The sequence below is a fragment of the Rhinatrema bivittatum genome, chromosome 18 (assembly GCF_901001135.1).
Source record: "Rhinatrema bivittatum chromosome 18, aRhiBiv1.1, whole genome shotgun sequence".
Taxonomy (NCBI): Eukaryota; Metazoa; Chordata; class Amphibia; order Gymnophiona; family Rhinatrematidae; genus Rhinatrema; species Rhinatrema bivittatum.
The window spans coordinates 50,629,669-50,892,721 of record NC_042632.1 but is presented as its reverse complement, the minus strand read 5'-3'; the positions used below and the strand labels follow the sequence as shown (position 1 = coordinate 50,892,721).

Below are 263,053 nucleotides of genomic sequence, written 5' to 3'. Positions count from 1 at the left end.
CATCTGAAAGGTTCACAGGCCAGGATCTCTGTTTCCTCTGTGATCTGTGCTCTCTGACTCAGCCCTGTCCATAAGTCTCCACTTCCTAAGAGTTTGCAGATGGGCCAGCAGGGGTCAGAGGGCACAGGGACTTTGAAGACTGGGAACAGGTCTCTCTCAAGGAGGAAAGTAACAATTCATAAGCTGATTTTTTTTTGTCTTCAGGGTGTGGAGGTGATTTTTTTGGTCAGCTAGACCAAAATGATGCTTTCAATCATATGCATGCATTTATATTGGTCTTTTATATTTTAGAACAGGTGTAATATGGTCGCAGACACGACCATATTACACCTGTTCTAAAAGATCTACATTGGCTCCCAATAGCTTCCCGTATACACTATAAGACTCTCTCTCTCATCCACAAGGCTCTTTACAATCCTGAAATGAACTGGTTTAATGAATCCTTCCGCTTACACCAGTCTAATAAGCCTACTAGACAAGCACATCTCGCAACTATGCCCATCCCTTCCCCTAAACTCTACAAAATAACATCTACCAGAGCCCGTGCCATATCGATAGCCGGGCCGACCCTTTGGAACACAATGCCAGTTGAACTACGGCAAGAGGAATGCATCAAATCGTTCAAGCGGAAGCTCAAAACCTGGCTCTTCACCAAGGCATACACCTAATTTCTCCCTCCTCTCTACTGCCCACCCTTCCTCTCCTCTGCCCCCTTCTTCTGGTCCTCCATCCCCTCACTTCGCCCTTCTCCTACCTTTTTCTCACCCCTTCCCTCTGCTCATCACTCCCCCCTCTCCTTCTAGCACTCCTAAATTGTTTATCTCTTAGTGTCTTCCTTTTGTACATATGTATATAATTACAAACCTAGTTGAGTATTTAATGCAAATTTCCCCTTGTTCACACCCTCATTTATTCATTTGTTAACTTGTTTTATTTGTTCAATGTAAAGTGCCATGCTTGGCGTTTGTTTGTGTTACACTGTAAACCGATGTGATATCCTGCATGAATGTCGGTATATAAAAAAATTTTAAATAAATAAATAAAGATAAACACAGTAATATAATACTTCCATTATCAATTTCCTTTATTTCAATTTGCTTTTATTTTTGGTACAGACGGTTAAGAATATAATTCATTTAAGATGTACATATAAGTCTTTTGATTGTCCCTTGCCAAAAATATTTTTTAAAAGTGTCAGCATTTAAGCAAAGGGTAACTCTGAACCAGAACTAAGCAAACACCTCCAACATCTTGGCTGAATTTCCAAAGTGCACTAAACCAGTGATGGCGTGCCTTTTTGAACTCAGAGCATCTAGCTTCCCAGACTGTGGATTGGGATCCCAAATGGGGTCACAAGGGCCTCAAACAGAAGAATTCTTCAGATGCCAGAAGCAGCAGCTTTAGTAGTGGAAGGCAGCACACGCTCACAGGTCCTGCAGGTATCCTGTGCTCCAGTGAGTTTCCGTGGTAACAGAAAGCTCTGCCTGAGGAGGGACTGGGCCGCTCTAGGCCTGTAAGCTTTACTTGCCCACAGGCCCTGTTCTGACTCATTACTACTGCTGCTGCTTGCACATCACAGTCAGGCTTAGGACCAGCCATGGGACGAGAGGGGAAGTGAGCTGAATGTGCATGAGCCCATGAAGATTGCCAAGGTTTCTGTTTCCTCGTCCACCACTGAACCTGCCCCAAAGAAAATGTTACCCCTGTCATCAGTCTGACCTCTCTCTTCTCACCAGTTGTCATCAACCTTTGGCCTGGGGCCCAAATGAAAATATTACTGCTTGTTCTGGGCCAAGGGGAACATTTAGGGAAGGAGCTGTTTGGAGGGAGGGAAAGGAATGGGCTGTGGAGGGTGAGAGGGAGAATAGAAAATTGACTAGAGGAGGTGGGAGAGGAGCTGGGGGGATGAAAAGAAAGGATGGAGAGAGGGGATGACAGGATCAATTTGTGTTTATAAGAAGAGCTTGGAGGAGAGAGACGATCTGCTAAGGGGATGGAAAGGGGTAGGTTGGGAAGATAAGAGGAGTTGTGGAATATAGAGGGAATCAGCTGAAGGGGTGGAGGTTGAGAGAGGGCCACTGGAGAGGGTGGAGGCTGAGAGAGAGAAGTGCAGCTAGGTGAGTGGCATGATTGTTGGAGGGGGACCACACCCTTGTTAGTTTGTTTTTGTCATCCTCTGACATCATATGAATTTTCACGTGCTAAAATAAAGTCATGTCAGCTAAAAGATTGGGAAGCCCGGATCTAGAATTACTTGATTGACTGGGGCTGTATTCATTTTCAACAGTAAAATTGCTCAGGAGTGCTACCTAGCAAACTTGTGCCACATACTTACAGACTGACCATCACTATATTAAAGAACTACTAGAAATTTTATAAATCTTAATGGAGCTGTAGCCTGCCACCCAAAAAGAGCACCTCTGCCTTTTCCCTCAGCACGTGAGCCCTGCATCCTGTTTCCGAAGGATTCTGGGCCTGCGGCTGCACTAGTGATGGAGCCTAGAATGGAGCAGTTCATCAGCATTCAGGCCTCGCAGTAATCACCTGGAGTCCCTCGAAGCAAAGTAGGGTGGGCTTCCGGGAATTAACAGCAAAGTCAACATTTGTGAGTATACAGATGGCTAATGAGGCCAAGCCTGAAACCAAATTTTATTGCGGACCAGCATACAGTCTCTGTAGCAGGAATGTCCCGGGCGTCCTATCTGGCCAAAATGTATTCATATTGCCACCATTGTCTCAAATTGGTGGACACAGAATTCAATTCTGAACATTTGAGTGCCAGCTGTTTCCGAGATCCTGGGTCAATGTTGCACTAGATGAGTTTACACTTAAGGATGTCCCTATAGCAGAGGGTTCCCCAAACCTCTCCTAGGGACCCTACAGCCAGTCGGGTTTTCAGGATATCCACAATGAATATGCACGCTACAAATTTGCATATACTAAGCCTCAATAATATGCAAATTTATCTCATGCATATTCATTGTGATATCCTTAAAACCAACTGCTTTTGGGTGCCCAGGTGAGCTCCTATTATAGGCTGGGAATAGAACATTTTTTGGGAAGCCTCGAATTGGGCGTTCTATCAATACACCCGACCCTCTGGAGATGATGTTGAGTAACTCAGTGGCATTAGTTATAGGCTGGAAGACAGAAATGGGTCTAGCAGTAAAAAAAAACCCCAAACAAAAAGACCACCAACCCACGTCCAAGAATCATAGGCAGAATAAAACCACAAGCAACCTTTGTACATTCTTCTGTTCTGCAGGTGCCAATCGAGGCCTGAGCTGGAGCGAAGGCTACCAAAGAACATTGCCTGTGTTTCAAATCTTGTTGCCTCATTTCCTTTTGGGATTCAGTTGTTCATTCACAGTTTGCCCCCTTTGCTGAATTCCTCATACTTTATTTATTTATTTATTTCGGTGCTTTTATATACCGAGGTTTAGCAGTTAGCCTTCACCCCGGTTTACAGTAGAACAACTTGTTACATCGAAACCAGGACATGGAACAATGAGGTAGAGAATACATCGAACTGGTAACAGAGAAAACGTAGAACAAAACTTAAATGCTTGAACAGGGTTGCGTCGTGTTTAACTTAAACTTTGCATTGCATGAAAGCACAGGGAAATGGGTTCATAGAGAACAAAAGTACAAGGTACAAAACTGTAGTGTAGCTTATTGAGTTCATCTGGGAAGGGAAGTTCTAGTGGAGGGGTTATAACATTTAGTCCACGCCGTCTCTGAAAGTTTGGCTAAATAACCAGGTTTTCAGTTCTTTTTTGAAGGATTTGCAGTCTGATATCGATCTAAGGTATTGGGGTAGGGTGTTCCATAAGAATGGGCCAGCAATTGAGAAGGCTCTGTTTCTTGTACTCGTGAGTTTCGCTGTTGGGAGTGATGGTATGTCGAGAAATAGTTTGCTTGCCGATCTGGTTATAAGACTAAGGCTGGATCCATAGCCATACGTAAAGCAATACGACAGGTGAGCATAGCTCCTGGGGAAGAGGGGTAAGAAGAGGGTGCAGCCTACTGCATCTCTCATGTACAGAGAAGGGCAACCAAAATGATAAAGGGGATGGAACAGCTCCCCTATGAGGAAAGGCTGAAGAGGTTAGGGCTGTTGAACCTGAAGAAGAGACAGCTGAGGGGGGATATGATAGAGGTCTTTAAGATCATGAGAGGTCTAGAATGGGTAAATGTGAATTGGTTAAATACTCTTTTGGATAATAGGAAGACTAGGGGGCATTCCATGAAGTTAGCAAATAGCACATTTAAGACTAATCAGAGAAAATTCTTTTTCACTCAAAGCACAATTAAGTTCTGGAATTTGTTGCCAGAGGATGTGGTTAGTGTAGCTGGGTTCAAAAAAGGTTTGGATAAGTTCTTGGAGGAGAAGTCCATTACCTGCTATTAATCAAGTTGACTTAGGGAATAGCCACTGCTATTACTGACATCAGTAGTGTGGGATCTACTTAGTGTTTTGGTACTTGCCAGGTACTTGTAGCCTGGATTGGCCACTGCTTGATGGACCCTCGGTCTGACCCAGTACGGCAATTTCTTATGTAGTTTGTCGTACGTTTTGCAAGATGGAAGTGGGCAGGAGGGTATGGATTTGAAAATGCAATCAAAGCAAGAATGTCTGGTTCTGACTCTGAAAGGAGCTTTCAACATGGAATGCAGACAAAGCTCTGTGTAGATCACCAGGTAGCAGGTAAAGCCATCACAGGTATTAAAGACCATCAAGATTGATACCAGCGTGATGCATTCTGAAAAAAAAAAAATGGTAAATTAATAACCAATGAAAAATAAGTTAAATCATTTCAAATCTGGTTTAACAATCAGTCTCCTGGAAACCTATTAATAGTCAAAGGGCCATTAATGATGTCAAGACCATGCTAGGTTTCTTTTCTTTACTATGTCTGTTAAACCGAAGATTTGGTGGGTGAAAAGACAGATAGGAATGCAGCTCTAGCTGTAATAAATGGCCAGCGTTTCTGGAACAGATATTCAGGCAAGGGAATTTACAACTGTGATCAAGTTTATGGCAAATAAAAATGATCTAATCATTGAAACTTCTGTGGTGTCTCTGACTGAAAGAGAGCCACCGCTGCTGGCCTGACACTAATCTACATAAGATACAGTCTACACTGAGGTCAGAAACAGGTTTTACACCATTAAGTATACTGTGTCCAGTTATCTTGGCATGGGATGCAGACTGGCCTGCAAAGTGAGACCACATTAATAAGTACTGTGGGGAAAAGTGCAGATTGTATTGTACAGATCCAAACAGAAACACGGGACATATAAGACCAAATTGTGTGCTCCGGGGTTGTAACTAAAGATGCTTTTGGCCACAGGCACCAGTGCAGAGAAAGTGCTCTAGCATGGCACTGCATGCAGATGTGCAGGGGCAGCGGTGCAGGTGAAGCATACGTACATGGCTTTTCCCGGGGGGGGGGGGGGGGGAACTTGCCTGCTGCTATCTCCCCCTCCTGTTTGATGCAGGGGCTCCACACACACACACAGAGATCTGTGCGGAGGGGGAGGAGAAGCGCCAGCGGCTTGAGGACCTGCAGAGAGCCGGGCCGAGTCCCGCCAACACTGGCACATATAATGGAGAGGTGACAAGAAAAAAAAAAAAAAAAAGAGGCCTAAACTCCAGGAGGTGGGCCAAGGAGGAAGAATGAAATCTCACGCAACAGAGAAGGAGGGGTGGAAAGGGTGCCAGGCGAGAGGCAGGGTCCCTAAATGGAGAGGAGAAAAGGGGGTGCGTGTGAGGGCAGGAACATGAGAAAAACAGAGAGAGTCTTCCAGCTCGTGGTGTCGTGGCTTGCGTACAGGGTAAAGGTGTGCTTTTTCACTTGCCCATGCCTCTGCTGTGCTCCGCTTTAAATAAACAATAAGGATCAGAAGGCCCCGCCAATACTATCTCCAGAAACAGGAAGTGATGTTAACTTCAGAATGATTACAATAAGTTGCTCAAAGCACACACAGTTTGCCTAGTTTGCATCCCCAGCACCAACCAAGGAAATACAAATGCCAGCATAATGTTTGTGAGTTTGTTGTAGGTCTACTGCATGTTTAAATGGTTCAAACTTTTGGGCATCTCAGAAATTGTTCATTGAAGATGACGACACTGTATGATTTGGTGTAATGCAATGGCACGAGAGATGGAATTCTTCACGTGGTCAGTGTTACTTGAGGACAAGCCTGTGGATCCATGGAATGGCTCAGTGTGCTGCGGCAGTCAAAAAAGCAAACAAAATGTTAGGAATTATTAGGAAGGGAATGGTGAATAGAACGGAAAATGTCATAATGGTGAGACCACACCTTGAATTCTGTGTACAATTCTGGTCGCCGCATCTCAAAAAAGATAAAAGAGTTGTACTAGAGAAAGTAGAGAAGGGTGACTAAAATGATAAAGGGGATGGAACAGCTCCCCTATGAGGAAAGGCTGAAGAGGTTAGGGCTGTTCAAGCTTGGAGAAGAGACGGCTGTGGGGGGATATGATAGAGGTGTTTAAGATCATGAGAGGTCTAGAACGGGTAGATGTGAATCGGTTATTTACACTTTCGGGTAATAGAAAGACTAGGGGGCACTCCATGATTAGTTCCTTTACAAGTTTGCCTGTAATTTTCTTTATGTTTATAATTGAAAAATTCAATAAAGAAAAAATGTAAAACTAATCGGAGAAAATTCTTTTTCACTCAACGCACAATTAAACTCTGGAATTTGTTGCCAGAGGATGTGGTTAGTGCAGTTAGTGTAGCTGTGTTTAAAAAGGGATTGGATAAGTTCCTGGAGGAGAAGTCCATTAACTGCTATTAATTAAGTTGACTTAGGGAATAGCCCCTGCTTGTTGCTGGCATCAGTATGGAATAGACTTAGTGTTTGGGTACTTGCCAGGTTCTTGTGGCCTGGATTGGCCACTGTTGGAAACAGGATGCTGGGCTTGATGGACCCTTGGTCTGACCCAGTATGGCAGGTTCTTATGAGTACATACCTGGCAAAGTTTATGTAACATTTCACAAGTGCTCATGCTGGTTTCTTTGAAGACAAAAGGTTGACAGACCAGGAGAAGTTACAGCCGCAGTTAGAACAGAACATATGGTCACAACCGCCGTTCTTCTGCAAACAACCACATAATCACTAGGAAGGACGGTGCAGGCCTTTAGACTTTTTTTTTTGGGGGGGGGGGGGGGGGGGGGGGGAAGGAATATGTGAGTACACATGCAGGAAACACCCTGACCAAAGAACTCAAGTTTTCTGCCCAGACGGATAATCCCAGCACCGAGATCCAAATGGACTGAGAAAAAAAGGTGCCTGGTACTCCCAGGGCTGAGTCTAGGGGATGCAGGGTCCAGGGCGATGGCAATCAGAGAGGGGCCCCTCTCTGGAATTTAGTAGGTGGGGAGGAGGGAGCAGCGTTCTTACCATGCACAGCAGCCCCTCTTTTCTTGTCGTCTTCCCCCACTGCAAGACTAGATTGGCATGGAGGGGGTGTGCATACTTAACCCCTCCTTTTTAGCTCTCTCTCTCCCTTCCCTCCTCCGGCTTGACCAGATCCCAGGCAGTGCCTTTCCTCCTCTCCACCCACAGCCTCCACCATACACCCCCCCCCCCCAGACACTTGTTTGACTACTCTGGACCTTTAGCCCGTGTGGGCCAATAACACCGTCCCCTCCTCAATTCCTCGCTGCTATGACTCCAGCAGGTGTCAAGGTGGGCCCGAGGACTCCAGGGAGGTTAGTGGAAGGAAGCAACGCGTGGCACGGGAGGCCTGAGGACTCGGGGGAGGCCGACGTGTGACACCAGCTAACGTCGTCTCCTCTTTATCTGGTCTCTGGGATCCAGGGCAACGTTCCCGGTTTGCATCCTCCCTTCCCCTCATGGCCCTGGGGACTACATTATAAAACTACCCTTGGAGAGGAAGTTAGAAATGCTTTACACACGAGAAAAACGAATCTCACACAGACAAGGAGAGAACGTCTTTGGGAAATTCTCTTCCACAGACCCACCTGAATGGGAGCAGCACATCGAGGGCACGGATTTGTTTCTTGTTTTATGTAGGTGGCACTTTGCTTCTCCTGCCAAGCTTTCTGCTTCCAGTTTCTAAGGTTTGACTTGGGGGAGATGTATTCCGGCTCCTTTGAGGCTTCCTCCTCCTCTAAAGCAAGGTAGGAAAACAGAAAGGCGTTCACTCTCACTGCTGTGCTATGATTAGGGCTCGGCCTAGAACTTGTCAAGCAATCGAAAGTAGAATGGGCATCGCTCCCTTCCCAGGAGGCAGTGCCCTCTTTCCAGCAGAAAACAGGACCATGTAGCCACTGTTTTCTTCATACGATCTCCCCTTCTCTTCCAACGGCATACGGAGGCTTTTCCTATGGGAAATGCTCCAGTGCTGTACCTCTTGGAAGCCTGCCAGATGTTTAAATGTTTGTCATATCCCCTTTCCCTTCTTTTGAGTTCCTTGCATATCTCTGTGTAGGGATTGGGTTGCAGAGCCATTCTGGCAATTCTTCTCTGTCCTATCCCATCCTTCCAATGGGGGGGGGGGGGGGCGCCTTGAAGACTAAACACAATATTCCAGGTGGGTCTCACCAGTGACCTGTACCCGGGTCCTATCGCCTCCTATGCAACAGAGTATACTGTTAGCTTTCCCTGCAGCTTTATTACACCGATCAGCAACGTTCAGGTCACCCTCCTGTTTCTCATTCTTGTCTCGGCAATTGTCAATTCTTAGCCTTTTGCATCCCAAATGCATCATTTTACACGTTTGCATTAAAGCACAATTTCCAGACCTTTAATAATTTTTACATCTTTTCAGGTCACCATCACGTCAGGTGTCCAGTTTTCCCAGCATGTCCAGCCTGTCATAGATTTTTTTCTGCCTTATGCAGAAAGTTATATTTTCACTCAAGTGCTTCCACAACGTCGCTAATAAAACCCCTGAAAAGAAGCAAACCCTGAAATCAAGCACTGGTGGGGAACACCACTGGCCACTTTGCCTTCTTAGAAGAACCTAAGAAATGTCATGCGGGCCCAGAGCAAGGTCCATCAAGCCCAGTTTGCCAACTCAGCCAGTGGCCAGGCCGGGTCACAGGTACTTGGCAGATCCCAAAGGGTAGATTTATTTCTGGTCACTCGCTGGCTCTCTCTAATGGGTTTTGCACCTCTTCTAAACCCCACTATGCTCGTCATCTTGATCACGTCCTCTGGCAACAGATTCCACAGCTTGATGGCGCTCTGAGTGAAAAAGTGCTGTCTACGATTTGGGGGGTCCTCCTGCTTCAGTATTATATAAAATGGTAAATAATCCTCCCTTACTTGCCCGTTCCACCCCACTCATCATTTGATAGGCTTCTATCATGTCTCTTCTCAGCCATCTCTTTTCCAGGCTGAAGAGCCCTAACCTCCTGCATGAGGAGTTTCCCTTTAAAAATCAGGTTGCAGGCCCACCAGGTCTAAAATTAGCCTCATTATGGCCAATATGAGAGGACAACACCGCTCTTCCCTGATCCACCACGGTCATCATCTCAAAGAACCCCATCAAGTTCCTTTGACAAGATCTTCCCCTCCTGAAACCATGTTGTCTAGGCTCGAGGGCACATTTGTACTAATTTCAGAAAACTGATGGGGATTTCTTTCTTTCTTTCTTTAAAAACTTTTCTATACTGTCATTAAGTTAGCTAACCATCACAACGGTTTACATAAGGGCACAACAATGAAACATATGGGTGGTATAGATTACAACTTGGTTATGTGCCATCATTGTACGGTAACAATTCATAATTATAAACTAAGTGTGTATGTTAAGCTTGTTTGTTGGGAACATTTAGGTGGTTTGGTTTTACCATTACAATACATTGTTAGGTTAAAATAACAGCTTCTGACTTTGGTGCGTCTTTATTCCTCATCTGTTTTTCTCGTTCTCTTTGTCTTTATAAAAAGCTTGTTAGCTTTTCTAACTTTTTAAACAAGTTGTTCCCTCGTAACTGGAATAGGACTAGATATGCTTTCCGCCAGCAGCCTGGAACCTGCCCTGTTTCCAAGCACAGACTCTCTTTTATTTATTTTTACTGCAGCTCTCAATGTATGGAACTTGCCTGCAGTCAGTTTGCATGGAGATACTCCGTGATAGGTCATTTTGCAAAGGGTACAAAACGGATAGCAGCAGTTGGAGCAGATCCCCAGAGTGCAGCCTGGCTCCTGCATGACCGGCGTCTGACAGCTGAGGCGAGGACAGTACACCACGTCTGCCATCAAGTCCAGGCTGGACTGCAGGAGGAGGCGGTCGTAGCGGGAAAACATCTGCTCGTCCACCAGCTCCTTCACCTGCAGGAAGAGAAAGTCAGAGCGGTCAGCAGTCCGCTGCAGCCAAATCCTCCTGCCCCAGAAAGAAGCAGCGGCACCGCGATCCTAACCGTGCAAGGTACTTAGTCCTAACAGATCAAGAAAGGAGGAGATCAAAGAGACTACTGACAAGTGGCTGCAGTTCAGCTTCCGTGGCAGGAACATTTCAGCATAGCTCAGTAATCTGGAGCAGGAGTCAGCAGCCATCTCTACATACCTGATCTCTGACATATCTATTAGCTATTCCAGATAAAGTGATTGCCTATCGATCCACCTTCATCAATCAGAGGAAACCCTGACATCTGTATATCCTGAGAATCAGCACCTCGAGGATTATCAGGATATCCACAATGAACATCCACAATAGATTCATGTACCTGTAGACTTTTAAAATAGCACCTGTTTGCAGCCCTCAAGAACTGGAATTGACCTTCCTTTAATTAGAAGTTCCTTTCTATTTAATTTTGCTGGAGTTCTTACCTTCTGCTATAAGGACCAATAAAACAGGAGGGTAGGTTGTCTAAGAAGGCCGTAGATTAGACACCAGGAAATGTCCAAGTTAACCTTTATTTGCGAGGAGACATATATTTGTACGTGTGCCTGACTCAGGCCGAGTTTCGTCCCACCAGGGGCTATATATATAGATGAACACTAATTGAGCCAGAAAATTAGCTTAACTTTAGTGCGCCAAAATTCACACACTCTTTTGGTACAATTATGGCGATAATGCGATAAAGTCTCCGCTCTTTAACAAGGACCAGTCTTCCTCAAGTACCCACTAAATCACGCAAGCACAGGCTCTTCCTGTGGGTATTTCAATATAAATTTTCAGAAGCTGAATTAGGCATTTTGTACACACTCAATTTTATGGACAACTTTATTTACAGACCATAGGCGTGTATAGGTCTTAGCCATGTTTCAGTATTAAGAAAGCCGAGTGAATTACCTGGGCAGGGGTGGCCACAGACTTGCACTCCGGTTCTGGACAATTGAGGTATTGAACGTGACCTTCCTTGATCTGAATTTCGAAGAAGTCTTTCAGGCAGGCACTGCAGTACACGTGCTGGCACACCCTGAAGTGCATGCATTCGCTGCCCAGCTTCTCGGAGAAGCAGATGTTGCACATGTGCCGTTTACTGACAAAGCACTTCTTCTGCTGCGTCTGGTCAAAATCCAGGATGTTCCTGATCAGGCTTGACAAAGACTCCACCTGAACAGCTCTTTCATCCACGGCTTCCCCCTCTGCGGAATCAGATTCCGCACACGAGTTGGAGCCCAGAGATTTACGGTGCTGCATTCCTGGGTCATAGATCCTCAGCTCATAGGGGGAAACAATGTGCAGGTGTCCCATCGTTTCTTCTTTAAGAAACTGCATCCAGGTGAACAGAACCACACAGCCTCTGTTTTCATTCCACAAATTGTCTAACTGCTTGCAGAGGGCGGTGAGCTGGAAGTGTTTGAAAAATAGAATAGAATGACTCAGACTCCGTGATTCTAAACACTCCTCAGGAGGGGACATGGCTATGCTTAATTTCTCTGTTTAGTAACACAAAAAACAGATATCTAATTTCTTCAAGAGTCACTTCAGCTTAGCTGACCTCCCCTAATCTCATTTTTTAAATTAACTTTGAGGACTATTGGACATTCTGAGATTGTAAGTGGATGAAGTCAATTGATAACCAGTGATGTTTTAAGTTAGGGCTTCCCAAATAGCCCACAGGTTTTTAGGACATCCACAGTGAACATGCACGAAAACCCAACATATGTACATTTATCTCATTGCAGATATTCTGAAAATCAAAGAAGTAGTGGGGTCTTCAGGACAGGATTGGGAGTCCTTGATTTAAGATCTACTATTAATTAACAGAGATCTGCTAATCGGGCCAATTCTGTAAAGTGCGCTCGGCTGTTTAACACACGTTTGGCCACATATTTTTTACGCGCGTCTATTATATTGTAAGGGGTTTGGCGCCTCAAAAATGCGCGGCCAAACCCCCTGAAAACTAATAGCGCTCATCACATGCAAATGCATGTTGATGAGGCTATTAGTTAGTCACCCGGGATTCAGAAAGTAAAATGTGCAGCCAATCCACATATTTCACGCTCATAAATTAACATCTTATGAGCAGCCCGAAAAAGTGTACAGAAAAGCAGAAAATACTGCTTTTCTGTACCCCCTCTGACTTAATATCATGGTGATATTAAGTCGTAGGAACCGAAAATATTTTTAAAAAAAATATTTTTTTAAATGTGCTGGCCAGTACGGGTAGGAGAACGGACGCTTAATTTTACCAGTGTTTTCAGTGTCTGTTTTCCTAACCTGCTGACAGAACCCCTCTCCTGGGCCAAGGAGACACTAGGGGCGCATAATCGTCCGTAGCGCCTGGACCCCTCATTTAAATATAGGATCACACGGCCAGGAGTGATGGCTGGGCGTGTGTCGGGAGAGCGGGCGCTCAACACTGAGTGCCCGTTCTCCCGCAGTCTTTTCTATATTGGGCTGGTTGTCAGGCTTCTTTGCAGAGGTGAGGCTACTGTTATTAGATACAATGATTTAGCCACAAAAATATTATGTTAGTCCAATCAAAATGTATCACCTACAACTTGTTTGCTTACCTTCAGTTTTATGTATTTAAAAAAAAAAAAGTACATGGCTTTCCTTATAGAAACCGCACTTATCAAAAACTTCAGTTAATCCACCAGATGGATACAATTTCAAATGAAAAATAGATCTAGAAATGCCTAAATGGAGCCCTCACACAGCAGCACATGTTTTAATTTGTAATCAGCTTTGGGGCTTGAATTAAGGTAAAGACAGAAAAGAAAGAGAGAAAGAAATTATGGTCTATGTATAGAAAGCATTTCTGGTTTTGCCCAAACCTGAACTGGAGATAGCCACATGCAGTGAAGTGTGAATTCTGGAGCAGAGGCTGATGGGTAATCTGCTGGAAATTCAAAATTCAGGAAAACTGGAGGCAGGAAGCAAACTGAGTGTTCAAAACTGTATTTCTGAAGATTTTCAGCAGAATCACCTAAGCCAAAAGAAATTAATTCAACCAATTTATAAGACATAGAAAGAAATACATAGGTATACACAGCATTGAGTAATATAGGGACCTAGTAATCCTTCATCAAAGAAGTCCAATGACAGGGCTTCTCCCATGACCTGGCCATAGCACTACGATGAAGATTCCTGTTTAAATCTCTTATCTGGTGGGGTGGACTATAGGTGCAGAGGAGTGAGGGGGCACTCGTGCTGCAGAAGCAACCCTTGCTGGCTCAAAAAAGTGTTACTGAAAGATTCAGTCTAAACAGGGAACACCTCCAATCCAATGCCCGATAAGGGCAACCTGGACCTTCTGAGGTAAGTCTGATACTTCACTTTCAATGATATCCAGCATAGTTCTCTGCTTCAATGGCAGGGGGAATGATGAAAAGATCTCTGCTTCAACGGCAGGGGGAATGTTGAAAAGATGATTTATATTCAGACAACAACCAACAAGGACTGAGTTGCACAGGCTGGATAAACATGCGTGGGACTAGCTTGCTATGACAGCGGTTACTACCCCTAAACAATTAGCTAGATACTTCACTTAGATGCAGCTCCAGCACTGCTAACTACATTGGTGGTGGGGGTGAAGGGAAATAGAACAAAAAAAAAGTCACTTACAAGGGACAAGAGTAACATAAGTATGGGGGATAAAAGAAAAAAAAGTGAAAGCTTGCTGGGCAGACTGGCTGGACCGTTTGGTCTTCTTCTGCCATCATTTATATGTTTCTATAAGTGCCCTGGGCTAAGAAACGAATGGAGAAAAAAAATGGGGGAAGAGATCAACTCCTTTTCTCTGCCCTCCCAAAAAAAAATAAACTAGATCTTTCTGTAACAACCTCCCAACTCAATTTCATGTTCAGGATAGCACTGTCAATCTGAGGTTACAGTCAACCTCTTCCATACATTATTTGTCATCAAAGTAGAAGCTGCTGTGCTGATACAGCCGTGACACGGTCCTCTACAACCCATGTGAGACGAGGAGCCCCCTTCCATCTGAATTTCACTACGTTGCATCACAAGGGCATTTATGCTAGCGGCACTAGTAAGTCTGGAAATCGAAAAGTCCTTGAAAGAGAACAAAGACACTGACTTACCACTCACAAATATTCTGAAGTCTGGGGGCAATTCCAAGCATACCCTGATCTCCCCACCCTGGGAGGATTCTGCTCGCTTGAAATCCTCTTCAGGGAAAATACTAGCCAGAGATAGCAATTCATCCTCCTGAGCATCTCTGTCCTCTGTCAACATGTATCTCTCCGTGGACTTGAAAAAGAAAACAGAGCAAAGCCCTCCAAACGTTTTAAGATCAAGTCATGGAAAAGAGTGGGCGGCGGACTCCTCCGGGGATCTCGCTACAGAACAGAATGGATTTAACTCCCTGGGTGTGGCTCTAAGTTTATTTATTTATTTGGATTCTTATATACCGACATTCTTGTATAATATATATAATATTATATATATAATAATAAGTTTAGAGGATGCTATGCCCCTGCAATCCTTGCTGGCAGAGCAAAGGGTGATTGATGCGCGTTCAGGGACTTTGCGGGAGGCTGCGCTCTCTGACCCCGCAGGACTGCTCTGCCTAGGAGAGGACCAAGGGGAGACGGAGCAGTTCACTGCACATCCCCAGGTACTGCTCCGATGGAAAGTCATTTCCTTATCCGTGCCCCCCCCCCCCCCCATATTATGCCGATAGCCGCAGCTCCCCCCCGCCCCGGCGCTCTTACCTCCAGCGTGCGGGGCAGGAAGCAGGAAGTGGCGCGCGCTGCACCTTGCATCAGAGCGCGCGGCCCGGCAGCTTCCGCGTTGCTGGAACCGCGCCCGCGCCCCCCCTCGAAGGGTGGAATCGGCTCCGGGGGGGGGGGGGGGGGCAGCCGCTCGGTCGCCGAGGAGGGGCCGCGGTAGCCACTCCCCCGCCCGCCCGTGATTTCTGGCTTTGGTCCTAGCCCCCTCCACCCGTCTTCTGTCGTTTCTAACCGCTGCAATGAAGGGGCCGCGTCCTTCCGCAGACTCCCCCCGAGCCTGAGCTGGGGCGCAGGGGAGCCCCGAGCTTCCTTCTCCCCCCCCGTTATTTCACTTTTACCTTTCCACCGTGAGCGGGCTTGCGCTGCTTTCATTCATTCATTCATCCGGTGGCGCTTTTACCATTTTGCTTCTGGGTTTAGCTTTTGTGCTCGTTCGATGCTCATCGTTTGGCATTTTCTCACCTTATGAACATTTTCATTGCCTGCGAGCTTGTGTTTACTTTCCCTCCATAAAGATTTGTTGCTTCTGGTGTAGCCGACTGCTCGTCCTCCTGCAGCAATGTTCCCCAATGGTAAAGCAGATCACTCTTTCACCGTAGTTGGTATTTTTGAAAGCCAGACCTTAGAGCTGTGTTCAACTTTGCTGCCTTGGCCATTATAATCAAACGATAGTGGCTGTCGATGGCTTGTGCTCAGGCAGATGCCACTTCGACCCTGGCACAGGTTGGCAGGATTATGGGTATGGGAGTAGGTTTCATCCCCACTTGTCTTATCACTCACATCCACATGCAGCAGGTTCAACTCTCCAAATACTACCTCTCTCTTCCTGTTCACCTTTTTGATGGCTTTAGGCAGAGCAGTCTAGTTCCTCCATCTAGGGCAGAGCACTATAGAACAGATCCGTGGGACTAGGCATGCTATTACCCCTTTCTAAAATGGGTCATAGTGCTACCTTCTTCCTCTCCACATGAAGCGTGTATAGCAGGTACATTACTTTTCACAAAGCAATTCCTCACCATATCTGGCATTTGTTGCATGGGACTTACTGAACCATGTGTTTATAATAGACCTGCGGCAGTGTAGATATGAATGCTTATTGCCTACAGGATAAGGGTTTATGCTCATCTCATTCCAGTTATTGCTTTGGCGCACCTGCTTTTCTCAGCTACACTGCTGTTAAAATTAAAGCAATCATTGCCCTGCCCCCCCCCCCCCCCCCCCCCCCCCCCCCAAAAAAAAATCATATGGTTATTGGTCATGCCCTCCCACATCGATCAGCTTCCAGCCATCCTTTACTTGTAAATATACATTCTGACTCATTTAAGATCTATACCTCCCCTCCCAGAAAGATGTAGTCCATTCTTACAATAGAAGCTAGGGCTGCTCTCGCCATGATCACAGCCACTTACTCAAACTGTTCCCACAACCAGGTTGAGTCACTGCTTGAAATAGGTTACGGAGCCTATTCAAGGAACAGGAGAAGAAAGGCCCATAGCTTTAGGACATGACAAAAGAACCTTTTCTTACAATTCTCAAACTCTCTCTGTACTCACCATTTGTTTCAGGCAGGTCATAGTGCAGCAGGTTACTTAACATATCACTTTTAAGGAATCAGGTTCTTTTAGAAAAGTGAAAGCTATCCTAAAGTCACACAATGTGATTTAAACTAGACATGGTCATAAGTTTACATTGCTCTCGCAGAACTGGTAAGATATTTTCTTAAAATGCTTCATGAATGATCAGTCAACATTTTTCAAATTAAATTTTGCATTATCAAAAAGCACAATAAAAAATAATAAAGAAAAGAACATGGCTCTGTTCAAGAGTTTGCATGCTTGAATGGTTAGGCTAATATACATAAGATGACACAGGTTAAGTAGATGAAGTGTAGGTATCCACATCCATGCCTTGGTTGATTGTAATTAGTGTTATAAACAGTTTGAGAGAAACTTGTGCATTTCAGCCAGGGCTGCACTGACTGTAGTGGTTACAGCAGCATAGGGAAAGCAAAAGAACTGTCAAAGGATCTGCAAGCAAAAGTACTTCAACTTTATAAATCAGGAAAAGGATATTAAAAAAAAAAGCCACAGCTTTGAAAATACAAAAATCAGTATTTTTCAAACTGATCAAGAAGTGGAAAATTATGGGTTCTATTAGTACCAAACATGGTTTCAGACAACTGCCTGGAAAATCTAGCAGGATGCTACGAAAAACCACATAAGCAACTTCTACTGAAATACAGGCTTCTCAAACAAAGTGGGGTGGGTGTTTCAGCATGCATAATAAGGAGATACTGCCCCCCTCTTTGTTCAAAGTATCATACAATGCCACCAAAAAAGAGCCAGTGGTACACCAATACCACAAAACAGCCTGCTTACAATACACCATACAGCACCTAGAGAAGTCTCAAAACTTCTAGAACAAAATAATTTGGAGTGATAAGACCAAAATTGAACTTTATAGTCCCAACCAAAAATAGCATTTATGTTTGTGACTATAGAGTCATCAACAATGCCTATGAAGAGAAGCACACCATCCCTACTATGAAGCATGGAGGAAGATCTCTGCCATTATGGGGGTGTGTCACAGGAAATTTAGTCAAAACTGATGGCAGGATGAATGCAGCATGTTTAAAGGAAAATACTAGAGGAGAATTTGCATTCATCAGCCAGGAAAGCTGCACAGAGTGCACCTGGCCTTCCCAGCATGACAATGTTTGAAACATAAGGCCCAGTCGAGCCTTCAGCAGCTGCAGCAGGTTCTGGAGTGGCCATCACCATCTCCTGGCCTCAACATCACTGAGCTAATTTGGGGAGAACTCCAACATGCAGTTCATGCTAGTCAACCGAAGAATTTACAGGACCTGGAGGCTTTTTGCCAAGAGGAATGGGCAGCTTTAGCACATGAGAAAATAAAGGGCCTCGTTCAAAGTTATCACAAAAGACTGCAAGCTATCATGAATGCAAAAAAAGGGGTGCAATGCAAGCTATTAAGAACTAAGGGTATATAAACTTTTGAACAATTTCCTTTATTGCTACGGTTTAATGATTAAAAATATGCACCAGAGAATAGCACGTTTCAAATTAAAAACTGACATGTTTTGTCTGATCACTCGTTTTCTTAAAATGCTACACATCTTCCAATTTCTGCCAAGATACGTAAACTTATGAGCACAGTTTGAGATTGCAATGCCCTTTCTTGATTCAAGGTAGAATTATACAGCTGTTGCACAGAACCTCACAGATGCCCTTTTGGACATCTAAGGAAACAACAGCTGCATAATTCTTAGGCTGGGCCATCAAAAGCATCACAACTACAATTCTTTTTTTTCCCTCCAAGATCAATCTGGCTAGCTAGAATTCCTGTACTGTATTTTAGCAATATATACACAGGTCAGCAAAGTGAAAAAACAGTATGTATGCATTTTTTTTTTTTAATTTGGTAATTTTCAATGATTCTTCTTGGATGAAAATCTAAAAGTTACGATAAGACATACACAATTCTCAGAATTTCTTTTAATTGTTCTCATTGAAATATTACAAGCATACCCAGATACTGAATCTATGTCTGTATGACAAAAGTAGTTATACCATATTGTTTCACACTTAAAAAATTTAGCTGCCCTACTACTAACAATGCTGTTGGGGGGAAAAAAAAAACAAAACAAAAAAAAACAGCAAATAGTATAGTTGTGGTTGAACAGTGGTTTTCAATGGAATACTGTAGAAGAAAAAAAGATCCAATCACCTTTGAGTGACAAATGAAAAAAACAAAAACAAAAAAAAATACCCCAAACATCTACCTCCAATGTCTACATCTGCACTAGAGTCAGGGAGTTTATAGCAGTATTACTGTAGGTAAGGCGGCAAAGGACAGCCATGTACTACTGGCTCTTACCATCGTTTCTATGAATTTTACATATGCAAACCTATGCTATTAACATACAAAGACTTGCCTGTATTTCTGGATGTTGACTTGAAGGGTTTTTTTGTTGTTTTTTTTAAGTACTTCTGAATCTCTAGCTAATAGCCAACCTTTCACTTTCCTCAAACCAAATTTTTGCTTACACAGCTAACAACTGCAGGATAGGAGTCTAATGCACAGATGTGGCCACTGTGATTGCACCAAATATGCAAACTGATAAGGCCATCAGTCTAGATAGGTTTCATGTTTTTTGAAGATTTTAATTTGATAAAAAAATGACTGTTAGAATTCCAACAGCGGTGCAATTAACAGTTTAACTACATTTGTTGTGTGCCTGTTCATGATTCTTAATAAGCTGTCCATTCTGACTGCCTAATGGCTAGTCCTAGCTGTTTAACTGTAGCACTGCAGGAACAAGCAACATCCCCATGCATTAGAAGGCATGGCTACTGGTTGGTTGCAAAAATCATTTTTGCAAGGGTTGCTTTAAAATAGAGATCCACCTCCATTGGAAGGATGAACAAGGAACTGTATATAGGTACATGCCAAATTACCTTCTATTAGGTTGGATAGTGCCTCTTCTGCGTCCCAGCCGGTCTGCAGCAACCATATCAAATTTGCTCAAACCCATAGCCCCTGTAGCAGTGAATTACAAAGTAGACCAAGGGATTTAAATGCCTTAACACCATGCACCACCCCCCATTGCATACTATACTTTTAGCAAATATTTAGCTCCATTCTCATCATGCAAGGTCACATTCATTTTGTTCACTTCCAAGGTAAGGGAAAAGAAAGTGAAAATATGACGAGAGAAATCTGGACAATTAAAACATCACCCCATAAAAAAAACCCATAATATCAGGTAAAGTTTAAACCTGTAATTTGGCTGTGGAGGGCACTTTATATAATGTACGCTACATAGCCAAAAAAATAAACCATTGTATATAGCTTGTCATCCAACTAAGATCCCAATGAACTTTATAATTTAATAAAGTACAATAAAACACTGTCAATCTCAGCACCTGGAACGCCTTGAAGCTTCCAAGGGGATAGGGAAGCAGGAATAGCATTAGCTCAGAGTTAATAAAAGTCCAGAGGGGAAGGTTTGTATAACAGAAGAACATTTTAACGTGCATCTCAGTCATTCTTCTGATTAATACACTATACAAACTCTAAGATATCTGGGCTCAAGTGAGACATTTAAGAGTTTTCACACACAAAAAACACACATGGAAGAAAACACTTTCTGCCTTACACTAAGGTTTGGTATCAATCAAAAGGTTGAGGGCAGAATTGACTTTCAGTGAGTGATGGGGGGAAGGTAAAGTTACCAAGTGGTGTTTAACAACCCGTGAAAGATTGCAGGGAGCCATGTTAATCCCATCTACTGTCAGGGTATGCCCATCTAAGAAGGCAGTGTCTCAGAACGCCAACTGCATCAAAAGGTTAAAATGATGCTATTAAGGAAAGGGGAGCCCTTCTGCCTTACTTCTCATCTCAGGATCTCAAAAATTGTAGAGTGAAGACATCAGAACTAACGCACCACACACTGGTTGCAAATTAGTCTGGAAAAAAACACACTAACTTTTGGTTTGGGGGAAAAAAAAAAGCGCTAATTTCTAGAAACTAAATGCATGGACAAGTGCAGTGACCACCATGCGTGCAAATGCCAAGAACTACACCGCAGCTTCTGTACTTTTTAATAAGGGGGAAAGATAATGCACCCCTAACTACTGCTGCTATTTTGTGCACGACTGGCAGGGGGGTTAGAAACCCTGCAATTAATCTACAAACTAAGTTGAATTTTCTCAGTATAATCAGAGGCTCAGGTTCAAGATCCATTTAGAGAGGTTTTCATTGCAGTTGTAACTCAGCTCACCAGCTGCAACATTAAGAAAATCACCCATTTAACCTGCTCTTTTCTAGAGTGGTGCTGTGCATCTCCATGTGTAAAATATTCATGGCAATGTTTTGATGCTTCCACTGAGATGTTCCACTGGAGATTAGGGCACTGCTACAGAACGTGGCACACCCAAGACCTACGCCAAGGACGGCCTGGACATTAAAAGTCTATTTGTGGCTGGGGGGGGTTTTCACCGAGAACACAAAATTAGATTTGTAAATGAAAGTGAGAGGACTGTTAGGAGAATTGACAAGGAGCCGGTGGCACCTTATAGTCTAACCAGTTTGAGGCACGAGCTTTTGAGGACAGAGTCCACTTTGTCAGATGCATTCGCTGGACTTTGTCCACAAAGGCTCCTGCCACAATAAACTGGCTAGTCTATAAGGTGCCACCCACCTTGTCATTTTTGCTACACCAGCCTAACACAGCTATCCCTCCGAAGATCTGAATCAATTAGGAGTGCGCACTACAATCATTGATTGTAAGCTATGGAGCTCAAGCTGGTACATACGTACGCATTATTCCAAAAACTGTCAGCCTGCTACTTAAAAACCCCTCAAAACGGAGGCCTTGTGTGCTGAAACTCTTAAAAATAAAAGAAGCAGCATGGCCACTATGGCAACAGAAGTTAACACAAAGCCAACTGCTCACACTAGGGCCCAGCAATGAAACACACATTCCAACAGAAGTACAACCTTCACCTCTCAAGGCTAACCATAAAAGCCATTACTGCGACAATCAATAGGTACGGTTTACAGAACAGACTTTCTACTCATCCAGAAAGTTACTTCCAGTAAACAAGAAGGCTAGGAATTTGATAAATGCAGAAATATACAAAGAAGGCAATAAAATAGTTGCTGCTCAGCAGGACAAACTAGACCTCAGGTTTTCAAGACCTGAACATGCACCATGTTTTCAGAAATACCACTGCACTTTTGAATATTCAGAATACATTAAAACCCCCCACACTGTCACAATAGCATCATTCCAAGCCAGAAACGTGCTACTGCTTTCTGCACAACTGACCAAGTGCATAAATGGAATGGGTGAGAGACGCAGCCAAACTCTGCCCGATAAAACATGCTTACTTCAACCATTGGGGCTACAGTGGGCTGCTCGTGCTCCTCCTGCCCTAGCAAAGCATCTCGCTAAAAACCTTCCACATACAAATTCAGACTAATTCCACTCAAAGTCTCTGTATTACTGCCATTCTATAGCAGCGGCCTTGCAGACAAAAACCAGGCTGCTTGCATACACTTATTACCCAATTCTCAAAAGACTGAAAACCATATGACAAACTGCCAAGAAATGAACAGTTATACGACTGGGATTTGATAAATAAAGTACGAATTACCACGGCTTCTAAACAGAACCAGTACAGAAATAAAATTAACACATGTCTGAAATTTGAAAATAAGGACTGCTTGACAGGAAGAAAAAAAAAAAAGTCCTAGGAAAAGCTACTAGGTATCTGCAGTATTCGTTTGCGCTGATCTGCATTCAGAACCCAGGTTGACAACTTAAAGCTTTATTATAGTTCTTATTTTAATATAAACAAGTGCTGCAATTCAATCAATGTCCATCTCGGGAAGCTTCTTCTCTGCATCGCCAGCCGTGTTGAGGTTCTGCTCGTTCTCTTGGGTTCCATGGGTACTGGCATCGCCATCGCCTCCGACTGGTCCATTCTGCTCAGCCTGCTGCTGCTGCTCCTCCTTGGGGGGTTCCAGTTTAGGCTTGGGTTTGGAGACTACTGGGCCACAAATACTGGTCAGCTCCTGAAATACAAGAACTAAACCTTAAGTGGATATATGCACTCACCACCCGTTCTGGCCGTGCAGCCATCGGATGCTTTATGAATGTATTATACAGTTAACTGCCTACAACAGATGGTTTAAGAGCAGGATATAAACACATCTCTCACGTTAGTGCTGCCATAAAGCTTAAGTCAGTTTAAACAAGCTGGAATGAATCCAATACAACAAAAAACTATCAGTAATGAGAAGGGCCAATTTTCAGAGTTAATTTATTGGTTAGAGGAAACTTTTAAAGTCACCTTACTGTGCTTTCAAATCTACCTGACCGTTCCCCACTAAAAGCCTGATTTTCCTTTTCAGAAAGTGCATGTTATTTGCCGTCACAGAACTATTCAGATTCTGGCAAAACTAGTCACATTTTGACCGCAATGGCAGTGATCTTGCACCATTCAGTCACCACTAAAGCAATGCCATGCCTTGTGCATACCTTAGTTTTGGCCTGGATGTCTTTAGCCTTCACTACTGGGTCCACAGTTAGACTCTGCTTGCTCTGGAGGTTCATTTTATTGTTCATCCATTCCATGGCTTCTTTTGCACTCTTCTCTACTTTTGCTATATCTACTGCATCCAAATGGTCATACTGTTCATCCTATAAAAAAGTATTTCATCAGATACTAAGTCAAAACATTTCTAACGCTTGAATTGGTCATTACAAAAGCTAGGTTTAAAGTAGTATAAGAGGCAGAGAACCGTCTTAAAAGGACAGAAGTTCAAAACAAAATGAAAATATTAAAAAAAAAAAGCATACTTTGAACAAGGCAGTGAGGTTAGGCAGGAAGAGGGACAGACTGTACTAGGGATGAAGGAATAAACATATTACAATCAGCAAGGCAAATTGAAAAACTGCAGAGCACTTTGGTGTACAAACAGTTAATCATAATTAAGACCTGCTGCAGTTCATGGGTAGATTATGCAACAGAAAGTAAAACATTTTGTGCACATTTGCATATAAAAAACCCCATATTACTTTAGATCTAATTGGTTATGCAGATCTGGTTGGTTTTCTTTATTTCCATTCTTCCCTCCTTCCTCCCATCCATTATCTTTTACTTGTTCCTTGCATTCCATCCCCCTCTACGCCTGCATCACTGCAAGCAGTACAGCATCCACAGTGGAGTTTTCACTGTTTACCAGGATGTAAGGTCTCCCACACTTTGCTCAGTATAAACCGAGCAGGGTCGCTGCTTGCTGAACTGAGAGGGTGGTCAGGCTGGGCTCACATATGATTCTGCAGCCAGTCACACCACCACAGAAAGAGAGCTGTACTAACTAAAATACATTATTGTATATTAAAAAAAAAAATGGCAGAAAGAGGCAAAAAAATTCAGATCACTCCCCATCTAAAAATTAACTCAATTAAAAAAAATTTAAAGTAAAAGGTAGTGTTCTGAATTATTTGTTTTTTTGCTTCATTATCAATATTTCTACATTTTACAGGAAAAAAAAAAGGTACTCAGTTTTCTAATATCCTGGATAATCTTAATATCAGTCCAGCCTCACGAGGGTTAAAAAAAAAAAAAAAAGTGGTAACAGGTTTTCTTTTCAAAATGAAGGGACACTGTCCCTCAAGCCTGATGTATAAAATGTTTCAATTCCAATGAAAGTGACCTGTTACAAGCATATTAATGAGAATTCTAAACTTTCTTTGCAATGCAAAATTACAAAGGACCTAGTGAACACTTTCCAGGTTTACTTAATACATAAGTCATTAATACCTTGTTTTGGAAGGCATGAACAACTTTCATATACAGCTGGATTTGCTTCCCAAGTTCCTCAAAGGCTTTTGGTCTTTCCTCAAATTCCTGAAAGCGCATCTGAATAGGCTGCCCCAGGCTCTAGGAAGTGGTAAAAATATGACAAGAGTCAGTCCGTCAGCTTCACAGGGTGGCTGAAATTTTCCCCACTGCTGACAGATGTGCAAAAGCTCAGTGCTGACTAAGGACATCACCTTGGGAATGGCCCATGGGGCGAGGAGACAAAGCCCCGTGTTGCCTAACACATCTCAGTGTATGAGCTGTACAGACTTGCTGCTAACAATTTCGGTACCTACAATAAATACATGTTTTTTTAATCCAATCCGTTTGCACAAAACAGAACTAGTCCAGACTTTCAGCACATTACTTTTCGGTTATTCTACATTCTGATCATCAGACATGGCACACTCCCCACTCTTATTTATTAATCCAAGAGCCAGACTGAGGAGGAGATGGTGAGTAGAGAGCCAAGAAGCTGGCAACACCCAGCGAGGTCGCAAGTGAGATTTCTCATGCCCTCTGCTTCCAGCCAAAGTTAACAGAGCTGCTGATCTGCACTACACGATATAATCTGTAGATCTACAGTTACTGCTTCACCTTCAGGTCACTTAGTTTATCGATGTAAGCTTGCTTGGGCTGGTCCTCGCCATCTTCATACAGCCAATTCTCTGTGTCTTCCAGTTTTAGAGTGAAACTATTGCGGTTCTACAGAAGACAAACCGACCAAGTTTTAGAACATCTGGAAATTCTCACAACTGTCCTCAACATGCCAGTATTCTAAAACCTGCTGTCTTTCACATGTTACAGGATCCTTCACATCCTGTGTTGATTTAGGTTTTCCAACCAAGTTAGCATTTGACGACTGTATTTGCACTTTAATTTTAAGTTAAAAGTTTTTAACTACAAACATTGGAAAAATTACTTACCCAATAATTACCTTTTCCTTAGTGTAGACAGATGGACTCAGGACCAATGGGTTATGCTCCCCTGCCAGCAGATGGAGACAGTCAGATTTCAAAACTGACGTCACCCTATACGTAACCCTGCAGTGACCTCAGCTCTCCAGTATTCTCTTCAAAAGCCACCGAGGACATACTAGTGAAAAAAACTTGATTTAAAAATATGATTAAAAATAGATAACTGTACACAACCAAACACTGAACCTCAGTAAGAATATAGGTGCCCTGATCTAGGGACTGGATGAAGGCTCCCGTAATCTCTTGGATTCAATATCCACTCCACGGGCAAATCCTTGGCACCATTTTTGGGCAGCAATGGGCTGGATGCTGAGTCCATCTGTCTGTACTAAGGAAAATGAAATTCGGGTAAGTAACTTCTCCATTTCCTAGCGTGTAGTCAGATGGACTTAGGACCAATGGAATGTACAAAAGCTACTCCCGATTGGGACGGGAGGCTGCCCGCAGTCCGGTTAATACCAGCCTTGCAAAGGCTGCATCTTTTCAGGCCTGTACATCCAGGTGAGAGAACCTGGAGGTGTGCAAAGAGGACCACATCGCTGCTTGGCAGATATTGATGGGGGACAGCAGCCTAACTTCCACCCATGAGACTGCCCTGGCATGAGCTTTAACCTGGGAAGGTAATGGCTTTCCTGCCTCCACACAGGCTCCCGTGACCATCTCCTTAATACAACGAGCTATAGTAGCCCACAAAGCTGGTTCGCCCTTCTTCCTTCCACTGAGAAGGACAAACAGGTGGTCCGTCTCTTGGACCGGTTCTGAAACTTCCAAATACCGCACCAAAAGTCTACTAACATCCAACTGACAGAGGCGGCAATATTCCTCTGTGTCCTTGAGTTTATGTAGGGACGTCAATGAAAGGACTGATTCAAATGAATCTCAGAGTACTTTGGGTGAGAAGGATGGAACGGTACGAAGCTGTAATGCTTCTGGAGTCATCCAGACATGACAATGCCGCCGAGCATATAGCCATCAGGAACACCGATTTTCAAGGTTAATAAATGCAAAGAAAGACTGCGCAACAGTCGAAAGGCGGGACCTGCCAAAACTTCCAATACTAGATTAAGAGCCTACAAGGAAACCGGCAACCACAGGGAAGACTGAAGGTGCTTTACTGCCTTCAGAAAAAATGGACCGTATCCGGGTGAGCCGACAGGGAGGCTCCACTCCAATCACCCCTGAAACAGGAAAGAGCTGGCACATGTACCTTCAAGGAGTTAAGGACCAAATCCTTATTCAAGCTGCCTGTAAAAATTACAAAATAAGTGGGATTTTGAGTGCCCGAGGGGGGGGGGGGGGGGGGACACCAGGCATCAAATACTCTCCAGATCCTCACATACGCTAGGGACGTGGAGAACTTCCACATGCGGAATAAGGTGAGCCCTCAAGAGCCAGACCGTAAGACAGAATGGACTCTGATCCTCATGAAGGACAGATTCCTGCTGTAGCAGGGACCTGTGTGGTGGAAGGCACAGGGAGGCCTCCACATATCCATATACTACAGACGCCTGGGCCAATTGGAGGTACTAGTGGTGTCGATTCTTCAAATGACTCTGCCCAACAGGGGGCCATGGAGGGAAGGTGTAAAGTAACTTCTTCCTGCCAGAGCTGAACGAGAGTGTAGATTCCCAGGGACCACAGATCTTTTCTGTGACTGAAGAATCTGGGAACCTTCGCGTTGTGAGATGCAGCCAGCAGGTTGATGGATGGGAGGCCCCAGCAATGTATTTATTTATTTTATTTATTTAAAAAAGTCTTCTATACCGTCGTTAAGTTGGAAAACCATCACAACGGTTTACATATAGGCATGCTAAAAATGAGTGGTATAGATTACAAATTAAACATGTGCCATCATAGTACGGTAACAGTAAAGTACAATAAGCTATTTGTTTAAGTTAAGCTAATCAGTTTGGTATGACATTTTATCAGCGGTACAAAATTAACATTAACGTGTGTTTGTTCGGTGCGTCCATGTTAATGAATTGTTTTTCTCCTTCTCTTTATCGAAAGCTTGTTTATAGAGCCAGGTTTTCAGGTTAGATTTAAAGATTTTCAAATTTCTCTGGAGACTTAATTCGAGAGGCATGGTGTTCCATAGTACAGGGCCAGCCAGTGATGTACTAACAGTTGGAAAGGCTTTGTCCAACAACACCCACTCTCCTGCGTCCAGACTCTTCCTGCTTGGAAAGTCTGCTCTGACTTTGTCCTTTCCTGCGATGTGGGAGGCCAATATCATCTGTAGATGTATTTCCACAAAGAAGTCTCTCTTGAAACACTTGCTGGCTCTTGGTTTCTCCCTGGCGGTTCAAGTAGGCTACAGCCGTTGCATTGTCTGACATTATGTGGACCGCTTGACCCTAGAGTCTGAGGCTGAATTGTAAGCATGCCAGCCTTATTGCCTAGGCTTCCAGGCGATTGATGTTCCAGAGTACCTCTTCCTCCGTCCAACATCCCTGAGCTGTAAGTTCTTGACAGTGAGTTCCCCAGCCCTGGAGACTTGTGTCCACTGTGAGAACCAGCCAGTTTGGGGAAGACAGGGACACACCCCTGCTCAGATGAGCCTCCTGCAAGCACCACCAGAGGCAAGAGCAGACTCCCATCAGTAAGTAGAGCCAAACCGAATAGTCTTGAAACTGCGGGTTCCAACGTAACAGCAGAGAATGTTTAAGTGGGTGCTTTTTGCTCTCGCCCACGGCACTTCCAAAGTTGCAGTCATCAAACTGAGAACTTGGGAGATAGCGCCACACCGTTGAATGTATTGTGTTCATCAACTGACGCACCTGGGACATTAACTTCCATATCCATGAGGTCAGGAGGAAGACCTTGTCCTGCCTGATGTCTAACCGGACTCCCAGATACTCCAAGGACTGGGTACTGTTTGCGACTGCTCTTGTCCAGGTTTACTTCCCGAATTCCTGAAGCAAGGTAGTCATCCTGATGGTCATCCAGAGGTTTTCCACGGAATTGGCCCGGATCAACCAGTCTTTCAAGTACAAGTGTACCAGGATTCCTTCTCTTCTCAACAACCACCATAATCTCCGAGAATGTTCTGGGGGTGGTGGCTAGGTGAAAGGGCAGTGTCCGGAACTGATAATGGTGCCCCAGTACCGCAAAGCGTAGGAAGCGTTTGTGTTCTTGACAGGCTGGAATATGTAGGTAGGCCTCAGATCCAGGGAGATTAGGAACTCCCCGATTGTACAGCCAGCCATTATCACGGAGTGTAGGGTTTCCATAAGGAAGTGAATCACTCAGATGTTGGTTGACAAACTTGAGGTCCATGATGGGGTGAAAGCAACCTTCCTTCTTGTGAACAATGAAACAGATGGAATAATGCCCCATATTTTCCTGGGGCGTAGGTACTGGGATTACAGCCCTCATCCTGAGGAGCCTTAAAAGAGTAATCTCCATTGCCTGCTTTTTGTGCTGGGAGTGGCAAGGAGACATGAAAACATTCAGAGAAGTGCTGCAAAATTCCAGCACATATCCTTCTCGTATGACCTCCAGTACCCATTTGTTTGATGCGATCTCGACCATTAGTAAGAGAGAGAGACAATCGACCCCCTATCTCCTCTGTCTGAAGATGGGTTGGCCAAACTTCATTGGGAAGTTCGGAAGGAGCCTGAATCTAAACCTGTCCTTTTCTTGGGCTGCTTACTTCGAGTTTCTGTAGGGCGGAAACGGGAGCCCCTCAACTGGCCTCTCAGACTAGGGATGCTGAAGCTGCTTCCTCATTTTCTGGTAGCCGGGGAACTGGGGATTCGCCCCATTTACTAGCCAGTTTTTCCAATTTGTTTCCGAATAGGAGTGATCCTTTAAAGGGCAACTTTGTAAGGTTGGCCTTGGAGGTTGCGTTGGCTGACCAAGTCTGCAACCATAGAAGTCTTCTGGCTGCTACCACCAAGGCCACTCTTCTGGCTGAAGTATAGACTAAATCAGAGCCCATGTCTGCTAAAAAGGTGGCAGCTGGTTCCATAGCTGCTCTAGGATTCACCCTGGTGTCATCCATCTCCTGAGAGAGAAGCAGGCATGAATGAGGTACCAGGGCACAACAAGAAGCAATCTGTAAGGTTATTGCTACTGCAAAGGCTTGTTTACGACTCCATCCACCTATCGTGCACATCCTTTAAGGCCGCTTCTCCCTCCACTGGGAGGGTTGTGCACTTAGAGACGGATCCAGCGGGTATAGAGCCTCTAACTTTCGGACCCCTTTAAAAACTTGCTTCAGGGGCGTCCCATTCAGGTCAATCAGCTCCAGGATGACACTTCCAGTACTATAAAGTGCCAAGAGGCTTTCCGTAAGGAAATCAGATTGGGATTCTTCTTTGGTTCCATCATAGTCTATCCCAGGTTGAGGGCTTTAGCAGGCACCACCGCGCTCAGCTTCCTGTACCTGCTACCTTTCAGCTGCTTCAGCAGCAAAGTCAACGCTGGGAACTGGCTACAGGACCAAGGCACACCTCGGAGGGATCTCTGAAATAACTTTAGGAATTCTCAACTGGGGGAGGGACCTTTAGGTATCACTGCAGGAGAGAGAGGTTTAAATTTTCTTCAATTTAGAATGTAGAATTTCTCCTTCCAAAAAGTATAGCAATCCCCGTAGGGAGAGGTACATCCACTATCTGCTAGAGACAGAGAAATACTGAAGGGCTGAGGTCACTGCAGGTGTATGAATAGGGTGACGTCAGCTTTGAAATCTGACTCAGTCTCCATCTGCTGGCAGGTGAGCATAGCCCATTGTCCTGAGTCCATCTGGCTATATGCTAGGAAATAACTTTTTTTTTACCTAATCAATTTGCCTGTCTCATGACAACATAAGAAATGTAATAAGTACATTTTTTCACTCCCACACTGATAATTTGAGCTGGGTATGTTTACTGCTTATCTGACAGTCAGGCATATGGATAGTTAGAGTGGAAAAAGGGTTTATTAATCCTTAAACAAACTATACTCACATCTTCACTAACAAATTTTTCAAAGATGCTGCAAAGTTTGTCTCTCATCTCATACACATATTCTTCCACTCCATTCTTGGCATCATTTCGTTCTTTCTCCAGCTTGTCCTGCATGATCATTTTACCCTAGGAAGAACACACCATCAAGTCATTCTACCTGTACTATCTGAGCTCATAGACAAGCATTTAGAAAGCTGGGGCCAGAGGGAAAGCAGGAGAAAGTTAAATTCAGGCATGGCCAGGTGAAGTTTTATACCTTAAATTCTCACTGTGCTTCATACTTATTTATAAATAAGTAAATGTGCCATTCCTACATACAACAGAAGAGGAATGCAGCAATTAGCATTCTCCTAATTTTTTTCTTTTTTTTTTTTATAAAAACCACAAGTTCCTCTAAATGTATTGTTAGATTTTACAGAATAATCACTACTCAAATCCTGCAACATTTCATAGGATCTTCATGCTTCTACCCTAGGGTGCTTTCTGTACTGCATCAGACAGAACACCACAGACCAACCACATGCATGGGAACATTAGACCACATAAAGTCCCAGGTCAGGCCAAAGCTTCAGGACTTGCATGAACCTTAAAATGTTCATTGGTCTGGAAAAAACAGCTATCAACTCAACCCAACTCCTTTGCTAGCTAACTTAGCTTACTATAACAACCAAAAATGCTATGTTTGAGCTTTGAAATGCTTAGCTGAACCTGAATCTAAATTCTACTTCTGCAGCCAAGCAGAAGTACTGCTGCTTTAACTGAAACAGTGGCCTGGCTCTAAACACCTTGCAAAGCAACAAGTTTACTTTGTGTCTGGGAGTGGTCAGCACAGCTCACTTTACCTCATTTTCAATGTATAGATTGAGTGTATCCCTGTCTAGCTGCCAGGCAGAATAGTTCTCAACGGGCAGCTCCACTGTATTTGTCTTTACTTTTGCCTTCTTGGCCTGAGGAGGTTGATCCACTTTTTTGTCTTTTGTCCCAGCTTGAGATGTCTATATTAAAACAAAAGCAGAACAATCAAACCACCAGAAGGGCAAGGCAAAAAATGTATGGCATACATAATACAATATAAAAAACAAAAAAAACCCAAAACGCAGCCTGATCTCTGCTCCTGTGAACAGAGCTAATTTTACCCTACATAAAGAGAATAGTCCATACTTTTACTGTTTTCTGCTATTTAGCTAAAGGAACAAACATCTCGCACTAAAATTACATTTAAAATGTTTAAAATGATGTTAAAGGCCTCATTTCTAGTACACATTTCAGTTCATCTTTTCCCAGCTCCAACTACTTCATGCCTGAATTACATGCACTTTGAACATTAGCTTCTACACCTAAAAACCTAACTTTACCCTATTTAGCACCACCTTGAAGAGGCAATTTTTCATTAACCATTCAATTTTCTATTTAAATGTAAATTTTAAAAATATAATAAATGACAACAGCTAAAAAGACCAATTGACCAATCTAGCCTGTCCAATTGTCTCTGCTTTTCTATCACTTTAGGCAGATAAGCACAAATTCCCATGCTTAAACCAACCCCTGCTCCTCCCAGATCTTTCACCCAACCTCTCAACCCTCCTTACCTCAGTCCCAAGAATGGCCACCACTACTACTTAATGCAACACCCAGGACCCACCATTTAACCCATTCAAGTTCCTCAATATCACTAATTCAGATACTGAAATGAAGTGATCTCACTTCAAAGCCAAGTTACTTTGCCTTCATCACTACCTCTCTGCATCATGCTGTTCAGTCAGGTCCTCACCCAACCTACAACTCTCAGACCTATTTGGTTCTACAGAAAAAGAACAGCCAAAAGCAAATATAAGACAAACATCAAGGAAATGCACTGCCATCAATACCTCCATTTCTTCCGAGCCAGCCTTATTTTCTGCTGGTGTTTGCTGCTGCTGGTTTTCTTCCGGCTTGTGCTGTTCTTCCTGGTCAACCTGCATCTTCTATGCACAGAGCAGAAGAGAGATGGTCACACATGGAAGCACTAAAAATCCTTCTGAAAATGAGGCTTTAGGCTGCTCAATTAACAGCAAAACATTAAAAAAAAAAAGCAGAAGAGGAGCCACAGAAGCTTGTCATGAGGACCTACATTAATATTCAGTTCAGTATTCAAGCTCAAAACACAAACCATGCACTTTTGGGACTTAAATGCAAGACCAGGCCCAACCAAAAGAGAGCAAGGATCCTAAGACAAAAAACAAAACAACTTATAGTGAGGCTTTTAGCTCTCCACCTGTGACCAAAAGTGTGTTACCAAGCCAAAAACCCCAGGAGGTGGCTGCATGCCTGTTTCTGAAGCGTTTTAATATATTAGGCTCTTATGAAGAGGAAACCACAATTCTAAACTTTTCACTTCATTCACCATGCGGTGGTATAGGAGCTGCTCCTATATTAGATCAGTTCTCAAGCCAAATTAATTACCTCTTCCTCTTTCGCTGGCTGATCCGTGTCCATGGGCTCTTCATTTTCCTCCGATTTGTGAATCTCAACAAGAGACGCACTAGAAACGCTGAAGATGCCATGGACGTTGACTCGCACTTTCACTTTAACCTTGGAGCTGGAGCCATCTACCTGTGGTACCACTTTCTGAATCATAAACTGACCTGAACATGCAAAAGAACAAACACAAACCCCACTTAGATGAGAGTTAATGAGAAGCCACTATGAGCAATATAAATGTTTAGTGACATTTGTGCCTAGTTATAATTAAAAATGTATTTGATCCAAACATTCACATTAAGAGGATGGGGATTGCTTATCCTACATAAAACTGCAAGAAAGTTCAGGCTATTCTGTAATATAAGAACGGATTCAAAACTATTGTTCTGTGATCAGGTGCCGAGAGTGAGTGGTGCATCTTCTCTCCAGTTAGTTACCTAATGCAGGGTCTGGATACGGCAGTTCCTTGGGAGAGCTGTAGTAAGCCTCCAGGCTGAATGGCTCCTTCCTGTAGAAGGTGAGAACTTTGGAGAATGGTGCTGCGTGGTTTTTTGGGAAGACCTCACAATCACTGTTTAACAAGAAAACAAAAACCCGGGTCACTTTCCTAGAACTTTGCTACACAAAAACTACCAGGCTAGAGAAATGTAGCTAGTGTTTTCCTCAAATTTCAAAGAGGGGACAAAGTATGGGTAATATATATTCTTCATAAGAATATAACCGTATTTTCTTTAGCAATTTATTTTTTTATGCAAAATGACAGTACTTTATTTGATCACAGGAAATGATCAAAAAAATGACAGAACATCATGCACTGTCATTGGAGCAAGAATCATAATTCAACATATCAAACCCAAGGAAGTAGGTGTAATCTATGAGGGGCATATATAAAGTTCTCATCTCTAAATCACATAAAGATATATGTACATATATGTACACACACACAAAAGATGCAAGTTTAGAGTAAGGCACAATGATACTCATCTTGTTCTCTAATGGCACGCCTCTCCTAAATTCTCTAAAAGCGGACATCTTCCCCTCCAGACCAGTGGTTCTCAATCCAGTCAGTCAGGACACACCGAGTCAGTCAGGTTCAGGATGTATGTAAATCTCCTGCAAATATTTGTTGCAAAAACGCTGAAAATCTGACTGGCTAGGTGTGCCGAGGCCTAGGTTGAGAACCCCCCTGCTCCAGACTATAAATATGCTGTCAGCCCTAGCAGCACATATACACACGTTGGACAAACTTTTACCAAAAAGAGATTAGAAGCATAAAGGCCACAGATAAAATAAAAACCTGTGGGTCAGAGACCCTCAGTGACAATATCAATCAAGTTAACTGCCACTACACCTAAACAAAATTACAATATGATTTTACATATACTGGGATAAAAAAAACTTTTCCAAATAGAAGTCCGAAAATAAAAAAAAAAAAAAAAGCTATTTTTAAAAAAATGGTGCAGAAAGCTTAACACAAGAAGGCTGATCAGGGCATCCTTTAACAGCTGAGATATGTGGCTTTGAATGATGAGATGAAGCTCAGCAATATTCAAATATTGTAAACACGCATCAGCATCAAGTCGATTCTCAGAAGCAAGAAATCCTCATCTATTTAATTAGTATTCTCCCCCCCCCTGCTCAAAGCAGAATCAACCTCTACTGAGCTACAGCATCAAGAGCTTTCATTTTTAACTTTTGCCTTCTTGGCCAGGGACCACAAACAGTATGTGTGCACCACTGCACAAGAGTAGCATCCCCAGCTTGGAAACTGAAGCTCTGTCTCCTGCACACACTGTCACTGAGTCCATGGGCTACTAAAACGCCTTTAAAAAAAGGTTTGGTGGTAGAGAGTCACAGAAGCAGATATTCTGGGCTTGGCAACGCTCCTCTATGTCACATCCACACAGTCTAAACAAGTTTCCCTACCTTAATCCTTCCTCTGCAGGTGAATTCCATTTCAGAGAAATTGGGTACGGTACTAAATCAGTGATTGAAAACTCTCTCACTTTGAAAGCAGGGGACAAAATAGCACACTGGAATTGAAACACAGGACACAGTGTTAACACACTAAGCTACAATATTAAACTTGTCAATCAACATTTGCAAAATAGTGTTAATTAACTTCTAAAGGATCACTATAACTATGCAAAGAAAAGAAAAAAAAAACAACCCACACTTAGCACTAATACAAGGCTCAAAGATGGCATCTAATTTCTGGAAAATAGGAAGCCAGTCTAAGTAGCTTCAGTTTTGCTTAGGCTGACCCAATTGTTTTTAAACTGAAGAAAGCACATGATTTAATGATGCTAACACTCAAGAAAGCAGCTATCCTTTCCAAAAGATTTTAGCTCACTGAGCTACAGAATCCCTTACCTGTAATGCACAGCCTCGAGCCACCGCCTCATCTGCATTCAGTGTGGTACTGACTTCTTTACAAAAGAATTTCGTGATCCGCTCTTTTACTGCAGGAATACGGGTGGCACCACCAAGGATTTCAACTGCATAAATATCCTCCTTCTTTAGCTCTGCATTTTAAGACCACACACATTTAAATATTCTAGAATAGCATCTGACACATGCAGTAACCAACTACTATTATAAAAGGCATCAACCAAAGTGAAAAATACCACCTCTCAAAAGATAAGAGCTAAAATACAGAAAACCAGGCACTCCTTTCCTTGTGTGATGTGTGTGTGTGCTGTAAGCCAAACAAAATCAGATCCTAATAGCGCGGCCTGATAAATTCAGTTCCAGGCCTGTAAAGGAGGCATACACTAACAGGCCTGATTTACTTATTTGTTCAGTTTTATATACCGTCGTTCGGTGAAGCCATAACAGTTTACAAGATTCAAATTGTCATTCTCTTAACAATTGTGAAAAATAGGTATATGTCTAACAGGATGGATATTAAAACATTTCTAGTCCAGGAAAGAGAGAGTCATTTTGAGAGAGGAGGGTTTGTTTGGTGTGGGATGGAGACAATTTCTTTGGTGGATTTGGTTGAAAGTTTGATTGGGTGTTAGGATGATCAGAAGTATGAACGTCTAGGTAGACTTTGCGAAACAGCCATGTTTTTAGGTCTTTTTTTTGAAGGTTTTGAGGTTAAGAACATAAGAAAATGCCACACTGGGTCAGACCAAGGGTCCATCAAGCCCAGCATCCTGTTTCCAACAGTGGCCAATCCACTGTTAGGTTGGGTTCTCAGATCTTTTGGGAGGGAGTTCCAAATTTTAGGGCAGCCAATGGAAAAGGCTCTCTCTCTGGTTGTTGTCAAATGAGCATCTTTAATGGGGGGGATATTTAAACGTCCTGAGTTGTTTGAGCATAGGTTTCTTTGGGGATTCTGGGGGGTTATGTTTAAGACATTTAGTCTTTGATGTTCACTGTTTAGTATTTTACGTAGGATGGTCATGGATTTGTGTTCAATTCATGCTTTAATTGGAAGCCAGTGTAGTGAAATCAAAAAAGGGCGTTATGTGATCATTTCTCTTTGTTCCTGTCAGATTTCTGGCTGCTGAATTCTGCAGAATCTGGAGAGGTTTGAGTTTTGAATATGGTATTCCAATTAGTAGGGAGTTGCAGTAGTCGATAGTAGAGAATATAAGTAGGCTTTATATACTATATACTAAGGCTTTTCTACCATTCTGCTTCCATGAGAAAGGAAAATTGGTTCTTACCTGCAAAATTGTTGTTCCTGTACTACCCCAGATCAGTCCAGCCCAGTGGGGTTTGCATCCCTACCAGCAGATGGAGTCTGAGAACAAAACTTTGAGGCCCTGCTACATAAGAGTGCCACCTGCAGTCCCTCAGTATTGACCTGTACCCAAGCCAAGACTAATCCAAGCACCCCTCAAACAGGTGAAAGGGATCAAAGGGCTGGAAACCCCCCCAAAACTGTAAACTTTGCACATCCACAACGAAACACGAGAACTGGAACACCACGGCTCCTGTCCAACTACGATACTCCTTATAGTTACTGCCATGTTTTTATTTTTATATATAAAAACGTGGCAGGAAAATTCAGTCTTTTGGAGTCAACTGGGTGGGCCTCTGGACCAATCTGTGGTACTGCAGGAACGAAAGTTAGCAGGTAAGTACTAAATTTTCCTTTCCCGAACATACCCAAAACAGTCCATACCAGTGGAATGTACCCAAGCACCCCTAAAACTAGGTGGGAATCCTGCGCCCTCACATCTAAAATTGATAACATCTGGTGAAAGTATGAATCGAGGACCACACTGCAGCCCTACAAATCCTCCTGCGGAGACAGAAGCTGACACTCAGCCCAGGACACAGCCTGTGCCCTTGTGGCGTGCACTCCCAAATCCACAGGAATCTGCCGAACTTTACAAAATGTACACAGAACAAAACTGCCTCCCTAAGCCAACGAGAGATGGTAGCCTCAGAGACCTAGTTCTCTTTCTTCACTCCACCATATAAGACAAAATGATCAGAGCGACAAAACGCATTCATGACTTCTAAATAGCGTAAGAGAATCCGCCACACATCCAAAAGATGCAACTCTATCCTGAGGGGAATCTCTCAGCCACTCAGAAACCCTGGCAACTCTACCATCTGATTTACGTGAAAGCACCACTGTGGGCACAAAGGAAGGTATTGCTCGCAACACTCTGTCTCTGTAAATCTGTAAAAATGCGTCCCTACAAGACAGGGCCTGGAGCTCCGAAATCCTCCTAGCAGAGCAAATGGCCACCAAAAAAACATCACCTTCAGCATCGCTCTCCTCAAAAGCTCAAATGGGGTTCCGCAAAAGACGTGGAGAATCAGGTTTAGACTCCAATCCGGACAAGTCTTTCGCACCAGGTGGGGCAAATGCTTTACCCCTTTGACGAACCACATTACATCCGGATGAGCGGCAAGAGTCCGACCATGAAACTTGCCCTTTACACACCCAAGGCTGCCACCTGCGTGCGAAGCGAGTTGTATGGTAAACCCTTGGCCATCTCCTGCTGCAGGAACTCTAAAACATGCAAGACATCCACCACCAGGGCATCCAGCTGACACTGAAGACACCACACTACAAAAACTTTCCAGATCCTAACACATGCCATGAATGTAGCCAGTCTCCTAGCCTGAAGAAATGTGGAAATGATGTGCTCAGTAACCCTTCAAGCGCGGCCTCCACCTCTCAAAAGCCAGGCCACGAGACAGAAATGATCCTCCCGATCTGAGAATATTGGTCCCTGACGCAGCTACCCTGGAAGATGAGCTAGCCTGAGGGGACCTTCTACCGCGGGCTGCGCCAGTTATGCGAACCACACTTGCTGCGGCCACTCTGGTGACACCAGCACTATGCTCCCAGGATGCATTTCTATGCGCCCGAGGACCTGACTGATGAGGGGCCACAGGGGAAACACATATAGGACTCCTATCAGCTAATGGCACACCAGAGCATCAAGGCCCATTGAACCGACCTCTCAGACTAAAAAAAGTCTCACCATTTGAGTTGACTCGCGTCACCATCAAATCCAACTAGGGAATGTCCCCTGAGGCATGGATTTACAACTCCCATTCCCCTGGATCAAGCTGTTGCCTGCTGAGGAAATCTACTTGCACATTGTCTACTCCCATAATATGCATTCTGCCCTGCCAACTGATGTACGTCACCACTGTCACGTTGTCCGAAAACACCCAAACCATCTGCCCCCTGACCAGGAGCAGGAAAACCTCCATGGCTCAACGGATCGTCTCCGTCTCAAGGCGAATGATGGACCAGGATCTTTCTCCTGGTAGCCAGAGATCTTGCGCCGACTGGCCCAAGCAAACTGCCCCTCCCCCAGCTGGAAAGTCTTGAGTCTATGAAGTCACCACCCAGTCTGGGGGTTCCAGGTCCATCTTTCTCTAAATTGAGAGAAGACAGCCACCACGAGACAGGACCTGGATTCTCGAAGCAGAGGCAAGGGAAGATTTACTCCTACAAAGGACTCCACCTGGACAATAGCGTGCATTGCAGAGGCCTCATGTGCGCAAAAGCCCAGGGAACCAAGTTCAACGTGGAAGCCATGGACCCTAGGACTTGCAAATAGTCCCATACTATTGGCACCACCAGCCAAAGGAGATACTTCACCTGGTTTTGCAATTTCACCACCCAGTCTTCTGCCAGGAAGACTCTGCCCTGCTGAATGTTGAAAAGGGCTCCCAGGTACGCCAAGGATTGTGTCGGCTCCAAATGACTCTTCTGCACATTTATGACCCAACAAGCAACCGCAAGGTGATCATCACCCTCTGAAGAGATCTCTTGCACTCCTTTGACTTCGCTCAAATCAGCCGATCATCCAGGTATGATGTACCAAAATTTCTTCCTTTCAAAGGGGCCACTGCCACCACTACCATCACTTTGATGAACGTGAGTGGTGCCATCACCAGACCAAAAGGGAGAGCCCAGAGCTGAAAATGCTGGCCCGACACCATGAATCAAAGAAATTTCTGATGATCCTTTAGAATGGAAATGTGCAAGTACACCTCTGTGAGATCTAGGGAAGCCAAGAACGATCTCCCTTGCGCACCGCCTCTATGATGGTATGCAGCGTCTCCATGCGAAAGCACGGGACCCGAAGGGACTAGTTTACCTTCTACAAAATCGAGAATGGGATGAAAGGAACCCTCCTTTTTGGGAACCATGAAGTAAACTGAATACCTTACCTGCCCCTGCTCCGCCAACAGGATGGGAACTATGGCCTTTAGGTCGAGTAACCTCTGCAGAGTCCCCCCCATACTGCTTTCCATTTGCTGCGGGAGACTATGTGAGATTCCACAAAGGCCTCCCTTACCGGACACAAAAACTCTAGAGTGTAGCCCTCTTATTACCTCCAGAACCCATCTGTCAGAGGAAATCCTTTCCCATTCCTCGTAAAAGCTAGACAATCTGCCTCCTACAGCTTCTACATAGGAGTAGGGAACTCTGGCTTCATTGCGCCGACTTCCCGCCTCCAGAGCCCTGACCTGTCCCCATCTCTGGCCAACCTGCAGGCTCCACAAAAGGACTGCTTGTGTCCACAGCCCTGCTTCACAGTGGAGCCAGAAGAGGAGGACGTGCCAGACCAGAACCTGCGAGAATCCCGAAAACCAGGCCAAGCTGGAAACATCTTCTCACTGGGTTTTCTGCCCTCTGGCAACCTGTTCCCCTTCGACTCCAACACATTCATCAACTGATCCAAGTCCTCCCCGAATAAAAGCTTCCTCTTGAATGGGAGGTTAGAGCTGGACCTCGGATGACAAGTCCACAGACCAATTGCACAGCCACAGAAGCCTACAGCCTCCACCAAAGAGACCATGCTATGAGCTGACGTACATACCAAGTCATACAGCACATCTGTCACATAGGCGATCCCAGCTTCCAGGTGGGCCACCTGCAAGGAACCACTGTAGGCTCCGGAGCCTTCTAAACCCAACAGAAGACAATCCTTCTGCATCAAGCTGGCACTGATGGCTGCTTGTAGACAACACGGAGACCTCAAACATCAGTTTGAGCTGACCTCCAGATTATTTTATTTTATCTATCACCTAGACTGCAGGTTTGTAGCTCTATCATCTGCTGGTGTCAGATGGCACTCTCAGTTATGTAGCAGTGCCTCAAAGTTTGATTCTGACTTCATCTGCTGGTAGGGTTGCAAATCCCACTGGTCTGGACATGTTCAAGAATAAGCTTAGTAAGTTACAGAGGGGAAAAAAAAAAAAGTATATTTTTCTAGGTTTCTTTACACCACATGAATCAGTCGAATTGAAATGGTTCTTTAAAATGCACACGGATCTCTTTAATCCCCATTCATCTCTACTGCCCGAGTGGCTCAGGATACCCTCACCAGCCTGAGGACTGGAGAGCATCTCCTTTGAGGAGAATCCTTGGTGCTGCTTGTTGGTTGGAATGGGACACCAGTGGCAACACTCCCCTTCCCTTCCTCCGCAGCACACTGGGGGGGTCCAGAAGAGAATCTAGACCTAGACACACTGCTGCAGCACATCATCTTAGAGCTCAGTTCAAACACTGGGGTGATATTAGCCAAGAAAAAGCGTATCAGTTGGATGCCATTCTCCTGCAACTCAAGTCTCACTATGCTTGAATCAAGACAGAGATGGGTTTCCAATTTCAGTACTATTTGCATTTTGCTAATTTAATCTCACCCATCTAAAACATAAAACCCGCCCTAAGCACTTACTGGCTTGTTCCAAAATACTACGAAGTGGTGGTTCTACTCTGGCTAAAAGACCGTCACACATCTCCTCGAAGTGACCCCTTGAGGAAAAAGAAAAAAAAAGTTCCAAAATTTTAGCTGCCTCCAGATTAAAGGGTACAAGATAAATATATAGCTCAATCTCTTACAGGAAAATGTGCTCTGATTACTATTAAATGCTCCCTTCCATGTCAGCTTTTGAGATAGCAGTGCTAACAAGAAGCAGCAGAAGGCTGTACTCATACAAGTTCTTTCATAAAAAGCAAACATCACCTATTAAAACCACATAAATCATTCTGTAGGGTTAAAGGGAGATGCAGACTCCTTTATTACTAATACTTTTGCCACATGACAAATTCTTCCAACACAATCAGATTTAAAATGCAACTTTTGTGCTCCTTGCATCTCAATATAATCTAGTTCATTCTCTCTATAAAACATTCTCTGTCTACAAAAAAAAAAATTGCTTGCAAATTTGTTTCTACATCAAGCTAAGTATCAGCATCTTGATTTCACACAATTCTATCCACGTCAGGCAATGGTGCTTGCTCTGGTTTCATTACAGATCACCATTAGTTCATCTAGAATACCCTTTCCATTTCCAGCTGCAGATCTAATCAGACATCACTGCAGTGGTTCCACATCTGAAGGCAATAGTGCAAGGGAAAAAAAATATAAAGGGCATTTAGGAATGCAGGGATTTATATAAACAGGAGGAAAAAAATGAAAGCAGATTGACACCTGAAGTGGCACTCAAGTAAATTCAGTACCTGTTCATTGTTCCAGATACATCAATATCATTCATGAAACATTCTATGTTCATTGGGAGGTCAGAAGCATTCGCACTCATCAGCTTCTTCAGCTTTTCACACTCTTGGGTAAGCCTTAGCAAAGGACGAATCTTTGACTTAATATCCAGCTTGTATTTCTTCCCAAATTCTTCACAAAAATAATCAACTAGCATTGCATCAAACTTCTTGCCTCCAAGGTTAGCGTCAAAAGCAGTAGCAAGGACCTAAAGAAAAACAAAACAAAAAAAAAAAACACAAAACACCACACACAAAAACAAAACATAACACTAAGATAAGTAGGGCTCAAAATGTGACCTTTAATACATGCAGAGACAAACACAAAAGCATTTGAACTGGAAATATAGCATACAGTTTCACTTTGATGACCTCTTTCCACTAAAATAAAGATAAAATTGAATTTGAGGGCCAGATGCAAGAGATGACACCAATGACATTATGAGCAGGACTCCTGTCATATGACCTGGACTGGATAATGATATCCAAATCTGAAAGTGGGAGAAACGAACCATTATAAAATTTCGCAGTTATACGATTGTCTTGCATGACACTCAAATGAAGGGGTGCTTTTCCCAGTCTGTTAAACTTTCTGCCAGCAGCCCTGGGATTTTTAGGATACTGACAGCCACTCCCTATTTTATGTAAAACATTTAACTCTCTTACAAAGCTAAGCACATAATGCCAAAGGTTAAAATCTTATGTTTTGTATAAGTTTGATGTCAATTCATTTTTCTTAAGTGAAGCCAACCATAGACCACGTTTAGGCAATCCATCAAGGCAAATTGGAATCTAATGCTTTGCTAATTAACTAATTATGAATGTTTACATTTTAAATAATCTAAATCCTAGGCAATTTGGTGACAAAAATCCTCTGCAATCAACACTGTATCATACCCCATCACAAATGTTCAATAAAAATTGCATTAGAGTTTCACACACCCTGAAGGTAAAGCTAAAAATTTATAAGTGAATATAATAAAACAAAAACAAAAACAAGCAAAATGCTTAGTACATCAGGAACAAAGCAGCAATTCACCACTGAAGGCACAATGTAAATGTTAAACAAGTAACATCATGTATGGTCCAAGGGAAGTAGATCAAACTGGTACAAAAACAAAAAAAATCAAACAAAAAACACAAAGCACCAGAGCAATGCAACAAACTACTTTCCAAAATGGAAAGATCCATTCATAATCACTACCTGGAACAGCCAGATGAAAAAGCCATAATTCAAGCTGCTTCCTGAAAGTCCGGAGTTCCCCAATTGATCATAATTTACTAGGAAGCTTGTTCCAGAATGTGGGGCCAATAGATGAAGACTTCCATTACGGATCATTTCCAGTTTAATTTCTTTAAAAGAGCAGATACCCTAGGAATGGATCGCATAGGCGGGGCCACAGTGTGACAAGGTTTCCCAGAGTAGCTGGGGCCAAACCATTTTCTACTTTTAAATGTACCCAGCAAGCATGGAATAATTTACTCTCCCATCTTGCAGCCTAACAGATGAGCAGCCATATTCTGGAGCAATTGTGAACGACTCGGGGTTTTACCACTGATGCACGGATAAAAGTAGCCAGGTCAGATTTAATAAACTAAGATTGCAGCTTCTTGATATTCTGTAGTTGACAAAGTATTTGTCATTTTGGAAATATTGGAGGCAAAGCTCAATTTTATATCCCACTCCCAGGGGTCTTAAGTAGTAAGCAGGAAGCATTCAGAATCACTTGCACTCGGCAGACGGTATTGCAGAGGGACCAATAAAATCTGCATTAGATTTATTAGGGTTGAACTGCAATTTATTCACGGCCCATTCCCAAATTTGAGAGACTGATTCCTTCATGTCAAACAGCCAACAAAGCATACTGTCAGCGTGTATGTGGAAGTTAAATATTGTGATGTTTAATAAGCATGGCCAGTGGCTTGAAAGATAGTTTAAAAAGTATTGGTAAAAAGACAGGAAGCCCTTGGGAATTCTGCTTCCCAGTTTTTCCACCAATGAATGGTTTAAAATACAGTACTAAGTAGAAAAACTTCAGTCTGGACCAACATGAGAAATGGGAATATGCAGGAAAGGCAGATTGCCTATGAATAGATAAAACCTAATTTTTTTTTTCTAATCCTCCCATGCTGGCCCTGAGATACATTTCCAAGATGTATCTCAGGGCCTCTCTTTGTGGCCATTAAGCCACACCAGCAGTCCTCTTCCTTTCCACCCTGGGACTGAGCACTTCACCTCTGCAACCCAACCAATCCCAGTCAGACAGCAGGTAGAAGCCGCACTCTGCTTCGGCCTAGTCTCTTAGCCAAACAAAGCCTTCTCTGTTGGACATTCTATTTTGCATCCAAAACCAATGTTAAATAAATAAAAATGTGCTACGCAAATAAGCAAATATAATTTTCCCAATATCAAACAAATATAGTAGGCTGGCAGTCCGTGTTCATAAAAAACCAGAAGTTTAAAGACCTTAAAGTAAAATAATCAGGTCATGGTAGTAGGAACATGCCAACAAGCAATCTAAAGTGCTGCCCATGGAATACGACACAAATGGCTCTGCCTCCTTCCAGTGCAAGAAGCAGAGGCAAGGGCTCCATATAGACAGCCTAGAGCAGGGGTGGCCACAAGTGGTCCTCAAGAACCACAAGACGACCCTGCTTTCAGGATGTCCACAATGAATATGCAGGCACAGTCATGGATACCTTGAAAACCAGGCTTGGCCAGCCCTGGGATCAGATCCACTCTGTTCACTTTGATATTGCAAGACAAATAAAGATGGATGCATAAACTGCTCAATTACTTTTAGTTTCCCTTTGTTAAATGCGCACACAGAAACTTGATATGCAGAATGTCCCAGGTCAACGAAAACCACAATTCGTGGCTTTTCTTCTGGTGCGGGCAGATCCTGTTTGTAGATTCCATATGCAAGTGCAACTACAAATAGAGAAGACACATACAACTCGAGTCAGGAAGATCCAAACCAAATATCAATTCTACTGTACAAAAACGTGGTTCTCACAGAGAAACAACTCAAAGTTTAGGACATGGAAAGGATTCAGTCACAGCACCTGAGCATGCTCTGTGTCAAAAACAGAAAATAAGCACTAGATATAGACAGAATACCATTAAATCTTATCTGCTTAGGACAGTTCAGAATGACTTCTATAGCAGGTAGTACTTTTGATTGGATTCAAAGGGTGGTAAATTTCAATCTCTCAGTATAAAATTTGCATTTATATTTGCAGACAAAAAGATATTAAGGAATAGACAGGGGACTTTTCCTTCCTCATTTGCCATGAAAAGTCACTTCTGTAAACAAAAACAACCCAAAATGAAATTCCTCCACATCCAAAAAGCAAAAAGAATCACTTGTAGTGAATCTAGTAGCCCAATTCTTTCAACCTACAACACAGTTAACAAGAAGCACCACAGCAATCAGCACTCAACTACGAAACAGCTCTTCTTCAGCTGCACCCAAATCGCAAGCAAGTTACGGGGCGGGCACACGACATCCCTCAGCCGCACGCGTATCGCAAGTTACGGGGCGGGCGCACGACATCCCTCAGCCGCACGCGTATCGCAAGCAAGTTACGGGGCGGGCGCACGACATCCCTCAGCCGCACGCGTATCGCAAGCAAGTTACGGGGCGGGCGCACGACATCCCTCAGCCGCACGCGTATCGCAAGCAAGTTACGGGGCGGGCGCACGACATCCCTCAGCCGCACGTGTATCGCAAGCAAGTTACGGGGCGGGCGCACGACATCCCTCAGCCGCACGCGTATCGCAAGCAAGTTACGGGGCGGGCGCACGACATCCCTCAGCCGCACCCGTATCGCAAGCACGTTACAGGGTTTGAACAAGATTCATCTCTCACCTGCAGTAGTTTCATTAATCAGTCGTAGGCAGTTCAGCCCAGCAATCTGTGCTGCATCCACCACAGACCTCCTCTCTGCATCTGTATAAAAGCAGGGAATCTGGAAGAAGAGATTATATAAGCCAGCCCCTATATTTCACAAACTTACAAGAACTGCAATTTTCTAAACCATTTTAAATTTTTTTTTTTTTAAAGAGAAACTCATAGAAAAACTAGATTCCTCCAAATCACAAGAAGGGAGCTTTATAGGTACGGCCACTGCTACCCCTCAATAAAGTTAGAACATACATTATATTAACTGCAAATGGATATGGGTCAATCTTTTCCATACATCCAGGTCTACAGGTAAGTCTTTTACTTACAGCAATCACACAGTCAACAACAGGTTTCTTAAGTGCACTCTCTGCGGTTTCCTTCAGTTTGGTCAAAAGCATAGCCGTCACTTGCTCAATAGTAAAACTTTTTTCTTCCTCCAAATACCTAACCTGCATGGGGAAAAAGGTCAGACAAGTGTCACCCAAAATATGCAGATTTACTTATAAGATCAAAATCAAGTCCTACAAAAACAGTAAATTAAAAAGGAGATGCAAATTAATGTGCACATGCATTAATACTACTTCAAAGACTTCTCACTGTTTGGCCAGGAATTCTGAGTCTCAAAATGGAGAAATTACTTACATTTTCCTTAGTGTAGACAGATGGACTTTGGACCAATGGGTTATGCTCCCCTGCCAGCAGTTGGAGACAGAGTAATTTCAAAGCTGACGTCACCCAAGACACACCCCTGAAGTGACCTCAGCCCTGTGGACATACTATCGAAAAACTCCAAGGGCGAGTCCTTGGCACCGTCCTTGGGCAGCCGTGGGCGGGATGCTGAGTCCATCTGTCTACACTAAGGAAAACAAAATTATCAGGTAAGTAACTTCTCCATTTCCTAGCGTGTAGCAGATGGGCTCAGGAACAATGGGATGTACAAAAGCTCCTCCCGATCGGAGCAGGAGGCTGCCCGCGATCCGGTTGTTACCACCCTTGCAAAGGCTGAATTCTCTCAGGCCTGTTTGTCCAGGCGATAGAACCTGGAGAAGGTGTGCAAGGACCACTACGTCGCCATTCGGCAGATATTGACTGGACACAGCAGTCTAACTTCCGCCCATGAGACCATCTGAGCCCTAGTGGAATGAGCTTTAACCTGAAAGGGTATTGGCTTTCCTGCCTCCACATAGGCTCCTGTAACCACCTCCTTAATCCAGCGAGCTATCGTAGCCCACAAAGCTGGTCTGCCCCACTTCCTTTCACCATAAAGGACAAACAGGCAGTCCATCTTTCGGACTGGTTCTGAAACTTCCAGATACCGCACCAAAAAAGTCTGACTTTCAAATGAGGAGGTGGAAATATTCTTCCGTGCCCTTGTGCCAATCTAGGGATGGCAACAAAATGGACTGATTCAAATGAAACTCAGAGACTACCTTGGGCAAGAAGGATAGAATGGTACGAAGCTGTAACACTCCTGGGGTCATCCGGAGGAAGGGTGCCAGACACGAAAATGCCTGTAGTTCAGAGATACAACATGCAGAACACATAGCCACCAGGATCACAGCTTAAGGTTAATAAGTGCAAGGAAAGACTTTGCAGCGGCCGAAAAGAGGGCCCTGCCAAAACTCCAATACTAGATTAAGATTCCACAAGGGAACTGGCCACCATAGGAGTGGCCAAAGGTGCTTCACCCCTTCAGAAAAACCGGCCACATCTGGATGAGCCGACAGGCAGGTTCCATTCACCTCAACCCCTGAAACAAAAGAGAGCGCTGCTACCTGGAACGTCAAGGAGTTAAGGTTCAAACCTTTTATTCAAGCAGTCCTGGAAAAATTCCAGAATTAGTGGGATTTTGAACACCCAAGGGGGGGGGGGGGGGGAGGGCACTGCGTTCCTTGCACCAGGCCTCAAATACTCTCCTCACTCACACATATGCTAGGAACGTAGAGAACTTCTGCACACAAAGCAAGGTGGTAATTACTACCACAGAATATCCTCGCTTCATCAGGCGAGCCCTCTCAAGGGCCACAACGTAAGAGAACAGAATCAGATCCTCATGAAGGACCGGTCCCTGCTGTAGCAGGTCCCTGTGTGGTGGGAGGCACAGGGGATTCTTCACCAGGAGTCTCCCTAGGCCAATCTGAAGCTACTAGGACTAATCCCCTGTGGAGCTCGATTCTGCAAATGACCCTGCCCAGCAGGAGCCACGGAGGGAAGGCGTATAGCAACTCTTCCAGCCAGGTCCAAACAAGAGTGTCTATCCCCAGGGACCACTGATCTGGTCTGCGACTGAAGAATCGGGGAACTTTTGCATGGAGAGATGTGGCCAGTAGGTCGATGGAGGGTGGACCCCAGTGATCTATCATCAGCTGAAAGGCTTTGGCCAACACCACCCACTCTTCTGGATCCAAAAACTCTCCCTGCTTAGAAAGTCTGCTCTGATGTTTTCTTTTCCTGCGATATGGGAGGCTGAGATCATCTGTATAGTTATATGTCCGTCCATTCCATAAGGAGATCTATCTCCTGTGACACTTGCTGGCTCTCTGTTCCACCCTAGCAGTTGATGTAGGCTACAGTTACACATTGTCCAACATTACATGAAATGCTTGACCCTGGAGTCTGGCATGTCTACAAGTCAGCCACAATCTGACTGCCCGGGCTTTCAGGCAGTTGATGTTCCAGAGAGCCTCCTTCCTCTGTCCAACCTCCCTGGGCCGTCAGTTCCTTACAGTGAACTTCCCAGCCCCAGAGGCTCACGTCTGTTGTGAGGACCAGCCAGTTCACAGGGATGCACCCCTGCTCAGATGAGCTTCCTGCAGCCACCACTGGAGCCAAGAACATACACCCATCGGTAAGTGGAGGTGAATCAAGACTGCGGATTCCAAGGTGACAGTAGTGAGCGTTGAAGTGGTCGCATATGTGCCCTTGCCCACAGCACTACCCCCAGGGTTTCCGCCATTAAACTGAGAACTTGGAGATAGCTCCACACGACAGGCGTATCATGCTCATCAACTGACGCACTTGAGACATCAACTTCCTTATCCATGTGGTCAGAAGGAAGCCCTTGCCCTGCTTGGTGTCGAACCGGACTCCCAGATATTCCAAGGACTGCAAGGGTTTGAGACAGCTTTTGTCCAGGTTTACAACCCAGAGTTCTGAAGCAAGGTCATGTTGGTCACCCAGAGACTCTCCTCCATAACCACTTTGGAATTCACCCCCCCCCCCCCTTCTCAAGTCATCCATGTCCTGAGAGGAGTAGGCACGAATGAGCTACCAGGGTACAACAAAAAGCAATCTGTAAGGTCATTGCTACTGAGTCAAAGGCCTATTTAAGGATGGACCCCATCTATCGTGCGCATCTTAAGGCCGCTCCTCACGCCACTGGAATAGTTGTTCACTTAGAGATGGCACAGACTCCACTTCAGGGAAACGCAAACACTCTCTCACTGACGGATCCAGTGGGCATAGAGCTTCTAACGCTCGAATCCCTTTAAAACGTGCTTCTGGGGCATCCCATTCCAGGTCAAACTCCTGGATGGCTTCCAGTACTGGAAGGTAGCAAGAGGCTTTCCGTAAGGAAATCAGAATGGGGTTCTTCTTTGGTTCCGTCAGTCTGCCCCAGGAACTGCCAGCATCTTCAGGGCTGGCAATTCATCTCTATAGAAAAACCTTATAGTCCGATACGATTCTAAACCAGAGAGAATTTCCCCATCTTCCAAGGAATCTGTATCCTCCTCTTCGTCTGTGCCATCCGAGTACCTGCTAGGAATACCCTTGGTGAGGTGAGGCATGCCTCGAGATCTGCCGATAGGACTGGGAGAGGGAGGACTTACTGCCTGAGGTTCCATCCGGACAGGGGCAAGTGAGGTAGCAGACTGCCTACACGAAGGCTTGAAGGCCTTGAAAAAATCCCACCCAAGAGAAGGCAGCCGGGTCCATGCCTAGCCCAGGAGGTACTTGAGAAGGTGCCGCTGAATTTCCCTCTCCAATAGATGACCTAGTGCCGGGGGTAATCAGATCCGGGGTACTTCCAGTTAAGGCTGTGCCTGACCCATCCTCTGAACGGAAGGAGCCAGGCTTAGCAAAGTCTGAGGAGGCCAACTCTCCCTGGGCTTTGTCTCAGTGCTGACATAAGCAAGAATCCAGGTCATACTGTGAAGCCCTAATATGGCAAGCAGCGCAGAGAGAAAGGTGCTTATGTTTCTTGGCTGCCAGAGCCACTGGTGGCAGGAACTGAATGTTCTGTCGGCTCGCGCTTAAAATTTCATGCGCACAGATTTTGGGCACCTAGGCGCATCGCACATACAGCCAGTGTGCCACGCTTTATCTGTAATCTGCTCGCAAAGCCAAGGCACTATGGAGGGCAATATGGCACACAGACGCGTGAGATGGCGCCACCGTGCAAACCAAACCTAGAGTGGGGCCTAGCCTACCAGGGAGCCACTCAACCCACTTCCCCTTACCCCAACATGATTGGGAACGATGTCGTTATGGCGCGCTGAGTAAGTCTTACTGAAACCCCTCCAAATGTGTCTGAATCAGGAGGTAAATTAAAAACAAAACAAAACACACACTTACCTGGGCTCAACGCTTACCAGCTGAGTACAGAGACTGTCTCTGGCTGCAGAGGAAGAGGGTTTTGGCTCTCACCGCACGCTCAGATTCCTGCACCTGCTGCCTTTCAGCTATTTAAGCAGCTGAAGTCCATACCGGGACCCACCTACTAGACCAAGGAATACCTCGGAGGGATCTCAGAAATCGCCTCAGGAATTCTGAACTGGGGAGGGACCTTTAGGTATCACCACAGGAGAGGGGCTCAATTTTTTATCCAATTTAAATGTAGAATTTCTCCTTCCAAAAAGTATAGCAATCCCCATGCAGGAAGTGGTGAAGACAAACTGTGAAGGATTTCTAAGGGGTATGGGATAAACACTGTGGATCCATAAAGACTAGAGGATGGGAATGAAGAGAAGACCCATGGAAGGTGGCTTGCTGGAATTGAAGCTGCTACCTGGTGATTTCTACCCTTACTCAATAAGCCTTCGCAACTCCCAACATTGCTCTCTGCTTCAACTGCAAGGAGAAATGTAGAAAAGAGGATTTGCATGCCGACAACAACCAACAAGGACTGAACTACACAGTCTGGGTAAACAAATAAGCATGGGGGTAACTTGCTTATTGCGGCAGTTACTAAACCAATTAAGCCTGATACATCACTTTGAATGTATATACAGCATTGCTCTCTGCTTCAACGGCAGGGGGAAATGTGGAAAAGAGGATTTACATTCAGACAACATCCAACAAGGCATGGTTCTGTGCAGTCTGGGTAAACAAGCATAAGGGATAACTTGCTTGATGCGGCAGTTACTACCCTTAACCATTAAGCCTTACAATTCACCTTTGATGCAACTCCAACATTACTCTCTGCATCAATGGCAGGGGGTGGCAGGAAATTTGAAAACAATTACCAACAAGGGCTCTGAACTTGGGGGATCAGTGAAACAGATAAGTATGGGAGCTTGCTGGGCAGACTAGATGGGCCGTTTGGTCTTTCTCTGCCGTCATTGCTATGTATCTATGAGAGGTATGTCCATCTTCTGCTGGAGACTGAGAAATACTGAAGGGCTAAAGTCACTGTAGGGGTCCTATCCAGGATGAAGTCAGGTCTGAATCTGTCCATCTGCCAGCAGGGGAGCCTAACCCATTGGTCCTGAGTCCTTCTGGCTCCATGCTAGGAAAGCAAACTTGTACATTTTCATTATGGCAGTAATAGCCAGCAATCTGAATTCTAGCACTTTAGTCATAGCACTTGCTGCTATCCTGGTCATTCAAACTCTGCTCACCTTGATCCCAACTGAACCCGTTTGTAACTGGACAAGCTCGAAGGCAAGGTTGGGTTTTTCAGCCTGTATAAACGGGTCTGAAAATGCACGGCCATGAAACCTTTTGAAACCCTGCAATGTATTCTTTACATTTGAAACTACCTACAAGAAAAGAAGCAAGTATAAATTTGACAAGTAACCTCAAACGTGTTCATTTACATTACACAAATAGTTACAAGAGCAGCTCCAGGACTAGGAACAACACAGGCACATAAGATACAGATACAAAAAGAAAAAAAAAAAAGTTATAGGGGGAATTATCTAGCCATCAATGAATGCCAGTGTTCATGTCCCAAAACCCCAGAATGTGGCTGCCTAGCTGGCTTGACCAGACCACCCCTCAATATTCTCACTGTTGGTGATAAGCCATAGATTTTATAAACATGTGTTCATGAGAAAGCAACTAAAGTCCATGCTGGGCGAGAGACAAGAAACAAGCTGAGGCAAGTCGTGCCTTATAATGGGGAAATTCTGCATCTCTGAGTAATAATCACATTTAAAATGCAATATAGAAAAAAATACAATTACTCAGTCATTATATTGTGTTATTGGTGGTGGTGGGGAAGCCTAAAAAAGGTTTAAAATATGCCCAGATCAATCTCTTTGTGAAGGACTCCCCCAGGAGTAAAGGGCATTTAATGACCTGAATAGGAGCAACAGAACTGAACCGATTCTCCTTCCGCCTCCCCCCCTTCACACACACACACACACACTTACTTGGCTTTTTGCTGCTGCTCCAATGAAACGGTTCTTTGGACCTAATGAGATGCATGCCCTGAAATGAACAACACACAGCTCTGTTTTATTTGGTTAAGAACTGGAACTCAAGCGGAAATAGGGGACCTCATGTACATGAGTGGGATAGGCAGACTATGCAGGGGACCAAGGAGGCCAGGTGGCTAAGCAAGGGTATGATTAGTACTTCCATCTAAGACAAAAAAAAAAAAATGCACGTGAATGAGGCTATTAGGCATTCACTCCCGATGCAAACAGAAAAATGTGCATCTCGGACGCACATTTAACTCATCTTTTAACGCCTGCCAGGAGCAGAAGTTAATAGATGTGCAAATCAAAGAAAGAAGAAAGAAAAAAGAAAAATTTGACAGTCTGACCCATCACAAAAACAGATGCAGAGTTTAACGGCGTCGGTTTTCATTACCGGCGGACATCCACGAAAACCAAACGCCGATAAACCCGGCTTTAGTTTTTGTGATGGTCGCTGAAAATCAATGCAGAGTTTATCAGCATCGGTTTTCGTGGCTGTCTGCCACTAAGGAAAAACAATGCCGATAAACCTGGTGTTTTTCGTGACCGCTAAAAACCAATGCCAAGTTTATCGGCGTCTGTTTCCCTTACTGCCGTACACTGGTCACGAAAACCGTTTGAGTTCGCGTCAGCAAGGCTAGGGTCGCGAGCGATCCTAGCACATCCTTGCTAACGCGACCCCCTAATTTTAAAATTGCATGGCGTTCCCCCTTTGGGGCGCCATGTGCACATTAAGAGTGGGCGCAGACTGTATTGCATCGGCCCCATTGGGTTAGTACCAGACAAGTTCTGGCTGCTATTCAAGATTTTAAAAAAGCTCACAATCCCAAAATGTGTGTACAAAGTTTTATGCACATAAACCCCCAGTACAGGGCGCTGCACCAGATCCTTCAGGTTCCAACCTACAGAAACCTTACTCCATGTCTAAAAAAATTAAAATTTCCAATGTGAATTAAAGTCTAAGCCCCTCTAACAACTAATGCACAGAGGTGCACTAAATTGTGCAGTTTTAGTCATATCTATGCACAAAACTTTGTTCAAGGAGCTATATGTACATACACATATGCACTTTTCTACATTTGCCTATGCATTTCTACCATGAAAATAAGGAAAATGCCCAACACCCATCATACCACTTTTACAAGAGACACAAACTGGAAAATACTTAACTTCTAAAAAGCAATGCAATTTCAAGAATAAGCTAAAATAAACTTAATGAATCACATTGTTTTACAAAGCCATAAAAGTCCAATAAATGCAATATTTCATATAATCTCACAGTAGCATTCATATACACAATTTAATTTCACTGTGTGGCTTGAAACATAAAAGGACCTTCATGCCACCTTATCAGGCTAGTACCATTTAATCATCCATCCAGGTTTCCAATTTTTAAAATGTTTTTAACTTGCATGAAAAATTAAACATGGCACTTCCATTGTGCACTTGCATAAAGCCCAACATGAAAAGCTCTGGATCACTGGCATTTATTTCTTCTTTGCTGCCCAAATCGCACAGTACTGACAGTTGCCTCCATCTTGTTGCAGCAAATCTAGAACACAGATTTGTTTAAAACTCCTCTCCACTAATCACAATCAATGTGGCAAACTGAACTAATCAATCACCGCAGTCACTGCTATTCCTATCACAGTAACATGCCCCATTCAGGGGCCAATTCAGTAAAGTGCGTAAGACAAGCACTCAACGCAGAAAGGAGATTAGTGCATACAAAACACGCCTGTAGATGTAGACAGACACATGAGAGTCTTCTGGACCCTATTGCTATAGTTGACTACCAGAATGATGTATCACAGGCATCATGGATTTATTTATTTGTTGCGTTTTATATACCGTCATTCGGTAGAGCCATCATAACGGTTTACAAAAGTATGCATTTTCTTAGCAGTTGTGAAACTGTAAAACAATTTGAACAATATCAGAAATAAGCATATCAAGTCCAGAGAGCATTATTAGGTTGGATGAGGAGGGTATGCAGGTTCCGGGTGAAGAGAATGTATTAAGAGGATTATAACAGAGATCAATTTAACTGAAATGTTCTGTACACTCATTTGCATCATATCTTGAATGCCTGCTTGTCAGAGCTGCTGATGCATCTCTTTTTCTTGCAAAATATTGTACAAGTATTCAACGAATTAAAACCAGTGTGCTGAAACCTCAACTGTAGCATTGCTGATTAAAATGTCTTTGACCTACAGTATCAAACAACTGTGCATCTTTTCCAGGATGTGTACTGAAAAGTGTTTTAGTCTTCTCTACTTTCTTTAAGGGCTCGAAAAAGGTCAGTGTCTCCGAAGACAAGTAGAGGTCTCCACTGGTGCCACCAACATTGGAAACACTGTACCACATCCCTGTCAGTGCCGATGGCATCAGCACAATGCACATCCAGTGCTTGCAAGTTATCATTAAAGCATCAAAGCATCATCCCTTTATACAAAAAGATGTGTTAGAACTGGTTCACAATTAGATGAAAATGATACTGCTGACTGAATAGGAACAAAAACCAAAATGGGAATTTGATCAGAAGGATAAAATCCGAGAAAAATTCACTCCACTTGGATGCCAACACACCATTCTGCCAATTCTACTTTCATAAATAAGATTTTCTACTGCCAATAAAAGTCAACTGGAATTACTAAGAAATGTGCCCCCATATTTCACAGAATGAAAACTGGGAACATAATGCAAGTAGAGGGAAAAAGATTCAGAAGCATGTTCCATGGCCCAAACCAGTTGTCTACCTTTCATTCAATATTTAGACACGTGCCAGCCCCATGCTCTCTACTGAAATCTTCACAATCAGAACATAATATGCTCAAACATGTCTATGCATGCCAACACTTTCCTGCCAACTACTCCATTCATTCTACAGTAATACTGCATCAAAACTGGACAGTTTCATTTAACATTAAAATGAGTAATATATATTAGCTCCTCCTGTGCAATATAAAAGGTGTCTATTTACCAAGTCAAAATGCACATTAGTAAACAGTCCCCACTGGGGATAATAGGAGCCAAGATAACTTTTAACAGTAAAAACTCTTTCTATAGGAACTTTACTACAACAAAAACATTTACCTTGCCATCCAACCTGCTATATAACAAAATGGTGTTGATATTACTACTGATCAGCTCTGATAACCAAAACAGACACTTAAGGCACTTTACTATAAAAAAAAAAAAAAAAGGTGCTTCTTCCATTGTTTAAGATGAGTTGGTAGTTTTTCAAAAAAAGTAATGTAAGTCAACGAGTAAATCTATCTTTGCTATCTGGGTTAAAAATCAGTCCCTGGAGATTATGGGGAGTTTTACAGGTCTGTGCTAACCTGATGATTATCTATTATGATTATCTAGTAAATAAATTCAATAAAAAAATGGTATCGACTACAACTTTTGTTAATTCCTATGAAAAGCTAGCATTCAAATATAGTAGTATCAAAGAAGCAGCATTTTAATAAATTTAAGGTTTCAATGTTAGGACTGTCCAGGAACAGCTTTTTATTTAATACTGAAAGTTTAATAGTGTACAACGATTGTAATCAGAGTCCCTGATTTCCAGCAATTCTATAGCCATGGCAACTGGAGCACAATGTGTCTTCTGCCACGGAATTTGCCATTCCCTGCAGAATCGCATGACCCAGCCCTGCAGCAGACTCCTTCCGTTGCCACTGGTGTCAGCCAACCAGCTACCTCCAACCTCCCAGCTCTGACTGCTAACATCCCCTACCTTCTTTCAGGGACTACCACAATCTTCCCTTTTCTCTCAGCCATCCTTTGCCAGTTACACATTTCCTTCCTCTCCTTATCTCACCTTAGCCCGCTGGATTCTCTCTTCTGCAATAGCTGCTGTACCAGTTCCAGCCGCAACCATCAAGTGATGCCAATAAAATCTATTCCTATCACCGTTATGGGGATGCAAATCAACAGAGCCCAATGATGACTGTGTGATTCTAAAAGGCAGGAAGTGTGTCCCTGTGGCAAGCATGGGGGCTGGGGTGGGAAGAGGAGAAACAAGGAAAAGAAGAGAGAAGAAGGATTGGGTTTATGATATGGGGAGAGAGGTATGTTAGGGTGAAAGCATAGATAGGACAATAGAATAAAAGCAATTGAGAGAGAAGAGTGAGGAAGGAATAAAGGGAAGGAGATAAAGGAATGCCTGGGAAAACAAAGGCAACCGAGAGGAAAAGAAACACGTGAGAGTGGGGTTAGAGAGAAACAAGATAGGGAACCAAAACAAATTGGAAAAGTTGGTGATTTAGATGCACAGAACAGGTTGAAGCCAATTTCTTTTAAAAGGAACACTTTAAATAGCTTTTCAATAAAAAGATGCTTTGTGCATATTTAGAGACCTTTGTTTTCATTTTATTTTGTCTGGGAATTTCAATATTAGAACAAAAAAAAAAAGAAATCGGTGGAAAAATGACTTTTCATACTGATTCTTCTCCTGTGTGTTATATCAAAGTCATGTTTCCACTGACTTTTTGTTCACACTGAAATTCCCAAGCAAAATTAAATAAAAACTGAAAATTTTGGGCATTATGTGGGCATTGCTAATGGAAATTGGCAGTTTATGTACTCAGTTTGGGATTAAACGTTAGTCTTCTTGTCTAACTGATGATACATAGGGCAGGATGCTTAAGGGTAACCTCAAGTTGTTGGAAGCTTTGCAGTTTGATGGCAAGGTGGCTTAATTATAGTACATTTAATTATAGGAGAAAATAAGAAAATGAAAGCTATAGTTATTCAGGTACATAAATCCTCCATCTGACTCTTCCTACCACTACATGGTTGCCTGTGTCTCAAAAAAGAGATTTAGGAGAAGCCAGGCTCTAACACTGCCATTTACTTCACAAGAAAAAATATAAAAAATGCAAGAACAAGCACAGAAAAGAGAATCCTGGGTTAATAGATTATATTTATTTATCTTCCTTCTACAACAGCAATTTGTAACTGTTCCTAATATTTTAGAAAAACATTTCTGCTATTATTATTTTAAAGCACACATTTTTTTTTTATCCAGATAACTTCAAGCCAGCCAAGCTCACCTTTCAGAAAAATACCTAGTTTCATTTTTTTTTTTAAATATCTGAATTGTGATGTTATACACACCCATTACCTACTGTCAAAGTGTTTCTATGCTATACTGCATGAGGCATCTATACACTTTATATCCGTCAGCTTGAACTCTGGCATTCAACCAGATTCACCTAACCTTGCTGAAATGAATTAAAAAAAATCCTAATCACATTAAAAATGCCATCCGTTCACGTAAAGAAAACAGGTTCTTCATCTACTAGATCCTTTGGGCAAAAATGGAAACGAGCCTTGAATATATCAAAATTAGCAAATAAGGGGCCTGATGCGCTAACATCTTCCTACAGACACGGGAAGGGAGTGAACCGGGGCCTGGGGGACCTTGTGTCACGTGTCTGCCGAGCATATCGGGCGATTCTTCATTGTAGGTACACTGGGGGCCTTGCCTACACCAGAGACCTTGCGGACAGGTTTTTCAGCCATTTTCCCCCACTAGAGAGCATTCATCACGCGTCCACCCCGGCTCACTGCTCAGGAGCTGCAGGACCGGCAGAATCAATCGTCCACCGGCCTCCAGACACAGACCTCCCTCCTTCCAGCTCCATGAATTAATCAGAAGCAGATCACGGCCGGGCGAGGGCAGGCCCAGGCAGGCTCATCAGCGAATGACGCAAAGGCCCCGCCAGCGGAAACGGCACCCAGACGGGGGCTGGGGAGGCAGAGCCCTCGCCCCCGGGGCCACTCACGGGCGTCCCTAGCGCGGCCGGCACTAGGCCCCAGCCAGCGCAGGAGCGCGGCGGACTCACGGTGTGCTGCGGTCGCTGTACTCGTTGGCGACGGTCTCGATGCCCCCGGCCCGGGCCACGGCGACGTAGCAGCTCTGGAAGCCGACATCGAAGCCCACCACAGACATGTTCGCTGCGACGGGGGGGGGGGCGGCGGCGGACTAAGCGCCGCTCCGGGGGATACACGTTAGACGGGAAGAGCGCAAGAGAGGGATGCAGACCCGGCGGACCGTCCCCGGCTCCAGCGACGCGCGGCTGCGGAACAGCGGGCGCTTCCCCGGGGGGGGTGGAATAACTGACTCGGCAGCGCACGCTCCGCCGCTTAAAAGCAAAGACCGGCCGCCGCTCGCAAATCTCGAAAAATCTCGCAGCCTCTGCGCCAGAGCCGGGGGGGGGGGGGGGGGGAGGAGAGAGAGAGGAGGGCAAATCTCGCGATGCTGTCGCGTCATCACCTAACGTGTTCTGCCTAGAGCGGGGGCTGGCGCGCGCGCGCGCTCTTCCCGGCCTGTCCTGGCGTGGGTCCGTCACGTGCGCGCGGGTAGTTTGGCCACGTGACGCGTCTCGCTCTGCCCTCCCCAGCATGTCGTTATATAAGCGGGTGCTATAGGGGGAGCGTGAAGCCGCGGCTTCCGAGATTTGTTCCTTCGGTGGTTGAGGCGCTGACGTAGAACGCACGTCGCCGTTGCCCAGGAAACGGCTGGTTGTTGGGGCGGGGAGATTTAGAATACCGCGTCTGTTTTGTCATCTGTCGGCAGTGAAGTTTTGGAGGGGGTGACAGGGAAATGTGCTCGTATGGATGATGATAGACGCAGCTCATTGAAAGAAAATCTTATTTGATCCAGCCCGTTGTGTGTGTGGTTGCCTCCTCCTACTGCTGCTTAACATTTCTATAGCGCTACCCAACCATACACAGCGCTGTACAAACATACAAAAAGACAATAGAGCTTACAAGCTAATAAGACAAACATACAGGACAAGAGACTTGGGGAATTTTACATTGCCCTAGCTAAGAATATTTGTCATCGCTTAGCTGTACCTACTTAACAGAAGGGAAAATAACATTCTCATTAGTTTTATTTGCACAATTAAAAAAATAGGGCAGGGTGGGATGGAGGGGACTATAATGATTATAATAGACCCGAGGCATATTCATCAAGGCAGCGCACGGGCATTATTAATGGTCCCACCACCTTTTACAACTATTTTTGCACCTTACAGTATGTTTTATGATGGCTCAAGCTGTTCCTAAAAATATGCTCACAATAAAATAATATGTGCGGTGCTGATGAGTTGCTTTGCCTACTTGACCGACTACATGAAATCATTGGTTTAAGTCCGTTTAGTTGTTTGCGTCTCCCTTGTTTTATCCTTTCTCATTCTCTTGGGATGAATTTAGGACCAACACACAAAGACTGTTGGCACCTTTCGCCCCTGACCACCACCTCTGGGATGCTATTTCAGGCATCATTCCCTCATGCAGGGGCATTGCTAGGTACTTAGAAGATCCAGGGTACAAGGCCACAGGTCTTTCCCTCTATAGACAGAAGGGTAACTGTGCTACAGATTTGGCTACCTGGTTGCCTTGACCCTCTCCTCCCTCTCTGTACAGATGCAATTTGAAAAGTGAGGCCTAGAGCTGCACAGAGCAGCACTGCAGTGGCCATGTGGCTCCACCTCCAGTCTTTGTGCTGCTCCTCGGGGAGTTGCCAGGGGTGCTCGGTCTTTCCTTGTGGTTCCTGAGTGGCTCATGGCTTGGACCACACCAGCACAGAACAAAGAGGCAGTGGCCCAGCCCGGCACACAAGAACTGAGTCCCTTCAGAAACCAGGGCATTGTAGGATTCTGTCATCTGGACATTTTATTTTTGTAAATTAGGATGGTCTGGTCCCTCTTTTTGGTCTTTGTCCTTTTCTAGGGTCTCCTATTTTCTAGCTCTCTCCCCCCCTTCCCCACCCTACATCCGACAATGATCTTTCATCTTTTTTCTTCATTGTCTTTTCATCCATTCATAGAGAAATTTCACCCCTCCTTCTCCGCTTCTGTTTCCCTCTTACCTGTCAGGCATTTACCAGCTTTTCATTTCCCATTCCCCTCTCCTCACCAGTCCTCCTATTCCCCATCCCTCACTCCTTCCGCAGCCTTCTATTCCTGTTATATCTTTTATCCATGTCCCAATCTTCCATTTCCACCCTCTGTCCTCATTCTTTCGCAGCTCTCATCTATTTTCCTCTGTTTGTCACCCCCTCATCACTCCAGCTCCTTCCCTATCACTCATTCCCTCCCTGGAGTCTGTTCTTCCATTGTTTACCTCCTACCCAGACTATTACCCCTCTCACTGCTTCCCCACCCTCATTCCAACTCTCACCTCTACACAGACCTATCCCTTTCCTCTCACCCTGCCGCCCCACACCCATTGTTTTCACTGCTTCTCACCCTCTCTCCACTCCTTGGGTCATTCACACCAACTGTAACCCCCCCCCCCCCATCTCCAGCCCTTCCTACAACCCCTTCCTACCCCATCAGGGGGAGCTCTAGGGACAGGAATGAGCTCCAGGTGCTCTTGCCCTGCAGCTCTAGGTTTTCAAAATGGCCACCGGTCAACCTGCTCTTGGAAGTGGTTAAATGATCTATTCTGCACAGGGAGGAATAATTACCTTTTCAGGTACGCATTCCTAAAGTCAACAGCCATGAGCTGAGTATTTTTGGGGGCGTGCTGCGCTTGTTCCTACCAAGGTATTTTTTTGTATTCCGTAGAATGATTTGTAAGAAATGTCACTATAATCATAATTTGCCTCCACGCAGCAGGTTGTCCTCCCCCCCCCCCCCCCCCCCATGGTATGACTGATCTAAGATCGTTTAATGTTAGAGAAGGTAATTTTATCCCTGAAAAAATCTCCAGAGGAAGTTTCAGTGGTATAATCTAGAGGTAACAGAGACTGCCATCATGTTCTGAGGTAGAGTTACAGAAAAGGCAAAACTTGCGATGCTGGTTTCCGTCTCATTGCCTGTGGATGGGGTTTTGGTGAGTCCAATGCAAAAATAATAATAGGGCTGACCTGCTGGCTCAGGTGGCACGTGCAGTGCGCTATCATAGGGCAAGGCCCCCAGTTCAATCCCTGAACTGGGTTTTCTGCTCTCCAGGTCGACTGGGGATGCTTGGCGTTGCGTTTGGCAGTCCAAGGACTGCTCCCACAAACTGCCGCACTCACCGCCCCCAGTCGGGCCAGTCCTGCTGCTCATCAGCACAGTGAACGCCGCCAGCTAAGCCAAATGGCAGGACACCGCTTCTCTTCATGCCGAGACACCGCCAGCAGGACATCGTCAACAGCACGCGCTGCACCTCCCCTTAAATGCACGCACCATTGCCCGGGATTTAAAGGGACCATGGTGGAAAAGTGTCTGTGGTCCCTAGAGATAACATCATCAGTACTGCCCTATATAAGGGCAACTCACCTCAGCAACAGCTTAGTAGTGCGTGTTGCTTCTCAGCCTTCCAGCCTGTTCCATCCTCTGTTGCCCACTCATGTTCTACTTGCGCACATCAAAAGGTGCTGCATGGCCAACCCTGAGGGCTGTTACAGCCATTGCCAGCCCCCAAAAGAACCCTGGACCCACTTGTCCATGGATTTTATCACGAACCTCCCCATCTCTAATGGTGCCACCATGATATGGGTGGTGATTGATCGTTTTTCCAAGATGGCGCACTTCATCCCATTACCAGGCCTTCCTTCTGTTCCGGAACTGGCACGTTTTTCCATCCTCTTTGCCTATATGGATTGCCGAAGCACATACTATTGGATAGAGGAGTTCAGTTCACCTCGCAGTACTGGCATTCTCTCTATTAAAACTTTGGTATCACACTTGACTATATAATGGTCTACCATCCACAAGGCAAGGGGCAAGCAGAGTGTACCAACGGTACCTCAGGGCCGGGGTTTAAGGAGGGGGGGGGGTATTGTTGCATTTGGCGGTCCATGGGCTGCTCCCACGAACTACCGCACTCATCTCCCCCAGCTGGGCCGGACCCAGTGCTCATCAACATGACGAATGCCACCAGCTAAGACACACGACAGGATGCTGCTCATCACACCTACATGCCGCCAGCAGGATGCTGTCGATAGCATGTGCTGCGCCTCCCCCTAAGTGCGCACACACACCATTGCCTGGGATTTAAAGGGTGGGAAAGGCCTCACTTGCCCCTAGAGATGACATCATCAGTACTACCCCATATAAGGGCAGCTCTCCAGAAGCAACTCACTTCAAGAACAGGTCCAGCTACTCCTTAGTAGTGCGTGTTGCGTCTCAACTTTCGGTTTCTTGCAACTTATTTTCATTTTTCATTCCAGCCTGCTCCATCCTTCGTTGCCCACTTGTTCCAGCCCTTGTCTGCCTGTCCCAGCCTTTCCGCCTCGCTTCTTCCCCTTCGTACAGATATCGAGTCTTGCCTGGACCTTGGATACACCTAACCTCCGTCTGTCTCTGACCACTGTCTGTACCTCAGAGATACCTGACCCCCTCTTGCCTAGGACCATAGCCAACTACGGAGCTTCTATTCTACCATCAGCAGAGACCTCACCTGCCAGCCCCAGCATCGAAAGGGTTGGTATAGGTGAAGGTCTGGACTGGTCTCCGATTCGCCTGGGTGTCTACCTGCTGACAGTGAGAACCTGCAGGGAGCGATTTTGCCTTGGGCCAAGGGTCCACAGACACAACACTGTGGAGGCAGCATTTCCCAGTCCCCAAAAGAGAGAATCATGGTTACTGCTTATGGGCAATGCCTAGGGGCATGATTCAGGGCCCATAATGGCCCAGGACCATCACGGCAATGACCAGACTAGATTTGTTGAAATATAGGGTACCAAATCAAGACCTCACATCAAAACATTAGACCACAATTCTGTAATCCCGGATGGACAAGAGAAGAAGCTCAAGACAGAAAAACATGAAAATGCAAAAACTTCATAAAAAGGAAAAAGGCAGAGCAGAAAAGCCACGCATATTCAATATTTCTAATTGAGCAGGAGACACAAAGGAGCAGGAAGAAAAAAGCAATAGCAAATCTAATAAAATCCTGTATAAAATAGTACATCCCCAGTCCACAGAGGTGGAACGCATGTAACAAATTCTTTTGGATTTTCTCATTGTAAACTGGGACAACTCAAGCAAAAAAGCAGGGTGATGTACAAATGTTGCTAGCAGTAATTTTGTTATGGGTTAGACAGTTGTTTGGTTTTGATTATTAATATTAACATAAGACTTGGGGATACCCTGCATGGATCAACAGTTACTACCATAAGAAGCTTGCTGGGCACACTGGATGGACTATTTGGTCTTTTTCTGCCATCATTACTATGTATGTTATGTTACTCAGTATGTAATATAAATATCAGATAAGCATATACAGGGCAATTTTCAAAGCCATTTTCATAGGTAATATAGTATACTGGAAATGGGCCCTTTGAAAATTGCCCACTAGAAGGATGCATGTTGTTGCACAACACGTGCACGTTTACCCCCATTGCAGTGGAGGCATTCCTGGCATGAAGTTCGGTCAGGGGGAGAATGAAGTGCTTTATTCTAGAAAGAAAGGTGCTTGTACTCAGATGAAGGCTGCCCTTGTGGGAAGGGGAGACACTGGGGCAACTGCCTAGTGCCACCACCTTACCCACCTCAGTAACCCTGCAACTGGCTTGCAGGGTTCAGTCATAGCATGATCTTCCCCATCCTCACTCCCACCAGGAGGAGGCACAAGAGGGCAGTGCTCTTACCTGCTGGTGCCCCCTCTGCCACCATCATGGCATGAGAAAAGCACCAGTGAGAAGAAAATTGGTAGAGAGAGCCGCCACTGGTGCTTTTCTCTTGCTTGTCTTGTCTTTCCTTCTCCCTCTCCTTCTCTGGCGCTTTTCTCAGATTTAGACTGTGGAACTTTGTCGTCATGACAAAATACACTTCTACAATAAATCTGAAAATCTGAGTGTCACAACTGCACTCAATTCACTATGAAAAGCTAAGTAATACCCTTCTAAAAATAAACCCTGTCTTCTACCAGGGATTGAGAATCCCTAGGTTATAAATAGTCCATCAAATCCTAAACTGTGTGGGTCACTGTGCTATTCTTGGGTGTTCCCCATGAAGCTACTCTGCAATCTGTTGAGCTGAAGCATTCTGTTTCCATGAATAGTGACTCATTCATGTTGCACGTCACAAACGTCCCCAAGCATCCGCCCCGCTCAGGGACTAGAGGTCGAGAGCCAGCCTGACCCCAGAACCCCGCTGCGGGAGGAAAGGCTGTCCTCCACCCACCCGGCTTTGAGAACATTTATCTACCTTCCTTTCTGAAAACAGCTCCCCAAAAGTAACGATATTAACCAAGTAAGACCCAGGCATACCTGCAACCTGCCAAAGAAAGAGTGGAAATACAGATCGTTTATATTTCTTTTGGTTTTTTTTTTTATTTATTGAATTTCTCAATATCTTAAGATACATTTCACAGATGTTAGGAAATACACCCACTTGAAAATAACTCAAACAGCAAAAAAAACCTAACTTTGTGTTGAGAAAGTTGGAGGAAAAAATAAGAATAAAGAAGCAGATTACAACATTATAAATCAATATACTATAATTGTGTCAGCACCCACCGTTAAATACTACTCTACCAGCACAATGGAGACTCTTAGGACTGGGTATCAAGATATGAGGTTGATTAAAGACATCCTTCACTTCCTGATTGATGATAATGGGAATCTTAATACAAATTTAGCCCCTCTTTGTAAAACTTCTCCTCTCATAAGTATACATTTTTTTCTCCTAGCTTGTGTATCACGGGCAATGGCTGGAAATATCCTTACATTTTGACCACAGAGCTTCACATTTTGATATCTAAAAGTATAATCTTAATACTGAATCTCTTTCTGATTATAAAGGAGACTTGCACTACGAGGGTAGCTCGTGTTGCAATATTTGTTTCACAAGATATTTCCAAAAATTCTGAGATATTCAAATTATCCATTTTATTACCCTGTCTTTGATTTTGAAGGTTTTCTAATCCCTGATATTGGGGTGTATAATATATTCTGGTATTGTACCATTTGTATACTTCAATATATTTATCAGATAGCTTTTAAATAACTCCAGCGGAGAAATCAAATGAGTTTTAGGAAAATTTAATATCCTAAGATTATTCTTTTAAATTTGATTTTCTAACACTTCTAATTTATCTAAGTGAATTTTATCTGATCTGATTAAGGGTATCTCAGTCAAAGATCTTACTTGATAGTCTCCACTTCCTCCCTCCATTGGAGCTTTCCCGGATTCATCATATTGTAAAAAGGAGGCGCCGTTTTGTTCCCTAGAGCCCTATTAGAGCTCTCCGAGGAGCAGGTTATCCCTTCGGCTCCTCTCTGGTCACTTAACGGTGTGAAATCCCCTCTCTCTTTCCGGATGGTGGCTCTGGTGCACCAGGGGTTAAAGATGTTTCAGGAGTCTGAAGAATCATCCCCTGCTCCCGGTTTCATCCTCCAGCCACTTCACTTCCTGGTGTTACTATGGGGTTTTTTTGCAAAGCAGTCCTCGATTTTGGGCTGGTTAACGATTACATTTGGTGTAGAAGACAAGTCTCTCAATTTTGCCTTCCTCTTTGTGTGTGGCCCCAAAGAGGAAGGACTAGCCAAGCCCTCTATATAAAAATAATAATAATAAGGTAAATACGTTACCACTGACTCCTTGCGTTCTTGACAACAATGGTTTTCCCCCTTTTATTTCTCCTCCAAGAGTCTCATGATTGTTTATATTTCAAGTTCACACGTTCCTTGCTCATAGAAAATTCCCTTAATTTCATTAACATGAAAAATAATATTCAGTGCTATTTCAGCACTCTGCCAGTGTCTGAAATATCGGTGTACCACGGAGGTGGGCCTGCAACAGTTTATTTAAGATACAACTATAAATATTGCAAAGCCAAGAAATAAACAGGTTGCGTTCCAGCAGCCCTCAGCTTCATGAAATACATTGTAAAAACTCTAAATGTTGCCAGAGTGATCCTGTCTGTAAGGGGGAAGAGCGGCAACCTGCGCAGGAGGCCAAGGAATCCCTGTCAGGTTCTGCTCTGTCATCAGCCAGTGCTCACCCTTTCAGCCCTCCACCCCTCTCAATCCCTTCCCCTTCCTTCTGGGCTTCCTCACCTTTCCTCTTTTTTTTGTCTCTCATAACCTCCCCTCTTTCTTTTTCAAGATGGCCCTACCTCCTGTTCTCCGTGTGGTACTTAAATTGCATTTTAGCATGTAATGCGCACTATTAGAAAAATAAGAGGTAGAACTCGGGGGGGGCACAGTGCTACAGTTGTGCTTTGGGTCATGTGGCCAGCTTCCTTTATGAGAGCTCTGTGGTGGCTATGAGGCCAATTATGGGCACCCTCCTCAGAGCCCGAGCTGGGACAGCCCGGCCACGGTGACCGTTTAACCCTAGCCTTAGCTCTGCAGACATCTGCACAAATAGTTTAGACAAACTTCCTAAATTGGATTGTATTCAACTGAATAAGAAAACCAGGACTGCTTTAGCCATTTAAGATCCCCTGGGCACACTTGCCTGTTTTCCATATCGACTGCCACCTTCCGACGCTGCAGCTTTCCTCCTCCGTGCTGGCTGACGGCGGACACCCACCTGCCACCTCTTCCTTCCAGCCCACCTCCACCAAAGCAAGGTATTTTGCTAGCATGCAGTTTCTCTATAGGGCTCTGTGCAGTCCAGTTTTCCTCATAGGAGGTATATTGGTGTCCTCGTACCTGTTGGAATATTTGTTGTTTTTCACATTGAGTTGTGGCTGATTGAGGTATGGAAGTTACCAAAATAGCTCCAACGGAAAGGTTTCAAAGTTCGTCCATCATTGAAAGCTTTCAGGCATGTGAATAGATTAAACACACAGCGACAGGCACAGAGAAAGCGGCTGAATTGGAACAAGTATGATGGAAACCCATAGAAATAGAAACATAGAAACATAGAAATGACGGCAGAAGAAGACCAAACAGCCCATCCAGTCTGCCCAGCAAGCTTCACATTTTTTTTCTCATACTTATCTGTTTCTCTTAGCTCTTTGGTTCTATTTCCCTTCCACCCCCACCATTAATGTAGAGAGCAGTGATGGAGCTGCAACCAAGTGAAATATCAAGCTTGATTAGTTACGGGTAGTAGGGGAAGTAACCGCCGCAATAAGCAAGCTACACCCATGCTTATTTGTTTTACCCAGACTGTGTTATTCAGCCCTTATTGGTTGTTTTTCTTCTCCCCTGCCGTTGAAGCAGGGAGCTATGCTGGATATGCGTGTAGTATCAGTTTTTCTTCTCCCCTGCCGTTGAAGCAGAGAGCTATGCTGGATATGCGTGAAGTATCAGTTTTTCTTCTCCCCTGCCGTTGAAGCAGGATATGCATTGAAAGTGAAGTATCAGGCTTATTTGGTTTGGGGTAGTAACCGCCGTAACAAGCCAGCTACTCCCCGCTTTGTGAGTGCAAATCCTTTTTTCTTCTCCCCTGCTGTTGAAGCAGAGAGCTATGCTGGATATGCTTGAAGTATCAGTTTTTCTTCTCCCCTGCCGTTGAAGCAGAGAGCTATGCTGGATAGATATGCGTGAAGTATCAGTTTTTCTTCTCCCCTGCCGTTGAAGCAGGGAGCTATGCTGGATATGCATTGAAAGTGAAGTATCAGGCTTATTTGGTTTGGGGTAGTAACCGCCGTAACAAGCCAGCTACTCCCCACTTTGTGAGTGCGAATCCTTTTTTCCACATTTCCTCTTGCTGTTGTAGCTTAGAGCGATGTTGGAGTCACAGTAACCATGTGTATGTTTATTGAATAAGGGTATTGTCTCCTAGCAGTAGCCGTCATTCTGGCGAGCCACCCACTCTTTATTGACGGCCTCTTGATTTTATGGATCCACAGTGTTTATCCCACGCCCCTTTGAAGTTCTTCACAGTTCTGGTCTTCACCACTTCCTTCGGAAGGGCATTCCAGGCATCCACCACCCTCTCCGTGAAGAAATACTTCCTGACATTGGTTCTGAATCTTCCTCCCTGGAGCTTCAAATCGTGACCCCTGGTTCTGCTGATTTTTTTCCTATGGAAAAGGTTTGTCGTTGTCTTTGGATCATTAAAACCTTTCAAGTATCTGAAAGTCTGTATCATATCACCTCTGCTCCTCCTTTCCTCCAGGGTGTACATATTTAGATTCTTCAATCTCTCCTCATAAGTCATTTGATGAAGACCTTCCACCTTTTTGGTCACCCTTCTCTGGACCGCCTCCATCTTGTCTCTGTCTCTTCGGAGATACGGTCTCCAGAACTGAACACAATACTCCAGGTGAGGTCTCACCCAAGGACCTGTACAAGGGGATAATCACTTCCCTTTTCTTACTCGATATTCCTCTCTCTATGCAGCCCAGCATTCTTCTGGCTTTAGCTATCGCCTTGTCACATTGTTTCGCCGACTTCAGATCATTAGACACCATCACCCCAAGGTCTCTCTCCTGCTCCGTGCACATCAGCCTTTCTCCCCCCATCGAATACAGTTCATTCAGATGATGCTACCCAGATGGGCAGCAGCCGGAACGGAAGCCTTGACGATCGTTGCTAGCGCTCTCCACTTTCCATCCTAGTGCTCATTCTACCCCTTTTTGGGCACAACCTGTCACGTTCCGATTGGTTTTGGCCTGAACTTTATTTTGAGGGTTTTGTTTCTTTTTCTTGTTTTAGAAAATAGCAAAGAGTATGTACTGTTTTCCAAAATGAATAAAAACTAACATTTTTCAGGGCCAATTTTGATTTCTTTTTGGATTTAACGAAAATGGCCATTTTTTTTGGTTTTGATTACTTTTTTATTTTACTCTTCTTGTTATGACTTCTTGTTTTAATCTATCCTTCCTTCCTGCACTTGGTTATCCCCCCACCTAGTTCTCTTTCCCTGTTGATATGTATTTTCCAAGCCTTCTGTTAATATGTGAACCGGTATGATGTCCCCACTAATACCGGTATATAAAAGTTTCTAAATAAATAAACAAATAAATAAATAAATAAAGGAATGCCTAGAATTGTTTTTTTTAACAGGAAGTATGGTTAAACTCGACAAGGCTGTGAACCATGTAAAAGATGTAAACGGAACCTGAAAGAGAGAGAACTGTAGACAGGAGTTGAAGGTGGCCAGAGCTACCCCACAGCAGGAAAGCTGTTTCAGGCCTTTGATGAAGTAAGGTGGAAAGGAGTCAGCAATGGGTGATGGAGGACGACCCCAATGAAGAGAAGTCGCAAGACAGGAGAGAGGTAGGCGAGTAGGAGAAGCCTGAACTGCAAGCAGAAGCAGGCGGGCAATCAATACGGTGACTCGAAAAGAGGGGTCAGAACAGCACTGGAGGAAGCTAAGCCGTGCAGCTCAGGACAAGTGCACCTGGGGCACATGTGCCAGGGAGACGTGGTCTGCTAGAAGACCTCGGAGGAGCGGGTTTATCAGCTGTCTAAGCAGGGGGCGATGAGGGAACGGATAAGGGTTTTGGTGATGATACAGAGAAGGAAACTCAATACCTTATCATTGGGCTTAAACTTGAGAATGTGCTGAAGGACATGAGATGATGAGAGGAAGGACCAGCAAGCTCTCCGATAGCTGGGGGTTCAGGCCACGGGCTGAATACTTTTAAATTCTCTTGATGGAGGTTTGTGCCATCTCATTTAACCAATATAACTTTCGTGTTGTAACATTTATTTGTAGCAATTTTGGTATTCTTTTTAATGACCTCTACATGTTTCTCCAAACTGCCCAAGCTACATCCTTGCCATTTCCAAACGCTGCAGTCGGAAGTGGGAATTATTTCACGGTTCACATAGGTAGAAATACGTTACATGAGCAGAGACCTAAAAATATCATAGATTATAATAGGTCAAGGGGCTCGAAACATTCAGTAGCGTCATCACATAACACGTGCTGCCATGGGAACACTACACAGATGGAGACCACACAGGAAGAGCAGGAATGTCAGGTTGCAGCTCAGATGAAGTCAAATGGCATAATCATCACATACTGATGTACTGCATGAGCTAAGCACAGCTGTGCATCTGGATTCTCCCGTCTAGATAAAGCCATTGTGCACTGACTTCACATTGCTAGCACAGTGCTAGAGAGCTGGTGCAATCCTCTTATTTTACAGTATATCCTTTCAGGAAGTACATACTGGGCCTCATCTGTGCACGGGCGTGGGGGAGGGGAGGCAGGGAAGGATGGATGTTAATCATGCTTGCTCTGGCACTCAATTGCCCTGTGCAATGCCAGCATGAATTTAGCACCAAATGCATTTATTGTCCAGTGCTAAATTAATGAGACGCTGGGCAAACTAACCCAGATGAAAAATTAGAAGGTTGGGGTTTTTTTTGTTTTTTTTCAATCAATGCAAAATGAAGCTGTGGAATTCCTGGCCCCTTAATCAATTTAAAGCTAAAATTTACCATGCTCCAAACATGGCACCACCAACATTTTTTTTTGTTTGTTTGTGGTCTATAGATGCATTTCTAGGAACTGTGTGACCCCCCTGGGCTATGTGAGGTCTCAATGTCCCTAGAAACTACGAGGGACTTGCTCAGAGGAAACAAAGAACCCAGTTGGTGGGTGGGAGGCTGCCAATGAAGATGAGCCTGAGCAATGCTTGGCAAGACCCTCCAAGTGTTCACAGGGTTAACCTTGAGTAAATGTTAGGGAGCAGTGCCAGGGCATTATATGACACTGTTCATCACATTTAGAACTGGACAAATGATCCTAGTCTTTAAATAGCAACTTAATCATGTATAGTATGATGCTGGGCATTCACAACATGCAATGCAACATCACGTGACATCCCTCAACTCATGTTTCTTCAACCAAATGGAGTCCATGTGCACTTCTCAAATCTCTGAAAGCTTAACAGTACAAACTGTAATTTAATACACATACATTTCCCTCTACAGACATACATAATATACAAAGGGTTAGCATGAAAAAAAGGCAAATGTATGATATTCCATTTGCAAAACTTTGTGCATGTTAGCTAAATAATGCATAAAGAACAGAAATTATTTCAAAGTTCACCACAAAAGCTATGCAACACTAGGTAATGAGCTGTATAACACTGTAAATGAGTTCATTGCCTGTCACATAGTTAATAATGCATTAAAAAGTGTGCAAATTTCAACACAGAGCCATTCTCAGAAGATCTTATACCCTTAGAGAGATGTAGTTAAGCTTTTTTTGCAATAATGATCCCATGAATGCACAAATGTTTATAGTGTAATTTTAGCTAAATACTAATTTGCATATGATTAACATGGCCCATCATTGGGTGTTAATTATCACACCTGAGGACACTGGCCTCACAATTTGAACATAGTCATAGCTAAATTAGTTTCTCAGCACATGCAATTATTGTAAGTTAACAGGAAACACACCGTCACACTACATGCACTATATCTAATCTTAACAGACATTTATATTCCACTTTTGCCCAGAAAGCCCAGGTTCAAAGCAAAGAGCATAAGAAATTGCCATACTGGGTCAAACTGAGGGTTCCTCAATCCAAGCATCCTGTTTCCAACAGTGGCCAATCCAGGTTGCAAGTACCCAAAAATTAAGTAGATGCCACGCTACTAATGCCAGAAATAGCAGTGGCTATTCCCTAAGGGTCAGGTTTTCAAAGGATTTACGCGCGTAACCACTCCTGCGCGCGAGAAGACTATTTTGCATAGGCCCGGCGACGCGCACAAACCCCGGGGCTTTGTGAAAGGGGCGTGGCGGGACCGAGGCCTCCGGCACAGCGGCCGTGCCGGGGGATCGTGTGCCGGCACTTGGCCAGCAGTACAACTTATTAAACAAAGGTTAGGGGGGCGTTTAGAGAGGGCTGGGGTGGGGGGCGGGTTAGATAGGGGAAGCAGAGGAAACGGGGAAAGCCATCGGGGCTCTCCTAGGGCTCAGCGCACGCAAGATGCACTAGTGTGCACTCCCTTGCGCGTGCCGACTCTGGATTTTATAACATGCGCACGCATCTGCGTGCGCATGTTATAAAATCAGGCGTACATTTGTGCGCGCCGGGTTGCGCGCACAAATGTACGCCCGCGCGTACCTCTTAAAATCCGGCCCTAAGTCAACTTGATTAATAGCAGTTGATGGACTTCTCTTCCAAGAACTTATCCATACCTTTTTTAAACTCAGCTACATTAACTGCACTAACCACATCCTCTGGCAACAAATTCCAGAGCTTTATTGTGCGATGATTGAAAAACAATTTTCTCCAATTAGTTTTAAATGTGCTACTTGCTAATTTCATGAAGTGCCCCCTACTATAATCTAAAAGAGTAAATAACCAATTATAAACCTCTCATGATTTTACAGACTTCTATCATATCCCCCCTCAGCCGTCTCTTCTCCAAGCTAAAAAAGCCCTAACCTCTTTAGCCTTTCCTCATAGGGGAGTCGTTCCATCCCCTTTATCATTTTGGTTGCCCTCCTCTATACCTTCTCCAGTGCAACTATATCTTTTCTGAAATGCAGTGACCAGAATTGTTACCAGTACTCAAAGTGCAGTCTCACCATGGAGCAATACAGAGGCGTTATGACATTTTTTGTTTTATTAACCATTCCCTTCCTAATAATTCCTAATATTCTGTTTGCTTTTTTGACTGCTGTAGCACACTACACCAGATTTAAAATACTGCATTATTAGTACAGAATTAAAATATGCAATAAAAAACAAAACAATAAAGCAGTATAATAAAATATCTACCCTAAATGCAGAGCATCTTACTCTTATCATATCCACCCCATTATGTTATTAGTTTGTCAGTCTGCAGTTTTAGTCTCTACCTGTGAATTCACATATCATGGACAGCCAAACCAATAACATAAGAACACTAAAAATAATATAAAAATCCAATGCTTTGTAAAGAACAGATCTGAAACTGGATTTGATTTTAGCTGCAGTAGCATGTAAGACCGGACATCAGCATCCAGGCCACCAGCAGTTCCACTCTCCCTCCCCTCCAGGCAAGAAAAAGTTAATACAAAATAAAAATATAAAAAAGTGACATTTTTATTGCACTAAATACATTTCTTGACTAGCTTTCAGGAGCTAATACTCTCTTCCTTAAGTCAGAACAGAATGAGCAAAAGATGACATTTTCCAAAAAAATACAAGTGAGTCATAAAAGGTATTCCAATATTGTGAAAAGGAAAATGTAGAGATAGGGTTGCTGGGTGATCAGAAGATGACAGTTATCATTTTATGGTTCATGAGTTAAGAAACCTAGGTCTATTCAATTGCCTTGCTTTTGCTGTTTCTCCCTCTCTGGTTAAGGAAGTTACTTTATACATCTCAGGCTGCAAAAAAGAAATTACGTAAATAGGTTTAAGTCTTCAGCTCAGATCTCCCTCAGCTTTCAAGAGGCTGAGGAAAAAAAGGGGCGGTGGGGATAATTACCTGCCAAAAGTAAACAAAGACTTTGATTGCCTCAAACTTGAACAATACAGGTCTAGCTCAAGAGCAGTGGGGCTCAAGCCCTTCAAATTATCCAGGCGCTCTAACTGCTGCACCTTTAAGGGCCGATTTAGATGGCACATGAAGCTGTTACTAGGGGTGGGGGCCTGAGCCACCCGAGGCTACGGTATTGGAGGGAGGGCTTTGCTGATGAGCTGCACCGAGCAGGATGGAAATGGAAGCAAAGCTGGGAAACGACAGGTCAAGAGGAACAAGTTCTTTTCCATGTTTCCTTTTCCTTGCCCTCCCCTACCTTCAGAGAGGGTTGGGGGGCAGATTGCAGGAGCACAGCGAGCTCAGCGTCTGCCTCTTCCTCCCACTGCCGGCAGCAGGACTCCCTCCGGCTCGGCTGATTAGCAGCAGGTAAGACCGGGCAGACCGGACCGAAGAAAACGCAACGCGTTCTGCGGGCCTCCGGTGACTGCGCCGCTGCAAGAACCCGCGACACGTGCCCGGTTCGGCTTCCTCGATTGCGCGTCGCCCAAGACGTCCAACGACGGCGGCGCGCACAGGCGGACGAGCGTAGCGCGGGGCTCGCGGGCCACGCTCGCTTTCCCAGCATGCAGCGGGTCGCTGAGCCGTTTCCGGTCAAGTCTAAGATGGCGACTCCCATGCACCGACTGATAATTCGCAGGCAAATGTAAGAGGTGATACGTCAGGGGGCTATTTTTAATAAAGGAGAGGGATTCGGTTTACGCTCGGTAACGCGGAGAAGGCGGGCAGATGAGGCTTCCATTTGTTCCAACATAATAAATCAGTGGTTTATTAACCCCCCCCCCCCCTCCTCCGACTTGGACAAGATCCGTAGGGATTTATTTATTTTTTTTTTTAGCTGTCAGCAGTTGACTAAATGTAATTATTATTATGTATTAAAGTACAAGGTTATAGCTACTGCGAGCTTTGGAGGAAGCTGTCAGACTCGGGGGAAATAATATTGTTTCATTATTCGAGACTATTTTCTCCTTTCAGACCAGTGCACCCGGGCTCCTAGAAGTCCTAAAATGCCTCCGAGGAAATCGCGGTCACCGGCAGATTCAGGCAGGGTCGGCCTAAGACTTTTTGCCCCTGAGCCCGTCCACAGCCGACTGCCGCTCCGGCAGTACCCAGTCGGTGGTTCTGGTTCTAGATTCGGGCATCGTTTGAAAAAAATGTCGAGTTCTCCTTCTGGCTTCTGTGTTTTTATCAATATATGTTCTCCTTGTAGGTTCTCAAATCAAAGTGTGTGTAACTTATACATTATAATTCCATATGCCCTGTAACTAATTTATCCTTGTTCATTAGTATATTACAATCCACTTAAAACAGGTGTTCTGGCAATAGGTGGAATATAAATTACCGTAAATACATCTTCTTATGGCCCGATTTTCATGGCATTGTGCTGCTCTGTTTTGATCGTTTCCCGAATAGCTTCATTCCAGGTACAGTTGCTGTTTTGTTTTTCAGGGCATTGACAGAATTGGTTGCCCTTGAAGAAGTAATTATGAACAGGTGTAGTTTCAGAACTGAGAATATTTTAGTGAATCTTTTAAGTATCAGGGTGTTTCTCATTTTAGCAAATTATTTCCTTTTAGGCTGAATCTATTTACCTTTTAGAATTAATTTTGCAAAAACAAAAGGGAATGATCTAGCTCCTTTTGTTCTTTTTCAGTCCTGCAGTAATGAAAATGAATCCTAATATGAGTTTCCTCAGGCACTTTCAGGTAGCATAGTAAAAACCATGTAGTTTGTGTTAAACTTGTATTTATATATACTTTTTTTTATCATAATTGTGATTGGATAGTGATATACAGTGCATCTAGTGAAATATGTATATTTTGTATAACCAGTCTGAATATCAATGTGTTATTTTTAGTATTGATATAAACCATGCTTCTTAATATACAGTCAGAAATAATATACAAGTCTTATTTAAAATTACTACCATAAAGCTATACTTAGTGTGTATAGGTTCCACATTTTTCTATGTAATCAGAGAAAAAGTGGCTGCAGCCTATGGAGTTGAACCAGTTATTGATTGGTTAACATGGTTAGAGTAGCGGGCTATGAATCAGGGAAACCAGGGTTCAAATCCCACTGCTACTCCTTGTGACCTTGGGCAAGTAACTTTATCCTCTGTTGCCCTAGGTACAAACAGATTGTGAGCCCCCCTGGGACAGGGAAATACCTACAGTACCTGAATGTAATCCACTTTGAAGTGCTGAAAAGCAGAATTTAAATAAATAATAATGCCTGAACCTTTTCACTTTAAAGTTTCTGTTTTTGGTAGGGAAGCAAATAAGCAGCATACAAGATGTCAAAAGTGTCTGGAATTTGGACACTGGACCTATGAGTGTACAGGAAAAAGAAAATACCTGCACAGGCCTTCAAGGACAACAGAATTGAAGAAAACATTAAAAGAAAACGAAACCAGGTTAATGTTGCAACAAAGGTAAGGCAGGTGAAATGACAGGAGTGGAGAAATGAAACCAATACAAAGGTGCCCTTTTCTGCTATCAATGGAATGGAGGAGTAGTCTAGTGGTTAGAGTAATGAGTTTAAACCAGAGAAGCCAGGGTTGAAATCCCACTTGGATACTGCAGGCAAATTACTACCTCTCTCTGAACAAAAGAAAGACTCAACTTTTTTTTAATCCAGAAAGAGTGCTGACTGCAGAACTTTCAGCTGCTGGTGGTGAGTTGGACTTGCTGGGAAAGAAAGCTTAAAATCTTTAAAAGAAACCCAAAACCCATCATTATTAGTTTCAAGCTATTACTGGCTGTGCATGAGGTATTTTAGATTTTAATGCTAGTATTTGCAAGGAACCACATATAAATCTCACCACAAATAGCTGGTCCACACAAACAAATAACTGTTTGAATGACGCATACAGCACAGGGTAGGCACTTATAATATGTGCTTAACATTCATCTCAAGTGAACAACTTTCTACCTAAGAATTTCTTTGAAGATATTTTTATAGTGTGAATGCCTGTGTGATCTGCACATTCCCTGAAGAAGGAAGGAAACTGGCCTTCTGAAACATTGCAATGTCAGGTTAAGACACTTTTTTCATAAAACATGGTTATCAGGCACACGGGTTTTCATCCTGTAGGAGATTCCCAGCATCTCCAGCAGTCAGATAAGAGCAGCTTTTTCAACCTTTAAAGCATTTGTGGAATTTTTAATGCAATACTATAAAAATATCTTCAAGAAAATTCTTAGGTAGAAAGTTGTACACTTGAGATGAATGGCTGATGATTACATAATGTTAAGCACAATATTGGGAGTTTGAAGCACATATTATGAGTGCCTACTCCATGCTGTATGATAGCCATTCAAACAGTTATTTGTTCGTGTCTATCCACTATTTGTGGTGAGTGAGATTTATATGTTGTGAATTGTCGATTCTTATACTATTGGGTTATTTTTGATTTAATATTTGCAAGTAAGACTTGTGTATGTTTAGGGTGAATAGACTTTGGATTGACTTTTTTTGAGTTAGTGAAGGTTAGCATTTGTAAGCATAAGAATTGTGAGTTTGCAAAGTTTATGTTGCTCAGGCCTTCATTGTGTTGAGCGAACAAGAAATTTTATTAAATATAAAATGTACTTGATTTGAAAAGGTGATAGTACTGACTTCTGGGCAAGGAGTCACTAGTTTGATTTCTACCCACACCCACTCACTTTTTTTTGTTATCAATATAACAACCCCGCCCCCTAGGTAGAAGGAAAATCTTCAAAAGAAGAGTCAGTTAGTGGTTCAGAATAACATACAATGAACCCTGATATTAATGATTGATTCATTTTAGTGTTGCTGCTGGTCATTCACAAAGTAACATAAGTCACCTAGTTATCCATTTAAAAACCTTAGATTTAAGATGCCAAATAAATAATAAGGTATATCTCTCAATTTAAGAATTGAGAGAGATACTTGCCCCTTAATCAGCTTTTAAAACTTTAGCAACTCAATAAAATTAAAATGCAGATAGAAGACCAGCAACGAGTCAGTGGAGAGGCGGTATTATATGTAAAAGATGGCAGAGCGTCAAGCAGGAAACAAAATGCACTGTAGAATCTTTATGGATAGAAACTCCATGGGTGACAAGAGTATAGCAGTGGATTATACTACCAGCCAGACTGTGAAATGCTAGCTGAAATTTAAAAAAAGCAAATACATTTGGTAACAATAATAATGGGAGATTTCAATTACCTCGGTATTGACTGGATCAGTCTCTCATCGGAACATGTTTAATGATGGAGGTTCCAAGCAACTAAAACAAATATCCATGACATAATAAGATATAATAGATTAGATTGACAAACTGAATGGCATCCACCCCAGAGTTCTAAAAGAACTAAAACATGAAATTGCTAACCTGTTACTAGTAATCTGTAACTTATCATTTAAAACATCCATGGCTGGTGAAGACTGGAAGGTGGTCATTGTGATACTGATTTTTAAAAAGGGCTCCAGGGTGATCTGGAAAGCTATAGATCAGTGAACCTGACTTTAGTGCCAGGATAAATGGTAGAAACCATTCTTTAAAACAAAATCACTGGCTGTATAGATAGACATGGCTTAATTGAGAAGAATCAACATGGTTTTAGCAAGGGGAAATCTTGTCTTACCAATCTTTTAGAATTTTTTTAACACATTTAGATAAAGGTGAGCTGGCTGATGTAGCTTACTTGGATTTTCAGAAAACATTTTATGAATATTAAGCTGTGAGCTGTGCTAGATTTGCGGACTACATATTGTATTAAATATAGTCCTTCATGAGATACTCCTCAGTAAATTACCAAAATTATGGGGATAGGAGACAGTGTTCTATTGTGGATTGGTTAAAAGGCCAGAAACAGAGGGTAGGACTAAATGGTTAGTTCTTCAAATGGAGAGAGGCCATTTATGGAATCACTTCTGGGACCTGTATGTTTAACACATTTATAAATGATCTGGAAAAGAGAATGAATAATGAGATGATCCAAAACATTATTCAAAATTGTTAAAACAGCAGTGGATTGCAAGGAACTGCAGAAGAACCTTGTGAGTCTAGGAAACTGGGCATCAGAATGGCAGATGAAATTTAATGTGGAAAAGTGCAAAGTGATGCACAGAGAGAGAGAATCCCAATGATGGTATATGATGCTGGATTCTGTATTAGGAGTCACTAGGAAAAGAATTTTGATGTCCTTCTGGTCAATACGTTGAAATTCTCAGCTCAGTGTTTGGTGGCAGTCCAAAAAGCATATAGAATGTTAGGAATGGAGAATAAAGTAGAAAAGAATATATTGCCTCTGTATTGAGCCATGGTGCCGTTGCATGTTGAGTACTGTGTGCGGTTCTGGTCACTCTATCTCAAGAAAGATATAGCAGCAAATGTGCAGAGGAGGGTGACAAAAAAAGATAAATGGGATGGAACATCTCTCCTATGATGAGAGGCCTCGCAGGCTAGGACTCTTCAGCTTGGAAAAGAGATGGCTGAGAAGGGTACATGAAAGACATTTGTAAAATCATGAGTGGGGTGAAACGGGTAAATAAAAGCTGGTTATTTACCCCTTTAAATAATACTAAAGCAAGGGGACACTCCATGAAACTAACAACCAATGCTTTTTCATTCGGTGCACTATCAAGCTGAGGAATCTGCTGCCAGAGGGACGTTATGAAGGCGACGAGCATAGCTTGGGTTAAAAGAGGCTTAGGCAAGATCCCTGAGGGAAAAGTCCATAACAAGTTATTAGCCAGATAGACTAAAGAAAGCTATTGCTATCCCTGGGCATGGGAAACGTGAATTAAATCTATTTTCTGGGATTTGTCAGGTACATGCGACCTGGATTGGCCACTGTCTGAGATAGGAGGTTGGGCAGGATGGACCTTAGTCTGACCCAGCACGGCAATTCTTAGTTCTTATCCAGTGTCTGGGCACAAGGTGTGGCATGCAGTATTATTTTTTTGCTGTTTCTTGAGAACAAAATACAAAAACTGACATGCTTATTCCTGCAAAGAAGTGTATTTAGGTCTGGGTCCTGCCTTTGCCACTGGCAAGTAACAAGTGATTGGAGGAAGTTTGTAAGAAACAGGGTGCATGTATAATGGTCTTTATCCTTTTTCAGTTTGTAGCAAACATGATTTAAGGATGCCCTGTGCCTAGCATGTTCTCTTACTAGACATAGGAAGAACACTGTAGGTGCAGAGGACAAGAGAAATGCATTGAACTCTTTCATCTATATGTGTTTGTCCAGGCATTTATTAAAAAATGTTATATTTGGATCGTTCCTCACTTTTTTTCCTTTAGCGGTACACTTGATGCAAAATAGTGAATGCAGGGCTGAAAAATAAAAATAAAATCAGCAGTAATGCAAACCTTCAAAAGAAAATCTCAGCAGGGAATACATTTGCAGCTAAATGTTTTGAGCATTTTTCAAAGTCAATTTTAACACAAGTGGGAAAAGAAGAATTACTGCTGTTTTAAGATCTTGGTGGCAAAGCTTTTGCAACAATTTCTGGGTTGATAAACATTACGGCTATAGTACAAACCGACAAAGTATATTCCTCTGCCAGATGTTAGTTTCATGAGCCAGGTGGTGGTTATTTATTTTATTTAGTTTTATATTTTGACTGGAGTACACTAGACTTGATTCTTTAAACACAGAAGTTTAGGACGCATGTTTTCCAGGTTAGAAAATTCTTCAGGATCCTTGTATAAGGCCTGTTATTCTAACTAAGATCTATTGTATACCCAACTAAGATTTCTATCGATAACACAGATTGCACAGATTTCTATGTAGTCATTGAATGTCCTTTTTTTTTTTTTAATATTTACTAGTATTGCTGAAAGTACTGTGGAAAGGAAGACAAAGAAGAAAAGGTATGTGGGGCGAGGGAGCTCGAATTGCTGCTGCATCAGCTTGATTCATTGCCTATTGTAAACATTAAAGACATTTATAGAGATGTGAAAAGGAAAACCCATTCATTGAAATAGTTCTCTGGAACGTGGTTCATGTGAACCCTAAGTCTGCTGTACAGTGACAGGCTGCTCTGATCAATGATCTCTCTTAATTGTTTTCTGGGCCGTGTGTGCAAAAAAAACTTCCAGTGGACAATTTTGTGCAGAGTGTTCTTTGAAAAGCCGCTGTGTTTTGCTTATTTCATGACCTGTGTACGAGCACCCAGCTTACAGGGAATGTTGACTGTAATCACAGCATCCCCCGGCTGGCTTGGGATGCTGAAGCTTTGCCTGGGAACCTAATCCAGCTCTTCTGCATAGCAATACCCAGCAACTGCCATTGAACCACAGGGCTGGCACACATTAAAACTGTTTTTTTTTTATGGTTGGTCCATGTTCTTGGATAAAATTTGAGGAAAAGTGTGCTAAACCTCCAAAAATCAAGTGATGCTAATGGAGTGGGGAGGGCACAAGGTCCCCAGCTTCACCTTTGCCTTTCTGGAGTACTTTTCCGTTGTTAGGTTAGTTGGGAAAGGAGGCTTAGGATGAGCTTAAACTGAATTGTCAGCATGAAACTAAGGGGCCTGTTTTCACAATTACCAAAGGTTTCCCCCCACCTCCTCTTTCCCTCTGGAGTCTGGCCATTGTGGCAGTGGCCCTTGGTAAGAGGCCATGGATTTTGGCTTCCTCTGGAACCTCCTTTGTATACACTGAACCGTATAATCATCATATGATGCCTGTGATCCACTGGGGCCGGAGCCATGCCTATGGAGGAAACCTAGGTTTTCTGCATGGCACCACACAGCTCAGCCATTGCTCCAGCCCAAAACCTCTTTCATGGAATTGCTTTGAATCTGTGCATGAGTTTTTTTGTTTTTATATACAAATTAATTGATTCACTAGTGTTAAATATAAGAAAACAAGTTTCTTTTTCTCGCGCTTATCCACTTGATCTGTCTGCTCTTTGACAGGTCCAAGAGCGTGACCAGCTCCAGCAGTGACAGCAGCAGCAGCAGCAGTGCCAGCTCGGGCAGCGAATCTTCATCAGAGAGCGAGAATTCCTCTAGCTCGTCCTCGTCCGAGGACAGCGAGAGCGATGAAGACGACTCCTCTACCTCTTCATCCTCACCCTCCTCGAGTAGCTCTTCCTCTTCATCAGACTTGGATTCAGATTCGAGCTCCTCCAGCACCAGTAGTGACAGCAGCTCGGAGGACGAGCCGCCAAAGAAACGGAAGAAGAAATAAAAAAAAATATATATATATTTTTTTTTTTCAAATTCGGTCTGAAAACTACAGGGCTAGAAAATATGGATGGATTCTGCAGGAGGATCTGCAAACTTAAAGCAAAAAGGTTACCTGTTAAAAACACCTAGATGGTTTGCACAATTACAAGAATGTGTGTATAAGTTTAACAGTGGCAAACATGACTGGTTATGAGTTTATATTAAAATTAAACTTTCATTTAGTTAAAAAAGAAAAAGTTAAAACGTGGCATTTAACTTTCATGTGGTTCTGCGCTGAAACTCAGCAATGCCAGCGGTGTTATACAAACTGTTTCTTTTTAAAAAAATTGTGTTGTATGTTGGATACTGAAACAGCATTTATAATTTTTGTTTCCTTTTACTGGGGAAACTGGTGTTTCTGATTACTGCTTGCTCCATATTACTGACCTACTGTTACCGTCGCAGGGCTGTATTACTCAGGCTACCTGTAGCAGTTGTTGACCTTTTAATTGCTGAAATGTACTATTTCATTTGTAGTTTCCATCTCTTGAGCCTGAGAATTTCAGTTTAAGTTTTAAATGCCATTGGATGTAGTTTTATGGTTAGCTTGGATGTAAATATGCTATTTGTATAGTGCAGAGTTTAATCTTTTAAGATGTTCCTTTTTGGTTTTTGCTTCCTGCTGCCCTTGTGATATTTGTCACATACAGATTCATCCTGTGTGTGGAGATGAGATGGGAAAAGGGAGAACCCGAGAATAGTATTGCATGAGTTTTAGCTCCTGGCCTTTGCGTGCATTCAGTATTTCATTAGACAGGGAGAGCCAAAAAAAAAACCAAACATTGGGATCAAAATGTCATCATTTTGCCTTGCACACACAATCGATGTGCCCATGAGCTTAGAATGCTACAGCAGAGGAGACAGAAACACAAGACACACAAGTTGATCTGGAAAATATTCATTTTGTTCTTTGTTTAAAGCTATGAGCTTTGTTGCAGCCTACTTCCAAAAATAAAATTGCTCGGCAGAAGGATACTTTTTCCATTTGTAGGAGACGCGGATGGTTGGAGTTTGAGCACCTTACCACGCGAGCTTGGTCCTGTTTCTGCCGCGGTTGTGTGGGAACTTAATCCCACTTTTGGGATTCAAATCTAGCACAGGAAAGAGCTAACCTAAAATCTGAACTAAAGTGCTGGGCAAGTTTTGCTTTTGTGAGGAGCTGAAAACATGTGGCAGTACCATGTGAATTCTGTAGTACAAACTCCTCTTAACTTTCTTATTGCCTGTATTCAGAGGAAACCAGATTTAGAAAAAAAATATCCAGACTTAAGCTGAATGAAGTAAACATTTTAAAACCAATTAATGTTAAGCTATTTTTTATATTTTTATGAAAATGTAATGTGTAGAATTACTTTTGAATACAACCTATACTCCTAAATGTGTAAAGAGATGTATGTGGAAAATGAAAAGTCTATATATCCATTTTTATGTTTTACATAGGTCTGCAAATAAACAGAATATTGTCTCAAGTGCCTGCTTCCAAGAACAGTTTCCATATTCAGAGTGGATCAGAAACGTTCCTGTATTTTACCTGTATACGTAGCATTTTCCCGTAGGTGCTACGTTTCGTCTCTTGTATCCCAGATGCAGTTATAATTACTGGGCTATAGGGGACGGATGTGCAGGAGATTGCAGCTAAATGCCTGCTTGTTTTTCCTTTCTGGTGGGATCCTAGCAGTTACCATTTTTGCTAAGCAGTCCACTCTCCATCTTTTGCCCTGCGTCTCACAGTCTGACACTGCTAGAACCCCCCCCCCCCCCCCCCGCGTCATTGCCCCCACTTCCCTCTGCTTCTCAAAGGGGTCGGAGGAGCAGAAGCCGCGTGTGCCCAGCAGCATCCAGGGCACTAGTGGGTATTTCCACTGACTACAGGATGGAAGAGGAGAGAAGTACAAAAAGATGTAACATCAAGTTTGGGAGTAGAAGGGAGAAAGAGACATCTTTAACATGTTCTCGGCAATCTGCCCTGCTCAGACTAGTGACCCAAGAAGAGGGAGGCTCAAAGAAAATAATTCTTCACTGAAACGGTGGCAAAGGCCAATGGTGGAAAAGACTTGGAGCGTATTTGGCATCAATTAGAGGGAGGTGGTAGGGTTGGGTAAAAAAAAAAATCATGGATGGGGGAGAGGCATGGATGGGTTTTTTATTTTTTTGACCTAGCAGTTGATTTCTGCTTTTGGGTTTCCAGCTCAGTTGAAACCAGGCCTGGGATCTGGTCCGATGAGCCTTTATTTTCATCTGTAGGCACTTCCCCCCTGTTTCTATCCCTTCCTAACTCACTTAGGCCCGACACCGCAGCACCAGTCCATGGCCAGGAACTGCACCAGAGCTTCTTCCAAAACCCTGCTTTCCTGGGCTCTAGCTGTGGCCACCAAATGTCCCTCCCCAGGGGCTGTGAATGTTTCTGCTGCAGTATTCCCAGCCTCGGCTGCACATGGTTGGCTATTTATTTATTTGATTCATATTCTGCTTTTCAGGCACTTCAGAGCAGATTACGTTCAGGTACTATAGGTATTTCCCCATCCCCAGAGCACCCATTCCATATCCCATAGAATAAAATCCATTTTCTGTCTGTAGCGCTTCCATAAATGTAGCTTGGTGCTTGCCTTTCAAGTTGCTGGCTGAAGGTGCACATGTGCCCCACCCGTGCTGGCGTGGATGGTTTGCTTACGCATTGGCCACAGGCATCCTCTCCGCACACTCCTAGAAGCGCCTTTCCTCACACTAACTGTCCTCCTCTGCCCGGCTGCGGGAATGTGGTGGCTCCAGGGTAGTGAGATAGGTTGGCGGCCTCGAGAGGCTGCTTGCTTGGAGGGGGACAGGCAGCCAGGTTGGTAAGGTTGCGGAGATGGGCGAGCCGTGGTTGAACCTTTAAATCCCATCCTTGGTGATGGGCCTTTGATCCAGTATCTATCTTTATCTCTCGCTCTCTACATAAGAGATTTCTGTTTATAACTTCTCAAAGTAAAACCTGCAAAGACACAAAGCTCTCAACACTACTGTGGCCCTGTGCCTGAGATGGGTCAGATTGTAAAGCCGGGATTGGTATAACATATCCAGCCCTTCAGTCTGAAGAGGGATGTGCCTGTCCAGTCCGGGGCTGAGTGTGTTCATGCAGGAAATTCTCATTTTCCTTCATTTGGGGAAGGTGTTTTGTTTTAGTGCATGCTCTTGGAAAGTAAACTTACTCAAAGAAACCTGACAAAATTAAAGCAAAGGCCTCTCCAGCCAAGGTTTTGCACGTCAACCCTCCAGTTTCTCCTCGCACCACATATTCCATACTGGATCCAGTCACTCCTGCCCCATCGGTGCTGCATTTCATAGCAGGTTGTTTCTTGGGGTCTCGCTGAACATTTATTTTCTTTCTCAATTCCTATCTGTGTGCTTTCATTGAAACCAAATTTCCCCTTTCATTTAAAACAAAACTAAATGGTTTGTTTTTGTTTCATTTTCAAAATATGGCAGCCCTGTGGGTGGGGATGAATAGGGGTGAGCATCCTCGACCCCTCACTTGTCAGCTTGGGGGTGAAGTCACGCACATGACCTCCTCCAATTGCTGTGGCTATTCCAAAGCCGCCTTTCCTGGTGCTCCTTGGCTATTTTGGCACATCCCCTCTCCATATATCTCTTTTGGCCTCAGCTCTTAATTGTCCTAAAATGTTATCACTTCATCATCATTCTGCAATGAATGCAGGCCTAAGTTTGTAAGGAGCGACAGCAGGATTTGAACCCTGATCTCTTGATTCATAGCCTGCTCCTCTAACCACTGGGCTACCCCTCCACTCCCACATGTTGCCTGGGACATCCCTACTGCAGTATCTTCTAGAAGCAGGAATATCCTGGATTCCTTGCAAGAATTGTTCTGTCAATTGGTAACAGTAAAGGAGAAAAAGTTAGCATTCATAAACTACAAGAAGAAGACTGGCAACAATATCTGGATAAACTAAGAGAAGCTGGGAAACTAAGAGAAGCTGGCAAAAATTAAAATAGAATTAAAAATAGCAAATACAAGACTTTTTTTTAGATATGTTTATGATAGAAGGAAGTGCAAAAGTGGCATTGTGAGCCTCAAAGGTGGTCTCACGGTAGATCTGATATAGGCAGGTAACAAATGTTTTTAAAAAAATAAATGTAGAGATTGATGAGGAAAAAGTAAAATTGCTTAACAAATATTTCTGTTCAGTGTTCACGGTGAAAGGGCCTGGAGCAGGACCACATAAAACAAACACAAATAAGAACAGAAGTGAGGTAAACCTCAATCAATTTTCAGAACAGTGTGTTTGTGAGGAGCCAACTCAACTGAAAGTAGAAAAGTCAATGGGGCCAGATGGAATACATCCAAGGGCACTAAGGGAATTTAGAGATGTCCTAGCAGCTCCTTCAATGCTGGAATAGTTCTGAAGGACTGGAGACAGGCAGATGTGGTTCCTATTTATAAAAGTGGAAGTAAGGAGGACGCTGGGTACTACAGGCCGGTTAGTCTGACCTCTGTGGTGAGCAAACTAATGGAATTGCTGCTAAAACAGAGGAGAGCGCACTTTCTAGAAGGCAATGGATTGCAAGACCCAAGGCAGCAGGGTTTTACCAGAGATAAATCTTGTCAGGTGAATCTGGTCCGTTTCTTTGATTGGGTGACCAGAGAGTTGGATCAAGGGAGAGCGCTAGATGCAGTGGTCTTGGATTTCAGCAAGGCCTTTGACACAGTTCTGCACAGAAGACTTATAAATAAATTGTGTACCCTTAATATGCATCCTAGAGTGACTGACTGGCTGAGTGGGAGGTGACAAAGGGTAGTGGTAAATGGAGTTTCCTCTGAGGAGGGGCATGTTACTAAGTGAGCCTCAGAGATTGGTCCTTGGACCAGTTCTTTTTAACAATTTTGTCAGCGACATAATGGAAGGCTTGTCGGGAAAGGTTTGTCTTTTTGCCGATGATACCAAAATCTGAAAAAGGGTGGACAGCCAGGAAGGAGTGGAAAACATGAGGAGGGATCTAGCTAAGCTCGAGGAATGGTCAAAGGTCTGGCAGCTAAGATTTAATGATAAAAAATGCAGGGTACTGCATTTAGGATGCAAAAACCGAAGGGGAAGGTACAGCATTGGAGGTAAAATTCTTCTGAGCACAAAGGAAGGGAGAGATCTGGGGATAATTGTGTCTGATGATCTTAAGGTGGCCAAACAGGTGGATAAAGTGATGGTAAAAGCCAGAACGATGCAAGGCTGCAAAAGGCTAGGAAAAGGGAGGCGAGATTGCTAATCCCTGCGTAGGTCCCTGGTGAGACCTCACTTGGAATATTGTGTACAGTTCTGGAGCCCGTGCCTTCAAAACGATATAAACAGGATGGAGTCGGTCCAGAGGGTGAGTACTAAAATGGGCAGTGGTCTTCATTCTAAAGCATATGGGAACAAACCTAAAGATCTAAACATGTTCATCCTAGAGGAAAGGCGAGATGGGGAAATATAATAGAGACATTCAAATATCTCAAAGTTTCCATGCACAGGAGGTGAGCTTTTTTTCAATGAAAAGGAGGCTCTAGAATGAGGGATCATAGAAACATCGAAACATAGAAATGACGGCAGAAGACCAAATGATCCATCCAGTCTGCCCAGCAAGGTTTTACACTTTTTTTTCCCATACTTTTCTGTTACTCTTGTCCCTTTAAATAATTTTTTTGGTTCTATTTTCCTTCCACCCCCGCCATCTAGATAGCAGTGTTGGAGCTGCATCTAAGTGAAGTATCCAGCTAATTGGTTTGGGGTAGTAACCGCCGTAATAAGCAAGCTTGAAAGGGGGTAGACTCAAGAGTAATCTTAGGAAATATTTCTTTACAGAAAGGGTGGTGGATATGTAGAGCAGCCTCCTCGTGGAGGTGGTGGAGACAAGGACAGTATCTGAAGTCAAGAAAGCATGGGACAAATACAGGGGATCTCAAAGGAAGTGATGGGAATTATAATGGTAAATGAATTGGTCGGATGGGCAGACTGGATGGGTCATATGGTCTTTTTCTGCCGTAGTGTTTCTATTCATTAGATATTTATCTACTGTATATAAAATTAATTTTGTACTTCTGCTCTCTTGCTTTTTAATTTTTATCAAGCAGTTAAAATAGTTTTTTGTTTGTATTTATTTTGTTGTACCTTATATTACATTTAGCATTCATTGATACTGTTATATATAACATTAATTTTGTAGCTCCGCTCTCCTCACTATTTGCAGACGGTTTGCCTCTGTTCTCTTTGGGGTAGATTTTCAAAGAAGTGCGCAGGTGTACACGTGCGCGCGCTACCTGGCACGCACACACGGATGCCCGATTTTATAACATGCACGTGCAGGTGTGCGCATGTTATAAAATCAGGGGTTGGTGCACGCGGCCTTCACCCATTCCCTTCCCCTAACCTATTCCCCCCCCAGCCTTATCCTAAACCCCCCCCCCCCCCCAAAAAAAAATTTGATTTTACCTTCTGCGCCTGCCTCCGGGCACGTGATCCCTGCCGGCACGCGATCCCCTGGCACAGCGGCAAATGGGCGCTGTGGTGGAGGCCTCTGGCCCCGTCCTGCTCCTTTTTCAAAAGCCCTGGGACTTGAACGCGTCCCGGGCCTTTATAAAATAGGCCTGGCTCGCATAGAGCTTTGAAAATCCAGCCCTTTATGTTCATTAAAAAAAACAAAAAAAACCCCAACACAATTGTTTCCTTTTTTTTTTTTTTTCAGGGATCCAAGTAATGGATTCTCTTCCTCTTAGATTTTACATTCAATTCTGTGGTGTGTGTCATGTACTACAGTGGCGGATCACCATGGCCTATAGCCAGGGTGGGTTCTTCCATTAGGCAAACTAAGCAGTCGCCTAGGGGCATCACAATTTGGGGGGCGGCTAAATCATGCCAGCCCTAGACACAGAAGGGCGCTGTATCAGATCTAATAATAAGGGCGCACTGTGCTGGAGCCATGGCCCCTGCTAGGAGGGCGTGCATGAGCGCAGCTCTCTGCACCCTGCCCAGCTCCATCATGAGCCCTCGTGCTTCAGCGAGGGTGGGCACCGTGCGGGCAGGATGAAAGCTTCTTTTAGGCCTTGACACGTCCACCTCGTCACCCCCCCCCCCGACGATTTTAATGACTCCTTTTTGTATGGTTGTGTTTACCCTTCCTTTGGGGGGTTATTACCGCCCGGCCTCCCTCCGCGCACTCCCCCGGCCCGCCGCCTGGGGGCGCGCCGAAGCCGCCAGCCGCCCTCCTCCGTCGGCGGCCGTCTCTCCGTCACGTGACGGGCAAGCCTCGGCCCTGGTGGGCGGGCGCATCCGGCGGCGGGTCACGTGAGCGGCGGGCGGCCCTGGAGCGCTACGCTGAGGTAGGGAGGGGGGAGGGGACTGAGGAGCCGCCGCCGCCGCCGTCGGAAAGGGGGAGGGCCGGGGTTCTCGCAGCCTGCCCTGCGCCTCCCGGACGGAGCGAGCCCCGCCGCCGGCTCGGACAAAGGGGCCGGCTGGGCCGCAGGTGAGGGGGAAGGCCTCCCCGGGCCGCATTGTTTCGTGCTGATGCGCTCAGCGGAGCCCGGCGCTCGCCCGGCTGCGGCGCTCGCGCGGCTGTTTCTCGTCCTCTCCCAGTGGAAGTTCCCGGGCCCGGCGGATCCTTTGCTGGGTGATGACAGGGAGGGAGGCTCGGCCGGGGCTGGGAGGGTCCCCCCCCCTCCTCCTCTGACATCGGCTCCTTTTAAAGTGAAGGGGCTGAGTCAGCCTTGCTCGGGCTCGGCTCGGCTCGGCTCCTTCCCCGGTTTCGCCTCTTGCACCTCGGGCCTGCTGGACTTCAGCTGCGGAGAGTAATTGACGTCAGTGCTTTGTTCCTTCATTTTTCTGGGTTTGGGGGCACTGAGCAGGTCTGGGGCGCACTTCAGATTGGACTTTTTTGGAAATGTGCGTTTATGGACCGACGAGGCCTTCAGCTCAGCTGACAAGGAAACGCATCGGGGTTTGCCCCCGGAGCTGATTGCATAACTGTTTTCCTTGGAGCAGAGGAACTGAAGTTGTTTTGGTCTTGATTTTCTTTTTTTGGGGGGTGGGGAGATACGTTTTGTTCATAATCTCCTTTTTCTGATCATTTCTGCTGAAAGTAATTTGTTTCTATTCCATCCTCTCCTCCCCCCTCAAGATAATCAGTAGAGGCTTGTGTGTTATTTTTAATCGGATATACCCGGCTAAATGATGATGTTTTGAAGGTGAAACCTTCCCCCTTTTGGCAACTCCCCACTTTGCAGTTTTAGTGTTTAATTTTACTGACAAGGACTAGTTTCACCCAACTATCGGAGGGCAAGTGCAAGTTCTGTTCAACTTTGTATGTACTGTAATTTTAGTACTGAACTGGGAGGGAGCTAAACTCAGTCCTAAGTCCCACATCACTGCCAAAAATGGTCAATGATGCGTTAAAGTAAAACAGTTTAAGTCCTCTCTGCAGGAAAGTTCCAGTTGGGATATTACTTTACATAAACCAGTCAGTGTGTCATGTGGCAAGCAGGCAAGACTGTCAGGAAAGGTAAAAAGGCTTGATCTTAAAAGTATGTCTCCTTTTGTGTGTAAGTGCATGGTGAAATGCCTCCTTTCAGCTTGCTGTTCAGTGATTTGTGTGTGCCGAGATATTTTTACATAAGTGTAAAAACCTGAGACTACTTTTTGAAATGTCTGTTTTGACAAAATGAGGCCACTGGTTTACTGCATTTCGCTGTGGTCTTTAACGGTTTGTTACTGTGCTGACCTGATCTTAAAAGAGCCAAATTTGAGGTCCCCTTTATTCTTAGCCAATAAGGATTCGTTCTGTTTTGTTGAATCATCATTTGGAATATGTGAGGATGCCTCATTTAGACCTATGTGACTTTCAGGACTGAGGATGAGCCTTGTGTATATGTCAGATAGCACAGAGGCTGCTGTTGAACTAGTTCAGGGGTTGCCAACTCTGGGGCTTGAGAGCCACAAACAGGCCTGGTTTTTAGGATATCCATAATAAATATGCATGAGATTGGAGGGAGGGCATGCACATCTCTCTCATACATATTCATTGTGGCTATCCTTAAAACCAGGCCTGTTTGTGGCGCTCAAAGACTGGGGTTGGCCACCACTGAACTAGTACATGACAAATAGGTTATAAAATCAGTTTTAAGATAGAATAGAATATGTCTTGAACTGTTATAGGAATCCTCATGGATATTTGTGTACATTGCTTGTACTGCAATAAACGTGCAATGGGCATACAAATGATCACAAAAAGATGGTGTATCAAATGTACATTTAGTACTTTTTTTTTTTTTTTGTTGGGGTGCATAGAAATTGTCAAATGCTTAAAACTGTATTCATGCCCTTATAAATTGACATTTTATTTTTGATCTCTTACATGGCTTATTGAAAGTTTGGTTTAAATGAGGTTTTTCTGTTTATTGTGCATTGCTTGTACTATTATATGAAAACCAGACAGTTTTAGTAAGTCTTAAATTAAAATGCTGACTCAGTCTTCTCAATTGAAGAGGATTGAAATTAAACTCCAGGGCTGTGGGTGAAATGAGCAGTGGCCTCATAGGACTTGGCTGTAACACTCCTTTGGGCTTCTTTACCAATCTTCTATCCAGTCTCCATGAAATCTGTGGTAATACCTGTCAGGACGTGTTTCTGTGCAGTTACACTTTAGCAACACTTGGTGAGTTTAAGAAGCTGCAGAGGAAATCTGGGTGTTTTCTTGTTTCAGTCTTGTTAATTTGAGAGGTTTAATGGCCTTAAGCTATGGGCGTACAATGACTTGTGTATGAACATATGCATCAAGAGTTGTTCCTGTTGAAAGGTGACTTAGTTTACAATGCTTTCTTCCTTTTAGAATAATGTAAATAGAGTGAGGCGGGCCTATAAGATAGGGATGGATGATACATTTGTATACATTTACACAAAATCCTTAGTGCCTTTCACTTTCTCCTGCCTTTTGTTTTGTAAATGACTGTTATACCAAGGTTTATTACATTTTATAATCTAATTAAAAAAAAACAACAACAAATCTTAATGACAAAATGGATGCTGACATTTTGCAAAGGAAATCAACCTGCCTCATAATAAAAAAAAAAAAAAAAGCTTCCATCAGAGAGAATGAGAAACCAGACTGATTAGATAGCACTTTCCTGCCAGATCATCTACTTTGGGTCAGTAGTTGATTCCCAGATTTGAGCTGGAAATCTGTTGGTTCCTTGGCTTGGAATAGTCATGTTGAGGTGCTTCAGAAAAACGTTGGAACCTTTATGGTGTCTTGAGCTGAGATTGGCAGTCCTGGGAAATTGTGGTGTTGTGTGGGATATTCTCTTGGGTGGCTCTTAGTATCTAACAGTCAACTAGTCTGACCAATTTGAGGTTTACTTGAGCCTTAGATACCTTGTTCAAGCCTGTAGTTTTTTATGGATAGGGCTCTGAGCAATTTGTTTGGTTTGTATCAGTAACAGATGACCAGGAATTCCTCAAGAGCTGATGCTCTGTATTTTAAAAGAAGAGCTTATCCTTCTAGAACATAGCTTTTGCATAAAATCTTTGGCAGCTGTCTTCTGAGCTGTACCATGATGGAATTTCAATTTTAAATGAGTTAAATAAAAATATCTTTAGTGTCTTAGCCTGTGGTGCTTATTCTGCTAAGTTTCTCTAATGAAAATCCGAAAAAAAAAAAAATACAGTAAGAATCGTATACCGCCACAGATCATGTCACAGTTCCCTGTCCTCTTTGCGTATACATTTCTAAAACTTGGCCAATTCTATTTAGGATTTTAGAGTAACCAATTTAGTTAAAAATACATTTCAGAAAGTCTCAGCATTCTCTTTTTCCTAAAGAGACTGGTTTCCTTAATATCTTTCTGCATATTCAGTTGCTACAAAATGCCCCCGTTGATCATTTCCATTGCACAAAGGAAAGAAGCTCTTCCTACAAAGTCACTTAAATGCGGATCAGCCAGGGGAAGGAAATGTGAAAAGTTTATCGGCTTTTACCTTTGGCCATGTGTTCCTCCCCTTATAACTTTGAACGGTTGGACCCTTTTTCAACCAAACTTGATATGGAACTAGGTCATTGGTGAGAATGAAGGGACATTAGACTTTGTTTTCAAATTTAGGAGGTGCAGGAGGAGTGCAAAATTTGGAATTTTGCCATAGGAAATGTATTGGGACGCAAGCCAAAGCTAAATAAAATATTGATCATTCTACTTACATTATTATTATTATTTTTTAGCAGCTCTCCCCAAGTCAGTTTCTTAGCTACTAAATAATAATCTGCTTTCCCCCAACCTCCATCTTTCTTCTCCTGGACATCACCTTTTCCCTGCAAACTCTTGATAGCAATATTTGAATTTGTTAGTGTACTCGTCAACAACCGCCAAAACTAGCTTTCCAAAATGTTTTTTATTTTGCAAGCTCTAGCACAAGATGAATGAATAGCCAATAGCTAAGGTTGAAATATGATTAGTATTATTGCTTACAAATTTCAAACTTGTGCTAATTCAAAAACATTTTTTTAAATGTGGAGAGTTGTTTGTAGGCTCTGAGAGAGAGGAGAAAAATCAGGATGTGCATAGATGGTCCTGCTAACAATATCTGCTTCTGCCTTTCCAACTTTCCGGTGAGATGCTTTGTGGTACAGTGTGTGGTTTCTTGTTCTTGGGGTCCTCAACTCTACAAGATGTGACATCTTTACTGGATTAATATATTGAGTTCAAACTGATTCTAGTTATTTTCAAATTCATTGATAGATAAAGTTGTATGGGATTAGTCACTCTCCTGCATGTTTTAAATCTGTTTTTGTGTGTATTTAACTCAAGCTGCAGACTTATCATTGATTCAAAATATTGCTGTTAACATGTAGGTTTTTGACTCAAGGCCTTAGCTACTTTATTCAATAAAGAGGCAATATTGTATACAGAGTAATATACCAGTTAGTTGGCAATTAGAGGTGTCTTTATAAACCAGAGGTGTATCGATACATTTTATTCATCAGCTTCTTGGTAACTGGAGGTGTTTTATAAAACATTGATGCAGCCAATTGGTAATCTTCCATGCACTTAATTTTTTGTTATGCTTTTTTTTTTTCTTTTAAACTTTTCTTTATTTTTCTCAGAGAACAAGCAGGATGGTAGTCCTCCCATATGGGTGAAGACATCAGATGGCATCCCGATGCAGGAAAACTTATGTCAAGAGTTTCTAGAAATGTGACTAGGCACACTGATGCTTGCCCAGCATGCCCTATACCACCCGTCCACGTGGGGGCCCTTTCCAATCTCTCTCTTTCTGCGGAGCTGTAAGCCTCACAGTGTGAGTGAGCTCACTTTTGGGTGCTTTTAACCTTCTGGAAAACTTCCTTTTTCTCACGTTTTTGCAGTTTTTCTCTCGTGGTTCCATCACCGGGTCCCTCTCACTGCACCTTGTAATGTTACTAGTCAAGGTTTTCGGCAGGTCTGGTAAGTTTCCTTTCATGATCAATTCCTAGCGGTGCCTCGGTGCTCACCAGCTATCGCCGCACCATTGTTTTGGTTTGTGCCTCTTTTTGCTTCACCTCGACATGGCCACATCTTGTTTTGGGCAGTGCCCCCGGTACCTGAGGACCATGTCCATCACTGATCCACATGAGAGAGATGTGTCCTGCCTGGGGGCATCGCATGACGTCCGGGGTTGCCGCTTAATGCGCCCAGATGATCCCGAAGGGTCGTTGGCTTCGACTCGACAAGATGGAGCAGTTCTTCATGTTGAAAAAGTCTGAGCCATCGGCATCGATGGACCTGTGAGCCGCACCGATGGACACCGCGCCATGGACGTTGATGGGGCCATCGGCAGATAGGAACAAAAAAGGTAGCCGGAGGTCCTTCGAAAGATTCTTTATTAGTTGCCCGACTCTAGGCCTGAGTTTCGCCCAACAAAGGCTGCTTCAGGGGCTGGACAGACTGTAAAATGGCTAATTCTTAGTCAGCTTAATCAGTTGGATAACATCACAGGCTTCCTTGTTTGTATTTAATAAACTCAGAAGTTGATTCTATTCATAGATGTAGTCACATCGGCAGATAGGGGCACCGGAAACCAGACCACTGTCGAGAATGTGTGGTTCTTCATAATTGGCCTCAGCATCGGGGGAAGGATTGGGCTGAACATCCAGGGAAGCCGAAGAAGCATCGGCACTGCTCCCTGTCGATGCAAGGTGCAGGGCATGGGGAAGCACTGGCTCATGCCGCAATGCCCCCAAAGTGATCTCACTGAGAGGAGAGCCAGTCCTCCATCGGTGTCAGGGGTCCACGATGCCAGTCACCGATCCACCTCACAGGTCCGAAGAAGATCTGGCCACCTCTCCTTCCTCCCATCGGCAACATTTGAGGAGGAGCTGGAGCAGCGAATCCAGCTGGCGGTGGAATGGGCGCTGCAGGGCTTTGGTCATTTGGCACTGATGGCATCAGACCCAGTGCTACCCGTCCTCGTACCGCTGCTAGAGAAGCTCAGTGTGCTCATCTGTGCATTACTGACCCAGCTGACCCAGCTGGCATCAGTTCCCGGGACGGCATCAATGCCTGGCCGAAACCTCCCCCCTACCGATACGATGGTCATTGCCAGTTGTTCCAAGGAGGAAGCTCCACTTAGACCAGTAGAGATGCCGAGGCCTGCAGTCCCCTATCCAATATTACCGGTACCTGCACCTCTAGATGGAAGGCCAAGCATCTAGGGCCTCATCCCCTGTAGCCTACAGTGAGGATGAGGAACCTTATGACCACTGGGGGGGGGGGATGATGCTTCAGAATCCTCTGAGGGCTCTGACGGTCTCCTGAGGAGTGAAGGAAATCCTCCGCCGGAGCACTTGACCTTTGCAGGTTTTGTGAGGTTGATGGCAGAAGCCATCCTGTTTCAGTTAATAGAGGATGTTGCCTGGCACAAAATGCTTGAGATCCTCCAGTTTGTGGAGTCTCCTAAGGAGGAGATTGTGGCAGTCCCAGTGCACAAGATCCTTAAGGAGTTGCTGCTGAGGATATGGGAACACCTCCTCACATTGTCTCCCGTTAATAAGAAGGCAAATAGGGTCTACCTTGTCCAGAAGGCTTCCGGATTCAATAAGCGTCAGGTGTCCCATCAGTCTGTGGTCAGATCCGCCCTCAAAAAGGCCAAGCACTCTCTGACTTGCTCCAGAGCGCCCCTGGGGAAGAATCATAGAGCGTTGGACACTCTTGGGAGGAAAGTATTTCAAAGCGCCATGCTCATTGCCTGCAAAGTTGCCTACCCAGCTCTACATGAGCCAGTACTCGGACATCTGGAAGCAGGTGCAGGAGATGGCTGAGCAGCAGCAGGATACCCTTATGTCGCTAGTGCATAAGGACCTGAAGTGCGGAAAACACGAAGTCTGAGCGACCTGTGATGTTTTTGAGATGGCATCGAGAGTCTCTGTAGCAGGAATCAGCGCCCACTGAATGGATGGCTGTGGGCCATGGATCTCTGCCCAGAGGTACAGGAATGACTCGCCAACGTGCTGTGTACTGGGGAGAATTTCTTTGGAGCTAGGGCGAGGGATGCTGTGGCCCAGCTTCGGGACCACCATGAAACCCTCCAACAACTCTCCGCCAGCACTCCCCACCTATCATCCTCTTCCAGGAGGCCAGCGAGACAGGGGCCAAGGAAGTCTTTCTTCCATCCCCTTGCTCCTGTCAACACCATCAGGGCTCCTGCGGCCATCTCAGGCAGCAGAGAGCCCCCGAGCCCCAGCCAGCGCCTCAGTCAACTCCAGGAACAGGGTTTTGACTGGGTCATAGGGAATGTTGGCCAGTCGCCCGTACCTGGGACATTGGGGGCAGGCTGCGGTTCTTCGTGAATCGGTGGCCCAGTATAATCTCGATCAATGGGTTCTTTCCATCTTCTGTCAAGGGTACCAATTAAATCTATTGGGTGTAGATTCAAACTGCAGTGCTTGAGCTGTGTGGGCTAAAAAGAAAAAAAAAAAAAAATCTGACCGCTTCAAATAGATTTGTGTCTCCAGTTCTGGTCTCTGCTAACAATGTTATGTTGATTTGGAGCCTTCTGTTTTGACTTGGAAGTTTGCAGGCAAATAAGAAATCCTCAGGCTCCATGCTACCACATTGACATTCCACTGCATCTTTATTTGAAATTGTCCCATTTTCTGTGTGTAACTTTATATTGTCTGCATGGCTGTTTGCAAGAGAACTGCAGGTAGACTATAAAAAAAAAAAAGAAACCTTGAATTCATGATTTTATATTCTGTACAAATGTAGCTAAAACTGCTTTTTGAAGACAGGATGCTTTACTTTTATTTGTTGTTAGATCAATCACAGATGATCTCTTAGGGAGAGGAAGGGGCTAGAAAAGTTAAGGAGATGTGGATGGGGAGACTGGATAGACCCATATGTTCTTTATCTGCAGTCATGTTCTCTGTTTCTTTGATAAATCTTAACTAAAGAAGGGACTGTTCAGATGTGAGTGGAAACATAACCCAGTGATGGCAAATGGGAAGAGGATTATAAAAAGAAAACTTCATAGGAAAGCAAACTTGAAATGACCTGGACTAGCCACGTTAAAGGATGGGAAGAAACTATTTAGTACTTTGTTACATGCAATACATTTCTACAAATATTGATATTGTGGAGAAGATTGAATTTTCTTTTTGAGCTGGGTTTTTTGTTTTTTTGCATTTTATGCAATGCATTTTTTGATGTATTTTGTTATAGCGAGAGCACCTGTTGAGGACTGTGTCCATCTGTCTGTATATGTGTTTGTGCACATGTGCGACAGCGCATACTGCACCTCAGTAAGAGGACCTGAGACCAGTGTGTGAGCAGTAGCCACTGCTTCCACTGCTTCTGGCTCCCACTGGACAGTTACATTGCTTTCCCTATGACCTCTGGGGAAATTGGAGGAACAGTGGTAGTTTCTAGTACCAATGCAACTTTCTGCCAATGCTGTTGAACGTTTGCCAATGGGGGGGCTGGGAGGAAGGCATAGGAGCGAGGCTAATCTTGCCTCCATGCACTACCTTTGGTATGCGCTTTAACTGGTTTTCTGTTCTGTTGATCCCAGTGTAGGAATTCAGGTTTTTTTGCATGCTGACCTGTACAGGAACTCGGTCATGGTATTATTAGTGGCTATTTCAGTAGATGGCTATTTATAAGTAAAGCAAGGGATCCTTTGTGAAGATGGTTGCCATTTGAATACTGCAAACCTCTATCTTTGGATTCACATTGGGAGCTTGTCCCAACATATAGATACTATCTAGCAATTATTGATGTAGGTTCTGATTTAAGGTCTTTTTTGATTATTTTCTATTTCTCAGGGGCCATAGCCAAGCTGCATAGCCTGACGTCGCCTTCAAAGACTTGAAGAGATCAATCTTCTAGATAAAGACTTTCCAAACTGTGAATCTGGATCTATTTAGATCATTGATCTAAGAAAATTAATACTACAGGACAATGCCCTAGTAGTTTTTCAATGATTTTAAATAGAGATCGTCAACATTTTTAGTATTAAATCTTTGGAAAATTGTATGTCCTGTTGTGGCTTTTTGAAGTCACTTTATTGTATGGTGGGTTGTTATGACCAAAACGTAGGTCCTTGAAGAAAGCAATGGAAGCTGCTCTAAGATGAAATAATTTTGTGCTATAATTTTATCGAACCATGCTGGCCCTTAAATATCATTTATACAATAATACAGTAATTGACAACCGATGAAGACCAAAAGGGGCCATTTTGGCTTTATCTCCCAAAAGAGGTAGTGTAGACAAATGGTAATGGAATTCAAAAAAGCATGTGGTGAATGCAGGATCTCTAGTAGTAGCAAGAGGATGGAAATGCAGAACCGGGGTAACCTGTTTTCCATTATAGCCAGTGCATTCAAATTCGCCTCTAGATCCAGGACTTTATTTCCCATGCTGTTAGTATACATAGCTTTCTAGATGTTGCCCTTTTTCTCCCATTTCTATACACGTGTTAAATGTTTTACTTACCTGAGGACTTAGTTTACCCATCCCTGATAATCCTAACTTAAAATCCAACACAGTTGGTTTGCCAGTCGGTATTGTTTCCAGATTCTAATTTAAATAATTTTTAACACAAAGATGGGACAGGTTTAAAGAAGATAATTTCAGTTTAGAAATAGACCCAGTAATAATCTTGGAAAACAGCTAATGCAGTGCTAAATAGAGATGTAATATCTTGCATGGTTACAAGAAACAAAGTAAACAGTGAAGCTGTTCTCAAATTTACAAAAAAAAAAGTTTAGGGTCTTATATATTTGGGATCAAGAAAGAACAATACCAAAGAAATAATGGAGTCTAAAAGAATGAAATTGAATGCATTATCACAGCAAACATATAGTGACTTCAACAGCATCTTCAGTTATATAAATATGGTAATAAGGCAGGTAGAATGCTGGCAAGGCTTGTGAACACCCTATGTCAAACCATGGTTAAATTGTCCATTCAAAGCATGTCTAGAGATTTCCAATCAAACTTGTAAATTCAAATTGGCCTTTTAATGACTTTATCTAGAGTTGTATACAAGAAATTTATAGTGATTACTTTAATAGAGATTCATTCTTCTTAACATTTTACTTCAAATATATGAAGGGCACTCCATAGACTTAATGCAGCAATTAAAACTGAAGAGGTGGAGAACGTTATTAAATCTCAAAACCTTCAAAGCATGGAATCAGATATTTTTGAAGCTTCATTTTGGCAGCATCTGTGGCCCCGAATTGCATCACATCTCTCAGAAGTTTTTGAGATAGCCCAGGAACAATATCAAGTATAGTAATGGGGATATACTTCCACACATCTGGCTAGGATGAGGAAAAAGACTGTAAAAGGCTAATGGAGATTAAACAGTCAAATAAAATTATCAACACAGTAATGGGAGATTTCAGTTGCCCGAATATTGATTGAGTAAATATCATTTCAGGACATGCTAGCTACCTTAAATGACAGCTTCATGCTGCAGTCGTTCATGTGACTGACGAGGGGGGAACTACGGATCAGTCTAGTTTTCAGTGGAATACGGGACATAATGCAAGAGGTAAAGGTGGTGGAGCACTTCAATTTTGACAAAATTAGTGGAGGGCAGAAGTAGTGAAGTAGCATTTATCTTTAAAAATGAGGCTATGAAGAAGTAGATATCAGTAGGTTCCATACTGTCAGTATCCACTTTAGTGGATAGGTGATATGAGGGGGCTGTTGAAATGCTATTTAATATAGCTCTGCTGAAACTCCTGTCCAGGTGGGGGTAGAAGAAGCAAGTTCACTGGCTGTTCTCCTAGGACGAGCAGGATGGTAGTCCTCACAAGTGGATGACATCATCAAATGGAACCCATCATGGAAAATTTTTGTCAAAGTTTCTAGAAACTTGTTTCGGGGACAGCCTGTAACTAGGGATTCACCCACTTGTCCTAGGAGAAAGCAGAGTTGCTTACCCGTAACAGGTATTCTCCTAGGACAGCAGGATGTTAGAAAACCTGCCCGCCACCCCGCGGAGTTGGGTTTTCGCCTGGTTTATTTTATTTCTTCATAATTCTGTATTAAGAGACTGAAGAGGGACCCCGCGTAGACACATGGATAGTGGCATGCTGGGCATACTCAGTGTGCCAGTCAAAGCTTCTAGTGCCGGGCTCCATCTGATGATGTCACCCACCTGTGAGGATTATCATCCTACTGTCCTAGGAGAACACCTGTTACAGGTAAGCAACGCTGCTGAGCAGCTGTGGGGTAAACAGTACCAAGAATGTAAAAGTAATTTGAGAAAGGGAACTCATCAATAATAATCTGAAATTAAGGCAGAAAACAAAATGTTTTCAAAAGCTGTCGAATCTGCTAATTCTAGTTCTAAAGAACTATTTGTTTAAGAACATAAGAACATAAGAAATTGCCATACTGGGTCAGACCAAAAGTCCATCAAGCCCAGCATCCTGTTTCCAACAGAAGCCAAACCAGGCCACAAGAACCTGGCAATTACCCAAACACTAAGAAGAACCCATGCTACTGATGCAATTAATAGCAGTGGCTATTCCCTAAGTAAACTTGATTAATAGCAGTTAATGAACTTCTCCTCCAAGAACGTATCCTAAACTTTTTGAACCCAGCTACACTAACTGCACTAACCACATCCTCGGGCAACAAATTCCAGAGCTTAATTGTGCATTGAGTGAAAAAGAATTTTCTCAGATTAGTCTTAAATGTGCTACTTGCTAACTTATGCCCCCTAGTCCTTCTATTATTCGAAAGTGTAAATAACAGATTCACATGTACTCGTTCAAGACCTCTCATGATCTTAAAGACCTCTATCATACCCCCCCCCCCTCAGCCGTCTCTTCTCCCAGCTGAACAGCCCTAACCTCTTCAGCCTTTCCTCCTAGGGGAAAGGCTGAAGAGGTTCCATCCCCTTTATCATTTTAGTTGCCCTTCTCTGTACCTTCTCCATCGCAACTATATCTTTTTTTGAGATGTGGTGAACAGAATTGTACACAGTATTCAAGGTGCGGTCTTGCCATGGAGCGATATAGAAGCCTTATGACATTTTCTGTTTTATTATCCATTCCTTTCCTAATAATTCCTAACCTTCTATTTGCTTTTTTGACTGCTGCAGCACACTGAGACGATGATTTCAAGGTATTATTCACTATGATGCCTAGATCTTTTTCCTGGGTGGTAGCTCCTAATATGGAACCTAACGTTGTGTAACTACAGCAAGGGTTATTTTTCCCTATATGTAACACCTTGCACTTGTCCACATTAATATTTCATCTGCCATTTGGATGCCCAATCTTCCAGTCTTGCAAGGTCCTCCTGTAATGTATCCCAATCCGCTTGTGATTTAACTACTCTGAATAATTTTGTATAATCCGCAAATTTGATAACCTCACTCGTGTTCCTTTCCAGATCATTTATAAATATCATACCAGGTCTTAAATAGATTTTAGTTCAGGTGCAGGCCACTTATTGTTTCGATCCTCACCCAGCTAAGATTAAGGCATTACTAGATTTGGAGTTGCAATTCATCTGGCAGATAATTAAGAGATCTTTGTAGGAAGGTTACATTCCACTTAAACTATGCAGCTCTAGCATAACACTTATTAAAGAAATCATCCCTGAGTGTTTCAGACTGTTTTAATATCCACTGGCCATTAATCCATTTCTAGCTAAGAACTTGGAAAAAGTGATTAAGTTCCAGTTGACGGCTTGTTTAGCAAAAGGGTAGAAGCTTGATTCTTTCCAGGGAGGGGTTCCAAGCAGGCCACAGTAAGTGATGACATCTTGTGCGGCCTAGATAGAGGGAAGAAAGTTTTTTCTGAATTTTGCTGGACCTTTCTTCAGCTTTGGGTTTGAGTCACTTTTTTGGTACGGTCCATCAATACTTGACATTTTTTTTTTTTTTTTGAGAAATAGGGTGGTGCAGGCATTGGTTAGGGAAATGCTGACTCCCGCAGCCTTTAATGAATTTGGGGTTCCTCAGGGGTCCCCCTTTCACTCTCTGCTACTTTTATGTTTGGAAGCACTAGGTCCATTGCTCTGCTTGCTTGTTTTAAGAGGGTACCTGCATGCTGGTGATGTACCATTGGGGGAAATGGGTGGGAACAGATCAGGAAATTAGCCCTCATTGCAGGATGGCTGGCGTAGAGCAGTGGAATGCTGAATTAATCAATTTTGTAGACTCTCCACTCAGGCCAGATGTGGCTTCCGTGATGTTTGAACTTTTAAGACTGACTATGTAACTATCTAGGATTTGGTAAGAGAGCTTGGGGTCTTTTCAAGCGCATATGGTCAGGGTGATCTGTTTCTATAAAGTTATGGAATGCTGAAAAAGCTTTGAATTTGCTAGGAATTAGGAAAGGAATGGAGAATAAATCAGAGAATATAATGCCTCTGTATTGCTCCATGGTGTGACCGCACCTTGACTATTGTGTGCAGTTCTGATCACTGCATCTCAAAAAAAAAAATTATAGCAGAATTAGAAACAATACAGAGACGGGCGACCCAATTGATAAAGATGGAAGGATTCCCCTATGAGAATAGGCTAAAGAGGTTAGGACTCTTCAGCTTGGGGCGATATGATAGAGGTCTACAACTGTTTCCCAACTGGTGTGCCATCGAAGTGTCACCACTGCTTTATGTTCAGATCCAGGCCAGCACCTCACACCAGCAAGAGCCACAAGCGGGTGGCTCTTAGACATGTAGGAACATCTTTCCGAGACTGTGTAATCGCGCATGCCTCCTTTCTCGCTGCAGTCCGAGTCCTGGAGTATGGTAACTAATGGGTAGCCTGCAGTGCATGGCAACCTGGGCCCCCTCGCTGTACAGATCACACTCCCCAACTTCCCCCAACCTCCTCCTCTGACTTCTTCCAGCCTCTGTCTTATTCTCAGGCTGAGTGAGGTGGGGAGAGTGGGCACTGAGCACTGGATGGGACTCGCTGAGTTTCGGGAGCAGCAGCAGTGGAGGGGCCCTGATGGTCGCATGCGGCAGCCAAGCTGCCGGCACCACTCTGACCTGTCCCTTCTGCACTTATATGTAAAGGGAGCCAGCCCGTTGTGATGGGTTCATGTGTGTCTCTGTTCTTTCTCTCCCTTTGTTTTCAACTTTGGCAGAGACAGCTTTTAGTGCTTCCCTAACTTTTTTTTTTTAAACCATATGAATCCTCTTCATGACCATGGTGTACCATACAACGTTTTTGTTTTTGTAAATGTGCCTTGGGCTTGAAAAGGTTGGGAAAAACTTGCTATAAAATAAATGACGTGACTTGGTTGTTTACTCTTTCAAAAAAAAATATAAAGACTAGGGGACTCACACTGACGTTGCTAGGAGATACATTCAAATCAAATAGGAGAAAATATTTGTATACTTAACGCATAATTAAACTCTGGAATTTGTTGAAGAAGGATGTGGTAAAAGCTGAGTTTAAAAAAAAAGGTTTGGACAATTCTTGGAAGAAAAACTTACAAATCATCATTATTAAGGTGGACTTTGGGAAATCCACTGCTCATCCCTGGGATGGGCAGCGTGGAATCTGTCGACCTCTGGGGATCCTGCCAGGTTCTTCTGACCTGGCTTGGCCACTCTTGGAAGCAGGATGCTGGGCTTGACGGCCCTTTTGGTTTGAGCGTGTTCTTATGTCTTTAAAGCAGTAAGTCACCCATCGGTGGTTTTGCAGCTGGGCTGTTGTAATAGCCTTCTTGTGGGCCTCCCACAGAAGCTCACCCATAAAGCTGGATTTTAAAAGGCCGACCCGCGCCGCGTGGATTCTAAGAAGCGACAGAACACGTGCGTTTCTCCTGCTATACGCGCAAATTAAAAATTAAAAAGGGGGCGTTCCGGGAAGGTGACTGGAAATGTGCATGCGCCGGGGGTCCCCTACCATGTAACTTTACTTCTGCTACGGTATGGATGGGCGTGCAAGTTATAAAATTAAAAAAACCAGGGCTAGTCAGCAGGGTTTGAAGGGTCTGGGCAGGGTGAAAGGGAGGAAGGTTAATTGGGGGGGGGGGGGGTAGGAAGTCAGGAGCCTTTACCTGGGGGAACTGGGAATGGACTGGGGAAACTGGTAGTTGCGTCGGCGTGCGTATTGAATAAAATCCCTCCCCCCTCCCCCCGTTTACGTGGTAGAGCAGGCATTTGTGCACCGAAGCACGCGCCCATACAAACTTGCTCGCAGATGTACGCGTATGCAGCCAATTTTATATTATTCGCGTGAGCTGCCGTGCACATGAGCATGTATGCCCATGCGGCTTTTTAAAAGTTGCCATCCCGGGCTGTATATTGCCCCAAAATGTGCAGCCTGGGTTGCTTGGGTGCCCAAAGTGCATGTCTCTTAGGAAGATGCTAACATTTGTGGCTATCGGGCCTGCCCTCTGCTGTGGCAGTGCTGATTCTATGAGTCTTCCGGACATTCATCTGTTTCTATTGTGTGCTCGGTTATTTGTTTCTGGCTTGTGTTTAATTTGTTGCCACTGTATTTTGTGTGTTAAGTTGTACCCCACTTTCTATTTGATCACAAAAGCGTTACAGAAAAATGTTCATAAAAAGGGGGAGACTACAATAAAATGAAATAGGGGGGAAAAAAATCCTTAAAGGCGTGATAGGTAAGGTTAAAAGTTAGCCTGAATTGCGGACATTATTTACCTTAGTAGCCCAGATAAAATGTATTCCATGCATTAAAAAAAAGGCCGCAGGAAGACCAAGTGACTGCCAGCGTGGTTTCATGGTGAGGGGAAAGGCAGTTCAAGCCAGATGGTCACATTTAAAGAAAAAATATGGAAAGATGGAAAATAGGAATGCGGATAGGAATGGGTACTTGCCAGGTTCTTATGGCCTGGATTGGCCACTGTTGGAAACAGGATGCTGGGCTTGATGGACCCTTGGTCTGACCCAGTATGGCATGTTCTTATGTTCTTATGATAAGCACCGTCAAATTATCCAAACTTTGTAATAAGACCGGCCAAGAAGAAACTTGCCATAGTGGAAAAACTAATAAAAGTCCATTCAAAGCAAAGGACCTGTGAGGGCGCTGACCGTGGTTCAGAAATGAGCAAGAAACGTAAATGAGTTCTTGGTCTTTGCTGGGCAGGACGCTGCGGACCTGCCCACACCAGCAGCTTTCTCTCAGGCGATGATTCCCAGCAGCTAAAGCAAACGGTCACTCTCTTTAGTTCCGGGTGCCACTTCTGGCTATATTTTGAAGCAAGTAAGAAATAATGTGAATATTTACCTTCATTTCCCAATGCTTACTTCTGTTAGCCTAAGCCCTGGACGGGGACGAGCCATATTGAGAGTGGTTGGCAGGAATTCCAGAACTATTTGATCAATTGGGGGGAAAAAAAAAGAAACTCACGAGAGAAGGAATACAGAGTTTTTTGCAGGGACCTATCTTGGTCAAGAAATTTGCATTCAGGGTGGAAAAACCACTGTGGGTTCTGCGTGGTAACATACTGGCGTGTTTAACGTACGTTTCAAGAATCCTAGGCTCTGGTGCAGGTTTCTGAGATTAACTCTGTGGGAAGAGCTGAGCGGTTAATGAACATTTTGGGAGCAGAGTTTACAAGAATTTTTTTCTTTTTTTCCCCTTTTCCAGGTACTTGTTTTGGGAAGGACACACACACAAGAAAGAAGCATGTTTGACGCGCAGCAGTTCATTCAGCAGACAATTGGCGAGGTGGTGATATCTGGTATGAATTTTAGTTCCATGTTTAAGGCGATTTTAGGCGGGGGGGGGGGGTTTGCCTCAGGCCCAAAGGGAGAACAGACTCTGGAGTAGGGGGTGACCAACTCTGGTCCTCGAGAGCCAAAAACTGGCCAGGTTTTCAGGATATCCACAACGAATATGCTTGAGACAGCTTTGCATGCACTGCCCTCATTGTATGCAAATACATTTCATGCATAATCATTGTAGGTAGCCGGAAAACCAGGCCCGTTTTGTGGCTCTTGAGGGACCAGAGTTGGCCACCTTGCTCTGGATTAAAGTTAGGAAATATTTTATCATAGGTTAATGGATGCATGGAATGGGCTCCTATTGGAGGAGACAAAAACAGAATCAAAATCCAGGAAAGCATAAGAAGAGGGAAAGCTGGAGATCATGAAAGAGAATCGGAAGGGAAGTGAACAGACTAGATGGGCTCTCTAGAGTTTTTATTGGCATTTTCTATGTTTATTTTACAGAAACAAAGTTAAAGTTTGCAGTCTTCAAGTTTGGTAAACAAACCAGAAATAAGCCTGCACAGGGTGTGGACATTTCCCTCAATTGAAAAAATGTTGTTAAAACCACCAGTAATACTGTTTTTATAAGCACTGAGTGAAACAGACTGAGCAGCACTGGGAAATTCACAGGTGGCAGGTCACCTGGGTCCCGAAAATTCAGGGGCGAGAGGAAAAGCCTCAACGCGTAAGTTAAACTAAAAAAAAAAAAGAGCAAAATAAGAAACCATTCCGAGGAAATAAAGAGCAAAAACCTACAGAGAAGTTTCCCTGGCTCCCAAATATTTTTGATTGGCACCTAAGTTCTCTAAATATATTTTCAACCCTGAGATTCTGGACAATTAAAAGAACAAATGTTAGGTTCTGCAGCTTTTGGAAATGTCACTGGAGAAGCTGAGTACTTTTTCCCATATCTGATAAGTAATTGTGGTTAAGTGAATTTATAGAGCTTTGCCTGAGAGAGCTTTTCTCAAGTTACAAGATATAATGGCTACAACAGTGGCCGACACCTGTTCTTAGACCTGATCTCTTACTAGAGGTTTACCTGCAAGCACGGCGCTCTGTAGACGGCCGTATTTAATGTGTGTCTGCTCCCTGGAGAACCGACTGCCTTGCTAAAGCATAAGCTCTGGTAGAGAACGACCACAGGTGCTCAGAAGCCCATGATCCGGGCTCTGAAAGCTGGTTCTGGGTTGGTGCCGTTGCATGACGTCCCCCACGCGTTAAGGCTGATTCATCCTGCTGTTTACAGAGGATCCTGTTTACAGGCAAGCATCCTCCTCTCTGTTTTCCCTCTTTCGGGAGAGTATTGCCTTTAAGGAGTGCTTTATTAAGGGAATAATTAGCATGCACTTCCTCTGTTCAGTGCCAGCATTAGCCTGGCAGACTTTCACAGTTGCGTATGCGATTTCGTTCTCTTGTGCCAACAAAACAAGTTAACCAAACACCACCAAACCAAAGCCCGGTTTCTTCTTTAAATTTCTAACAAGAAATAAGTAATGTATAATCTGTTGAATTTTTTCCTGAAAGCAGATAAAAGAATATACATTTTTGACTAAAAAATCTCCATATTCTTGTAAATATTCTATAATCCACGTTTCTTAGGAAAGCACGCCTGTTCAAATGTGGTGTTCTTTGAGAGTTAAATTTCAACTTTTTTGGTACAGTAGACTTCTTTTTCTTGCAGAGCAGATAAAACTCATATTTGGAGGAAAACCAATTGTAAAAAAATACTAACTTCTGAAAAATTCAAGTCTACACTACTGTAAATACATTTTTTAATCTTGGATGTGTAGAGGGCACTTTTCTTGTGAGCAGCTCTGTACGATTTCTGTTCTTTGTTTATTCAGCAAATGCTTGCTTTCCCTGCACAGTTTCGTTGTCAGCTGATACAGTGATATTTTGGTGTTGGTGCATCTGTGGTTAGCAGTTTAGTTAGCAGGGCTAGTTTGTGTTTTACCAGTAGCAGGGTTAGTGCAGAGATTGTATTTATTTAAAATTTTAGAACCGCTTGATCCACAATCCTCGGCAGTTTGCTCTTTACCTTTATAAAATCATTTGGACATCATAAAACAAGACGTGAGTGAGATGATTCCACCAGCTCAGTCATCTTACAGCCTCAGCTACGACGTTAGATGTAATAGCTCCACATACATTCTTCAGTTTCATCTGGTGCGAAAAGCTATCATAATCACAAAACACATATCAGTATAGCATTGTAATATCTGAATGCCTGTTCCAATAAAAAGGCTTTCAGCTTCTTTCTAAAATGAGGGAGCAAAACCTCATTTTTCAGCTCTTCTGGTAACATATATTTCAGAGCACGGGACTCTCCCAATGTAATCCGCTTAATAGAAGGAACGGCCAATAAATTTTGAAAAGAGCACTGTAATACATGACTCAGAGGACAGACTTTTAATACTGTGTTGAAACAAGTAGGAGCAAGCCCCACTGATGGCTTTTAAAAAAATCAGTGTAAGTATCTTGAACTTGATTGACTATGTAATATTTCAAGACCTGGTGTAATATGCTTTCTGGACACTGCAGTATACCTAAGAGCAAGGCGTTACAGTAGTCCATTGGTGCCATAATCAGTACCTGAACAATAGTTCTAATGTCAGATTCTCCCAAGAATGAGTTACTATTACGAGCCTGTCAAATTTTCTACAAGACGTTTTACCATGTTTTTAATGTGAGGATGAAAAGTTAATGCAGAGTCATAAAAAAAGAATAAATCCACCCGAATTTCTACATCAAATGACAACACTTGCAGCAATCGTGGGACTGGGAAACCAGCAAGCCGCAGTTCTTAAACGGGTATTGAGCCCAGGCCAGTTACTACTAGCTGCTTTTATTTGTGAAGCACTGAGTAGGGCTTTAAGTTGAGCTGCAGTCCATGTTAAGCGGTTATTGGTCTGACTGATCGCCGTCATTGCTTAGATTATTTGAATGCAGTTGCATAGTTGGATGCACATATTTTTGGCGCACTAATGTTGATGGAGAGCCAGCAGCTTCTATCTTTTTTTTTTTTTTCCCCAGTGTGACTCTGTGTTAAAAAGCAATTGAAGCCTTGTCACCAGTTGGAAACGAGCACACTTCATTGTATGCTTTCTGGTTGTATCATTACTTCCTTTTCACCGAAAAGCCCGGAACAGGGGCAAAACTGAAACATTATGTTTTCTTCTTCACAGCTCATCTAGCATGATGTTCTGTTTTGTTTTTTGTTTAATTTTTATGAACCCGTTGCTGGTAACACAATGCCGATAAAGCCTTACTTAGCCAGTTTAATTACATATCCCTTTTAGGTGATTTCTTTCTTGAAACTAACTGCTATGATATTTATTTATAAATTGTGCCTTGTACACCAGCTTTAATGGGAACAAGTGTGGTATGTGAAACACAAAGACTATGGCGGTTTGTTCTCGCCTCTTCAGGATAAAAAAAAAAATCCCTTGAAATTGATTTGAAGAGAGAGTTTGTTAAAGTTGTTCCCTAGATTAATTTACCACCCTTCCTCTGCTATTGGAAGAATGATCACATCACATCTCCTTCAAGGGCTAAGTCTGCTTGTTATCGCATAGGCCACAGCCCAGCAGAAAGATTAGGGAGAGATTTAAATCTTGGTTGTCAGGTTTATTGGTTCCTCATTTTCCTGTTTATTCCACATTCATTGCAGAGAATGACGATTATCCTCTCTTTAGAAAGTGCAGTGTTAATAAATCATAATTACATGGGTTAGGCAGGTGAAGGCCAAGCTGAGGACCCTTAATCCAGCCAGAGCATTTTCAGACGCAATTCTGGTTGGGCAAGCATTACTACAGCAGTATTAAATTACTTTAGTAATTACTATTGCAGGCATCGTTTGCTACTTCTATAGAGGGCAGCGGCACATTTCTGTTAGGCATCACTTAGCCTAGAAGGTCTAGGAAAGCAGGTCTGTCGTCTTAATAGATGTTTTATCAAATCTTGTACGTGGCATCGTGGTTGTGTTGAGACATTCTTTTAATAAAGTGGCTACGTGGAAAGATGTAATTGCGCAATTCATGTATGTAAAAATCACTGCCAAGTCCTTAACCTATCAGATTAGTCTGGATATGTGGTATTTCTGTCTGGCTGATGGCATATATCTGAATTGGTACAGCAGGCTGAAGTTTTAGTCTGTTCTTCTGTGTGAGGCAGGAAACAGAGAAATACCATGCTTCTGGACTGGTCTGGCAGGCGTGACAGGAAATGAATAGGTGAAATTACATTTCTGCTTTCATACTTCTCAGCATATGATGTAAGTGATCACATTGAAAAACACAAGTTTTAAAGTAGGCATAAGAGCATGCTCTCATACTGTTGCTGTATATGTAATGCAATTTCTAGATACATTTTTATTGCAATAACTGTGCCCCATGGTTTCCTGCAATATTATGACAACTACCGCATAATCAGACCCTTACTGCAGAATTTATCAAAGCAGCAGCAACACCTACCACAGCTGCTGAAATCTATGGCCAACCTACGTCCAGCCTTGCATCCCTACTACCATCACCAACGTCCCCAGCCTCTCCCTGTAGGCCTTCCTCTCTCCTCCATACTGATGTGTGCAAAGTGGGATCTGCCACCACACTTTCTGCTCCCCTCCTCCCATCTGTCTTATAGATTAACAGATGAGAGAAGTGGAGCAAGAGGCAGCTTCTGGTGGAGTGGTGTCCAGGATGTGTGACCTTATGGTTAGAATGAAGGAGAGCTCCATTAACTGCTCTACTCTCCTGGAACTGGACTTGAATACTAATTAAACCTCTGTGTAAGGACAAAAATACGAACAGTCCTACGAAGAGTTGAAAGGCAAAATAGAAAAAGTTAAGTGACCTGGAAACAATTTTGTAATCGTAAGACAACAAGGAACAGAGACTTTCAAAATAACCTACATTCCCCCTTGTGGCACTGCAGTGTTTCGCTGTCCTAGTTCCTGCATCGGGGTATCGTGGGATAACTGAAAGCAGAAGATGGAAAATAAAAAATTCTCTATCTTCAAAATCTTTAAAACATGAGGGGTTTCACATAAATGCTTTTTATACCTGCTTCCATTCAGACCTAAGTCCCACTTTCGTTCAAAAAATGGTGGGGACACGCTTCATAGTTCCACCTTCCCATATAAACCAAGAGGAACCAATCGGAATCAACTCCGTAAATGGTCTGAATTTAATGTCCTTATTGAAAGGTGATCCATTCCACCTCTTTGAGTCTGTTGGGAGAGCAAGTGTCCCAAGTTTAAGAGAGAAAAATCTCCTCCCCGCTTATTTGGAAAGAACTGCTCTAAAACCACAAAAGAGAAATCGTCAACAGCGTGATGTAAGTCTTGCCACTGTTGGATTGAAGGTGCCGCTAACTTCGGTCTTCTAAGGCAATTCAAAATGTTCTTGAATCCATAACTTAAATGGGCAGGGATACCGGACGATATAGGCACCTCCTGTTGAAGAGCATGTGGTGCAGCCTCTCGATTTAAATGGACGAATAAATGAGCTGGGGCACACTGAGCGTTTGCCACAAGGGAAATGACCCCTTTTTGTCTTGAAGTCACTGTCCATTAAATGTGACCTGACCAATTTATCTCAAAGATGTTTGGCTTTGGTTAAAGCAAACACAGGACTTTCATTGGAAACTGGCTGCAAGCTTAACAGGCTGCAATTTCTGCCAATGCAGGTTAAAGTGCTACAAGAGAGTACTCCAATTAGGCCATCTTCGGGACTCTGTTAGAAGATTGGAACAATAAGTCTGTTTATTGGCCCATTTTCCAGCTATATGAGGTTCTGTCTGTCCTGGAGGAGTCCAACGCGATTTTTTTTACTAACTCTAGAGATATCGCTGTTTTCCCACAGAACTTTATCAGAAAAAGATTTTAACCCAAGGACTCTGATAAATCGCTGTAAAGCCCACTTCAAATGAAAGGGATTGAACGTACTAGTGGGTGAAAAGGACAATCCTTTATTTAATAAACACAGTTGATGAACTGTTAATTCTTTGCATGATAAATTAATTACTGACGATTGCCTGGGGACTGTATTCGTGTCCGTAGGGAATATTTGACCTGCTGATTTTGAAAGTCTCTGTTTCTTGTTCTCTTACAGTTGAAATGTTTAAACAGTAGACGGGCTTTTGTTTTGGCGATAGTCTATTAATTTTTTATTGACAAAATACAACCCATAGGAATTAATTTTTTGTTTTTTAAGTTGACTATATATATATATATATATTTATTTTTTTTTTTATTTTTATTTTTTTTTTAATGTTAGCCACTTTTATTTTATTATTATTTTTTAACTTGTGCTTTCAATGGCAGGAAAATTGGGTGCACTGGTGCTACTGCAATAATTCAGATACCTAGTGGCAGAATGTTATATCTCCAAACAGACAAGTTACAGAATAGAAGAAGGCTGTATTAGTGCTAGCAAACAGTGGCTGACCTGTTGAGTGTGTGTGTGTGTATATATATATTTTTTTTTTTGCTTAATGGAGTGGAAAGATTGAAGTAGAACTTGGCAGCTGCGTTTAGAGAAATGGCCGCGCTGTTTGTATTTCAGAGCTGCTGAAACTGGGTGTGTCAAGAGAAGAGTTATGGAACAGGACCGAGTTCTGGTAGATCGTCACAGCCAAACGCTGTTAGACAGGATTGGTGTGTTTTAATTGGTTAATTAGCTCCAGTGATGTGCTGTTTGCTTTCAGCTTAGAGGAGAGATTTGGAGGCTAAGTCATTTACTCAGGAGAATTATTTATAGGGGAGGGGAGGGGGTTAATAATAACTGTGCTACTAGGAATTTTTGTCACGATGCAGTAGAATAAATTGCCTTGAGCAAACCTTTGGAAAGACACGTAATGTAATAAATGTTAGGTTGATGGTTTAGTGGTGGGACAGTGGGGAGTTTGGTGTGGACAGCTCTTGGTGTATGAAACTCCATGGACTGGTTCCGTGGTTCCAGACCTGCGTCCGATTCTGCTCCCTAGCTCTGTTGTACAGCAGTAGCACACTAGTGACACCTCCTGGCCAGACTCGAGGTGCATTCGTTCCAGATTCCAGAGGGAGCTGCAGTATGAGCCCCTACCCCAAGCACCATCACTGCAATGGTTGGGTGGGAAATCCCTGGATAGTGGCAGATGAAAGCTTATGGCCCTATTGTCTAATGGGGCACCAAGAGGAAACAGCCAAAATATAAATTAAGAAACAAAACCCCCAGTATTGGGCCAGCTCAGTCATCATGTAGAGGAGCTGGGTTCAGTTCTTGGGTCAGAACCTCCATTCTCTCCTTGGTCTGCTGGGCTGCAGGTGCTGCAGCAGGCAGTGTTCACAGCCTCGAGTGGAAAAGATTCCCCATCATTGCTCAGTGGTGATGGATACCTAGCGGTCAGATTTAGGGCCCAGGTCACAAGAGTTTTATAGAAGGAGCCCTGTGGCATGGGTCTCTACGATGACTGCACTAAATGTACCTTGTGAAAGGGGAAAATCCCCTGGTAGACTCCAGATCCCAGCCCTGGTTCTGACTGAGCTGGCGTCGCAAAGGACTAAGAGGAAACTGCAAAGCTGAAAAAATATCCGACGCATAAAAAAAATAAGGAAAAAAAAAAAAGCCAAACCATTAGTGTGCCTTTCTCACTCTGCACATACTCATTTTGCACTCTAAAAACAAATGTGCATCAGCCTGAGCACTTGTACATTTTGCTTGCTTCGCCTTTTATTTTTTAATTCTGCTTCCAAAGACTTGTGCTGTGAATGGTCGTCAGAGCTGCCCAATTGATTGGGGAGGGGATCGTTGCAAATAATGTGTACTAACAGAACCGGAGTGCACATGTGCCGATGAGAGTAATCGAATATTCTCCGAATAATGCAGCTGCAAAGGGAAGATTATTCAGGTCAAACGCTGACTGTTCAAGGGAAATCCTTTTTATCAAGGATCTGCATTGAATTCCCCTGAGCCCTTCCAGTACCAGAATCTAATCCACTTTGAAGTGCCTGAAAAAGTGGAACATAAAATCAAAATATGTGAAGAGCAATCCTGCACCATTTCTCACGGGAGCGCATTGAAATGATAACGGTTAATTTCCAGTAAATTCTACAGCATATGATCAGAAGAAACTTAAAATATTCCAGTTTAAACTCTTTGGAAAGCACCTTTTGCATGATTGTGAATCTAGGTACATTGGATGCCAGGCTGCTGACCTGGGTGGGCATCACAGTGGTGGTTTTCAGATCCGATCAGAGGATGGACAGCTTGGAAATGCATGGCATTACAATCAGCATTTGCATTTATCCAGGACCTCACACTGCCAGTGGCAGGCACTTGACTCTATGGCCCATTTAGCCTTTTTCTTAAGCTCGCCCAGTTCATACAATCATAGGTCCCATTATACTGTTCATTTTTGTAAGAATCAGTTTTCACTTGCATAGAAAATTGAAAAGAGCACTTCCCTTGTTCAGTGTGTACTTCTAAGGCTTGACGAGAGATCACATTTCAAGGAAAATTCATCTCTGCTTCAGGGGTTTCTTTCCTCTACTCTGCTTTCCAAGGGCTTTTTATGTGAAAATGCCACCATCCAACAGCTCTGTCACAGGCTGCGCCCTTCTCAGGATCCAGCGGGGCTCTCATTTACTTTCAAGACATTTTAAACACACGCAAGCAATACACCAATTCAGCTTTATAATACTACATCAGTTTTGATGTAGAAAAAGAGGAGAATTATTTTTTCAAGAACACGTTCCACTCACTGTCCATATTGAGACCATGTGGTTGACCTGTTTTCATGTGGTAAATCCACTCCTGCTCCCATTGATCAAGCAACATTTGTCTATTCCCTCCCCGTTAATGCAATTGGGTGTGATCCAAGATTAGCTGTTTCTGTCAGAAAACACGTGTCCCTTTGGCAGAAAGTGCTGTACAAGTGGATCATTTTGCTTCCCCATGGTAACACAACTTTTGTGCAGTACCAGTCGCATTTTAATCATGCACTTTGTTTTACCAGTATAGTATAGCTCGCATGGACATGCTATCACATATACTGCAATTATGAAGTATGCAGATTTATGCCAAAAATGTAACAATGCTGGGGAGTTATCAGACTATTGGAGAAGAAAGGAAGAGAGACTGAATGGCCCAAAGAAGAAACAGTAAAGCTGCAGTTAGTGTAGCTGGGTTTGAAAAAAGGTTTGGATAAGTGGAAAAGAGGATTTACATTCAGACAACATCCAACAAGGCATGGATCTGTGCAGTCTGGGTAAACAAGCATCAGGGTAACTTGCTTGATGCGGCAGTTACTACCCTTAACCATTAAGCCTTACAATTCACCTCTGATGCAACTCCAACATTACTCTCTGCATCAATGGCAGGGGGTGGCAGGACATTTGAATCAAACAATTACCAACAAGGACCCTGAACTTGGGGGTCGGTGAAACAGAAGTATGGGAAAATGTGTGGGAGCTTGCTGGGCAGACTGGATGGGCCGATTGGTCTTTTTCTGCCGTCATTTCTGTGTTTCTATGTAAGTCCATTACCTGCTATTAATCAAGTTAACTTAGGGAATAGCCACTGCTATTAATTGCATCAGTAGCATGGGATCTTCTTGGTGTTTGGGTACTTGCCAGGTTTGGCCACTGTTGGAAACAGGATGCTGGGCTTGATGGACCCTCGGTCTGACCCAGTAAGGCATGTCCTTATGTTCTTATTTTGTAAAATCTAACTAGTCCTGCTGCTTGTAGAGCAAAAGACCAAACAGTGGACAGCAAGAGTAAATTGAGGGAGATGGCTTAATTTGCAGTTATCTAGCACATTTTTTCAAGTGTCTTGTCCTGATAAATATTATTGGTTTGTTGTCATTAGAATTAATGATTTAATACACATAGGCTTTTTTTTTTTGTTAATATATTGATGATCAGAGTTTACTCCCGAGCACAAGAAATAAACCCCATATGGATAAGCCCAGGGTTGTCACAAGGGGGTAGGCAAGCAGGGTAACTGCTCTAGGTGACAAGCTGGGGGATGGGGGTGGGGGACTCTATTGAGTCAGTCCGTGAATATACGAGCCTGAAAGGAAGAGGGGTGCTAAAACCAGCCCTTTTCCCCAAGCGCAGTATCTGCCCAGGAGATGCTAACTAAGCCCGCATGTTTGATTGATTTAATACAGCTTTTGGTGATCTTTATTTTGGGTAAATAACAAAAAAAAAACAAAAACCCCCCCAGCACGCTTTCTTACGTTTGAAGACTAGAACTCAGATTTCTTTCTTCAGGTCATCTCGTCGTTTCCGGTCCTGTCACTTGCATGAATTTTGCAATCTCCTTCTCCTCTTCCCATTGGTATTTGAGTGTGAGCAGTGTTTACACTGGTTCTGTTCCTCTGCTCTGTATTCGCAGCTGGATCTCGGAGTGACTCACGGGACAGTTAATAAGAAAAGCGCACACCATTTTGAGAAGAAAAATATATGAAAGACTCTCATTTTAGACTCCATTCAAAAAGCTTATATTTAAAAAAAAAAAAAAAAAAGCATGTCAAGTTTATCAACAAGGTGTCGGACACAGCTAGGAATACAAGTTGTGTGAAAAGGATCTTTCTTTTTGAGCTCTTTCTCCTTTCAGCTTAGCATAGAAGTTTAGAGGGGAAATCTGCATGGTACCATATTTTTGGCTGATATGAGTGCAATAAAATTAGCTTGGTTCATTGTCATCGGTCTCTGAACTATTCCTTTTTATTTAAAACCATTTCTAACACACTCTCTTTTCAAATACTAGGCGGAGTGACACATAGACATTCATGACAACAGTTGTCAAAAAAAAAAAAAAGTATCCACAGACAAAAAAAACCCCACCTGTATCACTAAAAAAACCACTCCGCACAATGGCCAAAAATATTCTGCAAAATGAAATGATGCGAGAACTTTATTTTTCTTGCTAGCAATATGAGCCGTGAAGACCGGAACGTGCTGCGTATGAAAGAAAGAGAGCGAAGAAATCAAGAAATCCAGCAGGGTGACGAAGCCTTTCAGCCTAACTCTCCTCTCTTTGCGGAACCGTATAAAGTTGTGAGTTGAAGCTTTTTTTTTTTTTTTTTGTTTTGATGATCTTTGTAGCAAAAAATATTTCAATAGGTAAAAGTTCTTAGCTTTCTTTTTCTGTTCCCTACCTGTTTTTCATCCTCGACATTGTGTGGCTGGTGACGGCACTTGCAGTTAGAATATCCTGCCACTGGACAGCCAGACTGGAAAGAGATGACGATGATGATGGATGGGGACAGTTTCTGGCTGTGTGTGTGTGTGTGTGTGTCTCCTGCGTGATGATGTAGTGGTGTGTCCAATTTATTGGTAAATATCACTTTTTGCACGCACTACACCGCAGCAAGTCTTGTCCTTTAAAAATCCCCAACAGGTCTTGTTTTTTTCCTCCAGGATATCCACAGTTAATATTCATGATAGATATCTATCTATATAGATATATTTGAATTAATAAGTATAGTTTGGTTACTCTGAAAAATCTGTTTTGGGGCTGTCAAGGGTGAGACTAGAGCACACAACTCAGGAAGTGATCTCACAGAATCTGCTGTCAGATGATTTGTCATTGCCTGTTCAACAGGTCAAAAATGAACACAACCTGAAGCTATACATTTATTTATTTATTTGGGTTTTATATACCGGAGTTCTGGAACAATCACATCAGTTTACAGCATAAAATATTACAAAATTTATATACAGCATAAAATACATCAATGAGAATACACTTTTGACATATAAAATAAATAAATAACCTCTTAAAACATAAAATCAAAGAAAATCAAATCAAGTACAATCAAGTAAAATATAAAACATAAAACACAGTAATAAAAGGTTCAATCAAGTCCAGCGATAACCATTACAGTCCAGTTAAAAATATTCTCATTCTCTTCTCCAAATGCTTGCCAACAAAGTTTATGTATTACTCTCTTTCGCATCTTCAAACGCTTGCCTAAACAGCCATGTTTTGAGATTCTTTTTAAAAGATGAAAGCCTGGTTTCTAATTGTAATTCCATTGGCATAGAGTTCCATAGATTTGGTCTGCCTAATGGTAAAGATCTCTCTCGTACTTTGAGTCTCGCCGTTTTTAGTGATGGAATTGTTAAGAGACCCTTATTCCCTGATCAAACATTTCTTTGTGGAACATGAATGTGTAATGATGCATTTAACCATGCAATATTCTTATTGTTCAAGGATTTATACATTAAGCCCAGTGCTTTATATTGTACTCTAAATGTAACGGGGAGCCAATGGAGTTCTTTTAAAATTGGAGTATCGTGGTCAAATTGTTTTTATACATGGAGAAAAAAAAAAAGTAAAGCAACAGTTTGTGTGAGCCAAAATGTTTTTTCCTGCCACCTAACACTGTTCTCCTATAAGTGCATAGTACTGTACACGAGGGTTTAAGAATGACGCTGAAAATGGAAACATTTATTACTTTCCGTCACTTCCCTTTTGCATCAACTCTTGTCTTTTGGAATTGCTTCACTGTCTCACTGCAGGCACCTCAGTGAAACTCTGGAATTTGTTGCCAGAGGATGTGGTTAGTGCAGTTAGTGTAGCTGGGTTTAAAAAAGGTTTGGAGAAGTCCATTACCTGTTATTAATCAAGTTGACTTCAGGAATAGCCACTGCTATTACTGGCATCAGTAGCATGGAATAGACTTAGTTTTTGGGTACTTGCCAGGTTCTTATGGCTTGGATTGGCCACTGTTGGAAGCAGGATACTGGGCTTGATGGACCCTTGGTCTGACCCAGTATGGCATGTTCTTATGTTCTAGATTTTCAAACACATTTTTTCTTGCCCTGTATAATTTTAAACATTTCCTACAGGAGTTGAATTTCACCTGAAATATTATTTGGGCCATGTGGCCAATAAGTGACAAAAATGTCAGTAATGAGGAAAACCACTAAGTACTGTAAACTGGTTTGCAGCTCTGATCCCAGCCCACCCCTCATGTGGCATGATGTCATTCATCCCTGCTGCAGCTGACTCGGTCACAGCGGTGCTGCAAGAGCAGCAGCAGCACACATTTACTGGCCTAATAAAAGCGCTTTCCGTAGGCCATCTCAGATTTTGGCACCTAACCTAGTAGGGCAGTACATTCATTATGCAGCATTTGTAATGTTTTGCAGATAACACAAATTGCTGCTTTTCAGGGATCCATCTGCTAGGGACTCAAGGTGCGCAATAGAAACGTAGAAACACACCAGGCCTGTCTAGTTTGCCTTTCCACACCAACTGCTGAGCTGTACAGTCCCTACTGCTCCTTCAAAGATCCCTTGTTGTTATCCCATGAATTCAGATATTGTCCATGTTACCCCAGCCTCTACTAAGAGGCTATAGTATGCATCCACCACTTTCTATGTGAATAAATATTTCCTTAGTTTGCTCCTGAATCTACCCCCTTTTACCCTCATCCTATAACCCCTTGTTCTAGAGTCTTCTTTCCATTGATAGCTTGGAGGTATTTAAATGTCTATCATTTATTTCCTTTCCCACCTTTCCTCTTGGGTATATATGTTTAGATCTTTAATCTTTCCCCTTATTCTTTATGATGAAGACTGTTGACTATTTTAGAAGCTTCCGTCTGGACCAACTCTATTTGGTTTATATCCTTTTGAAGATATGGGTCTCCAGAATTGTACGTGATTTAATGAAGTCTTCAGAGGGACTTGTACAGGGGCAATATCGCCTCCTTTTTTCTACTGACCATTGCTCTCCCTACGCACCCAAGCATTTTTCTGGCCTTTGCTGTTGCTGTATCCACCTATTGGCCACTTTAAGATCCTCAGATACAATGACCATCAAATCCCGCTTTAATTTCTTGCTTGAAAGACTTTCACTCCTATACAGTACTGCTCCCTTGGGTTTTTGCAGTCCATGACCCTGCAATTTTTAGCCGCTAGACTCTTGTTGAGCTTTCCTTGGTGTCTACCTTGTTGCAGACTTTGGTATCATCCACAGAAAGGCAAACCTTTCCCAATAGTCAAAGGACCGATCCCTGTGGCAAACCACCATCCTTTGTTGCTTCCCTTGATCTACTTTTAGTTTAGCCAGCTCCTCACAAACACAATGTTCTCAAAATCCTTTGAGGTTTACCTCCCTTCCATGTTCTGTGGTCCTGCCGCAGGCCCTCCCTCAATGAACATTTGGTAAGAAATTCTTCTTTTCTCTCATTAGCCTCTCTATGTTCCTCCTTCTCTACTCTTGAGTCTCACGATGCTACCTTTGTACTTCCTCCTGTCACTAACATTTCTATTTTACCTTAGTTGCTATTTTTCCATTTGCATCTCCTCACACTCCTGACTGCTTTCCCAGCTTCTCTCAGTTTTTCCAGATGATATCACCCATCTTCTTTTTTTTTTCTCTGATCTCTTGTAGTTTATGAATGGTTTAACCTTTTTTTCCTTACCTTTTCAGCTACTGCTTTTGAAAAGCATTTTCCTCTTTATTTTATTTACTTTCCTAACAAAAAGGTTAGTTGCCTTTACAGTAACTGCTTTTAGTTTTGCCAACTCTTCTCCTATATTTTTCCATCCAGCTAATAACTCCCTGAAGTACTCCCCATTTTAAGTTAGTTTTCCTGAAGTCTAGGACTGTCTCCACCTGCACCCTACCATTTGATGATCACTGGATCCCAGATGATCATCCACTATGACATCAGAAACACTGTCCCCGTTAATAAGTACCAGGTCCACTATGTTCTCCCTGCAGATAATCTAGGACATCCATGCCTCTCGAAGACATCGTATCAGGGATGTCCCAATCAACATGTGGCAGATTTGAAATCCCCTAGCAATAGCAAGCCCCCTTTTATAGCAACCCTTGTGAATATCCTCCATTAAATCTCTATCCATTTCTTCTTCCTGTAATGGAGGTGTGTATATCGCATCAATATAAATGCATGTTCCAGCTTAGCACGGAAGCCCTGCAGTTCTCTTGCTTTAATATTTTCAAATATATATTCCTGCTCTCCCTTTCTTTCTACCCTGTCCTTCCTGAATGAACTGTAGCCCAGTATAAATATATCTGTCATGATTTTCCATGTAGCATGTCTCCATGGCAGCCACTACATCCAAGTCTGCCTCTAGATCTGGGACTTTATTTCCCATACTGTGGGCATTAGTATCCATAGCTTTCCAGATGTTGTCCTTAAGGGCTTTTTTTTTTTTCCAACCCATCCACAATGATCCTAGTTTAAATCCCTCCTCGCTAGGTTTGCCAGTCTGTTCTGGAAGACACGACACCATATCTGCTCAGCTCTCCTTAGAAGGCCACTCATGGTCCTGGAAGCCAAACTGCTCTCGTTAACACGATCTATGCGACCATTCACTCACCTCCAGAATGCAATATTTTCTGTCTTGGCCTTTATCTTTGACTGGGAGAATTGAGGAGGAAAACCAACTGCACACCTATTTGCTTCTCTCTCTCTCTCTCTCTCCCAGAGCCATAATGTCACTTTTGATATGTTCCAGGAGATACCAAGCAGTATCATTATGCCTACATGGATGAGCACCATCAGATAATGATCAGTAGACTTGATGATGCTCTGCAGTTTTTCTGTGGTGTCTCTTGATATTGGCACCTGGCAGACAGCATGTCTGGCTGACAAACGGATGCCTCCATGTCCCTCAGAAGATAGTTGCCAACCATCACTATCCTTAGCTTCATAGACATAGTGGTTACTGATCTTGCAACTTTGGGGCACACTAGTCTCTGTTCCTAGAGGAGTCGCCTAATAGAGCAGCGGGGCTAAGAGCCAGGGAAACGAGAGTTCAAATCCTGCTGATACTCTTTGTGACCTTGGCAAGTCGTGATTGAAGTAAAGTGTATATAGAACCTGCATTTGCTGTAATGCCGACTTTGAAAGTGTATGAATATGAAGACTATAAATCTACAGTCATGTTGTCCAAGAATATGTACGAACAATGTATAAGAGCATATATCTGCTATGGCTCTGAACTAGATTATGAATGCTGGCTCAGATTGTGATTGTTAAAGAAGAACATGAATGTGGATATTGTAAACCTTTCTGATCTTATTCTGGAATGATGGTATATAAAATGCCTAAATAAATAAAAAATTGGATTGTAAGCCCTCTAGGGATAGGGAAATATCTATTATACCTTAATGTAATCCACTTTGAAGTGTCACAAAAGGTGGAATATAAATGAAAATTATTAAAAACAATTATCGTCATCCTGGGATGGTTTTTTCCCCTTCCAGGGCTGATATTGCTTCTTCAACTCAATGGAAGATCATATCGGGGTGAGGATTCTGCTGGCTGTAGAATAGAAACCTTCAATTTTGCTTGGGTCTGCTTACAATTTCCAACATGCTAAAGTCACTCCTGCAGACAGATTTTTACCTAGGAAAAAGCTGGTACAAATGTTCACATGTGTTCTATCTGCAGTCCTCAGATAACTAAAGAGACATTATACAATGACATCTCTCATTGAAGGAACTCATTGGGAGTTGTATATTCCATTGGTGTGCATTAGTGCCAGGCTAGCAGAGCGTACCTCCTAGGCAGTATGTCACCACATCACCTCCTCCAACTTTGTTTGCAAACTTATTTTCTCGACATGAAAGGCAGAACGTTATTTTTGAGGAAATGTGGAAGAATAGAGTCAGCTTTGAGAGATGAATGTGTGTTCTGTAAGCAAACGGTGCAAGAATTAAGGAAGCTCATATGTATGCAGAGTAAAAATTAAAGTTTATAAAATTTCAGCTACGCACACTACTTCATTCTCACTGGCTTATTAGCACCAAGGCCCATCAAAGAACCAGAGTTGTTTAACAAACACCTGCCTGCTTTCTAGTACACCCTGAAGCTCTCTTCTTCACTCCTAGGATAGAAGGCATTCGTATCTATACACTGCCCCAATGAAGGTGCGGGTAGGGACAGGGGGCTAGTGTTTAGAGGAGAGAGGAAAGTGTGCTCACACACATAGAAACCATTTGTGCATCTTTGGTAGGTCATGTGGGTGGGTAGTAAGAACACAGATTTTGCCCTTCCTAAAATGGTAGCCATTTATTGAAATCCATTGCCTGACTGCAGTGATAAAGGGTCATGGCCCCTTTAAATTCCTCTGCAGCACCACCTGTCAGGCCATATAAGGGACTGCCATACTACACTTCATAGGATTTCTCTCATTTCCTGACTGATCTGCATGATGGCTTCAGCGCTTCAGAGCTAGCACTAAAACCTGGCGGAGGTGTCCTGCACAATCCTCCTTTTAGTCCTGTAAGTATAGATCTGCCTTTTTATATTGAATCTTAATTCATAGTAATTGTTGGAACACTGTGTGTAGTTGTGTTCCATCTCTGCATGCTTCTGCTGAAAATCGCAGACACTCTAGAGTATAGTGCTATAAGATGTACTTAAGTTACAGTTGTTTCTGTCGGTTGCTTGACCTTTTTTGCTTTTATATTCTATACCAGTGCTGGTGGCTGGCCACTCCTCTGGCTTTAGGCTGCAGGTTCATTGAGGTGACAGGATGGATACCCCTTACTAAGAGACAGCACAAATGAATGATGTACAGGGCAACTGTAAGTACACTTGTTTCTGCTTTATCAAATGTTCGTATGGCTGTATTGTGGGTATCCTGACTGCAAGTATAAATTCATGTGGTGTTGCTGTAATGCATGCTTGTGTGTATTGACTGCTTAGTGGTTCGTTTTGTATACGAGTCTGACAGAACTGAGACACAATAATACTGATTGCCTTGATGATGTGTTTTCCATGATGTGTGCTTGTTATAGATTTCATAGTACAAGATTGTCATTCAGCCCTTCGCAGACCCTTCCCTGCTTTTTTTTTTTTTCTTCTAAATGATACTAGTTTTTCGTTCCACTTGTCACCATTATAATCAGTGTGGGGATTTTCAGATTTCTGCTATCCTTTTTTTTGGTTATGGTTTCTTGCCTGGGCCACACTTGTTTGCTTATTTTGTGGCTTTTGTGTACACTTATGTAGGGTTTATTTGTTATGTCTTTTTCTCTTTTTTTTTTTTTTCAGCCACACTGTGACATTCAGATGGAAAGAGCAGAGATACTGCTGCCCAGCAGCATCTGAAGAAGAAGCAATCACCCACCATCCCACTGGCAAAAAGAAGGCAGTCCTGTTTAGTTTGTTTTATTCTGTAAATAGCTGTAAATATATCTAACTTGTGTTGTTAGTTTCTACATGACTTGTTTAATATTATCTATTCAATAAATATTGTGTTCTACTCTTAGGGGTGCTGTTTAGCAGACTGTGATATATATGCCTAGAGCAATTTCTGTTTGAATAGTACTATGAGTAGTCAATATGGGTGAGTCGTGTTTGGTAATGTACTAGTGCAATATAGCAGTTTTGCTTGTCTTGTTATCCACGTAGTTTTGTGAATCCAGTCTCCTGCCTGTGAACCGTTAGAGACGTTTGGGATGTGCACGTGTGTCGGTGTGCTGGAATACATGTAGAAAGTGGGTATAGTATGAATGAAAGATGAACGAAGCTGGTTCTGAACTGAAAATGATACCTATCTTAGCTTGAGATGGTGGAATTGTAATCTAGAACTTGGGGCAGAGGAATACATTTTTAAAAGGAAATGAGCCACTCCCAAAAGCAACATTTTTATATGAATTTTAAAAGTACTAGTTAAAGATGGTTAAAAATGTTGCAGCACTGTCTCATAGGATAAAAGAAAATGTTGCAGCTTCTGTTTTTGTATTTCACCAAGTGTACAAAAGCTTCACCCTGTCAGAAGAAGCACTCGCATAGAAAGGGATGAGAACTGCTGAGCTGCAGCAGTGCTTCCACCTGAGCTTAGACCAGGAATAAATATATCCGTGGTGAAAGGCTGTCCAAGACAAATAAAAGGCAGACATGTATTTGAGTGAATGGCTGTTTTGGGCAGAGTGGAGAGCAGAAATGGAGTATCTGGTAACGTCTCCTCCCCCTTAAACTCTCTGAATACCTGTTTATCAGGCTGGGATAAATATTTTCTTTTTATGGTAAACAGCTCCTGATTGTCTGAATTTATAGCATTAATGTTTTCATGCCATTTACATTTTTCCCCAAAGAAGTGCCTTCCAGAAACCAAAAAGATTTGGGTTGGATGAAGCTCATGTTATCTATTTTTGTCCTCAGGTCAAAGATATAAAGGCCAGAGTAATTTTAAAAATATTAATTTGTTGTATGAAAGCTGTGGTCTTTTACCAAGCATTGACTTTTTATATGTTAAGGAGTTTTAAAGAAGTCAAGTGCTTTTCCCTAGCAAATGAAGGACCTGATTTACTAAGTTTTTTTTCCCCCAATAATAGAGAAAGGGGGAGCCTTAAATCATGTCTGAAAATGTGGTAACTCTTCTATTGATCTTCTTTGTTATGCTGGACGGCAGGAGCTAGTGCCTGAAGGATAAGGCTATGGATCTTTCCAAGTTCCCTAAAATCATGCTGATTCTTTCTGTATTGAGTACTAATCATTATTGATGCTTCCTTTTTCAGGAAGAGAAAAATGAATTTGGTTTACAGCAGCAGATTTCTCTAGCCACTCCAGTGCAGGCATTTTGTGTATTTTAAAATGTGAATTGTGACATTTAGATGTAAGGACAATGCAGAATAGCAGTGAAAATGTAAAAGTTGCTTTTAATGATGATTTATACTTTTTAACTTCAAGATGCTAGCCTTTTTTTTTTCTTTGGTTCAAGATGTCATATTAAGTATGAATGTTTTTCCAAATACTAATTTTCTGTTTTGTATTACGCTTTGTACAGACCAGCAAAGAAGATAAATTATCTAGTCGTATACAGAGCATGCTTGGAAACTACGATGAAATGAAGGAAATTATAAGTGACAGATCTTTACAGAAGCTTGTTGTAATTCCCAAGCCAACAGTGCCAACAGCAGCAGATGAAAAATCAAACCAAAGTTTCTTTGGGGAACAGAGACATAATAGCTCTCACCAGAGCAGCAAATGGACTCCTGTGGGGCCAGCACCCAGCACGTCCTCCCAGTCGCAGAAACGGTCCTCATCGGGTACACAAGGCGGGCACAGTAGTCAACGGACCAGCGGGGGCGGTAACAGCACAAACAGTAGCGGGCAAAAACACGACCGTGATTCCTATAGCAGTAGCAGCAATAGCAGTCGCAAAAAAAGCCAGCATGCCCCCGAGCACTCTAAATCTCGTTCCATCAGCCCAGCGAAACCACCTGCAGCTCCTTCGCTAGGCTCCAGTCATTCCCGGTCTCATGGCGGCGATCATCACAGCAAGGAGCGCCAGCGCTCCAAATCCCCAAGGGATCCCGACGCGAACTGGGACTCGCCGTCTCGGGTACCTGCGTTTTCAAGTGGACAGCACTCCACGCAGTCCTTCCCGCCCTCCCTGATGTCAAAGTCCAGTTCAATGTTACAAAAGCCCACGGCCTACGTGAGGCCTATGGATGGACAGGAGTCTATGGAAGCGAAGGTGTCCTCGGAGAGCTACAGCAGCCAGCCTCATGGCAACAGCTTGAACGAACTGAAGCCTAGCAGCAAAGCACATCTAACCAAACTCAAGATCCCGGCTCAGCCATTAGATGTGAGTTTAAGTTACATTTTACTTGCAGGAAGGATTGAAATAAGCGAAGCAAAAACTGATGTTGTAAACAGATTGGGTCAATGTTTATCCTACTGTTGTACAGATGGCATTTAGACATTGTGTAAGTGAAGAAACAAAGTTTTATGCCAGAAAGACCAGAATAATTGATGTAATTGTGTAGTAATAGGACATTGAGAGAAACACTTTAGCAAACAGCTCCAGGTTGTTTACCTTTTTGAAACAAGGCGCCAGGATAGAGAATTCTGTCATTCAAAACCAAATGATTTAGTGCTGGAGATAGGGATTGGAAGCAAACAGTGCTGCTGTGGCTCGTTGTATCCCAAAATGAAAGGCTTGTGGTTTCAGGGAGTCAGATAGTTGGTGATGACAACTCATAACCAAGTATCTTTTGTTAGGTGAATGGTTAATAGAACAGAACGAGTGTAGCAGTAGCGTAAATGCACTCTTGTATGTTTCACATTGCTACTGCCGCACCATAAACCGTTATGAGATAAAATAAAAGGACAACTATATTGTTTTAATAAGTATAATCTATTACAGAAATACTCTGATAATTGCTTCCATAAGCATGAATGCTTAATGTTTCATAGATCATTTAAAAACTTCATAGTAAGACATGGAGGGTGGAAATGCCGGGGTGTTAGATTAAGTAGGAGAACTTGTTTGCTCTTTTACTTAGGATTGAAAGAGGAAAAATATCCTCCAAGCGATCAAGCTTCTACCATTAACAGCTGGGATGTATCCTTAGCAGGGTGGACAAAAAAAACCCAAAACTGAGCAGATTGGATGGGCCAGTTGGTCTTACTCTACCATCACCTACTATATTGCTATGTAGCTTTGAAAATTCTGCTCTTATTTTCAGGCATCAGCTTCTGGTGATGTGAGCTGTGTGGATGAAATTCTGAAAGTAAGTTCTCTGTAGAATAAATCAAACGGTTACGTGCTAGGTTGGTTTTTAGTACTTCACCTGTTATTGCATTGAGAGCACCCATTTAGCAGAAGTCTCAAATGACGCAGCAATACAGCATGCATCAGTCAAATCCAACTGGTGTTGAGGTCCTTTTGTGCCGATCTTGCTAACGCAGCTGTGATTTTCTGCTGTGTCGTGCTAGCCCGCTGACCTGGAACCTGTTTGAACTTGCTTTTCCTCATTGGGGGGAAAAAGTAAAAGTCAGAGGCCACTACTAGCGTCGGCTGTATCCAGCTTTTTCATGACTCTGAGATTCATTCTGTTGCTTAGTATACAAATGTGAGTATGATAAGTGGAAGCTTCTTTTAATGAAACCGACTGATGCTTCTGGTTAGGTTCTGCAGTGTTTTGGTAATTTAGCAGACAGTGGGTAATCAGAGCACCAGCTACCGTGCTGCTTGTATGCAAGATTTATTACGTTTGAAAAGCTGAGCAGCGAGCTGCTTGACTTACCTCTAGAGGTAGAAGTTTTGTGTATTATGAACGTCATGTCCACCCTTTAAAATAGGAGCACTTCCTACTGGCTTTTAAAATCCACTGAGGGGGAAAGAATAGAAAATGAAGAGGCTCCCCTGTCACCCATTTCTGGCTGCTTTTTTTTTTTCTTTTTAATGGCCGAGGAATGCTAGAAATGAAATGACTGAAGCTCTGTGGAAATGGTGGTTAACCGGTTATGGCATTTCCCACTCCTTCCAGGCTGAGCTGTTGGGGGCGAGATAAGGAGGCCTTGCACCAGTATTTTCCCCAAGTTGAATTCATTGGCGGCTGCGTTCATAGGCAGGGTTTAGCATTGAGAGCTTATGCACAAATGTCCGAGACGGAGGGGTTAAAAGGATTCCCAAACTGGGAGGGTCATACAGCCTTCGGCAGGGGTCATAGGCACCTCAAACAGCAGCAGCATTAGTGCCGGGTCAGTGTGGGCCCTGTGAGCCAGCGTGTGCATCTTGGAGAACTGAGGGCATAAGTTTAGGTTGGGGGGAAGTAAGTTAGGCGCCTAGAGCTGATTTTCATTTATTAAATTTAGGCTCCTAACACTGAAAGTTCTCCTAACATTAAGGCAACTAAGGTCAGGTGCTAGGCTTTCTTTGAATTTTGGCCTGAAAGTTGCACCTCTCTTTCTAATTACCGGCACCCCACTATACGGACATTCCTTCCCACTGTAGTATTTCAGTAATTGGGTATAAACCACATATGAAGGAGGCATGCTGTTCCTCTCAGTGGCTCTTCAGCACTGCAGTGCTTGGAAAGCCTTCTTTTTTTTTTTTTTTTTTTTTTTTAAGATACCTCATTTGGCAGCTAAAACAAATTCAGATGCCTTTTTCCGTTCTGGCTTGATATTCGTGTTTAAGAATTGTGAAGGCTCCTCTTAGTTGATCACCACCATTATTTTAATGTAAAAGAATTGGGGCAGTAGTGTGCTGATTGTTTTGCAGAGTCCTTGCAGGCATCACACGCTCGTGAATACAGCAAGCACGATAGGGGCCAACTCTCTGGGGAGGAGAGGCCGGTTTTAGCTTCCTCCTTTCAAGCTGTCCCCCAGCCCCACTCTTATCAAAATATAAAATATATCTGAACAAAAAAGGGAGAGATCTGGGAATAAGACTAAAAGAGAGAGCAAAAAAACACAAACTAGTCAGGTTGATACTTAGAGGAATCCAGGTGGTACCTCCAGTATTAAAACTCATTTGTGACGCTGGGGTTGGGCAAGGATATTTGAGTTAAAACCAATTTTTTTTGGGTGGTTTGTAACTTTATTGTATTGCTGTTCCAGGAGATGACCCATTCATGGCCTCCACCTTTGACTGCTATTCACACGCCCTGCAAAACAGAGCCTTCAAAATTTCCATTCCCCACCAAGGTGAGTGGGGGGAAAACGCAGCCTCCCCCGTGGTCCCTGTGCGTGGAGACTGGGTTTCGTTAAACAAGAGTGGAATGGGTTTGGGGCTGATGTAGATTATTTTTGCTTTAGTGCAGTTTATAAGTCCTCTTGTTCTGCTCATCATAGAAATGTTTAATAAATAACGTCTAGCACTGTACATCTGAAGCAAGCCTTTCACCATAGCTCTAAGATGTTTCCGGCCTCTCAATACAAAGGGTGTGGTTGGAATTGCTACCTTTTCCTTCGTAATTTCAGAAATAGGATTTGGCGTTAAAGAAACGTGTTATGGTCTGAGTTTTGAGGATCCCTTTGTTTTTCATGGTTCTTAGTGTGGCCTTTTTACTTTACTTAAAAATGCCAGAGAAGAAGGGAACTGGAATAAAAAAAAAAAAAGGTAATTGAATGTAGCCCACTGATGATCTGCTGACTGTGAAAATGAGGCAGTGTGACCAAGGCTGTCAGTATAAAATATCCTTATGGATTTCTAATATCTTTTTTCCCTGTTTAAATGAATAACTACTTTTATTCCCCAAAAATATATTATTATTGTAGATTTACTTATGTGGGTATAAAACGCTTTCCCATATTACTCCAGCCTGTGTTGTCTTGACTCACTTCCGGGTCCTTGCATTTACTTTTCATTATAGTTTTGTTGTTTTAATTTCCTTTTTTTCGTACCTGGCAGTTTCCAGCTCTGTCAGAATGCTATGATCCCTTCATTGGTAACTCTCCAGGGATATTTATATCCTTTCCCAACCCATCTCTTCCCCCCCCCCCCCCCCCCCAAACGTATAGAGCCCCCAGTCATTACAGCAGTGCTCCTGGGCTTGAGGAGTTGGGCAACTCTGATCCTTGAGTGGCACACTCAGGCCCACTTTTCAGGATGTCCACAGTGAGTATGCATGAGGTGTATTTGCATACAGTGCAGCCAGTGCATGCAAATATGCCTTCTGCATAATCATGCTGGGATATCCTGAAAACCAGGCCTGGCTTGAGGCACTTGAGGACCGGAGTTGTCGTAGGGCTTCTTTTGGAACCAGCCTGCAGTCGTGGACCCTAAATCTGGCCACTTGCGAGGGTAAGGGCTAGGACCCTCCTGCACACTGCCTCTCCTGCCAGCCTGGGAGGCAGATGGCTTGGCTTGGGAATTGCATGCAGGTCGCACACTGAGTGGCCAGGCTGGTGCTTGGTTTCCTCTTGTGTTCACTTTTAATGTGATTTTTATACTCTGTCGTGTTACAGTAGAGCCTTGACGAAGGCCACTTTAGCTGTACACAGCTTATAAAAGATGTCATATTTGAAGGGTGTTGTACCATTGTAAAAGAGATGGTGGAAGCAATGTTAACATTTTATTGAGCTTCAGCTTGCAAATTAAACTTTTAAAAAAAAAAAGGTCTCTTCTGCTGCTTCAGCAGATTTAAGCTTCAGTGTTTAGCCTCCCTTCCCTGTAGTTGTTGGGCTTGCATCCAAAGGTGCTGCTTTGGAGTAATAAATCAAAGCACAATAATTGCCTGTCTTGGTAGTTTGGCAGCTTCGCATAGTGTGGTGGCCCTAAAATATCTCTGCATTAGGACAGCATTTTCCTGTATTTAACCCCTTTTTTTTCCCCCCAGTTCTGAGTTTCAGCAAGCTAATCATGTCTGTAATTTTAATTTATTTTTTTTTTGTACCTCTTTGTGTCTCGAGCAGTTTTACATTAGCCTGGTCACAACTTTTGTGCTGTCTGGTATTTAATTTGCCATCAGCTCCTCTGCCACCTGCACGTTCATTATTACTACTCAATTTTTATTGTAAGAGTTTTACTGCATTTCTCGTAGGGGCCAGAGGGCATAAAATTCAAACCATGTTTGTGTGCCCGAGAAGATACCGCGATGGTATTTACCCAAGTGCCCTGTGCCAGGTTCAAAAGCTGCATTTCTCTCCATTGTCGAGTTAGTTGGACGACTTCCTTATCTGCAGAACGCGAGCTTTTGGGAGCCGCACAGGTCCTGTCAGACAGGGGACAGAGCAGGATCCTAGCCTGCTGAGGCTCTAGCTTTCCTCTGTGTACCCCACATTCTCCTTTTGATATTTTGTACTACTCCTACCTTGCATTAAGCAGTTTGCTCCAGTTTCTTGGCACGATGTTTCCTTCTGTTGCTGGCTTCGCGTTCCTGCCTGGTTTACAATCGTTCTGTACCCGCCTGAGGACATCTTTTCATACTGGCCAATTTCAGGCATTACCACCAGCACCATTTTTTGTGTTTCTAAAGAGCTGCTTTGCTTCCTAGCTGCTCCATTCTAATGCCTGAATCTCAGGGAAATGTGAACTGAAGACATTAGCGGTAACCAGGTACCAAGCAGAAAGTCTTAGTAATACTTGATCACGTTTTGGAGAGATGCTGCAACTCTAGAACCCTCTGAGGAAAGACCCACAGGCTTAATTTAGGTGCCTCAGATGTTCAAGCCATTTTTATGACTGCCTTGAATAAGCAGATGCATGATAGTCGTGCACGGGAAGTGACTATAAAGCTTTTTTTTTTTTTTAAAGAGCTATTTGTATGTAAGGTACCCTATAAGAGAGTCCCTGGAGACATACAGGGAAATGTTTGCATTCACATGAGGTAATGCCTGCAAATAAATCTCATGCACCTTCCTTAGGGATAACCTGAAAACCCGACTGACTGAGGGGGGTCCCCATAGGACTGGTTTGAGCCCCCCCTGCCCTAGATTATTCTGGAAGGCAGATCATAGTGAGATAAGGGGGAAAGCCTGTCAAAAATAATTGTTGCAATAAACCCAAATCACAGCCAGAGGAATTGTACATCTGATTTCTTAATCTAGCAAAAGATGAGTTGGAAAAACTTTTGGTGGCTCTACTTGGTTTTAAACTCATTTAAGTTGTTTTCATTCTTGTGGTTACATTTTTGAGGGGGAAGTATGGTAAAACTTTGAGTCTCAGTGATGGTTATTCCGATTGTTAATGCAAATTCAATGCACTCCAGTAAAGAACCTCTTTCAGAAGTCAGCAAGAGCACTGAGCACCTCCATTTTATAAATAGAACGTGACCTACAGATGGCGGGTCAGCTAGTACGAGGTCTTTTTTACACCAGGTCTAATCTGAAGATATACAGGCAGCTTGTATTAAAGGAGATACATTTTTTTCTATTAAGTTTTTTTTTGGTGCCAGTGAAACTGTGTATATATTTTCATAGATTGCATTAGGATCCAAGCTACTTTAAACTTGGTTCCAAAACTGTGTATGGAGCGCTAATTTGCTTGCTGACATGTGCTGTGGTATTTATTTATTTATAATTGGATGTATATAAACCAGTGTGGGAATACAAACAAGTAGTGTCCTCCTCGTATACTATAACTTCTTCCTAATCTTTTCTCTGTTGTAGGATTCACAGCAATCTAATTTTGGCAGTGGAGAACAAAGTAAGTGCCTGCAGGAAGTTCTTTGTTTTAACTGACATTTTTCACGGAAGAATTACAGCCCAGTTTGGGTATGAAGGCTGGACAGATATTTCCTGATGCTTCTATATATACTTTGAACAGATTCCTTCATGCCCCTGTCAGTGATGGGGATACAAATGTAGTTGTTTTCTTTATTTATAAGCATTGATATTCTGCCGTTTCCTAAAGGTGGACTGAGCCCATAAGTAATAGATCCATACAGAGGTGAGGTAGATAGTAAGTAAATACGGTAGATAAGAAGTGGGCCTAGACAGGTAGGAATAGGGAAGTGGGTGCATTGGGTATAAATGTGTGTGTATGTGTCTCCAGGGATCTAACAAAATGCAAACTGAAGTGCTCAAAAATGACACCAAAAAGATCCCCACCATACGGAAACCAGCACTAATGATAAAAGAGAGAAACGTCTTTCTAAAAAAAATGTTATTTGTTAGAACATGGAGAAACAAAGTTACAGTAATGCATCCCATGCATCTGTAGGATGATCTTCACAAAAACACGAATAAGGCTAACCACGTCTTCTCACTGGCATGCACTTAATGCTTATATCAGTAATAGTCTGGACACCCTACATCAGTGGAAACACGGGACTCAATCGAATGCCACAAGATACAAAGTTGCTAAATAAAGAATAGCAAAAATAGCACAGGTGTTCTAAACTGGCAACAATGTATGTAATCTCCTAGGACCAGAGAGAAAACACACAAAACATTCAGTCATACAAAAATATTATATATAACAAACAAGACCGGTCAGATTCCAACACTCCCAGGCTGTCCAAAATGCTTGGTCCCTGAGATTGACAAAATAGATTCAATGTTAATGCAGTTTGTAAGGACCAGGGTCCCTTTTATCATTCGTGCTCGTTCCCCTGTGGTGGGGATCTCTGCCACCTGCCCAGATCCTCATTCAGGTGCCAACACTTCCGTTCTTCTGAATGGTAAGTGGCCGGGTCGGAGTGAGACATGGCTAAGGGTGCACCTCCCCTGTCAGGTGAAGAGGTTTCTGCAGCCAAAGCTGGGCTGTTTTTAACCCACGATATTCCTCTTACTTGTAGGTCTCCCTTTTGCCCCAAATGGGCTGGTAACCACCATTAGTAACAGTGCCTCACCCAAGTTTTATCTGTTCTTTTTTTGCAATTTACTGCATATATGTATTGTAAGAGGAAGCCAGTGAATCATGTTTTATAAAGGTTTTTGCCTATTTTGTGCACAAAACAAAAATGTGAAGAGTTTGATTTAGACAGAAGTCTTCAGCAGAGCGTGGTGTGTGATTCTTGTGGGACTCCCAAATTGACCAGACTGCTTGGCCGATCTGTTTTCTAAGTGTAGAAAGCCCTTGTCTGGATTGAAAGCATGAAGATGGCCCTCAAGTCGATTGTGAATTTGAGTGTATTTAGCCTAATGAGCTGCGTGGCACTGCTGCTCGTGTGCAGCGCCTCCGAGGATGCTTCTCGGCTCTCCAGGAGAGCCCACTTTTGCAAAGCACCTGATATTTTTCCCCTTTCTTGGTTCCCTTCTCCTCCTAAGCAACATTTGGCTTTGATTTTTCAGAAAGACACAATCCGTTGTCAAAAACATCAAATGGTCATCAGTCCAAATCGTAAGTGTATTTCATAATGCTGGGAGGTGTGCATGGGAAAAATGTTAGTTTTCTATGGTTATTTTAATTTTGGGTTTCTGCCATTTCATTTTTCTATTTGTGTAAGTTCTTTCATTGCAGTGTGCATTTATATTTTTATAATCCATATGCTTAATTATAGCACCCACTGGAAGCCTTTAGTACACGATAAAAATATTTAGTGTTTTATGTTTTGGATGGGAATCAATATAACAAACATCAATGTCTAAAACATCCCTAGTAATGTCATGTTCCTGTCCAACAGGTTTTCCTTCCCCTCATGAAACTTTTACTGTCCCTAGTGAAAGAAAGTTGATGAAGAATTGCATTTCTAAATTTCAGTTTGCAGGCTAGCAGAAATACTTGTATCGTGTTCTGTGATGTGTGCTGCGTTTAAAGATGGCTCCTTTCACTGGTCAGTTTGCCCAGCTATTAACGGGGGTGGTAAGACTCTCCTGTCCCTCGCTTTCCTCTTCACAAGCATTCAGTGACATCCAGATGGACCCACACCTGCGGTTAAAGTGATTTACTCCGGAGGTGGCTGCATCTGTTTCTGAACTGATAGCGTTTTGAAATGCTTTAGGATATTGTTTGAATGTGTGGCACACGTTTAAAAGCAGTTTCTAATTTAAATTTGAATGTTAACTTCTCATCTAACGTTGTGATTTATTTCCCTGGATCTTTAAGGATTAGTAGAACATGATCTCCCATGTTTCAAGCAAATCTGGCTTTTCTGTGCCTAGTGGTAACGGTGGCACTTACAAAATGGGCAGCCGGATCTTGAGATAACTAAGGACAGAATAAATATTGGCTTGTGTTTTTGTTCTTTTCATTTTATTTCCTAGAATGTTTGTGTTTAGCCTGGTAGTTTCTTCCTGCTCTTTTAGGCTTCCATCGTGATCAGAAATCACCTCTGTGAGTCTTGATGTATAACTACCGGGATGGGGTTCCCCCTATAGCCTGGGGCTATAGACCATGGCTCCCTTTGGACCCCAGTAGACATGCAACCTAAATCTGGCCAGCAGGTGTTGCTGTTGAGCAAAGGCTGGGGCTCCTTTGCCACCAGGGCCTGCAGCCTCCTCGGCCCCGGCTGACCCGTGGGAATAGAAGATCTGACCCAGGAATTGAACCCAGCTCCTCTTCATGGCAGCACACAGCACTGCTGCTGAGCTGTCGGGCCAGTCCTGTATATTTTTTTTAACCAAGTGCGTCTGGCTGACGTACGAACCGTGCTTTCCACGTGCAGCCGAATTCAAATCTGTCATGAATAAAAGGAAAGCGTTTACTAGAGGAAGGGGAAAGAAATGCCAGGGCAGCTGATTCTAAAATGGTAGATTAGCTAGGAACTGAGGAAATGGGTAGCAAGCTCCTAGGCTTTTTGCTCTCATGCCTGGGATCACCAGTGTGGTGCTTCTGAAATGTCAGATTGGTGGCCTCAGGCATGCGGAAGAAGAGCGAAACCTTGACCCACTGGCGCGTTTTTTTCCTAACTTTTTATGTATTAGAATGTAACATACCTCACAAGAAATTCTTAACGGAAATGCTAGGATTTCTAAGAAATATCCAACACTTAAACTACAACAGAGAAATATCAAATAATAAATCACAAACTGTACCCCACAATCCCAAGGGGGAGAGGGAGGAGATTCTAGGAAATCAGATATCGGGAGAACACATTAGCGAATGTAAATGAAGACGTAAGACATTAGCAGAAGCCTGGAAAACTACATGGAAGCAGGACTGGCTGAGAGTCCCATTACCATCTCTTATTGCAGATGGACAGGATAACTTCTTCAAATCTATAAAGGCTTCAAGTTTTCCAGCTCAGAAAAGATAGTATTAACCTGAGCGTTTACATAGGTGGCGAAGGAACAAAGCATCAAAAGCAACAACATCTTGGCGAAAAAGCTAGAAATCATTCTTTTTTTTTTCTTGAGTCAATCTGGTTGCATCAGGGAACACACAAATATGCTGACCCACGAATTCTACTAAGGTTTTTTTGAAAATAGATACGAAGAAACAGATCAATGTCCTCTTTAAACAGAAAGGAAGCAAGTAATGTTGCCCTATTTGACTCTTCACCATCCATTCGTTCCAAAACATCCACAGAACTTTGTGTATCGCTGTGGTGCCGAGCGGTCAGGACTAGCCGGAGAACGGACTCCAGGCTGGACTCTGGCAGAAATCTTTGTAAGCTTCTTAACTGGTGAACAATAATAAACAAAACATCTTAGCTAGTTTGTGCAGTTGAACAAAACAGTTGTAACTTACAGTTCGTTATCTCGAAGCTTCCATCTCTCCCTGGGCCTTCCTCATCCCTCAGGCCCTAGCCTTTTATCCCTTCTTGTAGTGATCCATTCGCACGGAGAATCCTTTGCCGGTCCTTGAAGGTGATCTGAGGGAGTTTCTTAAATGCACCCTCATAATCCCCCATGAAAGGCGGCGTAACGATCTGCACTTTCTTTTAAATGGAAGACAGTGCACTTTATTTAGAGGTGGAACTTGCATCAACAGGAATTTCAAGACCTTCAGTAAAATACTTCTTAAGCACCTCCATAGGAGTAGATTTAGGAACCCTTGGAAAGTTTAAGAATCGAAAATTCGGGCACCTAGCTTGATTTTTCCAGTTGTTCAAGTCATCTCTGAGCAGAATACTTTGAATCAAAGTATTAGTCTTAAATTCATCAATCTCATTATTTACCGCAGCAAATGTATTGTTCTCTTTCTTAGAATCTTGCTCTTGCCTTATTGCCAAGATCGTAACGAACTCTGCTAAGGTAGAAATATCTTTCGATGTGGCAGCTAGCGAGGAGGCAAGTCTAGCGAGAACTGCCCACGTCGAATCCAGTGTAACAATAGGAGGGTTAGTAAGAAGAGGTAAAATTGTGTAAGTGGAAGAGAGAGAGAGATCCGGCGACAATGCCAGCTCGTATGCAAATCACCGCTGCAGATTCTCCTTTCCACCACGGCAGCAGTTCCCGCAGTGCTTCCCGCTCCCTCAGTACGTCAGGCTCGGATCCCAAACGTAGGATCAGAGGCAGAGAGTCTGTCAGGAGGGGCGAGGGGAAAGCCCCTCTTCTCCCGCTGGGCCAAGAGCTCTTTTCTCACTTCATGCGGCCCTTGAATGCCACTCCCTCCTCTGAACCTAGACCTCTCTCTCCACAAACGCTTCCATGGTCCGATGAGTCCTAGGAGTCGAAGACATTGCAGGTAAACGTGGTTTCCCTCTCCTTTGAGAAGGCAGTAGTAAAGGAAAGAGAATAAGGAAGGAAAAATGAGCAAGAGCAGCCAGAGCTGTTGGGGAGTCGTGCTGCCATCTTGACTCCTCACTGGCATTTTAACAGGAACGGTAGGACAGACTGCCCTGGCAGTTGCATCGCTCTTCCAGCTTGAGTTTAGGCACGAGTTGGGGGATAACCGCAGGCCAGCTAATAAGTACCACAACACATGCTTACGTCCAGTTAGAAATCATTATTATATTTGCATTCTGGAGAAGTTCATGATGTGTTAAAGGACGCTCAAGGGCTTTCTGATTCGGTTTTTGAAATTAAAAGGTATTCTTTATCTCAGGTATATCATCGCCATTTCTGAATACCAAACTCTCCACTATTAGAAAAGTACAAAATGCAGCTAACTTGCATTAACACTTACTTTATTTTTTCCAGATGCGAACCAAACCAGACAGAGTAAGCTACTTTTTGTATACTTTTATGACTAAGGCTGATGGCATGGGCTGGTACGGTGAAAGGTCTCTGGTTCGATTCCTGAGTCGGGCATTTCACTCCCCCGGATCGGGGGTGCTGTGGGGGCAGTCTTCATAGCTCCTCCCACCAGAGAGAGGAGAGAGAGAGGGGCAAGATGAAGGGAGTCATGATCGTTGCCCAAGGGTGACACCTAGTGGTCAGATACAAGCTCAGTGAGTGCAGGATTGCAGAAGGAGCCCTGGTGCAAGCCCCTGGGCCCAGGACCGTCGCTGCAATGACCAGACTCGATATGTTGGGGAAGGGGGAAAATAATCCTTGGGCAGTTGCAAATGGCGCCAGGATCCCACCTTTGTTCCAGCTGAGCCGGAAACCCAAAGGAGCAGAAAGAACATGCCCGGACCAAAATAGAAACCCTATTTGAAATATTTATCCTCATCTGTGGTCTCAACATTGTAATATTTGTAAGAAAAAGATTTAGTAACGTTACAGAGTTTTGTTCGGTTGAAGCAGCGTAAACGGTGTGTTTTTAAATGTAATGCGTAATGTCCAAGGAGTGCTGCCAAACCAGGGAACCATCTCCGTTTTAGTGAAACAAATTAAGTTGAGATACTTCTGTTGTGGAGGGCAGATCAGAGCTATTGCAACGGGCCAGAAGACTTTCCAAAATCACTTGATATAATTTGGTTGCCAAGTGACTGTCTTTGGGTGACTTTTTGTTTAAATCTTTTTTTTTTTTATTGAACAAAGCATTCATATTACAATATAAAATGTCTGACTTTACAGGAAGGCTGCAGCCAGTTTAATTAAGCATAGCTGTAACTGTGATTCCTTGAAATAAACTAAAGTGAACGGATGCTGTTTCCTTTCACGTGCCTTGTTAGCACTGCTAAAATAAAATGGTACAAGAAATTTAAGAGAGAATTGGGTAGATAGCCTGAGTCCTGAAAGTTGGCAACTTTAAAAAAAAAACAAAAAAAAAAACAACTTCTTAATCTGCCAGAAGAGATCGTCTACCCAGTTGATTTTCTTTAAAAAAAAAAAAAAAAAAAGCAATGTCTGTTTAGTGTTTGCTACAGAGTGCCTGAAAAATGTTACCTGTGCTTTCCCTCCCACACAGTACGCTGAAAGATGACTTAAAACTAAGCAGCAGTGAAGATAGCGATGGGGAGCAGGTATGTGCTTCAGCTGTTCACTCTCGCACAATATTTGGGACACTAAAAACCATGAAACAATGCACTGGAGCAGAGAGAGCCCCGCCTTGGAAGATCAGAGGAGGGAGGTGTCCTGCTTCATCCTCCCCCCCCCCCCCCCCCCCCCCCCCAAGCAAAAAAAAAAAAGGCAGTTCCCTTATCCATCTCCTTATTCCCACAATTCAGCCATCGTGTCTCTATCAGTTTGTGTCTCTGGCCCATCCCCTCTCTCTCTCTCTCTCTCTCCCACAATTCAGCCATCGTGTCTCTATCAGCCCCCCGGCATCCCCGCTACCCCTCCCAGCACTTGTGCTGGTTGGTTCACCTTCCCTGTGCTCAGCAGGAGCCACGCCTCTACCGCTCCCTTTTTTCCTGCCGGCCCTGCGAGCATGTTGAAAACTGACAGGCTTGGCACTTCCTCGTGCATCACAGCATCAGCATCCAGGAAATGCCGACTCGCGAGTTTCCAACATACGTGCTGTGCCGTCACGGCTCTGCTGCTGCTCTTGCTCTCTCTGTGGCTTGTGCGTGGCTGTTTGAGGAAGGTCACATGGACCTTAGTGTTAACAATACCGGGTACTGCCGCGGCAGACTTTAAAGAGCTGCTTGGCCACCTGTCGTATAGGATGTCCAGATGGTTCTCGACGCCAGGACTTCTTCCATTCTATCCTATTCCTGTCATTTGGGGTTGGTGGTCTTAATCTTCCAATAGAAAAAAAGCCAGAATAGAATAAAAAATAGGGTTGGGCTGAAAATGGCCCAAGAACTTAGGAACCATCTTGGCACTCTACAATGAGACAGTAGCATTGGAAAGGTATAACAGGACACGTTTGAACAGAGACAGGATCGTGTCATGTTATGTTTTCTGTAAAGTAGCCAGCTTCTGGAAGGACCCCATTTCTGATTTATATAGGAGCCTAGAATAGGGTGGGCGGTAATTTTATTTTAGGTTGTGTGTTTGTTTGTTTGTTTTTTTTTAACCTTATGGAATTGCTCCCCATCCCCCCCCCCCCCCCTTCCTGTTTAGTAGTTAGGAAAGATTTGAGTTAATATTCAGTTCTTTACAACTGAGATTATGTAAGCTATGACCAGGGCAACATGACACACACATGAAATGGAATATGTATTCATGTGTTTTCATCTTTTTCTTGCAGGATTGTGATAAAACAGTGCCCAGGAATACCCCTGGAAGGTAGGAATTGGTGCTGGCTGCTTATTGTAAAGTGTTAATGGCTGTGTGCAGTCTTCAAAGCAGTGGATGTTGCTTTGAATCAGTTGTGGGCAGACATAGGCGGGCCTCTGACCTTCTGACTGGCACCCGGACACCCACGCGAGGGCTTCTAGAGCAGGGTTTCTGAACCTTTTGCATGCCAGGGACTGGCTAACTCCCTTCCCTACATTGCATGGACTGGCTGCAGTGCGGGGGGATGCCCCAGAAAACTGAAGAGTAGGAGAGAGGACATATGCCTTCCGCCACCCGGTGTTTAACCTTATGGGTCAGTCTTGCAGCTGCTCTGTGTCATTTTAAGAAGGCAACTAGCCAGCTCAAGAAATATTGTTTTCTAAAAAAACAAAACAAATGGTGCTCTTATTCAAACTAACAAAAAAAAAAAAAAACTCTTCCCCCACCAATTGGTCTTTAAAAAAAAAAAAAATCCCTCAATCTCCTTCCCTCTTCCCTGCTAGTCAGCAACACTTGTACAGTTAATCCTTCCACCCCATGACCCTCATTTTTCAGTTGGGGCTGGTCCCAAGGCCCGATATCTGGGAGGGGGAGTAATTGCAGCCGGCATGAAACCAAGTTAGCATCTGCTCCAGTCTCCGGCCCCGCTGTGGCCCCCTCTCTCCTCCTGGGGTCTGAGAGTGGGGAAGACATTGACCCGGTCTCACTGCAGCTCATTTACATTCGGATGTAGCTGTTCATCTCCCGAGGGGGGGTTAGGAAAAATGACTCTGCTGGCCTTCCTCCTGCAATGACCACTGTTCTGTGGTCTGGTGCCGGCTCGTGGATCGGTGATTGAAAACCAGTTCTAGAGCAGGAGAGGCACCATAATGTGGCCTCTGTAAACTTCCTGCCTCTACCTGGTAAACAATTTACCAACAAAAGGGTGCAGCAGTGCTTTAAAACTCACCACACTTTCACCATTAGATGGATTGTGTATTTACTACTGTCAGCAGGTGAACGATCACTATATAAAAGGAACAGCATGCACTTACACTATTGTCTTCCAAGGAAGCCCTTCCGACTTATCAGTACCCTTACGTTTCTGATTGTGTGGATTCTTAATGTAGTTTATTAATCAGAGCTATGTTTGAGCCTATCAGAAACTCTGTATACAGGACAGGTTTGTATTGCTAACTTGAGAGACCATAAGGGGAGGGGGAGCAAGCAAAGTACCTATGGGCTTGAGGTCATTCTGATATCATTCACTTAGTTGGACCTGGGGGAAACTCCCCTGGGGACCGCCAAACACAGCTGTTAATCCTGTACAAGCCATCAGACAGTCTTGCTGCCCTGTCCCCAGTGGTGTGCGCAGATGTGGGCATGCATTAGCAGCCAGGGCTGAAGATCAGGGTCGTGTATGAGCATGCTGAAGACTGGGACGTGACTATATTGTCTTTTGTCATAGGGCCTTCCCTTTGTCCAAGATCTGTCTCCCTGCAAATAAACTGGGAGACTTGAGATGTATCGGTTTGTACTGGTCCACGGGTGATTGTTGGTGTTTTTTGTGTTTTTTTTAAAGTAACTCTGCACCTTCGCAGCACAATAGTGAAGGTGCAGATAATTCCAGGGATGACTCTAGCAGCCACAGTGGGTCAGAAAGCAGTTCGGGATCGGACTCCGAGAGTGAAAGTAGTTCCAGTGACAGCGAGGTTAATGAGCCATCCCGTAGTGCATCACCTGAGGTAAGAGTTTGCTCTGAAGTCCCACAGTCCCTTCCAGGCTCCCTCTGATGCTTGTCTGTGAGTGCTCTTTGACTTCTAGTTCTTTCCTTCGAAGCGCTCATATTTAGCAGGTCTGTTATTGTCAGGGGCAAACTTTAAGGTACTGGTACTATGCTTGTTTCTTGTATTTGATGATTATTTTCCCTTTGATGTTCTTTCTGATCACCCTTTAGAATTATCACCCTGTGCTACTTGTTAATTGTAAAGCCTGTTACTGCATTACGTTTTTCTGTAAACCAAGTAGACATCTTCAACGTTTCTCTTCTGGTTTTTGGATACCCCCCTAGATTGATCACTCTGTGTTCCATGTTCAATGTAAAGCCTGTTGCTGCATTATGTTTTTTCTGTAAACTGAGAAGATGTTCCCAATGTTTCTCGGTATATAAATACCTTAAATAAAAATAAATAAATTTTTTGGGATCCTTTTCTGAAAAGCAGATTCCAGTCTTGCTTTCCCTAGTTCTCTGTAATATAAATTTACAAGCTAAAATTATTCAGTTATTAACTATAACTTTTATAATCCAACAGATATAATCCTTAATAATAATTTTTTGAATGATGAGTGTAGAGATCTCTCTTCTGCTGCTCCAGTAGATGTATAAGAAGTCAAGGAACCATGACTGTAGTAAGACAAAAATGGCTGTGAATACTTTCTGAATCCCCTATCAGTTTGGTGATACTACTAAGTGCAGCAAATCCTTTTACATGGCTGATACTCTTCTGCTGTGGTCCCTTAGAGTCACAGTCCATTATCTCTGATCTTCCTGTCCCATGTTCTAGACTTTTGCTGCTGATAATTCTCAGGTGGTCTTGTATTGCGTCTCTCATCTTTGAAAGAAAATGTTCTAAATTCATTTAATTTTCCAATGCAGTATGATATGCTATGCTTTGATTTTCAGTTTTCTGTAAAGATTACTGATGTTATATTATCAGGCTATGTATTTTCACCCAATCAAAAATGAAATGTTAAAAGCAAATCTTTATATTAATCAATTTGAATGAATGTTTTCAGCCTGAACCACCACCAACAAACAAATGGCAACTGGACAACTGGTTGAACAAAGTGAATCCACATAAAGTATCTCCAGCCTCTTCCGTGGACAGCACTATCCCATCATCCCAAGGCTACAAAAAAGAGAACCAGGAGCAGGGCCCCAGGAGTGGGTATGCGGAGCAGAGTGGCCCCAAGGATTCCAGCTCCTCCGCGTCAGGCCGGGATTCCAAAGCCGCGCAGAAAGGATCGGAGGGCGGCGGCCGCAGCAGGCAGAAGTCCCCCGCGCAGAGCGAGAGCGCCGCGCAGAGGAGGACGGTGGGGAAAAAGCAGCCCAAAAAGGCGGAAAAGGCCACCGTGGAAGAGCCCCGAGGGGGGCTCAAAATAGAGAGCGAAACCACGGTGGAAATGACGAGCAGCATCCCTTCCAATAGGCACAAAGCAGCCACCAAGGGCTCCCGCAAACCCAACATAAAGAGAGAGCCGAAATCCTCGCCCCGGCCCACAGCGGAGAAGAAGAAAAGCAAGTCTTCGGGGAAGCCTTCTCAGAAATCCCGGGAGTTTGTGGAAACAGATACCTCGTCCTCTGAATCCGACGAAAACGAGAACTCGCCCCCTTTGGCCATGACCTTAACCCCCAAGTATTCTGAGAGCAATAGGACTCCTGTGAAAACCTCCGCGGAGGAGGAGGACAGCCTTTTTCGACAGAGATTGTTCTCTCCTATGGAAGAGAAGGAGCTGCTTTCACCCCTCAGTGAGCCTGAAGACAGGTACCCGCTGATTGTGAAGATCGACCTGAGCCTCTTAAGCAAAATACCCGGCAAGCCCTACAAGGAGGCAGAGCAGCCCAAGGCCGAGAAGAAGAGCGTGCCGGAGAAGCACGCAAAGGACGCTCAGAAGCAGATTTCTGAGAAAAGTGCAAGCAAAGGCAAGAGAAAGCACAAGGTGGGTGTTGAGCTCTGTACGTAGAAAGCAGTGGCTAAGCTGGGGATCCGGCAGGGCTTTCTTCCTCTCTCATTCCGCATGAACTTGATGTTCAGAGGCCGATGTAGCCCTTCTTTAAAGACCAACTTCCGTGCCAGTTGTTGGCAGCCCTAGAAATCCAGTCGGGTACAAACGCCTTCCTCGTGGGATGTTTAAAATTAAAGTGTTTGTGAGCCAGCTTGGCAAAATGTTTAAAAAAAAAAACCCCACCCCCTCAACCTCCGTAGCTGGATGCATCCCTATTAAGGCTGGAGGCAGGTGCAGTCTGTAATATCAACTTGTCCCTTTTCTGTTGAAATGGGACGGGCCAACACCTTTGCTTCTATATTATTAGACTTAGAAGTATGCATCATATTGTCGCACTTTATAATATTAAAAGCTGGACAAACAGATGCGTTCAGCAGTTGAGGAATAAGATGTTCAAACTGACTGTTTTAACCTCCTCCTTTCCGAAACACCGACATACACCCAGGAAGATCCGTGCACCACCTTGAATGTTGGAATAGTCCATTGTACGTAGCCCTAAAGGTGGTGATTTAACTGTGCAGCAAATAGGATGGTTACCTGCCCACAGCAGAACTGAAGCCAGCACTGGTAGAGATGGTGCAAAGCACCTGATCCCCCCCCCCCAGGATCTAGATGGGCTCTCATAATTCTTATCCAGTCATTCGGAGGGCCCGAGATCAGTATGCGTGATTTTATGAGCGGGAGTCCTATTTTGTATGCAGCCTGAACTTGCCCCTGCTTTGAAATCCAGCAGCATTCCTGGGCTCAGTAGATCCCTTGGATATTGTTGAAAACCTAATCTTTTTAACTTGTTTCGTGCTTAATTAAATTGTGTGAGCAATCACTTGGAAACCCCGAAATGGCAAAATACAAATGCTGTAGGATGACCATGTAACAGAACGCATATCTTGTCATCTTACTCTCAAGTTATAAGCAAGGTCAAAGTTTGTCAATTTCCTATATTCCGTTTTTAGGTTATGATAATATACAAAACAGCCCTTATTTGTTTATTTAAAACTTTCTTCTAGTCCGCACTTCCTAACATGTATCCCGTGTGGATTACAAAGTTACATCCATAATATACCATATTAAACATGCAAGATAATACTTTAAAAACGATAAAATACAGAAACATCAAAATAAAAAAAAAAACTAATAATTAAAAGCTTCTTCAAAAAATTTTTTCTTCACTGGTTTTCCAAACGTTTTTTAGATCTGACTATTCACGTAGTCCTACTGGTAGTTTATTCCATTCCATAGCTGCTACTGCGGGAAAGACTCGTGGTCTCATTTGGTGCCATTTATACTGATTAGTAACAGGAATGCATAGCTGTAAGGTACCTGTTCTTCCGGGAGTGTAATATTCCAACAACTCTTTAACAGTCTAACAACAGTAATCATCAGTCTAAACCGTGCTCTCCAGTGAAGTTCTTTTAATCCCTGTGAGCCCTGCTCATTTCTGAGGAGCCCGGTCAGAGTCCGAGCTGTAGCGTTCTGCACATGAGTTAGCTTCTCTGACAGACATAGGTACAGTGTGCTGCAATAGTCCAGAGGGCTCAGGGACCAAAGCTTGGACCACTTTCCGAAAACGGCCACAGGGTAAGAAACTTGGGTATATGTTGTAGGACACTGAAAACAGCTTTTCCCTTTCTTTTAGCTTATGATCGTGATTAGAAACCTAGAAAGTCGAGCGGGAGTTAAGACAGCCTTCTCGTTTGGGAGTTTTGTGTGCACTGTTTTTGCATCATGTTAATCAATAACAGTTAAATATTTAACTTGTTTTCATATATTGCTTAAATAGGAAGTGTGGTTTTGTATCTTAATGCTGAAGTAGCGTAGACCTTTGTAGTCGACTTGCTGTTTAACTCAGCTTTTGTATAGGGTGCAAATAGTTGCTAATTTCTTGCATAGAGGGCTGTGGAAGGGTCAGATGCATTACCGTTCAGCGGAAATAGATAAGACTCCTGTATGTTTTATGCTTCCTTTTGTTCAGAATGAGGAGGAAAGCAGAGGCAGTGAAAACAAGAAGCCTAAACTTGAAGAAAAGAATTCATCCAACCACAAGACGTCCAGCAATAGAGAGTGAGTGCTGTACAGTGCTAGTGTTTGGTAGAGATGTGCATTTGTTGGGTATGCGCAAGCCAAACGAACTCAACAAATGGCCCAGTGAATGCACACCCCTAGTGTTTGGGTGACACGAGATCTCCGGCCTCAGCTGATGTTAGACCATGCGAAATCCCATGATTCTTTTTAAGCACGGCTTCTCTCACCTCAGGAATATGCTGCGCGCACACACTAAGGCAGTTTTCAAACTGATTGCCATGGGTAAAAAGCATTTTGCCCACATACGTGACCTCAAAGTGGCTAAAACTCTGCTTATTCTTGCCCAGCTGCTCTGACAGGAAGCATTTCCAGGGTGGTGGTTAGATCGGGAGAGGAAAAAGTATGCACTTTGATGGCATTTTCACCCCACCCAACGATGACATGCGTTACACTATCACACGCAACACTAAGCACCCCTCATTTTAACTCCTCCCATTTGGGAAAAATTTTAAAATGCGCATGCGCACCTCATGATGCAGGCGTCAGGGCCTTAACGCGATTTGATGAATGACCCCCCACAGAGAGCAGTGGTAGGAACAGGCTTTAGAGGTGGAGTTAAAAAACCTGGAAGAGGAGCTGATTTTCATATGGGAATTTATTTACTTGTCTACACAATGTGGTAGAAATTCAGAGAGAGACAACTGGGCAGACTGGATGGGCCCGTTGGTCTTTATCTGCCATCATCCACAATATCATTGTATTACAGGGCAGAGTAATATAGATCTGTGTATTTAAAAATGAATTAAAGATGAATTAAAGATGTGTGCTCTTGAAGAAAACACGGCCAGGAGTACCTTTGCTTGTTTGCGACAGTGCACGTTACTGGACCAAAATGTGCAAATGTGCTTCCCTCTCTTCAGGTCCTCAAAGCAGCCGGTGGTGAAAGAGAAAGGCGTGCTTCCTTCTCCAACCCCTCCAGCTCCACAGAAAGATCCCAAAGCGGAGCACGCCTCCCGGAAGAGAACGGTCAGCCAGTCTTCCCTAAAATCCAGCACCAGCAGTAACAAGGAGAGCAGCGGCAAAAGTAGCTCCTCTTCCAAGCAAAGAAAAACGGACGGGAAAACCTCCAATAATGTGAAGGAAAGCAAGGTGAGGCTCTGGCTGCGCTGCATTTACAAGGTTTGGCTGCCCCCCTGCGAGACGCGGCGCTCGTGTTCCCGGTTCTCGGGAACTTTTGCGGTGACGCCCGCACAGCAGCTGAGAAGGCTCTCCCTGTTCTTTCGCTCCAAAGCCATTGCTTCCGGGAGCCAGAAAGCGCTCTCGCTGTCCACGGTGACGAGGCCATGCAGAACGTGCAGCCGCCTCATCCTTGGTGTGTCCCGGGCATCTGGAAGCCGCCCGCGGCTGCACGCGCTGGTTACGGAAACTGAGACGCCTTTTGGCTCCGGTTGAGTGTCCCCCGCCCAGCTGCCAAGTCCTTTCCTCGTCACTTGGAACCGCTGAACTAAAAACCGATGCCTTCCCCCAGATTAAACCAGTTATGGCGTTGCTGAAAATGAGATGCTGTTTGCTGCAGGGTTCAGGAACAGGACTTGCGTGTCCTCAGCGAGCTCTCAAATTTGCCCTCTCGTGGGAAAAGAAAATGGTTATTTGTCCTCTGAATTGCCGATATGCTGTGGCTTTGCGTATCTAGGAGCTCTAGAGGGGAATTGGTGTCTTGCCCTGGTGGGAAGGGAGGGCTAAAAAGCATCTCTGTATGCGAGTGCAGGTGATCCTACCTATGACTGCTGTGCACTGCAGTAAGAGAGAGAGATCCGTGCACTTTTATTGGACATACAGTAATAGAAAGATTTAGCACAAAATTGGAAACCTGTAAGTAGTAGCACCAATTCATCAAGGTTTCAACCTTGCAGTAACATTGGAGGGGGAGCAATTTTTATTGTTTTTAAGTGGCTCTGTTTTATTTCAGTCTACGGAAATACTTCTGCAGTTTCTCATATTTTAGGGGATTTTCTTAATCTTTTTTTATTAGGAAAAAGCTTCAACCAATTCAACAAATTGTCCTCCGGCAGCTGCAGCGCCTGCAGATAGCTCAAAGTCACGAAGGCCAAAACTAACTTTTGATGACAGGTGAGCCTTGCAAGCTGAGCATTGACCTCCTGTATGTTCTCCGTTCAGTTTGGACACTTCAGTGTATCCTGCAGGGAGGTCTCATCTGCAGAGCTAGCATTCAGTATAAGTGTTTATTCCTTCCCCCAAATCACTGATAGAAATACTGAACAGTGACCCACCAACTGCGAGGGAAACCCCACTCGTCTTATTCCAGCTGGGTTTCTTTTTCCACCTGTTTCCGGGGTTCTCCATTAAGAACTCTCTCTTCTTAGAATTGAAAAGCAGCCTGTCTCAGGATATTTTATTAAAGGCCATAGCAAAGCTCAGCCGAACTGTCTCAATCTTCCATTGCTAACATTTGAAAAGGGTCAGTAAAGGGATATTGAAAACAGCTCGGGGCAAGAAACCCATTTTCCTGGTTCCAAATCATTAACTGAGCAGTTTAGCTTCTGACCCTTGGTTCTGTCTAACCCTGAGATGTTTTTCTTGTGCATTACAGAATTTATTCGGCAGATCATTATTTACAAGAAGCAAAAAAGCTGAAACACAATGCAGATGCTTTGGTAAGGCCCCTGGGACGTTTGCTGCTGTGTGTGTCTTCGTAAGTTGTTTGTCTTACCAGACTTATGGGGATCTGCCCGGGTACTTGTGATCCAAACTGGCTGCAGTCGGAGACAGGATGCTGGGCTTGACGGGCATTGGTCTGACCCGGCATTGGAAAATCTTTTATGTTCCTGCCGCGTTCTGATATTCAGTGACCTCCTTTTGCTCTTCAGTCTGACAGGTTTGAGAAGGCCGTTTTCTATCTGGACGCTGTGGTTTCTTTCATTGAATGCGGGAATGCATTGGAGATAAATGCTCAGGAATCCAAGTCCCCGTTTCCTATGTATTCCGAAACTGTGGAGTTGATCAAGTAAGTTTTGCCAAGCGAGAACTCGGCAGCACGCTGCACACGGATACACGTGCAAAGGGGAAGGGTAGTTGGAGATTAGAATTGATCTCAGAAACACAGACATGATTGGGCACTAAACGGCTGGTATTTGCCCCTAAGTTGTTGATTTCTGTGCAGGTACACTATGAAGCTGAAGAATTATTTGGCACAAGATGCTACCCTGGCAGATAAGCGACTGGCGGTGCTTTGGTAGGTGCAGTAGGGCATTGGGTTGTCCTCTCTAGCCTCCTCTCGAGTGTGTTACACGTTCAGCCATTCATAAGTTAATAGCTAGATATGGTACCACACAACTTTAAGAGAGCATTTGTGTTACAGTGCAAAGATGTGGCATTCTAGCTTTTGAAGACTCCTCATTTTATCTGCTTTAAGAAAGTATTTGAGCTCCTTAAAAAAAAAAAAAAAAAAAAAAAAAGATGCAGAGAATAAGCAGATGAATACTTGTCAGTTAGTAGTTAGTTAAGGAAATGTTGCTGCATTAAATACTCATAATAAGCAGTGCGGTCCCCAGAACTAATCTGGTGCAAACCAGCAGTAAATCAAGTCTCTCTCCCCTCCTGCATTCGAGGCAGGAGACCTCACTTCTGCTCCCGAGTGGCTGGAGTCATAATACTGCAGCTCTTTGAGATGATGCAGGCAGGTAGGGTTTAAAGCGCTGCACAAGCCTTTTGGCTCCTTCATCCTGTCTGAAGCACTCAGCTTTGCTTTACAGTTTTTATTAGAAATGCATGCAAGTTATTCATATTCTGATAGCCATGGGCATGTGCAAAGATTCCTGTGTATCCTGTGCTCAGTTAATACTGACTTAAAGGGCCCTTGCAGTAAGAGCCTGCTACCGAAAATGTTACTTTTTCATAAATTGCAGGATGGTCTTTCTATAAGGTGGGAGGGGAAGGTCAAGCGCACAGCCTCCACCCGTAGTAAACTGCTAGTGCGCTAAATCTGCACACTTTACCATAACGTGATGCAAACTAAATTGAACGTGCTAAAACAGCATATTACTTTTAGCTCCCCTGCTCAGGGGACCTTAGTATGTACTGAGCTAATGAGTGTTTGAGCATGATAAATATTTGTTTAGCATATGCAGAAACCTTCGTATTTTACATGCCCGCAAGTGAGCTGAATATTGCTTATTTTTGTTGGCATCCAGGACCTTTGCACTAATAGAGGGTCAGCATGCACAGTAAATGTTCACACGCTTTTAGTGCCTAGGCCCTTCAGTTATTGCTATGAAATGTTGACTTTCCAGCAAGCAGTTGCTGTCTGTGCATTTGAGCTCTGATTTCTTGGTAAGATTGCTGTCATTTCTCTTTGACCAGCCTACGATGCCAGTCCCTTCTGCATCTAAGGCTATTCAAACTGAAGAAAGAAAGCGCCTTGAAATATTCTAAAACACTGACAGAACACCTGAAGGTAAGGAGCAGACTCTGTCTATAATAAAGTGCTGAAAAGCGGAATGTAAAAATCTAAATAAAGAAATTGTTCTCCAAGTCCGGTGATTAGCATTTTTTCTGTAAGCTGCTCATCGAATTGTAAAGACGTTTGTATTCCTAATGCAGCATCTCAAATGGATCCCATGCTATAGTTAGGGAATGTATATGTTTTGTCCTGATGTCATATGGAATTAATCCCCTCTAATTACACAGGATTTATTCTTCAGGGATAGCTTTTTTTTTTTTTCCTTTTCCTCTCTAATTTTTCAACCATCTCGTCTTACCTGCCTGACTGGGATCTGTCCCCGTGCTGCTGTTACTAGCATAAGATGAGAGGGTATGTCTGTCATCGGTAAACTCTGCCCTCGCTCCCTTCTATGTAAATCCAGGCTCCGCCTCCCCAGTCCGGATTTCAGGCATATAATGCAGGACTAAACTTGGCCCTCCCTATTGGCATTACTGCTAACCCGTAGGACGAGTCACAGGCAGTGCTGCCTCTAATTTTTGAAAGGCTAAGTGTGCAAAAATGTTCTTTTGAGCAATATTTTTATAAGCTGAGTTCAGTTTTTTGTGTTACAAGCCAGGGTAATGTTGTGCGCACTGTTTTGCTGTGTTTGGGTGCACAGCTTAGTGGAAACAGTGGTCACAAGCATTCCAAATATGATACGCATTAGGGTTTTTTTCCTTTTCTTACAGAACTCATACAGTAATTCTCAAGCATCATCACCAGGTATGGGAAGGTAAGACATGGTTTGTCTCTATTTTCTAATATATTGTATGAAACATAAATACTGCCCTGTAGATGATCCTTGTTGATGGAAGGAGGCACTAAAACATAGAACATGTTGGCAAACAAGGACCATTAAGTCCATCTGTTCTGCCCAATAAATTTCATGATGCAAGGCCGTTGCCTGTCACTTCTTCACAATTAAGGCTCCTCTATGCTTTCCCAGGCTTCCCTGAATTCCTTTACTGGTTTTGCTTTTACCAGTAATCCATGCATCTGTGACAGGGCTAGTCTTGTGGGGAGGCTGCCTTAACAGATCTAGGCCAGCGAGGTTCACCTGGTATGACCGAGGGAATGGGAGGGGAGAAAGTCTAGTAATACCGACCACTGCTCCCTTATGTGGGACACATGCAGGCACTTTTGCCAGGCAAAGTGTAGGTTTTTGTGTCCAGATTGTGCTGTTCACATGCTCTCACGTGTCTGTCATTTTGTTTCTCTGTGGATAAGCAGGATAATAGCCGCACAAGTGGGTGACGTCATCTGAAGGCACTGAGATGAATGAAGCTCTCATATGCATGCACATCTGCGCAGCCACTTGCTCTGTGAGCCTCTGTTTTCGCTGCTAGGAAAAGACGTTTTTGCTCTTTCTCTCTCTCCATTTCTCTACCAATCAAGATTTTTCAACTTGTTTGATGTTTTCTTCCTTCTGTTTTTTTTTGTTCTTCTTTTCCAACTTCTCCAAAAAAACAAAAAACCCTTTCATATCCTGAACATCTTTTTGTGAATTCAACATAGCATTTATATTTTTCAATGCCTGCAGAAAGAGGCTTTAAATGTTGCTTTTGCACACACAAAGTGTTGACTGCTGTGTGTTCAGTTTCTAGGCTGAAATCATGACGTACCAAATTGTGCTGCCTGCAGTCTGATGTCTCTTGGAGCCATCACGTTACAGAGTTATAGAGCGGCAACGAAAATTCCAGTGGCGTCAACACCTTCAGCCATTGTCAGCCAAAGTGACAATATCCAGTGAACTCCAGTAAAATCCCAGAGTGGTGATTGATTTTTAGCAAAACTTTGTAAGGGCTGCTAATTTTCATCAACCCTGGATTTCAGAAAGTTCTCACTACAGATACCTCCAGTAATGCTTGGGGGGCTCATCCGAGAAATGATCGTTCTCAGGAAACATGGACATCCAAAGAAAAACGGCTCCGTATCAACTGCCTGAAGTTTAGGGCAATCTTAAGTGATCCAGGGGTAATCGAGTAACCGTGTTTTATATCCCGGCCTTTTCAAGCCCAGTGCCCACCTATGCTAACAATGATATGTGGCACACCAGCCCCCAAGAGACAAGCAGTGTGGTCATAGAGAGGACTCATAAGATCAAGAGAAGAGCCCCAGACTGTTACAGATTCTGAAAGAAAGGGAGAGAGACAAGAGCGTCAGCAGGAGAAGAGAGGTGTCGGTGTGATGCTGGGAGCCAGCTCAGTTAATTACCTCGGCTGCCACGTGTAGCTTGCCAGAGTTCCTCCACTGCTGCTGCTACTCAACGCTCAGAGTAAGTCGCACTCGGTGCTCGGTGCGTGCTCTGCCTGCCTCTCAGCCTTGGGGAGAAGACAGAAGCCGGAAGGACTCGGAGGAGGCAGTGTGTGTGTATTGCATGACACACAGCCTGGCTGCCCCTTAGGAGGAAGAGGCATGCGTGATTTCACATCTGGATCTGATCATCGGGCAAAGGTGACTCTTCCATGCCATACCTGAGCAGGTCCGAAGAAAGACCAAGCTTAAAAATACAGGAAGGAGAGACCCCTTCTGACCTCGTTTACTGTTTCTGTGACATCATTGCTTCTCTGCTCAACAACCGCTAAGGTTACAAATCTTTCCAATCCTCATTTCCTAAAAATTACAGGAACCCGCTACATCCAGATCTTCAGACCACCTGCTTGTCGAAACACAACTAATGTCCTCCTCCGTGCAGTTACTTGCAGAAATTAAATCCTACAACTTGAAATGGAAAAGATTTTCCATCAGGTGCTCAAATATCAATTGGCCCCTTTTCAGCTGCCCTATTCCTCTTAAGGCTATCGATTCTGGTTGATAACGTCATTTCATCAAAGTCCATCCGAATGCCATAGCAGCTGTGATCATGATGACTACAAATGTTCTCTCATCATCCCAAGGTTGCCAGATTCATCAAAGGGCTTATGCCCCTCAAGGATCCTCCTCCTCTTTCCTGGGATTTAAATGTAGTTCTCAGATGATAAAATCGTCATTCGAACCTTTGGCAGCACAACTAAAATTTCTTACATGGAAAATGTTTCTAATAGTGGTCACTTCTGCTAGAAGAGCGCGTGAACTGCAGGCCTTAGTGGCTCCACCCTGTTTATATTTAGATTTTTCAAAATGGTAATTTTGAAAAGCCATCCTAAATTTCTACCTAAAACGTATTCTGTTGTGCTGCCCACATTTTCCCCAAGGCTTGCATGCTAACGAAGGAAGGTACACCCTTCACACTTTGGACTGCAACAGCACTTTATTTATTTATTTAAACGTGGAAAGATCTCAACCTTACAGAAAGTCATCTCAACTGTTTCCCTTTTAATCTAACCAAGGTAGGTAATGCCGTAAGCAAGATGACTTCTTTCCACTTGAATCTTGGATTGCATATCTTACTGCTACAGTCAAGCAGGCTTGCAGCTCTTAGGCAAAGTAAGGTGAGCTTGCTATCTGACGTGAGGCTCCTGCTTAGAAAAAGCTGCCTGGGTGGGGTTTTTTTGTGTTTGGAGAGAGCGGCTTCTAACTTGGCACTGTCGGATGTCCTCACTCACTTGTGTGGCTGATTTATCCTGCTGTCTACAGAGAACACCTGTTGCAGGTAAGCAACTCTGCTTTATTCCTTGGGTCCCATAATTGTACCATTTCCTATATTTTGAAACTTTTATTTGCGTGTGGTGAACAAAAGGTAAATCTAACATTAAAATAAAAAGATGGACGTACGCCTTTACCCTACACTAATATGAATTTTTTATTTTTTTTTTAAATATTCAGTAAATCGGCGAATACGCCTTCCCCGGTCTCTCCAAAGTTGTCTCCAGGCAGTACAGGAAGTTACTCGTCAGGCTCGACTATCTCTTCAGGAAGCTCTTCGGTGACTATTCCACAGAGGATCCACCATATGGCAGCTAGCTACGTCCAGGTCACCTCCAACTTCATCTATGCCACCGAAATATGGGACCAAGCCGAGCAGCTTTCTAAAGAACAGAAAGGTAGGCTTTGTCCGTGAGAGCATGGGCTGGGGTGGTGCAGATCACAAGGCACTGGACTCCTCCACTTTGTTTGAGGTGCAGCCGGCCCGTTTGCGGGCTTTTATGAGGGCGCACTCTGGTGACCGGTTTAGAGCACCACTCGGGAGACGGGAAGGGATGCGAGATAAAAATCAGAAATATTGGGAGGCCTACATTCTCCAGCTGTCAGAACCTTCTTTCCTGATGGAAGTTTTATTTATAAACATTTGGTATTCTGCATTTTCCTAAAATAGTCTCAAGGCAGATTACAGTCAAACAGTTTTTTTACATTTGCGTATTGGTTTTGCAATAAAAAGTACAACAGATTTGACACACCATATCAGTAATGAAATGAAAGGTATCATTTCCAGCTTTACCCAAAAAAAACAGTAATCGTTACCACCCAAATCTCATATTCATTCAAAAACACATTTTTTGCCCAGGGTAGTAGAGTTAAAAAAAAAATGGTGTCCAAATGCACTAAAATTCCATTCTTCGCTTAATAGAGTTTAGTTTTGCATCAGATTTCTCCATTACAGTAAGATCTTGAAGCTCATCTCTCCAGTATGTAAAGCAAAGATAACAAAAGTCTTTCCAAAAATGAAGAATAGTTTTCTTGCCAAGTAAAAAGCCTTTTTTTGCAACCACATTTTAGTGTATTTAATGCCAAAAACACCAGCAGAAAAATCACGAAACAAAACTTTCAGGATGACAAGGAATAAAAAAAAAACAACCCATTATCCCTCCTATATAATAAAGTATCTTACGCCAAAGTTTTTGCACAGACTCTCAGGACCAGAAAGCGTGGCCCAGGGTTCCTGTCTGGGTAGGACATGTCGAACATAGGCCAGAAGAGGCTACGTTGAGAGAGAAGCAAATTAGAAACGTATACCGAGTCTCTCTCAGCAACATGTTTCCAGAGATAGAATAAACTGCTTAAGAGTCAAAGATCATGGTAGGCCTTGCTTCCAGTTACTCAACAGACTGTGGAACGCGAACTGAGAATCTCTTTGCTTCAATAGCTTATACAGTACTGATAAGGAAGGATGCTCCAGATCAGAAACGCTAGACCAGCGCTGTTCATCTAACAGGGAGACCTCCAGACTTTGCACATGATGCTTGGGCTGCAAATAATCTGTGGAAATAGTTTTGGGCAAGACCAGAGGAACTTTGCAAGTTCTGAATGGAGATAATTTTTATCTTGGGGAGTTCAGCAGTCGGCCATAACACTTTAAGCCCTTTTGAAGACCAGGTTTGAAAAACCCCCACCCTGTCGAGAGGAAAGCCTTTGTTCTCCATTATTGGAAGGAAAGGCGAAAATCTAGAATTAAGATGGAGGTGGTTTGACACAAATCTCTAAATTTGTATTAAAGGAGGAACCAAAATGCTTAACTTGAAGTGATCTGGATGTTTGCCTGAGGCAGCATGTAGAGCAAATCGCAAGTTGAGAGGTTACATCAGAGAGGCTTCTATGGCTGCAGGAGTAAAGTAATTGGAATGTGTTTCAACTTTTTATTAGCAAGAAAGGAAATCATGACAAACAAAGCCTCCCCGTACTTTGGCTCTTATGTACTGGGGAGGCCATTGCAAAGTACAGCAATATATCCCCCACAACAGAGAAGCACAAAGGGACAGCAGAAGTCGCAATTTAAAGAATACAGCAATATATTGCCAACAGTGGAGACAGCTAAGTAGTTCAAACAACAATATTTAAAATCAAACTCCTAGCCTTGAGGGTAAGACTTGGGTATATTTCTCCCAAATATGTAGAAGTCTTCATCTGCATGGAAAAGTAGTGTGGAGGGCCTCTGAGCAAAAAAGAAAAGCAGGAAATCGCTCAGATGACAAAACTTCAGGGGTGACTTAGGAGACACATTTAGAAAGGTTCAACCACAAGGACTGGATCTTTGAACAAGACCAAAACATATGAGTAAGAGTACCCTCAGCTACGCCACTAGGCGACCCCCGCCTTAAATCAAGAGTTTGAGAAATGAAAGCTCTCTTTAAGAATGGATATTGTAATTCTTGAATGTTCGTATTGGATAAGAGAGTCTTAGTGTCGAAAGCAAGAACTCGGGGTGGCTTCCGATATAGTAAAACCTTCTTCTGACTGCCATCTGTGCAATAAAGGTCCACAGTCCAACCAGGGGAAATGTTTGGATAAAGGTAATTTCTTCCTCAAATAGGGTTGGAATAACTCCTCCAGGGAATCTAGAAAGGCAAAATCCTAATCTTTTCTCGGGAGAGATGAGATGTAATGTTTTAATTGAATATAGGCAAAAAAACTGAAATCTGAGAACGATTTCATCGCTCCCCCTTCCCCTATTACATGCTGTATCTGCGTGACTCCAATCATTGCCCATGTATGAAAGACCATTGTGGACCTCCCAGGAGAAAAACCCAAATTTTCCTGAAGAGCTGATTACAAGGAGACCTCCTGAAGATCTTTGTCAAAGAATGATCAGTAAGGGACATGTAGGACAAATCTTAAATGTAGGAGATTAACCAAAGTTCATTCGCCCTCTAAAGGAACAAAGAATGACTTGTCCCTGAAGAGGCAAAGCAGACAGGGGAGTCCCAGACCACCCTCTGACCAACATGCCAGGGCAACACGAGATTCCCTCCCCCCCCCCCCCCCCCCCCCAAAAAAAAAAAAAGACAAATTATCTAAAGCTTTCAGATCTTTGGGGAATATACAGACCGGGAGACTGAAGTACATAGAGCCATTTAGGGAAAATCACCATCTTGTAAGGATTAATTCTCTCAGCCAAGGATAAGGGTAGATATTTCCAAAGTTGGAACATTCGTTTAGTAAAAATTTAAAAGATTAGAAATGTTAATCTCATATAATTAGTGTAACTCAGATGAAATCTTTGGACCCAAATTACGAATTGGTCCTTCTGCCCATTTCAATGGGAATATTCCAGTCCATTGGGATTACACTAAGGATGGGATGGCAAAAGCCTCTGATTTATCAATATTGCGCTTCAAATCTGAAAATGCACCAAATTGATCGAAAAGCCTCGGAAGAGCAAGGAAAGAGCTTTCCGGATTGGTCAAAAACACTAATATATCATTGGCAAAGGCAGCATATTTAAATTCATAATGAATGAGTGGAACCACATGTATTTCTGGCATCTGTTCTAATGACCTTAAGGGTTCCAAAAAATAATAAAAAGAGCCAGAGAGAGAGAGGGCAGCCTTGACGAGTACCCCTCCCAGTAGAGAACATTTCAGATTGCACACCATTTGCCATTACAGAAGTTTTAGGATTTGTGTAAAGTAGGTTGATAGCCCTCTGAAACAATCCGGAGAGCTCCATATGGTCCAAGAGAGAGAATAAATAGCCCCATGCCATCCTATCAAAAGCCTTCTCTGTGTCAAAGCTGACTGTTAGAAAAGGCAATTGTCGACTTTTTCCCAAGGATATCACTGTTAAAAGGAGTCGAACATTCATGGAGATATATCTTCCTTTGATGAATCCCACTTGACCAATGTCAATAAGTTTGGGCACGATCACAGCTAGCCTGTCAGCTAGTATCTTAGCGTCATCAGGCGCTCTGGTAATCATTTTACTGTGAAATCTAAGAGAAGGCCTGGCTGAATAGTTAAGCTTTGACTATCTTGCTTGGAGGTGAAGGGGTAGTGCTACCTTTTTCCATGGTTTTGGGGCATAGCTGAATGCATGAAGTCTTGAACAAGTTAATCTAGCAGATAAAGGGGGGGGGGGACTAGGAAGATGGGGGCATTGAAGAAGATGCTGGCAGAGATACTTGGGGAGTTAGTTGATCATGCATTTGAAGTCTTAAGCAGAGACTTTTGAATTATTTCCTGTATCTGACTGGGCGCTAGTGTAGCTGACTTAGAATTGGTTTTATGTGTTCTGTTGCTTTGGCTCCAACCAAAGTTCTGTAAGAGTTTGAAGCATTTGAAATCATATCGTGAGATTCTGTTAAAATAGAGAGTTGCGATTAGTCTGGGCGGCCAAATGATTAATATATAACAGTGGCAAGCTTGTGTTTTATTGAGGTAGTTGGGTAGTTGGTGAATCTGACGCAACTGCACAAAGGAGATCCTTAGCATCTTTGAAATGTTGGCTTCCATTATAAGGTTGTGATAACTGAAAAAGGGCAATCTTTCCAATGGATCACATTGGACAATGTACCAGCCCCTGGTTCAGGGGTGTTGCTGCAGATTCTCTAGCAAATACCAGAATTTTGGCTAAGCTTGGCTCACCCTTTCTCAGTTTTGGGAGGCTCTTCTAGGTGCTTCCTACATAAAGATCCATCACTTGTATGACCCTATAGCCCAGAGTCTACCACCCAACTGGGGTTGGGCAGGCCAAAGCACTTCAGAGCCTCCCCTTGACTCACATTCCATAGTTTTGCCCTCTGAAGTGAGTCACCCAGGATGACCCAAGCTCTTAAGGTACAACACGTCTAAAGGAAGCCTTGAGGAGAAGTGCAGAAGAATTTGACTTGCTTTTCCTCATAGAATATGTTGTAATAACGATCATCTGTTTGTTTCAACCTGATCTTAAAGATAAATGGACACAGACCTTCCTATCCTTATGCTTGGACATGGTTTTTCATGTAAGAGCTTTATATGCACACCGTTTAACTATCTATAAAGCCCCACTTGAATGTAATTAGCCAAAGAGCTGACTCTTGACATTCTCACTTGTGTAAGGCTCTGAATGCAAGCACTTTTTTTTTTTTTGTGGTTGCTTCTCTATTTTTTTCCCAGGGTGCATTATGGGAATGTCTGCCTTCTATAGGGATTCTCTGAACTCTGCTGGATCCCATGTGTTTTTCCTGTTGTGACATGAGCACTAATAGAGCCCAAAAGCAGTTAGACACTTCCTAGGAGCACAAGTGCAAGAAAAAGTGGTAAAACAGTGTGGCAATATCTCCTTTAAATAATCCTAGCTGAGCATTTCAGCACAACTACCTTCTGTCTGCTTGTGTTGAATTGTGTCTGTTCCTGCAGTTTTCTACAAGGTCCAGCAGTTGCTGTACTTTGGCCATGCATGTAATGCCAAGTGTTTAGTCTGAGAGAAGGGCTCATGCGCAGATCTTCCCTGCTTATTTGCCTTTTTTTGTTTCTTTTAATCTAGAGTTCTTTACCGAATTGGATAAAGTCATGACGCCCCTCATCTTTAACACAAGCACTATGGCAGATCTGGTACGCTACACCCGTCAGGGGCTGCATTGGTTGCGACACGATGCCTAGTTAATATCCTTAAGGACCTGAACAAATGGAACCCAGAAACCCGCTCGTCTTGCTGCCTCTGATTTTTCTCCACAACACTGTGTCCTGTGGGAAAAGGAAGACTGCCATTACCCATTGCTTAAGTCGACACTAAGAACCAAGGAATGCTTTCGTCCAGTCTGGCTCATCTGCTGGCTTTCCTCCCAAAGCCGCCTTGCTTAATGGACTTCTTCCGTAGTCCAAGTTTTAAGCTTTATTTAAATATTTTAATATCTGCATCATGAATATAACTTTGCATCATCAATCTGTAATGGAAATGGAATTCCATTCATAATGCACAATTAATCATGGTAAATTCTATTTATTTTAATGTTTTAAAAATTAGGCTTGTGCTGTTTTATGAAATAGTGTCCATTTTCACTCATCCTTTCACCTTCATTGAGAAGCTGGCATGTAGCTACTTCTATTGTTTTATACATTGTGAACTTTGTAACTTGGTAATGTCTTATTGTAGTATAGATTCTAAAAAGAATAAGGCTTGATACATTTTTCAAAATGTAGGGACAAGTAGGGACTTTTTATGCCTAATACAGATGATGTAGATCTAAAGTGATAACTACAGTTTTATTATTGCAAAATCTGTGCAAAAGGTTAAACAAAAAAGTTCCAGAGATATTCTTCTACATATTAAAAAAAAAATCATTTAAATATAATGAAGATATAAAGAATATATATATGGAAAAATATTTTAGTTATGTCAGACTTGGGGTGGATATTTTCAAGATGCATTCAAGCAACATGGTTTAACACTATAACAATCATTAAACTGATAAGTAGCTTGCATTTAATGCAGTGTAACTAAGGGTTAAACAGGGTATGAAATTCTGAAAGAAAAGTTATATGCCTAGTGTGGCAGAAGGATTAGAAATGTACCTGCCCATCTTTAAAGGTGGCATGTACTTCTCAATAGATCCAAGCAGATTTCTCTGTGCCAGCCTCACGGCGATCTTAAAATGCATTCACAAGCAGAGCTCAGCTCTTTCTTGAGCAGTTTTTAATAGTGAATCATTGTGATGATTTTCACTGTGTGGAATCTTATTTTACTGTACAAGGAAATAAAACCCCAACATGCAATTTAACACAGCAATAGGAAGCAAATACAGAGGATGTGGACAGTAATCCCCAGTGCTGCTATAAATGGATCCGGGCTATCCCGAAGCTGCTAAGTAGTCAGTTTCTTGGAATGGAAGGGAGGGTTCTCTCTCCAGCTAGGATCAGTTTCTCGCTGGAATCTGTGCACGAGTCACGTTCCTAGGCTGCTGCCCTCGTAAACCGTATTAAACAGCCTTCATGCTGAGAACACCCGTGTTTATGCAGCCTAAGAAATAATTATATTCTAACTCTCCAGTACTGAAAAATAGAAGGCTTCAATATGGTTTCTGTGAGGCTGGCACAGAGACCTTTTATAAGCAGAAAGAAAAATATAGTGCTTTGACTCAATTAAAAAAATTAAATGAGGGTGTGGATTTATAATGCAAGTGTGTCTCGCTGCCTTTTCCAGGGCAACTGGAAAAGACCCACCTTGTTAGGCTGGTCATTAGGTTAGAGCTGCGTAGTGGAACAGGTTTCAGATACAGACAATCTTGGTTTTATCCATCACTCCTTAGGTTAGAGTTGTTTTTCTTGTAAGTAATCATTTGAAACTCATCAGAATCAACTCTTTGGTGAAAGGAAAGTGAATTAGTTTTGACATGGATAGCCTAACCATTGGTTGAGAAGCCACAGATTCTTTTAACTGTATCGTGTTCTGTTTCCACTGACCACCACGGGAGGGACATGATCCACTAAATGCCTCTTCTGGCAATACCCTTCATTTCAGAGTTTATTGACCCATTTTGCTAATAGGAAGGCCCCTGCTGCTAAAAGGGAAGAGTCTAGGACTGGGAGTCAAATCACCATATCGAGAAATGTCTCGCGCGGTGTCCCAGAGCGCCAAAGTAGCTGCTCGTCGAATGAAACCAAAGTACCTTTTTCATGCAAGGTGCTTGCTGGTGTACGAGAGAAACCGAGCTGTTTGTGCAACCCTCCAGTATTGCTTAGTGCCACTCTCTTGTCTGGTGTGCCTTATGCCATTACCTTACATTTTAGATGCAGAATTCCTGAACTGTTTACAGGTGAGGATTTACCATAGGGACCAGCTGTGCCGCTGGTCTCTGCAGTACGTTGGTAAAATTCCATTCCTTTTCTAAACCTGCACAAGTGATGCGTCCGTTATGGCATTTTAATACCAGGGGAGCCACCCCACCCTTAAAAAAAAAAAAAAAAAAAAAGACAACCCTGAATTCCAGTGCTGTTTCTAAAGTGTCACAGACTGTCACCTTCTTTCAGCTGCTTTCTTGTCCGTCCGTCCCAGACATGGCTTGCACTGAGCGGGAAGTGTCGACTTTGTGACATTCCTAAGAAGGAATAGAATTCTACCCAGGCTGCCACTGCAACTCGGCCTTCAGGACTGTCTGATATATTTTTTTGAAAGCTCTTTGTACATCATGGACAAACTACCAGTCGTACTTTTACATTAGAGTATGCATATTGGTCTGTCATTTGATTTCTTCGTTTGCTCTTAATCTAACTTATTTCGTGTTATCAGCCAGAGCTGCAGAAATGTAATGTTTCTGAAACTGTAGCGGACAGGCGACTGTTTCTTATCTTGCTTAAGGGTGATTTACTTCTTGTATGAAGCCTAGAAGCTGCTGTTCTATATATACTTTTCTGTATTATACTTCTTGAAACCACTTTTCTAGTAAGCATTGTCTGAATTGCTGTTTGTCTCTTAGGGTAACTATATGTAATGGTCTATAAAAAAAAAAAAATGTCCTTTCTTCCAAAAATGGCCATTTCCAACAAATTATGCAAGAGAAAAGGGATTTGGTTTCTGCAACAAAATCGTGTCTAATTCTGGACTCAGAAAGCTTTGTCTGAACTTCAGCATTCATCGGATGTAGCTGCTTTTTTTTGTGTTACAGACTGGAAATGGTCTATTGTGCAAACAAAAACAAAAAAACCCCCAAACCCTAATTTCCTCAACCCTTTGGTATTGCTCTAAGCCTTCTGCCAGTGGCGTCTTTAAGGAGCCCTACCCTGTGCGATTCTGTATTCATACTGAGCAGTATCAGTGAGGCAATGCTGAGGTTAAATAACCTGGCCCCAGCCAAGTGACAGGAGCTCCTCATTTTGCCTGCCTTTGCTGTAAGGCTCGTCGGGTGCGTTCTGTGCACCGCGGCACGGTTTATTCATTTGTATGTATCGTGCAGAGACCAAGGTTCTGGCTGGCTTTGGTTCCCCACTGTAGTGTGTTCTGAGGACTTTATCTAAACACCAGAACCAGAAGAGAAAGAGCGTGCGAGTTTTGACTTTTCCTTTCTGAACTGTTTGGCTCACATCCGCACACTTTTTAAAGATGTCCCTTCTGGTTTCACACAACAGTGTGCAATCTGTATTGTATGTTTTAAAAATGTATCCGAGTCTGTCCAAAGTGTGATTCTGCCACCTAGTATTCCTTTTCTAAGCTTACAGTGCAACTGGCCACAGCATATATTATTTATTAAATGTATATGTGCCGAGCCACCACTTTCTTGGTGACTCTTCTTGCATGTTAATATACAGAAGTGCAATGTATTCCTTTAGGCAGAGGTATGATTGCTGTGTGATTTTCTACAGTGTGGATTATGTGTGTATCTATATAATATATATATAGATACACACACATACTCGGGGGGGGAGTCAGTGAAGGTGAATTTAAGCACAGCCTCAAAACAATTTTAAATTCACCTTAATCCATTCTCCCTTGTGTGTATGTATGTACATATGTGTGTGTGTGTATGTTTATCCTCCATTGTACAGAGCTCTACAGCTCTTAACAAGTATGACTTTGCAAGGTAAAGTCTGCACAGATGACGTAGTTTGGCTGAGCCAGACCACAATAAAACCACCTTTTACTGTATTGCTTAATGCTGCATTGACAGAGCACAGAAAGCAGTGGGTTCGCGTACCTGCGGTTTTAACTCTGGTATGAGAACGTTCTGGTTTTGGTTTCGGTTGCCTAGTGGAGCAGAAAGCTTTGGAAGGGTTTTACCAAGCCTGACCTCGCTCTGACGCATTGCTGAGGGAACAGTATTATGAAAGGAAATTTATTTCGGAGCTTTGGGTACTTGCCAGGTTCTTGTGGCCTGGATTTGGCCACTGTTGGAAACAGGATGCTGGGCTTGATGGACCCTTGGGCTGACCCAGCATGGCAATTTCTTATGTTCTTATGCTAGGAAGAAAAAGCTGTGGATATTTTAAAACAGGTTCATTTCCTTAATGGAGGTGGAATATAGGAACTCAAGAAGTGTAAAACCACTACAACTTTTTCCTTTATTTGCAAGGAATTTACTGTATTAACAACAAATGCACCCAGGTATAAACTGGAGAGAAGCAAGATCAGTATTTGATTTGTCTATAAATTCCCAGGGATTATTTTTGTCATTCTCCTATTCCCACAAAGTAGAGAATAAAAAATATTTTCTCATTTGCTTTACAACTTTGTTAAATGTTAAGAATATAAACACAATTTCTTGCCTTGGACAGTTGGTTCCCTGGATGGCTTTTTGTCTAGTTTTGCCTGTTGGAAAGTTCCTCTACTTGGCTGTGCGGGCCTGAGAGTTTCCAAACTGGAGAAAATCATGTCCTGTCCCTTTTTATTAGATCTTTTTTTTTTTTTTTTAAGTCAGGAAGTTTGATTATTAGATGAGATGCAGCATTAGCTCCTCAATATTAGGGAAGTGTAAATATTTAGGGCTGGGGGGGAAAGGGCTCAACTAGAAAGGGAAGCTAAATTCAAAGAAACTGAAGTGAGAATGGCTGCTTCGCTTCCTGTTTCTCAAGAGTGAAGAATGCCGACTGAATCCCTTGCTAAGGATATCCTGAGAGGCAGAGGGACTTCGGTTCTGGTGTAACTCACCTAGGAATCCCCCTTCTAGTATCTCAGTTCAAGTGTGCTCCCTAGACAGAGAGAGGCCGTTTATAACCTATTACGTATCCTACCTGCAAGCAAAGCTCACAACAGGTTCAGCCCAGCTCGTACACAGCCAAACTTGAAAATGACAAATGTGTCCATTCTACATTCCCCCTGCTTTGGTTGTGACTACTTAATGTGCTTCCAAGCGCCCTTAACTTGTAGGTTTGCAAACTTTTGCTGTAGAGCAGAGCCATCCAGTGCTGGTGAACCTGTCCAAGTCCATGGACAGTGTGTGTAAGTAGGTTCTTCTGCCTATGAGCATATTTTGCTGGTTTGAATAACAAGCGTCACCGCCAGATCCCCGAGAAGTATAGGCTAACCCTCGACGAGGGTAAGAGAGTCTGCCTTCCCGTTAAGCTGAATTCTGTACTAATCTATCCAGGTTCCTAAGGTGGTCAGCCAGCCTTACCCTAACCCTTGTACAACGAGCTCGCCATTTTTGGTTTGACTTTTCTCACACCTGAGTTCATTCGAAAGTATACTGCACCTCTGAGTTGTTCTACATGGTATGTGTCTCCTGTATCTATTTTTCAATTATTTTACATGGGCAGTAAATGCAAAAGAATTGGGAATACAGCAGAATTTGCAGCTTATTGTTATTGTTTTTATACAGCTGATGTTTTCCTTCCAAGGACTGGACATGTTTCTTCTGGGTACATTATAGTCCCTTTTTTTTTTTAAAAATTACATTTTAAACTCCTTTATTCCCCATTATATTCCCATTTTTATCTACTCACCTCTTTTAAAAGCTTTTAAGAAATGTTATTTATGAAAGATAATGCAGATGTATATTTATTAAAATCATTTTATCATATTTGAAATAATTCTTTGGTGGAAGGAAGAGGAGGTGGGAGAGCTGTGCCCATGAACTGACCACTTCATGAATATGGTCCTTGGTTTATGACCCTTTGCACAGGTACCTTACGTAAAGACTTTTTCCTTTTTCTCTTTTGTGTATCGTGAGTCCCTGATTTGCATTTATTTTTATCCAGATTCTAGAGACTTCTGACGTTTTCAACCAAAACTTTAAAAACTGTGATTGTATTTGTTGCAATACATTTAAACTTTCAGAAGGGTACTTTTGGGCTCACGTTCTGGATTTCTATGTCGGTATGTGCATTTCACGTAACAAAAGCTGTTAATGGTGAGAAAAGTATTATATATGAGTTTTCCACATCTGTATAGCATATTCTCTGTATTTTGTGGTATTGAAATTATAGAAAGTTTAGAGTGTCTGAAACATGCGTTTAATGTGTATTTTTAAACAAATTTATGGCAATTAAAATATTTGGAGAAAAGGGTCTCATTTCAATTTGTAAAAATCTTTTTAACTACTGTCATTAAAATGCTTTGTATAATGCAAAACAGTAACTGGAGGAGCTAAGTTTAATAAATCATAGATTTTTCTGTATTATTAAACTTTATAAACACTGTGCTGTAACTGGCTGTCCAGTCTCCTTTTTTGAAATTTAAATTTGAGCCGGCAGCTTCCTGCAGCTCAAGTGGAACTGGCCTCTGCTCAGCCTATATCCTCACCAGGAGCCTCCAGTTCCATCACCTTTTCATTTACCATTTCAGGCAGGTGCTTTTTCTTTGCATACTTCAAAACCAAACAAAAATAGTCTTGTATTTTGGACTGATGGTTATGTATGACCCACCAAAAAGGTGCACTTATTGCACCAGTGTGGGTGCTAGGATGGTGCTTTAATAACTCTCAGGGAGGGTATAATGTTAAAACAATTGATAGACTATCATGAGGAATATTAAATTCTTTACCAACACCACTATAGTTTCTGATTGGTCATAATACAGAGACCTTATTCATGTCTTGATATCTTTCACTGGGTGTTTGGCACCAAACCTATTACAGATGGCCCTTTTTAGACATTCATCATCATTCTATTGTATGTGGATTGGCTGCAATGGGCCTAAAGTTTGAGTAGATTAGGCCAGCTAGTCTCTTCTTCGTACACTGTGAAGGTTGGGGGTGCCCCAAGGCTAAGAAAATTTGCAAACTGTTACCTGGCCATGGTGTTCACAGCTGGCTTTTAGATTTTTATTCCTTTATCATCAATGCAGCATGCATTGGCTGAAGTATTGATCTATATTTCAGCCATTGAGCAAAGCCAGACTGGAAACAGACTGAGGTTGAACATTTTATTTTGTCTAGCTCTTCAACCTCAGCACCAGCCACCTCAGTGTATGATCGGTGGTACCCAATTCCGCCTCAGCAGCCATATCAAAGATTTGTCAAGCAATCTATACGTGAATGACTAGTGAGCATGAGAAAAATGTGTAATTGCAGAGTTGGATTCCATCAGTGCCAGCTGTCTACCAGACCAATCGGATATCAAGCTTTTAAGGGTCCATCTGACATTTAGAACCCAGGAGCCAGAACCTGTCTTGTCAAGATAAGGGTACCTGGTAAGTCATAGTAAGAAACTAACAAAGTGCACTGTGTTCTTAATACATTTTGTTTTTGCTGCAGAAGTCAGTTTAGCAGGAGACCATATTTAAAGATGACAATGCTTTGCCAGGTCTATAAGTGTACTCAGGGATACCTAGCCAGGTTTATTTTGTATTCTGCTTTTTTTCTGTACTTTGAAGCAGATTACATTCAGGTACTGTAGTGACAAATGGGGTACCACCCTCTTTTTTTTTTTTTCCTCCTGCTCTTTTGGACTTTCGGCACAATCAAAACTGGCTCCTGTTCGGGTCATCAAGCCTTCATGCCTCCACACCCGTCTTTAACTTCCTCCCATCTAATGTAGGTAGTGTAGCAAATGCCACCGCCTTGTCCAAAACCCAGGAAAGGTGATGGTCTTAGCCAGTCAGTAGGTGGTGATGGAGCACGATGACTAGAGTCAGACCAAGAAACTAAAAACAGGGGTCTTCTGGGCCTGGAGTGGCACACAGCACCAACCCCAAGTCAGCAGGCCAGCCCCCCCCCCCCCCCGCGACTGGAGTGGCACACAGCACGGATCCCAACTCAGCAGGCCAGCCCCATCCCTCTGGAAGACCAGAAATCTCAATACCCAGGAAGCATTTTGATTTGATCTGATTTACCTCAATCACTCTCCTGAGCCCTTGGGAAGTACAGCGATTGGGCATAACCTGACATTAATTTAAGCATCCACTACCAATTTTTTTTCTTTTGCTACTTCTGACAGCATGCACTTAAAAGGAATTATTTTAAAAATTCGACAAAGAACTTACACATGCATTGCTAAATTTATTGAGTAGGTCTTTTCAGATGATTATTTTAAATATTCCTTTACAACTTAAGGGTACAAGGAAAAGATGGTGGCAAAAGATGTTGAGCGAGGAGCTTTTCTCCCACTTTCTGAATTACTGGTCATTTTCATAGAGCGCAGGGTCCTTCCTTTTTCCCCTCGCATGTTCTTGCATCCCCCAAGAATAAACAAGATATGCAAGCACAAAAGCTTAAAGAGAAGAAAAGGAGTCCGTTACTTTAAGACATGTGCAGCAACATGAGAACAAACACATAATTATCTCCCACTTCCTTATTTTACTGAAACAATGCCAGATCCGAGTGCAGGAATAATATCTGAAAGCAAGCTGGAGTACAAGGCTGATATGAATACTTTTTTAAATCAAGGCCCTGGGACCAGGTATGTGTGTCTGTGTTGGGGGTGAGGTTCCAGTGAAAGATGGCTGGCAATTAGTGCTGAAACAACTCAGTCTGCAAACAGCTGTAATTTAAGCTCAGCACTGACTTTGCTGACCTTTCAGAATCATCAGCATTGGCTTTTCTGATGGGCAACATCAGCAGCTGGAGCCCAGCCTGGAACTTTTCTGTGAAAGTTTCTAGAACTTTGACTGTGCCCTACTGAGCATGGGTGACATAGCACGATAACCACAAGGGCTCTTTCAGTCTAACTTCTTAGCTTAACTTGGAGAAACCAACTCCAAGGGGAGACAGGTGAGATTCATGAAGACCGACATCCTGCTGTCCTTGAACACCACTTATTATAGGTAAGCAAGGCTATTTTCTTCAAGAGCAAGCAGAATGGCAGTCCTCACCAGTAGGAAATCTCCAACTTACAGACTGCCCTGAACAAATAAAGGGGAACTTACACCATGTCAGACACAATAGCTGTTGTTGGTGGCAACAAGTCTCTTTTTTCCCCTTATATTGCTATTTCCAGAGTCAGCCTGCAACAAACACAAAATTGAAGAATACACATACAGTAGCCCCTCACTCCAATCGAGAGAAAAGGTGTTCAATGCTAGTTTGCTTTACATCTCTTTCCTGGAACAGAACAACTGGACCTTCCTGGACAGGAAAATGTAAACAGATCTACCAAGGTTGAGCCCCACTCCTGTAATATCTGATTTGCAGCACCATCACCCCACGCCATGAAACATTCATACAGTTCCAGGACCTTTCAAATCTGTCCTAAAAGAACATTATCCTTGCCTAGCAGATAGGTGGCTCTGAGGCCCATCTGGACAGTCTCCTGCCACAGGAAGTACAATCCTGTTCATCCCTGCTTGTTAATGTAAAACGGATACTTATTGTCCAGCTGGACAAGGACTACGTTGTTGGGCAACCAATTTCTGAAAGCCTTTAGAGCATACCAAACTGCCTTAGCTTCAGGAAGTTTATCTGAACAGACCAAAGGCCTTGGGTGCAGAGGCTGCCAGTGCTGCACTAAAGAATCCCAAAAGAAGCAGAAGAGTAAAAACCTGTAAGCAGTGGAGCTCTGCAGAAAAGATGATGGAAGGAGCCCCCCCTTGTGGACATGTAGTATCATGACATGCTGCACATGCCCAGTAGGGCCCAGTCAAAGTTCCAGGCCAAGTTTCATTTGATGAGGTCATCCACTTGTGAGGACCGCGACCCTGCATGTCCTCAGAGAATCATTTACTTTCCTAAAGCCCTTTTCTTCCAAATAAAATCCTTCAGTAGCTGGATTTCTAACTCACCCTCAGCTTGGCTCAAAACTCTAATGCTAATTAAACAAAATCACTATGCCCTCCCTTTCTCAACCTGATTTTTAATTCACTCATAAGGAGACAATCTTCAGTTGCAGGCAGTTCTTCCCACTCAGTCTCTCCCATTATTAAACATAAATGCTGTGCTGAGGATTAAAAGAACTACATATACATCATCCTAGTACACATAAAGCATGAACACAACCTAAGGAGTAAGATTTTTAAAAACTATGTCCATTTTTTTTTTAATAAAAGATAAGTATAAAGACAGTAAATATATTAAAATAAAAAGCAAAAGAACAAGAACTAACATCAAGTGCTGAAGAAACAGGACAGAAGCAAACTATATGGAACAATATATGTACCACTGCTCCTTTTAAGAAGAGTGTACCGTACCCGTTATGAATCATCACATTAGCAAGATCATTAGGGTATAATTACAAGTGGGACATGGCCATCAGCCTCATTCCTGAAGGTAACCACTTCAGAAACAGTCACTCCTTTACAAAGGGTTTACTTTAACCTCTAATAGTCAAGCTGCAGCTGTAAGCAGCTAAATTGTATCTCACTAAGTGTGCAGTCACACCATGCTAGAAAGACTGGTCAGTAAAAATTTAAAAACTACTGATATTTTAAGTGATAATTGTAGCTTGATTTTTTTTCTCGTTTTTCTTGGTGGTCTCTGTTGTGCACAAAACTTTAAATTTTTGTGTATTGCACACACATCCTAATGCCACCTGATTTTATTGGATGATATAATTTGCATTTTATTACTTGACATCAAATCAAGGGCATATACTATGGTCCTCCAAGGGTCACAATCTGGTTGGTTTTCCTGCTAACCAAAATTAACCTGTTAGAAAAAATGTATGCAATTATACTAGCATAGGATGAATGTTCATTATGGAAATCCTGAAAACCAAGCCTGTTTACTGTCCTCATGGACTGGCAGCAAATCCTCCTGCCATTCCCTATTAACAAAAATAACATTGAAGATAATACTTACGTGGGCCTACTCTGAAGACCTGACCTCTAAATCGCCTCCAAAGATTTGGAATGCCTTTGGAGAAATAGTGGGGAAACGCCCTCTGTTCAAATGGAGAGAGACTGTAGCTAATGATATGCCGCACTTTGGCTAGGTCTCCAAAGTGGCGTCCCATGTCCAAACACTTCTTGCTGAAGAATCAAATCATGCATTATATCAGTGATCCAGATTTACACACAGCAGAGATTCTAAAATTAAAATATTCCCAAGCTGCTCATTCAGGCTAGTCCAAAATTACAGCACAGACAGTGGTTTGTAAACAATTTTAAATATATGGTACTAGAATTCTCAAAAAATGCCTAACTTTACATGTCTAAAACATTTTATTTTGTAGTAGGTGCTATGACTTGTTGGAGTTTGAAGATAGGCAACAGGGAAGAGTTTAGATATCTTAACTGTAGGTCAGAAATGTTCAAACTGCTTCCCAATGCCATCTTGTGGCTAGAGGAAGGGGACAGCATGGAAAAACGTGTGATACTGTTGATAAAAGAGCAGATGAGAGCTACTTTAAATCAATTCATGGAATGTTAAAAACAGTAATTTATAAATATCAAGGAAAAAATTGGACAGACATTAGACACACACTAAACATGTTGCCAAGATGATGATGAAACATAGCACCCATTGATGTGTAGTGAGAGGTATTACAGCACCTAATATTTGAGGAGGCGGAAGTAAGTTATTCATACATATGAAAAGGAAAGCAGATGTCACTAAATCCTGTAGATTAAATTTAAATTCAGAGATTTATATTCTGCCTTTATAACTTGGAGTTAAACAGGGTGGATTACATCATATTAAAATATAAAAATAACGTTTACAATCCTATGCACAAAAATATAAATGTTCATCTAGATTTACTGAATAACTCACTTTCCCTTTTGCTTCTCATGTACTACCCATCTGAGACAATGTCCTATTTTTATACCTACTTTTTGTTTAAACTGGGTAAACTTTAAAAATTAATAATTTTAGATACACGGATCATGTATTTTCTTACTAAACGTTAACTTTGTTTTTGCGCTTCTAATGAAAACATGTTTTGTCTACCTGCTCTATTATACAACGCTATACGCACCACATCTCAGTACTTGTTTTCAATAAAAACAGACGCGGATGTTAACGCGTGGTCTCTTGGCGGCTACACACTTTGCAGCCTTATTTACCAACAGCCTCTCCAGCTCGCTACCCTTTCACTAGTAACTGTTTTACACTTATTTCTGTTGTTGTTGCCTCAGCCTTCAATCAGACTACTCAGTGCTGTTTTGGGGGCAGCAGGTGAAGCTGATTCTGCTTCACCTGCTGCCCCCAAAACAGAAAACGACACACGCGTCCGTCCGAGAGAAAGGGCAGTGCCGGGGCAGGGGTTTCTTAGCCCTCGCTGTTGGATGCAATCATATGGAGAGAATAACGACTGCGAACTCCTCGGTGCTGCGAGCTCTTATCTGATTATCTGAGAGAGGCGGGGAGGGCGACGCACATGAGGAGGTGAAAAGGAAACACATGTAAAACTGTCATTCCAATAACATTATCCGAAAAGGGCCGCCATCCCCCCCCCGACCCCCGCTTCACCTTCACCAACGCTTCTTCCAGCCGCCACACCACAGTAAGAGGTCGCCCGGCCCCACGCTTCCCTTTTCCTTCCGGTGTCATAGGGCGCGAAGACGTCGTAGCTTCCGCCCACGCTGGAGGCGCCGAGCTATAGCGGCGGAGCTCCTGACGTCACTGCCTGCGGCAGTCGCGTCCTCGGCGCGCATGCTCTGTCCCGACCCGCTGATTCCTCTCCGACCCAGCAAGTTTCTAAAAAGGAGCGCGCACGTAGGCGCTCGAAGAGAAAATCGAGGATCGGCCCTTGCTGCGTGATAGATCCTAGATGGGTATTTCCCAAGCCGCTGCTGGGGGCACAGCGCCCTGCTCAGGCTGTCAGGATATCGATGAAAGATTTGCATGCAGATCAAGCTGCGGCCGATCTTGCAAACCTGCCGGAAGCCTTGTAGGCTAGGCGAGTGTTAGAAAACACGGCTCAGGCCGCTAGGAGCGGTAATTTGCCTCGTAGCACCTCCACCAACGCGTATGTGTTCCTATAAGGAAGGGGAGCAGGGGCTAGGCTACTAAAGTCATGAACAGTTGCATTGCTAGGATATGAGTTATTTGGGGACCATGGTGTCATGCTTATGCCCCTTGCCTAACAACTGGAAGAATGGCTTTAGGAAGCCTAGGTAGCAAAGAGGTATACTTTGGGCAAGTCACTTTACCCTCCATTGCCTCAGGTACAAAACTTAGACTATAAGCCTTCTCCAGCTAGGGAAATACCTACAGTACATGAATGTAAACCGATGTGATATGTCAGATCAAATGTCTATATACATAAATAAATAGAATAAAAAGGATATACTACTGCTGCAGCTCTTGCCTACAACTCTAGCTCAGCAATCGTGAGAGGCCTTCAACAGTAACAGAACAGATAATCTTTACGAGCATAGCACGCACAGGTCCAGTTGTCAGTATAATCAATACTAAATATGTATGTTGAGATGCATACCCTGCCTTTATTATACTTTATGCCTATTCATTGTAAAGGGCCTGAAAAGCAGAACAGGTTGTGGTCTCTTTAAGAGTAGAGTTACCTACCCTAACTACAGTCCAACAGAAAGCTTGCTGCACTGATGAAGCTACAGTGTAATTGATGAGTAAGAAGGACCTAAGGAGTAAGTTCATTTTCTTTAAGTAAACGCTATGGCCCACATAAGTTTGTATAGGTGTTGCAAACAGCTATCCATATACTTCACAACTCATGGTTTTCTTTATATAGCTGTAAACTTAACCAGATCAAATGAAAGATGATACATGAAAGTTAAGGATATTTACATATTAGTATTACTGCAAAAATACTACACTTATGTCCAATGCATATGTAGCTGGTAATATTTAACCAAAGCTATATCAGACTAATGACTGCAGCAAAAGAGCAAATGGTCCATCCAGTCTGCCCAGCAAGTTTCTTGGAGTAGTAACTGCCATTCACTACAGGTTAGCTCCAACCCTCATGATAAAGGGTAGAAATATTAAAAATCAAAACCATCTACAGTCGATATTTTCAAAGTTTTACAACCAGATAGGGTATCCTAACTACAGGTAGCTTGAGAGCATCTTAATGCCCTAGCACAAATCACCCCATACAGGGGAAAAAAAAAAAAGGAATTGTAACAAGAACTTTTGACACTTCTGGGAATACGTTTTGGCGTTACAATCTAATGTGTAACCAATTGAAAACATTCAGATCATTCCCATTAGTGAATGCAGTACTTAGATATCAAAGTATTCAGTTCATGTTTAGGCAACCTGCCATGGCATCTTAAAAAGATTAAGAGACAACTGGTTTTCTTGGCCTAGCAGTTTCCTTCTGTTGGGACCCTCCATGAAACTAGCAACTAGCAGATTTAAAACAATCTTAGGACATTTTTTCACTCAGTGCATAATCAAGTTATGGAATCTTGTTGCCAGAGGCTGTGATCAAGGCAACTAAGGGTCAAAAAAGGAATGGATAAGTTCCTGAAGGGAAAGACCATAACCAGTTATTAGGCAGGTAGACTTGGGAAAGCCAACACTGATCCTTGGGAGTGAGATACAAGCAATGGATCAACTCTTGGAGGTCTGCTGCATACTTGTGACTCAGACTGCCCATTTGGAAGAGAAAATGCTGGGCTTGATGGACCTTGCTCTGACCCAGCATGGTACCTTAAAACCACCTAGTATTACTTCTAGCATTTAGTAGTCTTCAGGCTAGAGACAAGCACCAGGGCTCATACAAACCATACAATCATGAGCCCTATTATCCAGCTATTAGGTTTTTCCATTGCTGCATTACTGGGATTCTTCTCCCCCAGGCTGCTTGAACACTTCTGCACTATCCCCAAGAGACAGTGTGAAGACATGACCCAGGAATCAAAACACAGGTCCTCCACATAGCAGCGTTGCACACTTGAGCCACTAAACTGGCCCTTACAATCCTAAAAGGATTAGAAAAAAAAAACTTCCTTTGAACTGTTTTGTTTGCTAAGTAAAACCTTTGTTTCTGCTTAAATTCTGCCTTTTAAAAAAAAATGTAAAAAAATTAAACAGAAAAGATCTTCATTGCAATCATCTTTATTCTAAATACAGATCCAACAGATCCTTTAGTTATCACAATCTGAAATGAGATTAAGGCCATGATTTGTGTATATATCAAATATCCTCAAATGATTATATAGAGAACATGCAAAGCAATATTTAAAGCCACGAACATAAATGTAGCAATGTGTCTAAATACACTAGAAAGTCATGTTTCCTATTTCAATACATACTGTTTTTACACTACGCACTTGGGGTAGCATTTCAGTTAGGGTGAGTGCCTCCAACATCACAATGCATTTAAGAAAGCACTTTCCAAAGTTAGACAATTTAGGGTGTCCCTGGCCTTGGACAACCTTGTGTACAGACACCAACATTAAGAGGAAAGTTGTCCATCAGACAACTGCCTTCAGTCTCTAAAAGTCACATTTAAAAATTCAGCGATGGCCAAATTAAGATGTCTCTGGGTAAAAATAGTCCCCTCCCTATATAAGAATGGGGCCGATTTAAGCAAGACCGATTGAGCAGTTCTAAAACCTGTGTGTCCAGAAACTTTGGATATAAAAATGTCAACTGTCAAACTTAAAACTTTTTTCATCATGAATGATGCACAGAAAAGGCACAGCAAGTATACTCATTCTCCCTTATATTTGTCTAGTGCGATCAGAATTATAAACACATACTATATATACATACAAATTAATTTTATGGATTCATTTCTCCATGAAAAAGCAAAGTTAGTTCTCAAGTCAGTATACAATAGGGGAAAAAAAAAAAGCAACACCATTCAAGCCATTACATAACTCAGACTGTGCTAGATTATTTTTGACAAGAAAGTTTACAAGATTGCAAATGCCTTTGGCAGAAACAAACGGGGCTGGCTTTTAGCACTTAAAAATGTACTCAATTCTGGATTACTTCTAAGACAGTTGTGCTTTGTGTGCATGAAAAGCAGCATTTCCACAGCTTACCAAGACAATTAAGTTGAAATGCACATTTGCAAGTGTTTGGCATTTTATGGTGCTATACATAAAATATATTTTTTTTAAAGTTGTGAGTGTAGCTCATTCCATGTGCTGTGCTCCCAACTAGTCTGAGTCACCCCCTATTTCCACTTAGCCCCATCTTCTTTGAATGTGTCAAGCATCTCCATTCTGCCCAGTTCAGCAAAATTCATTTCTGCTGCAATCAAACTGTTTGTTTTTTTTAATCAGCCTAACTTAAAAAGATTTTTTTTTTTACCTTTAGTGGGTTTAATGTTATGGTGCTGTATAACAGCACTAGAAAAGCACAATACATTTCAACAAAGTTGACTCTGGCCAGCTATGTTGAAATACTGCTTTTTCAGGGGAAACATCCAGAGCAGTGGGCCCTAACGGCAGGTACATTTGGTAGCGATCATATCTTCGTATTCTTTGTAGGCGATAGAGCTGTCTGATTCTATCGTCAGGACACTCATGGGGCTGTATTCAGCAGGCACACACGAGGGCCTGGGGACCGATGAGTCCAGTTTTTCATAGATAATATTTTGTACCATAGTGTGAACAGGAGAGCCATAGCGATGCCCAACCACTCTAGGGCATGCCCCTTTACAATACCGGGGGTTGTAGCGATGGGGTGCAATGATCCACTTGTTCCAGTTCAGCTGGCTAAAGCTTAGCCTGAAACTGTGAAGGTCACACTCCCTTTGTGCAAACACCAACTGCTTGAAGTACTCTGTCAGGTTGTAATAGCTCTGAGTTGCTGCGTTCTCCATTAGGCCTTGGTTATTTTGACCTCGTCTGTGCCGGGATAGTCTTGGAACCTGCAGGATCTGGTCCAAGTCATGAAGATCATCCATCAGTGACCCGCTCTGATCATACAACAGGTCTGTTCTCTGATACCCAAATGCATTCTGCCCTTGATAAGCTTGCTCACTGGTGTCATTGAGGTACAGAAGCAACCAAGGTGGCACCAGCGATATATTAAATGGATCTCTCTGTTGGGATCCCAAGTGATGGTCTTTCAGGCATGTGAAATTCACAGCCATATGGACATTCTGTTTATTTGAGGCAATTAAAGGTTCAAGGAGAGATGTCACATCTATTTCAATCCATCTCTGCCTATACTTGAGCTGAAGGGCAAATGCATGGGATATATGAGGGCACATCTCACTTGGAAATTCCTGTTCTTTAACAGCTAAGTTGCAGGTGCATGTGATCTCCAAAGGAAGAAATGATCTGTCAACAGAGTAGAGCAAGACTGATTTAAGTAACTGCTCCAGAGCAGCAACATGGCCCACATTGAAGGATAGATCCAAGGACTGAACATCTAAGGAAGTAGAAAAAAAGAAGAGGAAAGCAGCTTTATACCACTCTTTCAGTTTGCCAATAGTAGAGATGTTACATGCCTACACTACATAAACTTTATGTTTAGAGAATACAGTACTTCCACAAAAATCTACAACTTATTACCCAGGCTTTACTTTAGGAAAATATACAGTCCGCTGTAGTTAACATAAGAACATGCCATACTGGGTCAGACCAAGGGTCCATCAAGCCCAGCATCCTGTTTCCAAAAGTGGCCAATCCAAGTCACAAGTACCTAGCAAGTACCCAAACATTAAATAGTTCCCATGCTAATGCTGGCAACAAGGTGGTTATTCCCTATTAATAACCATTTCTGGACTTCTCCTCCAGGAACTTATCCAAAGCTTTTTTTAAACCCAGCTACCTTAACTACATCCTCTAGCAATTAATTCTAGAGCTCAATTGCACATTGAGTGAAAAAATTCAGACTTTAATAGTGCATTACACTAACACTATAAACATCTTTCTAGTTACTCTGTAGAAGGGGCAGAGACCCTATCAGAGTATCTCTCTCTTCCACTAGTGACTAATATTTACTATAGCATCACAGAGCCTGAAGGCAGCTTTCAGGCATACACTGCTCAGCATATTTAAGTAGAGAAAGATTTGTCTTTTTAAATTCAGTTTTAGCCCCCTGTTTACAAATAATAGATGTACTTTACAGCATGGTTCAGATACAAACAACTTTCAATCAAACCCCTAGATTCATCAAAATGCTATACATTTCACATGAATAACACCCATGAAATGGAAAAGGGGCATGCTTAGGGTAATTAGAGAGAGATGTTTATAAGGCTCTCATAAGTCAACTATTTATATCACTGTAGGAGGGTCAACTAGTAACTGGAGCTAATGTTTTGGATATGGTTTAGGGTTTTGGGGCCAGTTTTACATGCACAATAAGATGAACTCTCTGCCTGGGTGCTTTCAACCTAGAGCCAAGAGTACATTGTAGAAATCTCATTTTTGGGTGCCTTTCTTCATTCTATAGCACCTCAAATGTTCACTTGATGTATACTGTGCTATTGGTACATCTCACTGTGCATGTAAAACTGGCCCCCAAACCCTATCCCACCACCCACACCTCACCCCGAGTTACTAGTTGACCCTTCTACAGTGCTATAAATAGTTGACTAAGACCCGGGAAAAGGGTGCAGTTGACTAACACCCGGGAAAAGGGTACAGGTTTAGAAGGGTAGAAACGCATTGGGGAGAAGGAAAAGCTCCAACCTGGGGAGCAGGGCGGCTGGGAGAGCAGCAGCCTGGGGTGCAGTGGTGGTGGGGCCGAAGAGTCAGCAGTGGGGCGGGACGAGGTAGGCCCGGACCATGCACGCACCTGCATGGCTATTACTATATTTAATTTAAAGGGTCCCAGGCTCGGCTTTTGTTGCCCTGAACGCGAGTCCCCGTAAAGCTTTGCAAGCCAAAAGCAGATCAAGCCTTTCACGGGAGGCGGCGGCGGCGACTCAAGCAGGCCGGCGCCAGCCTCCCGGGCCTCAGTCGCGTCCCGGCACGGAGCCCCCGGCACCTACCTGCCTCCCAGCCCGCCAGGCACTGGGCCTGCGGGGCGAAGAGCCGGGCCGTGTTGTAGCGGTGGCCCCCGTGCGGCCGCGGGACGCCCTCCCGGGTGGCGGACAGCTTGTACAGGCGCTTCATGTACCTGAGCGCCCTGCTGCTAGGCCGCGGCGCGCCCTCCCCCCAGCCGGGCCTGGCCGCCAGCACCTTCAGCAGCGGAGGCGGGGGCGGCGGCTGCAGGCCGGCCGCGGGGCAGAGCAACCAGGCCGAGGAGCAGAGGCAAAGCCACACGGCCCCTGCGGCAGCCATGACGCGCGAGAGCCGGGGCCCGGGCCCGCCCCCGCCCTTAAATAAGCTTCAGCTGGGCCTAGGCAAGGGCGCCCTTTAATTAGGGGGGGAAAGGGCAGGGTCCCTCCTGCTCCACACACCCCCCGATTGGGGCAGCCAGCCCGAGTCCCTGCAGCAAATCGGAGTGAGAGCCCAGATCCTTGAACTTCAAAGTCCATTTTCTTTACCCACTAAACCGAGCCTCCTCAAAGCTCTCCGGAGCAAGGGGCTGGGGGAAGGCACAGTGATGCCAACATTTGGGGACCGGGCTGGCGTGCACCTCTGGGAGCCCACGGCGGCTCGTGACCTTCTCTCCAGGCTCCCTGGCCTGAAGCCCTCCAGCTGCATGCATGACCTAACACCTCTCTTCTCGCCAGCAGGTTTCAATGGCCGAGCTCGTTTGCTAAGGTGAATGCGCTTCCCCTTATCTCTTCCTTTTCATTAGGGAGCTGCTTTTATTTATTTATTTATTTTCTAATTCATGAGCGTGGCCAAATGTCACCTGCTCACCAGATCATGTCTTTGCCCAAGAGAGTTTGCTTGCTGCTCGGATTCAAAAAAATGTCAGCTGAGCATACCTTTCACTTGGACTGGGGAAGTTAAATTACATGTGTGACTGGGATGGCACTGAGCAAATCATCTAGACTAAAACCATGTCCCTTGGATTGGACTAGGATACTGTTCAGCGCCTTTTATTCTGCCATATGCATTCTGCCCTTGATAAGCTTGCTCACTGGTGTCATTGAGATACAGAAGCAACCAAGGTGGCACCAGGTCATTGCCTATGTTTATGTTTAAAAGCTTGGTGTAACCAAATGAAGTAATACAGTAATGAAATGAGGTATTTTTTTCCAAACATTACAAAAAAAACCAACTGGTACCGAATGATTTCATAAAACTTTGTATAATTAAAATAATGATCTTAAATAGTCTGATCTTTAAAAAACGGAAGATCAACCAGCAGTTAATTTCTAGGTGCTACATTTATATGCTACATTTATATTCCTCATTTGCCACTCAGCTGCAAATGCGGAATATAAATGAGGTTTATAGTGGAAAAATAATGGCCTGTATGAGGAAAAATGTTACTCGAAACTTAGAGTATCCAAAAGATGATAGTAATAGCAACGACAGTCTCTAGACAAAACAGAGCCCAAGGCAAGAGTTGCTTTTGGCATTCCCTTCGCTTTTGTGCTTGTGTGCTTGTAAACTGACTCAAGAAGGTAGCCTGGCACACTCCCAGCATGGTGTCCAGGGCTGTTGTCCTGCTTGCCCATCGCTTGCGACAGCCCTGGCAATAGTGGCCATCCTTTTCGGTTTCTTCTCAATCATTTATAAATAGGGTTTCTCCAGCCTCCAATTTTGCTCAGGACAGACTGATCCAGGCCTGATTTCACCTCAGTGAATGCATGGATCTGAAGGTATGATTGTCCTATTAACATCCCTAAGAAAAGCAGGACTACAAGTCCATGCAAGCAATTGAATAAAACTAAGATTGTACTGAAAAAAAATGGAACCAATTGGCTACCTTATTTATAAAGTCCATTTCAGCAATTACGAAAAGTGTATAGGGTGAGTGGAATACTCTTGGTGAAATGCATTTTGTTTAATTTGACTTTTTAGATGGGTTTCACAAGGGAGTGAATGTGTCTATTTGCTTTTGTATGTCAGGTGTGCTGGTGAGTGCCACACAAACACAGCTAATTTGTTTCATGGTCAGCATATAGCTCCCTAAATTGTTTCTGAATATTAAAGACCGTGGTTGCCTGCTGCATTCTCTAGTTGTCATGAAGAGCCTGACGAAGATAGCCTAATTCCCTGTGAAAGTCCATACAACAGCTATCCTGAGAAAGACTAGCCTGGGCTTCAGTAGAATGGGCTAAGACCCAGGCAGACCCGAGTTCAAATCCCACTTTCCTCAGTAAGTCACTTTATTTCCTATTGCTTCAGCTACACACCTGCAGGCCGATGCAATATCAAGTGCGAGAAAACGTGTCCAAACTGGGCACATGTTTTTTCGATGCACGCACACCCCTTCTCCTGTGTGCCCAATGCAGTAGGGAAATGAGCTGCCATGCTAGGGATAAATTGTATGTCCCTAGCATGTCTATGGCATCAGATGCCCAGGAGATGTGGCTTTGTGCCGGTTAGAAAAATGGACTCTCAATTAGCAAGCGTCCGCTTTCATAACCCGTGCATAGCCACAGGCAAGGATTTTATTTTTTTGTATGGCAGGGGGAGCGCAGCACTAGGGCTAGTATTTAGTTTTTGCATGTTACAACATGCACATTGGGCACACAGTGAATTTTTTGGCATCGGGGTAATAGCTAATAGCCTCATCTACATGGCATTTACATGCGATGAGCACTATCAGCTGCACACTAGTTTGGACGCGCAAATCCCATTATTGCATGGGGAGCTATTGTAGCGCGTCCAACCACGTGCCGAGCGCACTGCACTGCATCGGCCTGCTGGACTGTAGACCCTTTGGGGTAGTGATGCTGTAAGTTACCTTGAACATCCTTTGGAAAGGCAGGCTAAAAATCCCCAAATTGTTACAGTGGACTTTGCCCTTTATCAGAGATGTAATTTTATCATAAAGAAAAAGTGCTTGTTACATTTCTCAGGCTAAAGTCCATAAAAAGGAGTGATTAGAAGTCTTTTGCAATTCTCATCAACCTGACCTAGCTTTTCAGGCTGTGCTTGTCGATAGACTTCCTTTTCGCCACACGATGGCAGCCCCGTCAGTCACGTTCCCCCCCCCCCCCGGGATGAGTGCCAGGTTTTACTGTCACTTGTTCTGCAAATTCTCTGAACTTTGCCCCGCAGCTCATGAAAAATTGCTGGCTGTACAGCCATCTTACGCCTGTTACAGGAACTGAATTTTTAACATACACCCAAGCAAAGAGAGCAATGTTTGTCAGTCCTTTACATCAGAGCCCTGACTCTTGGAATATACAAAAGATAACCCAGTGGAAATAGTCTCTGTCCGTGATTTGTGTATTTTAACATTCAATAATATCTGCAAGCCATCTGTGATTATCAGCATATTTGTTTCCTCTTGGTTCTAATGTTTATTACAGTTTACTAAAGCAATCTCTCGTCATGTATAAGATATCACCTTCCTAAACTTCCAGTGTGCAGAACTGCATGATTTCATTTCTTTCTCTTTCCTTACAGGTGAAGAAGAGGTGATTTGGAGGGGTTCTTTCCTTATGCTGTTGGAATGTGAAAGTGCTCCTGTGTCCCCTCCCGCCTGACAATAACTTTAAACAAGGTCTTACAGATAGGTTTGGTTGTGTCTGTAAATCTATGGCTGTATGTGCAGGCCTGGATTTGGGAAACTGCCTCTAGTGCCACGTGCTCATAGGTGTCGCAGCGTTGCCGCTACCTTGCCTCCGTCCAGGCTTGCTCCTGCCGTGGTGCTGCTCTGCACCTGAAAAACAATTCAGCACGGGGGGGGCCTGTGAGCCCTCTCATGCGGAAAGGCCCAGCGGCACCAAGTAGCTGCTGCAGTGGGTCAGCGCCAGGACTCTGGGATGAGGGAAGGATGCGGGTGGGGGCGGTCCACCTCTGAGGACCCAGGAGAAGGGAGCATCCACGTGCATCCTACAAATGTTTCTGAGGCGGGTGTACATCTGTCACTACTATGTGATGTGTGATCTTCAGTAAAGACACCATCCTGTGAAAAAGTGACTTAACAGAGCAAAGCTCAGGCTTGTTATGGTTTTGAGGTGTTGGCGTGGATTCTTGGGTACTGCTGTGATGGCCACTCCCACGGGGAGGAGTCCCGTGATGAGCCGCAGTACCAGGCTAGACTCGAGACAGGCAAACACAGAGATTTGTCTTTTATTATACAGCTGGATGATACCAGTAGTGAGGCTATCCAGTGGTAGCAGTCCAGGGGCCCTCGGCAGAGGAGACCCGTCTCACAATGGTAGATGTTAGCAGCACAAGGTTGTGTAGGGAGTTCCCAGTGCTGAGCTGTTGATGAGACAGACTGACAAAGGTTAGATTACTCAAGTTGGTAGCAGTACAGATGGAGCTCCCAGCAGGCAGATGTAGTTGGATTACAGGCACCGAGGCAGGGAGAGCAGGCCCTCAAGGAGTGAGGTCCTGGTATCCCAGATAGGCACCTGAAAGAATGCAAAGGGCCCCCGAGGAGCGGGTACCCAGGTTAGATGAAATATCCTGAAAGGCAGAGAGAGCTTCCAGCGGCAGCACAGCAGTGGCAGAGTAGCTCAGACCGGAGGCTTTCCATCCATTCACGATCCTTGCTAACTCGAATTGTTAGCAAACGAAGGGCAGGCTAAATACCCGGATGGCGTGACGTCGCTCGAGGGGGCCGCCCCCGAGGTTCCCGCCATGACGTGGATAAAGACGCGGGTGGCGTGCGCGCCTGCACCCTAGGAGACCCTCAGGAGAAACATGGCGTGAGGCTTTGCCATAGCCGTTCCGGGGACGCCGGAGAGAGCGGCAAGCAGAGGCGGCGGTAGCCATCTTCCCAAGGCTAGCGGGGAGAGCAGAGAGAAAGGTGAGGCACAGAGGTCGAAGCCGTCTGAGACCGACAGACGCAAAAAGGCTGAGCCTTCTAGTAACTGATTCCATGTCTACTGAAGTCAAAACATTATACCGCTCGTGTCAAAAACCAATTTTTAACCAGTAAACTAAGTGGTTACCCTCTCTGGGCACTGCCTGTCCCTCCCCGCCATTGTACATAGTGAGTTAAATTCAGAACATAAGTACTGTTAGTAGAGCAATTATGTAAAACAACTTTCGTTATATTTACTCGGTTAACCTGTTATACTGTGTCATGTCACCCAAAGGCCTGCCTTTGAGGCATCCTCTTCTATGTAAACCGGTGGGATATTTTGAATCGAATATCGGTGTAGATAGATAAATAAATAAATAAATAAATAAATAGATAGATAGATAGATAGATAGATAGATAGATATGAGCTGTAAGTCTTGGAAAAGTCTTCCCCTGAACAGTTCAGTGTCTCATTTTTAATGTTGTCACTGGAGTTTAAAATGGACACATTCTGACATTTGAGTTGCTGATGCCAGTGCCTCAGTGATTAACAATATGCAGTGTAAATAATATAAAAGCAGACCTCGCTGGCCCTGCATTGCCTCTGGTTCCTGACATTGTGCACAGAGTATGACTTCGTAACTGCCCGTAGGTTTATATAAAGACCCTTTAACTCGCTGTGGAAATACGAACAAAGAAAAACTGTTCAAACATTCCTAGGAAGCCAACAGCCCCGAAGTAAACAGCCAGAAATCTGACACCATAAGTATAAATCCCGATGAGGTTCGAGCCCAAGGCATAAATAAGCCTGAAAGAGCTCGATGGTGCCCAGGTTTCTTGAAAGCAGCACTAACATGGCCGGTAGGAAGTGCTGACAAAAGGTGGATTGTTTTCCTCCAAAGAGTTAGGTCGGTATCCCATGTAATGAAATTCCTTTCGTTCTACCCATGGGCACGTAAACTTCCTTCCAACAAAGGAAAAGATAGCGAGTCCTTTTGTGTTGGGAGCACTGCTTTCTAGCTTTATGAAGAAGCTCCTGCTTTGGTGGGTTCTCAGGCTGCGAGCGACCTCTCTCCGGCCCAGTGGGTCTGGGGCATCCTCTTTCCACATCCTCAGAAACTGTTGGCTCGGGGGCAGCTCCGCACACTTCCATGCAGGAGGACTTGGGGCTTTACTCCTGAGCTAGGGACTAGAGAGGGAGCCTGGGGGGGGGCCATCATTCAGCTGCGACACCCAGCAGTAGGGACTCCCGCTGCAGACATCCGCGCCTCTTCCTACAGCCAGCGGCCAGACTCGGGGCCCATGCTGGCTGGCTGACTGCCAGAGGGAGCTGCCGTTTGTGGCCCCTGACTGAGGACTCTCAGTGCGATGCTTTGATGGAGTTGGGGGAGGGAACTACCCTCCCCCCCCCCCCCTATAAAATCCAGGAGGAAACTGCTGGGTTAAAATGTAATACCTAGCATTTCTCAAGTGCAGCCAGCAACAGATTTGTTGTATTGACCACATATGAAAGAGTCAATTAAAGTTAACGGAATGTTTTAGGAAAGAATTGTCTATGCGGCCACCAGCAAGAGCAAGTGGCCACGTTGCCAGTTGGCCACACAAAAATATGCTATGAGAGCTGTTGCAGTAAGTGGTGCGGTGCTCAGCAGTGGATGTGTGACGCTAGTGTAAGATCCGATTGCTGGAGGGGTAAAACTTAGCTTTCAGAGTGATTTCACTATCGGCTCTCCTGTCTGGGCCCTATCGGAGAACAGAGTGCAGAGCGCAGGTGGCATAATATATCAAGCAGGGGTCAGAGAATGGCGAGGAGTGAGGGAAAAGAAGATGGTCCTGCTCTAAAAACTGAAGAAAAGCCATGCTGAGCACTCTATTATAGCACAATCTTTTCTGTCACCGACAGGACAAAGAATCCGCCTCTACATCCACTCTGGGTTGGTTGTTTTTTTGGCTTGTTGTTAACTGTAGATTTAGGAAGGTACAGTACAGTACTTATTAGTGGCAGCTCCTCAGCTGAATCAGTTCGACTCCTCTCCCATTCTCTTTCTGTTTGTGATCCGTGGCCTTAGGAGTACAGCAGCTTAGTGCTGCTTTTCTCCCGCGCTGCACTGTTTTGAGCAAGATGATCCAGACACTCTCGGCCAGCAGTACCACAGTTAAGGGGGCCTGACCCTTTTATTTTGCAAAGCATTAAGCCATGGCACCTCTCTTTTCTATTTTTTTGAACCCAAAATGCAAACTGTGAAGATCTCATACTATTCCAACTTTGGTTCAGCAGTAATTAATAATTCATTTGGCTGTGTGGCAATTCCTTTCCTCATGAAGCAACTTAAAACCCCGGCTGCTGGTCAGTTTACCTCTGTTGGAGTATCAGCATCTTAGTCCATTATTTATGATGCGAGATAGCAAGCAACACCCAGGTTTTCAACATTTATTGTAGAGGAATGGTAAGGAAGGTCTGTTTCTTCAGAGCGGTGACAGAGAAGGGAAGTGTAAACATCCAACACACTTGGTGAAATATATTTCAAAGCTAATCAGAATTTGGCATGGGCTCTGGACATTGAACCTCAAATAATCGTCTTTATGTATTTAGTTAGTCTCTTTTTTTTTTTTTTTTTTACAAAAAGCACTTTACACGAATTAGAAAGAGGAGTTAACACAATGCAGTGTGGGTGGTGCTTCAGATCAGTAAGGAAGAGAGGTGAGAGCTGAGTGAGAACAGAATAAGGAGAAAGAACCCTGGGCAAGAGCAGCCAGTTCTGAAGTGTGGCCCTTTAAGGTCCGATACAGTAAGACAGCAGTTGTCTGCTGAGTTGCCCTCCTCCTCTGCTATTGCAGATGTCCCTTGATTTCTGCTCACTTCCCTCCCCGTGTCTGTCCCAAGCATGCTTGAATTCTGGCATGGTAGCCATTCCAGGCAACTACAAGACCTCCCTCCCACACCAAACTTTAGATGATGATGATCGGGCATTTGTATTTTCTTATGGCATGAAATCTTTTTTTTAAATTTACTCCAGAGGTTATTAACTTTGACCGAATTCGATTACTCAGTTACTGCTGGTATTTCTCAAAAGTTCCCAAAGAAGAAAAATGCAGTCTGGGAGGGGCGTGGGCATTTTGCGTCTGTAACCTAAAGTCTGCGCATAAGTATTTTCGTGCATGGATGGCGTGTAAATGTTAAAATACAAAATTCAGGGCTCGTCAGCGGGGTTTGAAGAGTCATTTTTAATAGGGTAGAAGGGAGGCCATCCTGTCATTTATCTGGCGAACTGGAAACGGACTGGGGAAATGGGCATTTGCACTGGCACTCATGCCTAGCAAAATCCCCCCCCCTTAACATGGTAGAGGAGGCGTTTGCGTGTATACGTATGCGCATACGGCCGATTTTACAATATGCGCACGTATGTTATAAAACAGTCGTGTCCATTCGCACATACATGTACGCCGCGCAGCTCTTTAAAAGTTACCGACTTAGTGAATCAGGTACTTAGATGGTAATCTGTCTGGAGCAGGGACTTCTACCTGAAAAATACTGTAAGCCACCTTGAGCTAAAGTTGGAAAGCTGATCTGGAGCTCTAAAGTTATTAGAGGGGCAGGCAAGCTGGACGGGAAGCAATGGTGGCGGTGCAGTAGCTTTATTCTTGGGCTAACTGGGGGTGAGGGAGGAGTCAGCGGTGGTGGCTGTTTTTGGGGAAAGGCTTCCGTTGTGAGGCAGTCTGCGCTCACTTAGGAGGAGGAAACCGGAATTCAGATTCTGCGCCCTCGGCTGAAATTTAGAAACCGGCTCTGGCTTTTTAGGAGCTGGAAATCCGCCCTGTTTGCTGGGTAATCTCCCACTTCCAAGCCTTTGCACTGATTAAAAAAAATAATAATAATCTCAAGATCTCCTGAAATGAACGGGGGGAGAGAAAACTTAAAAGCAGGAGTGGGCGCCCCCCGCGGTCTGGAGCCCAATCCGGAGGCGAGGGCTCCCGGGCGCCTCCAGAGCCGGTTTCAGGCTCGTTCTGCTGGGCCCGCCCCCCCTCGCCGCTGATTGGACGGGAGCCCCGCTCTCCTTCTGGTGTAAGAGCAGGCAGGGGGCGGGCACGTGGGAGGCTGTGCGAGCTGAGCGCGTGGGTCGCAGCCGCCGGGCAGCGCTAGAGCGCGAGCCCAGAGCCAGGAGTGCGCCCGGCTGGGTTTCGCTGCACGCTTTTCCGTACAGGAACTTTGCTACAAGCTGAAACTTTTCTGGCTTTGTTTTTTTTGGACGCTGCTAACCTGAGTAGAGGGTAAAACATGCTATTTTATTTTTTGCACTTTCTGGTAGTCCCCCCGGGCTGTAACAAAGGGCTTTTCTTTTGGTAATTTCCCCTAAAGCAGGTGCTGCATGGAAGGGTAAGGCAAGGCACTGCCTCTTGGAAAGAGCGATGGAATCTGACAAAAAGCAGCGAGCTCTGGAAGCAGGCACCGTGTAAACTGGCACGATTGGAATAGCAGGACTGCAGGTTGGTACCTTGATTGTGAGTTTAAAACTTTCAGTTGCTTTATGGCACTCGGTCTTTCTAAAAGTGCAGAAATAAGTGCCAGGAAGCCACCCTTGAGTTCATTCTGCCAGAGTTTGTCGAGGTCTGGCTCTGTTTTGGCAGGAGCAGACTTGCAGATTCCAGGCCTGGATTTTTGCCCCCTTTACATGCACAGACTTGTGGTTTTAATAAAGGCTGGCCTGTCACAGTGGAGCCCACCGGTCTCCTTATCAGCTTGGTGAAGAGAGATGTCTCATGACTGAGACTGGCCACTGCTGCTCCTCTGACGCCAGGAGCTGTTCAGGCTGCACGCAGCTCACATTCTCGCTAGGGAGATTAGGTTTATCGCCTTGGAGCACTCCCAGATCCCTTCCTGCCCCGAGCACTGGAGGCAAACGTGGCAACTCTGGGCAGGGGATGGGTTAGACAGAATTGCACCTTTTTTATGTGTGCTTATTAATTTTGTTTGCATGTTGTTTAACTTATTTTGATACAATGAAGTTCTCAAACCTAAATGTTGTTATCCCCCAAGCCTGGAGTAGTTTGACTTTTGAGTGGTGGATTTGTGGGTGATAGGACAGAGAGAATTTAAAGTGGCAGTGCTGTGTGTCTGAGGGGCTGCATTAGCTGTCAGGATGATGTCTCCAAATGGGTTTGTGTTGCACGCACCATGACAAGAATGAACCTCGCTGGTAAGCCAGACTATGCTGTGTATGATCACAGTCTCTCGTTTATTGCTAGTGCTCACCCCAATACTTGCATTGTGGAGTTAGTAAGATTTAATATGTACAGGTGTGCCTAGGAGGTCCTTGTAATCAGTCCGGTGGCGCCTGTTACAATTGGGATGTTTTCTATTGCTTTCTGACACATTTTCTTGCTGTCCGATTGCATCTTTGTGCACTGAGTGGCGATTGGTCCTGTGCATAATTCTGACATTTTTAAGCCATGAGTTGTATAGAAACATATATTATGGCAGATAAAGACCAGTTGGCCGACCCAGTCTGTCTTTGGTTCTCTGGGCAGCTGAGCCTAGAAATTCCCGCGTGTCATTTACCCGACGTCGCAACCCTGTCCCTACCACTGTCCCCTGTATCTGTCCCAAGCAGGTTTAAAATGCGGTGCGGTGCTGGCGTCCACCACTTCCACTGCTAAACTCATCTAGGCCTTGCCATCTCTTTTGGTTCTTACAAGTCCCCTACTAAATAGAACGCCAAGGTTTTGCCACCGAGCTTTGTAAGATTATAAAACAGCCCCCAAAGCGATTGAGACTGTGGCTGAAACATCCGGCTGCTGTTATGGGTATTGACTGTGGCTGCTCCATGCAGGTTCCCCTCACCCTTCTCGTAAACCTGACGTGGTGCTACGGCTGCTGTTAGAGTTATAGCCATGGTTGCTCTGTGCAGGTTACCCTAGACTTCATTCTTTCTTTTACTTACTTACTTACTTACTTATTTATTTATTTATTTATTTATTTTTAATGCTATTTATATTCCACTGTTGCCAACAGCTCACAGTGGATTACAACATAGCCTCACACACAATCAAACAAAAACAAACGTGCAACGTTACTTCTTGCAGGTAATCCCAGTCTTCTTGGAAGTCCGATACAGCTGTCTCGCCATCCTCCCTGCCCCCGAGCGCATCTCTGCATCCAGCGCCGCCTCCATAAAGGATTTTCTCAGGATCGTCTCTGCAGCTCGTTCCTTCAGTTTCCTTTCCTCCAGCAGGCAGGCTTGGAGCGTCTTTAGCTTCTCTTCGTAACGCTGGTGTCGCAGGCCTTGCGTCGCGTTACTAGGCTTTTTCCAAACTCCTGTTCATCCATGCCTTTATGGCCTCCAGTGACCCTTGCGCTCAAGGTGGCGTCCCACTGATGACCCGGACGAGATCAGCATTGCCTCCTTTTTCCTGCTGCTGGTGCCTTTTCCTATGCAAGCTCTTAGCGTTCCCTGCTGCTTTATTACATTGAGATGATTACTCCTAGTTCTCTCTCTCGTTTGACCGTTTCCACTTCTTGTCTCTCTTGAATTCATTCTGGTAAAGTACCTTTGGGTGAGTGTATTATAATGCATTCTGTTTGCAGGAAGCTTGCTATTGGATTTTCCAGTTATTTTGTGTCAGGTGTGGCTGGAATTCATAGAACGCTACCCGGAGCTTTCTCCCCGGAGCAGGCCACTGATTAATCGAGCTCGCCCCTCGGGACTCTGGCACCCCACAAACCCAGCAGGGGTCCCCGATGTCCGACCTACCTGATACTGACATTAATGCTCCGGCAATAAATCACTTGTGTTTTACCTTCCGTGGGTGCACAATAACGTATAACGAAGCTTAGTCATGCTGAAGAATTGCCAGTTCCCTGTCCCTATGCGGTACGTTTTTTGTTTTGTTTTTTTAAAATTGTGAAAGGAGGTATTTGAGAACGGCAGATTCCTGGTGTGAGTGCCCGTGCAGAGCTATCTTTGAGCAGGCTGGCCCTGTTTTGTACAGTTCTGCTGTAGATGTAAAATAGGAGAAACGTACGGAAGCAGAGGCCATTCTGTTTCCAGGAGTTTGAGGGGGATGAGGCTGCCGGCTTTATTTCTATATTATTGGAAGCTCGGACTGAACGTACAGAAACAGCAGGGGTGCTCAGACTGGTCCTCGCCCTTCCTCCCCCCAGCCAGTGGGAGTTTCAGGATATCCCTTATGAATATTCATAAAACATATTTGCATACATAGGAGAGAACCTGACTGGCTGGGGGGAGTTGGAGCACCCCTGCGTTAATGTTCATGATTTCCATAAAAACCTCGACCTGTTTAAACAAGCAGCTGGCTAGCTAACACTTTGATTCTGTGACTAAAGATCCTCAGTGACATTTCCAGCCTCTCCCTTTAATGCCTTCATCTGTCAGGATTCGTAAGTGCATATTTGCCATTACTGGAGCACTTGTGTGCTAAGATGTGCTGAGCTCGTGCGAGATTCATGTTGGTATTTGATCCACAAGTGCACGGACCTTATGTGTCAATTGCAAATGTTCAGTTTGCAGCTGTCTCTGCTATTATTTCAACAGGGACCTCGGCTTTCACTCTTTTGTTCTTGGGTCTTTTTCTAATCTAGATCTCTGTGTGTTTATAAGTGTCTGTGGAGTGCAGGTACCGTACAAGTGATATCACATTTTTTCACCTGCTTTTGTTATGAGCACTGATAAATTCCCCAGAAAACATAAATAGAAAAGGTCCCTATTTGTTTCTCTAAATGCCAATATCATTACTTTTACCTTGTTTGAAATGTATTTATTTGCAGAGTTTTGTCTACAAAATAACTCAGCCTGTGTAGTTAAGCAATTAAAAGGTTAATAATCGGGGTTTGAAAAATTCCTCTAGGACTTGCTTGCCGGAGGCAAAACGCACTCTCTCTGTACTTTCCTACCCCCAATAAGTTGTTCGGGGGGTGCAGGGGTAGTGGGAATACTTGGGGAGGGCATTTCTTTTCCACACAAGTCCAGTCCTCTCACTCCTCCTTGGCCTTCTCTGTAGCCAGGACACTTCCCTGTGGTTCTCTCTTGGTGCTGTGCTCTGGCCCGGGTCCCCAGCACTCCTCCTGCTCATCTTCCGAGTTGGGGGTGTTCCCCTATAGCCCAGGTCCACTGCCCTATTGTGCGTTTCCCGCTGCTGCTTCCTGCCAGGAATGTTTCCTGCTGCCAGGACCTGGATCCGCTGCTTTCCTCTGGCTTGTCAGTGGTTCTGGAGGCATTTTGCTCCTGCCTCAAGGTTCGGCTTGCCTGGGGTGAGCTGGGTGATGCATTTTTCAAACCCAGATAATATCTCTGTGGGGCTCACTGTGACTTCATCCCTAATGATATTAGAGGGCTTCGCTGTTCTTGAAGTGCTGATCTGCAGAATGCTAGGTTTCAACCAAGCTGTTAAGGCCAGTAGGAGTAGGGGAGAGAGCTTAGTGGTGGGGCACATCCCTTGCATCTCCTGCCTTTTCATTTCTAATGGGCCTGCTGGTTGGGTCTTGCGGTCCATCATATTCTGGCATGGCAGTGGCCTGCAGTAAATGCGTATTTTACCCAAACATATATTGGTAGAGCTTTAGAAAACCCAGCAAGTCCGAAGCAGTGTAAATGTGAAGTCTTTTATTCCGTTGTAATGACATGAAATATAGGAGTCTCTTGCAAGGGGCTTAGCTGCTGGCCAGGCTCAGCTGTTGAGGTTGCCCGGTGGCGCTCGAGGAAGGGCCGAGGAGTCACGTTCAGCAGACAGATGCAGCGGCACAGACCAGTCTGAGGTTACCCTGGTGAAGGATAATCTGATGACACAGCTCTGTGTCTAAGCTCCCCAGCTGCTGGGAGGAACTTTCATTTGGCAGATACCAGATCTGCGTTATCAGTGTTCAGTGCAGATCTTCAAAGCAACGGGGATGCACTTTCTGTTGAACAAATGTAGTGATGTTTTTTTTAAATCAGACTTCATTTTGTGGCCTTGTACGATCAGAAGAAACGCCTGCAGCCCCCTTCCCAACAAAACGGAGTGGCTCTGTGACGAAGCCAAACCGGGCTATTAAATTTCATCTTTAATTCCATCAACTTTCTCTCTTGCCAGCGTTTTCTCCTGCGCTGATTTATGACCGCACATTCACATTGATTGATCTACAGTTGTAAAGTGGGTTTAGATTTGCAAGAAATGGCATCCTGCTGTAGCCAGTGATGAATGTGTATCCGACAGAAACCTTTCTCGTTATGGTGCACGTGCACTCGGTGCCTTGATATTGGAGAGCAGTTTCGGGGGCTGTTCTGGCAGTGGAATTGGCAGCAGTGGAGAAGGGCATGGATAGGAGTGACTTATCCGACAAGCGAAGTGCACGAGGAGGGGTGTAGAGAGAGATAAGAGAGGAGAGGTAGTGAGGTGCTTGCAGAGTGAAGGCATTTGTAGGTGAGAAAGAGGAGCCTGAACTGTATGCGGGAGCGGACAGGGAGCCAATGCAGTGACTTCAGAAGAGGGGTTATGTGAACTTGATGATTTTGGCGAAAGATAAGTCGTGCAGCTGAATTTAGGAGAGAGATGGCTCGCTGGGAGACCTGTGAGGAGCAGGTTGCAATAGTCTAGTCTAAGCGGGAGGAGATGAGAGAGTGGATGAGGGTTCTGGTAGTGCATTCAGAAAGGAAAGGACGGATTTTGGCAATGTTATAAAGAATGAAACGACATGTTTTAGCGGTGTTTTGGATATGCATAGAGAAGGCGAGAGAGGAGTTGAAGAGGCTCCAAGGTTATGAGCTGATGGGATAGGGATGATGACTGTGTTATCCACAGAAACAGAGAAAGGAGGGAGGTGAGCTTGGGGGGGGAAAGATAAGGAGCTCCGTCTTGGCCATGTTAAGGTGGCAGCGGGACATTCAGACAGCAATGTCACAGGCAGGCCGATATCCGGGATTCGATTTCTGGTATACAAAGGTAGATCTGGGAGTCATCCGCATAAAAATGGTATTGAAAGCCATGAGAGGAGATCGGAGCAGCAAGGGAATTAGTATATAGTGAGAAGAGAAGGCCCAGGACAGAGCCTGAGGCAGACCAGGTGATAGTGGGATGGCAGGAGAGGAGGAACCACCAGAGGAAACACTAAAAGTGCGATGGGAGAAGTAAGAAGAGAACCAAGACAGCACAGAGTCCCGAAATCCAAGCGAGGACAGAGTATCAAGGAGCAGGTGGTGATCAACAGTGGCAAAAGCGGCAGACAGGTCAAGGAGGGTAAAATAAAGACCATTTGCCTTTAGCCTTGAACAGGGCTGTTTCAGTTGAATGTAGAGGATGAAAACCAAGGAAGCAAACCGGTAACCGATCCAATGTGGCGAACAACAGAAGAATGAAAAGATGGATCGGTAAAAATGGACTTTTATTGGAACTTGCAAGTTCCAATAAAAGTCCATTTTTACCGAGGATGAAAACCAGCCTGGAATGGATCCAAGAATGGCTTGAGATGTAAGGAAGTCAAGACCATGGCAGTGAACAGCACATTCAAGTAGTTTGGAGGCAAAAGGGAGCTGGGATGATAGTTGGCAGGACAGGTAGGATCCAGTGAGGGATTTTTAAGGAGTGGTAGCAACACAGCACGTTTGAAGGCAGCAGGAACAATAGCAACTGAGAATGATAGATTGAGGATGGGATCTCTGTATAGGTTGTGAAACCTTCCGAAGCGTGAGATCCCAGTTTTCAGCACCTTGGGCTAACTCCTGTCGCCGTGCCTTCTACAAAGTTTGCATTTGACTAGCACAGTTTTACTTGGGAAGTTGCCTTTTTACCTGTTGTAACTATGGCCCTTTTGTTATTAAAATGTTTGCTTGGACCGACTGTTCATCTTCCAGTTTTTTGTCAGGATGGCGTAAAAGTGTACCACCGTGTTTTGAACCGGCCTTCCCTCTTGCTTTGTCCTGTCCTTGTGGGTCACACTTCTACAAGAATCACAACGGTTAACTCGTGTGTGGGCGGAGGCAGCCACCTTTTACTCTGTTCTTCTGGTTCTGTGCTTCACGTCCCCATTCAGCACCTTAGATTTGAGTAGGGTGAACCCAGGGACTGCTAACGAGATTTTTAAGGATTATTTATATCGATAATTAAAATATACTTGTGGCCATTTTTATCTGGCAATGAAAGTAAACAAAATATTGGTCTTCCTATAGATGAAGCCTTTATTTTCGCCAGGAAAATGTTGCTGTAGCACATGTTTACTAAGGGCCATTCAACTAACCAATGTTATAAAATGGGACAAAATCCGTCCAGAACCTGGTCAGCTTAGATTTTTCATATGATTGAATAAGACTCTTTGAGGTAAGGGTGCTAGGACTGTTTCTAATATTATTATTTAATATTCCTAAGGCCTCTGACGGATAAAGAGTTCAGATCTTGGTTGCACCCTGCTGTACAGGAATGAACACTTAAGTTTGCATAGCTGCAACCGTTGATCAGGTTATTAACTATTTGACAGATCTCGTGTTGAATGGACGCTAGTAAACTGGTTTTGAATAAGGCCAAAACCGACATTCTTGGAATAGGGAGGTTGTTTGGGGGTTTAGAGAGCAGGATGGCACAGCGTGTGTTAGATGGCTGTGTTAGAGATTTCGGATAGCACTAAAAGCTTGGGGATCACGTTAGATTCCAGCTTCTCTTTGGTACTGTATGTTTCCCAGGTGGCTCGGCGTGCCCACTTGCATTTATGAATGGTTAAGCAACTGAAGCCCTATTGGATGATTTTGCTTTCTGGACAGTGGTTTCATCTTTATTTCTTGGGACGTTAAGATTATTGTAACATTTTGTTACAGATGCCGATTGCTGTGATTAACTTATTCAGAATAGTGCGGCTTGGTTAATTTGTAGTAAGAGTAAAAACGAGTGCTTCTCCATTGTTAGTTTACGCCCATTGGTTCCCGGTGTTGAGAGATTAAAGTTTGAATTACTAACAGTTTTTGTTGTAGAGTAATGGTTCAGAGTATTCGGATGATAAGTTGGAATGGTATATTGCGGTCTTCACAGGGTTTCCAGTTGTCAGCTTCAGTGGGAGAGGGATTTCATTTGCAGCGTTTTACTAGCAGGGCACCACAACTATGGACTGTGTTACCAATTGCAGTGCGGTCGGTACTGAACTATCAAAAAATCTGGAAACGCGCCAAGGCTTTCCTGTTACCTATAGCTGGAGAGGGTGGGGTTGCAGAGCTAACTCTCAAGGGTTTACCAGTGACGGGGGTGATTGTGTTTTATATTTTTTATGGGTCTTTTTCTTGTAAACCACTCTCTGATTAGTTTTGCTTATGGTGCGGTGTGTACATTTTTAAAATAAATGATACGATTATTTCTGTTAATGGACAGGATTCAGTGAAAAGGTTTCAGGAATCTTTGCATTTCAGTCACCTGACTTTTTCCAGCGCTGGTGCTCTTGTTTTCTGGCATAGAAGAAGATCTCCATTTCTCCCTCCCTCTGCATTTTTTTTTCCTAACTTCCTCTGTACCCTGCTGCTTCTTCCTTTTTAGAGTCCCTCCATTGTAATAACTTATTTAAGGCTCCCGTAATAAAGATGCCATTGTCCCGGCGTGTCGTGTGAGAAACTGGAGCCTTGGGCTGGGCCCAGAGTGTGTAACTGGATCGACTCTCCAAAAGAAACACTTTTTGAAAAGCTCCCATTCCTGCTGACGGCAGAGGCAGACAGCAGCTCTTGTTAATGTATTTCGGTGAGGGGCGTAATCCCGTTGGGATTTATAACCATATCTCTTGCTTTTTCGGAGTGCAGGTCTTGTACAGAATTGTAGAGGTTAAAAAAAACAAAAACCCCAAACCCTCCATGGATTACGTTACAGCGTTGTATTAAGGGTTCAGCACAACGATGCTTATCTGTGCTCAGGTATGCAAGCTGCCTGGCCAGGGCTCTTATTAAAGGACCTTTTTAGGTTAGGCCTGACCTAACCTCAGGGAGGGAGGGGAATCTAGCACCCTTGCAAAATGTCACCAGTACTGCAATGTTTTCTTGGCTCTGGCTGTTTATGCTTAATTTACAAACCACCTAACTGATTGGTCCTATCTAGCTGAAAGAAATTGCTGTAGGAGTCTTATCTATCGTTGATGATAATTAAGAAAATAGCCCCGTGAGAATATCATGATAAAAATAGAAAACCTTTGTGGAGTTAATGATGCAGTGTTTGAAACTGTACATAAAATATGTTTAGAGGTCAGTGAAAGGCACCAAATGCATAGAAGCCCAGAACCGATCTTATTTTGAACATATCTGTTGGTATTCCGCGGCTTTGATTAAATATTATTTAAAACATTGCTCGGTGCCAAGTTAGATGCCTAAACTTAGGAAGATTTCCAGCCAAACTTCTGAATTTAGGTCCTTGATCTTGGTCTGTTCTCACAGGGGCCAATTATTTAGTCTCCTAACTCCCAACTTGAAAATGGAGCCCCACAGAGACTGCCACAGTCCTGGGGCATGTCTTAAGGCTCCTGCCTTCCCAGCTTGCGCCATGAGTTTTATTTTAGTCTCACCTGAGCAGGTAGAAGGCCTGCCTTTGCAGGTGAAAAAACCCCGATCCCTCTGGTATGAACCTTTTCTCTGCCAACGGCAGGGAAAAGGTACCGCGCCTGGATAGGGGCAGCCAGCCACTTTGGAGCAGGCACCGTTCCCCCTTGGGCTGGGCCCTTGGGTGCAGATGGCTACTTGGGCTTCCCAGGCAGTAAGCAGGACCCAGGGATGGAGCAGAAGCCAGGCCAGACGAATAACTGTTTCACAGAGCTAACTCTACATTTGTATCAGCAAAAGGTGTTCAGGCTAAGGCTCCTTTTATATCCAGTCCTTAATTTAGGACACACCCAATGCTGGCCCAGTAGGGAGCCTGCAGGGGTCCCCCAATTCCACTTTGCTGGGTAGTTCCTGTAAATCAAAGTCCCTGTGGCTGCACTGCAGGATCCCTTGGCCTTGAACACCCAGGGCTGGGAGGGGGTTATACCTGCCGCCCCTGATGGCGTTTTCTATTTTATGTCAAATAGCCAGGATATTGGGCATTGGAGTTATTTGTTATAATCCAGGGATTTTGAATACATTGATAAGGCGCCTGGCCCAGATCTTTCAGCCTGGTTTCCTTAAATATCCGAAACAAGCCAAACTGAACTAAAGTAAACATTTCAGGTGCTTTCTGTTTGAAGAAGGAACTTTTATACTCTGCAGAACTCCTCTTGGGATAATTCTTGTGTTAATCCAGTTAAAGGCGGCCTTCGTTATCGAAGGGTCAGGGCTGGATTGACCTTTAAGCGGCCCCTAGGTGGGGCAGGGAGGGAGGGAGAGTCCCCTGTAAGGATGCGAAGGGGCAGGTCTTCCTCTAAACATGCATTTTGGTTCCTGAGTTCGGTATTTTGCTGCTGACCACATGCACCACAAGCGTTCTGAATATTTACACATGGTTACTGAGTTCAGGAATATTTAGCTTCCTTGCTTCCTGAAAAAGTCTTAAAGTATAGCATCAGCCTGTAATTATGGGAAGAGTCTGGAGCCCCAGTCTGCCCAGTGTAAAATGCTTGCCGAGTCTCGCTGCAGAAGAAAGCTCAACAGGACTTGTTCCAACAGCAAACCGCATGTCTCCACAGCTGTTGACGTATTGGAGGGGATTTATTTGGGGAAAAACAAACGAACGAGGAATAAACAGCACTGGATTGCAGTGTGAGGTATTATATAACATGCACAGGTTCTCCTTGCTAAATCTTTACAAACTAGTCCAGAGCTCCTTGGTGTATATATCTGCAATAGGTTTTTCTATTTTTCTCCTTCCTAATTTGTCACCTCCCCCTTCTTTTCTTGTTCCTCCTTTCCCTTCAAGTTCGTAATGGTTATTCAAGGTGGAGCTGATTTCCTTTGTTGCTCCGTGGCTGAACTGGATGCCACGCTGGGAATAACCCCACTGGTGTCCTCTTTCCACCATGGGTGTATGTTTCCACTCCCTGGTTCTCAACCCTGGCCTGAAGACGGTTGACTTAGTGTGCTTCCATTTTCATAGAGATTTGTTGGCCATATACAGGACGGGATAGAGAATCATTTCATTTAAAGGACAATAGTTTGACAAGGAATGTTTACTTCAGTTTATGACCGTCAGAAATGTTGAGGATAACAGATAAAGGATGGTGTCTTTAGAGAGTGATTTTAGAGATTAGTTGGGAATAATGTCTCCTAGTCTAATTATGGTTGCTTGTTTTAGGCATATTACCCTCTGAGGAACCCCAAAAGGGTGAGATAAGGGCCCCTTGTAGGGCATCATTGGGAGATTTATACATCCCAAGAATGAGAAGAATTGAATCATTACGTATTACGCCAGAGAAAAAGTGGAAGCTTAAATATTTGGGGATTATTAGAAGAATTATATATCCCAAGAATAAGGAGGAAGGTTGAGTCGTCATGGAAGAGATGTATTCAGAGGTTTTTGTGCACACTATTTTTCATATTGTAAGATTTGAGATCATTCTATGTACAATGTATTAGAATATTAGGTATGTGCTGGTAAGAAATTTGTGAGCAGATCATTGCATTTTGTAATGCGCTGATATTGCATGGTTTTAGTAGATGTGGCAGAATGTGTGTTAGATGATTCGCAGTTTGCTTGCTCCTCTTTTTTTTATTTTTTTCTTTCTCAATCCATTTAGGTTACATTTTTAAGCAATTAACCCTAACCTCTGCTGCTTGGAGATGGATTTCTGGTGGAATAAAGGCGAGCTTGCAAGAACTCTCAGCCGTTGTGGGAACGTGCAAGCTAAGGGCTGTGCTTGGTGAACTTCCTCAAGCTTTTAATGTCCCCGTTTCTTCTCGGCAGAAGGAATTCCCAGCTTCCTGAAGATTTACGTGCGATAAGGACGCACATTCCGTTCATAAAAACGGAATTGTGCTAACAGTGGTTTCTCAGGATTCCTTCCAGCTGGGTGGGCTCGAGATTAGGTGCCCTCCTCTCTAAGGCATCTCCCGTTTCTGCCCCTCTCCCTCACCCCTTATCTCCAAGATTTGTTGTTTCTCAGGTATGCGCTTTAACCATTGTTTGTCTTGGAAGCTTTTACCACGTGACCCTGTGAAAAAGGATGAACAGTCTACTGTCTGTCATGTCTGTTATTTGTAATACATTATCTGTGCAGTAGTTATGTGGGGACTGCATTTCAAGCCTTTGTCCTGGAGAAGATGGGGCATTTGCCTGTTTTTCGCTTTTAGTTGCCTCGCATAACAATTATTCAAAGGGTGGTGATTCACAAAGTTTTCTGAGATTGCAGACATACAAAGAAGGGGACCTATGTAGTCCCCAAGCTCAAGGGCATTCTCATCTTGGGATACGTCTTCTGTAGATCCGGTAAAGTTAGAAGTGTAAGTCATTTGTGAAGGGTTGCGGGGTGTGTGAGCCCTTTGTGCTGCGAATGCATGAGGCCTACGCTGGCAGCTGGCAAACGCGCCCTGTAGCGGGACGGTCTGGAGCCTTCACCTTTACCAGCCGCCTCTACCGCAGGTTGAGCCCTTGGATTCTAGCAGCTGGCAGGACTTAGCTGAATCCCTAGGATGGTGAAGATAACTAAAGTTCAGGCACACCGGAGTCAGGGCAAGCAGCAGACTGATGGAGTCAAGGACAGACTTAAGGTATGGTCAGGTCCAAAGAAGAGGTCAAGGTCCACAGAGTCTGGCCAAGGGTGGCCGAAGACACTGGACGAGGTGAGGCTGGACTCGAGTACTCAGGAGAACAGGAACCAGGAACACGCAAGCAACGTGTACTGCAAGGAGCCTTGCTTAAATACCCCAGTCGGGCTGACGTTGTCGGGAGGCACTGCTCAGTGTTTCCCGCTGCAGGGCCTGTATTATGCATACACCCAAGGGAAGGTGGCAGCATCAGCAGTTAGGAAGAGTGGATAGCTCCGGGTCATGAGGGAGATGCTTAACCAGTTCTGGTTCAATCTATGGACTTTTACTTCCAGTTTCTCTAAGAACAAAAAGACACCAAGTCCATAGGTACAGTTGGGGGGGTAGACAGAATTTAGGTAGCTTGTTCCTTATGATATAGTGCTGTATGGTAACCTCGTAATTAATAGTCCAAGTGGGAAGATCTGACAGGTCTATTCGGGAAATGTGAGACATTCCTGCCCTCGACTAGTTAGGGTGAGCAATCCTTAAATCTCCCTGGTAGGCTTATGGTAAAGTCTTCATATTATCTTGCCTTCTGTTTAATGTATTTAGTTATGTTTACTTCCTATTAATGTTCAACTTATTTGAAATACTGTTAACATTTATATTCTATAGATATTCTAAGGAACTATGGGAAGGGAGGTGCGTAATTGCAAGAGGGGGTTGGGGCTCGGTGGAGTCTTTCTAAAATGCAGCTAATGGTTTGTGATGGGTGTCTTTTGTTTATCTGTAATTGGATGAGTTGTGTTTTTATTACGTGATGTGTGTCTTTGTTTATCTGTAGTTGGATGAGTTGTGTTTTTATTATGCATGTTTTTATTGCAAACCTTGTTGGACAGCTCCTTTCAGTTGGGGATGCGGTTAATAAGACATTTTAATTAAATAACTTTATTATTAAAACAGAGACAAGGTAATGTACCTGAGCTAACAGGGAAAAGGGGTGGCAAAGCCAGGATGGCCCTGCTCCACCTGAGGTGAGATCATGTGACTTTGAGCCAGCGGAGGCCATTTTGTGGCGGAACACCAGAGAGAGTAGAGGTTAGGAGCAGCATTTTCTTTTTTTCTTAAATCTGGAATTTGGGTTTTCCAAGCATTCTCTCAGCCCTTTTAGTTCAAGCAATAGAAATAGCTGCAGGGACAAATGTTTTATCATCTCTCCGGTTAGTGATTAACTAGACTGCCATGTCTACTCTTGCATGTCGCTAGAGGTTCTGCCACATAGAGCAGTGCAGAAGTCTTGCGGACCTGAATATGTTTGTCCATAAATGCACAGCCTCTTGAAACTAGATGGTTCTCTCAGCACAGAAAGGGGGTTTTGAGCTTCATCTTCCTAGTGATGCTGTTTTCACTGAAGATCTCGGACAAATGCTAAAAGCAACTCGTAGCTCGGTAATGAAAACATAAGAAGTTGCCATGCTGGGTCAGACCGAGGGTCCATCAAGCCCAGCATCCTGTTTCCAACAGTGGCCAATCCAGGCTACAAGTACCTGGCAAGTACCCAAACATTAAAAAGTTCCCATGCTACTAATGCTGGCCTAAGCAGTGGTTATTCCCTGTTGATTAATAGTTTATGGACTTCTCCTCCAGGAACTTATCCAATCCTTTTTTAAACCCAACTGCACTAACCACATCCTCTGGCAATCTGTTCCAGAGCTTAATTGTGCATTGAATGAAAAATAATTTTCTTTGATTTTAATTGTGCTACTTGCTAACTTCATGGAGTGCCCCCTAGTTCTTGTATTATCTGAAAAAATGTGACTGTTATTTACTCTACCAGTTTGAGTCCTTTCATAATTTTATAGACCTCTATCATATCCCCCTTGCCTCAGCCGCCTCTTCTCCAAGCTGAACAGCCCTAACCTCTTTAGCCTTTCCTCATAGAGGAGCTATTCCATCCTCTCTATCATTTTGGATATGATGCAGTGTTATTTATTTCCTTTAAATATAATTCTCAGTTTCTGTATTAGAAGCAATGTAAATTTTGAATTTTTTAAAATCTCTGTTCCCAGTTCAGCATACCCAGCTGCTGTCAAGCACCCTAGCCAGAGACACACAAGGAGGGGGAAGAGAAAACAGAATGGAGACGCACTGGTGGATCAGCATTTCATGAGACAGTGACATTGGTTAAGCATTACACAGATTGAAGTCCACCGAGGACAGGTTGGCGATATATTAGGACTTATAAACAGGAACATAAGAAGTGCCATTTTGGGTCGGACCAAGGAGCATTGAGCCTGCCTTCTGTCTCCTAACAGTGGCTAGTTTAGGTCACATGGAAGTACCTCGTAGCTTGTAACCCCGCGTCTCCCTCCTAGCAGATTGCAATTCCCAAGTGTGCTTGGCTAATAGTTGTCCTCCAGAAACCTGCCCAAACCTTTTTTAAAACCAGCTGTATCGGTGGCCTTCACCACATCCTCTGACATATATTCCAGAACTTAATTGTGGATTGATTGAAAAAATGACTGAAATGATTTTGTTTTAAACCTCATGCAGTCTCCTAGTAGTATTTGAAAGGGTAAATATCTGTTGCCTATTCGTTTTGTTCCACCACTGGTGGTTTTCTAAACCTTCTTTGGATCCCCACTCTGCCGTCTCTTCTCTCAGCGGAAGACCTGTTAAGTAAAGGAATCGGTGTCTTGGTGGTTTGGGGGGAGCCTCCAACAATCTGAGGATTAATTTTCCCCTTTTTGGAGGTGGCTGAATAGCACAAAGGAACGCCTTTACCGCCAGCCAGCGTTGTCTCCAAGTATGATCCTAGGTTGTTTTTTTCTAATTCTCCTCCTTCGTAAGATGATTTTGAGGCCAAGCTGCGACATAGGGCCCATGGCAAGTATTGAGAAGAAGGATGAGAATAAATCTGAGATATCGAGATTGTACCCTGGCTAACAAGTGAGGTTCATGCCCGTCGTGGTCTATGCAATGCAAACCCATTTGCGGTCACTACCCCCCCCTCCCCACGTGGCAACGACAATAATGAAATGCTCTTGCAGGTTGGCTACCTTGAACTCTCGATCTAAGAAAGACCTCTCACGTTTTAGCTAGTTTTATTTGCCTAGTTTTCTCCTTGTGAATATTATTATTATGTTAATCCTCTTAGTCTTGACAGCGATAATAAAACTGCATCCTGGAGTGTCATCGCCTGCCCCCCCCCCCCCCCCCCCCCCCGTGCTGATGACATCATCTTCCAGCTGTTTGGAAACCAGTGCAGTAAAATGGAGGAGGGACATAGTTAGCCAAGAAGCACCGGTTTATTACTTAGTGCCGGCGAGGTAGCTCAGCGGGCGGGCAGTGCTTTGCTTCCCTCCTCTAATCCCACACAGGCAGTTGCCCATTGTTGTTCTGGGGGGGGTGTGTGTGAAGGAATAGCCACTGTCGGGGTAACTTTCAAACCACCCCTCCGCGGCAAAAGTGTGCATTAAGTTACACCGGCTTTCAAAGAGGTCTGCTTCGAAAGTTATCCCGGCATGGAAGCCCACACCGTGACCTATGACCTTACATTCACCCATATATCAGGCAGGGCAGTTTTATAAAAAGCCATTTCTGGGATTAAAGCTGTAATTTTCAGAGGCGTTTCCATGGCGGGGGGGACGACACCTCATTTTGCAATGCTATCCTTAAGGTTTTTGGCCAGAGATCAAAACTGTGATCTCCCCCCCCCCCTCTCCCGCCCAATCCAAAAGGCCTTTGTCTCCAGGGCACATGACAGCCGTGCCCGAGGAGACAGGGGCCTGCTGTGAGCGCTGCACCGGAGGCTGCTTTGAGCTGCTTGGTGGGCAGGAAGCTGCCGCCGCGGCTGTGGACTCTGCACCTGCCTGGAATTTGGAAAATGCGGGCCGGTGTTTGCCTTCCCTGTTTGCACCTTGATAGTGACCGTGTACATGACATAACTGCTCGCAAGCTGCTGAGAGGTTTGCGCCGCCCGCTCTTATCAAGCACATTCTTTTCCCGTGTTCTTTGCAAAGCGTTTGACTCCGTACGGGCCAGGACCGGGTTTTCTTGGCCTCTTGGTTCCACGAAACCCGCTCTTCTCGGGGTCTCGGAGGGGGGACGATCGCCAGAGTAAAAAAAAAGAATCTCCTCCTGCTCGTCTACAGATGGCGTTCGATCCGTGTGGCGGGAAACGCAAACCTTGCTGCGGCGCTCAGAAAGCTTGAAACGTACGAGGCAGGGTGGGAGTAAACTGCGCTAGTTACCAGGAAGGAACGAGGGTGCCGGTGCGTCTGTATTTTTTTTTTTCATCCAAGGTGCCGGAGGTACAGTGAAGGTGGTTTCTGAGCAGGATTGCAGGGCACGGTGCCCAGCCATTTTTTTTTTTCCAGGTTAAGTTTGTTAATTTTTAGCCCAATTATGTTCTGTCTTGCTGCCTGAACAATCAATCCAGTCCTTATTACGGGCGGGTTGTACTGCAAGCAGGAAGTGGAGCGGCCCAGGGAAGGTCTTGTGAGTAGTGCGAGCTCTTGCTAGCGTTTTCTTTTCCTTCGGCCTGACGAGGCCCAGGAAGACTGACGGTTGCAGCTTTAGTTGGAAGCAAGACCCGGAAGGACCCAGGTGGTAAAGTTCTGGGAACGTCTGGTAATCCCTGCTATAAAAATACAGATCGAGGGCAGTGAGGGCCTTGTTATATCCGTGACCCCCTTTATTGTGGGGTTTTGCTGCACCATGACAAGTGTCTTTTAATAATGGGCTCGGCTCTCAAGACCTGCTTCTTGGGGCCCGCCTGGGGTCGGGATGTTCGCAGCTGTCAGGGAGGCAGGGAGGGGTGCAAGAGCCACGTCTAGCGCCCGACTCCAGGGGGCGAGTGTGCTGGGATACGCGCAGGCGCCGCTGTTGTTGCCTCTCAGCCAGAGAGCGCTGTCACTGCAGTAGCTGGGAGTGAGGGGGAGACGGGGGGAGCAGGGGAAACTCTGGGTGGCTTGCAAATCAAGATTCCTGATCTCGTAGCCCGGTTAGCTGAGGTTTGAATTGAGCTGAAAGCCCAGAACATTAGGAGGATTTTTTTTTTCGAGAGAAAAACTACTTTTATCATGGGGGAGGATGTTTATTTTACTTTTCTGTCGTTTGGCCCCATTCTCGTCTACGCCTCCGCTTGATCTTCTTGTCTTGGGTCGCTGCTTTCTGTTGCCTGAACTCTGACCGCTCCATGCCGTATTTGTTTTTCCATTCTCTTTTTATCTTCCTCCTCTCTCTCCGTTTCATCCCGATTGCCACTACCTGCAATCCAACATATTCTAACTCTCTCTCGCTCTTCTCATTCCCTGATGTGCTGCAAGTTTCTTATCAAGGGGCGCTGGCCGGCTTGGCGCTGGTCAGTTTTACAGATACATTCAGCAAGGGGCTGGTGAGAGTTCTCCCTAGCGTATCCTTCCTCTAATCTTTTCATTCCCGATGAAAATGAGCCCTAAGCAGAGCCTTCTAATCTTCTGGCTTTCTAGCCCAAACAGCGATGAATGACCGCGGTCCTGATCTCTTCCTTAGTGAGGTCCGGACGGCAGGGTTCCAAGCATGCACATGTGGGACAGAGATCAGGAGAGACAGGTGACAAACCCAATTCTCATGATATTGGCACAAGAGCACCAACGTTGGGCGGCAAATAGCCTCATGGTTGCAAATTTGTGCACAGTTTGGAAAGAGAACCTGTTCACCGAAAGATGGAATAGTTGGAAACTACCATTAGGAGATGGGTAACTGTGCTTTTGGTTTTCTGCTCGGTGGATTTCATTCTAGCTTCCTTTCCTGAAGGCATTCATTCACGTTACATTCTCTTCTTTACTGCCTCTGAGCTGGTAAGGCCTCCTACAGATACACTTACGATTTTTAATATTGGGAATTTTGAAGTCCTTTGAAAACGTTTTTGTTTTTTTTTCCCTCTGTTCGGGGGTGGATTGATTAGATGTAAAACGCAAGAGCGCTTCGGTCTACCTTATCGGTCTACCAGCTGGACGATGGGCCGAGGGTCAGGTGGTCAGAGTGGCCCATTCAGAAGGCAGAACTTTCGGTCCTTTGTTCATAAGCACATGCCTTGTTTTATAATTAAGTGATGATGCCTTCCGTAGTGGGAGAACTGCCCATGCCAACAGATACCCAAACCACTTAATGATATACAAGCATGCCTGACGCCAACAGTAATATTGGTATTCTAAGACCGATATGAAGGGATAAAGCTAATGCAGTAGGTAGGAATGTAAGCAGACTAGTTGGGCCTGGCAGTCTTTCTCTGTTGTCATGGGGCTGCATTTAGATGTTTTCTGTGTAAATGTCGTCACCTTGCTTTCATGGCTTTCTCCCTGCTGCTTCCTGACTCCTCCTCTCCCTCTCTTCCCCCCACATTTCATGCCCACAGACCAGGCTGTTGGGTTGAATTTCCAGCCGCACTCTGTCCTCCGTTAATGAATGTAATTGTCCGATCCAACGCGTCTGCCTTCTGATACAATGACGTGTATAGCTGAGCTGAGGGTTAAGCAGTAACAACACTTTCAGTGCAAACAAGAATTCAGGGAATATAGTGAAAACCTTATCGCAACAAATGTTAGATATGTTATGGCATTAGAAACTAAAAGCACATTTTTTTTTGCCTTTGGATTGGGCAGATCCCAGTTTTATGCGATGCCTCAGTGCAGGATGTCCCCTGCAGCACCAACAGTGCCCATGTATTACAATGTGAAAACTGTCCTGAAGGAACAGGTGTAACCCGTGGGAGTAGAGCGTGAACACGCATCTCTTTTGCATGTTGAACAGCTGGACCCACCAGCATAGAGACAATGTGTCTGCCTTCCGGGAAAGGCCTCTCGTAGTGCACAACATAAAAGCAAACATGTGTTCTGTTTTTATGTTTCTAAGATATTTTGACAATTTACTAATATCTTGTTTTGAAAACTGCCCTTAATTTTAAGAGCAATGATGTGGGGAGAGAAGGCTGCTATTAGTTTCCAAGGGTCTCATGCCAGCACAGTGCTTAATAGGGGATGACGTAACTGCAGCCCGCACAAGAGAGGGAGTGCATGTGATTGCTAGGCACAGAGAGCACCAGAAGCACTAATTGCAGTGAATGAGCGAGAACGGGTTGACATCTTGAAAACGAATGACTGTTGCTGCCTACTGAAAATAAATACTGTGATATTGTAAAACGTTGCACTGTGCTGCTGCCAGTGACAGAAATGACTGCCTGCCTGCACTGAAACAATACTCCTTATATGGAATAATCAAAATTAGCTTATGCTGTGTACAGCAGATGCTTTTACATGGAATTGGATTATGAAATAAAGAGATGAGCTAAAGTTAAATGCCAGAAGAATCTCAGATATAACTTAAATTATACCACAAGTATTTAAAACATGTTTATGAAGTTCCCTGTAAAGACAGCAGTACACTTTATCCCAGGTCTCAAAGGTAAGATGGCTTTAGCAGTGGGTTTGTTGGAAGAATGTTTTCAGCTTTTATCTCGCATTTGCTGGTGATCTTGGAAGAGAAGGACTTGTAGCATTTGGCCTGTGATTCAGGAGAAGTCCTGCTCCGAGTTCCAGACTCACTTTAGCTGGTGACCTTCACTGTGACCTTGGGCATCACTCCCTTTCCCTTTGTCTCTCACACATGTTCAGCAAACTAATGGTGTGCTATAGTTGTTATATAGTTTTGCCTGGTGATTTATCTGTGAGCATGTAGCTAAACGAAACCAGAAATCCTTTTTGTTTATCAGAAGGTGATTGCTTCATCTTCATCTTGGATGGCCTCAAGTAATTTGGAGATGAAATAATACCATCATTCATTTGTTCTTTAATTAGACAAGCTTTGTTTAGTTTGGGCAAGTATTAAACTATGTAGCACAGAAGTTAATAGATTTGTCGCTCAACAGCCAAAGTAATGTAGCCAAGGTAACCTCGGATAAGAAATACTGCTGAGACACTCGGGGCCATCTCGGACTAATTGGGCCTGTAACTTGGGTATCCTCTTTGGCCATCTAATGACGCGGTTTGCCGTGAATTTCAGATGTTTTGGCTTAATAAGAGCATGCAGTGCTCAAAAATAAAGCTCTCTCCAGAATAGTCTGGCATTGCCACCAAACTGGTTACTGATGTTGGTCTGATTAAGGTAATTAAAGCATGCTGCAATGTTTCGCTGAAAGTAAACAGAAGGTTTTGAATCATAAATTATAAACAGAAACATAGCCCAGGGCAGGGATAGACAACTCCAGCCCTCAAGAGCATAGACAGGCCTGGCTTCCAGCTACCCCGTCGTGACTATGCGCGAGAGAGATTTGCCTGCACCATTACGCAGTGTGACTTATTTTGACAGGCAGGGCCCGTTGAGGCTCTTGAGGAGTGGAGTTGGCCACCCCGGCCTGCAGCAGAAATGCCCATCTTTGAGAGGATGACTGCAGGGCATCCGAGCGAGGCAAATGGTTTCTTTCCTTCCTTCCTTCCACGTTTGCGTCGCTGGGAGACCTTCACTGTGTGTAGCAAGTTCTCCGTACAGGAAGCGTTTCAAGACATGAACGAGCGGATTCCACATGCTCCTGCGAAGTATCAAATCTTTTACAGTAGAATAAGAATCTAAAACAAAATGCGAGCGCTTTCAGTGTAGACCAAGTCCAGCACAGGCGCAGTTAGGACATTACCGGCTAGGAGCGAAGCTCTGGAGTCTGTAAAACATCACTCCAGAAAGGCTACAATTGAAGGGCATTGTCTCTTCCATGGTGTTGTGCCCTTCCCGCAGATCTTAGTTAATTTGTTAGTTGCCGGCTTCCCGTGCTACTTAAGAATTCTAAAAAAAAAAATTGCAAAACCTCTTTCTGTCCTTTTTTTTTTTTTTGCCAAAGTTGTGTCTTCTCTCTGCTTTCTTAATCCATCCCAAAAAAAAAGCTGATCACAGTGACAACGGAGACGGCCTCTCTGGAATGCGCAGGCCGCCCCGGAGTTGGGTGTTGTGAGCCTAGCAGGACATTTCTTACAGCCGGCGACGGCATTCCTTGTTTTAATCCACCCAGCAGTTTCGGAAGACAAATGAATTGCTTATCACAGACGAATCTGAGTGCACACTCCTGGCGCAGATGTCAAAATCCCGAGCCTTCACCAGCAGGCTGGGAAGAGGTTTAAGCACCAAATCCTTCCAACAGGATCATGACTAGGAACAAGATGAATCGCCAGAGAATGAATGGTTTCTTCTTATTGTGAGATCTCACTTTAGGGTCTGCGATGGACTGATTTGCGGCTAGGGCGAGTGTTCATTTCGTGCTAGTTCCTCCATAGGGATCTTGACGGTTGCTCATGTCCATTATAAAGGGGAAAGCTGAAATCGGGTTGCTGCGATGTCGGTGACTGGGGCTCCCTTCCCACGGAGAGGGAGGAGCTGTGAACGCCGGTCTTCTGCGGCACTGCCAGCTGTGACCAGCGCAAGGGGCAGAAACGGGGGGGGGGGGGGGGGGGGTCTTGGAATCACACCACAGAGCCATCAGATTGACCCCCTTTCTCAGTCGCCACTGACCCGCTTCTTGGCCCTGCTCCCACCACCTTCTCTGGCTCTGCGTGAACCCTGCCAGGAATGTGGGGCTTTCTGGTAAAACATGAGCATCAGCGCTGAGGTATGTCTCTGCTGGCTGCCTTGCAGTCTGTGCCAGCTCTGCCCCACCGGGAAAGCCACAGTACATTCATCTAGCTGAAGGGTTTTTGTTTTGTTTTTTTTACATATTCATTTAAAACTTGAAACGTAACAAGTTAAGAGACTCTCTCCTCAGAAGATTGTGAGCAGCAGAGCCTGGAAAGCTGTTTTGTTTCATATCCTTCCTCAGTGACACTCATTGCAAGTTTTTTGTTTTTTTTTCCACAGGGTTGAATCTTGATGAACGCTAATGTGAAAACCAAGAGGCATTTGAGTCGCTGCTTGAGTTACTCCTGTCCACGTGAGCTCTGATGCGGCTTTTTTTAAAATTTTATTTAATTTATGTACATGAGACAATGGCCTATTGTGTCTGAACCCCTTCTGGACAGGGGTAGTTTAGCATTTCACTTGTACAAGTCTGGGCAGTCGGGGTACACAAAGCCCCCACAGACCTTCCCCCAAACAGCACCCAAGAGAACAGGCTTAGGTCCTTGCACCCCTTTTCCTTAACGAGCGTGGCAGTGAGTGTCGGCCTGGGCTGCTGACGGGGCAGTCTCTCAGCGCAGAAGGCAGAGGTAGCACAGGGAGGGGGGGGGGGGGGGTCTGTGGTGTGGTTGTCGTTTTTTTGGGTTTTTTTTTTTTGGCTAGGAGCTGGAACCACTGCCCTGGGCAGATCATAGGAAAGAGAGAAACTGGAGCTCACTTTTCCCTGTGAAATGGATACTGCATGTTATGAGCACTTTTTGGTGTTTTGAAATCATCCACCGGGGACCTCTCTTGGCAAGTTTTGTTGAAGCTCAGTCTGTGAACATCGTGCAGTTCTTCAAATGCTTGCGCTCACAGCTAACGTCAAGGAAGGAGGTGGATAAAGCGTTTGCATAGCATCCGAGCATCGCCTTCTCTTCGTGGAGCCTCCTGCTGTTTCTTCCCGTGTGCCCTCTGCTCCGTGCACTGGGAGAATATCTTTATTTGTTTCCAGCTGAAAAGTAACAGACGCTTATTATTTGCTGCAATCCAGCGTTTAGGAATGGATCTGATGCGCTGCCCAACCAGCAGGACTACGATTATTTATTTATTTTGTGGCTTTTGATTTTCCAGTGCTTATATTTTTGCTAGATTTTTTTTTTTTTTTGGCACATCTGTTTTTTGCTCATTTTGGGCTTCCAGCTTTAATTGGGCTGTGGTGCTGAGATGTCACATCTTTTTGTTCCCCCTCTCTTCTCTTCCACTCCCCCCACCCTTCCTAAGTCAGCCCAGCCATCACAGCCATGGCTTCTGGAGCAAGCCATGGTCTTTGGCCAGAGGCCGCTTGTCTGGCTGACTTTGGAAGTGTATTCAGCAGTGCAGCTACATTATAGAATATAAACTTTAGAACAGCTCTCTGACGCAAGCAGACTCGGTGGGATACGTTATCCACCTAACTCTGAATATCAGAGTTAGCCAGAGAGCTTATCCACCTAACATAACTCCACCCCAGAGTGCCCCCTAAGTTATCGCCAGATAAATGCCCAGATATTCATGTGGCCGATAACTAGCGAGTTATCCAGCTAACCTTTAGTTGTTGCCGTTGATTGATAATGACCGGGACTCCCAGATTCAGCTGGGCTTAGGAGTCAAACCCGGGTGCCCTGCATGGAAACCTTCCCATTTGGCTCTAAGGTACTAGGCCAGTACAGATTAATGAGGTTCTTTATCCCGAATCGCTGATAGTGAAAGTAATACTGTACACTAAGTGCTGCAATACTGTGCCTCAAGACTGAGTTTTGCATAAGAGAGACACCGTGTTGGTAGTTTATAATTCGTTGTTTTGTTGGAAACGCAGTAAGGAAATTCATTTAAAAAAAAAAGACTGCCATGCTTTTTCCTTCGCAGGCTGAGTCTGTTGAGTACATTTTTCACTTAATGTTATCTGAATAAAGCGGAGACTTGAGAACCGCAAGGCAGAAACCAGCTGCGATATAAATCCTTGGACAAACCTCCGACTCGGGCCAGAGGTGTACAGATCTGACAGAAAAGGGCACGGCTATGCCGGCAAGGTTTAGATTTGCCAGAAATACAGATAAAGGTGATTGATACCTGGGATCCCAGTGAAATAATTAGATGTGATTAATGTGAAACCAAGTCTGGTTGGTATGCAGGAAAGGGGATGGTCATACGATAAGACAAAGGAATGTACAAGGAAACAGCAGCAGAGAGAGGCAGGTCTGTCCGCCCGCCGTGGTATATGGTCTGTCCACCCGCCGTGGTAAAATGGGAATAGAAGTCATACGATAAGACAAAGGAATGTACAAAGAAACAGCAGCAGAGAGAGGCAGGTCTGTCCACCCACTGTGGTATATGGTCTGTCCACCCGCCATGGTAAAATGGGAATAGAAGTCATATGATAAGACAAAGGAATGTACAAGGAAACAGCAGCAGAGAGAGGCAGGTCTGTCCACCTGCCGCCGTGGTATATGGTCTGTCCACCCACCACCGTGGTATATGGTATTACCTTCTGTACTGAGCTAGGAGCTAAAATGGGAATAGAAGTCATACTTACTTTTATAAAAATCACATTTTGAAAGAAACGGGGACCCTAAACGTTCAGTGACATGGGATAAGAGATAAAAAGCTATAAGAATGCAAATTAGAGAAGTTAAATTACTTACAGGGGAAAGGGCTGTGTGTTTCATCATTAAGATTATTACAGTCACAGTTCCTGGATTTATTTTGTACCCTGGACCATAGGAATCAACACACATGCCTGGGCAGGTTGAGAAGAGGAACCGGCTGGTCCCTCTGAGAGAGATGTCGGGACATTTTGATGCATTTGGAAACGGTTTTGGGCTGCATCAAGATTCTTGGTGCAATCCAAACACTTTTCTTGTGCATGGAAGCTGCCCGGGTTTTGAGATTTCGGTGTTGCTTCTGCACACCTGTCTGGATGCTTTCCTGCTCCTAGCCTTGTGAGAGTAACGGAACCTCTGCATGCAGTACAGAGGGAGTAAAAGAAAAGAAAACTTTTATTTCCTTACTACCGGTGAGTGAACTGAGCTGCAAAGGCAGTTTAAGTGAAGGAGGACCTCGGAAGGTAGCAGCTTGGTTGGAGATGTGCAAACCTCCAGTAGTTGTCCTCGGAATGAATCAGGAAATGTTCCGTGCAGGACCCTCCAGTCGGGTAATCGGCTGTGTCAGAATGGGTACAGAGGGGGAGTGCCAGCTGGCAAACGGCTGCAATGGGCAGTATCCTCATTTAAATTCGGGGTTCATAGAATAGTGAAGGATACATCTGACCTGATGAAACCTGCGCGAGGGCAAGTTGAATATGCATTGAAAATGTATCCTTTAAACTTTGGTGCCTGAGCTCATCTGAGCGCTAGTAAGAGATGAAACTCCGTGAAGTTTTCTCAAGTCCTCTGATACCTTTAGCTTCGGAGACCACGTAGGCCCCTTCTTCAGATGTCCTTTGAAGTTTTTCAAGAATTCTTTTGCAGATGAATACCATTAATGCCATCTGTGACTACAAATGAAACCAGCCTTCTGATTTTATTATTTTTTTTACTGACTGGTGTATTCTGTTTCTTTTTTTCTTTGCAGGATTGCCTTTGTGTGACGAACGTTTTTATAGATGAGAGAAAATGTAGTGTGTGGGGCCACGCGAGAAGGAAGACGTGAAGCTCCTTTGACTTCTGAAATCCTCGACGCAGCGTGCCTAGCCATGGCTTCCTTTGGCAGCAAGGTGGAAAGATGGAGCCTGAAGGATGTGGGTGGCGTCGCGGAGCTGCTGCACCCCCTAGGCTCAGTTCATTATGGCAACAGACTTTCGCCCGTGAAGTCCATCAGTGCCCTAGACCAGCTGCTGAACCTGCCTGGGAAAGCAGACTCCGCCTACAGCTCATTCTGCGGTGGTTCAAATGTCCCAGAATATCATACGGCTTCATTTTATAATGAAAACTACAGCCTGCCGTCAGAGCCCTCGTCCTACATGGACTCTGAATACGTGAGAGCTATTTATAATCCCGGTGCAGTAAACTCTGATTTGAGAGAGACTTCTCAGCCTAAGCCAAAGGATGTTGGTGGTCGGAATAATTTTGACGGAGCTAGTTTCTGTGGACGGCATGGAAGCACTCCCGACCATGACTTTGTTCATAAGGCGCTTCCACCTTGGCCTTCCTCTCAGTCTTTGCTGCCTCACCCTCCATCCCCACCAGCAAGGCTGGACAGCTACAAAGCGATCAGGAGCTTTGATAGTACAAGAAAGGGCTCCAGTCCTGGGGATCTCATATACCAAACAGTGGCAGAGCTTCCTCATAGTAACAATATCCCAGGAGCCATTTCAGCATCGCAGCCCAAACCACCTGGGAACGCCAGGCAAAAGAGTGAGAGGTTACCAGATGAACCTAAGGTATGGGACGTATCCCAGGATACAGAAAAGAAGGGTAATCAACACAATTTCACAAGACATTCTTCCTTTATTCTTCAAGAATGCTTCAAATCGGACTCTATGGCCAAGACACAAAAGCTTCTCTGTGCTCCAAATTCGGTTCACGATTATAAAATTCCTGAAGAGCTGAACTGTAAATCCTCTCACCCACCACGTACCAGTCATGATGCCAGGGAGAGCAAGCAGTATCTCTGTGCTACTGAGACGCACGTGCAACCCTTCAGAGGAGCAGACCCGCTGAGCATTTTATCAGAAGGCAGGAGGACGGAGGTTCCATTCCCCAACAGTCACAGTCACCTCGGGTCTGACAGACATCCCACGCAAATTGAGGATGTGACACAGGGCATAAAATTCACAAGCACTTCCCTTAAAAATGAGTCAGTGTCTGAAACCAAGACCTGCCTGCCAAGGAGGAAGGTAGGCATTGACCTTCAATCTCACAGCTCAGAAGAAGAAAGAAGAAGAGATGTGCAAGAGTTATCTCTCACCCAACGATCCAAAACGCATAGTTCATCGCGGCCCCATAGTCCAGATGGTGTGAAGACTGGTGTTCCCAATCAAGGAGAAGCAGACTTCAGAAGCAAGGCCCAGCAGATTTTTTATTGTGGACCTAAAGATGACGTGACATTGCGGTCCGCAGGCGTTTTCAGATATGAGATGCAAGGTAATGAGAACAGTAGGGACCTTAACATAAACCAAAAGCAAGAGGTCACTGCAAATCCAGGTCATTATGAAGCAGCACAACCTGAATTCCAGAAGCTTAGAAGTACTCCTGTATGTGATCTCACCAGTGACAAGATTAACAAGGAGACAACCCCAATGCTTTATCACCTGGCTGGAGGGAGACACACTAACGTGGCCACTATTTTAAATTGCAAAAATCATACTAAGCCCCCAAAAGACCCAGGAAATGAACCAAAGAAAACTCACAAAAACCATAGCCTTTCCTCAGGACCAATTACTGAGGTAGAAGAAAAGACCAAGCTATTTCCAAAGAATCAGTGTTTCCAGCAACTTACCGAGGAGAATATTGAGAAGCTGCCCGATGGTGGTCGAGCTGCGGGGAGCCCTGGCTCTTCACTGGACGACAGTTTTATGAAAGACTATAGGGAAAAAATTAAATTTGCTCAAAAGAAAGTCCTGAGAGAAACTTCCTTCAAGAGAAAGGATTTGCAGATGAGCTTGCCTATAAGATTAAAGCCAAATCCTTCCAAAAGACCTTCCATTGAACACTTTCGGTCCTTTTCTGCAAATGAAGATATCCGATTCATTCCTCCTAGCGGCCTGTTGGAAACCAGCAGCAAAAGCGAAGATTCCAAGAAGCCACAGGTTTCTCGAATAGGTGGGAGGAAAAGGGTAACCAAAGAGCAAAAGAAGTTTTGCTACTCGGAACCGGAGAAACTGGACCAACTGGGCATGCCACAGACTCTTAGTTCCTTATGGAATCTGGAGAACACCAGAGTAGCAACAGAGGAAAATAATGATCCAGGTCTGTCGGCATCCAGAAGAAAACCTTTAGAGAATAGAGAGAGAGCACGGTCAACCTCCAATCTTTCAAAGACAGAATTGAAACAAATACAGCATAATGCAGTTGTTCAATATATAGAACGAAAGACAAGTCTGAGACCTACTATTACCCAACAAATCCCTTTGTCCAAACCCATGCAGAGGCCCTCAACAGCAAGAAGGCATTCTGAGTGGATCTGCAACTCAAGCGGCAGTAGAACTCCCCCAAGCAGTGAGGGGTCTTCTCAACCTCAGTCTTCAGGAAGAAGTCCTGAATCCTTTAGTGACACACCTGTGTCATGGACTGACAGAGCCACCATTGGCACTTCGCTTGCTGTATCCGTGCAATCAAGAACCCAACCCTTGGTCAGAGAAGTGGATCAAAGCAACTCTGGCCTGTGCCCCTCTGCAGAAAGTCTCCACCATTCTAAAGACTTTGCCTTCAGTAAAGGTCGGGAAAGATCAAAGTCAACCCCTCCAGCTCAGGTAATGTTGAATAAGGCCTCTGGTACGCTGATTAGTTCACTGCTGATGTTAAGTAGAACCACATCATGGTATTTGCAGAAAGATCTGATCACCCGTATAAATGCATATGTGAAGCTTTAGGTAGCCATGGGGAGGGTGATTTTCCCCAGGTAAAATGGTGCATAATGGCAGAAATGGCCTTATACAAAATAGCGTGCATGATATGTGGATAATCTAAAGTGTGTGTGGCCTGTATGTGCATAGCTTTACCCGCAATGAGCAAAGGTGCTCCCAGGGGGTTTGTACCTACAAGCCTAATTTTAGATTTTCAGAAGTATGTGTGTAACCTTTTTCCCAGAAAAACTCTGCTTACAAGTTGGGAGTAGTTTTGGTGGGATCATTGGTAAGGGGAAAAGTGAGTGCGTACTTTCCGTTTTTTAAAAAATTGGCGTGAATCTGGAGGTAAAAAGTACTGCAGACTTTATTTTTCAAAATTATCCCCAAAATAACTTGGATAAATGACCCATCGCTATAACTCTTCTCTTCCGTGTACCTGCGCAGTTCCAGGTCATCATATTGGTTCTGTATACTATGAAATAATTTATGCATTACTGGGGGAGGGGGGGCAATGAAGAGTTTCTATAAAAAATTTAAAAAATGTTGTGTGTATGTGTGTGTATATATGTGTATGTGTGTGTATATAATTTTGGTTTTTTTTAAAGCAAGACATAAGAGCAAGCTAACTTTTTCTTAGAGGACTGCCTGGTTGGAATACTTGAACGTTAAGGGGACGCTATTCAAAATGTTGTACATGCGTGTGTGCCCATGCAAAACCTCCCTTTGAGAATTGCACTCTTTGCTGCATTCCTGCATGCGAGTGAAAGCATTGCCCGCCGTTTCACGGTGTTGCACTGGGCAGGGTTAGGTCGAGGGGAGGAGAAAGGTTGCACGGTTTCTGGCCCCTAGTTTTCAGATGCCTGGGTTTGCACCTGCCTCAGTGCAGGGGACAAAGTACGTGGGTGGTCCACAGGTATGAAACACGAGCACTGCAGGCAGGATGGGCCTTGCTATCTAAAAGTTGGGTGCATCAGAGTTGGCATGTCAAAATATATATTTCTATAGCCTCAACAAAATTAGTTTATGGCTCAGATTCTAGTAGGACGAGAGAACTTTTGCTTTTTGGCCCTTCAAAGCCACTTACATTCAGGTCCTGGGGGTATTTCCCTATCCCCAGAGGGCTCACAATCTAAGTTTGTACCTGAGGCAATGGAGGGTGAAGTGATTTACCCAAGGTCACAAGGATTTGAACCCTGGTTTCCTTGGTTTGTAGCTCCCTGCTCTAACCACTAGGCTGCTCCTAGTTGGGCGATATAACTTCAAGAGTAGGTTAGTTGTATAAGGTAGGTCATTGTTCATTGCATTGGAAATGTGGTACCTTATACTCTACATGAAATTCCACCGGACGCCAATGACGTGCTTTTAAGACTGATGTAATATGATCACATTTTGATGTGATGATACAGGCTGCCAAATTTTGTATTGTAGACTGAAAGGCCTAAATGTATCAATTTACAATAATTCGTGCTGGAAAATCCCAATATAGCAGCACTACTGTCTGAAAATCTGGTTGTTATAAACAGGGTTTGAGACGTCTTAGCAGGCGCGGTTTCCAGCAGGGCTTCTGAATTGATTTTGTGTGTGCCTTAAAGTTTTAGAGATGAATCTAGAATCACTTCAAGGTTTTGGGCATGAGTAGTGATGGGAACGTCATGCCCAAGGAAGAGGAAAGTGCTCGGGTATGAATTCTCACTTTTTTCTATTGAGATAAAGTATTTGTTTTGTTGAGATTGAATGTTAATCTGTTGTAGGTGAGCCAGCTATGTATGTCTGATGAATGGTAAGGGAAATAAAGCTGAATATCGTCAGCATAAATGAAATAATTGAGGCCTAAGAAGTTTACAGAGAGGTAGCAGGAAAATGTTGACAGTTACTGAGGAGAGGCAAGAAACTTGTGGAACACCCATATTTAGGGGAAACCAGCTTGAAAGTCCTAGATGATACTTTGACTTGTTGGGTTCTGTTTGTAAGGAAAGAAGAGGACCAGTTTAGTACCAACCCCCAATCCCAAACTGGGTATACCATGAGATCTATTTAATGTTTGGGTACTTGCCGGGTACTTGGAAACAGGATGCAGGGCTTGATGGATCTTTAGTCTGATCCAGTCTGGCAGCTTCTTATCTGTGCAATATGGTGCTGTCCTGGAGGATCTGTTTGAGGCTGCTTGCAGGTCTGATTCCCCTAGAGAAAGCAGCACAGCCCAGAAGCAAACGCATGCAGAGGTGAAGCCAGGGCTGGAAGTGAGAAGTCTGAAATGGATGAGCAATTACAACTCGCTTCACCTGTGGCTAGGCCCAGACCTCGGTTCTGGCACTGGCCCAGTTTTTGAGCCCACTGTTGGCACTGTACATGCAATGCTAGTGTCCCTTGGTTTGTTTGCAGCTGACTCTGACGTTTGTCCTCTTTTTGTACTGCTAGAGGATACCGGATGGGATTACGCACGCGACTCCAGGCAGCAGCAACAGCTGAGCTCCTCCTGGTTTATCCACTGCCTGCTTCAAAGCATTCTGGCCACTTCTTGATAAGGACAGATTTTAATTAGTTTTTTTGCTGTTTATTTGTATCATTGGCTCTGAGGTTTTCTATTTTGTACACCACTTTGCACTGCCGTATTTTGACTAGGGAGGCGGTATAAAGTGCTTTTGAATTGCATGTATTGGAAACGGGCGTTAAACTCCCAGCTGAGTCCTTAGCACCTGGAACAAGGTCAGACCCTGAGACTTGCCGGGCTCGGGTGGTAACGGGTTCCCGATTAAACCCCAAATCCTGGAACAGCTGTTGACGCAGGTGCTTTCGGATGAGCCACTCGCCGCACCTCATGAATTGCTGAGCATGAGCTCTCCTGGTGAAGAGGACCTGTTCTGCTCCATAAACAGCGATTACAAGAATAATGCCGAAAAATATTACAAGGATCGGTGGAGGAAAGCAGCTGCCATTGAGAAGTTTCCAAAGGCCGCGTTCTCTCTTTGAATTCTGGATGAGTGGGGAAACAGATGGTGCTGATTTCTATTTACCTGGCCTGCTAATTAATAAGGCTGCCTTGGGATCGGGCAAGTCACCTGCTCCTGATTTCACCCTCCTGTGAACAGTCCGGAGCCGCTGTTCCTCTGATGTTGACAGGCGAGCTGATTATTTTAGGATGGAGGGGTCCCCGCCACCCATCTGCGGAGCAGGATGAGGAGGCTCCCGATGTTACCGAAAAGTCATCTCCAGCTTCGGTGCCTGCGCTCTGCACAGGACTCCAGGGCCGGGTGTTTCTCCCACTGGTGTGTGGGATTGAGTGAAATTAAGCATTTATATCCCACTTTTTTTTTTCAGTAAATCTGCCCAAGGCGGGTTAAGCATTCCCTGTCCAGCGCCTGTAGCACATGGCAGAATGTCAGAAGGGTATGCGTCGGCCAGCAGTGACACGCACTCGGGATTGATTTCCAGATTTCGTGGTCTATATTTGTCATTCTCTATAAGCTGCTTTCTTGCAGATCCCTTGAATGCTTTGATGTGCTACATCTCTACATTCCTGTATTCAGATTGTTCTAACTGGAAGACTTTATCTGGAAGCATAGCCAACTCTCATGGGTCATACACGTGGCCCTAGGAAGGATCAGCAGCCTGGCTTGTATCTCTGGAAGCCTTCTGACCACCCCCCCCCGGGCACAATGAACCTGTCCTGCACCTGCTACGGCAGTGCTATCAGTCGACTTGGTGCATAGAAGAATTACCATATCTTCTTTCTCAACCAAAAATGCAGAAGCTCGTTAAAGATTGGCTTTGTTATGATTAATGTTACATAGGAGGCCAGAGGACTATCAAGCGCAAAGGTTTTCTAATTGCCTAAGAGGTGTTTTCCCTTCTTTTAAATTCTCCATCTGAGATTGCATGTCCAGGAGGCACTGTGGATCCTCGCCGGCCCCCACCCCGAGGGCTGGAGGGATGCCTGCTCTGAGAAAGTCCCTTGGGGCCGCTCTTTATGTCCAATAAAGCACCGCCAAAACCTCGGTCCCTCTTTGGGACTGAGCGCTTCACTTCCAAGGCCCGCCCGACCTTTCAGTGGTCCTCAGCAGGGTGCAAGCTTGAATCCTGAGTCTGCTGTGCCGTGCCACATGGGCACCGTCACAGGCAGGAATGTGGTAAAGTTATGGAATATTTTTGGACATGACAACTAACACACAAGATAACTTCCAAAATAAACAAGACACATTTCTAGAGATTAATGGCTTCCAGCACCGTCACAGGAATATATATATATATATAATATTCTTGTGATGGTGCTGGAAGCCATTAGAACAGAAGACTTCTTGTAGACCAGTCATAAATAAGGAAGCACTTTGGATCAGCTCTTTTTTTTCCCCATACGTCTACAATAGCGAGTCCCCTAAGGAAAGGATATTTGATTTTGTGTTTTCTGCCAGTCACATCATGAAAAAGGTGCTGCTGCACTCCCAGTGTCAGATTTTGCACTGGAGATACCGCAGTTGTTAAGCCTATGGGCGGTCTGTCAGATGCCCCTGAGGTTCTTGTCCTGTGTTGGAAGGAACGGGCCTTACCGTTTGCTGCTGACGGGAGGGGTGGCCTAGCGAGTGGAGACTTGGGGAAGCCAAGGTTCAAACCCCAACACTGCCACTGATGCCTCACATGACCTTTGCCGAGTCGCTCTGCCCTCCACTGCCTCAAATACTGCTGTCCTTCAATTGCAGCTCACCTTGAGCATGGACTTAGAAAGGTGAGGAATTATGTCTGTAAATTTTGAAGCACGGCGCCAGCATCCCTCTGTGTGGCACTAATCGTGCACACAGCACCGCTGAAGTTCTCTGTCTTGCGTCAGTTATTTCAGAGTCGCATTATCTAAATCAGAAAATGCATCCTTCTGTTTTCCTCGTTTTCAGGTATTCAGTAGAAGCACAACCCACACGGCATCAGCTCTGAATGGAAAAGACCCTCCGACATTTACCTGCAGGTAAGATTAACGGGTCTGGAAGATTTTTCAGTGTCTTACACGAATACATCCTTGGCGTACAGCTAAATGGGTTTTCCAGCACCAGTTCAGAAATGCACAGCAGCTCTTTAACAGGTTCTGTCACTTCAAAGCCTCACTTCAGTAGTGATGTTAAAATGCCCCAGGTCTGTAAGACTCTACTCCCCTTCTCAGGGGATCTTGCCTCCGTGTAATGTTACCTTCCTCCTGTACAGAACCTTACAAAATCTAAACACGCGAGACAGGGAAGGAAATCTTTTACTCAGAAAAGCGTAAGCGTGGAGAAATGAGGTCCAGGGGCCATCCCGATGGCTTGTTGGCCGCTATTGTCAGGCAGGTGGGATCTGCCTCTGATTCCTGGACTAGCTGGGACCAGGATTGCTGCAGAGGCAGCTTTCACAACCCTCGGGAAGGAGGGGGAAGGGAACGATCACAGCAGCCTCACTGGGTCAGATGGGGGGGAGGTGTACACTATCTGTTTTCCCTGGCCGAGACTGCTCCAGAAATGTGGGTCTGGGGTGGAGAGAGCCCCGGGTAATTGCGAAGTGAATGAAGGCGGATTGGCACCAAGGCCCAGTAGGCACCAGTTCCAATTGAGCTGGTGGCCAAAGGAAACGGGAACAAATATATACAAATGTATTTGTAGAAAAAAGGAATGAGACATGCGTCCAAAAGCCTAGAAAGCGAGAAGTCGACGTTTGGAACAAGTCTGCTTAGCACTGTTGCTGCTTTACCGCTCTCGGTAGATGAGTCCTTTTCCTCTGCATGAGCTTAAACTTCTGATCTCTGCCCCTGACGCGCTCAGTTCCCCCTCCCTCCCTCCCCTTTTAAAGAGAGTGCACTGCGACCCCTGCAGACGGGTGCCAGGTGGAACTTGACCTGCTTTCGTTACCCGTCGGTCGCTCTCGCTGTGGCCTTTCGCTTCCGTTCTCGCTTACCCGAGTTCTCGGCTCCACCGTCCGATCTGCCGAGAAACAACAACAAGTCACAAAAATCCACTGGAAGAGTCTCTGGCCAGGGCTCTAGCAGGTGGGGGTTATTTGCAGCTGAATGGAAGATGTGTAGATACCGTGAATTCCTGCTGGATTCATCATATTGCGACTTTGTTTTGCTTTCTTTCCTTTTATCATGAGGGGGGTGCGTTTTGTTTTTGTTTTGGTTTTTTTTTCCATTCTGCAATCCCTCCCTCCCAGCCCCTGGGATATTACCGCTGGACCCTGCTCCCTTTGGATTCCAGGGCGTTTGCCCCTGATTCTTGGCCAGCAGGGGTCACTGTTGAACACCAGCTGAAACAGAAAATTTTACTTTTTGTTCAATCTTATGAGGCCGACGCAATAAAGTTCGCGCAGGTTAACGAGCGGTTGGATGCGTGTTTTGGACACACGTCCATAACTCCCGATGCAATAAGGGGATCAGCGCCTCCAAAACGCGCGTCCAGACAAAGGCGTGGCTAATAGCGCTCATCACATGTAAATGCCATGTAGATGAGGCTATTAGCTATTACCCAGCGCTGCAAAAAATCGCCATGCGCCCGAGACGCACTTTTCAACCCGACAATTTTATGCCTATCCCGGAGCAGACATAAAGTCTTGCCACCTGTCAAAGGCTCTACTTAAAAACAAAAAAATACTGCTTTTTCCGTGGTTTCTCCTATCTAGGATCGTTGCAATACAAGTAGGAGGGACCACAGAAAGCAGCATCCTGGGAAAAAAAAAGAAGGCTTGAGTGGAAAATAAAAAGCTTCTTGGCGCATGATATACTCGCTCCAGGCCGTGTATACTGTGCCGGGAAATTCATTGGCGTGGGATAAAACGGACGCTCGTAAATTGAGCGTCTGGTTTGATAACCCGCACACAGCCACGTCTCCTGGGCACCTGAGGCCAAGGACGCGCTACGGATGCACAATTTACCCCCATCGAGTCCGTTTTAGTGCAGCAGCTTATTTGCATATTGCATCGGGCACCCAGGAGAGGTGGATGTGCGGGCATTAATAAAACAGGCGCCTGGTTCGGACGTACGTTTTTTGTTTTTATGCGCACTTTATTGCTTCAGGCTGCGAGTCTCAAATTTACCGATCTCATGTAAAAACCCAAGGTGTCCTCTTTCTGATCTGCATAAGAGTCTGCTGTAGGGCCTGATTCACCAACATCCTTTCCCATAGCCTAAGGAAGGTCATTTTTCAGAAGTATTTCTGAGGGTAAAAAAGTGGTTTTGTAGAATTGTGCAGCTGATAGGGGGGTAAACTTACATGCATAGGTTATGTTTGTGGATAAGTTTATCTGGAGGTGGGGAGGGGGTTCAAAATTACATGCACACTATTGGAATGTAAAAAGCATGAATGTAAGTTTTCACAGAAAATTTGTGTGGACAGGTGGATTCGGTGGGATCATTTTCAAAGTGGAGCTCTGCACGCAAGTCCACTTTGAAAATTGGGGTCATTTGCACACACATTTGCTGGGTAACTTATGCGGGATGTTAGAGAATGAGAGACCAGCCTTTGTGAACCAGGTCCTTAATGTCTTCAGGACACTTCACGTAAGCATCTGTACAGAACACCAGACTTACTTGCTCAGTAGCACAAAATCCAAAAGCAGAATTTGCTTTTTAGAATTTTTACCTAATATTTTTTATTTAAATTTTGAAAATAAAATAACATCTGAAAATGAGATGACTCGTGCGATTATGATAACAATTATATTACAAATTATATAAAATTATGGCAGTCCAAATTCAAAAGCATTTAGCCGGATAACTCCGTTAGAATGTAGCTGGATAAGTTAGGGGCATTCCGGGGGTGTAATGGGGAGGAGTTGATTTTATCCGGCTAGGTTAGCAGGCTAACTCCAACTATCTGAGTATGGCATGTCTTATGTTCACTGTTCTCCCTCTTTCTGTGTGCGTTGCTGCCCATCTGGAAAATAACCACCAGGGGGCGCTCACCATATGTCTAGTGCCTGTAAGCGACGTTAATGATGGAACCAGCAAAAACAGCCATTGTCCCTAACAAATGTATTTCTGTTGTGTTTCTCATTTAATGGATATTGCACAAATTATTTCTATGAAATGAGAATGCTACTTAAAATACAATGCAGTCTTTTTTTTTTTTCTTCTTCTTATTTTCTCCTCCAGTGCTTCCAATGAGGCTGACTCTGCAGAGGTGGTAACCAGCGTTCCCGCTGAGACGCTGAGAGTGCGGACAGCCAGGGGGAGGGGGAAATCGATGGAAGAAAGTGGAATTCCAGAAACGATCCCGCTTTCCGTGCTCAGCCAAAGCACAGATCAGCTGCACCGGATGAAAGGCCCGGGAATGCTGCCCGGGCCTGGGCATGAGCTGGGCGCAAAGAAGGGCTCGGCCGTAACCTATCAGGACAGCCTCCTCCAGAGTCTGGAAAACGCACTGGAAAGTCCGCCCAGGCAGATGCCACCGGGGGGCGCGTCGGAGCTCCCTGCAGGAGCGCAGGTGGTGGTTCCGGCGCACGAGTCACAGGGAGTCTTCTCCCGGGCAGGAGGCACTCCCTCCTCGCCCTCTGCGGAGCTGCCTCCAACGTGCCAGCCCCGCCCAACACCGCCTGCCTCTCTCGTGGAACAGGAGGGTGATTTGATGAGTGGGGAAGACGCTGCCTATTCTGCCTCAACGATGGGGGAGGAAGCAGCGTGCCCCCCGACTCCGCCCTCGGCGCCTCCCGTTGCCCCGGAGGCGGAGCAGAGAGCTAGGTAACAGCTGCGTCAGGGCCCGCTGGCATCTTTACTCATATGGTAAAAAAACTGAATTAACAAGCTAATGGCTCCCTAAGGTAACAGGAGGGGAAAGAAAAAAGCAGGTTACACCAAAAAGGTGTGCAGAAGGCTTGCCTGTCGCACATAGAATACAATACATGCGCTGCGCTGAATTCAGAGTACAGGACCCCTCCCCCTGTAATCAGTTTTATTAACTTGATTTACCACCATTCTATGCAGACATCAAACTGGGGTGCAGTCCAACCAAGGACATAATACAGTGGTCGTCCCAAAAGTGTCGTCATGCAGTAAATAGGCTGACGCTGGCCAGAGTAAGTTTACTCCAGCGCTGACCAGGAGTTAAATTTCCAGCCTTGAGAAATCCTGGCGTTTAAGTCCAAGCAGCTTTCCGCATTGGGGAATAACAGCTGATGCCATCATTGACACGGGATTTGAACGGAGGAGCTTTACACAACTTTGTGGGCAGTTTTTGTGCACTAAACTCTCCCTTGTTAAATCGGGAGTTAAGTTGAACACTCAAAGCTGTGCGCACAGCCAAACCTCAGTCAGCTTAAATAGCAGCATTCCTTTTAATTTGTACTTTTATATGCTTTGTGACAATAGCAACAAAGCCAAGATTAATTTTAACAAGGATGAAGCATTCTTGTTAAAGTATTTCAAAAACATTTATACAATTTTTTTTTTGGTACTGTAAATTCTGTGACCCCCTGTGCTATGTGGCCTGCGAACTGAAGGGTTTCTGCAGTTTTGCGTCTGTGGGAAAATGCTTCGTAAACAGGGTCCTGTATGGGGTGTTTCTCCTCCTCTGTACACGCAGTATCATGTTAGTTCTCTCTGTTCAAAGAAGAATTTGTCATTCGTCACATTTACAAATCAGGGTTGAACAGGGGATGAAAACTGCCTTCAAGATGTAATTTCCAGTAAACTAACCTGCGCCGTCCAGTACAGGTTCACTGTAACGGGGCTTTTCCTTCCCTTACTGCACACAGGAAAGGGTCCCTCGTGTCATGATCACTGGGCTTAGCAGAATTTTAGGGGTTTTTAACCTTATATGTTAATCGTAAGTTACACCATAGATATCAGTCTTTATTGTTTTAACCAAAAAAAAACCCATACATTATTAATATTCCATCTTTGATAGTATAAAAAGAGTAGGAAGCTTTGATCAGAGAGCAGCCCATGAAAGAAACGGTCTCTCATCGGTCAGAGGGCACTTGGACAATGAGGAAAGAGAGGGGCTGATAACATTTTGCATGCAATTCAGTCATTGCACACATGGATGCACCACTTCTTGGGGCTGTACCTGCACAGTGGCAGAACTTGTAATGGGTGCGCTCGGTTGGGCTTCATGCCAGCTTTAAACTAATACCTGTTTTCACACATGGTTTCAGCCAGATTGATCCTTTTGAACAGATATAAATTCTGTCTTAAATGCCCCTGGAATTCAGTTCTCTTCCTCCCTAGCACATGAGAACACATCTTATTGGGCCATTCAGAGCTGTTCTGTCTCATCTCCTGCTAGTTAGGTTGTCCATGAGTAGTAAGAGGCAACGGGGCCATCTTTTCAAAATCTGGCCCATCAGACGGTAAGGCTCTGGATGAGTTCACCAGGGGTCACGGAGATGAGTCATTCATTCATGTAATGGCTTTGAGAACCTGTCGGTTCTTAGGCAGAGTTTGCCTGCTTGTATTGTTTTGTGTTTTTTTAGGAGGGGCAGACAAGGGGTAGAGGTCATATTGAAGGGGTAGAGGTCATATTGGCAGAGGAGGGAGAGCAATTCAGCCCTAGTCCCCTGCCCTCCTGTGTGTTGAGTGGTTTAGACGTGGCACTCAACTGATAATTGATAGCTGGGGCAAGACCAGAAAGCAGAGGGAGGAGGAGACTGGGGAGCTGCTTCTGATGCTCCCTACAGTAAGATCCATTCTCCTAATGGTAAAGGTACATTTGGTATGAGCTGGAGACTCTGCTGGATTAACCCAGGTCCTGAATGAACCTGGAAACTTTGGAGAGTTTTGCAGCATTTAGCAGGTGGAAAGCATTTAGAGAGCGCAGAGCGCTTAAAAAAAAAAATATATCACATGGTTATTGACTCTTTGGCATATCGCTCAAATTGTGTATCCTCTTTCCTTTTCATGTAGCCTGCATGACCCTGCGAAAGGTGAAGCAAGCCTTGGAAATGGGGAATTGCCTGCCCTTCCGAGCTCGTCTTCTGTTCCTGGGAAGCATCTTACTTTTCAACCCAGCAGAAAAGAAGACCGTAAAGATCGCCATGCACTAATGAGCAAAAATGTAATCGGAAACCCCCAGGAACTTGTAGGAGTCAACGTTACCCTCAGCCTGGACAACATAACAAACTGCCCCATGGCCTTGGGTCAGTCGGATCAGGATAAGGATGAGATAAATTGTGAATCATTACGGGACAAACTGGAGGAAAGCCGTGAGAATCCAACAGGCACGCCACGAGCAAAGTTGAAATCTCCTGAAGATCGGAGAAGCGAGGAGCTAGCCAGTGAGATCCTAGCCAGCGATAAGTCTCTGGTGGATGTTCTCGAAGCCTATCCCATTGGAAGGACTGCCCTGGAGCTCCTGGAGGGGCTGTTTCCTGTGGACTTGTCAGTGATGGACAGATCCAGTAGGATGGGGGCAAGTCGGACAGGAGGCAGCGTGCAAGCAGCAAGAGGAAATGAGTAAGTAAAGCAAGAGTTCCTCGTATCTTCTACTAAGGATTTTAGGCCGGTTCTGTGTGTGAAGCACCTCGGTGAAACCTCCAGGGTGCTGCGGTAGATTTGTTTGTCAGGGCAAGAAAGTAACAGTAGATGAAGAATTGAATCTATGCCTCAAGGGATTTGTTGGGGGGACAAAGAATGGGGAAAACTGTTTTGGAAGCAAGCTGCATGCTAGTCCTGGGGCAAGGGACGGTGGTTGGTAAACCGGCCTCGGAAGTTTTATGTAAGTAAATACACCCCGGAGGGAAGCTGCAGGATGCCTGTGGACAGCTCTTTGCTATCCTCCCCTTGCTCAGAAAGTAGAGTCCAAGGCACCTGCTGGCTTTGACTGCTAGAATCTGTTTTCACGAAGCACGAATGACGTTGCCGACTCTTGTAATCCTATAATCCTGCACTAGAGGGTAAATCCAGCCCAGAGCGCAGGGGCCGTAATGAGCAGCCCCACACGGCAGCACATGTCCTTCCGGGCAGCTTGCTGGGTGCGTTACAGAACTCGCCCCAGGCTCTTGTCAGAAGTGGCGCAGAATGAGAAAACGCCATTAGGAACTGGGACCCAACTGATGCTTTTATTTCTGATCGCTAGAGGATCTTTGCTAGCCCTCACCTAGTTACCTGCTGCGTGCGTACGTACGTGTGTGTCTGTGTGCGTGCCGGACTCTCACACAGGGGCAGGGCACGTCCCTCCCTCCCCCTGGCTGCGTCAGAGGGAGCCGTGCCTAGGTCAGGGGAGGACACTAATGCATGTGGATCGCATGTCCACATCTGCAGGGGGAGGAACGGCGCAGATGCCTGAGGGTGCTTTGCGCCGCTGCCAGTTTTTAAAGGGAAGGTGAGCAGGTCCTTTACGCTTCCTCCTGGACACTGGTGCAGTGACGGTGGGTGAAAAGTAGCCGTGGGCATTGCAGCAGTGCAGGCAGCCTTGAACATTTCCCATGAACGTGCGAATGTCAGCAGCGCACGACCCCCTGCGGTTTAACCTCCACGAATGCGCGAGGCTTTCCTTCCGTTTTATGTGTCTTAGGAGCATGAGATTCTCTCTTACTCTGGATACAGAAGAAAGACGGAAGGAATTGTAACGGTGTTTGCAATGCTTGGAGAGGACGAGGCTTCTGCCTACCATCCAGGCCCAAAACGTTTCTCCTTCTCCGAAGGAGCAGCGTGTGCTAGGCTGGGAAACCTGGGAGTGGTGCACGACCCTGCTCCGACTTTCAGTATTTTGTGCCGAGGGAGAAAATGCTGGATGAAACCTGATCGTAGTTGAAAATCTCAGCTGAACTCTGATTATGTTCATTTCTAAGCGAGGCTCGTTTGCACGGGCCGGACGTTTTCAGCCCAGAGATGTGTGAGGGGCTTGCACGCGCGGTGAAACAGTTCCCCGCAAACCGGTATCCAAATCGTTTTAGGGGTTGTGAGCTCTGCTTTAGACTGGGCTGGGCCTGGCCGGGGGCAGGTCGCGTCCTCCCGCGTTTGTGCAACTCTTAACTAGTTACAGGCGCATCAGGAATGTTTCTGTTTCTGTTTGCAGCAAGGCCGGACCAGTGGAAGCCTCTCCCAGAGCCGTAACCCTCCCTGAAAGATGCCCAGTCCTGAGCACCTGCCAGGAGGGAACGCAGGAGCCGGACGATGTCACCGTGAAGAAAGTAAGTGGCGACGCGCACAGAGAGGCGATTTTCCCCGTCTTGCGTCTTCACTGGGGGGCGCACAGCCCCAGGCAAACGTAATGAGCAGCGGGCGGGATGCATCGCTTAAACTTTCAGTGTCCGGAAACAAAATGCATAAAAAAATAAATAAACCAACTCCTCACGCCGTAGATAGAGCGGGCAAGTTTAACCCCCCCCCCCCTCCCCCATTAACGCACAGATTACAGCTTTAGAAAATCGCTGCCTTAAAAGATTTAAATAAGTCCTGAGGTCAAAGAATGCAAAATGTTGTCGTCGTCCCCCCCCCCCCCCTCTCCAAAAGGTAAGAGCTTCAGGGGTGCATTTAGCATCCGCAGCCTGAGCGGCAGTGGCCGCACTAACCTGCCAGATCTTCAGCCACGAAGCACCTGCCTCGCTTTTCTGAGGATACAAAGCGTGTTAAGTGCTTTCAGACGTCTCCGGCGGGAGCGAAACGTGCATCCAGTTTTGAAACTTTTTTTTTTTTATTTCATGTGCATGATTTCCTACCCCCGGCTGAGTTATGCCCCCAGGAGCGCTAGTTTTACTGCGGCTAATGGCAGATGGGTTGTGAAACTGAGCACGAGCTCCTGGAAGCCGGGAGAGTCAGCCATGCCACCCGGGTCATCTTCGGCTTTACAGGACCTTTGAAGATTTACCCCTTTGACTGTTCTCTGGGCACCCCAGATCCATTTTATTTTATTCATGTGTTTCAAACTCCTCTTTTTAAAGTGCTACTTTTCTTTTGGCATACGTAAGCCCCTCGCAGAATTCGGAGCTGCAGCCGGTGCGGCGTCACGTTACGGCACTCCCTGTCATGGAATAGTGCTCCTTCAGCATCCCCTGCTCCTCAGCCCAGAGTTCGATTATTTGCAGGTATTCCTTGACCGAAGCAATTCCAAGTCTTATTCCGTTGCATTGATCAAGAGGAGGCTTAGCTTAAAGCGACGTTCACTGCCCCCTTTGTGTATGAAGGGATACAAACGAAACAGGACCCTATCTCAGAGAGCGCCATGGCGCCCACTGGCCGTTAACCCTCCTCTCGGCCGCGTTTGAGCTGCAGTCCCGTCGCGTTTAAGCGTGGGCTCCATTTTATTCTGCACGTGGCGGCCCTGTATGGGAGCCTGCCCCGCCGCGGGGGGGCCGGCGCTGAGACCCCTGCTGATCTGAACCACGGGTGAGTGAAATCTGCAAACCCATCGTTCGGATCTCGCCCCCAGCGCTCGCCGTGCGACCTTCAGGAAACCGCTTAACTTCAGTGCAAAGTTGGTTGCTCAGATATTTGAAAAGGGGGCTTGTGTAGCCCTAGCAAGTACAGCAGCATCCTGGTGCCCCATAAACCTGAAGTCTGATTATAAAGAAGTGTAAAAACTTAAAGTGAAAAGAAAAGACGAATGTTTCTCGTAGTGTTTGAGTAAATGAGAAGACGCACTCATTTTGCTTTTCGGCTGCCTTGCTGCGGTCCGGGGTGCGGGATGTATTTTTACTCTGTTTAGATAGATGACATTAATATTAATGAGGTAAGGCGTTAATATTAATGAGGTAAGGCGCTAGTGGCCCGCCCGACTCCCAGGTACTACGTTTACCTAAGAGTCGCAGCTGTCGGTGATACCCGGGCTTGTGATAATCTTTACTTTATCAGAGGTGGATCTGGAACGATTTCCTTCGTTACTATTTAAGCTTTTCTAAGCAGAATCGGGGTTTTTATTCTCCCCGCAGGTTCTTGCTCCTTTGGGCCCTCAGAACCAGCCTCGTGGCCACCCGAGGATTTTCTCCTTTATTTGATAAACTCGTTCCTCCCACTGTCTAGCTCAGCTGTTGACCATAGACCGCAGCTTCCTTTGCAACCTGGTGCACACGCGCCATAGATCTGGCCAGTAGGTGTCACTATGGTGCAATGGTTGAGACTCCCTCCTCTCCCACAAACTCGTGAATCCTGCCTCCACAGTATTCCCGGCCCTGGCCTGCCGAGAATCAAACCCAAGTCCCTCCACATGGGCATGCACAGCACTGCCACTGAGCTAGGCCTCTAGGTAGGACGTAAGGGAACAATCCTAAGAGCATCGTTTGTAGACGCACGTAGCAGGCAGAAAGTTTCTGCCACCAATCCTTGTCACGTTTCACAAGGTCTATAACCCTTCGTGGCCTGTTGGTAATAGTTTTTGAAGTGCCTTTCGTGAAATGTGCCATTCTCACTGAGACTCTGTTTATATATGTTTTTGTTTTTTTGTTAAGATGGAACTGATTTCCCACATTCAGTCCAAGCTGCAGCATCTCTCGGGCGAGAGGGAGCTTCTCCTTTCTGACATTCAGGAGAACGCCAGTCGTGGGGAAGAGCTGGAGGCCGTGGTGAAAGCAGTCTGCAAGCCCAACGAGTATGAACGTTACCGCATGTTTATCGGGGACCTGGAGAAAGTGGTCATCTTGCTGCTGTCTCTGTCCATGCGCCTAGCGCGAGTGCAAAACGCCATGAGCAAACTCAACGATGCAGCGGACGCTGAAGAGCGGGTAAGTCACGGTGGTATCCTAACACGGCAGATAATGCCAGGTTAAGACCCACCGGGCCCTGTTGCCGTCCTCTCTGGTTTTCGACCGCTGCGATAATCCTTCCTTGTGTAGGCAGTTTGCTTGTGTTTTGGCTTTGAAGATCTACCTAAGGCAGCTTACAATATCTGCAAACAAACTGTGAATCATCTGCTAACAGATGAATCACAGGCTGGGCCCCGATGTAATAATAAAACATGAGTTTAAAAAAAAAAAAAGTGAACTAAACTTTACTCACCTTTTCCTTACTCCTGCAGTAAAAATAGTTTTAACTCCTGATGCAGTGGGTTAAAAGAAAAAATAGTGCTTTAACCCGAAAATGTGCACCGAAAGACACAGCAATTTATGTTCACGCCACAAATTCTGGGTTCAGCGTCCCTTCTGCCTAGGAGTTGCATTGCTTGGGTTTGCCCCGGCTTGTGGTTGGGTTTATTGCCTGCTGGCACCTCTGGCATTATTATAGAGTTTAAGAAGGTTCAGGGTTGATGAAAACGCTGCCCCTTTTTCCAGGTGCGTTAAATTATTTATTTTGCACATCTCCACGGGTGGCCGCGAGGAAGCCACCAAAAACCTCTCTTTCCACCTCCCGTCTGCGGGTTTTCCCTGAGCCCTGTGGCGCGTACCCGCTGGGGGCCGAACCCTGTACTGTTTGCATGAGGGGATTAGAGAAAACGAATTTCCTTTTAGCTAGATAAAACGCGTTAAAATGGTAGGCGGCGGTTTCGGTCTTCGGGGTTGTTCTTGGTTTTCTTTGTTTATTATTTATGTCCGTGTGACGTATCTGCCTCCAGGTGGACTGAGACTCGTTTAAATGATCCGCGCAGCCTCCAATCGCTGATCCTCCTCTTTTTTTTCTTCTTCTTCTGCCTCTAGCAGTCCCTAGATGAACGGCACAAGCTTCTGACGAGGCAGCGGGACGACGCCAAGGATCTGAAAGAGAACCTGGACCGCAGGGAGCGGGCGGTCTCCGGCATCCTGGCCGGGTATCTGAGCAAGCGGCAGCTCCAGGACTACGGGCATTTTGTGAAACTGAAAACCTCCTTCCTGATCGAGCAGAAGGACCTGGAGGAGAGGATTAAATTTCACGAGGAGCAGCTGGAGAGTCTCCAGAAGAGCATCCCTCTTCCGTTCCTGGGCAGAACCTGACCCACTTCTCACAGACTTTGGGCCTGACTCCGAAAGTTTAAGGCTCTGAGCGATGGGGGGGGGGGGGACTCGACAGGATCCATTTTTAATTCTGTCCCCCCCCCCCCCAAATGGGTGGTCTCGTTCTTCCGAGCCCTGTTAGTGCCACGGTGTTAAATATCAAGAGAAGGTCCCGAAAGCGTTATCTCTGTGGAAGAAATAACCCCCCCCCCCCCAATAAGACTGACCGAGGATCATCTTATTGCAAGCGAGCGCATACTAAATTTAAATTGTAAACAAGCTGCCCCCCCCCCCTGCCGTAGCCGTCCCTTAGTTTTCTGCTTCTGGGATGGGCTTTTCGATGCAAAACAAAAAAAGCTTTCTCCCTCTAGTGAGGGGGCTGGGACCTGAATATTTGAAATGAGCAGCACCGTGGGAACCTCGGTGGAGGTCAGGGTGGGAGATCAAGAATTGCGAGCGCCGGGGTGAAGTGTAAGTGCAGCCGGACTGCGAGGCCCGGTGGGAAGGAATTGGACTGGCGCTGGGCCGGGGCACGCTCGGCTGCTTCCCATGACCTCCTGCACTCCCCTGGCCGGACTTCACCCCGGCCCACTTGAGCAGTACAGTCGGGCTGGAACTTGTTTCAGCTGCTGAGGTTGCAGCTTCTCCTGGAGAAATGTTGGTGGGTGAGGATGGGAGGGAAATGTCTTACCCTCTGTATCCTGCCATGCCGCTTACCTCATTAATGTGCCTGCCTGGCCGCCTCGGGACCGATGTGATCCCTCACTGGCAAAAAGGGTCCCCGTGGACTCCCAGGCAGTTACGACTGTGAACTGGCTTTACAAAAAGACCCCCCTCAGAGGCCGTGCTGTTAAACCACGGGATTGTCTGCCCTCGGGCAGCCTTGGAGCACCGGATGGGCTTTATTGCTGCCGTCCCACACAAAACTGGGAAAATAAAAAAAAAAGAAAAGACAGGAAGGAAACGGCCTCCGTGCAGGCCCCCTCCCCACTTGATTGCATTTGCTCTCTGTGACCTGTGAGCAGTGGGATTCCTGCCTGCTGGAGCCGAGGCTGCCAGCAGCCGTTTCTAGCTTTGATAAAACAGCCCGCAAAGAGTCCATCTGACTGAGCGAGAGAGAGAAAGATGTGGCCGCCTGGATTAGCCCTAGCGGACAGCGAGCGGGGGCTGTTTTGCAGGTTCTTCTGCCTTTCCCATGGTGAGCAGGGACCTGGAATCCCCCCCCCGCTCCCCCAGCCCAGCGTCCCTTTCACCGATGCTGTGGGCAGGTAGGGCCTTCCCTGCTGCTGCTCCTGCTGTGGGGGAGGCAGCGGGATCTGCGGGCTCGCCCCCTTCTGTCTGAGGCAAGAAGACACTTTTCATGTTCCCAGAGTCTGGATTAAGCTGGACAGGCTTTGGTACCGTGGAAGGCCTCGCGTTGAGATTTTTGGTCCATACGGATCTAGGGAATAACACTTTTATTTATTTTCCTAAATGTAAGCGCGCGAGGTCGCCGTGGCTGCGTGAGCTCGCCGGTGTCGGACAGAAGAGCCCTCTGTGTGCGGCCGTACCTGGCCCCATCTCCTCCTTGCATTACTCAGACAAGGCCTGGCCTGGACTTTTTGCCACTGTCTGACGGGCTCGGCCCGCACGTCCGTCGTGCGGTGTGGCGATTTGCACCTGCTTCCCTTTTATAATCCCAGCCTTTTGGGGGGGGGGTCAGGGGAGCGCATCCTCTGGCTTCTCCTCCCTTTCCTGAAACACGAGGGCAGCCCTGGGAGAAGGGGGGTTGGGATAAAACTTGACACCTGCAGCAGTATCCATGGGAGCCACAGGCACTAACTGAGCATTGCAGGCCCTGTGTGTTAAAGGGGCCGCTCCCTGTCACAGCTTGTTAACATTTTAATAATGACTGCTTTCACAGTTAATGCTGACAAGGCACTTACATTAAACTTATTTATGGTGTGTCATGTTGAACTGCAAACAAAATTCTTTTAAAATGACTTTATATGTGATGTGATGAACTAAGGTCATTAAATGTACATTTTTATGAAAATGGTTGTGTTTTTTGAGCTCTTTCTTTCCCAGTAAGGGATTTCATTCTTGGTGTGGAATTTGTGACAGGTCCCTCTTATGGCCTAAGAGGCTAGGGTTGGCAATGATCTGGGGTTTCCAGGCTGCTCCAGACTGCTGCACCAGGTCCAACGGCTTTTACCAGGCTCCAGCGCTACAGGGGAAAATTGTAAAAAAAAACAAAACTAAGTATGATACTGTAATAAGCTTAATAACGTTTCTGACTGCTGTTAGTAAATGATAAACACTCCAATGAAGAAGGAAAGAGTGAGTGGCCATCCAAAAGAGAGAGAGAGCTGGGAGCTGTGCTCGAGTGTAGACTGAGCAATTGATCTTTCTACAGAGTAATCGGGAAAAAAATGTCAAACGACCGACAGGGCGACCTGGTCACCTGAATGCGGCGATTCTGCAAAGCGAGAGCCATCACTCCACTCTGTCCACGGTTGCTTTCCTGCTGGGACTTTTGAACTCCCAGACCCCAGATGCAATTCCAAAAATCTTTCATCTTCGACTGTTTTTTCTTTTCGTTTTTTTGGCTCGGTCCTTTTATTATCTTATTTTGTAAATATTTGAGTGAAGTCTTTCCAGCTGATTTAAGACCTTTCAGTCAGCTTCTCGGGGCAGAGTTTGCTCTGCGCTTTATCCTGATGTAAACTTTCACAACAGCTGTCTGACTTTCTTCATTTTTGCTTTTTCTGTTCCTGTGGCCTCAGCCAAAATGTCAAACCAGAGTCCAGTACTGGCCCAGTCTCACCAAGCAGCGTCTGCCCTCGACAAAGGAAAACCAATCTTTTGCTGCCAGTGCTTTTTTTTCCCACCCAATCAGTCAGCTGTACCTGCTCCAGTCCTCACCCATGCTTAGGAATTCAGGCTATGGGGTGATTTTTTTCAAAGCACTTAAGACGTGTGTAAAATTAGCATATAAGCACATAAGTAGGTTGTACTCGCATAATCTTTTATAAATGTCAAAAAAAGCATGTACATTACATTTTGCACACATGTGCACACGAAAAAACAGGGAGGGGGGAGGGGTGCTGGAGTGAGGCCAGCAGTTACACAGGTAAGTTGCTATTTTATAAGACAGGGCCCATACATTTGACAAATACTTGCACAATTTTTCCCCTGCTAATTATCCTGCATAATTGATATCAGACCTGTTTATTGGGTACAGTTGGCTGGGGGGGAGCTGCAGAAGGAGCTGGCAAACTGGTGGAGGAATCAGGAAAATGTTAATTTCAATTATGCACACGTTCTAAAATATTTATTTGGTATGATTACTTAATTACGTTACAGATCAATATCACCCAATGGGATGTGCAATAAATACATTGCACAAATATTACAGCAACCCCCCCCCCCCCCCCAACACGCTTCTTCACCCATAATCCCCTGCGAGCAGCTCCTTGACTGCTACCAGCTGCCATGAACCAAGTCTTGAGCGATTTACGAAATGTCATCCGATCATTCCCAGCTCTCCATCCCATTCCATGAACGTGGAATTGCAGCCAGGAAGGACCTGTTGAACAGTCGCAGGTGATGAAATGCCGTCGGGAGAGATTTCTCTTAGCCTCCGGCCATTTCAAAGCACCCTTCGCTTGGGAAGGGCACCGCTCTTTAAAAGCCAAAACAAGATTTTTAAACCTACCAGGATCCTCGATTGGCAACCAATGCAGCTGCAACAACAAAGGTTTGGCTGAGATTCTACGGGATTTACAGGCAGTCGCATTCTCAATCACTTACAATGTCTGAATTTTCTTTTTTGACACTTCCCAAAAGACTCGCATTACAATAATCTGGTTGGGATAATATCAGAGCATAAGCCATAGCTTTCAAAGCAGACAGTTCTAAATATGGTTTTAGCTGTTTTAACAGTTCCATTTTAAAATAACTACAAGCAACCTAAGTCAGGATCCTCTCCATAGAAAGTTGAGAATCTAACACCACCCGCAATGAACGGACCTCTTCTTCTTAACAAGAGAACTAGTAGTGACTTGTGTGCATAAATCAGGTTTTATGTAAACAAGGCCTACTTTATTTTCACGCATAAAATATATATGGATATATTTTTTTTAGATTAGTGGGAAAAATATGCCCATTCAATGCATTAAACATATTTGCACGTAAGCATACGTCTGCGCCGTGTTGCAGGAAACGTATGTGCGTATTTTATAAAAAAGCATGCATCGGCTAGGCACAGGTTATAAATTAGTCATAGATCATGGCGCAGCTCTACATGCAGATAAGTTGCCAAATATACGTGCATGTCTTACAGCAACTTACATGCCTGCTGGCCCTGCTCCAGAGTCCCCTTTTTTTACGCATACAAATATAATGTAGGCGTGTACTGTTGGAGGTTCATATTCAAAAGACATTTAGACAGATAACATAATAGTTATCCATCTAAATCACTTACCTTGCTATATTCTGCCCGTATCTGCCTAAATTCTAGCTGATTAATAAAGTTAGGGGGGTAGAATTTAGCCGGATAAGTTAGGGGCAGCCAGGGCTGTAATTTAGTTGGCCAAATGAACCGGCCTACTCCGATATTCAGTTAGCTGGATGACTTAGTGTGGTCGAGTCAGCTAACTAAGGCTGGGATTTTCTAACGACGCACAGCTCTATGAATCGTGCGGGGCGGGCCTGCGATAGCCGGCAGCGCTCACATCTCCCCTGTGCGATCACTGCCGGCTTTCGTACCCAATAGCGCCATCGTAAAAGCTGGTGCTATTGGGCACGAAATTGGAAGCGAAAAGGCTCCTTACCTTTTCGCCGTCCGTGCTGTCTTCGCGGCGTCTGCCCCGGTGCCTCCCCGACTCCTCCCCTTCCGGTGGCTACTCCTCCCCGATCTCCCTTTTCGCGTGTGCTGGCTTTAGAAAATAACCCCCTAAGATGGCCAGCTCTATTCAGTAGTGTGGCTGACCTGTTGATGCCTCCAAAGCTTGCCGAATAAGTTTACCTAGCTAACTTTGCAATCTGGCCTCCAGGTGTATAAAAAATGATTACTTACATGAGCTCAGGCTATATATATTTTAAATGTTTTCTGGTTTTTTTGAGAGCTTTTAATTGGATGTTTTCCCTTTTTTATATATAGTTTTTTTGCTATTTTATTGGTCACTTTGGTTTTGCGATTTGTGCTTCACTTGATGCTTTCTTGTCTCAGTTCTGCAGTCATCATTTCTCCTTGATCTGGCGTATTTTTGAGGCCTTTTCTGAAGATACCTACGTGTAGTGCAGTAAATACTTTTCCAATCTCTGTGGGACAGCCAGACCTCTGCAAACATCGGTTTCACCAAAGTATGCAATTTCTGAAAACAACGGTGCCTTCTGCTCCGTGCACAGATGGAATCTGCTGAGAGAGAGAGAGTGTGCAGGGAAAGAAAATGTGGGTCTGAATTGGTGCTAGAGCAGACCCAACAAAGCATGAACCGAAAAACCCAACCAAGGCTGGTCTGAAGGCCTTGGATCTCATCGCCAGCACTTGGCTTGGGCTTAGTTTGCAAAGTTCCTGAGCCATGTAGCTGCTCAAATATTTGACGATATTTAGAATGTGGCTTTTTTTTTTCTCAAACTGCCATTAAAAAAATATATATATATTCATTGCATTCGGAAGCGCTTTGGCTCTGGCCTGTAGCTAATATTTTGCACAGTCAGATCCTGCTGGTTTAAAGCAAATCACTTATCCTCCCTCCATAAGATCTGTGAAAATACTTTTACCTGGTGAACTCAGAACACTGCTAGTTAAACACTTGAAAACGATGTTGCATAGTAATTATGTCTCTTAAGGTATGTGGTCTGGCTTCCTCTGTCACAAGGGTAGGAACAGAGCAATGCTGTGGGTGTGGGTGGGAACATTGGTGTTTTATCTGTAAATCTTCCCACTCCAAGGTTGTAGGAGCTGAGCCTATCACACAGCCGTGTCTGCAAGAAATGAATACCGGAGAGTGCTGGGATCAGCACTGGGGAGGGCCTGGTTCCTGGCATGTCAGCACGAGTCCCACACCTCGGAGCTGCACCACCCACCTCTGAACAGTTCGGCTGCTAGGCTCGCAGGCTAAGCAGAAACCTTCTTTTAATCCGGCACTGTTACCCTGGGGTGAGGGCAGAAAGAACAAACGGCTGAGGGTGTGACCTATCACCGACTGAAAGCATGAAATGCCACGAATATTCAAGCCCAATATTTGTAGGAGCTGATGCAGTCTTCCTGGTGCCATTGGGCCTACGGGGCCCTACGGCAGAAACCAAGGAGTGCCCTGAAGCTCTGCCTCAGCGACCACTCAGCTTTGGTCAGGGGTCCTCGGGCAATGGTCCTGTCTGCTGCCCCCGGAAACTGCCCCCATTCTATACTGAAGGGTGCAGTGAGAATCGTTTGGAACTACCAAGGGTCCGAAAAACCAAGCCTGGAATTCAGTAGCTAATTACGAGAGGAATACAAGGATTTTAATAAGGCTTTGGAAGTAGCTGCATCCTGTATGGGAGGGACATTGATTTTGACTTGAATGAAAAGTCCTTTTCCTGATATAATAATGCGAGTAGGTTGTGAGCTCTGCAAGCGGTGGGTTCTAATCTGCATTTGATTCCTGTTCTCTTGCAGTAATAAATCGATACGTGAGCCCACCTGTGCAAGTCAGGAGTGTGATACCCCGGCCTTTGCACTGAGCGAAGGTCAGGGCAGCGTGCACGGGCAATTGGACGTTTACGGTTCCTTGGAGATGAAAGATATGGAGGCGGATGCAATAAAGTGCGCATTAAAATTCCTGTCCAGCCTGGGCGCCCGTCATTTGATGCGTGCACATCCACCTCTCCTGGGTGCCCCATGTAATATGTAAATGAGCCGCTGTGCTAAAACGGATGTGCCAGGGATACATTGTGTGTCCCTAGTGCATCCTTGGCATTGGGCACCCAGGAGCCATAGCTGTGCCACGCATCCTTTGTAACCCACGATGGGGAATTTCCCGGCACAATATTACATGGCCTGGGCGGGCACATTGTGTGCCCAGAAATGGGTTTTTTCCCTCAAGCCTTTTTTATTTTCCAGGACGCTGCTTTCTGTGGCTCCTCTTACTTATATGGCCACGATCCTAGGTAGGAGGAATCATGGAACAGTACTTTTTGGTTTTAAGTAGAGGCCTTGATGCACTGCAAGACTTTATGTCCTACTTAGGGCCAGGTGTAACGTTTGAGGGGTGAAACCGTGCACCTTGGGCAGACTGCAGTTTTTTGCATTGCAAGGTAATAGCTAATAACCTCCTCTATGTGGCATTTGCATGCGACGAACACCATTAGCTCTGCCTTTGCCTGGACGCGCGTTTTGGAGGCGCTGATCCCCTTACTGCAGCAGGGGTTATGGACCTGCCTCCAACCGCCTGTTACCCTGGACGCTGCCTCCAACCGCCTGTTACCCTGGACGCTAGGCGGGTGCGTTTTATTGCATCAGACTCAGTGCTTGGCCAAGTCCTCAGATTCATTTGTGATCTTTCTTGGAGGGGGGGGGGGGAAAGCCTGTTGGTCTGCAGAGGGAAAGAAAGGTGAAAGCTGAAGCAGGAAGTCTTAACACCAATGCACGTGTGCACAAGTGATGCTGACAGCGCTCGGGCATTGCATCTGTGCACAGCTTGGACCGCTGACAAACAGAAGCTGCTCTCTGCACCGCTGAAGAGCAAAATGTGTGAAACAAGTACGGGCTGCCCCCCCCCCCCCCCCCAACCCTAAGCAAAGTGACCTGTGCAAGGCCTCACTGCTCCATCTGAAAATAAAGCAGCGATGCAAGCAAAGCTATTACCCACCCAGTCATCTCCCGTGCATGCAGCCTCCGAGAACCGAAAGCCGCTCAGCCCTCCCCGAATGGAAGGACAATGATTCTCCGTTCTGGCCCCTGTTTTCAGGATCTTTACATGAATGCACATAAGATGTATCTGCATGCACTCGGTCTATCAAATGGAAAATCACAGTGGATGCAGAAGGGCGGTGATGGTGGTAGACTTGGAGATTAGGTGGGATCTGCCGCATTGGATTTATGAATAGGCATTTTTTTTTTGTATAGTGCCAAATTTTTAAGCTGCTCAAAACCTAGAGGCCTCCCCTCCCCCCATTGCTGAGGGAGCCTACTCCCAGTCCTCTGCCTGTGTGGGCACCCAGTCTTCAATTGGGTCCTGTTGGGAGGGGAAAATGGAATGGGATCTTGTTGACGTCTATTCTGTGTTCATATTTTGGCTGCACTTTCCAGCTGGTGGGCATTGGCATTCATTCTAGGAAACGGGTATTATTGACCCCCAATAATACAATGTCTGGCATGCGCACACTCACAGTCCCTGGTGGCAGCCCCTCCTCTGCTAGAAAGAGGAAGGTGGAGGACTGGGAGCAGGTGAGTGCACTGCTGTTCGCTGAGTGGAACCGGATCCAGAGGGGTTCTGTCCAGCTTCTCCTCTTCCAGTGAGAAAGGAGGGAACTGGACAAGGAGGGCTGATTTGGAGTGAAGGCCTGAGGGAACTGTCTCTCCTTTTGAGGGGAGGGTTTGGAATTTATCACTAGAGTTGACGACCCTGCAAATTGTGCCTGGTTGTGGACCATAGGCATCGCGGTGGTGCAGCCCTGTAGTACAGCAGAGCAGGTGAAGACGCTGTGTGGTTTTGAAAGGAATACATCCAAGGATGCACAAAGTCTTTCTTCCTTAAGATATGGACTTGCTTTTGTAGTAATAGATTCAAGTATATTCAGATTAAAGCACTTTCTAGTACTAGCTTTCACGTTTGTCAGCCATCTCAGGACATAAGTGGCTTATTTGTTATACATTCTCTCACTGGTTTAACAATGAGACAATGTTTCAAAAAATAGTAATTGATACATTGTTCTTCCTGTTCTTTACTATTGTTATAGTAACTATGTTTCTTTTGGAATATGTGAGTAGTTTGCATCATATTAGTTAGGTAGGAGTTGTCGGAATGTCAGTGAGTATGAATGTATAGGAGTAATGTTGCTATAGATGTTTGTATAATGACTAATTGTGCAATTTCATTGTATCCTTATCATTTGAATCTGTGTAATAGTTTTACATCTTTTTTTTTAATCAATTAAAGATTTTTGTAGTAAGATTATAATAGTTATTATTCCTTCATGTTCTAAATAATCTGGTTTACTGTCAACATGTTACATACACTATCATTTTTATCTTTATTTAAAATATATTTATCGCCTATACACTAGGCAATGTAGAAAAGGACCCATAGGGAAAACCTAGTTGGTTCCAATTTTTTTCCCCCTAAATAGGCTGTTCCAGTCCTGGTTTTATTCCCATTGGGTGCAAGGACTTGAACTTGTGATTTTTAAAGAAAAGTAGGACTATGTCTCCCAGCCAACAGTGGGAGCAAAACCAAAATTGGATTATAATCTTCTGGGGGAAAAAACGGAGCCAGTTGGCAACAGTAAAATGCATTGGGTCCAGCTAAGCCAGAGCTTCCCAAACCTGTGCAGGAGGACCCCACAATCAGGTCCTCGGGATATCCACAAGGAATATGCATGATACAAATTTGCATATACCGAGTCTCCACGATATACAAATCTCTCTCGTGCATATTCATTCTGGATATGCTGAAAACCCTACTGACTGTGGGGTCCTCCTGCACAGGTTTGGGAAGCCTGAGCTAAACCCCTCCTTTGAGTGTAAAAACTTTTAATCTGCTCTCTGGGTCAGCCTCGGAGGAGACGGGTTTTCAGAATATCCACAATCAATATACATTGAAAAAAAAAATGTTGTTTCTCTTAATGTTGCATGCAATTTAATTTAATTCAATTAATTATTCACCCAGTTCTTCATCTCCTTGTTCTATGTAAGACATTTGTGTTATGTCATCCCAAAGTTATATGTAAACCGAAGTGATTGGTAACATTGTTACCAGAACCTCGGTATATAAAAAATGTTAAATAAATAAATAAATACATGAGATACATTTTGCATTTTCTGAGTTCTCTAACATATGTAACTTTATCTCATGCATATTCATTATGGATGTCCTGAAACCCGATTGGCAGTGGGGTCTCTGGGGTAAGTGTGAGAAGCCCTGCACTAGGGACTGTGAAAGCTGCCTCTGCACCGTCCCCAGCCCCACCTGGCCCAGGATCTCCCAAACCCTATGGAACACAGACCTTAATGGTAGCAGCCCCCTAGCCTGGCTTGAGTATTTATTTTTATTTTATTTATTTACAATATTTCTATCCCACACCCTCCAAAGGCTGGGGCGGGTTACACCAACACATACATAAAAAAAAGGTCACTGAAATAAATACCAAGCAATAACTTAATAATGCCAGCGAGCCCAGTCAGCAACACGGCTGAGTTACTAAAATGCAGCTCTAAACAGATGGGTAGGCTGGGCCGTCCATGAGGCTGCTTTCCTCAAAATCTTACCATAGAGCAGGAGAAGTGTTATATCTATTGACGCGCGTCGTCAAACGCAAACCTGAAATAATGCATCAGGTCATAACCCAGCGTCTCGCTGTATCTGATGATTCATGTGAAATATGCAGATCTATGTTCTGCCCTGGAGTACGTCACTGCCTTCTCTTCCAGGGCTGCACAATGAATCTGCCTTCTCAGATAGGAAACAGATGCCTTTCTAGGAAAGCTTTTTAAGGACAGTAGCTGCTCTAACTGTGGTTTCAAAGCTGTTCCAGCCAGAAACCTGGTGCTGATCTCTGAGAGTCGGGGCTTTTTCTTCTATCTAGAAGAGGACTGGACAACTCCAGTCCTGGAGGGCCACAAACAGAACTGGGTTTCAACGGCTGAGGCTTTCCATCCTCCTGCTGTAAAGTAACATTGGGAAGCAGTAATTTAATTGTATTTCATGTCTGTAAAGTGCATTGGACAAAAGTTGTTATATAAGAATCATAACTTTATTATTCCTACTATTTGCTAATGTTGACCTCTTACCCAAGTCAAGAAAGGACCCCATTTTATTCCTAACTCTTGTACTGGCAAAGCTATTGTGAGGGGTGCCCTGAAATCTCCAAAGACTTCCTTAAAGTCACAAAACAGTAACGGAAAACACCACCTCCTCCCCCTTATGCACATCTGAAATGTTAACCAGAGTGTGGTAAATGGATGTTTTTAAATTATTATCATTAATTAGCAAAACTCTTTAAGGTTCTCAGACCCTTGACTCAAATGAAACCAGACAGCGTGCTCATACCAGCATCTAAAGGAGGGTGGGGGCCCCCAGGACCCCGTCTAAACCCAGACGTCACCCTCTAAAAATGAAAAGCTGGGAGGATGTCAGGAATCTGGGCCGAAATATTTCACACACAGAAGGGTGGACATATGGAACGCGTTACCAGGAAAAGCGGTTGGAGCACATATAAAATGAGTTCAAGAGAGATCAGAAATGGCATCTCAGGCAGAGGGGGAGGAGAGGAGCAGACTGAAGGCTGCAGTGAGAAAAAAGTAATATACTGCACTGTGCGACTGGGGAGGGGCAGCTTGAAGAGCCATAAAACAGTGGCTGCTGGATCCTGTCTAATAAGGACTAGGATCCTGTCTAATAAGGACTAGGATGGCTGCTGGATCCTGTCTAATAAGGACTAGGAGCACTGCCCTGCCCCTTCTCCATGGATTATGCTTTCCAGTTTCTCTGTATATTTAAATCCTTCCAGCCCAAGTCAGTTGCATCGTCCGGCCCTTGGGTTGCCTGTCCTCTTTACAGGGGAACAAATCTAATACAAGGAAAGGCTTTTTAGCAAAAGCAAGCAAGCCAAGAAATACAAGATGTTACTTAAAATTACAAAAATCCCAAGCACAACCTCATTCACCACCACCAATGCAGCGCCCTCCCATATTACCAGGCTGGGAAGGCAGAGTTTCCAAGAACAAAGGGATCTGTAGGAACGGACTTCAGCTGCCTGAATTCCTTATGAGCTGAACATATAAGAGGGTATTGTTCTCATTGAGTGAAATTTGGGGGATGTCCTGTAGCTGTATGGATAGCACCAGTTAAAACAGACTCAATAGCACTTTTGTGCTGGCTACTGGGCCTCTTATTTGTTTAAGATGTGGGACAGCCGTGGTGTTTTTCAGATGTTTCTGGGGCATGGCCAATAAGGAACAAATGGGAATGGGTACAAAAGCTTCAACCACCAAGAATAGCTGGGACTGAGGTGGGTCCTTCAGAGCAAGGAGGTGCCTGACTGGCTGGACTGGGCCCGTGTTTGTGGGGAAAATACATTTTAGTAATTATTGATTTCCGATTGAATGATACTCTTCACTATTCATAACAGGTACTCAGAGGTGCTGGGCGTGGCTTCCTGTGACCCCCGTCAGCTGTGGGATGACAGCAGACTCTGCTTCCATTCGTTTTTATTCATAAAAAGGAAGAGTTAAGGGAACAGACTTTGCCATCCTCGCAGGGCGAGTCAGTGCTTCCAGTTCCCCTTTCCGAGCTACAGCGGTAGTAGAATAAGAGATGGGGCCTGTCCCCGAAATAAAAGAGCCAACTGTTTGCAAGCAGCCTGCTAAGATGTCCGGTGTCTGTGCCCTTCTCCCTGCATGGACCTCAGACTTTATTTATTTATTTATTTTCTGCCTCTCATGACGCTTCAAAGTGGATTACTTTCAGCTCATGTGGGGATTTCCCTGTCTCCTGAGACCTTTGAGAGGCAAATGACTTGCCCAGGGTCACAAGGAGCAGCGGCAGGATTCGAACCCTGGCTTTTTTGGGATTTCACCTGCTGCTCTACCTACTAGGCTGCTCCCCCACTCTTGCTGAGTTAATGCTAAACAGGTGACAGAGCTGCACCAGGTCAACCAGGAATGGCTTTAACTTGTGGGCACCCATAGGTAAGGGGATCGCCCTCTCTCCCAGTGTCCTTCCCACCCCCAGGTGTCCCTGCTGTCCTCTGCACAGGCACCAACCCACCAGCAGCAGCGACGGGGGGGGGGGGGGGGGGGGAAGAAATTCAGCATCGGACCTGCCAGCCCTGGCCCAGCCCTCCATGGTAACAGGAAGCCCGTGCAGGAGGAGGGGAACCAGGGCTGGCATATAAAGAAAGCCACCGCAGGGCTGAAGTCCCCTACTGACTTTCCTTTCCCTGAGGCTGTTTGGCAGGTGCCAGCAGGACAGCAGTGTGGATGCAGGCCTGGATTGCCAGAATCAGCCCTGGTGGTGCGTTGGTGCCTATGAAAATGTGGCTCTGGAGGGAGTTGCCTGCGTTACCCATGCTTGAGGTCAGCAAGACCTGTTGCTTTCTACAAACAGGTCACTGCAGGTATATAGATGTGTTTCTTCTCCATTAAAAAAAAAAAATAAAAATAGAAGTTACATCTGTGTTTTGTGCACCTTTGTAATACAAAATATAACAAAACTATGTTTTGTGTTACATAATACTAACATTAAATAACACAATCATTATGACTAAACATTGATAAACACAGCTAGTACCAGCATGAAGACAAAATAAAGCTAGCTGAAAACAACACACCACAAAACTTAGCAAACATCTTTATAAAACAACCACCTAAATGGCAGATAACCCTGGATAAGGGATCGCCCTTGGAAAGGAGTTCCATTCAAAAACGCACAGCATAAGGAACGAAATTTTGGCAGGGAGGTTATCACCGCAAAGATTCATTCACAGATCACAACACGATTTCCATAAAACCTTAAAGTGCATTGTGCCCAAGTCATGAACATCCTTAAAGGCTAGACAGAGCATTTTAAAATGATGTTGAAATGAAACAGGAAGCCTCTGTAAACAGCATAAGACTAGGAACAACCTGATCACTGGGCTTGTCCTAGAAGAAGTCCGGCCACTGAGCCTTGCACCAATTGCAACTTTTAAAGTGGTTTTTTTGTGGACTCTTCCTGTACACCCATTCGAATAGTCCAGATGAGTGCATGGATGGGAGTGGCAAGATCTTTACATGCTAACAATGTTGAATTCTCAACTCTAAGGAGGAGCTTTTTTTGCTACCAACCCAATCTAAACAATCAAAGGTTCAATGAAGCATCCAATGTCAACAGACCAAAAGGTAAACTAGTGTCAGGCTAACATAATAGAAAGCAATTATATTTGGTAAGGGCTATTATAATGGGTACATTAATGCTCTGTTCTTTTCGCTTGAAAGATAAAGCAGCCAGGTGTCCTTTTTTTTTTTTTTTTTTTTTTCATAATTCCTGTGAGCTGTGCCACATTTAAGATTTTGGCATCCATAGGCAAGACCGGAGAGCATGGGGGCAGAGTATAGTGGTAGATGACCAGAGCGCCACCGCACATCCCTTTGGAGAATGACCCCTAAGGCAAGAGGACGCAGCTTCTGCCCTTGATATTTGGCATCTTCAGAATCTTGCACCCTAAGCCCTTACCCTATATTTCTTCTTTCTGAACCCAAGCCTATCTGCAACTCTGCTTTCTGAATCATGGTCTCGCTGTTAAACTGCTCTTTTAACTAAACTAATTACTTGGGTTCTGGTTTGGCTGTTTTTGCCTGGGCTTTCAGCTGAATGTATTTATTTGATTTTATGGTTTCAATCTTTTTATTGTTTTAAGCAAAGCACATACCACTGGATCATTGATGGAATCTGTCCAGTGTCCAGTAATACAGTATAGCTGATACCCCAAACAGTTTCCATCCCCCCCTTCCCCCATGTAAATCATAGCAGTAAGAGATCCAGCAACAGCAGAGAGCGAAAGTTCAGGAGAATTAAAAATCATTCAAAATTAGACTTCACGTGTGTGAAGACAATGACTGTATATAAGGGTAGTCTACATGCAAAAAGTCCTTTTTCTTGAAGACATCCATTTTTTTTCCTACGTATTTTTCAAACATACAAAGCGGATGTATTTGATTTTTCCAGAGCATTATCATTGGAGGTTCTGTTGCAAGCCAATATTGTAAAATACATTTCCTTGCCATTAGCAATATCTTGCGTTTCCACACTTTCTGATAAGAATCTGCAAATTCGACATTTGGAAAAACATCAAAAAGGAGTATTTTCGCAGTAAGCGGTAATATAACAGCTGTGGTTATGTCGACGTGGCACCAGTATAAGGCAATTTTTGGTCAGCACCAAAGGTAATGCCCCAAAGTCCCTGTACCACATGTTTTACATTGGTCTGTCTCAGATAAGTTCTTTAGAAATGCTCTATGTTGTGAGATAGTATCACATCAGAAATGTATATTGCATGTCCCAAAGAGGAGCACTGCATGTAAGGGATCTTATCCATGTGAACACTTTAACATATTCATCAGGAGTAAAAGTAATTCCTAATTCATTTATCCAGGCAATTCAAATTTTTGTGTAATTGTTAAGATTCCACCGTGTTCATCAATAACCTATACCAGAAGGAATGTCTACAGCAGTGGTTCTCAACTTTTTTTCTGTCGGGACACACCTGACAGATGGTTCTCACATGCGTGACACACTGACCCATGATCGTCACGGGGCTAGATGTAAAAGTTCAGTTTGCATCCACGGGAACCCCCCTGACCCACAATAATGGATGTAAAGCAGAATTATGACATTCCCCATACAACTCACCCTACAAAAAAGATATTCTGGTTCTGGTGTCATCTCAGTAACAGCAACTCAAACTCCTTCTACTTCCAGGCTCAATAGCCCTACTTATGAAAAGACAGCAGTTTACCACCAATGCATGTCCTCTTGAGAAAACACAACAAATAAGACCGATACAAACGCTTACATGCTAGTAAAATATTTCATCTCGGTAACAGACACAGAACCGACCTAACATACTCCCAGGATCTGTAGTAATGCACATAAACTAATCCACACACATTTACACTTGTATTATGGAATACACTCAAATAGGAGCAACCCTATCTATGAAAAGGCAACAATATAAATATTAAATCAGGCCCTAAAAACCAATACACCTCTTATTAGGAAAACAGAACTAGCAAGCAGCTATAGATCCCCAAACAGAAATAATTGTAAAACTATACTAATAAGCAGAATAAATGTTTCAAAACAGCTATGAACAGAATAACATCCAACAATTAAAAACTATTAAAATTCTCCAAACACCAATAAAATATTTCAAAAAAAGCAGACACATCACATAATATTAAATAATTAAAATGGCAGTCAATCAAGAAAAATAAACTTAAAAAGCCACCTTTACTTACCCCCTCCAGCAGCTCTCCTGCTCCTCTTCCATGCAGACCGTAGCACACAGCAGAAGCAGCAGTAGAGGCTAAGCTCTATACTCATGGTCCTCTTCCTTAGTGCCCATGACTCACACACACACCGTACCAGTCATGCCCCCATGACCAGTTTGTCTCTCACACACTAATCATCTCCCAGTCTTTGACACACACACCAGTCACCTTCCTGAACAGTTTCTCTCATGCCATACACACACACAGGCTTCCCACTCCCGTGTTCTACTTACATATACGGGCTTCTCACTCTCATGATCACTTTCTCTGTCTCACACACACTCACCAGTCTCCCATGCTTGTTCTCTCCACATGCACAGGCTTCTCATTTCTATAATCACTTTCTTTCTCTCTCTCTCTCACACACACACACACCAGTCACCTGATCTCTCTCATGCATACACACACACAGGCTTCCCACTCCCATGTTCTTTCAGATATACAGGCTTCTCACTCCCATGCTGTGTCTCACACACACCCAGGTTTCTCACTCCCATGCTCACTCTCTTCACATGCACAGGCTTCTCATTCCCATAATCACTTTCTCTGTTACACACACATACATACACACACACATACATATACACACACACACACACCAGTCACCTGATCTCTCTCATGCATACACACACACAGGCTTCCCACTCCCATGTTCTTTCAGATATACAGGCTTCTCACTCCCATGCTGTGTCTCACACACACCCAGGTTTCTCACTCCCATGCTCACTCTTCACATGCACAGGTTTCTCATTCCCATAATCACTTTCTTTCACACACACACACACACCCACACCAATCACCTGATCTCTCTCATGCATACACACACAGGCTTCCCACTTCCATGTTCTGTCTTACATATACAGGCTTCTCCCTCACATGCTGTGTCTCACACACACCCAGGTTTCTCACTCTCTTCACATGCACAGGCTTCTCATTCCCATAATCACTTTCTCTCTCTCTCTCTCACACACACCAATCACCTGATCTCTCTCATGCATACACACACAGGCTTCCCACTTCCATGTTTTGTCTTACATATACAGGCTTCTCCCTCACATGCTGTCTCTCACACACACCCAGGTTTCTCACTCTCTTCACATGCACAGGCTTCTCATTCCCATAATCACTTTCTCTCTGTTACACACACACCAGTCTCTCTCTCATTTCTATGCTCGCTCTCCACTGCACAGGCTTCTCATTCCCTGAATCACATTCTTTCTCTCATATTCACACACACCAGTCTCTTTCTCTCACACACACCGTCACCTTACCAACCAGTCTCTCGCTCTCATGCATGTGCACACACACACAGGCTTCCCACTCCCATGCTCTTTCTCTCACATAATCAGACTTCCCACTCCCATGCTCTTTCTCTCACATAATCAGACTTCTCACTCCCATGCTTTCTTTCACACACACACACACAGCCCCTCCCCCCCAACACCAGGCTTCTTACCCCCTTGCTTTCTCACATACCCAGACTTCTCACTCCCATGCTTTCCCACATACCCAGACTTCTCACTTCCATGCTTTTTCTCTCTCTCACACACACACACATCAGTCATTAATGTCTCACACACACATCAGTCACCTCCCTGAGCAGTCACTTTCATTGTCTCTCACATTTACACCACATCAGCTCTCTGACCAGTTTCTCTCACTCACACACCTGCTCTCAATCACACGCAGGCTGGCTGCTTCTTTCTCTCACTCACTTCCTTCCCACCCCCCCGGAGCACAAATGGAAACTGCAGCAGCCTCCTCCTCCTCCAGCCCCCGCAGGCCAAGAAAGTAGAATCCCATCGGCCGCGGGAGGCTCCTGCTGCTCTCTCCTTTCTCGATTACCGGCTGCTTCCATTGCCCGGGGGCCGATGACGCTGCTGCCGCTGCTACTTTATCACGCGGCACGCGCCGGCTCTTTCTCCTTCCCGCGCACCGCGCGTATCACTTCCTGTTCCGGGTCACGGGGGGCGCGGGAAGAAGAAAAGGCCCAGCCACAAGTGCCACAGCTTCTTTTAGCGCCGCTGCCGTTCCCGCTGGGCTTGAACGCGCTGATAGCCCGGCGGCAACGGCAGCGGGGAAGGAAGAGCAGCGGGAGAGACCCGGAGCACGCGACCCACTACCCGGTGCTTGGCGACCCACGAGTGTGGCGCCAAGCACCGGGTGAGAACCGCTGCCCTAGAGGGATCAGAAATATCAAATAAATTGTAAAGATTTTATATCATGCCCAGCCTATAAATATGCGTAAAATGCTGTTGAATTAGATCCTAACCATCCCTCACTGTTTGAAAAGTAAGTATAGTTCCCTCATCATCAAAAAAATTGTGAAATATTTCACAAGTCATTAGCGACCCATTGTGAAAAATAAAACACTGACTGTGTCCCTGGAAGAAAGGCTTTGTTGCGTAGAAGCGGCAAAATTGAGACACCTTATATCGCAGTTGTAACAAAGAGGGGAAATATCTCCATATTCTGGTGAATGGATTTATCAGAGGATTATTCCTGATATGTGGAGGCAAAACCACTAGTAATGCGTGTAAGAGATAGCCAGGATGTAAAGGAAAGAGAGAAGCTCTTTCCACCTCTATGGAAGTATAGTATCTTGACTCTTGAATCCAATCCCCTATATGTCTAAGATTTCAGGCCAGATTATACAATTTTTAATTAGCTAGGCCAATTCCCCCTTTTCCCATCTTCCCATGCTTTTAATAAAGCCTTAGTAGACAAATATAGTTTTGAGAGGTTGACAGAATGCATCTGAGAAAGATCTCTGTGAAGAACAATTCCCAAGTATTTGAAGGAATGTGTAGTCCACGTCAGCGGAAAATTAGACTCTCAGAAATGATGAACTCGTTCTTGAACGGGCAGCGCTACTGATTTCTCCAAGTTGAGTTTGTGGCCTGCTAATTGTCCATAGGCAGTAAATTCTTGCAACAAAACCGCCAAAGAATCCACAGGGTTAGTCATATGGGTCAAAATGTCATCTGCAAATGCAGCTAATTTAAAAGTATGGGAGGCTGAGATCCCCCCCAATGATATTCCCTTAATATCTGGATTATCCCTTATCCTCTGTAAAAGGGGTTCCAAAGATAAACTTGCATTGATGAATACAGCTACCTTAGGAGCGTCGTAAAGGATTTTTAATACCTCTATAAAAAACCCTTCAAAACCAAAAGCACACAAGGTTTCAAACATAAAATCCCATTCTAGCCTATCAAACGCTTTTTCTGTGTCAAAGCTTAATAGTGGCAGGCCAGGCCAGAAAGCATCAAATATTCCTTTACTTACTGAAAAGGCACAGTCAGAGTCTCCAGCTGTGCAGAGGAAAGCTTAGGAAGTGTCACCGAGCCAAGATAGGTTTCTAACTTCCTTAGATTCCCCCTTATAAAGTTGTTGATAATATTCACAAAATATCTCTGAAGTTTCTTTGCCTGAATTAGTCACAGTATTTGTGCTCCGCTGCGCGGCCGGGCTATATTTGGGCCCTATCCACAATTTTTGCCACATTTGCTAAGGTTTTGCCTACTTTATTTCCATGCAGGAAAATTTTGCATGTGTAATGCATTTGACTTTTGCAAGGCCGTTGATGAAGAAGGGTATTTAGAGCAATTTGTGTAGCTAAAAAAAAACTTGCTTTTATATTCCACTTTTCAGCACGTCAAAGTGGCCTACGTTCATCTTCCTGTGGGGATGGGGCACCATGACCCTTCCTTTCCCTGTACCTGGGGGGTTTTTTTCCTCCCTCACTTTTACCCTTCTCCCAATTAGCATAGCCATCACAGCGAGGGTCCTCGGCTAGAGCTTCCATCCCTAGCCAGGATCCATACATTGAATGTGGCCCTACTTCGGAGGCTGCAAACAGGAATTAAACGCAGATGGCAGGGCCCAGCGCTCCCTTTGAGCCCATAAAATAGCTAACTTCAAGAACGGTTCATAAAAGAAATGCAAACGCTTCCTGCGTTTTGCAGCATCCGTAAAATGGAGAGCAGCACTCTGAAGCCACTATTCTCGTGCTCTGTCTGGGGATCAGCAGCAGGACAAGGGAACAGACCCTAGCTTTGTTACACAGTCTGCTTTACCAGGAATCCCAGGTAGGAGCCATTAAAAATGATTTATACATTTTTTTCCCCCTATTTGAGAGGGGACTCCCTGAGAGATTAGGAAGATCGATTCCTACTGCAGCTGTCCTGAGCAGCTGAATCTTAATCAGTTGCATTTCCATCCCACCGATCTGAGAGTTCAGCGCTCCCTAAAGAGGTCACCCTGCCCTACACAAAATCAAGGGCTGAAGATGTAGGAAATAGCAACCCTGCCCTAAGTGCAGGAACTTAACCCAAGTGGACTCAGCTTTTTTTTGGTAGTAAGCGCACTACCCAAAAGGTTGAGTTTTTTTTTGGGGGGGTGGGGGGAGCAGGAATTCAGCCGCTGCTGAAGGATAGTGGAGAGTCACTGTGGTGGATCCACAGGGCTTGGACTGATAGGTTAGCAATTTGGACAATACAAATTCAAAGGGCCTCGCTTACTATACACATTCCCCATCCATACAGACTGAGGCCCTGAGCGCTAAGCTTCTCCTTGAGCACTATTAAATCACAAGGGTTTACACGGTGAGGTCTCTTCTGCCATCACACTGGCCAGAGGGAAGTTATAGACCGAAATCTGTACCTACAGCTAGAAGAGGTAAATCACCACTGTATAGCATATATTAAAAATGTACTGGGGCGGAAAAAAACAAACCCCAAAACAGTCCAAAACCTGCCTCTGCATCCCCCCCTCTGTCCCAGCATTGTCTGATGCACCGAGCCTGCCCCTGCCGGACTTTTATTCAGGGCCTGTGAGAATGGGGGCTTATTCCCAGCGCTCACCGCATTAGAGGATCGGGGGTGGGGGGTGCAGTGTGAAAGGGCTTGGGGGTTTGCCTGGCGGTGGGGGGAGGGGGCAGGATGGCATGGTATCAGCACCAACAGTGCAGCTGTCCAAATCCGTCCCTCGTGTGATGGACGCCGTGCCCAGACACCACGAGCCTTCTGCGGGGAGAAGGAACGTTACCATTAAGCTGCAGTAAAAAAGGAAATGAAGGTACTTTGGTAGGATCGACCAGAATAGCAGTGGGAACTGAGGTGGAAGGTCTGGAATCTGAAATGGAGCTCCTGTAATTTTCCCAGTTGGTAACTTAAAGCTTTAACTATAGTGCCCCACATCCTCCTTGACACAGAAAACACGTCAGCAGTTCAATTTCTCCTAGGTGTCTAATTATTCCAGCTTTCATCTGCACAAGAATTAAAATAGCGAGATCCATCAAGGCATTTAGTTACCCAGGTATGCATCACACTTTTTTTGAGAGTCGCGGTTTGAAGTGTAATCACTAGAGGGAATTATTTTCCGTCAGGCATTTTAAAGCCGAAAGTCTCAGGTTACCCAAAGCTGTACATCAGCATTTCTTCCGTGGTTTGTAGCCTCATACCTTCTGATCCTGGCAATAAAATAATCTCTCTCAGACTGCCCTTAGGAAAAGAGCAATCCATTAAAGAGAAGGCTGCTTAAGGCACAAGCAAACGCAGACTGCTTCAGAATACAATAATTCAGACCGAAGGAAAGAAATGCAAATGATTCATGTCACGTTTAACATCTCTTTATTGCAAACAGGGCACAGCCAAAAAGGCAGCTCTAGCAGAAATGCTAAAAGGCACAGGTACTTCATGGCTGCTATTTATTTATTTATTTATTTATTTATTTATAGTTTTTATATACCGGGAGTTCCTGTATACAATACATATCACTCCGGTTCACAATTAACAGAAGAACTACTGCCGGGGGGCAGTTTACATGGAACAAATCTTGGAACATGGAACAAATCTTGGAACAAGTAAGAACAGTTGATCTAAATAAATAGGAAAAAACAAAACTAAGCTCACTTTAAGTAAATAAATAGGCAATAGATAGTCTTGATTAAATTTGAAAAAGATATGTCACATGCCTGTGTGCTCCTGTACCTCCTCTAATGAAATGCATCCGTCAACTCCCAGTATTTACCCTGCTTCAGAAAAGATGCACCCAGCTTGTTGTAATTGCTCTGTAGGGAAGAGAGCAGGAATGGAGGCGGTTTAAAATGTCCCTGCAGATTTTTTTTTCCAAATGAGGTAGAAGTTTTTAGCTTTCAGTAGATGACCTCCCCCAGCCCCAGCAAATACTGAAAGACGGACAAACTGCCCCATCTCTGTCCGCAAACAATGTTACCAGCAACAAGACTAGCTGTTATGATAATAATCTTCTGAAGACCCCATCCAGCAGATGTGCCTGTGAGTGAAAGCCTTTATGGACAACTGGCCCATTGCAGGTCTGATTGGTCAATAGACACACTAGGCCCGTGCCTAGGGCAGCAGAAATGTGGTGGGGGGGGGGGGGGGGCAGTGGCTGAAGATTTCTGACTCTCACTCAGCAGAGAACAGCCCCTCCCCTCCAGGCAGCATGGAGGGAAGAGGAGGAGAGGGGACCAGCCTGGAGCAGACCAAGCAAAGGAGGGGTCATTTGGGGATGAGTAGAGAGATCTTTGGAGGGTGGGGACATCACCTGGGGTCAGGTATATGTCTCAATGCAAGAGAGAGGGGAACAAAGGTAGGGGGCAGTGTTTGCTTATGTGAGATGCTATCTCACCCCCCCCACACACACACACACACTTCTGGAACCTCCCTCCCTTCCTTTTTACCACTCCCTTCTTCCCAAATCCTGCAATCCATTCCTCTAACCCATCCTACTCCATCCTCCCTTCCCTCAATCCAAGAACTTCCCTCTCTTTCTCATCTCCCATCCGTAGTCTTCTTGTGCAGAGTTGTGCATCTGGGGTGCGGAAATCCAAAAGATCTGTACGAGATGGGGGGTGAAGGGCTGATGTGCACGGAACAAGAGAGAGGGATCTTGGGGTGATAGTGTCAGGTGATCTGAAGACGGCGAAGCAATGTGACAGGGCGATAGCTGAAGCCAGAAGAATACTGGGCTGCCTAGAGAGAGGAATAACCAGTAAGAAAAAGGAGGGGATAATCCTGTTGTACAGGTCCTTGGTGAGGCCTCACCTGGAGTACTGTGTTCAGTTCTGGAGCTTGTATCTAAAAAATGATAGACAGGATGGAGGTGGTCCAGAGAACGGCGACCAAAATGGTGTGGGGGTCTGTATAGGATGACTTCTCAGGAGAGGCTGAAGGATCAGAGTATGTACACCCTGGAAGAGAGGAGGTGCAGGGGAGATAGGATACAGACCTTCAGATACCTGAAAGGTTTTAATGATGCATGAACTGGAAACATTTTATGTTGGAAAGGAAACAGTAGAACTAGAGGTCACAAAATGAAACTCCGGGGGAGGGGGGGAAATCTCAGAACATAAGGAAATATTTTTTTACAAAAAGGATGGTAGATGCCTGAAATGCCCTTCTGGAAGAGGTGACCAGGATGAAAACAGTAAATGACTTCAAAGGGGCATGGGATAAACACTGTGGATCCCTAAAGTCTTGAGGATGATAATGAAGACAGGATGCATGGGGGTAACCTGCCCGGAGCGGCAGTTAGTACCCGTGACCAGAAGGCTAGGGTGATTACTACCCTTAACGGTCTGAGGTACTGATACGCTGACATTCAGCACGGTCTGAATTATCAGGAAGGCTGCTCACCCCGTAAAAATGTGCCAGTAATGTTGTTATGGGCTTGACAGTTGCTTGGTCTTGCTTGTAAGTATTACTATCCTTAACATAAGGCATGGAGCGGTGGTCACCACCCTTGGTGGACTCTGGGGGGGGGGGGGGTAACCTGCATGGAGCGGCAGTTACTGCCATGGGAAACTTCCTGGGCAGCGTGGATGGCCCATGTGGTCTTTTTCTGCTGTCAATACTATGTTACTCTGCATGTTTCCCTCTCACTCTCCTCACTGCATTCCTGATTCTCCTTTTTCCCTCCCCATCCCTGAAGTCTCCTCCCTGTACTAATAACTTGCGGTCACTTTTCTTCCCCCAATAAAAATAAATTATACTAATAATTATCATGAAAAATGACTTTATTTTTTTATAATGTAATATAAAAGATGACAATGTTTGCCATTTTGCTTCAGAATTATTTTTTTTTTACATGTTTGCCAGTGCCTTAGACTTCCTGCTCTCTGGGAGGGGAGAGGAATGTGTGAGGACGAGCAGAGTGACAGGGGGCGAGGCACCAAAATCCTAAAGCACTTGCTGGCCTTTTGCAATGAGAGCATCATACATATTTGCAAAGGCTAACAGGTACCAGCCATGCTGAGACAGAAACTCGATTTTCATTGTAGCATGCAAGCCCCAGTGTCCTCTGGTTTCAGGATTTGTTCATTCTCCTAACCCAAGACCTGTTTTTTTATTAAATGACATTCCCAAATTTTGCCCTCTCTCTACTATTTATCACCATTTCTATAGTGGTATTTGAGTGCACAGCACTGTGAAGGATTACATGTTTTAACTGACCTCCTCACCAACCATGCAAAACTATTCCAGTAAGAAATAGTGCATATGCACATTACACCTTTAAAAAAAGTATTTCTAAAACACTGACCTCACCCAATACATAAATATGACAGCCTTACACAGTTCAAAGTCTGAGATCTAGAAAGTTAAGTACACACAGTTTGAAGGTTTACTCAGAACATCATCACCTGCAAGTTTATTCTAAATGCTATCCATACCTTTAAACAAACTACAGAAATGTGTTTCAAATAGTTGCACGAAATGTGAAGGTTTTAAAATTTCCACTATCCATAGCCTCAATCCCCCCCTATAACTATCCTTCAGTAAAATCTGTACTTAAGGCCACCTGTCAATAATGAGCATCTGAGTACAAGAATGACAGCCAAAGTATCATGACCTATAATCACGGTGTCTACCATTAACATACAGTACGGAAAAAGTGAAAGCTAATTTAGTCATTAAATTGATGCTTCCCCAATATGAATCAACATATTAGCATATCCAACTACAAAAAAAAAAAAATTAATCTCATTATAAATGCTGGAAATAAAATCTGCAACCCCCAATCCCCTACTCTCCCTCCCCCACCCCCCACAAAAAAAATCCTACATTATGAAACAGCAAAAAACAATTCTTAACCATAGATAGAACCTAATGACTGAAGAACTCAGAAAGGGGTCTCCGTCGGTCAGTGGACTCCGCATACTCTTCATCCATTTCCTCAGGAAGAGATGCAATAGATGGGAAGGAGCCTCTCAGTCTTGATTTCTTCTTTGTTACTGTAGACGCATTGAACAACTTATTCAAGGAAGCGGGTTTCTTCAATCCTTTGGCCAAGTCCTGAAGAGCCATGTCATCGGACAAAACGCCAAGGAAGGTGCTGGTGGAACCCAGAATAGAAGAAGCAACTTTGGAATTTCGCTTTGCAAGCATTTGCTCAGTAGAGCTGGAAGCATGAGGGTCATTCAGTGCACCTCGAGCCTTAAGAGTCGATCCAGTCTTTAAGTACTGGAAGGGTTTTTTCCCACTGTAGTCTCGGAGGTCAACCCTTGCATTGTACTGCCAGACTAGCATGAAAATGACGTCTTCTCTCCCATGCATGGCTGCAACATGGAGTGGTGTGTAGCCGCCGAAGGACTTTACATCCACATTTAATTTACCACCACCTTTCCTGGCTACATCAATTATCGAAGACACCATGTCTGTATTCCCACTCTTGGCTGCCCAGTGGAGAGCAGTGAACCCAGTCATGAAATCTCTTTTCTCTGCCAAAGCAATGTCACTCAGTAGGAGTCCATGGAGATGGTGGCTCCAGTGACCAGTTGTAGTTTTCACTAGCCACTCGTGTTCGGTCGTGTCCAGGGGAACAGCCTCCGAATACCGGCTATCCTCGTTGACTTTCAAAGTTTTAGACACCCTTTTGGCATGTGGGGACCTGGAGCCTGACTCATCAAACTGCCTCCTCTTTATATGAGGGGACTTGGGTGGAAGGGTCTCGGAAGAGAGCGATGATCCCAGGGTCTCCTTCGTTACAGTATGAACCTTTTCCGTGCTCCTCTCAGGCAGGATGCCAAAGTCCCTGGCACTAACCGGTGGAGGGTGGGGACACCTGACGGGCAACATGTAAGGCTTCTGAATTGGCTCCCTACTGCTATGCTCTCCATTGCCCAAGCTTCTGGGATTAGGCACAGGTCCTGAGGGATCAATCCGAGCCACCAGGGCAAACACAGATTCTTGGGCCTCCCTAGTTTCAGAGGAAGGAGGCTGATCGTCACAAGAGTCATCCTCAGCCTGCAGGTGCCCCCTGGGTGCATGCCAGCTCCCTGCCGCTTCCGCCCCACTTCCTAATGCCAAAGCTTCTTCTGGTGGGCAGTTGTCAGGCTGCAGGTGGAGGGACAGGGGGGGCTGGCTCTCGGGGCCCCCCTCACCCCCGGCAGGCACCAGGGGCCAGTGCTTCTTCTTCAGCACCACGAACTTCACCCCCTCCTCCTCTCGCACCGCGGCCACGTTGTTGATGAACTTCTTGAAGAGGTCCCGCTTGCTGCCTTTCTCCGCGGGGTCGGCGGACTGCAGCCAGGGCTTGAACCTGCCGAGGAGCTCCGAGTTCCTCACCCTCCCGCCCCGCTCCAGCAGGAAGCTCAGGACCTCGGCCTGGGTGAGGGCCGCCATGCCGGGGATCGGGGGGCTCGCCCGGCCGGGGCCAGGGATTACCTGCAGCTTCCGGGGAGAAAGGTCTGCGCCACCGCCCCGGGAGGGCTCAGGAAAGGGAGCGGGCGAGCGCAGAGGATGCCGGGACTCGTGGTCTTCTGGGGCCGCAGCACCTGGAGGGTGGAGCCAGGTAAAGGCCACGCCCCCACCTCAGAAATCGGCCCCTTCACTTGCTGCAACGCAAAGCAAGGCCGAGCCGTGAAACCTGAGCCCCCCCAGAGCTCAGTTTACCCTCCCTGGCTCCCTTAACCCTCTGCAAACCGGAGCCTCCCCCGGCTGGCGGGTCCTCCCAGTCACTTAACCTCTCCCCCGGGTCTGATGCAGCATTTGGCGGGTGCCTGGGGGGGGGGGAAGGAAGCCCCTGGCAGGGCGGGCTCGGTACAATCCCAGTCCTTTCCCTGAAAGAGCGATGCTGCTCCCCCCGAGGGCTAGGGAAGGGCCACATGTGGCTCCGCAGCGCCACCCGACGGCGGGACCGGGAAGCTCCTCTTCCCCGTGCAGCGGAGACTTTCGGGGTTACCGTGGGACCCCCTTTAGATCGGGATCCGCAGCCGGTCCAGGATGCCCGGTGGCGTTGGGCTTTGATCTCATTGCTAGGAAGGAGCCGGGAAGGAAAGCCTGCGGGGCTGCGGCCGCTTCCCGCCCCAGCTGCCTCTGCATCTGCTGCATTTACTGCTGCGACGAGCTGAGCCCACCTGTGCCCGACTGCACTGCCCCTGCCGAGGGCAGGTAAGGCCCCGTGTGCCCGGGTACTGCCTGCACCTGAAATGCAGCCGAGGGCACTGGCAAAGCTGCTTTGGGACCCTTTGGGCGATTGAAATCAAAGCTTTCCTGCTCCTCCTCAGGGAGACGGTGCAGGATTGGGGTCCTGGCTTGATGAAACAGGCCCCAGACAAAACCCATTTCAGGAAGAAAGAACCAGCGGGGGGCAGGAGAGGAAGGACTGAGAGCAGAGAGGAAGGACAGAGAGAAGAGAGGAAGGAAGGACTGAGAGGAGAGAGGAAGGACCGAGAGCAGAAAGGAAGGACTGAGAGCAGAGAGGAAGGACAGAGAAGAGAGGAAGGAAGGACTGAGAGGAGAGAGGAAGGACCGAGAGCAGAAAGGAAGGAAGGACTGAGAGCAGAGAGGAAGGAAGGACTGAGAGCAGAGAGGAAGGAAGGACTGAGAGGAGAGAGGAAGGAAGGACTGAGAGGAGAGAGGAAGGACCGAGAGCAGAGAGGAAGGACAGAGAGGAAGGACAGAGAGGAGAGAGGAAGGACAGAGAGCAGAGAGGAAGGACTGAGAGCAGAGAGGAAGGAAGGACTGAGAGGAGAGAGGAAGGACCGAGAGGGGAGAGGAAGGACCGAGAGCAGAGAGGAAGGACCGAGAGGGGAGAGGAAGGACCGAGAGGAGAGAGGAAGGACTGAGAGCAGAGAGGAAGGAAGGACTGAGAGGAGAGAGGAAGGACTGAGAGCAGAGAGGAAGGAAGGACTGAGAGGAGAGAGGAAGGACCGAGAGGGGAGAGGAAGGACCGAGAGCAGAGAGGAAGGACAGAGAGGAAGGACAGAGAGCAGAGAGGAAGGACTGAGAGCAGAGAGGAAGGAAGGACTGAGAGGAGAGAGGAAGGACCGAGAGGGGAGAGGAAGGACCGAGAGCAGAGAGGAAGGACCGAGAGGAGAGAGGAAGGACTGAGAGCTGAGAGGAAGGAAGGACTGAGAGGAGAGAGGAAGGACCGAGAGGGGAGAGGAAGGACCGAGAGCAGAGAGGAAGGACCGAGAGGGGAGAGGAAGGACCGAGAGGAGAGAGGAAGGACAGAGAGCAGAGAGGAAGGACTGAGAGGGGAGAGGAAGGACTGAGAGGAGAGAGGAAGGACAGAGAGGAGAGAGGAAGGACTGAGAGCAGAAAGGAAGGACTGAGAGGAGAGAGGAAGGACTGAGAGGAGAGAGGTGAGAGCAGAGAGGAAGGACTGAGAGCAGAGAGGAAGGAGAGCAGAGAGAAAGGACTGAGAGCAGAGAGGAAGGACTGAGAGCAGAGAGGAAGGACAGAGCAGAGGAAGGACTGAGAGGAGAGAGAAAGGACAGAGCAGAGAGGAAGGACTGAGAGCAGAAAGGAAGGACTGAGAGCAGAGAGCTGTGGGGAAAGAGAGCACCAGGGGAGGAGGGGAGAGCTCCGAGGTGTAAGCAATGCCCAGGGGGAGGCAGCCATTCTGCCCTGGACATCATGGAGGTGACCCGATGGAGGTGGTGGCAGTCACCTGTCACAGAGAGACATCATGGAGGTGACCCGATGGAGGTGGTGGCAGTCACCTGTCACAGAGACATCATGGGGGTGACCCGATGGAGGTGGTGGCAGTCACCTGTCACAGAGACATCATGGAG

The 263,053-nt window shown here is 44.4% G+C and overlaps 8 protein-coding genes across 21 annotated transcripts; 3 read left to right on the top strand and 5 right to left on the bottom strand.

Annotated features, from left to right (window-relative positions):
* Positions 1 to 4,463: 4,463 nt before the first annotated feature.
* On the bottom strand, positions 4,464 to 15,226 carry LOC115080026 (E3 ubiquitin-protein ligase RNF14-like). Its single transcript, XM_029584036.1, has 8 exons — positions 15,130 to 15,226; positions 14,497 to 14,665; positions 13,231 to 13,382; positions 11,297 to 11,797; positions 10,104 to 10,332; positions 8,016 to 8,164; positions 7,001 to 7,125; positions 4,464 to 4,763 (listed from the first exon to the last, which is right to left on the bottom strand). Exons 1-7 carry the CDS (start codon positions 15,178 to 15,180, stop codon positions 7,033 to 7,035), a joined length of 1,344 nt encoding a protein of 447 aa, XP_029439896.1. The 5' UTR covers positions 15,181 to 15,226; the 3' UTR covers positions 4,464 to 4,763; positions 7,001 to 7,032.
* A 3,421-nt stretch (positions 15,227 to 18,647) lies between these two features.
* Positions 18,648 to 58,446, bottom strand: HSPA4 (heat shock protein family A (Hsp70) member 4). The gene is made up of 19 exons (XM_029583334.1): positions 58,340 to 58,446; positions 52,434 to 52,491; positions 51,678 to 51,818; positions 46,164 to 46,286; positions 45,802 to 45,901; positions 44,728 to 44,861; positions 41,894 to 42,138; positions 41,109 to 41,185; positions 35,305 to 35,456; positions 34,858 to 34,964; positions 33,369 to 33,502; positions 32,914 to 33,095; positions 32,340 to 32,435; positions 31,314 to 31,466; positions 30,472 to 30,597; positions 25,140 to 25,247; positions 24,504 to 24,623; positions 23,216 to 23,377; positions 18,648 to 22,749 (listed from the first exon to the last, which is right to left on the bottom strand). The coding sequence occupies exons 1-19, from the start codon at positions 58,444 to 58,446 to the stop codon at positions 22,543 to 22,545; spliced, it is 2,532 nt and encodes an 843-aa protein (XP_029439194.1). The 3' UTR covers positions 18,648 to 22,542.
* A 15,449-nt stretch (positions 58,447 to 73,895) lies between these two features.
* ZCCHC10 (zinc finger CCHC-type containing 10) lies at positions 73,896 to 83,519 on the top strand. 2 transcript variants are annotated; one of them, XM_029583676.1, is made up of 4 exons: positions 73,896 to 74,207; positions 76,111 to 76,272; positions 80,647 to 80,688; positions 81,738 to 83,519. In XM_029583676.1, exons 1-4 carry the CDS (start codon positions 74,014 to 74,016, stop codon positions 82,009 to 82,011), a joined length of 672 nt encoding a protein of 223 aa, XP_029439536.1. In that variant the 5' UTR covers positions 73,896 to 74,013; the 3' UTR covers positions 82,012 to 83,519. The 2 variants fall into 2 exon arrangements, with proteins under 2 accessions (XP_029439536.1, XP_029439537.1); XM_029583677.1 differs by lacking the exon at positions 73,896 to 74,207 and adding an exon at positions 74,281 to 74,484.
* Positions 83,520 to 89,403: 5,884 nt separating this feature from the next.
* Positions 89,404 to 166,853, top strand: AFF4 (AF4/FMR2 family member 4). 2 transcript variants are annotated; one of them, XM_029583256.1, is made up of 23 exons: positions 89,404 to 89,537; positions 106,133 to 106,226; positions 117,175 to 117,301; positions 126,029 to 126,832; positions 127,716 to 127,760; positions 129,595 to 129,681; positions 133,087 to 133,123; positions 134,713 to 134,761; positions 138,445 to 138,465; positions 139,601 to 139,655; positions 140,828 to 140,865; positions 142,418 to 142,580; positions 143,632 to 144,555; positions 146,594 to 146,682; positions 147,564 to 147,792; positions 148,676 to 148,773; positions 149,255 to 149,318; positions 149,532 to 149,668; positions 149,825 to 149,896; positions 151,024 to 151,117; positions 151,834 to 151,877; positions 154,910 to 155,127; positions 160,262 to 166,853. In XM_029583256.1, exons 3-23 carry the CDS (start codon positions 117,179 to 117,181, stop codon positions 160,375 to 160,377), a joined length of 3,507 nt encoding a protein of 1,168 aa, XP_029439116.1. In that variant the 5' UTR covers positions 89,404 to 89,537; positions 106,133 to 106,226; positions 117,175 to 117,178; the 3' UTR covers positions 160,378 to 166,853. The 2 variants fall into 2 exon arrangements, with proteins under 2 accessions (XP_029439116.1, XP_029439117.1); XM_029583257.1 differs by lacking the exon at positions 138,445 to 138,465.
* Positions 166,854 to 168,624: 1,771 nt separating this feature from the next.
* On the bottom strand, positions 168,625 to 173,144 carry LOC115079898 (cytochrome b-c1 complex subunit 8). The gene is made up of 3 exons (XM_029583846.1): positions 172,989 to 173,144; positions 171,378 to 171,547; positions 168,625 to 168,855 (listed from the first exon to the last, which is right to left on the bottom strand). Exons 2-3 carry the CDS (start codon positions 171,529 to 171,531, stop codon positions 168,761 to 168,763), a joined length of 249 nt encoding a protein of 82 aa, XP_029439706.1. The 5' UTR covers positions 171,532 to 171,547; positions 172,989 to 173,144; the 3' UTR covers positions 168,625 to 168,760.
* A 2,175-nt stretch (positions 173,145 to 175,319) lies between these two features.
* Positions 175,320 to 179,740, bottom strand: GDF9 (growth differentiation factor 9). Its single transcript, XM_029583999.1, has 2 exons — positions 179,407 to 179,740; positions 175,320 to 177,836 (listed from the first exon to the last, which is right to left on the bottom strand). The coding sequence occupies exons 1-2, from the start codon at positions 179,696 to 179,698 to the stop codon at positions 176,899 to 176,901; spliced, it is 1,230 nt and encodes a 409-aa protein (XP_029439859.1). The 5' UTR covers positions 179,699 to 179,740; the 3' UTR covers positions 175,320 to 176,898.
* An 8,268-nt stretch (positions 179,741 to 188,008) lies between these two features.
* On the top strand, positions 188,009 to 235,830 carry SHROOM1 (shroom family member 1). Of its 12 annotated transcripts, none has more exons than XM_029583412.1 (10): positions 188,009 to 188,073; positions 188,605 to 188,732; positions 210,728 to 210,800; positions 214,076 to 216,914; positions 221,894 to 221,964; positions 225,112 to 225,696; positions 227,860 to 228,408; positions 229,973 to 230,087; positions 232,341 to 232,613; positions 233,523 to 234,793. In XM_029583412.1, the coding sequence occupies exons 4-10, from the start codon at positions 214,107 to 214,109 to the stop codon at positions 233,793 to 233,795; spliced, it is 4,674 nt and encodes a 1,557-aa protein (XP_029439272.1). In that variant the 5' UTR covers positions 188,009 to 188,073; positions 188,605 to 188,732; positions 210,728 to 210,800; positions 214,076 to 214,106; the 3' UTR covers positions 233,796 to 234,793. The 12 variants fall into 12 exon arrangements, with proteins under 12 accessions (XP_029439272.1, XP_029439269.1, XP_029439271.1 ...); XM_029583409.1 differs by lacking the exon at positions 188,009 to 188,073 and adding an exon at positions 188,331 to 188,516 and having other exon boundaries at positions 188,608 to 188,732; XM_029583411.1 differs by lacking the exon at positions 188,009 to 188,073 and adding an exon at positions 188,331 to 188,516.
* Positions 235,831 to 259,081: 23,251 nt separating this feature from the next.
* SOWAHA (sosondowah ankyrin repeat domain family member A) lies at positions 259,082 to 260,815 on the bottom strand. The gene has a single exon (XM_029583908.1). The coding sequence runs from the start codon at positions 260,655 to 260,657 to the stop codon at positions 259,140 to 259,142; it is 1,518 nt and encodes a 505-aa protein (XP_029439768.1). The 5' UTR covers positions 260,658 to 260,815; the 3' UTR covers positions 259,082 to 259,139.
* Positions 260,816 to 263,053: the final 2,238 nt, after the last annotated feature.

Excerpts from the sequence above, each read along its gene's own strand:
- LOC115080026 (XM_029584036.1), bottom strand. The coding sequence starts at position 15,180 with ATGCAAGGTGCAGCGCGCGCCACTTCCTGCTTCCTGCCCCGCACGCTG. Across the intron at positions 13,383-14,496 it reads CTTCAGAATATTTGTGAGTG|GTGATTCTGCTGAAAATCTT; the intron begins GTAAGTCAGTGT and ends CTTTTGGCTTAG. Across the intron at positions 7,126-8,015 it reads GATGTGCTGCTCCCATTCAG|AAGAACGGCGGTTGTGACCA; the intron begins GTGGGTCTGTGG and ends GGTTGTTTGCAG.
- HSPA4 (XM_029583334.1), bottom strand. The coding sequence starts at position 58,446 with ATGTCTGTGGTGGGCTTCGATGTCGGCTTCCAGAGCTGCTACGTCGCC. Across the intron at positions 52,492-58,339 it reads TACAGCGACCGCAGCACACC|GGCATGCATCTCATTAGGTC; the intron begins GTGAGTCCGCCG and ends TGTTCATTTCAG. Across the intron at positions 23,378-24,503 it reads TTCATGCCTTCCAAAACAAG|GATGAACAGTATGACCATTT; the intron begins GTATTAATGACT and ends ACTTTTTTATAG.
- ZCCHC10 (XM_029583676.1), top strand. The coding sequence starts at position 74,014 with ATGGAAATGGAAGCAAAGCTGGGAAACGACAGGTCAAGAGGAACAAGT. Across the intron at positions 76,273-80,646 it reads AGGTTAATGTTGCAACAAAG|TATTGCTGAAAGTACTGTGG; the intron begins GTAAGGCAGGTG and ends AATATTTACTAG. Across the intron at positions 80,689-81,737 it reads AGGAAGACAAAGAAGAAAAG|GTCCAAGAGCGTGACCAGCT; the intron begins GTATGTGGGGCG and ends GCTCTTTGACAG.
- AFF4 (XM_029583256.1), top strand. The coding sequence starts at position 117,179 with ATGAGCCGTGAAGACCGGAACGTGCTGCGTATGAAAGAAAGAGAGCGA. Across the intron at positions 146,683-147,563 it reads AAGACGTCCAGCAATAGAGA|GTCCTCAAAGCAGCCGGTGG; the intron begins GTGAGTGCTGTA and ends CCCTCTCTTCAG. Across the intron at positions 147,793-148,675 it reads ATAATGTGAAGGAAAGCAAG|GAAAAAGCTTCAACCAATTC; the intron begins GTGAGGCTCTGG and ends TTTTTTTATTAG.
- LOC115079898 (XM_029583846.1), bottom strand. The coding sequence starts at position 171,531 with ATGGGACGCCACTTTGGAGACCTAGCCAAAGTGCGGCATATCATTAGC. Across the intron at positions 168,856-171,377 it reads GGTCTTCAGAGTAGGCCCAC|CTTTTGTGCTTGCATATCTT; the intron begins GTAAGTATTATC and ends CTTCTCTTTAAG.
- GDF9 (XM_029583999.1), bottom strand. The coding sequence starts at position 179,698 with ATGGCTGCCGCAGGGGCCGTGTGGCTTTGCCTCTGCTCCTCGGCCTGG. Across the intron at positions 177,837-179,406 it reads CCTGGCGGGCTGGGAGGCAG|ATGTTCAGTCCTTGGATCTA; the intron begins GTAGGTGCCGGG and ends CTACTTCCTTAG.
- SHROOM1 (XM_029583412.1), top strand. The coding sequence starts at position 214,107 with ATGAGAGAAAATGTAGTGTGTGGGGCCACGCGAGAAGGAAGACGTGAA. Across the intron at positions 216,915-221,893 it reads AGTCAACCCCTCCAGCTCAG|GTATTCAGTAGAAGCACAAC; the intron begins GTAATGTTGAAT and ends CCTCGTTTTCAG. Across the intron at positions 228,409-229,972 it reads CAAGCAGCAAGAGGAAATGA|CAAGGCCGGACCAGTGGAAG; the intron begins GTAAGTAAAGCA and ends TTCTGTTTGCAG.
- SOWAHA (XM_029583908.1), bottom strand. The coding sequence starts at position 260,657 with ATGGCGGCCCTCACCCAGGCCGAGGTCCTGAGCTTCCTGCTGGAGCGG.